Raw genomic sequence first — 235,970 nt, 5'->3', positions numbered from 1 at the left:
TACCTAAACACAGGAGCTGGGCCCAGATTATCTGAGATCCCTTTTAGAACTATGATCTATAATTTGATAATGAGGTACTTCGATAGATCCTTGATTTCACTGGTTTGGATGCCCCCTCCCTCCAATGGTGCAAATTGCTCTCTCCCTTTCACTCCTATGATTTCTCGCATCTACAAATTCTCATCCATGTCTATCTACAAATCCTCCATAGAGAATTTTTCTTTCATCATCCAAGGGAGAGCCAATGGAGTCCTCAAACTGTCTGTCTGCTCCCCACATTCTTGATTCAAACCCCATCACCACCTTTTGTCATATATGGATGCCTGTTCATCATTCCTCATGCACACCCGTCCTTGCTGGTATAATTCTGGGAGCTGTTTACATTCACCATCTGGCTTTCGGAGACAAGGAGGCAGCCCAGGGTAGTAGCAAGAGCTCTGGAAATGGCATGAAATGACTTCCATTCAAATCCCACCTGTGGTAAGAGCAATATCTACTCTAATCTCATTAAGATCTATGCCAGTAAGAATGGAAGGTCCCTACCTCAGAGATGAGTTTTTCCCTAAAGAGACCATGAAGTCATGCTCAAGACTTAATTGTTCCAGGGGATTAAGGGTCAAACTCTTGACAAAACTGCTCCATTGCTGAAGGCAGAAAAGCTCAGGAAACAAGTGGTAAGTGCTCCTCAAACTTAACAAACTTAGTCAACACAGTCAGCAACGGAGCCCAGTTTCAAAAGCTGCATCCAAATGAAACAACGTGATATTTTTGCTAAAAATCCTTTCCATGGTTTTAGTAAGTAAACTCCCTTTTGTTAAAGGTTAAATGGTCCACAGTCATTTTTGTTTTAATCTTTGAACCAATGAATTAGCCTAAGTCAAACCTGAATCAGAACCCACACTTTTCATTCTTGCTATCTGTAATTTGGGGGAAATGTTTTTAAGACTCAGTTTCCTCATCTGTAAAATAAGGGAGTTGGACTAGATGGCTTTCATGTTTTCCAGTTCTAGAGCTATGAGCTTAAGATCTAAGGGAAGAAACTTTTTCATCTCCACTCCCATATGAATAAAAGAGATGAGCTTCAGGAAAAGAGATATCTTCTGAATTTTCTTCATTTCTTATTAATAGATAGGCTAGCCTCAAACATAGCTTGTTGGGCAATACTGTCTCTATTCCTGTCTGTCTCTTCTTTCCTCTTTCTCACTTGTCATTCTTAAATCTCTCTTAACTCTTTTTTCTCACTGTCTCTATCTCTGTCTCTTTTTCTATCTCTATCTCTATTTCTGTCTCTCAATCTCTTGTCTCTGTGTTTCTGTCATAGTCTCTCTGAATATCTCTATCTCTATTTCTCTCAGTCTCTGTCTCTCTTTCTGTCATAGTCTCTCTGTGTGTCTGAGTCTCTATTTCTCTCAGTCTCTGTTTCTCTGTGTTTCTCTTTGTCTCTGTCTTTTTCTGTTTGTATCTCTGTCTCTGACTCTCTCTGTCTCTCTATCTATCTCTTTCACTATCCTTTAGTCATTATACAACAATTCTAGTTATTACTAGAATCCAAGTGTCCAAGGCTGAAGTCTAGACTGCCCTTGGAATGATGTCCATAGTGGTCCAGGCCCAAATATTATTATTCTACTTCTGTTTTACCCCCTTCTGGAAAAGCCAAACACCTCAAATGGCCCCCAAAAAGAGCACTATGATGAACAGCAGGACATTCTGGGTTTGGAAATAAGTCACGGAGCTCTGATCAAGGTATTAAAGATTGAAAGAAGAGGGTTGATGTGAACTGTCCATCAGGGAGGTAGGGAGACAAATTCTCTGGGAGACCATGTTAAGGGGAGACACATCTGGCTTTCCTCTACCTCCATCCAAAGTTAGTATGATGCAGTGAAAAGAAAGTTGGCTTAAAATCAAAGGACCTAAATTCAAATTTCAGCCTCGGCACTAGATGTCTGTGTCCCCATGAGCAACATTCTGGGCCTCGATTTTCTAACCTGTAAAATGATAGGAGTTTAATTATGAGATTTCAAGGTCCCTTCTAGTTCAAAATCATGTGATCTATAATCACCAGGGTTCCAGGGCTGAGGACTAGGAGAGAAGAGGAAAGGTGTGGAATAGCAGGATCTATTGAGTATCTCTTACTCTGTCTACCACCCTTGGACCTTGAACCCAGAAACAAGCAAGAAGCAAAGAGAAATCTTAGAAGGCCTCCACAGGATTATAGATTTGTAGCTGGGAAAGACTTCTAGATCTCAAAGGATCTTAGAGATTATCTCTCTATTCCAGCTTCCTTGCTTTTGCAAACCTAGGCTCAAGAAGACTGAGTTATGTACTGTCACCCAGAAAGTAATCCTCAGAGTCAAGATTAAAATCCAAGGCCTTTGACACCATTCATACTTTCCACTGCACCAACAGAAAGAATACAGCTGTTGCCTCTGGCAGAGTCCACATTGTCCTGTCCTTGGATGATCCTTGTGTCCCAGACATGAGTCAAGTCATTGCAGATTAATGCAGCAACACCTGGGGAGCACACATCCTCTGTTGGAGGGATCAGTGTCAGCCTGGAGGGAGGTCTCTTATCAAGTACCCAAGTGACCTGCTTTTGGTCCTGTGTCAAATCATGAGTGATTTAGATGAAGGCAGAGATGGCATATTTATTAAATTTGCAGATGATCCAAGACTGAGAGGAATAGCTAATGCACTGGATAACTGAGTCAGGATTCAAAACAATCACAGCAGGCTTGAATGATGGGCTGAATTCAATAAAATGAACTTTGACAAGGATAAAGCCTATTTATACTGGACTACACAAATATAAAATCCCTTTCAGTGAACAAAAACAACTAACTATACAACTGTTGTATAAGAGAAACATGGTTGTGGAAGAATCATAAGGGAAAAAAGATCTGGGGGTCTTAGTGGGCTGTATGTTTAATATGAGTGATCTTGGTGAGCTGCTAACCAGAAAAGCTAACATTTTCCTAAGAGTTCATTAGCAAAAGCAATGTTCAGAATGATGTAAGTGATCATGTCCCTTTACTCTTTTCCTTATTTTGTTCAGTTTGGGGTACCACATTTTAGAAAAGATATTGATAAACTAGAGATTGTGCAGAAAAGGATTAATGCCCTTGAGATCCTTGTGGTTCAGAGATTCTAAATTCAATGATTCCATGAATCTTTTCCAAGATGAAGGGGAGATTGTAGGAGTTGACCGGTCCTCCCAACCCTATGGACAACTGAGGCTCTCAAGTCGGAGTTCTTTGATAACAACTAGAGCAGTCAGCTAAGATAATTCACACCACAGGATCACATTTCCCAAGTGCACTGTCCACAGCATCTGGCCCATGACCTTATCCTCAAAGCCAACAGATACAAAGTACTGATCACCGACTTTTCCGACTGGAGGAAAGTTGAGAAGTCATATAGTCCAATTCCCTCATTTTAAAGGAAACTGCGGGGGCAGAGCAAGGAAACCAACTTATACAAGATCAAAAAGTGGATCGATCAACAACAGAACTAGTATTTGAACTAGTCGGCTAATCCCGGATGATGCATGTGAAACTACAAGTTGATTCATAACACTGACGGCCATGAATGAAAGCTCCATTTGGAGAGTACACTAAGCTGTGGGCTCTCTATAATTCACTGAAATGATGGGGGCTTTTCCTATGGGGCAAGACAGAAAAGCTGTGTCAACTTCACACAGATATAGTATCTAATCCTTCCTCACAATGTAAATGAAACTATTCTTTGTTTTCAAGCTTTGTGAGTCTGGACTCTTAAAAAGGAACCTAGTGGCTATCATTAGGAAAGAGGGGAAGGGAGGACCAGCTAGTCTCCCTATCCTGGGCTTTTTCCATTACTACTTCTTATTGTTGAATCAGGGAGTCAGGTGAACAGAGGCCTGAGAAAATGAAGATTGAGCCAGGGCAAATTAGTTTTTCACTAGTTATAGAATTATAGTTGTAGACTATATTTCTAGTGGGTTAGACCAGGGTACTACGGGGTGCCTGAGTTGGGGAAAAAATTAAGTCATATGAACAGGAGAAAGCTCATCAGCCCTGTCCCAAGACTAGTAACTACAGTTATCAGACTGACTCCCAGTAACATCTCTCCTCCTTCACAGTTTGTCAGCCCCATCTCCCCAAGGTAGATTCTGACAGACGATGGTCCAAATTGAAGCTGAACATTTCCATGCATCCCTAGTTCCAGGCAGTGTCATGTCCAGGGACCCTGGGGGGAGATTTTGGGACAGAGAGGGATTTCCCAGCTATTTCTGGGAACCAGGCTTCCCAAAGGGTCTCATTTGTTCCTTCTCATTGGCTAAGAATGGGTCCGGAAGAGATGAGAGGCAGGACGGACACTTGATGATGCAGAACAGGGTTAGCAGCTGACATTCCATTTCCCAAGGCAGGCAAATAGTAATACCCAACCTTTCCATCAATTCAGAAACTTTCACTTCATTTTTAATTCAGTTTGAAGTGTTCTAAAAACCCACAACTTGATATTTCCATTTCTCTTCCCATGGCCAAACCTTAGGTGAACTTGCTGTGCATCCCCAGCACTTTCTCCCAATTTCATCCGCCTGGCAGGCTGTGCCCTGATGTGGAAATGGCCGGGCACTGACTCACATAGGCCAGCAGCATAAAACGAAGGGCAGGAGAAGATGAGGGCATTTACAGAATAACCTTAAACACTTGGCACAGGGGGCACGTCCCGGGATCATGGAATGAGAGCCGGAGGATTCTTAAAGATTATTTAGCTCAAGCCCTCCCTCTTCATTTGACAGAAGAGGAAACTGAGGCCCAAAACGGAGATAAGGGACTTGTTCAGTGTCACACAGCACATGACAGAGCTGGAATCTGAACCCGTGTCTTTGGATTCCAACGGCCATTTTTTTCCATTTTTCTACCTGATGACCTCGAGCTATCAAGACTTCAGACATGTCATCGGACAAGTTCTTTGTCTCTTCCTCGTACCCAGTTCCAAGCTTCTGATACAAGCTCTAACTTGGCTGTATCCTGAAACTCCTTATGACCAACTCCAATGCTGACTGCTCCCTTACACACTCAGCTTTTTCCATATTAAAAAGGAAAAAGCTAACCCCTCAGCACACATAGGAGTCCTCCCTGTGTGCCCTAGGACAGAGGGAAGCAAACAGAGAATCTCAGAGAAAGAATTTTGAAATTCCCCCCTTGGATCTTTCTAGTCACTCGTTAATGTTATTTGGGGGGGGGCAGGAGGGACCGGCTTTAATAAGAAAATCCCAATAATGCAGGTAGGCCCTTGGAGGATACCAGAGCCCATTCTTGGGTACAATCTTTTCTCAGACCTCTCGGGAGCTCGGGGTAATATCTTTAAGTCCTCCCGATGGCCAGAATAGCTTCATTAGTGATTCTGAAAGGGTGAAGAGGTCTGATTTGACTCCAACACCTCCACTAGCAATATTGCTAGCCACCATCAGGGCCTTTATTAGGGGGGTTGGGTCACCCACTCCTCCCCCAGCATGCTTCTCCAGACACAAACAGACTGCTTAGGAAAAGACTTGATTCAATCAAGCAGTGCCCAGCAGAAGGGCCCAGGTCAGCTTATTACAGGCAGGTGCTCACTTGGGGGAGCTGGGGAGCCTTTGAAATGGAATATGGAACAGAGGCTTATTAAAGAGTAGCCTTGGAAAAGGGCGAGGGTAAGACCTAAGGGACACCCCTGCTCCCTCTTTCCCTGCTTCTCCCTCCCCTTGAGAAACTCCATGATGGGGTAGTGGAAAAAGCATGAGATTTAAAGTTGGGTTCAAATTCCAGTTCTTCCACTTGCACAAATAAGCTCTCCCCTCCCCTCCCTCCTTTCTGGGCCTAAATTTGCTCATCTGTGAAATAAGAGGGTTGGACTCAAAGTCCTCTCTAGCACTAATTTTCTATGTTACTTCTTGGTCAGAAAAATGATACTTGGGATCTAAATACAGTATTTTAGAATCAAAAGCAACATTAAAGATCGAGTCCATTTTATCATTTTAATTACTATAGAAACTGAGGCAGAGGATAAATGACTTGTCCACAGTTCGTTAGTTATAAGGTCAAATTTGAATTCAGTTCTTTTGGACAATAGGGCCCAGTGCTCTTTCTACTGCACCACCTTGTCCCAAAGTAAGTTGCTGAGGTTTGGAGTGGCATGGAGTCTCTCTGATACCCAGTCCAGTTATTTTTTGATATAAACTGAGTCTGTGACCTGAGAAAAGTCATTTAGCCTATCCCTGTCATGAGGCATCTCTTTTAAGACCATAAAGTGCAGATGAGATGTCCGTCCGGAATCACAAGGCCAGACAAAAAAAGATAAAAAGAAGCTGGGTTTAGTCTTTCTTACCCAATGAAATATAGTCACCATCTGAGCTGCTGAACAGCAGGAGAACCAGCATGAGACTCCCAGGATAGCAAAGGGTCCTGAGTCCAGGCCATGGGAGAATTGAAGGAACTGGGGATGCTTAGCCCAGAAAAGAGAAGATTCTAGGGGAAGGTGGTATAAGAGGAGCATGAAGTCAGAAGGAATGATCATGATAACTGTCTTCAAATATTTGGAGAAGGGATGTCACACTGAAGAGGGATTAGACCTTCTCTGCTTGGCCCCAGAGTGGAGAGCCAGGAACAACAGCTAAAAGCTACAGAGGCAAATTTAGGAGCAATACCAAGAATAGCTTCCTAAAAGGAGAATGGGCTGCCCCTAAAGGTTTCTGCCTCCATGGGAGTCTTCCCGTTGTCTATATGTTCTAGTGGGGACGCCTTCCTAACATAAATTGGCCCACAAGGTCTCTCATAGTGCTTTTCATATCTCCAATTCTGTCATTCCACTTTGCTTCTAGACCAGTAGACCTGGAGGGCAGGATCCAAAACTTATCTGTGCCAGAGGTTATTAATAATGTTTTATCATGAAAAGGTTACCTTTTATAGGGCATTTAAAGCTCACGAAGCCCTATAAAGTCTTAGCTCCCACATTATTATGGCCATTTTCCAGGCAAGGAAACTGAGGCTCCCAGCCAGGAGGGAGACTGTTGATTTGTCCGGACGCCACATCTACAAAGGGCCAGTGCTGTTGTTCTGTCATTTCCACCTCTTGGTGATCTCAGGGAAGATACAGGAGTGGGTATCCGGCTCGTTTCAAAGATGAGGCACCGAGGCAGAGTTTAGTGATTTGTCTGGAGTCTCAGGGTGGATTTGAACTCGGGACGTTTCTGACTTCAGGCCCAGCTCTATCCCCTGCCACCACCTTGCCACCCAAGGGCTCAGTTCTGTACCAAAACACTGATCTCCCCTTTTAGTGGTTGGAAGGGATGGGGGGGGGGGGAAGAGCTGGAGGAGGGGGGGAAAGAGTCCAAGGCGTTCGGGCTAAAAATTCCTTAAGTCCCGGGGTAGTGGAGAAGATCAAATGAGATCATTTATATACAGCACTTTGCAAAGCTTCTCTCTATAAAGCATAGCTAAATGCGCGCTATCGGTGTCTGCCCTTGAAAAAGCAAAGCCCGGGCTTCCCGAGCCGAGTCACGCGGCGGGGTAGGGGGGGAGAGGAAAAAGCCCCTCGAGCTAGTTTCAAGTTCAAGTTCGGCTCACGGGGGGCATAAAAGAAGGGGGCCTGTGAAATGGAGCCCCGCCCCCCTCCGGACCCCCATTAACAGCGACAGGAGTGGGCAAAGGAGGGGGATGGATGCAAACATTGGTTCCGCCCGAGAAGAAAGCAGCCGGAGCACGGCTCTCGCCCCCCCCTATTTTTATTTTATTTTATTTTCTTTTTTTTGCCAAATCAGGCAGAAGATGCTGGCAGCTGCAAATATTCAATTATGCACAATGAGAAAAATAATTTACCAAAATAATGGCACTTGGAGAGAGAGAGAGAAGAAAACCTCGTCCTCTCCAGAAACGGCGCGGAACAATAAATCCCTTAATTAGCTAATTAATATTCAATTGGGGTCAGTGGGCTTCGGAGAACCTTTTCCCGGGCCCCGAGAATTCCAGCGCGCCGCCGCCGAGGCTGCCCGCGCTCATTATCGCGCCCCGCGCAGGCCGCCTTATCGCGCCGCCAGTTGTCTGCGAACAATGGCGACGCATTATCGGGCCCCGGCAGCGGCGGCGGCGGCGCGGCCCTCCCCCCCCGCTCCCCGCCCCCCGCTGGGGCCGCCGCCGCCCGGGCAGGAGAGAGGCTTCGCCGCGGAGCGTAATTGATCTATGGCTCCGCCGCATTGTTGGCGCGGTTTGTTTGCTCTTCGGCTATTTAAGGCGCCCGAGAGCCCCCCCCCCCCCCCCCCCCCGCTTTTCATTGGCCGACAGTCCCCCTCCTCCCACCTGTCAATGACAAACTGTCAATGTCGCCCGCGGACCAATAGGAGCCGGAGAGCGCCCGCCGCCCTAGGATTGGGTTATCGGCTCCGAAGGGCGGAGGCGGCCCCCTCTCCTCCGAAATCCGAAGCGGAGAAACGTGGGTGCCGTTGGTTCGCGCCGCCGAGGCTCCGAGCAGGGCCCGGGCGGAGAGTCTTGGCCCAGGCCCCGTGTGACCTTGGGCAAAGCCCTTCCCCTCTCTGAACTTAAGTCCCCTATCTGTGAAAAGAAGGAGTCGTGCTAAATGGGCTTCCCGGGGCTGTGAACTAAGATTCTCGCCGCTGGAAGCCCGAGACAGAAAGTTGGGAAGCCCTCTCTGATCGTTGTCAAGCTACTTAATAGTTATCTGTGGATGTCATCTCCTATGATACAGTCTTCTAAAAAAAAGTCTTAGACAGCTTAAAACCGCACCGTGACGTTTGAAATATCCCGTATTCATGATTTAGCGCATGAAGGTCTGCAAAGCGCTTTACAGCTTTATCATTTTATCCTCACGGCAACCTCCAGAGATGGAGACCCCCTTTTTACGCTTCAGAAAACTGAAGCAGCCTTTCCCAGGATCACACAGCTAGAAAGTGTCGGCGGTGGGGCTTGAATTCAGGGCTCACGACCCCGCGCTATCCACCGTGCCATTTAGCTACTATAAAATATAATAAATCAATATATCATAACATAACGCGGTAGGGGGTCATGTATTAATGTAATTTCACATAATATAATAGTATTTATTATGCTTTAAGATTGGCAAAGTGCGTGTTTTCTTCTTGGAGCTTCATAATAACTCTGTGTCGGAGGAACTTTAATTATCCCCATTTTACAGATGAGGCTAAGAAAAGTTGAGTGATTTGCCAGAGTTATAGAGCTAAAGTGTCTGAGGTAAGTTTCAAACTCTCGGACTCTATGCCATTAAGCCACCTAGCTGTATTGAGGTAAGAATTTAAAGGTCTTCAGGTAGATCGATGTCTGGGAGCTTCACATAACCCACCAAACAGTAAGGATCTGGGAATGCAGGAGGTGAGACTCCCTTTGCCTTGGATCAGTGCCCAAGTAGTGACCAGGAAACAAACAAAAGTAGGGTGGGCCACAAATTAAATACCATAAGGGAAGAAACCCTCAGGGAACAAAGTCTCAGGTAATACAGGTATTATGTCCATTTATGTCCTCAGAAAAGGAAACTGAGGCTGGGAGAGATATATTTTTAGCATTCCACCCCTGTCGTCTCAGTTTCTTTATTTATGGAATGGGGATATGAGAGAAACAATTGGTATGGTACAGTCAAAAGAGCACTGGAACTAAATTCAGATGCCTATTCTGATAGCTACTGCCTGTATAACCGCAGGTAAGTCATTCCCAGAGTCTTATTTTCCAAGATGGTTAATTAAGGAGGTTGAACTGTTATGCCTCAGTTCTCTTTAACTGTTCTGACTTGGTTTCCCTGAACTAGTTTCCTTTGTCTCAGTTTCCTTAACTGTTCTGTCAAATCCCTTAGTCGTAAAAACCCACTCTGGTCCATTAAGGTTGGGAACGGTTTACTCTAAGGTTATAAATTGCTAGCAAGATAAACAAGGAGAGCAGACCTCCTGTCCTCAAGAATTTACAATATCCCTCTAAAATATTCCAAGATACCTCACTGACATCTTTATCTCTGGGTATTCAGACATCCTGTCTCTGGGCTTTTAGGAGTTATGGTTTCCCCCCAACCTGACAGAAGCCTTCCCCCCTTTTTTGGGTCCTTTGTCTTTAGAGAATATTTAAGGTCCTGAGATACACCCATTCTTTGCTGCATTCTTTGAGATGACAGCTCTGGGACCAACATGGTTTCCTTGGTCCCAGTATATCTTTATCTCTATCTGACTGGATAATTTGAGACGAGTCCTGTCCAGTCAATTATACTCTCCAATTAATAAACTATTGAAAACTCTCTAATCTCTCTCCTGCCTCAGTTTCTCTGGCATTACAGAACTAAATGGCTTCCATTGTCCCTCTCACCTACAGATCCTTGCTTCCATGACTTCCATGGCTCCTTCCATGAGTCTTTCCATGACTTCCATGACGCCCAGTTCAAAATGCCTGATTCTATATCAGTGAAAATCATTATACTTGTATTACCTCAGAATTATTTTTAAACTTTAAAAACCCTTATAGAAATATGATTTTATTAAGTCAGGGTGTCCTTGAGCAGAAAGTGTGGTCTAATCTTGCTTCAGAACCCCTAAAGACTACGCCACTCAGTCTCACCTGCCTCCTCACTCTGCTTTTAAGGGAGCCCTGTTCCCATTGGTGAGTTCTTCCCAGAACCTCCATTTGGGAATACGGCCCCAGAAGAGACACTCTCCAGATACAGCTATACTCCTTCTATGGTACTTCCTTCCTCTCCCTATCCCAAATTCTCCCTTTATGTATTTTCTTCTCCCATTAAAATGTAAGATCTCATAAGATCAAGGAGCTTTGCTTGTGTTTATATCATCAGCTCTTAGTGATACCTGATATAATAGGTGTTTAACAAATGTTTATTGACTGACGACTAAAGGGAAGAAGCAGCATCTTGATGGATCTTCCTCTTTCCTGGGAATTCTCACCCTCACCCAAACACAAGTCTAGCCCGGAGAGGCTGCTGTCAATTGTTATCTGTGACAACTGCTGTCAGTAACTCAAATGGCTTGGACCTCCTGACCCCCTGACACACAGAGACTAGAAAGGTCCCTTTAGAGAGCCATACACTCTGAGAATATCGAAGACCCCGTTTCCTTTGGAGCAGTCTTGAGATAACTCACTAGAAAATGAAATCCTATTATAGAGTAGGGTTTTCTGTTGACCAGACACCACAAGTACAAAGATTCTAGACTCAGCAGGGGTCCTCAAAATATGGTTTAGAGAATCCTGGGGATCTCTGAAACCCTTTTAGAGGGTCTACAAATTCAAAAATTGTTTTCATTTCCAATATGGTAAATGTCTATAAATATAATCCAGATAAACAAAATTGCTTTGGAGAGATCCTCAATAATTTTTAATAGGATAAAGATACTGAAAACAAAAGTTTGAGAACCACTGGTATAAAGTCTGGGGCAAACTTCCTAAATGAATCTGGATAGGGGCAGGCAGATCCCCCTTGGGATTGGTTTATGAGGCTCAGACCTACATCCCAAGGCAGCTGCTGATCTGCAGGTGGTACCCAGCTGTGCCCCACCTGTGACTGTGACGACCTGTCTTAGCCGGTCTCCTTGGCGATGGCCAATCCCTGGGAGCTAGAGACAGCCCCCCCCCACTGCTCCTTCCCCAAACAGTGTCATCCTCCTATTTTTTAGGATTTGGATCCTTTTGTACCCACATTCAGGAGGAGGTGGAAACAGAAGAAATATCGAACCAGAAGCCTCAACGCATCGCTGCCGCTCTCTAGGGTGGCGGGTGGGAGACCGCTGCTTTATGGGGTGCTAGCACATTTTAGAAAATAGTTGTGATCAGAATTAGATTTTGTGTTTAGTTGGTAGTAAATTTTCTAGGTTAGTTTGGAGAGGCCATTTAGGCCCCAGCTGTCTGACACAGCCACTCTAAATCACTGCCTGGGATCCCTGACATGTAATATACTCTCCTGATGATTAGATTGTAAATGAAAAATATAGTCAGCATTAACACCACAGAAAATGAACTCTCATTGCCCCACATGCACCTAGATGCCTCCCGACCTCTTCGGCTCAATGTGATAAATGGAAAATCATACAGATGTCCCATGGGTGTGGTGGGGGAAAGAGGGCATGGTCAGTGTACAGAAACTCGCCCATTTGCAGAGAAGCATGTCTGCCTGCAGATGTCTAAATAGGCCCTGACCAAGGGCAGCAAATTAATTAAAGGCAATCTCTCTATCCAGAGCTTAGGCGATCGAGCCACTGCCCAAGTGAGAAATAGTTTTGCTGCTTTTCAAAATATCCTCTGATGAGTTCACAGGTCCATCGATTTTGAGCTGGAAGGACCTTAGAAGGCACCTATTCCAATTCCTTTATGTTACAGTTGAGAACATTTAAGCTCTGAGATAGGAAAGTGACTTGTCCAAGATCACAAGTTAGTATGTTTTCCAAGCCTGAAGGTCAACCAAGTCCAAAGAACTCAGTCTTTGGTTTAATGTGTCTAGGTGGACTCGGCAAGTTGATGAGTTTTACAGGGAAGTCACGGGAAGTCCAATCTTTGCTCAGCACAAGAAAAAGCTTCCTTACACTCAGAACTATTCAATGATTTCATGGATAACCTTGGGAAGTAGGGAGCTCCACATCACAGGAGGTCCGCAAATGAAGGCTAGATGATCACTTCTCAGGAACATTGTGGTGGAGATTCCTGCTCGGTTCTGAACAGTAGGAGAATGTTGCTGTTAAAAAGGTGTGCTATGGACTCAGGGAGCCAGTTAAGATCACTGATAACACTTATTTCCCAAATGCAATGCATCTCACTCTCCATCTCATATTCAGTTCTGGGATCACTCACTATCATCAGTAATGTCTACCCAAGGTATATTTTATCTGCTGGGTTAAGTCGATGGACTGCCCAACTAATGGCCAATACATAGTCTTCATCCATTTGGCTTTTCTTGTGTGAATTGTTAAGTTGATGTCTTTTGAATGATCATGGAGCTCAAGAAATGCTGTAGCATTTCTAAACTTAAAGCAATCAAAATAATGTCATGTGCAAACAGGAGTGTCTGAAGGACCTCACCACCTGTCTAAAATTCCCCTTCCATTGGACTCTGCGAAAGACATGCACCATGACAACGATGAACATCTCGCTCCGTTTTATACCTCATTTAACACTGATAATCAGAGGATGGCTTAACAAAGCCGTGCCTGTATGTGCAACTAGCAAGGAATCTGAGGGAAATCTTCACAATTCATGGAAGGAAGGGAGGGAGAGGAAGGAAAGGAGGAAAGAAGGAAGGAAGGAAGGGAGGGAGGGAGGGAGGGAGGGAGGAAGGAAGGAAGGAAGGAAGGAAGGAAGGAAGGAAGGAAGGAAGGAAGGAAGGAAGGAAGGAGAGGGAAGAAAGAACAAGGAAGGAGTGAAGGGAAGAAGGAAGGGAAGGAGGGAGGGAGGGAAGGGAAAGGGAGAAAGGGAAAAAAGGGGAGGGAAGGAATGGAGAAAAGGAAAAAAAAGAGAGGAGAGATAAAGGAAGGCAAAGAAACTAAAAGCTTCAAAAAGAGGTAGAAAAATGAAAAATGAAGTTGTATAGATTTATATGTGTTTGAAAGAGAGCCATGTCAGACGGGGAAGTGGATTATTCAAAATAGTCTGGCACCAGCAGGAGAAGCCCCTGTGTCTTGAAATAAAATAAGTCTTCATTCAGGGAGAATCCCTATCTACCAGGAACTAAGCCTTATGGGTCAAACCCCAAAGGGTAAAAAGGATGCTAAATACAGCCAGGCCCTGTAACCTACCAGCTTTTGCTCTTCCTTTATGTTGTCTCTGGATCTAAAAGAGAAATTAATGTTTTTCCTGAGTGAAAATGGACTGAGGTTAGCCTGGACAATGACAATCACTTAGCATTCAAATCTTATATAGTAAAAAGAGTCTCCAGATCCAAAGAGATCATCCATTCATCCTCTTCATTTTACAGCTGAGAACACTTAGACTGAAGTGCCCTGTTGAAGGTCACTCAATTCAATTCCAAAAGCATTTAATGAGTTGTCTGTTCTAAACTAGGTATTAGAGGAAGCAGACCAAAATCAAAATAGTCTGCCCTCAAGGAGCTTACAAAATGTCCTGGGAAAAACAATATATACAAGATAAATATAAATTAGTTAAAATGAAGTCATTTTAGGAGTAAGGGGAAGCACTAATTGGTGGGGGAAGGCATATAAGAGATTGTTTTTCTAACTTTGAAGGCAGCTCGAGCTTTCCTTGAGCATAGAAGAGAAGGGACTGCCCTCCAGGCAAGGGAGAGTCATTCATGCAAAGGCTTGGAGGGTCATGGACTGGGAACAGAAAGGGGGCCAGGTTGGCTGGCAGTAGAGGGTCTGAGAAAAGAAAAATGAAGGCTCAGTCTGGAAAGACAGGTTGGAGCCAGATTATAAAGGGCTTTAAATGCCAGACAGAGAAGTTAGTTTTTCATCCTGGCAGCAATACAGGCCTGCCCAGGTAGTAAGCTCCAGAGCTTGATTTCAGACAGAATTCTGGCTCCTCGAAATAATCCTCTGAGAAGGACGGTGTATTATTACTCCCATTTTATAGATGAGGAAGCAGATTCAGAAGGGGAAATCATTTGCCCAAATCCCTGCTGCTGCTAACCGGCAGAACCAAAAGTGGGTTGTGAGACTGAAGGACCCTTTTGCCTTGGTCCACTCCCCCACCCCACCCCCCATGACTGGCACAGTACCTGGCACAAAATAAATGATTATTGACCTACAGATCGGGACCCAGCCCCCAGCTGCTGCCCTACATGCTCAGATCTGCTTGGCTTCCACCCAGAATTTTACTGTAATAACAATCACTCAGGTCACCGTAGGATTTAAAGCTTTCTGAATATTTCTCTCAGATGTACATCATGCAATTCTTACAGATGAGGAAACTGAGGCTCGAGGGGCACATGCCTTGCCTGAGATCCCACGAAATTCCGGATGCTAAAAATCCATCTCAGTGGGGAAGGGAGGGGGCAAAGCCAGGCCCTGAGCTTCTGGGAAAAGAAAGTTGGTCTGGCCCATTCGCCCAGCCTGAAAAGAGGCTTCCGGTCCTGGGAGACCCAAAGGGATTGTGCTGCCTGGAGATCCTTCAACTTAATGACTAATTACTGCAGAGCAGTGGGCGGGATTTTGGCTAGAAATCAGCCCTGCCACTCCATGAATAATTTGCATACAAAATGCTTGAATTTGGCAATCTATTAAAGAGCGGCCCAGTGCTGGGGGCTTATCGCAGGCGCGCAGCAACCAGGAGCCTTGGCTATCTCCGGAAGTTCTGTTGATGCAGAACAATTTGAAACCCGGCCCAAGCTGGTATGACATTTAAAGATGCCTTCACTTAATTATGTTACACAAATATTGGGTTGTTTATCCTGGGGAATAAAGTCTTTGGGAAGTCAAAGTTGGCGCGGGCAGAAAGGAGGACGTTCTAACTGATTCTTCAAGAGGGAGCCTCGGAGATCCAGCAGAGAAGCCAGTGGGAGAAGTGGGAGCCGCGGGGGGAGCCAGGAATGGGAGTCTTTTTCCCGGAGAACCCCCACAGAGAAAAACTCTTAAGAGTGAAGGGCAGAATTTCAGGCTAGTTTGGTCTCTTCTTCTTTGGACTGACCTATCCAAGCAAAGGATCATGGACTGACCAGCTGAAAGGGACCTCCAGGCCATCTACCTTTTACAGATGAATAAACTGAGGCTCTGGGCAGATTGCCACTTGCCCAAAGTCATACAAGGTCAGAGGCAGTGAACCCCAGTGATAAAAGCTGACTGGGCAAAGGAGGAAGCCTTTTGAACCTTAATCATATTCATTCTTTTCTCTATGGCTCAGTTACCTCTTCCTAAATAAATGAGGGGAGATACATACATACATATATACATATGTTGAGGGGCCATTGGATTTATATTATGTATTTTAAGATTCCTTCTATTTTAGTATTCTGTGTTTTATGTTCAAAGGCCCTTCCTTACTCTGATATCCTAATGTCCTATTAAAAAGATCCTAACATGCCACATTCTACAAGAGCAACACATACTTTTGTGCTTTCTTTGCCATCTACCCCACTTTAGGAGAAAGACATTCACTTTTTTGGAAAAAGATTTTTAAATTTTTGTTGATTTCTTTTGATTTATATCACTTTCATTTCTAAAAACTGAATATTCCTCTGTTCTTCCCTATCCAAGAGTCATCCCTTATACCCAAAACTAAAAAACAAAAAGAAGAATAGGTTCAGCAAAACTAATCAACTGACAGTTATATGTGATGTTCTACACCTAAAGTCCCCCACTTGCACAAAAAAAGAGATTTCAGATCTCTCTCTCTCTCCCTCTCTCTTTCTCTCTCTCCCTCCCTCCTCTTCCTCTCTCCCTCCCTTTTACTCCCTTCTCTCCCTCCCTGCCCTCCTCTCTCTCTCTTTCTCTCTGTCTCTCTCTGTCTGTCTCTCTCCCTCCCTCCTCTTTACCCTCTTCTCTCTCCCTTTCTCTCTCTCTGTCTCTCTTTGTCTGTCTGTCTGTCTCTTTCTCTCCCTCCTCTTTACCCCCTTCTCTCCATCCCTGCCTTTCTCTCTCTCTCTCTTTCTGTCTCTCTATGTCTATCTATTTCTCTCCCTCTCCTTTATCTCCTTCTCTCCCTCCCTGCCTTTCTCTCTCTCTCTCTCTCTCTCTCTCTGTCTTTCCATGTGTGTCTGTCTGTCTCTCTCCCTCTCCTTTATCTCCTTCTCTCCCTCCCTGCCTTCCTCTTTCTCTATCTCTCCATGTCTGTCTGTCTCTCTCTCCCTGCCTTCCTCTCTCTCTCTCTCTCTCTCTTTCTCTTTCTGTGTCTCTCTCTCCCTCTCTCCTCCCCTTCCCCTTCTCAGTTTTACACAGGCTTAAAGACCACTCTTCTTTTTATGACAAACTGACCCTTTAATTTTGCACAGCTTTACCATTATAAAAGCAGCTGAAAAGATGAAAGTGACTGGCTTAAGGTCACACATCCAATAAGTCAATGCTAAGATTTGAACCCCAGATCAATCAGACAAAGTCTAGATCTATTTCTATTGCAACGAACTCAGAATTCACCAAAGAGGCTGGAAAGAAATGGGTGGAGAGAGACAAGGTGGAGATAGAAGGATGATTTGCACTGGGAATAAAAACAAACTAAAGATTTTTCTTAAAATACCGACAAGTCCAGAAGCAAATGATTTCTTCCAGCATGGCTACTTGTGCATATAAATCCTAATGGTGGGAACCTTCAAAACTCAGGGCAAGGGAGCAAGGGTTCCCACATACCCAGAGGGAAATAAAGCACAAAGGGACAAGGCAACTGGAAAAATCTATTCTGAGGAGAGTTAAGTTTGACCAATTTGTAGAACATCAGTGACGAGGGATACTCATGTTCCCATAAGGCTTTGAAGGTAAAACAGGTAACAGCACCCAATGTGTGCCTGTCCCGCTGATACTCTTGTAGTGAGATTTATGACACTCGGAATGGTCTCTGGGGTGGTTTGCTGCACCCTGTTCCAGCACAGGGGATTACAGAGACGAACAAGCACAGTTAAAGTACAAACCACGGAGACTGCCATCTCCCCGAACCTAGAGCCAGCGCCTGCTCTCCTGGTTTTTCATGTAACATGGATGTTTCCACAGCCTTCTTAACTAGTCCCAAATTAGCTGCATAAATCCTCTCTTTCATGAGTAATAGAATGGGATGGGATCCAGGCTGGAACGAGTAACCATCTTGGGTGGGGTCGTGTCTAGGGATCAAAAGAAATGCCCGATCAATGTTATATGTGAGTAATTTGATTAGCTTTTATTTAATTCAATTAAATTATTGATTGAGTGGATGACATCTCAGACAGAGGTTTTTGACTGACAGTTGTGAATTGAAAAAAACGGAGTAGCCGAGTAATGGAGGTCAAACCAAGATATTTGATTAGTGGACACAGACATATATATTCCTGGACATTGGAACCTCAGGCAGTCTCACATAGAAGTGAAGTCAGGAGTTAAGTGACAATGAGCTTCTGACTGAGAGAAGCAGGCAGCTTGGCTCATATCCACTGCACCCCCTGGTGGTTAAACTATGGAACAAGTGGTGACAATTCCATCCCATTCAGCAAACATTGATTAAGGTTATGGGAATGTTGTTGTTGTGCATCAGCCCCTGAAGGCGCATATTCTTCCCATTATACTTATTCCCCTTCCTATCAGACTGGTCTATTTGAGACTCCATCCCCTATATCTGTTCTTTGCACCGGCCATCCTATGCCTGGAATGAACTCCCTCTTCAACTCCATCTCTTTATAGAATTCTTTATTTAATTCTTCCCTGATTCCCCTCCTCCATCTGCTAGTTCCCACGTCTCAAAAATTACTTTGAATTCCACTTCTCCTCCTTTCCTAGAAGCTTCTAAAGGGATCTCCAGCGTCTGCCCCGATGGAATACAAGATTCTTGAGGGCAGGGGTTGCTCCGTTTTTGTCCTTTATCTCCAGAAGCACAGGCTTTTAATAAATGCTTGTTGATTGATTAATTGGCATGATAGCCGTCTATTTAAAGGACTGGTCTGTGGAAAATGTCGCCGATAAGGAGACATAGCGTGCTGACAGCTGGCACAGGAGGCAGAGAGATGTGGGTTCAGGTCACTGACTTATACTGACTGTGTGACCCTGGGAAGCAATTTAATCTTTCAATGTTCTTTAAAAAAAAACTCTCTGAGACCCTAGACTTTCAATAGCTCCATGGCTACAATACGAAACCTTTCATTGATAAAGGTAGTCTCTTTCATCAGGAGTTCCTTATACCAATGAAATCACATGTCTGATGTATACTTATTTTGTATTTAATTTATATTTTAACATATTTAACATGTATTGGTCATCTTGCCATCTAGGGGAGGGGGTGGGGGAAAGGAGGGGAAAAATTGGAACAGGTTTGGCAACTGGCAGTGTTATAAAATTACCCATGCATATAACTTGTAAATAAAAAGTTATAATAAAAAAAAAAGAAAAAGAAAAGAAATCACATGTCTGGTCACTATCCCCAGCATCCAGCACAGAGCCTGGCACGTAAGAGGTGTTTTTCTAATAAATGCTCTTTAACTTAAATAATTGGATTGTGTGCAAAGGACAGAGTTAAACACTGGAGCAAGAAAGATGGAAAAGAACACAGACTTTTGACCTTAAGGATATTCCAGACTGTTAGAAGGATCTAACACTCATTCAAATGCAGGCAAATAGATCCTGACAAGCTGAGCTGAGAGTTGAAGGAAAAGACAGCTTTTAACATAACAGTGATTTGCAGCGAGTACATGCAACAAAGAGGATGTCATGTTCAAACACACAGAGATAGAAGAGGGATGGACAAATATGGGAGACAACATCCTCTCATCAATTGAGAATTGAAAATGAAGGGAATGCACTAAGTCTGGAGGGCTAAGCCACAGTCAGATTGTGAAAGACCTCGAATGTCAAGGTAAGAAATGAGTACTTTGTTCAGTATCTGGTGAAGAGTCACCAAACATTTTTGAACAGGAAAATGACTCGGTCAGATCTGTGCTGTAGGAAGATTATGTTGGCAGCTGTGTAAAGGATGGAATGGAAGGGGAAGGGGGAAACTGAGGCAAAGAGGCTACAGTTCAAAAGAGGAGAGGTGAGGAAGGACTAGATGAAAGTGATGGTAGGAAGAGGGGGAGCAGGATCCAGAAGCCAGAGATATTATAGACCTAGAATCAACAGGAAATTACAGAGCCCTGTTACTGACTCCTACTTTTCCATAAACAGCATGGGATACAAACATGCCTGCTATATGGTCACTCCCTTCAAAGAACTAAAGATGAACACCATACAGGAACAATAGACAGTATGAAGCAGGCAACATAAAATAATAGTAATAACAACAATAGCATTTATATAGCATTTAAAATCTACAAAGTGCTTTACAAATACCTCACTGGATAATGGGATTTAGACTGAGACTTAAAGAAATCCAGGGAAGTTCAAAGGTAGAAATGAGGAAAAAGAGATATCCCAAGCACAGAGGATAGCCAGTGAAAATACTTGAAATTAGGAGGCAGAATGTATAAGGAAGAGAGTATATGAGGAGGGATAAGATACAAGAAGAAAGGAAAGGCAGGAGAGTGACAAGTTATAAAGGACTTTAAAACCCCAACAGAGGATTTTGGATTTAATTCTGGAAGTGATAGGGAACCAATGGAGTTTGTTGAATAGAGATAGGAACTGAACTTTTTTAAAGATCAATTTGACAGCTGAGTGGAAGATCTTTTGGAATGGGGAGAGACTTGAGGCAGGGAAACTAACCCACAAGCTATTGAAATAGTCTAAGTATGAGGTATGGAGGACCCACATTAGAGTGGTGAGGGCAATGTCAGATGAGAGAAAGGAGTTAACACAATAGAGATTTGTTGTTGTTCAATCATGTTCAACTCCTCATGACTGTTGGGATTTTCTTGACAGAGATATTGGAGTAGTTTGCCATTTTTTTCTCTAATTAATTTTACAGATGAGGAAACTGAGGTAAATAAGTTAAGTATCCAGGACCACATAGCTACTAAGTGTCTGAGGCCAGATCTGAACTCAGAAAGATAAGAGTTCCTGACTCCAGGTCTAGCACTCTCTCTACTTCACCATCCGTTACAAAGGTAGACGTGACAGGCCTTGAACACTGATTACACAGAGGGTAATGAGGAGTTAAGAATGACATCTAAATTGTAAGTCAGAGTGACTGAGAGGTGATGGTACCTTCAACATTATAGGGAAGTTAGGAAAAAGAAGATTTAAAGGGAAAGAAAATTAATTCCATTGTGGATATACTGAGTTTAAGATGCCTATATTTAAACATCTGATTCAAGATTTGTAATAAGCAGTTGGAGATGGAAGACTAACGGGAGAAAGAGAGAGACAGAGAAAGAGACAGAGACAGAAAGAGGAGAGACAAACAGACAGAGACAGAGGGGGAAGGAGGGAGGAAGAGGCGAAGACTGGACAAATATATTTGAGAGTCATATGCATATAGGTAATAATTGAAACCATGGGAATTAATATAATCGCCAAGTAAAATGATAAGAGGGTCCAAGACAGAGCTTTGGGGAAGACATGGTTGAAAGAATCATGTAGATGAAAATCCAGCCGAGGGAACAGGAACAGTCAGATAGCTAGAAGAAGGACCAGAAAACATATTTCAATAGTGTCATGGGAATCTAAAAAGAAGAAAATATCAAGAAGGGGATAATCAACTGTGGCAAATACTACAAAGAGACTGAAAAGGATGAAGATTGAGAAAAGACTATTTGACATGGCAATTAAAAGGTCATTATTAACTTTGGAGAAAAGAGTTTTGGTTAAATGATAAAAGGTTGGAAGCCAGACTGCATAGAGTTAAGAAGAGAATGAGAGGAAAGGAAGTGGGTTACCTCTCGTAAAGGGCCTCAAGGAATTTAGCCCCCAAAGAGAGATATAGAATAAAAGCTAGCAGGACTGAGCAGATCAAATGAGAATTTTCTAAAGCTGAAGAAGATATGGGTATGTTTGCAGGCAGTAGGGAAACAGCCAGTAGGCAGATTTAAAAATTAGAGTAGAATAGTCAATATGTTAGAGAACATAGGATGAAATGTGCATGAAGAATGGTTAGCTTTGGCAAAGAAAAGGAAGGGCCAGTTCTTTAGATGAAACAGAGCTGAAGTAGGAGATAGTGGCAGAAGGCATCTCAGTGATGTGAGGGAAGAAGTTCTCTGCAAATAGCCTCAATTCTTTCAGTGAAATATGAAGCAAGGATCTCAACTGAGAAAGTGGGGAGCAGAAGTAGTGGGAGATTTAAAGAGAAAAGATTTGGAAAAGCCCTTTTGATGAGTGGGACAGTGAATCAATTATGTATGTATATATAAAGGATTGCCTTGCAATAGCAAGGGCCCAGTTGAAATAATTGTAACATAGATTTGTAGTAGACCTTGTCGAAACTGTTTTGTAATTTTTTTGAGCTTTATTTAGCAGGACATGAATAGGAATAAAGATTGTGGACAAGATATTCATTAAGATTGTTGTTTATCCTTTACTCTGGAAGAAAACTATGACATCAGGGAGATGATACCATGACATGCAAGTGATTGGATTTAAGGGAGGGAGCGCTGGGCAAGGTCACCTGCTTCACTTTCCCTTTCAGAGCCGTCTGGTGCCATGTATAGATCAAGATGACTAGAGATGGCATTGGATGAATCGAGAGACCTTGACCTTTTAAAGCAAAGGTCTTAAACAGGTTTCAGTTTGACTGAACGCTCATTCAGTGGCTAAGGCTAAGTAGCAATTGAGACAAAGAATCTCCTCTTTCACCTAGTCCAAAAAGAATCTAAATAAACAAATGAATGAATGAATCTGAGAGGGGAAGGCCCTCAGTGTTTCTGGTCAAAGCAGAAATGATTGCTATCTACAGTTAGGATAAATGGGTTTTAAGCCCACTTTTAAACTGTGCACACCTTTTGATCCAGCAGTGTTTCTATTGGACTTGAATCCCAGAGATTTTAAAGGAGGGAAAGGGATCCATGTGTGCAAAAATGTTTGTGGCAGCCCTTTTTGTAGTGGCTAGAAACTGGAAACTGAGTGGATGCTCATCAACTGGGGAATGGCTGAATAAGTTGTGGTATATGAATGTTATGGAATATTATTGTTCTGTAAGAAATGACCAGCAGGATGATTTCAGAAAGGCCTGGAGAGACTGACACGAATTGATGCTGAGTGAAATGAGCAGACAGGAGAACATTGTACACAGCAACAACAAGATTATACGATAATCAATTCTGATGGACATTGCTCTCTTCAGCACTGAGATGATTCAGGCCAGTTCCAATGATCTTGTGATGAAGAGAGCCATCTACACCGAGAGAGAAAATGTGGGGACTGAATGTGGACCACAACATAGAATTTTCACTCTATTTATTGTTATTTGCTTGCATTTTGTTTTCTTTCTCATTTTTTCATTTTTGATCTGATTTTTCTTGTATAGCAAGATCATTGTGGAAATAGGTATAGAAGAATTGCCTATTCACATCTACTGGATTATTTGCTATTACTTGGAGGAGGTGGAGGGAAAGGAGGGAAAAAATTTGGATCACAAAGATTTGCAAGAGTGGATGTAGACAATTATCCATGCATATGTTTTGAAAATAAAAAAGCTTTAATTAAAAAAAAAGATAAATGGTTTTGAGAGAAGAGGATTGGGTGGTGTCAAACTGCTTCACCCAGGAGTCAAGATAAAGAAGAATGGAGAATTTAGCCAGAATTAAGGAGCATTAGAGGTTACAATGAAAATGAAACATAGAGTTTGGAGTTGAAAGAGAGGCAAATTATGGCCGCATAAAGGAATTTCAGATTTTCCAAACAAATGTGGAACATTTCTGGGTGATGGAAAGATCAAGAGATTGCCATCTCTGTGTATAGCTAGCTACAGAGGCAAAGAGGAGCAAGTCATAGGAAATCCAGAAGTTAAAGGTTATTTTTGAAGGAGTATTGATTTGAACATCAAAATCCACTAATATGAAGTCAGGAGTTGAGAGGGAAAAAATACTGTTAAGAACCACTTGTTGCACCAAAGTTCCCTTTTAAATGTGTGACCCAATTTCTCCAATTGTCCTATTTAACCTTTCCCTCTTAATGTTTGATGAGATAAAGGTCTACCTCAGTTGCTCTGCCCCAAAACCCCAGGGTATAATCATTCCCTCTTAAATGGTTGATGAGATGAAGGTTTTATATCTTTAGGTTTTAGACATTCCTTCTTAATGTTTGACAGAATAAAGGTTTATCCATTTTAGATGTCATTAGAATATTAGTAACCTCCCTCCATTGTGTCATCCTAGGGGCCTCCCCCACCATTAGGTTATCCCCATCTAGGTACTCCCCCATTATGTCACTGTTCTTGTTGGACTATAAAAAAGTTGCTGTCCCAGTACTCAGGGCTGGATTCTTTGAGATGATAGACTTATCCACCCTGGGACCAAGATCCGTCTGGTCCCAGTATCTCTCCATTTAATAAACTATTGAATTGGTCCCTAACCTCTGTCTTGCTCAGTTTCTTTGGCATTACACACTTTGTTTGGCAGGAGGAATAAAAAATAAAATGGAAAATATTCCATTTCCTCAAGGAGTTTACATTCTTACAAGGGGGCAGATATAATATTCAAATAGTTAAATAGATCCAATATAACTGAGGAGGGAGAGAACATATGCAAGTTAGGACATCAAGAAGGATAGTACAATCCATACATTTGGCTAAACTTTTGCAAAGGAAAGTAGACTATCGGGGTCAGAAAATAGCAAAGAATTGTTTAACTGGAACAGAAAATGAAGGGAGAAATAGGGAACCAGTTTAAGAAAGTAGACAAGAGCAAGACTCCAAGGAACTTCTCTTTTTAGCCAAAAGACAAGGGGAGCAATTAAAGTTTCTTGAATAAAGAGATAGCATTTTGCTTTTGATAGATTATTTTAGCCAGTGTCTGAAGGCTATATAGGAGAGGAGGTGAGTCTGAAATGAGGCGGTTCAATTAAGAGGTTGCTGCAGTAGGCTAGGCAAGAAGAGCGGAGAGACTAAACTAAAGAGATGAGACTAAACTGAGGAGAAGGTCATTATGCAGTGAGAAAAGGTTACAAGGGTCAAAGATCTGAGGTTAAAAAATGTAGGTAAATTAAAGTCATTCTCAACAAAAACAAAGAAGTTTGGAAGTGAAATAGGTTTAAGGAGGAAGATACTGATATCCATCTTGAATATCTTGAATTTGAAATGTCTACAAGTAAGTCAAGTGAAGATGTCCAGCTGATAGTTGGTAGTATGGGACTAGAGCTCAAGAGGACTGGATATATAGATTTGGATGTCATCTGCATTGAGATGATAATTGAATCAATTGAAGCTGATGAGTTAGCCAAGATAAGATATATCATAAGAAGAGAAGACCCAAAACAAAAGTTTAAGGATACCTAGAGTTAGCACATTGATGGTCATCCAGTATAAAAAGCAGAAAAATCAGTCAAGCCTGGAGGAGGAAAACCAGGATAGAGCATTATCACAAAAGGCAAGGGAGGAGAGAGCATGAAAGAGAAGTGGGGTGGGTCAACAGTGTTAAAAGCTCTATAGAGGTCAAGAAGATGACCACTGGGAAAAGGCTGTCAGATTTATCCATTAAGACATCAGTGGTGACTTTGTGGAGAATAATTTGAACTGAATAGTGGGGTCAGAAGCCAGATTAATAGGGTTTGAGAAGTAAGTGGGAAGTGAAAGCCTCTATTGTACATAGTTTCTTCTAGTACTTTGGGCATGAAAATGAGCAGTCTAGAAGGATAGCTGAAAGGGATAGAAAGGTCAAGTGAGATTTATTTTTTAAGAATGGGGAAAACCTGAGCATGCTTAGAGATGGAAGAAAAGGAGTCTGTAGGGGAAAAAAAAAAGATTGTCAAATGCCATGAAATATAGGAAAACTAAAAGGAAGGGAAGGTTTGAGGGAGAAGATAATTAGTTCAGATGAAAAAAAAAAAACTTGGGAGAAAAATCAGGCTACAAGGGAATCTAAACTTTATAGGGACACCTGGAACCATGATGACATACGTAGTACACTCAATGGGTTTTAGCTGATATTTTTATGAAAGTCATTATAATGGATGCTAAACCACTAGTAATTCAGAAAAGTTTCAAAGAGTTCAACTCTGTGGGAGTTGCAAAGAGGCAGATTTCAGCTTAACATAAAGAGAAATTTTCTGATAATCAGATCTGTCCAAAATTGGGAGGGAAATATATATAACTGAGCTTTGCTGTTCTCCAGTTGTATGGGTACTAGTTGAAATCATGTCATAGAAATGTGGAATTTTAGAGGTTTCTTTCTAGCTAAAAAATAAGTAACAGCTCCCAAGAGCCTGCAGGACCAAGTTTAAACTCTTTTACTTGGCATTTCATATCGTTCACTTGGGGGCTGATGACAGTTTTTCCAGTCATTCACACACACACACACACACACACACATAATCATGCTGTTCCCTAAGCCTAGAATTACATGCCTTCTCATTTCTATCAGCAAACCCCCTCTCTAGCCTTTGAGGTCTTCTATCACCAAATGTGATCATGAAGAGTTGAGTCAGACAAGACTGAAATGACTGAACAAATAAGTTCGAATCTCCCTGAGGATAGGGAAGTGGGCCCATTTATGAAAGAAGGAACATGTCTCTTCTCCCCTCTGAGTCCTCCTTTATAGTATCAAGCACAATACAATGTAGAGAAGGTGTCTACTCCATGGTTGCCAAACTGGAAGGCCCTGATCGAACACCATCTCTTGTATAAAACCTTCCTTGCCTTCCCCACATCACCCTCAGCTGTAAGCAATGTGTCTAATACCAACTGGTCTCACAGCTCTTTGTACGTCTTCTATGGCATTTTTCCATGTGCATATTAAAGTCATCTGTGTCTCTGTCCTATTTCTTTCACTTGGCCATGAAATCCCTCATCTTTATATATTTCATTGCACCGGAAAAAGTGCTTGATGCAGTTATGAGACCATGAAACTGGGAGTCAGAGACCCAAAAAGCTTCAGCCTCTGACCTTATTTGTTGCCCTGTTTTGGATAGTCCCAATTTCTTTTTCTGTAAGAAGGCAATTATAATGCTTGCATAGGTTACCTCACACTGTTACAATTGGGGGGAAATCTCTTTGAAAATCTTTAAGAAATATAGACATGTGAGCTATTATTATTTTTTTTTTTTTGGCTGAGGCAATTGGAGTTAAGTGACTTGCCCAGGGTCACACAGCCAGGAAGTGTTAAGTGTCTGAGATTAGATTTGAACTCAGATCCTCCTGACTTCAGGGCTGGTGCTCTATCCACTGTATCACCTAGCTGTAGATGTGAGCTGTTGTTAATAATGAATATGTAATGAATTAGTATTCATTCATTTCTCCATTCACTCAATAGATGAAAAATGCCTATTGTCCAAATTATGACACACAGTAGGGTAGCCAACCCATTGGGCATCCGAATGCCTATCTGGAATGGACTATGCTGATGGTTAGTGAGTTGGGTCCAGAAATAAATAAGAGAATGGGAGGCATAATATTAGGGAAAATTTTCAGGTAAATCATTTTACATTTTTAGACCTCAGTTTCCACTTCTAAAAAATAAAGATACTAATACCCATATGACCTACTACAGGGCTATGATTGTCCTTGAGATCATTAAAACCTCTGCTAAGCAAGTTCTCTAAGCCTCGGCTTGGGATGTGCCCTGTTAACAGTCTCCCCATTTATCCCAATAAGCTATTTCAGAGCTGCAAGAGTAGATTGTAATTTATATATTTACCAAATTTTTGTCAAACCTAAGAAATTTAGGACCATAAAATTATAGACTGGTGGAAAATAATTACATCAGCCACTTTTAATCGCTTCCAGTGACAAAAAAATTAATGTCATTACAATAATTGTTGCTCTCAATTTTGCAGTAAGTGGTTTTCCCCCCAAAAGAGCCATTAATTAGCCAATGCTGATGTGGCATATTCTCCAATCTTTTATTAGCCACCCACATATTGCACACTGGGGGTGATTTAAAGGGCACTGGGGACCACAGTCACATTCCTTGAAAAAGTCAGGACTCCCAAATGACACCCCTTCACAGCACCCTGTTTTCTCTAGGCTCTATGAGTCTTTCTTCAGAGCAATTATTGCAGAAGCAGAAGCAGAAAGACTGCTGCGACACAGTTAGGGTCAAATCAAATCAACAAACATTTATTAAGCACCTACTATGTGCAGAAGCAGAAATTCTGCTGCGGCACAGTTAGGGTTAAATCAAATCAACAAGCATTTATTAAGTGCCTACTGAGTGCCAAGCATGGTGTTAAGTTCTAAGGATATAAAGAAAAGGGGGTAAGCCAGTGTTAGGGTTACATTGTGTAGTTGTCCATATGATAGGAGTAAACACTTCCCCCTCTTTGCCATATATCTTTGCAGTCATCATAGCTGAAATTGTTGGGGGGCCCTCACCATTGTGCCTTCTCCAGGAAATATGTGCATTTTAACTAAATTGGTTGAAGGATAAGTGTAAAATCCTGTTCTCAGATTCAACAAATGAGCTGCTTAAATAGAGCATTAGTGGGACTGAAGGAGGCAGAGAAGGAAAGAACATGGATAGACAGCAGTTCATTTTTTTAAAAAGAGCTAGTATAGTTTCAGTTGACCGTAAGCTCAAAATGAACCATGAGCATTTCATAGCAATCAAAAAAGATATTCTGATAGTATCCTAAAGACAAGACTTAGGAACTCTGAGCACATCTACCACAATTCCAGAGGACTGATGGAAAAATCCTACCTACATCCTGCTAGAAAAATCAAGGGCTCAGGGCAGATTGAGATGTATTTTCCTTTTTCTTTTCTTTTTTTTTTTTTGGATGGGGATTTGTTTTTCTTGATTATGCATGTTTGTAACACGTTTGTTTTTCTTGCTTCCTCAGTGGGGTGGGAGAGGTAGGAGGTAGAACTGAAAATAAAATAAAGCTGAATTTAAAACAAAACAATAACAGAAGATATTGGGATCTTAAACTGCATTAAAAGATAGCATCATGTCCAGATGTGAGAGTTCCACTATTCTCTAGCCTGAACAGCTGACATCTGGAGCAATATGCTCAGTGTCGTAAAAGGGACACAGGCGAACTATAATGTGGACAGAGGATGGCAACTAGTCCGTTTGAGGGGATTGAAGACCTTCTTCTATGACAAACAGTTCAAGGATTTGAGGATGTTTGGTCCGGAGCCTGGAAAAAAGCAAGGCAACATTATTATTGCTTTTGAATATTTGAAGGATTGCCTGGTGAAAGAGAGAGGAGACTTTCTCAGCTTGGCCCCAGAGAGCAGATCTAGGGGGCACTAAGGGTACAGCACTGTGGTGGGAAGAGACGGTATAGTATGGCTTGATAGTGTGAGACTCAGCTGTATTATTTTTAATTGTGTGATCTTGGACAAGTCATTTTCTCCTCTGTAAAATGAAAAGGTTGTACTGGGTTTCTTCCAGCTCTAAATGCTATGGTTCTATAAAGCAAGACTTCTTAAACTTTTTCTACTGAAGACCCCTTTTTGCTGAAAGAAATTTTATGCGATCCCAGGGATGTAAGTATATAAAATAGGTATATAAATCAAACAATTTACTTGTAATAAATCATCATTTCATGACCCCCCACACTCAGTTATGCAACTCCATATGGGATTGTGACTCACAGTTTAAGAAGCTTTATATAAGGTTCAGCAAAGTAGGGAAAAGACAGGAGAAAACATTAGACTTCTTTGAGCCTCAGTTTCCTCATTTGCAGGATGAGAATCATAATGTGGAAACACCAATCATATAGCAGAGTTGTAGGAGTGAAGTTCTTTATGAATCTCAAAGCACCGTGGTTATATGTTGCAGGTTAGAGAGGAGTGAGCTCTCTGTCACTGCAGGTATCCAAGTAAGTCCTAGGGTGAGAGCACTGGGGATTCCTGCAGAGAAGCAATGAACTAAAGTTGTTGTTCTCAAGGGCCAAGCCTGTTGTGAGATGGCATGAACCTTAAAGCATTATGGTTATATAATACAAGTTAGAGAGGAGTGAGCTCTCTGTCACTGAAGGTATCCAAACAAGTCCTAGAATGGGTGCAATGGGGATTCCTGCAGAGAGGCAGGGAGCTGGATCAGTTGCTTTCAAGGACCAAGCCTGTTTGAGATGGCATGAACCTTAAAGCATTATGGTTATATAATACAAGCTGGAGAGGAGTGAGCTCTCTGTCACTGCAAGTATCCAAACAAGTCCTAGGGTGGGTGCAGTGGGGATTCCTGCAGAGAGGCAGGGGATTGGCCCGATTGCTCTCAAGGGCCTGATGTGGATGGCATGAATCTGTATGGCTAGCAGGGACAATGCCTCCTTGGCAAGAAGCCCTATGCTCAGGATAGATGGCTGCAGGGAGCTAGCCATTGTGTCCCTTTTCCATTCCGATGAATTACTGCCGGGCTGCCAGTAGTTAGGGATGGCTCACTCCCCCTAAGTTGTAATGAGGGCGATGGGTATTAATCTCCACAGATATCGAACCATAATTATCTGATCATCGGGCCTCTTTAAAAAAATTAAAGCCGCCCATCCATCCTTTCCTGGGCTGCCACGTTGTGAAACAATGAGCACTAATGGCCGGTGAGCCCTGGGGGCTGGCCAGGCGTTTCTATCTGAACACTGCCACCTTATGGAGAACAGCTGGAAGGGTTTCGGAGGCCAGGGACCAGGCTCTCAGGTGTGTCCACTTGGGGACTGGGACCCTGGGAACGGGCGTCAAACACCTTCTCCGTAGCTGAGGACTGATGCCTACAGTTAAGGGGACTGTCTTAGCTTGGGATTCCAGGAGCAGTGGAACCAGACAGCCCTTTAAAACGGTCCCTTCTCAATCACCCTTTGGGTGGGCATCTTTCCTGCTCCCTGGCCACAGCCCTCCCCATCATGCCTTGCTCCAGTTTGGCTTTGGCTGCTATCTAATCACCCAGTGAATCCAATGGGCATTTTTAACGTGCCTACTATGAGCAACACACAAAAAGCTAGAGCCTGAGGACAGATACCAAAAAAGGAAAAGGAACCAGGATACAACGGATGCAACAAATAAACAAACACATATGGATACATAGTAATTTGGAGGAATAATTGGATGAGAGCTGAAGGTACTGCCGCATTCTTGGAACAGTTACATTTTAATAAGGGCTTCTTGGAGACAGAAATAAAACAAAGCTGGACCCTAAAAAACTGGACAAAAGAACTATCTCCGGTAGTCAAGTCCCACCTGTCACTAGTCTGGCACTAACTTGCTATGAGATCGGGGGAAGATACATCCACTCTCTAGACTTCAATTTTCTTCTTTATAAAAAAGATTTCTACAATCTTTTCCAACTTTAACATTCAATGTCCTGTGTTCTGTGAGCTCTTGCACCCCTGACCTTCCATGCAGCTGGGCAGAGATCATAATATTTGGGGCTAAAAGGAGCATCAGAGATTATGTGGTCTGCCCCTAACCAAAGATCTCTTTTCCACTGAAATGTACATTTCACTCAGCTGAAATCTACAACATGAAATGAACAAGATTTTATTCAGCATCTTCTTGAAAGTCCCCAGTGAGGAGGAAGCCTGTCATGTCTCAAAGCAAACAGATCTACTTTTGGATACTTCTAGTCATGGATTATTAGGGGCAACAAGATGTGTCAGTCCACTGCACTGGCCTTGGAGTCAGGAGGACCCAAATTCAAATCCTGCCTCAGATACTTAATAGCTGTAAGATCCAAGGCAAGTCACTTAATCCTATTTGCCTCAGTTTCCTCATCTGTAAAATAAGCTGGAGAAGGAAATGGCAAACCACTCCAGTGTCTCTACCAAGAAATCCCACATGGGATTAAGAAGAACTAGTCACAAGCAAAACAACTTGATGATAACAGCATGTTATTAGAAAGCTTTTTTCCCCAGTAAGCCAAAATCTGCTTCTCTTCAACTTTCACCCATTACTTCTTAATTCTGCTCTCTGAAGTCAAGCTAAGTCTAGTTCTCATTCCATACACAGTCCTTCAATTGTGAAAGTCAGCATAGTAGAGCCAAAAAATGCATTGGATTTGGAGTTAGGAGATCATGAGTTCAAATGCTAACTATGATATTCATGGCCATACGACTCACTTAAACCTCTGTGTGATCCAATTTCCTCACTGGTAAAATTAGAGTGTTCGCAGGTACCTCAAAGTATTATTATGAGGTTCAAATGAGATAATGAATTATAGGTCTTTGAAGACCTTAAATTACTCTATAAATGTCAGCTAGTGTTCCCATCACTTCAAGACAGCCATTACAGACTCCAAATTTCTTTTTTCCTGAGCAAAATCTCCACCTCATTTTGTTGATTCTCATAAGACATTGACTTCAGTCCCCTCAACATGCTGGTTTCGCGTTTGTAAATATGTCTTCAGTTTGTCAGTGTTCCTTCTAAAATACAGCTCTTAGTTAAAAAAAAAAAAATACAATATTCTAAATGTATCTGACACTCACTTCCAAATTCCTGGATACCATGCCTAGGGAAGGTAATAAGCATTTGTGTAGTGTCTACTATGTTATCTCATTTGATCTTCACAACAGTCCTAGAAGATGAGCTAGACTGTGTCTGAAACTATATTTCAACTCAAGACTTCCTGACTTCAGGCCCAACTGTGCCTCCATCTGCCTCTAATAAAGTCTAAGATCCAATTAACATCCTTGGCTGCCATATCATATTGTTGACTCATATTGATCTTGTAGTTCATTTGGGAAATTGATATTTTGAATATAAATTTAGGAATTTGCATTTATGCTTATTAAATTTCACCTTATTAGTTTCATTATAATATTGTAGCTTGTCGATGCCTTTTGGGATCCCAACTGTCATCTATTGTCCTTTTTAGCTTCGCATCAACTGCAGATTTGACAAATGTGTCAGAAAGGCCTTGATCTAAATCATTGAGTTTTTAAAAAAATATTAAATGGCATAAGGCCTACCAAACACAGATCCCTGGGGTCCTCCACTAGAGACTTCTTTCCCAGGCAATAGCTAATCATGGCCATATGACTCACTTAAACCTCTGTGTGATCTCATTTCCTCACTGGTAAAATTCAGCCAGTTCTGAATCCATTTCTTTATATTATCATCTAGTCCATCTCATCCATGGGGTTTCTGTGGCTTTGCCAATTTAGCAAATGTCTTGCTAAAACTTAGCTGTTTTATGTAGTACTGTAACCACAGCATTCCCCTGATATAACAGTCCCAGGTACTCCAACTAAAAAATAAAAAGGAAATGAGGTAAGTCTGACATGACATGTTTTCCTTTTAAACTGCTTACAAACCATCCTTTTAATAACGTATTCTAGGATTTTGCTAGGAATTGAAGTCAGTCTCACTGACTTAGAGTTTACAGACTCCTACTTTTTCTTCCTTTTTTTAAAATTGAGATTTTTGTCTTTCTTCTTACAAATTCTTTCCTGCTATCCTTGATCTCTGAAAAATCACTGATGTGGTTCACCAATTACATCTATCTTTCCTTTCAGTACCTTAGCTCATTCAGGTCTGGTGACTTGAACTCATGTTGGGCAACTGGGTGGGTCTCTTGCCAGTTCTTCCCTTCTCTTAAACATCAGCTTTAAGTATGCTCAGTGATCAGAAGCTGAAAGGGACCCCAGAGATTATCTGATCTCAACCCTTAATTTTACAGATGAGGAAACTGTGGTAAACAGGATTAAGTGACTTGCCCATGGGTGTTCAGGGAAGACTAGCACTACTGATATGAGGGTTTACCAAGCCTTTTTCAGGAAAGCTCATCCAACTTTAGTGTTTAACTGTCATTGGACTCTCACCTGTGGCTCTGAAAAGCTGGTCACACCGAATAATTCACTTTTTAAACTTATATGTATATACATTTTTTTTTTACAATAATAGCTTTTTATTTTTTTTAAATACAAGCAAAGTTAGTTTTCGGTATTCACCCTTATAAAACCTTAAGTTCCAAATTTTTCTACCACCCTTCCTCCCCTTCCCTAGATGGCAAGTAATACAATAATATGTAATGCTGTGCAAGAAAAATCAGATCAAAAGAGAAAAAAATGAGAAAAAAAAAAAAACAAGCAACAAATGACAACAACAACAAAAAGTGAAAATACTATGCTGTGATCCATATTCTGATTCCATAGTCCTCTCTCTGGATATGGATGGCTCTTTCCATCACAAGTCTATTGGATCAATAATTCACTTTAGGCAAGCAGGCTTTAAACCAGGTTAAAGGTTTAAGACAGACCTCAAAGTCAATGGTGAGTTAGAGGGATGGTTATCCCAAGTGAAGACTTCCCTCAGTGGAATAAGTGGATGAGAACAAATTGTTCCAATGGAAGCTGAATTAGGCACTGTGGAGCACCTAGAGCTTGGTCAGACATTGAACACGCCACGTGGACGGACCATTGCTTTCCGGGTCACACCAATTTTTCTGACTTTTGTCCTACCACTGAACTTTGATGACTCTGGAAGAGAAAATGAGGCTGATGACTTTGTGCAACTCTGCCTCATTTAAAGCCTATTGACTTGCAAATCAAAACTTCATCTTGTGATGATAGTGTTTCTCTTCTAAAATGAAGAGCATGCAATTACTTGCCAAGGGTCATACAACTTGAGATGGGATTTGAACCGGAGACTTCCTAATGCCTTAATAATCTTGTTTTATCCTCTGGAGATTTACAATTAAAGATAAGAGAAAACAGCAACAAAATAAGAATTGAGCCATTCAGTCTTCTCACTGCCAACCATTATCATCATCTCATCCATTCTGGGAATGATTTTAGTGTTTTGGGTTTTTTTAATCTTTTTGGTGCCCCAGCATGGCTCAGCTCCTGCTTCTCTGGAGAACTTCTCCACTCCTGCCTTCTCTTCTTCTGATAGGAACCTTTTGGAACCTCCCATGCCAGCCCTGATCACTTCTAAGCTGGCTCTGCTCCTGACTCTCCAGAATACTCTGTCTACCATGACCCTCCTCTAAGAAGGTAAACTTCCTGAGGATAGCTAAGTGACATAAAAGGACAGAGTGCTATTTCTGTGGTCAGCTCTGAATTCAAATCACGTCTCATTCATTTAACTTCTATCTGCCTCAGTTTCAACTGTATAATGGATTTTATTGATAGCACCTACCTCCCAGAATTCTTGTGATGATCAAATGAGGTAATATTTATAAATGCTTGGCATCTAGCAGGTGCTTAATAAATGCTTATTTCCTTCCCTCACTTTTGCTTACATATGTATTTTGAAGTTTAATCCAGTTACTGGCATGTAATAAGCCTTAATGAATATTTTACTTAAAATAATGCAATTTTAAAAGGTTCTTTTGTTATGCTTAGAATTCATCAACAGCCTCAGTTCATTCCCATAGAAAGAGAAAATAACCTTATCAAGGTCACATATCTAATAAGTAGATGAGCAAAGTGAAATCCAAATGGAGTAATTAACTTATTCACAATCACAGAGACAACAAGTAGCCTAACTGGGATTAAAACTCAGCTCCTTTGACTCCAAATCTGACTCTATGACCCAATGCCTTTCTAGGACATCTCCCCGGGGTAATGTGCTAGGAAGGATGCTGAAAAGGAGGTGTAATATCTCCCATGTCAAGGACTCTAGGATCTTCCTTTCTGCTGTTCCTTGTGCTGATCTGCTTTATTCTTAGCCCGTTACATGATCATATTTTATTCATTTACATCCTGCTGTTATATACTATCTAGATTATAAATCATACATATTTCCACACTGCCCTATTAAAAAAATGCCAAAGAAGAGCAATTACATTAAGAGGCATAGAAACATGCTAGAGTAATACTCTCTGAATCTCTATCTTGAGCTTTGTAATTAATTCCCTGTGTGAATTTGGGGGCAAGTCATTTCTCTCAGCCTCAATTTCCCCTCAATAAAATGAGGAGATTGCACTAGATTTCATTCATCTATTCATTGAACTAGGTCCAAATTGCACTGTTGAAGATTTCTTGAGGTTAAGTGGTATAACTTTTCTGTGTGATTTTGGAAAAGTAATTTAAGCCTCAATTCTCATCAGATCATCTCATCTCATCTCATCAACATCTGTAAAAGGAAGGGGTTGAACCAGATGGTCTCTTAAGTCCCTTCTAGCTCTTGATCTGTGATTCTATGACTCAAATATTCAATTAGTATTTAATGAGCATCTATTTTGGGTGATAGATACTGGCAGGTGATAGAGATCCATAAATAAAGAAGATATAGTTCCTGCCCTTTCCAGAACTTTTAATATTTAGGCACATGAAATGTATGTACTCAAAAAAAAAAAAAAAAAAAAAGGAAGAAAGAAAAGAAAAGAAAAGAAAAAACAATGCAAAGTGGTTTCCATTAAATACCTTTTACACGTTGTTGAGGATTAGGGTCCTATGATGTCTGACTGACAAATTTCTCCCAGCCCAAGAGAATGACCAAGGACTCAAAAGTTGTCAAGAACACAATTTCCACTAACCTAATGACAGAGTCATAATCTCCTAGACCATTTGGATTTTTTGATCCCAAGACCCCAGAGAGCATTTGGCACAGTCTGGAATATAAACCTTCACCATGGACACACAATGTGGGGATATGCAAACACTGAGGCATATGGAAAAAAGGTACCCAACAGCAAATCCATGCAGCTGCTGCTCTGAGACCAAGAGGTCTTCTTTGGTTCTCAATATTTCCTTCTTTTCAATCCACTGAGTTTTGCAACAACAACATAATAAGCCAGCCTGATCCAGAGGCTGTGGCTCTCCCTTCTTTTGCCTACCATGTCCCTGTTTATAATAGCACACATAATAAAAGTTATAGGAATCAAATTGCCTACCATCTCTGGAAAAGGAGAGATGAATTTGGAACACAAAATTTTGTAAAAATGAATACTACTTTTTTTTGACATTTAACTGAGGGAAAAGGAAGGAAGGAAGGAAGGAAGGAAGGAAGGAAGGAAGGAAGGAAGGAAGGAAGGAAGGAAGGAAGGAATTTGAACCTATTGGAGTTCAGAGAAAGAAGCCATTGCCAAAGGCTGACGTAGCCTAGGAAAGTTTCATGGCACAGAGCATTGAATAATTGAGGGAGACCTAACCAAGAGACGTCAAGGCCAGAGTAGTCTTCCTGATATGTAAGGTACATGAAAGTGAGTAGTGAGAAGTAGAACTGGAGAAGTGGGTTGAGGCCATATTGTGTGGGACTTTTCCCGAGACTAAAAATGTCATTTGATTGCTAGGATTACCTAATATGCCCCCTACTCTGGCTGTTCCCTAGCCTACATCCAGGCCCACATCTTAGTTATCTCTAGGTTCTGTTGATTCCTCCTTTCCTAATCTCCTATCCATGTACACCTCTCAATTCCTATGACCTCCACCCTAATTTAGGCCACATCTTTCTTTCCTGAGCTATTGTACCTGTTCTTCCTGCCTCCATTTTCTCCCCTCTCCAATCCATCTTGCACAGACTTCCAGATTAATCTTCCTAATGCACAGCTCTAACCACATCCCATCTCTGCTCTAAGACCTTTTATTTTGGTACAATTCAATTCAACATAATGAAATTAATTTACTGAATCTTTGTTGAGTGCCTACCCTTGGACTGGCCATTTCAAAATATAGTAATAAAAATTATCCCTTACCATAGGGCATTAGAGTTAAAAGTCTTAGAGATCATTTAGTCTGCCCCCCAGCCCACTCCCTTATAGAGGAGTAAATGAGTCACAGAGAGGTTAGATGATGTGACCAAAGTTGTACAGCAAATTCAATGATGGAGCAAGGGACTGGCTATTTTCCTGCTGCCCGGGCCAGGACTCTTCTCCCTACATTACACCTTTTCTTTCACATGCTGCTTTCCACCTGTAAAAATGCCTTTCTATCCATTATATAAATAGTGCAGAATATCAGCTTGGGGCAGGGGGTGCTTCTGGGTAATCTAGGACATTTGCAAATTTTTTTTTTTTTTGCCTCCTTTTATATTATCTCTCCCTAACAGGCAGGAGGGACTACAATAGACCAAAGAGGCTCCATTTAAACAAACAGATATTTTTAATTGACAACAGAAGGCAAATATGACTCTTAGTGATGAATTCTCTAAGAACGATTACAAGTTTGGAGACATTAGCCCACTCTTGTGCTATTGGGATTTCACGCATTCTTGTGTTTTTCCCTTTCTTTCTCATCCAAACCTTCCTGCCAGTTGTCAAGAACTGTTGGTTCTATCTCCACTGGATCCCTTCTCTCTGGCATCTACCATCAAACTGAGACTTCAAAAGCCCACGGTCTCCCACTGGATCCAGGGCCATCTCCAGTCCTGATCTATATTTGACCACTGGACCCAGGTGGCTCTGGAGAGGAAAGTGAGGCAGGTGACCTTGCCCGGCCTTCTCTCCCTAAATTCAACTCACCTGTGTATTATGGCATCACCTCCCTGATGTCATGAGCTCTTTGAGAACAAAGGACAAATAATAACAATAGCCATCCAGTTCCAGCCCTCATTGAAGTTCATCTCAGCTAGATCAGAGTTTTCTAATTGGTCTCTTTGCCTTTAGTCTATCCTTGTCCCCTCCCTTCTCACCACACATGCTTGGAGGAATCTCCCTTGCACAGCTCTGACCTTGGCACAGCCCACTCTGACCTTGACACAACCCAACTTGGAACAGCTCCCTCTGACTTTGACTTAGTCTATTCTAACCTTGGAACAGTCCACTCTGACCTTGGCAGTCTATTCTGACCTAGACACAACCTAACTTGGAACAGCTCCCTCTGACTTTGACTTAGTCTATTCTGACCTTAGTCCACTCCAACCTTGACACAAGCCCGCCCAACCTTGAAACAGCTCCCTTTGACCTTGGTACAGTCCATTCTGACCTTGGCACAGCCCACTCTGGCCTTGGCAGTCGACTCTGACCTTGACACAACCCAACCTTGGAACAGCTCCCTCTGACTTTCTCACGGATACCCTGTGTCCCTCCTGTGCAGGAGCCCTTGGAAGCCAGGGGTGACCTGGGGGGCATTCAGATGATAAAAGGAGGTAGGACTCTGCAGAACTAAGATTAAGAAGTGGCTCCGAGCCTCCCCACACAAACACAAACCTACATAACTGAAACCTCTCATCCTAAGAATCTTCATCTTTGCATCAGTCCTCCAGAAGGGCTCCAGTACATATGCTCTAGCCTTCCTCCAGGCCTTTTACTATCTCAGGTGACTTGCATCTTTCTCCCTCACCCTCACTACATGACTAGCCACACCTTTTTCTGGTCATAAGTAGAAGTCATGAAATTTCAGATCCAGAGGAGATTATCTATGACCAGCCCTTTTTATTTTTCAGAGGAGAAAATCGAGGCTCACCCAAGGTCACCCAACTAAGCAAATGGCAAAACTCAACTTGCACCCAGGTCTCCTGACTCCAAATCAACTGTGTCTGCTGGCTGAAAGAAAACAGTTATTATCAAAAAGTCAATTGTCATCCTGCCTCTTTAGAAAAATTCCCATTAAAGATAAAGCCCATTTTAATTAGATTAAGTATCCAATTACTGTAATTACATTTTTTAAACATTCACATCATGAAGATGACCCTTTTTAAAAGGGTTACAAGAATAATTAGTGTATTCATATTAACCAAAATGTATTGGATAATATTTATACCCAGAAGACAAAGTACATTACCCATATTTCACCTTTGGGGGAAGCTCAGGATGTTTTGGCAGTGGAATGAATATTTATAGGAGAGAGTGTGCTCTAGCAAGATTATGTGAGAAAGCATTTCTGTGCTCAGAAATTTTTCCCCCAGGGGAAAGTATACATAAAATGTAGTGCAGAGATTATGGATATGCAAAGTATGATTTAAGTGGGGAATTTATATCAGTTTGTTTAATTAATTGAACCTGAAGATGGTTTCTCCTATTTTCATGGCAGGAAGGCCCAAGGTATTCAAGTGTGACTTTTCTTCTCACTGTCAACCCAACCACAGGAAGGGAGAGAGAGGTAAGGTGCTGGACACTGAGGGAGCCCTAAGAGACAGGAGTCTCTAGGTTCCAACTGTGCCCTTCTTTACCCCTAGATAATTAGCCTAAGGGCAGAAGGTGAGGGACTGGCAGAGCTGGAACTAGGAAGGGGCCAGTGGGACTTTGTCCCAAGTATCAAATTTTAATGGTCGACAGCACTCATAGACATTCAGTGGTATATAAAGGGCAGAGTTTAACCCCTATTTAGCAAGAATTCTTGGTTAAAATAAGAAACTACCAAATGCTATAAAAGAGCAAGTGGCTCCCTTACCCCCACTGTGTTCCTTTTTATTCCCCTCAACTAAAGGCCCAGTTTGTATCTTTAGCCTTGAGTGCAAAAATTCCTAGTTATGCCTCTGGAGGTTTCCAGTGAACTGACAGCTCTGTTCAAACATAGTGACAGGACACTCTTCTCCTAGGTTTTTTGTGCCTCGTATAATACTAATTGTTTCTTCCCAGTTCTCCCCTGCTTTCAGGTTTACAATAATGCTTCGGGATGGGTAGTGCCAGGATTGCAATTATTCTGTCTTTATGGATAAGGAAACAGACACTCAGAGAAGGGAAGAATTTATCTGAAGGTCACCCAGCACAGCACGGACTCAGAGCTATTTTTCTGGAACAATGTTATTACTAGTGAATTTTCTGCAACAAATCCCAACAGGCTACTACAGAGCTGGACCCTTCTGTTCCCTGGTCCTTTTATTCCAGGGGACTGGGATGGGGGAAGAAGCAGATAAGTAATGCAAAGTGCCTGCCCTCAGAGAGATTCCTGCCTTTGTTCAGTTTATATAGCTCACCGAAACTCTTGGGTCCAAGTTAAAACTGAGGGAAAGGGTCATTTGCATCAGCTTCCTTCACTTCTTGATTTTTACTTAGAATCAATTCAGGAACTAAGGAGAAAGTGATGGAAAGAGATCAAGTCCTAAGGAATAACTGTAGCTATTGCTGGATTACAGAAAATTAAAAATTGGAGAGCCCTTAAAGATGATCCAGTCACAGATCATAGCATTTCAGAGCTCATATGGAAAATAAGGGGTTCTTACTTTCACCCAACTAGGAGCCAGAATCTCCATTACACAGTTCCTAAGAAGTGACTTCCAGTCTTTACTTGAAGATCTAAAGCGCCTCTATTCTGAGGGGTCTACACCAGAGCTTCTTAAATTTTTTCTACTTGTGATCCCTTTTCACCCTAGAAATTTTTATACTACCTTGGGTATATAAGCATATAAAATAGTTATATAAATCAAACATTTACTGATAATAAATCACAATTTCTTGATTCTCATAATCAATTATGCAACCCCATATGGGATCACAACCCACAATATAAAAAAGCCTGATCTACTCTAATTTTTTTTTTTTTTAATAGGGAAAGGGGCTGAACGTGAGAAGTCATTATAGAAAGAACTCTCAGGAAATGAAACTCTCTCTACCCATGCAGGCCAGAGCCTTCTACAAAACTAAGAGTTTTAGTTTCCTTGATCACTGAGAAGTTAAATGATCTGGAGTCACTTAGCCAATGTGTGTTAGAAGTGGGACTTGAACCAGTCTTTCTAATTCCAAGACTGAATCTCTACCCACTATACCACACTTCCTCTCATTATTTCCGACTTTTTCCCACATGATAGGCCTTCAGAGAGAAAGTTACTATATCTATCAATCAACAATGATTTAAGAACCTGTGATAGAGATATAGACAAAAATGAAATCATCCTTACCTTTAAGGGGCTTATCGTCCATCAAGGGTGACAAAATATTCCCGTAAAAATATATGCAAAATAAATGAATATGACAACTTAGTGTAACAGTGAATAGAATACTGGGCCTGGAGTCTGAAAAACTCATCTTTGGCAAATCTGGTTGGACTGGACTAGAGGCCCAAGGACTCTTCCATCTCTAGACCCAATAGTCACTGTTCTATTGCAGTGATGAGGCAGGTTTATTGATGAAAGAATCAGAGCTTCTACATCTACAAGTGATTGTTGTCCTTCAGAGGGAGTCACTGTGTAGTTAAATTATAAATATTTCTAAGATGCTGAGACAGCTAGATGGTACAGAATGCTGGATCTGGATTCAAGAATACCTGAGTTGTGGGGCAGCTAGGTAGCACAGTGGATAGAGCACCAGCCTTGAAGTCAGGAGGACCCGAGTTCAAATGTGACCTCAAACATTTAACAATTCCTAGCTGTGTGACCCTGGGCAAGTCACTTAACCCCAATTGCCTCAGCAAAACAAACAAACAAACAAACAAAGAATACCAGAGTTCAATTCCACCCTTAGATACTTCCTAGCTATGTGAACATGTCACTTAACCCTGGTTACTTCAGTTTCCTCATCTGCACAGTGAGCTAGAGAAGGAAATGGTAAGTCCTTCCAGTATCTTTGTCAAAAAATAAAAAATTAAAAAACTCCAAATGAGGATCATGAAGACTTGGGCACAACTAAAATGACTGAACAACAACAATTTTGAAAGGGAAGACACAAGGAACTAGAGAGATCATGAAAGACTTCAAAAGGGCTGTAATAGAAATTAGGTTGACTCTCTTGATGGCTAACAAATTTCTAAACATGTAATGAAGGGCTAAGAAAATATGAAGCCTTTTATAACTAGCAAAAAGGTGGGTTATTCTGATTAAGCCCAAAAGGCAGAAACCGGCACCTGAGCTGAGTTTTGAAGAAAACAGGGAATTTTCCCTATTCAGAGCAGAAATCTGCTTTACTACATCCTTAATCTGTAGATTTTAATCCAGTGATTTTATTTTACAAATAAGGAAACTGAGGCCCATAGAGGAAAAGGAATATGACCAAAGTTACTTCTTAAATTGTCAGCCAGTCTCCCAGCTCTTTGTTCAATGCTCTCTCATCTAGCTATTCTGCTCCTTGAGCCTAGAGAAAAGCATTCCTATCCAGCTCTCATATTATAGAGAAATATGACCTTGGATGATTTCCTTATAAAACGGGATTGAGAATATGTCTTATGAATTACAGTGGGTAAAATGATATACTAAAAAGAGCAAAGGCTCTGACCAACTTAACCATGATTATCATGGTTTTCCCTTCCTTATGATACAGTTTATGCTGCATCATGAGTTCAAACTGTCATTTCATTTTTGTTCCCTTCCTCTCCTAAAGAGTACCCTGAAACAGACTGTATCCACAAGAAGTGAAAGTCTAGCCCCTGTAGAGCTTGATGTTTCCCAGGTGGACCAAGGAACATCTGGAGCTGGCAGGTCTGCGACTCAAAAGCTCAGCTGCATAAGTATTAGATGAGGAAAGTGAGATCCAGTAAAATCAGGACTAAACAATATTTCCCAAGAAAAGAATCTGAGGAACCTAGTGTGCTACAAGTTAACAGCAAGAGATGGCCACCAAAAAACAACAACTTAGTAAGATCTTGCATTCATGGAGGCCTAGAATCCAGACTCCAGGAGATGAGGGTCTCACTATGGTTTCAGGAAAGTAATGCTTAATCAAGCACCACATATTAAGAAAGACTCCGAGAAGCTGGAGTGCATCCAGAGGAGACTAACTGGAATATTGAAAAGACTAGCAACTACACCAAATGAAGATTTGTTGGAAGAACTGGGCATCTTCTTTAAGAATAGATTTTAGGGGTATCCAGAAGCTGCCTTCAAAAGGGCCATCGTAGAAATTAGGTGTTCAGCTTGTTCTGATTAACCCCAGGGGGCAGAAACTGAGTGGAAGATGCAAAGGCAGCTTCCATTTGAAGTACAGAAAAGAAAAGTCCAAACAATTAGAAGTGACTAAAAGTTAGAATGGGCTGACTCAGGAGAAAATGGGATTTCCATCACCAGAGGTCTTTAAGTGGAGGCTGGAAGAATACTCATCAGGGGTATTGTGGAATGGATTTCTAACGGAATACCCGTTGGACTAACTAATCAACTCAGAGACTGATTCTCTGGACTAGGACTGTGAATATCACAACGGCTTTTTAACTAAACCAATGTCTTTTTCAATGTATTCTGCTCTTCAAGAGGGCTTTTTTTGGCCCCTCAAGAGAGCTTCCTGGCATTTCCCTCTGACAGCTCAACAGATGTTTAATCAGAAACTTAGAACCTGCTTAAGTGACAATATTCATATTAACCTTTAAAAGAACTATAATTTTAAATAAACCCCCTGCTAGCAAATTCTTGGGGAATTCTCCAGAAACCCAGTTGGTCTTTGAAGGAACAAAAATAGGTTGTCGGCTCTGTTATAAAATCACCCCTGCAAATTTCACGGGTGCGTATATCCAAATCTGGGGGAAAGGCTTGAACAGAAAGCATTCCCAGTGTGCCCATCCTCAGTTTCTCCCACTTTTTTTCCATCAATCCACTAACTGGCAAGTTCAACTCTGAATTGGTTGCAGAGTTGGCAGCCTGTTCTAGTTAATCTCCCCATCTTCAATATTTTAAAAATCTCCTGATTTCCTCCTTGGTGTGGGCAACACAGTCCCCATGAAGATCATCCCAAGCACTCCCTACCTTACTAGACTGTTTCTTGAGTATGAAGCAAAACAAGTCCTTCTGGGTCAGAGCTACATTTTATTAATGAGCCTGATTTCAAGGTCTTTCCACCTAGAAGACCTTCCAGAGTTGGTGCTGCAGCATTCAAGAGCATAGGGGCATTCGTTCCCCAGGAGATCTTGGAAGAGGATATTAGTGGAGGCTGAATTTCCAACCTGCTAATGAGTTTGACTCGTGCATGTGCAAGCATGTGTGTATGAATGTGCACATGCACACATGGGTATGGATTGGGTGGGCACATTAAGGGGGGCACTTATTTTTGAATTGGTACAAAGTCATTGGGAGTCAAGTATTAGTCACTTGCCCAAGTGGACCTTAATCAAGATCTTCCTGACCTAAGACTAATTCTCTATCCACTAGGCTATACTGTCTCTTTAACATGTAGTGTGTGTATGTGTGTGTGTGTGTGTGTGTGTGTGTGTGTGTGTGTTTAGTTAAAATAGGAAGCTATCAGATTATGGCTAAGCTTGAGAGATGATTGTTAGATTTTTAATGTGAACATTTACATCTTGCAAATCAGCAAATACTACAGATCAGGGATTGATTTATTGCTTTGTTGATTGTTTAGACTTCAGAAAGTGATGGAGAAAATATTAATTATACAGACTGAATTTAAAATTGTGCCATGTACGCATATTTTTCTCCAGAAAGCCAGATGTTAAATATTTACCAGTATATGCCCTCCACTCTTACTGTCCCTCCTTGCCATTGTTCTCTCACCAGAAGCTGCTTCTAGGACCAAGACAATACTCAGGACTTCTTTCTCCCTCTCAAAATGCAATGTCTTTCCTCAGGCTACCTTATCTCTACCCATCCATCCACCCCTCACCAGAAAAAAAAATAACTGAGGGAATGTTTCATTCCCAGATGAAGATGATAATAATTTCTCTGAACATAATAACTCCTAGTTATTCTTTATAACGAGGCTCTGGTCAATGTTACTCACTAAAGAGGCATCCAAGAATGATTAAAATAAGCATTTATTAAGTGCCTACTATATGCCAGACACTATGTGAAGCCCTTTATAAACATCTCTTATGATCTTCACGACCAGCCCGGGAGGTAGGTGCTATTATTATCCCCATTTTACAGTTAAGAAAACTGATGCATTCTATCCACTGCACCATCTGGCTGCCTCAGCATCCTAGGAATATTTATAATCCAACCCTATTGATGGCTTCCTCTAAAGAACAGCACTCTTTTGGATGTAGAAGCTCGGATTCTTTTATCAATAAGCCTGCCTCCTCATTGCAATGACCAGTGGCTACTGGGTTTAGAGATGGAAGGGTCCTGGGTCTCATGGAGTCCAGCAGGTGAGATGTGGTACACATTTTTTGACTTTATGCTTGATATCACGTGCACAGGTACCAGTCCCCTACAGTGTGCCCTCTTTCCTCGTGGTAAAGAATGATACTAAGCTGCAACCCTCATCTTGTCAAGGAAGAAACTGAGACCCGAATGATAGATGATAAGACTCCAGACACTTAGGTAGTAAGTAAGAAGTGAAGGTCGAAGCCAGGTCTTCCAGCTCCAGTCTTTTCCACCCCAGCTTCCCAGTGGTCAACTCTATTCAAACCTGTCTGAGGACCTATAGGGAACACAAGAAAGTGGAGCTCAAGGGATTTAATTGGCTGAGTCTGGGACACACAGCTAGTAAATGGGAGGCCCGGGGTTTGAACCAGGCTGCCCAGACTGGCAGTCCTCTCATAGGACCGTACTGCCTCTAAGAATACTGGCATTTCTCCTGAGCTCTGGGGTCCCTGAAGCCAGGTGTCTTTAAGCTTGGGCAGACAGCAGGAAACCATCCCACCAGGCAAATAGGTTTTGATACAGTCTCCACGGGGGCACAGCCTCCCCCCCTCTCTGCCCCCACCCCAACACACACTTTATTTAATTTTTGAGCAAGGGAGCAGACAGCCGAAATGAATCTGAGAGGGAGGGGGTCAGAAATAGCTGGGCCAGAGCTCTCAGGCTGCACTCAACATCCAGCAGCAACCATGACACCAGCCAATTTTAGCTGTAGAGAATAAATGAAGCTGCAGATCGGCCTTTAATCCAAAAGATAATCGTTTTATACGGCCTGAGTGGCAGTTCATGCCTTCTGCTGCCCCGCTTGATAACTCAGCATGCTGTATTGCAGCTAGCACTCCCCTGCAGGGGCCATTAATATTAATCCCACCTTCCAAAGAAGACCTTCCAGCCTTCAAGTCTGGAAGAAATCAAACTGGCTGGAGAAGAAATCAGGCTGAGGGGAGCTGTGAATCTTAAATGCACTTCAAAGGAAAACCCACTAGGAAGGACAGTAGAGCATTCTGGGAGACATAGCAAGGTACGGTGCAAGAGCACTGATTTTCAGGTCCACGAATCTGGATTCAAATCCTGCCTTTGATAATAATGTCAGAGCCCGTGTCCCCTGGAGCTAGCTGACGCACAACTCTGAGTTTGGGGTTCCTCGTCAGGAAGATAAAGGGGCTGGCCAGAATCCTGGTGGAGATTCTTTCTACCACTGAATGTGTGAGTCATTCCCCAAAAGACACATGATCAAACAATATAACCGGAGCCTTTCAAAAGAAGAAAGGCGACGTTAGCATCAGTAGTAACCTTAAAAGTCAAAATCACTCCTGATAAAATACAAAATGAGCTACAAATTGGATTTGGAGTCAGAGGTCTGAGAACCCAGTTTCAAATCCTGGCCCTGCCTCTTACTACCTGTGTGACCGTGAGATATAAATCATTTAACCTCTCCAGGCTTCAGTTCCTTATCTGTAAAGTGAGGGAGTTGGACCAATTGACCTCTAAGCTCCCTTTCAGCTTTAAATCTGTGATCCCATGAAATTAAAACAACCCCAAGGTATCACCTCATACTCATCAAGGTAGAGAGGATGCTAAAAGACAGGAAAATGCATTGTTGGAGGGGTTTGGGAAAGACAAGTGCAATAATTCACTGCCGGCGGAGCCTGTGAATTGGTTCCAAACTCTGGAAGACAATTTGGAATTATTCAGGGAAAGTATCCAATTGTTCATACCCTGCGACCCAGAAATTCCACTCTTGTTATTATATCCTGAGGAATTATTGACAGCAAGAAAAGACCGAGATGGACAAAAATGTGCACAGCAGCATTATTTGTGATAACAAAAAAGCTGGAAACAAAATATGCAATCCGGGATTGGGGAATGACAGTGAATTATGGCGCTTGTTGTTATTGTTTGGCTGTTTTCAGTCATGTCCGACTTTCGGTGATCCCATTTGGAGTTTTCTTGGCAAAGACATAGGAGTGATTTGCCATTTTCTTTTATAGACGAGGAACAGAAGCAAATAGAGTTAAGTGACTTGCCTAGGGTCGCACAACTAGTAAATGTCAAGGGCCAGTTTTGATCTCAGCAAGATGAATCTTCCTGACTTCAGGCCAAGCACTCTGAATTATGGCATGTAAATGCAAAGAAATATTATTGCCTGCAAGCAATGACAACAAAGCAGAATTCCGAGAAAGATTAGAAGTGTGCAAAGTGATATCCAGGAAAGAACAGAACGATGTGTACAGTGATTAAAAAAATATGAATCGAGTTGGAAACAAAACTCTGGGCCAGTTTCATAGTGAATAATAGTAACACACCCCTTCTTGTTCATAAATGATACACAAACTAGTTTGGGGGAAGGAGGAAGGGGAAGAGCAGAAAGAGAAGGAACAGAAGGAGGGAGTGGAGGAGGAGAAGAAGAAGGAAATAAAATATTGTAATAAGTTTTCCTTGAATGTTTCTTGGGAAATATCTATTGTTTCAAAAAAAAATTTTAAAAAATCTTTGTTCAAGAAGTATTGGAATCCCAACTCTGTTATTGATTTGCTCCTGGAGATACCCAACCCTTCTCTCCAAAATGTATCTAGTAGAAAGTAAGCTTTTTGTGCCAGACCTGATCAAGAAGACTCACTATCCTCAGAAATTTACTAGCTGAGTGACCCTGGACAAGTCACTTAACCTTGTTTGCCTCAATTTCTTCATCTGTAAAAATGAGCTGGAGAAGGAAATGGCAGACCACTCTAGTAGTTCTGCCAAGAAAACTCCAAATAGGGTCAGATATGACCCAAACCACTGAACAACAACAAGTTTTTTGGGAACAGATATTATTTTTATCTATACATACCCATATACAGTGGCTCACTGAGAGTAGGCTATTAATAATTGAATTAAATCACTCCTTCCTTGCCCTAGAATACAAGCATTCTTACAATTCTCTATTCTGTACTTCCCACTGCCTCTCTGAATTTGGGAGCAAATTTATTCATCTCTCTTTGCTTTCCCCCTTTTCATTCTTGTACACTCAATGCAACCTCTGAAGCTGAAACACAACAAAGTATGGGTCCATTCTCTGCTACTTGAACTCATTTTGGCCTAACATCCCGAAAACAGAGGTTCTCTATCAGCCAGCATCCGCCAGCCATACGTGGAACTAACAATTACAGCAAATGGAGAAATAGTGAATGCTGGGGATAAGTTCACGTAGCTTGACAGTATATTTCCCAAGGATCTACATGTAGATGATGAGACTGGCACACACATTGCCAGAGCCGGCTCAGTATTTGGGAGGCTCTGAAGGAAAGTGTGGGATAGTAGAGGGATTAGACTGACCACCAAACTGAGGGTCCACAGAGCTCACTGCTGGATTCCTAAGAAATCTGGACACTCTACCAGTGCCATTCCAGCAAACTGAGTCGCTTCCATCTGAATTATCTTGGGAAAGTTCTGAAGATCACCTGGAAGGATAAGGCACCAAACACTACAGTCTTTCCTCAAACTAAACCGCCAAGCATTCCAACGCAACGGCAGAGAGCACAACTTCACTGGACTGGTGATGTTGTTCAAATGCTAAATGTGCATTTGCCTAAAAGACTATTTTACACAGAAATCACACAAAGCAGCAGCTCAAATTATGGTTAAAAAAAATACACTCTCAAGGTCTTTTTTGAGAACTTTGGAATTGATTGCATAACATAGGAGACACTGGCACAGGACCACCCAACACAGAAAGGTCTCATGAAACCAGGGATTGTGCTCTATTAGAAAAGCAGAACTGAAGTTGCTCAAAAGAAATGAGAGTTGTTGGTGGAGTTGTGAACGAATCCAACCATTCTGGAGAGTAGTTTGGAATTATGCTCAAAAAGTTATCAAACTGTGAATACCCTTTGATCCAGCAGTGTTACTACTGGGCTTATATCCCAAAGAGATCATAAAGAAGGGAAAGGGACCTGTATGTGCACGAATGTTTGTGGCAGCCCTCTTTGTAGTGGCTAGAAACTGGAAACTGAGTGGATACCCATCAGCTGAAGAATGGCTGAATAAATTGTGGTATATGAATATTATGGAATATTATTATTCTGTAAGAAATGACCAACAGGATGATTTCAGAAAGGCCTGGAGAGACGTACACGAACTGATGCTGAGTGAAATGAGCAGGACCAGGAGATCATTATATACTTCAACAACAATACTATATGATGACCTGGCCATCCTCAGCAATGAGATCAACTAAATCATTTCCAATGGAGCAGTAATGAACTGAACCAGCTACGCCCAGAGAAAGAACTCTGGGTGATGACTAAAAACCATTACATTGAATTCCCAATCCCTATATTTATGCCCACCTGCATTTTTGATTTCCTTCACAACCTAATTATACAATATTTCAGAGTCTGATTCTTTTTCTACAGCAAAATAACGTTTTGGTCATGTATACTTATTGTGTATCTAATTTATATTTTAATATATTTAACATCTACTGGTCATCCTGCCATCTGGGGGAGGGGGGGGGCGTAAGAGGTGAAAAATTGGAACAAGAGGTTTGGCAGTTGTTAATGCTGTAAAGTTACCCATACATATAACCTGTAAATAAAAGACTATTAAATAAAATTTTAAAAAAAATGAGAGATGTGCGAAGTTAGAGAATCCCTCCTAAATGTCCATAAGAAGTATTTGTGTTTTTGACCTGTGATAGGGCATTCCAAGGTCATATTGGTCCAATCTGCCACAGTCAGGAGCAACATTCTTTGACCCTAACATAATGGTGCCATTTTTAGTCCTCTTCAAGCTTGCCATGCTATCCATGGGAACTAGTACTTAGGAATACATACTTTCATTAATCATTGCTAAACCTCAGGAAAGCATCAGTTAAACTGGGAACAGAAAGTCTGAAGAAGGACATAATCTGGCCTTTTCTGGTGACATTCCAATTGGCATAGGAAACCTTTTACCTTCTTGTACTCCCTTCCCCAAGTTAAATTTTGCAGTCTTGGGGCACCTAGATGCAATAGATTGAGCATCAGCACTGAAGTCAAAAGGACCTGAGTTCAAATCTGGTCTCAGACACTTAACACTTTCTAGCTGCCATGACCCTAGGCAAGTCACTTAACCCCAATTGCCTCAGCAAATAATAATAATAATAATAAATTTTGCAGTCTTTACAAACCAGAGAATATACTAAAACAGTCTATAGGTTGATTCACTTGAGAATATCAATTAATTTATGCAAGGTAAAGTGTTTTATATAAATATATATATGACAGCAGATGATATGGCAGACATCTAATTCATATATATGTAAACATGGAGGTCACATGCAAATGCAACTTATATATTAGTTTTATTATATTCTGAACTTACAGTCTGCTGTTTTCAAAACTATCCTACTTATCTGTTCTTTCTAGCTTTTTTGTTCTTTTTTTCTCTATTGGTTAAAAAGATATCTCAATGACTTTTTCTTTTTTTTTTTTTTCTTTTTCTTTTTTTTTTTTTTTTTGCTCTCCAGTCCCTTTAGCCTTCTTTAATTCCTTTATCCTCCCACTCATCCATTCTGCATCGGAAAAAGAAAAAGAAAGCCCTTGTAGCAAAATATACATAGTTTAGCAAAGCAACTTTCCACATCACCTGGGTCTGAAAGTGTTTGTCAGTCTTCATTTGGAGTGCATCACCTCTCTGTCATGAGATCAGTAGCAAAAGTTATCCATTTGCCCTCTGGAATGATGACTGGTCATTGCATTGATCACTCTGAAACTACTCTGTGATAGTTCTCAAATTCATAGTCTTGCTCAGAATGGATCCTAATAAGGATATCATATTTGTTTTTTTTAGTTTAGAGGGTTTTTGCAAGCAATAATTATTTTTTAAATTTTTTTTTTATTTTAAAGGGTTTTTTTGGATGTAGTTTGTTCTTTTTCTAAAAAAGTTTTTTATTTTCAAAATATATGCATAGTTTTCAACACTCACCCTACAAAACCTTGTGTTCCAATTTTTTCCCTCTCTTCCCACCACTCCTTCCTCTAGATGTCAAGTAATCCAATATGTGTTAAACATGCAATTCTTCTATACATATTTCCACAATTATCATGTTGCACACACACAAAATCAGCTCAAAAAGGAAAAAAAAATGAGAAAGAAAACAAAAAGCAAGTAAACAACAACAAAAAAGTGAAAATACTGTTATGATCCAAATTTAGTCCCCACAATTCTCTCTGGCTGCAGATAGTTTTCTTTATCACAAGTCCATCAGAACTGGCCTTGGAGTCACTTTGCTGTTGAGAAGATCTATATCCATCACAATTGATCATCCTACAATCTTGTTGCTGTGTACAATGTTCTCTTGGTTCAACTTACTTCACTCAGCATCAATTCATGTAAGTTTCTCCAAGCCTTTCTGAAAACAAGGGATACCATATTTGTAAAGCACTTAAAAATCTACAGAGTACTTTATATACATTATTTCATTTGTTCCTCAAAACAAACCTTAGAGGTAGGTTCTATTATTATCCCCATTTTGCAGATGAGGAAACTGAATCTGAGAGAAGTAAAGTGACTTATCCAAGATCAGTTAGTATCTGAGATAGGTTTCTAGCCTCAAGTTGTTATTTCCCTGTCACCTAGATATAGCTGGAGAATAGTTCTTTCAGCATTTGTTGGCTACTGTGGACTTTCTGGATCCTGTTTGGACATGCTTGTGCATACTGAGTAAAATGACCTTTCCTCATCAGGATCTCAACCATATGAACTTCTCATCTCCTTCCAACCTAAGTATATTAGCTCCAAAGCCTCATAAGTGCTTATGTTTCCCAGGTAATTCTTGGTTGGTTATCAAGATAGCAACCTTTTCTTTTAGATACAACAAAAACTGCTCTCTCTCTCTCTCTCTCTCTCTCTCTCTCTCTCTCTCTCTCTCCTTCTCTCCCTTTCTCTTTTTCCCCTCTCTCCCCCCTCTCTCTTTCTCTTTATTCATACACACACACACACACACACACACTCACAAACATCTTGGACCAGTTCCAGAATTCTCTCACATCCTGACTGAACAAAGCCACTTTCACGATCATGGTTCAGTTGGCTTTGGGTAGTACCAACTGCCTTGCTCTATCTTGGTCTAGACTGGTTATATTCAACATGGCAATATTCCTTGGCTAGCTGCAGCTTCAACCATTTTCTTAACAATTGGCTGACCTTGGGGAGCAAGACTTGAGCTCTCCAGCATCACATAGCCTTCTTATGACCCGAGTCACTTCTTTTTAAATTCTTTTTATTATTATGCATTTATGAGGCAGCATGTTGTAATAGAGATCCAGCTTCTGAGATAGGAAGATTTATTTGAGTCCCCACTTCTAACACACACTGATGGTTTGACCCTAATAAAGCTAGTTAAGCTCTCAGTACTCTAGGCAAGTGTCCAACACTACATGTTACAGGAAAGATACTGATTCTTTTGGAAGAATCCTTTGGATTCTCCTCCGTGTGAATGTTCTTCAACTCAATGAAATTACAACTTCATATTATGAACTGAACAAAAAACAACAACCCTGCACATTTCAACATAAACACACACAAAAGGATTGTCTATAAAACCATGAAGTCAGTTATATACTGTTTAGTTTTTCTCAAACGTATCTTCAAATCTGTACAAGTTAAATTTAGCATAGGACTAACAAAATAGCCATTTGTTTGCCTCCCTTTCTGTATTTCTTTTTGTTCTAAATCCTGTCTTACAAAACCAACTTTTTCCTGGAGCTATCCTTGCCCCACAGTAGTAAGGACAGTCAGGGAAAGGAGAATTGAAATAATGCTACTTTTTTTTTTTTTTTTTTACAGCTGCTAAGAGCATCCCCTCTGGTGGAAGGCTCTCAACTGAACTTGCTTGTATGAGTGACCCAGCTTCTTTATGTCACAGATCAACTTTACTCCTTGCTTGGGTGTCACTGTGGAATGGGATTCATGAGGACCACAGCATTAAAGTCCACCTTATCTCTAGCCAGTAATGGACAATGAACTCATAGTTGGCTGGCTCTGCGACCTATTGTTGGCTGGCAACAGCCAACTTAGTGCTTGTCAGAATATGTTAGTGGGCATTTGTTGAAATCTATCCACAAAGCCTTAGAACTGGTCAGTAAGAAATTATTTCAAAGCCAAAACCTCTGTCTGTAGGTTTATTGAGTCTTCTTAAACGCAATAGGTCATTGTTCTCTTGATATAAAATCACTTCCAAGCCCATTGGGCTGATGTTCATGAGTAGTATGGATCCCCCAGGTTGTAGAAAGAACCTTTATATTTGTCCCAATGCAAAAATTGCCTTTTATATAAATCCTTTCCTAATCCCTCAACTGCTAGTTCTCTTCCTCCCAAGCTACATTGTATTTAATTAGTCTCCATTTGTATTTATCCCTTACATTCATACTACAAATATTTCTCCCTATTTGAACAAAGATTGTTTGATTTTTTTATACTTTTTGTCTTAGTGCCTGGAACATAGTAGACATTTAACACACACTTGTTGATTGATTGTGATTAAATGAATCATTGAATGAATATGTCAATGAATAAATGACTAGATGAATGAACATGCATTTAAAATGTTCAGAAGCTTTTAATTAAAAAGACATAGATGGCCCTGCCTCCTTCTAGGTCTGAAAATAGTGAGGGCTTGAAATCCGTGGAACTGCATGGGACTACAGAAGTGGGGACACTGTAGGCTTATACCTATTCATGCCCCATCATACAGAATTAGGATATGAGTTATATATCCTATAACAAGAGCAGTAAAGAAAAATGGTGTCAACAAATGTTCCACCTGATATAAAGGAGCGAGTTCTTCTGGGATCCAGAAGACCTTGGTTATTGATTCTACTCCACCATGTACTAGCTGTGTGACCTTGGGCAAATGATTTCCTTTCAGTGAGGTTCAATTGTGCCATTTATAAAAGAGAGGTATTCAAGCTGCTTACATCCCAGAGCTGTTATGAAGAAAACATATGTTCCAGAAATGGTGTCGCTATTATTGAGAAATATTGCCTAAGAACCATCGATAAAGAGATGTGGGAAGTCCAGCCTCAACCTTCCTAAAGCTCACAGTCCAGTTAAGCACACATGGAAAGAGAAGTTAGAATAGAAAGCCAGATGAATGGTACAGACAGGTAACTGTCTCCAGGTAGCTAAGAAAAGAATCGAGTGAGAAGGACAGCTTCCTGGAGGAGGTAGGATATGAGATTGCCTTTGAAAGAAGTTAGTATTGAGAGATGACAAAGTAAGCTTTAATTCCAGAAAGTACTATTGGTGGATGCAAAAAGGGAACCAATGCTTCCTGTGCTGAGTTCAGGCCCTTGGATGACTGGTATCGGTACAAAAGGAGGGACAGACCAGAGAGCAAGAAGAAACGGCAGACACAGTGATTGATTGGGATTTGTAAGAAAGGAGAGTTCAAAGATGACACAAAGGTTAACAGCCCAGATGTCATTAACACAAATAGAGAAACCTGGGGCAGGAAGGCCTGTTAGTGTTATTAATGTAGCCCTGACATAAGAGTGTCCCTCCTCTGGGAGTGCTTCTCACAAAATCTCTCTAGCTCATGCCTCTAGTCAGAGAGACTTCAGACACTTCGGTCTGTTTATTTGGTCTTGTCCAGCTCTCCATGACCCCATTTGGGGTTTTCTTGGCAGAGACAATGGAGTGGTTTGCCATTTCCTTCTCCAGCTCATTTTACAAATGAAGAAATTGAGGCAGAGTTAAGTGACTTGTCCAGAGTCCAGAGTCCACAGGTAGTAAGTGTCTGAGGGTGAATTTGAAGTCAGGTCTTCTTGACTCCAAGCCTGGAGTTTTATTCACTGAACCACCTAGCTACCATATACTTTCATATCTACCTCAATTTGCCACCTCCGAAAGGGTTCACAAATTGCCTGGTCAAGCAATCAGTCTGACTAGACATTAAATACAGAAAATGCTTTATGAGAGAGAGAGAGAGAGAGAGAGAGAGAGAGAGAGAGGGAGGGAGGGAGAGAAGGAGGAAGGAAGGGAGGGAGGGAGAGAAAGAGGAAGGAAGGAAGGAAGGAAGGAAGGAGGGAGGGAGGGAAGGAAGAAGGGAAGGAGGGAAGAAAGGAAGGAAGAAGGGAAGGAGGGAAGAAAGGAAGAAGGGAAGGAAGGAAGAAAGGAAGGAAGAAAGGAGGGAAGGAAGGGAGGGAGGAAGGAAGGGAGGGAGGGAGGGAGAGAAGGAGGAAGGAAGGGAGGGAGAGAAGGAGGAAGGAAGGGAGGGAGGGAGGAAGAGAAAGAGGAAGAAAGGAAGGAAGGAAGGAAAAAAGAAAGGAAGGCAGAAAGAGAGAAAGAAAGGGAGGGAGGGAAGGAGGGAAGGAGAAAGGGAAAGGAAAGGGAAGGGAAAGGGAAAGGAAAGGAAGCTATTATTATTCCCAACTGTAAAATGGGGATAATAATAGCACCTACTTCCCAAGGTGGTTGTGATGATCAAATGAAATATTTATAAAACCCTTATCACGGTGCTTGGCACATAATAGATAAACTTAATACTTGTTTCTTTCCTCTTAAGCTGTCCATATAACTCATAGTACCAGGAAAGGACAGTATGCAAATCTTGCTCCTTCATACTGGGACTCCATGCTTCATTTCTCCTTGAGACACATGGCTCCCTCGTTGTACCCCAAGATTCCATTCCTCTGGGGGCATGTGAACTCTGTGTCCTGCAAGACCTCTCTCCAAATCTCTGGACGGCTCTGGTTCCATCTGATGACAGCTCTAGGCTTTCTTTAATCAGTTTTTATCAATCTTCATCTATATTTTTCTCCTCCAGACCACTCCTTATACAGTGAGCTCTTTGCACAAGAGGAGTCAACCCCTTGGGACACATAGTGACACCATTAATCACAATTCACATTTCTCTAAGATTTATAGAATATGTTTCTTATAATACTGCCTGTGTTCTAGATCGATCAAATCTTCTTAAATTGTGACTCATGACCTCATATGGGGTTGTGTAACTGAATGTGGGGGTTACCAAATTATGATTTATTACCAGTAAATGTTTGATTTGTATGTTTATATGTTATATAAACATATATATATATATATATTATATCTAGGGTCACATAAAAATTTCTTGGGCAAAAAAGGGCTCACAAGTAAAAAAAAAAAAAAAAATTTAAGAAGCCCTGTTCTAGATAGCCTAACTTTTATCTCCATTTTACAAATGAAGAAACAAAGGCTCAGAGAGGTTTACCCAAAATTATGAGTACCAAGGAGGGGCCTCGGACCCAAGTTCTTTCCGCTGTACCAGGCGCAATCTTGAATTTAAAGGAAGCTGTGACTCATCTCCTTAATTTTACAGCTGGTAAGCCTCGCCAGGTTAAGTGATTTGTCTAAGGCTACTCAGGAGTCAATGACTAATTAGAAATAGACCCTTGACCTTCTGCCCAAAGTCCAGAACACATTTCATTATTACACCACCCTTGGGAAGACTTCCCGAGCATAGGTACGGATGCTGCGGAGCTCAGGGCAGACACTGGCCATGGAGAGACTCGGAGAATGGCGAACTGAGCCCGAGATCTGGGATTCATGACTGGTCATAGATTAAGGGCGGATTTGGGGATTGTTAGAGACGAGACAATCCAGCCTCCCTATTTTGCAGATCCGGTAACTGAGGGGCAAAGACGCTAAAAGACTTAACCCACAGACAATAAATAGCAAAGCTGGGGTCGGATCCAGGTTCTCTGACTGCAAAGTCGGTATACTCCTCAGTTTCTTTATCTGTAAAATGGGGCTGATGCTATTACTTGGGCTTTCGTGGCTCATACAACAATCCCGAGCATTCCATGCTAGGATGCAAAGGGGTCCCGTTTGTGTTTGCCCACTGGAATTTGGTTTCTAGACGTGAGAACTGATGTTCTGAGCAAAGACTGTTCTTTGTCGGAGAGGGCTAGCGGAGTCGGGAAGAAACCTGGCTCCAGCTAACTCCGTTAACGTAAGGGTTCAGAGTCCGGCTCCCGACACGCGCTGCGCAAGGGCGATTCTCCAAAGACAGTAAATTGCAGGGGAGGTTGCTAGGAGAGAGCGCTTCCTCCCTCCCTAGTCCCTTACTCAGTGACGTCAGATAATTAGACACGCCCCTCCCCTCAAATGGTAATTTGCATTTATTCAAAATTTCAAGGTTTGCAAAAGCCCCAAGGCAACCTGGGAAGTAGGGATCATTATTACCCCCATTTTAGAGATGAGGAGACTGAGGCAGGCCCAGCACTTTTCCACCTGTTCTGCAGCTCTTTTGCGTCTGCGGCGCGGTTTGGAACAGTGGATGGAACGAGGGACTTAGTTCGGGAAGAACGGGGTTCGAATCCAGCCTCAGGTGCTGTGTGATCCTGGGCAAGTCACTTAGCTTCTGCCTCAGTTTCCTCTTCTGTAAAATGGGGGGGGTTGTTTGCGAAGCTTAAAACGACCCATAAATGCGCGCTGTGATGGAGATGGGGGAGACATGATCTCATCATCCCCTTCGTCATTATGAAAATTTCCGGTACCATTTCCCTCCCTCTCAGCACGCGCTGGCTCCCTGGCTCCGGACGCCCCCTGGCGGCGGTTCGGAGCTCACGCCCGTGCCTCTCGCCCTCCCGGGTCAACAGATGTCTTCATTCCCCGCCCCCTCCCCGCCCGCGGCGCGTCCCGAAGAATTCTGTCCCTCTCGACGCTCCGTCGTGCCGCCATCTTGGGGGCCCAAGGGGGAGGCAACGGGAAAGGGCTCACGCACGCCGCGAGCCGTTGCCGGGCTTCCGCTTCCGGTGGCGGTGTCGGGACAGGCAGGGTCGGGGCCGATGCGGGTCTGACGGCCGAGCGCGACCATGGCTCACCCCGCCTTACGAAAGGTGGCCATGGTGTCGGGCTTCGTGCTGTGTGTCTCCCTGCTGCTGCCCAAGGCCTTCCTGTCCTGCGGGAGGAGGCCGGAGCCGTCCTCGGGTAAGAGGCCGCTCCGCTCCGGGGGGTCCCGAGGGCGGGTCGGAGGGGCAGCCGCCGCGGGGGTTGGAGCCCGGAGGGGGGAGGGGGAGGACGGAGAGCGGGGAGAGAGAGACTCCCGCGCCCGGCGCCTGCCTTCTCCTCGCGGGGCGGCGCCGCTGCTAGCCGGCCGTCAGATCCGCTCCAAGAGCCGCTCCCTAGGCCGGCAGTCCGCCGCTGAGTCGGCGAGTTTTTAAGCCCCGCCGGAGGCCGTTAGCGGGCCTTCATTAAGCGCCTGCTGCGAGCCACGCGGGGGAGCCCGGCCTCGGGGCGCTAACGCTCGGGCTGAGGGCCTCTGGGCCTGGCGGGCTGCTCCCGGACACGGCCTCGCCGCGGCCGCCCTCCGACGCCACTTGGGCCTTTTCCACTTGCGAGCTCTTGTCGGCCGCGGAAGGTTTACGGGGCTCCGGGGAAATAACGGCCTGTTTTTACACACTCCCTCCCAGGTGGGGCTTTTGAAGTTATTCTAAAAGAACGACCCGAACAGCTCATTTCCCCGGGGGGAATGAGGAGAATAAAGTCAGTTTCGGTCCTTTCGACAACTACCAGTGGAAATAAAGCTTCGGGAATCTCCCTTTAGGTCTCCCGGTCCCACGCGCAGTGGTGGCAAATTATGGCTCCGAGACCCCCCCACGGCGCGAACCGCGGCTCGGGAAGCCGGGTCTGGCCCTCCCGCTCGGATAGGGGAGGAAAGTGAGACTCGGAAGGGGCCCGCCCGCCCGCGGGCGGGCTTGTAGGACCTCGGACAGCGCCCGCGGTGGGCGGGGGCAAGTCCCCGGAGCGTGAGGTCCCGGCCTGGCGGCCGGTCCGAGCCCGCCATCCAACCCAGGTCTCTTTACCTTTTTCAGGACGCAGCTATTGCAGGTGCTTAAGGATCCACTGAAGGGCCCTGAGCACCGCTTCTGCCTCACTCCATCCTCCCTGCTTGCCTGCCACCCTGCCCGGCCCTCCCTCAGCCCCCCGCACATGCTGGCTGCTTGCTTGCCCTTCCTCCCCTGTCTCGCGTGGAGCTTGCTTTTGCCTGGAGATTTTCATATATATGCATATGCATGAAAGAAATGTATGTGTGTGTATTAAAAATCAGTTTCTCCTGCTTTGCTTCGAATCATCCAGCCCCACGCCCACTCCCAACCCCAGTGTCTCTTATACCTGAGCATTTCTAGGGCTTCGGTGCTTTGTCTTATGTGTCCCATGGTCTCTTTATGTGAAATAAAGTTGACTTGAATCAATGTTGTTTGCCTTTTTTTTTTTTTTTTAATAACTTCAACACCACCCTCTCACTGCCTCAGTCATTTTTTAAGCCACTTTTTTTTTTTTTTTGCCTGTGCCACAATTTGAAGGTTTTAATAATCATTTTGAAATGCAGCTGTGCCAAGTAGGCTTTAATTTGCCTCATTTGACAAATGCTTTTCTGTTGATACTTTTTCCTTTCCTGTAGGTTACATTTAATAATTCACATTGATAGAGCATACAGGGATTACGTCAAATGAATCATTCTAAAAGCATATGTGATAAGAGGAGGAGTCGTGATTAAAACCTTTTCTCTATAAAGAAGATGCCAGATTTGTTCTGCTTGGTCCAGAGGGCGAGAGTAGGTGGATGGTACAGGAAGCAGATTTTGCCCCAAGTCAACATTTGAAACTATCTGATGATGGAACAAGTGAGAGGTGTTGAATTACCCCCTTACTGGAGATCCTCTGGGAAAAGCAGATAATTACTTAACTAGGGAATGTTGAATCCTTGGCTGTTATAATGGTCAGGTTTTAAGGTGGACAGAAAACCTTGCCAAGTATGGTCCCATGAGAGAATCTTTTCAGTTTTTAAAGTTCTGTGATTTGTCTTAATCTTAACATTTGAAAAACATAATTAGGTATGAATAGAAAACATTTAGGTTAGAGTAGGTATGAAATATGGGTATGTTTTTATGGTAATGTGATAATGATATAAATTGTTTAGAAATCTGCACCATTAAAATGTAGGGGAAAACATTTTAAAAAAATATTTGGCTTTTTTCCCTTTAGGACAAAACCCAACAATTTTTTGAAGGCTTAAGTGCTTGCTGTTTATTTTGGAAAAGCAGTAAATTCAAAGATGGTGAACCAAAGCTGTGAAGTTTCATCCAGAACTATTTTTTTACTTTTTTTTTTCCTCCAAGTCAGTTGTTGAATTTCCATTGGGTTGAGTTCACTTCACTTGAACAAACACTGTTGAACACCCAGTTGAGTGTGGGGGTTCTGTGCTGAGTGCCAGAGGGAATTTAAAGTGTAGATTAGACATGGTTCTTGCCTTCACAGAACTGGAGCTATTTTTTAGATTTCTGAAACCATTGATAGCAGTATGAATTTTCCTTTTGTAATTTATTGATTACAGAAGTGTCGTAATCTAGGAAAAAATCAATCTTGAATGATAGATAGTCAGCTGTTGAAATTGGTTAAATTAAATCCTGTCCCTGATAAACTCACACTGTAAAGAGACATTTCAGGGAAATACAATCAATAGGGACTATAATTGTAAAGCTTTGCAGACTTTTCCACAAATAGATCTTGCCAAATGATTTAACTGAATCTCTAAGCTGGAAAAGACTTTAGAAACCTAATCCAGTCTTCTACCAAAAAAGGAATTCTAAACATAATGTAATAAAAAAGAGAATTCTGGAATATACTGAACATTGTACTGGTTTCCAATCTGGATATACCTCTTGTTTGTAGACCCAGTACTTGATACCTTTAGGAAAAAAACCAAGGAAATTGAGATAGTGCAGGTATACACCCACTGGAAGAATGATGACTTGCCCAAGAGCGCATAACATAGTAAATGGATCTAGGACTTCTGCAGCTGAGCCTAGTTTGTACTCTTCATTCTATTATCCTTTTAATTAATAAAGAATTAACAGTACCCAGCCTGTGACTAGTCAAAGGTGCATCTTTACCTAACTATGGATGACATTTTCTCCACCACAAAAATTCAGCCCCAAGCCTTGGATCTTTGTTTCCTTGACTCATTCTTTTCCATTCCCACTTTACTATCTCGAGCCTTTATCGCTTCCTACTTAAGAGCTAATTTATTTTTCTCTTGTCTTCATGTATTATAGTCTACAGCAGCAGCAGCCAGAATAACTTTCCTATTGCAGGACTCTAATCATTTCCTTGCCCTAAAAACCTTTGGTGGCTCCCTATTACCCATGGGATAACATAAACTCCTTAAGGTCCATGGTTCTACCTGCTTTGTAAGTCAAGAAAAAATTTTAAGTACTTGTATGCCAATTCTGAGTTAAATGGGAATATGAAGAAATGTAAAGGTTCCTGTTCTCAAGAAATGCACAGCCTAAAAGAGGGGACAGAGAGCATGCAAACAATGATGTGTGATCAAGCTAGCATTGAGAATGGGAAAAGCTTCTTGCAGAAGATAGGATTTTAGCTGAGGTTTAAAGGAGGCCAGAGAAACTGCTTTTATTCCATTTTATCCCTTTCTTGCATTTTACAGCCAATCTAGATCTCATCCGCATCTCTTGGTTTCCTGTTTCTATTTTTCCCTACTTCCAGTAAATATTATTTTTGCCATTGAGAAACATTTTGAAATCCAGTTAGTTACCATCTCCTGATTACACAGCCGAAAGGGTTCTTTCCCTTAGATTTTCTTGAGTATTTTGAATTACTTCTTTGCTTTTCTCATATTCTGCTTAATCTAGTGCTTAATACAATGACTGGCAAATAGTAAGTCTTTAGTAAGTGTTAACTAACAGACTTAGCTCTATATGTGTTATAATCTGTCTGCCTTCAAGTCACTATTATTCTCCTTGGACTGCTATTTTAAAAAGTCCTGCTATTCTCAGAATCACCTAATACAGTGCCATGAATATTCAGTTCAACAACTAGAATACTGTGGCAGTTAAGGATTTGTAAAACACCAAAGCAATGCCTTTTAAGCACTCTGCTAGATTGAGTATACAGAGAAAAAGGTAAAACAGTCCTTGTTCCTAGGGATCTCATAATTTTAATAAGAAGAAGACGTGCACTTGTGTGAGGAAGGTACACACAGCCGAAGGTCCAGGAAAGTTCTTGTGCAGAAGTCAGCCCTTGGGCCAAGTCTGGAAGGAAATTAGGAGGCAGAGATGAGAAGGGACATTCTTGGCTTGAGGAAGGAACAAGACATAGAGAACAAAGACAGAGACAGGGTGTTGGAGTGTCCAGCGAGGCACAGTGAGAAAGTCAATTGTCACATAGAAAGCTAAGAAGGAAATACACTGTCTCATTTGACTGAAGACAAAAGGGAGGGATGTACACAACTTTTTCAAGGTCCTGTGCTGCCGGTTGCTGGGGACACAGACAAAACAGCCCCTACCACCATGAGTTTACATCCTGAACAATAGTTTCTTAATAAGGGTTTGTTATTGAATTATAAGATGGTCTTTGAAGTCAGTGTAGTCTAAGGTGAAAATAGAAAAGGGATGAGAATAATGGAGGGAGGCACAGAAGTGGGGAGACCTCTGCAGGAAGAAATGGTAAAAGTCCAGTGATCCATCTTGATTGTGGCCCAATTTTGCTTCCAAAATTACCTACCTTTTCCAGAGAAAAGCTTACTTCCAAGACCCATCAAACCCTGCTTGAACTATGGCAATTAGAGTTATAAATACATACAGTTCTTTATAGATTGATTTGTCCTGAGAATGAAGTGTTACAGACTGCTTAATGTTGCTTTTAGAAAGCTCTTTGGTTAACATTGCTAGCCTTTTGTTAGCAGCAGGAACTACGCTTTTTTTTTTTTTTTTTTTTTTTTTTTAAACAATGAGAAAGTAGTGCTTTGCTTTCTAAAATCCATTAGGTGTGTAGTGAGTCTCCAGTGATACACTAAGTGAAATTTTAATAATTAAATAAACCAAAATGTAGAAAAGGCTTTCAATAAACAATTAGTATTTAGTCAAATTCCACTTTATAGAATTCTTAAGTACACACACACACACACACACACACACACACATGTCCTTCACCATTGGTATATCTCAATATATAGTCTGAAGCATTGATTCTCATTGTTTTCTTTCCTTTGGGTTACTTTTATTTTAAGCCAGCTTGGGGGGGGGGAGAGAAAAGATATTTATTTTCTTAAACTAAAAACCAAAGATGGAAGGAAAACTTGTCATTCTGAATGGCCTGAGACAGTACATTAAGTGTCTAGCATAACAAGTTGACTATCAAATCTATTCAGTAAACATTTGTTGAGTTGAATATATGTTCATGGATATTCTAAAAGATACTTAAGATCATGTGAATTAAGCAATCCTGTAATCTCCAATGATATTCCTTTTAACTCGATTATTTCTGTCTCTGACTCCACCATTCATCTGGGCTCCCATGTTCATAATATCAGAAAAGGAACTTGGTTTTAGTGTGAAGAGCACTGAACTGATAATTTGAAGAGACTTAGATTCAAATCCCAAGACCTTTGCCAGTTGTGTGATCATGGGCAAGTCATCTGGCTGAACCTCAATTTTCCCACGTATAAAATGAGGATAATATTACTTGCATTGTGTATGTCATAGGATGGTTGTGAAGAAAATATTGACAAACTTTGCAATGCTATATAAATGTTAGCTTTGGCTTATCTTTGACTCTTTTCCTTCCCATTTGTCCTGTCCAAGCCCTACGTCAGGTGAAACCAGAAAATTCAAGAGTAAATTAAAGAGGGAAATCTGGAGAAAAAATTAAGACAATTGACATTCACCCACCAAAACCAAACAAAAAACAGGGGGAGAGAGTTCATGAATGTATTGGGAAAGGAGTGATTTACCAAGGCCCATACACTGCAATATATTCATCTCTGTTGCCACCCTAATGAATATGAACTCTTCATTATCTTCTCCTGATATTATTGCAACTGCCCCCAAACAGGGCTTCCCACTACAACTTCTGTCCTCTAATCCATCGTTCATTTTGCTGGAGCCATAACTAGCTATTTTAGTACATAAAGCAAGAAGTATGAAACATCCCCTCATGTCTTTCATGGATGAGGAGAGATTGCCCCAACACAGGAATACAGACATCCTGGGACACACCAGGCGGCCACCAAGGAGACTGTCTCCAAGGGAAGACTGTCATCTGCTCATCTGCTTTGTTTCTATAAGTCTTCCTTTTTGGGGGGTTGGGGGGGGGGCTTAGAACCCAGGTCAACTTTACCCTAATTATAATTCTCTATATTGCCAGGATGATTTTTCTTACATACGTCATATCACTCTGCTCAGAGATTCTTAGGTGGCTCTCTCTTGACTCAGTCAAGATCAGACTTCTTTGCCTGTAATCCAAGACCTTGATATCAAACTACTTTTCCAACCTTTACACAAAATACAACCTTCCATGCACTCAATACTACTGTCAGACTGAACGCTAAGCTTGTCCCTGAATATATCCCATATATACCCACCTCTCTGCTTTTACTCCCATTTCTAAGTCTCCTTCCTCCTTTTGGCTTTAATATTCCTACTCATCTCTTTTTAAAAAACATTTTCCCAGGACTGAACATAGCTATTTGTTTTATACTATATGTATAACACTATTTATTATAGTAATTGTATCTGTTTATTACTCTACTAGATTGTAAGCACAGTGACAGGGTCAGCTTCTAATCTAAACTTTGTTTTTCCCCCATTAACTGCACAATGCCTTTATCCACGATTTCATCAATATATTTCACATAACTGCTGTTTATCACTGCCCTTTTGTACCATGTTCTGTGTGATTCTTGTAATAATATATAATAATTTTACATAGCATAAGTTTACTCTTTAGAAAGTAGGATTTTTTTTTTTTTTAGAGTTAGTCACTGGTGTCAGGCCTTGAAAGATTTAGGATTGATGAAAATGTTTTAAGTCTGAAGTGCATTCTCAAAGTTCACCAGTGGCGGCCTACTTTCCAAAGATCTAAACTGGAAAATTCGACGTCTCTCTGGTACCTTCTAACATTCTAATATCTCCTCTTTAGTCTCCTAATGAGTGATCCATACTAGCTTTCTCTGCATCCTCTCCAAATATCCCGTCCTTTAAGAGCTACATTTTGACTCGTACTTATTTCAACCTCCTTTTCATCAAATCTAATAAGACATTTCCCAATTTATGCTGCTTATTTTTCTTGCCACGTCATCTAGTAGTATCCACCAGCATCTGAACAGATGAAATCAGCCACAAATATGTATCCAATATTTCACTTGACTGCAGCTGTGTTTTTTTCTTCAAATGATTACAATGTCACTAGTTTCTTCTTCATGATTTTAAACAGCATGGCTTTCCTCCTGGTCTCTGACTTAATTTTGGAGGCATTTTTGAACCCACATCTAATGCAGCAGCAGTATTGGTAATTCATTATATTGGTCCCCAGATCTGTCCCTTTTAGTTTCCAGGGTCACTGCCCTCATCCCTTCATATCTGAATTCCTACAGTAGCCATCTAACTGATCTCCTGGTTTCCAGCCTTCCTCCCTAAAGTAGATCATATATAGAGAGAGTAATTACATTATATATTGTTAAGATCAGGCTTCCTCAAACATCACTTTGAATAGGCCATTCCCTGCTCAGAAGTCTTCAATGATTCATGGAGTCATAGAATTTTAGTCCCTGGAAGGGACATTGGGATCACCAAACTCAGATGAGAAAACAAGAGAATATAGAAGAAAATGACTTGCCCGGGATCACACCACTATTTATGGCAAAGCTGAAATTTTTCCCACCTCCTATTTGGCCTAACAATTGGCCTGGATGCCAAGCCTGATCTGGCTCTTCTCTTCTTACACTCAAGTTTCCTGATCAGCCATTTGTATTCTTTGAACTACTCTGGGGTCTGTACAAACACACATCAACAGAGTCATATGAAATAGCAGTTTATAGTAGGATCAGAAAAAAATATATAAACCATGAACAGGGACTGATGTAATCAGAGAAATTAAACATGATCACAGTGACTCCAGTGCCTTGCATGGTGTCTTAAGTGTTTGTTGAATTGGACCCCTATATCACTTGTTATTTATATCATTTGAGTATATACAAGACTTACATATTACTTTGCACTTTTGTGTAAAAGTTTTGTAATTGTATATTAGATCTCCCAACAGCATTCTGAACTCCTGGAGAACAGGAACTTTATTCTGTGGCCCCTGAGAGTCCTGATAGTTTGGTGGATTTGGAAAATTTATATAAATATTGAATGAATTGTTAATGAAGGCTAGGGAGAAAATGAACTATGAGCACGTGATAGATGTTCATAAAAACCTATTGAGTGTTTTGAGTGAGTAAATATTTGTCATGCTTGTATTCTTCTGTACCTGAAATGGAGGTGGGCCAGTCGTGTAAAGAGCAAGGAGTGTATGATGGAGAGCCTGAGTGTTGAACTGATTGCCATGAAATATTTAAAAATCCTAGAGAAAGGTCTCCATTTATCCTGAGGGCAAGGAAAAAAACAGAACATCTGGTTCCTGAGGCAAGCTTTCTTTTACTTGTGCTAAACATTCCCACTTCAACCAGTCTTTATATGTGTTTCTGATCCCTCTTGCTATTAAACTGTGGCTCTCAAAAAAAAAAAAAAAAAAAAGGACCCTGAGGTCCCACAGTACTAATAAAAGCAACTTGGGCATTTAAAAAATAAATAAATAAAAAGCTAATAAAAAAACAAAAACAAAAAAAACTGTGGCATTCAGAGCCCAACATAGCACTCTGTAAATGACAACAGACAGTAGAACTGTCCCCTCCCTTGTTTTGTTTCAACTGTACTGAAATTGTTGAAGTTTTCTATATACCAGGGTCTCATAGTAAGCTTGCAATTTAAACTCCCAAGATTAAAGTAAAACCTCCAGTTCTTTTTACATACTTTGATATCCAGCCACATCTCACCCATTCTTTACTTGTATAATTGAACTGTGCAGACTTATAATTACATCTCTATGTTTTCTATTCAGTTCACTTCCCAAGCATTTCTTAAGTTCCTCCTGCGTGTGAGGCACTGTTCTGAAGTCTAACAAGGACAAAATAAAAAAACTATCCCTGCCCTCAAATAACTTGCATGTTCATGTAAGACTGAACACATCATTCAGCTTATCAAGATTTTTTGAATTCAGATCGTCATTCATTGCATGAATCATCTCTCCCAATTTTGTGTCATCCCGTGCTTTAATATGTATGACATCTACATCTTGATCTAAATCTAATAAATTTTCATTCTAAAATGAAAGTGTTGAATGAAGTTTGGTTGAGGACAGAACTTTGAGACTTGCCACTTCAGACTTTCCTCCATGTTTACATTGTTTCATTAATCAATACTCTTTGGGACTGATCCTTCAACCACTTAATTGCTGTCATATCATTTTTTCCCCACAATTGTATCATAAAGATTTTGTTAAATCCAGACAAAATTGCCTCTGTTTCTGAGCTAGTACCCTTATCACAAAAAGAAATAAGGTTTCAAAGTAGTATATCTTCCAAGAATTGTTTGATTGATCATAGCTAACAGGATTCTACTGTTTTGCAACTATTTAGCACCTGGACTTTCAGTTAATATAAAAATGGAGCTGATGGCAGATATTGTTCATCTCATCATCACTTTATTGATCAGAATTCCGGGTTGCAGAGAGGGAAAGTGATTTGTCTAGATAGGTCACATCTACCTAGCAAATTAAAGAATAGGGATTAAAAACCAGATCTCCTGAATAGCAATCTGTAGCTTTTGTTAGACCATACTAATGCCTTTCATGAGTCAATAGAATAGTTTGTTGTTAAAAATGGTAGCCCATGTGGGAATTTGATACAGTGCTTTCTATTTTTTTTTTTTGTTTCTCTCCTATCCCTCACTCCAGCATTTCTTCTAGTGCTCTGGGTACAGTAGGTGCTCAAAAATTACCTTTTTTAGATTTTTAAGCATTCATGTTCCATAAATGCACAATTTGTCATTAGATAACACTGTGGTGCTTTGAGTTTTCTTAATTTTTTGCTTTATGTTGTGACTTTAAAGATTGTGCTTTTACTAAAGTAAAATGAATTTCATGTTTCATTCTAAAAATGCTAAAAAAAAATTAATTAGAACAGCCACAACCTAATAAACCAAAACTTACCAGTCCACTGCTGGACTTCTGGGTATAAGTCTGGGTATAAGACATTTTTGAAGGTCAACATGGTACTGTGTAATGAACCAATACAACATGCTTCACAGTTCTATAGAGGCATAGTCACTAACACCAAAGTATAAGGCTAGCATTCAGGTCCCCATGGCCCTATTTCCTATCATCTTTCTTGCTTCTTCAGTGCATATTAAACTTATCTGACAAGATGAAAAATCTTGCAAAATACCTGCTGTATGCAGAGTATTGTGTTGGGCATTGGGGAAGATGCAAAGCTTAGGTAAGACATGGTCTCCTCTCATTTAGATCTCACAGTTTAGTAAGCATTTAAGATAAGTATGTTGATAAGTACAACACACAATTATACATATCTAAAATGGCATTCTGAACTAAAGTGTTTATATGTGGGTATTGTATGTGTATATTAAATGAATTATGAAAAACCTGAGTATGATTCCAAGAGTAAAGGGACTATTTTCACCTGAGGTTAGGGTTTCTAGGCTGATTAGGAATTCAGGAGGACTTTGAAGAGAATTATCTAATAAGGGCATGAAGAGGTTGAACTGGATGATCTCTGAGGTCCTTTCCAACTTTAAATCTCTCATCTAGTCTCATTCCAGGTATAGGGATCTATGTGAAAAGAAATTCAAGACCATTTTCTGGGGTCAGAGAGTACCCTAATTTTGTCAATGTGATGTGCATAAGAAGTAATGTGAAATAAGAATGGAAAGATAGGGTGGTACCAGATTTTGGAGGATCTTGAATGCCAACCAAAAGAGTTTAAATTGTTTTTTGGCAGATAATAGGAAACCATTATAGTTTTGGTTTTATTTTATGAGATCACTCAATAATTCCATAAGAAATATTAGTCTGACAAGAGTATGAAGGATAGATTGAGAGATGGAGCAGGAGAAACAATAGCAAGAAAACCCATACGGAGTCTGTTTTAATAGTTTCTACAGGCAATAAATAGGGGTATGTTTTAATGGAACAGGTATCCTGCAGTCTCTCATATGAGAGGACAGTCTTATAGCTATTGCAGGCTGGTGAGCCCCTCCTTGATATGTAGAGTCCTTGAATAGTATTCCTTGCTCAAGGGTCATTGTGAGCCAGAATTAAACCCTAGGCTCTGTATCCAGCTTTATTCATTAAGCCCGACCTCATCTCACTCTCAGTCATAAGCAGTTCTCTTCAGTTGATTCATATTAACATTCCCTCGGACATCACGTTCTGAATTGACACACGGAGGAGTTAAGTGACTTACATGTGGCCATAGGGACTATAAAAGTTAGACTCTGAGGTTGAATCTCTACCTACTGTGCCATGCTACCTCTCAAATTAGTCAGGTGAGATTTGTAAAAGCATAATACAACCAATAAGCTTTAGATGCAAGTATCTCTTATTACAATCTTCTCACTTTGTAGCTGTAAAACCCCCACAAAGCAAAAACACCATTTCAAGATGAAGTCTTTTTCCTGTTTCTTCAGTCTACCTAAGAACCAAGCCACATTGGAATCAACTCAAAAGTTTGTTATCTTATAAACTTCCTTTCCCCCAGCAAATCAGGAGAGGACCACGGGCATTTTAATTCACAACAGGTTGTCACATAGGAGTCTGGTGAGCAATGTAGGACTTTTTGGTTATTCTTTGTTATAGTTGTATGTCAGTACTAGAGTCCTGAACACTACATTGTGAATCTATCTCTGAAATGTCCAGCACTGACTAAAGATGCCAAAATCAATGGCTACAAAAGATTAATGTGACAGAGAACAGATGTGGATTTGTTGTGGCTCTAGTCACCATATCTATATTCTCCCATCCATATATATGTATTTTGCTCTTAGCATAGTGACTGGCAGATAGTAAGCACTTAATAAATGCTTGTTGACTTGATTTGTATTTCACTTACACATCATACAAAGCCAGTTGGAAAATATCCTGGTACTGCCAGCCCCTTTGGAAACATATTATCTCAAAGGCTATAGGACAATAGTTCAACAGACACTCACCATTAATGACTATTCTTTGGGTCTGTCTATTCAATCACTTCTTAACCACTGGTTTGTCCTACCACATGGCTCACATGAGAAAAGTATAACATACTTCGTCAAATTTTTTGCTACAGTCTAAACAAACTATATCATTCTCCTGATCTGCCTGTTTTATAGCTCTGTCAGAAAAAAGAAATAGGATTAGTCTAGCATGACCTCTTCCTGATGAAGGCATGTTGGATTTTTGTAAGCACTTTTCTTCTCTTTCATGATCTGTTTAAAAATTTCCCCAGGAGTCCAAGCTAGGCTCTCTGACTGATAGTTTGCAGATTCTGTTTTACTTTTTTTTTCTTTTAGAAAATCAAAACAACCTCTGCCCTTAATTAGTCCTTTCATGGCTGGGGTTTTCCACATCTTTCAGATATGCCTGATGGTGATTCTGCCATCACAACTCAATAGCTCTTTTAGCACTCAAAAGATGTCGTGCATCTGGACCAGACTAGCATTCATCCAGGGCAACTTGGTGTTCTCTCAGTCTCCTTACTTATCTTGAGCATCATTTATCTATTAGCCTTTTTTGTTCTGTTCTTTCAGTGCTACAATTATTTTCTTTTTTTCTAAGATTATTATTTTCTGTGGGAGAGAAAATAGAAACTAAACAGGAACTGAATCACTCTGTCTTTTTGTTGATCATTGTCGTCTCCAAGTTGTGGTCTTACCTTCTCTTTAATACTCCTCTTTTCTCCAAAATATAACAAGACCATTTTTTTCCTTATTAATTTCCTTGCCAGCCCTAGCTTCTTCTGAGTTTCAGCTCTTCAGACTCTGTTCTTCCAGTTGCCATGCTACACTTTTGTATTCATCCTTTGTTACCTCTCCTTGCTTCCATCTTTTTTGTACACATCTTCAAAAATCTAAGTTGGTTGATTAGTTCCTGGTGTATCTGTATCAGGCTTTTCAGACCACTCCACTTCTCTTTCTTGTTGGAATTATTTCCCTTTGCATCTTTAGAATTTCATTCTTGAGAGTTTTCCATCTCTTCTGCACTGACTTACTTATTTTAGTACATGGAATTCTATTCGTCATTCCTCTGAGTCCTTTGAACTTTATTTTTCTGAAAACTAGAAAATATGTCAGATTATACCTAGCTTTCCTCCTCTTCATGGACCCTGAAAAGTGCTCAATTTCTCAAAATATTCCCATCATTTTCACCCCAGCAACTAAATCTTCTCTGTTAATGAGAACCACATCCAGAATAGAATTTCCCCTTTTTCTTCCACCTTTTAAATAGAATCACCATTAAACCAAACTACTAAATGCCATTAAACTTTTGTCCCCTACCCTGACATCCAATACCCAGATAGGTCAACTAATTTCCTATTTCAAAGGCAGATTGAAATCAGTCTTAATAGAGAAATTTGGCTTTCAGAGAAGGAGCAGGAATGGCAAAATATGTACACCTGACCTCCAGAACAAAAAGAAAACATCCCTCAGAGTTCCCCTGCAGGATCTTGAGTCTTCCCTCTATAGGGAATGTTGCCAAAGCTGTATGAGGAAGTCGGTAGCACATGAAAAGAACAAAGTGGGGGAATATTTCAGTTGCCTCTCATCCGATTTCTGTTTTTTGCCAATCCAGGTGATACCATGAGAAAGTTGTCTTTTTTGTCCTTGTTTACCAAGATACAGAGCACTCATGAGTAATAGTTTGAAAATATTAAATATTTTGGAAAATTAGCTTTCACCAAATGCTAGCTCTGGCAACAGAAGGAACAAAAGATGATTCATTTCTTTTCTCAGGAAAGATGGGTCGATTTCCACCAATGATGCACCACCAAATGCCTTCAGATGGCCCAACTGCAGGCACCCATTTCCCCAGATCTCACCTTGCAGAGACAATTGCAAAAACCAAAGGATCTGGTGGCAGTGTAGGAGGTAGTGGTGGAAGAGGCCTTATGGGCCAGATTATTCCCATCTATGGTTTTGGAATTCTTCTCTACATCTTATACATTCTGTTTAAGGTAAGTGCAATCTATGTCATCCTTCCTAACATCAGGAAAGTTAATTGAAATCAGTTACATTCAGGCTTTTGGAGTCTTTTTTCTTTTCAGCACATAGTGGCTAGAGCATGACCTCATGGTCAGGAAGACTTTAATTCAGTGCCAATTTCTGTTTCATTCTGGCTATATGACCCTTAGAAATCATTTCTATGTCCCCAACACCACTCTCTAGGATTCACGTGCAGGATAGTTGCTTCTCTCCATTAGTAAAGGACATTTCCTCATCTGAGTTCTCTACACTAATAAAATTACAGATCTAGAAATAAATTAAATTTTATTTAGAAAATTCTTTTTTAAAGTCTTTTATTTTTCTCCAAAAATCCTTCATCAGATAAACCAGATAATGAAGGGGGAAATAAAGCAGTGGAATGTGTCTTCTGGTACCCATTTTTAGGTCAAGAGAATAGTATCATCTTTTCTGGTCTCAATGTTTATATTGTAGTATGGGGCTACTAGGTTTAAAAAAAATCACCAAATCTCTAATATTGCAATTAGTGACAAGTTCTTTAGAAGCCTGAGTTTACTGAGTTTACATACTCTGGCCCAATGAAGGACTGATGTACTCAGGTGAAATGAGAAATCCATCCACACGTACATACATACATATGTAAATATAAACAACAACTCTGGTAAACAGTTAATAGAAGCATTATACCCATTTGACAGATAATCAGGGGTCAGAGAAATTATTTCCATGGAGTCAGAGTCAGGTAGCAAACAAACACATTTTTCTATTCTAAGAACAGTATACCTTCTACATCAAACAGACAAGAGGTAAAAATTCCCTCTAATGTTCAGCTACTAGGGGATCTCAGATCTTGATTCTGAGATTCTGCTTTTGATTTTAATTTATCTGACATCAAGAGATGCTTCATACTGTGAGACACACCATGCCTCCCTTCACCCCCAGTGGATCTGTCTGGTTTCCTGTGCGTGGAATCTAAAAGTCTAAAATGAGTCCACAGAATTCATCTGTTGAGTCCTAAACATGCTTAGCCATAACTAAACAACTCTTTTTCTCTCTGGCAAGTACCCTTTTCTTTTTGCTTTCCCTATTATGATTCACTAGAAGGAATATACAAGTGTCTGAGCATAGAACTTCACTCAGTCTTTTTCTTTCTAAAAAGGAGGATCCTCAGAAAGGACTTAGAAGAAAGAACTTGTTATTTTCCCCAACTGACCTTGAGCTTTCCATGTTCCTTTTTCTTAGTAAAAACAGCCACAGGGGGACTAGGTAATAATTGAAATAACACCACTGTGTAATTACATTGTACCTTCTTCCCAGGAGCTGAGAGGACTAATTTTATTTCATTGTCCACAGCATCCCCAACAGTTAGGCTAAAACAAAATGCCCCTTACCTAAACCTAAAACATGATATTTGCCAATTCCTTGGAGGGATCATTTGTGCCCTTTAAAATGGACCCTTCTAAATAAAACTCAGGCTCCAAGCAGGATCTTTGCATGTCCAGAGGCCATTTAGCAGTGTGGATTGTCGGCATCTCCATCACAGATATTTCAATTGCTGTGTCAGCTGCAGGGAAGGTTCCAGCTCCTTTCAGTCAGACTTTCTCACAATGGTCATGCAGGAAAACCACTAAGGATGTCCTATAAATTTCCTTTATGCTCTTTTCTTTTCCCTAATTTGGATAAGGAGAAAAAAATCTTCAAAATCCTTTACTTTATGACACTTCCCATAGGATCACAGGATTTAGTGCTTGAGGGGAGCTTAAAGATGATTTAGTTCAACACACCACTTCTCCCTCCTCTTTTCAAGCATCATTTAGTTGCCCTGATTTTAAGACCTTGTTTTAGAAGAGGGAGGGGAGGAACTTCTGAAATGTCTTCTAATGATGTTGCTATTTTAATTGGGTTCCTGCTTTAATATTGGTCCCCCTGGTCTTCCTTTTTTCCCCCATTAATAACACTGTGTTCAGTGCCTTTGGGCGTTAGATTGACCATTGACAGTTTGTAACCTCTTTAATTCTCAGCTCTCTTCCAAGGGGAAAACCACTGCAGAAGAACGGAGATCTACCACTGCTTTACATGGAAATCCAAACAGGAAGATCAGTAAGTATCATTTCTAAGTGAACTAAAAAATGTTTGGAACTTGAACAGTGATATGGCTGGTGAGATAGTATGCTGCTACCACCTACAGGAAATGGCGACATTTCCCCAAGGACGCTTCATATAAATCTAAAATTGTCATTACCTGCAATCTCTTGAAGTTTAGCTCTGAATCCTCCAAGGGAAAGCACAGTGTCTCTATTGATATTAGATTATTGCTGCGGACTAGAAGGACACAAAACAGATTGCTGTCACTTCACATTTTCAAAGAGTTACTCCTGAATTTATTAGCAAGTCGTGACTTCTTATTTGAAAAGGGTGATTAATTTGGATGTTTCAAATCTGCTGTTAATACATAGCCCACTTTTACAGATGGACAAAATCAAGGCAGGAAACAATCAAGTCAGCCCATTAATTAGTATCAGCATTAAAAATAACATCTAATGTTTCTAATTTTTATCACTCAGTACTGATTGAACCCTGTCATGGTACCAGGCTTTAGCATATTAAAACAGCAATAGTTCACATTTTTACAGTTTATAAATTTATAAAATTTATAAAGTGTTTTCATCACAGCTATCCAGTGAAGCAAGCATTATCCTCTTTTTGCAAATGAGAACTTGAAGTTGAGAGAGAGAAGAGACATGTCCAGGATCACAGAGCTTGTTATGGGCACTGGAGCCTTAGTCTCAAGCTTCAGTCTGTCCAACTGCACCATGCCTACATAAGAAACTTGTGCTGGTTGAGAGGAGACATAAACACTTGAAAAGATGAGTAACTACATGGAAGCCAGTGATGAAGGAGTGTTATGGACCTTAAGAGCCACAGGAGTGGAGATGGGAGAAGTCCCTTCCAGTTCATGTGGTCATGGGGGAAATAAAATATAAAGTGGCTTTTAAGAATTTGCGTGGGCTGGGGAGAGGAGATAGCCATACCGGGTGGAAGGAGCATCCTGAGCAAAGAAACCCACTTGACTAGAAAGAACACACTGAGCAGAAATGGAAGAAAAAAGTTGAAAGGGTTAGTTTGGGGCCAGATATGGAGGACATGCTTTGAGAATGCCTAGAATGAGGTAGTTAGGCTTTATCCTACAGGCAATGGGGAGCCATTGAAGTTTTTTGAGCTTAGATGCTGCAGACCAGTGAAGAGAAACAAAAGAATAGCAACCGTTGCCTGTCTTTTCTTTAATAAGTGTGCTATCTTATTGTTTTATCTTAGGAATTATCTCTTAAGAGAAAAGCTTCCTATTACACTCTAATTTCATTCTACCAACCTTAAACATTCATAGAATAGTACTATGAAAGAAATCTGTGATATTTTCACACCCTCAATGGAGGTTTAATTGTTTAACCAGTCTTGATGTAAATATACTCAAAAATAATTTTTAAAAGATTTATGGGCTCTGTAAGGGGTAACAGACCTAGTACCATATCTCATAATGCACTTAAACAGGGAAAGGAAATCAAATTAATACATAAGAGCAGCTGTTTTTATTATAATGGAAATGGCATTTTGTATCTGCTTTTTGTCCCTCCATTTCAGTTGACTGATTTTGTACAGAAAATTAAAAAAAAAACCAACGTAGCAACTTATGTAGCACTTTTCCTTCCTTCCAAGCACTTTACAAACATTAGCTAATAACATAAAGGTGTGTTTCAGAATTGCTAAAGGGTACCTGAAATAGTCCTTCTCTTTATGAAGATCTAAATTCATTTGTCTAGCAAGGCATGCCAGGCATAAATAAAACTATAGCACCTATGAAGTAAATAGTATTTAATTTCTAACTCTGCCATTAATTTCATTTATGGGTTATTTAAAAACTTATGTTATTATATTTTTAATTCTCTTGATTCATGGTCCAGTTTTCACCTTCTTCAGAGAAATGCTAACATTGGTGTTTAATATCATGTATCTGCATGATTAAAATCATGTTAAGACCTCAAGAAAGCATTGTTTATTTGGGGGGCTTAGTGTGCATCCTAAGGAACCTGACAAAGTTGTATCTTAGCCTCAGGAATGGTTTGTTCCAAGGGAAAAAGAAAAGACTGTTCCCCTGACTTTCCCCTTGAATATCTCATCACTTTCATTTTAGTGACATATTTGCTACTCTAGGTATTAGACCTGCTATGTAGCAAGTCATAACTTGTTAGCTATTCACTTAAAGATGCTTCTTAGGGCATTTCTGTTCTCCTCAAATTTCTGATTCCTTCCTTTGATTTAATTCCTTTGGAATTAGTAAATAAGAGACCAGTTCTGATTAGCTTGACATGTCCCCAACCCTTTTTGTTACTTGCCTATAATTTCAAGCCCAAACCAGATTATAGAAGAACATAGCAATTATATTGCAGAAATGGGTTTACAAAATTATCTATGCCTTTTGGATTCTTGTTTATTTTTAGCCAATTATGAACTTGCTCAGCTACAAGAGAAACTGAGGGAAACAGAAGAAGCCATGGAAAAGTTAATCAACCGAGTGGGACCAAACTGTGAGAGGTAAGTTTTCATAAAACAGAACTTTGCTTTTCTTCCCCATGAGAGAACATACTCAGAATTCCAACTAGAATGCTTTGAGAGCTCTGCCTTTTTTTTAAAACAATTTTCCTCTTATATGTATGTCATCTGTTCAGTTCTATCTCATTTCTCATTTAACTTTTCCATATTTGTAAATGTAACCACAGTTTTCAAAGAGGAAGAAATAAAAGCTCATGAATAGTACTAAAAGTGTGATTCTCCCTCCTCCTCCACTAAAGTAGAATTGTTCATTGAGGCTACCTCAAAAGCAAAATAATTTCCAATCTTCTTTTATCAGTAGGGTTAAGAAAAAGTGGTGAGCAGAGTGATTTAATTTGACTGGTAGTCTGGTACAATAAGATAGAGACATACTTGTTCTTTCAGAAAAAGATAGTGATTTGCTTCATCTTACTTCAATTTTCCTGTAAAGTTTCATTCTAGGCTAGAATCCTGTTGTCATCTGATCAAAGTAAGCTAGTTCCTGCCAATTTTACTAGCAAACACAATTTGCTAATAAAGATGGGGGGAAAAACGACTTGAGGGGGTTGTATGTGTTTTTCTTTGATAACTGAATAGTCCAGTATTGTTATTTCTAAACAGTTATGTTCTGCAGAAAGAACATACTGCTGTAAAATTGCCTACCTTGATGTATTTTTAAAATAAAGTAGTGCATTGTTCTGTAGCAACCTGCTAAGGGTTATTGAAATGATACATCCCTGTGCCAGAAATGTTGCTGAATTATTGAAGAATTCTTCATGAAATATGGTTTGTGTTTCTATTATATGAAAGGGAAATGCTGCTAGGCAGGAAAAGCCAGTGAAATGCTCTTGGGTTTGTAATATCGGTCGTCTTCAGCTTGATGGAAAACATAACTTTAAAATGTGAACAGAACAATTATAATGTTTAAACCTCTCTGGGAGCTGTTACTAGAATGGAAATTCCCTGATGTGTATAAAAATCAGGAGTAGAACACACACAAGTAAATCACATCTCTAGGTTGTGTATTAAACAATAAACATTTGGGGCAATTAAGACTCAAACTTGGATTGCACCAGCCCATCATTTCAACTCTCAGCATGGAAAAGAAACATATATATCAAAAAAGCAAGTATATCACTATGAACCTTTTGTTATTAGTAAATAAATCCTGATAAGTAAGTTAGATAGTTAAAAGCTAGAGAAGACAATTGCTTGGATATCTGAAAGGAATGAAAGTTAGTGTTTTCTATATAATTTGGTGCTTTCCATTATTCATGTAGGAAATATAAGTGTTCATGTTTTATGAAGCAATGATTCTCTAATAGGCACATATAAGTATTTGGTAAATACTTGTTGAATGAAGAGAGTGATTAGACCACTAAACTATATGACAGGGAGCTAGCAAGGGCTGAGAGATTTAGCAGAGGAGCAGCCTTCCATAGTGGTCAGCAGCAGGAGTGTTGGTGAGATGCCACAAATGACTCTGGTTTTCACCTGAGAAACCTTCCACAGCACAAAGGATTAGGAGCCAAGTCAGCTTAAGGATTGGAAGGGATTGTCCTATGTTTGTCTTCCTTTGGGAGGTTATTACCAACTATGCACTTTACATATGGACCAGTCTTCTTGCTAGAGGAGAAGGTAAAAGGACTTTCCACTCTGGCTTACTAAGTAGGATTCAAAAAACTGCACAACAGTAGGATGAAGGAGACTTGGCTAGAGCATCAATTGATGAAAAAACAAAAGACAAGGATTTTAATTGAGTACTCACATGACTTCTGCTGCTCTATTATTCTCTATCCAGCTCAGATTGGTCTGCTTTATTGCATTTAGTTCTGGCTGCTCCATTTTCTGACTTTGTTCCTCCTTTTCTTTTTTTTTTCTTTCTTGTTTCTTCCTTTCTTTCTTCCTTCTTCTCCTCCTTTTCCTTCTCCTGTTTCTTCTGGAGTCCAGGTTAAGTGACTTGCCCAGAGTCACACAGCTTGTAAGTGTCTGAGTCAAGATTTGAACTCACGCCCTCCTGACTCCTAGACCAGTGCTCTAATCATTGTGTTCCCTAGATGCCCCTGGCTACTCTCTTTTCAGATTTGTTGTTTTCCAGTCATTTTCTGGCATGTCTGACTCTCCATGAGCCCATTTGGGGTTTTCTTGGTAAAGATTCTGGAACAGTTGGCCATTTTCTCCAGCTCATTTTACAGGTGAGGAAACTGAGGCAAACTGGTGTTAAGGCACTTGCCCAAGAGATGGATTTGAACTCAGGCCCTCCTGACTCCTGGCCTGGAGTCCTAGCCTCTTCTCCAGCAGCAGTCCCCCCAAATGATAAGAATGGGGAAGGGACCAGAAGCCATTTCCTAGAAGAACTGGTTAAAGAATAGGTGGGTTCAGCCAGGCAGGATGAAAACTTGGGAGAAATAGAATTGTTATCTTGAAATGTATAAAGGACTGTCAGTTAGGAAGAGGAATTAGTAGAGGAGGCCTTGGCCACAGAAGGCAAAATTAGGATCAATAGGTAAAACTACAGGAAAGAAAGGAAATAAGCACTTATTAAACACCCACTATGTACAGTTATACTTTATAGATATTATCTTAATTGATACATAAGAAGGAGTTACCCATCCCCCCCCCATCCCCCACATAGGGAGGTCCACAATTTAACTGTGAGCTGTCTTATGGGGTAATGAGGTCCACGGTATTGAAACTGTTGTAGAAGAGCCTAGGGTATGTGTTTGTGATGGATATCAGCAGAGAGAGTTCATGTCATGGGTTGAACTAAATTCACATCCTAGCTTCATTACTTATTGTGTGACATTGGCCTAAGTTTGCTCCATTATAAAGGGGGATGGGGATCAATCAGAAAGCATTTATTAAATGCCTTCTGTGTGCTGGGTCCTGAACAAGGTGCTGAGAATGCCAGGAAATGAAATTATCTCTGCCTTCAAGGAGTTCACCTTCCAAAGGGCAACTGGATGGCTCAGCAGGCAGAGTGCTGGGCCTGGAGTCAAGAAGCACCATGTTCAGAAGCAGCCCCAGACACTTCCTGGCTGTGACAGCCGGGCAAATCCCTTCACTTTTGTTTGCCTTCATTTTCTCCACTCCAAAGATGGAAATAATAGCAACATCTATTTCCCAAAGTTGTCATGAGGACCAAATGAGCTGGTGAGTGTGAAGCACTAGTACAGGCTGGAATACTGTGAGCACTATATAAATGTTAATTATTATTGTAGTAGAGGAAAGGTGTACTTGCATGTATAAGTATGTGCACGTATGTAGCTATATAGACAGATAGTCATAGAGGATAAAATAGAGGCAGAGATACCAGCAGTCAATGGAATCAGATAAAGCCTCCTCTATTTTAAAAAATGGCCCTTAAAGTATGCTTTGGAGAAGACTAGGGAACCTAAGAGGGGAAAGTATGAGGGAGTACATTCTGGGCAAGGCACATAGCTAGTACAAAAGTATGGTGGTGGGAATTGAAATGTACTAGATGAGGAGCAATAAGAACTCCATTTTGGGTCATAGGGAGCTTGAAGGGGGATCAAAAATGTAATTTCTGGAAAATCAGGTTAGGGTCAGGAAGTGAAGAGTTTGAAACAGCAATCAGAGGAGTTTAAACTGATTTTGGTGTTAAAAAGGCTCCACTGAGGCTTCCTGTGGAAGGGAATGGGATAGTCAGACTGATGCTTTGGGGAAAGTGCTTTGGGAACAGAGTAGAGAATAGATCTGAGAGAAGAAGACCGAAGTAGGTGGCTGTTGCAACGGTTCAAGCATAAGGTTTGATAAAGGTTTGAACTATAGTGGTGACTTTGTAGGTGGAGAGAATAGTATCTGTGCCAAAGAGGCTGTGGAGGTAGCAATGGCAAGGTCTGGCAATTAGTTAGATGTATGGAGTGTCAAGAACGGCAGCAAGGTTTCACACCTGGCTGACTGGGAGAACAGCATGTCACCTTCCTTGGAGACTTGTTGCAGATATCAAATGAGGTGATGCATGTATGGCAGCTTGTAAGGCTTCTGGAGCTCTGTAAATGTCACCCATTGTTCTGTGATTCTTTGAATAAACAGTTCTTAAATCTTGAAGCAAGCAACTTTCTATTTGAAGTCTTGCTGTGGCCCCCACAAAACAAGTGGAATCTGTTTAAAAGCATACCAGATATCCATTGGGTTGCCATAATGTGGTTCTGTGAGATTTACAAGTTCTTTCCTCAAATGCACATATATCTCTTACATATAAAAATGTCGTAGTATCTTAATAAACTTAGTAAGCTTGAATTTTCAGGACATTTTTAAGAATCTGTAAAAGGAGAGATAATGAGATGACTTTAAGTGCTTTGAAAAACTTGAGATGTAGATGCCTAGAGGAAAAATTAAGGATAATGCATTTTGTTGGAACACTTTTTGGTATTATAAACCAGGACTAATGCTTCACTTTAAAGACTAATTGTACATGGGTGTTTGGGATAGGACCAGGCTGATTCCCCAACTCATGTAATAATGAATTGTGTTATGTAGGTGAGCCCAGCTTTTAGAGAAGTAAGTTTGGTATTCTTACATTAAAGCAGATCACTTAATCCAACAAGCATCGATTAAGTACCTTCTTTGACAAGCATGTTGGCTCAAGCCCTACATGAAAGTCTGGAGAAGCCTCTTTTTTGGCCATTTTAGAATTCACAGGCTCATGGGACATCTTACAGTCGAGCCAAATGAGTCACCAGGAAGCAGGTCACCATCAAGCAGGTGGGCTCTTGTCATTAACTAGACATTCATAGAAACCATGGATCTTGGGGCTAAGGTGGTATTAAGGAAAGCTGAAGTCTATAGCTAATCAGTAAAGTTGAAAATTACGAAAGGTAGAGTTCTCTGGTTATTGAGCTGTGTCCAATTCTCCATGGCTTCATTTGGTTATGGAGGGAAGCGCCGTTTCCTTCTCCAGCTCATTTTACAGATGAGGAAACTGAGGGACACAGGTCCCATAACTACTAGCTGTCTGAGGTCTGATTTGAACAAGTCTTTCCGACTCCAGGTCCAGGTTGTATCCACTGAGCCACCTCACTGCCCTGGGGATAGTCTCTAATGGCATTAATAGGAGCTTATATAATATGAATACTTTGTGGCTAGAAATCCTCTTTAAAGCCTCCAAACAAAGCTTGAGGCCCAGGCCCAGCCCAACAGCTCCTGACCTTGACTTCCCCCATGTGCTGTGAGCCTGCATCATCATATAATGGGGAAGATGGCACATTTTCTTTCATATATTTTGTGCTCTGGGCCAAACATTTTTGATGAAGAGGTTGATTTTCACTATATAAGACACAAAGTAATGAGGGACAATTCATATATCATAAAAGTAGAAATTAATATACCTGGGCTTCCATTTCTAAGTCTTTTTACTTAGTTGTTGTGTCCTAAGGCTATTCACTTAAGCAGACTGTGCCTTAGCGCAGCTACATGCTGCATGATACCTATCTTTTAAGAGTTTGCAGAGGCTTCATTATTTAAAAATTTGTACAGAGCTTTAGAGCTCACAGGCAAAAATCTGTCTTAAGTCTGAAAAGTATTATTAGATAATATTAGAAAAAATCCTTTAATCCATCTCTAGGTTAACATCAGTTTCTGAAATGGAACATTTCTAGAATTTCAAGCACAAACCTTGTTATTATGGAGGAAACATCAGTGTAGGGACTTCAAAGGATTGCGAGTATATCCAGACAGGCTATAAATTAAAGACCCTTCTTTGCCTGCCCTCCAAGTACAGGAGATATGTTTAATGAGAGGGATCCTATAGGGCAGAGGAACCTGAAGGACCAGGTAGGATCTTGGGATGCCACATCTCACAGGTAGTGCACACACAGCATTCTGCCACAACAGATAAATAGAACAAATATGAAAAGGAAAGGCAGCCCGCTCAGTACAATAGAAATAAGAGCCAAAAAAGAAAATTCGCCCACACATTTTGGACTCAGACATTCTTACCCAGCAAATCCACATCAATAGTGGAAAAGTCAAAGAGGGGCCACTCCCGTGAGCAGATCATAGAATACTCACAGGGAATTCGAATGATGCTTCTCACTATTTCTCCAGACCATGGCTAGACATGAGGAGGGCAGCGCTCTACATTTCCCAGAGCGAGACCATGCTGCAGATTCTGGGAAAGAGTGCTGGATTTAAGGTCCCTATGTGGGACTATGCTGTAGACAGAACATTTTCCCAAGCCTCAATTTCCTCATCTGTCAAATGGGGATGATAATCCCTTTCATGTGGGGATGTAGTGAAGAGGCTAAAATGACATTTTTGATTTCATAAAACTTTTATGTAAATGTAAGCTTTTATTGGCATCCTTACAGGAAACCCCCCACCTCCCCTACACCACTTTATATCTCACTGGTCTGCTTATGAAAAAACTGATTGAAAGACATGGACTTTTCTTCCCACCACCATTATTCCATCATATGATGATTTCTATAAACATCCAGATAAAGAAAGCAGTCTGTGCATTCAGAATTGTGCTTAATTACGGAATATAATGTATATTCAGATGTCATCTTCAAAATACAAGTTGTCTTCAAACTCATTGCTTTTGAAAGCAGAAATCACCTGCATAATGCAGCTTGTTGTATCGGGGTCCCTTCCTCATTCTGACCTTCATCTTCCTCATTAAAATGACAGGGTCCCTTCTAACCTTAGCATTTTGTTTATCTGCAGGACAGATAAACAGATCTTTATAATTATGTTCAACAGAACATAATAGAACAGTTTAAGTTCAATATTTATATTTTGTGCAATCATTAGAGAAGGAGTTTCTGTTGTTACAGAAATGAAGTCTCCAGAGAAGTACTTTCAAAGGAAGCTTTTGCAGTAATGCAGAATAGATAATGATAATGATGAAAACAGGTGAGGACAGAGAAATAGAAAATGAGGCACCTTCTTCTGACCAAGACGAGATGGGCTTTTTATTTGTATTTATTGTATCCAGCCAATGTGAGAATTTGTTTTGCTTCATTATGTATATTTGGTACAATAGTTTTTGTTTTCCTTTTCAATGGTGAAGAAGGCAAGAAAGGAAATGTGACTGGGTGGGGGGAGAGAGAGAGAGAGAGAGAGAGAGAGAGAGAGAGAGAGGGGGGGGGGGGGGGGAGGGGGGGGGGGGGGAAAGGGAAGGAGGGGAGAGAAGGAAGGGGACAGAGGAAGGAAGGAAGGAAGGAAGGAAAGAGAAAAGGATAGGGAAGGAAAGAAAGAGAAGGAGAGAGGGAAGGAAGGAGGGAGAGAGAATGGAGGAGGAAGGATGAATGGAAGGAAAGAAACAAAGAAAGGAAGAGAGGGCGTAAACGAGGGAGGGAAGGAGGAAGGAAAGAAAGAGTAGTTGAAACATTTTGAAATGCTGAGAATATAAAAGAAAAGCCAAAAGAAATCCAGATACACAGGACAATTTTGATGAATGAAAAACAAACTTTATATAATAAAGCATTGCAGTTCCACTTATAATTTCTTCTTTTTGTTTGTGTAAATGAAAGTAATCATCTTTGTGTTGATTAAGTTTGGATTTTTAAAAATTATTTTTATGGGTTCTTTGTTTAAATTTTTTGTATTTTTAATGTTTAATAGAAGGTGATTTTGATAGACATTTCAGTAGGCTTACAGAACTGTGATTATTCCCTGTGATACCCCCAGTCAAGTCACAAATCACAAAGGTTGGCACAGCTTATTTGTCCATGTCCCAATCTAATGTGTCTTTGGGTCTGGGCTGGTGGCAAGAATGGTCACCAAAAATACTTTTTAGGAGACAGGCCTGAATCCTTGTCTATACTGAAACCCAGCTTTTTGGCCCTTTTCTGTGCCAAGTCTATATCCCCTTCCAGCCCACACTGGTCCTATATACCTACCCCTCCCCCACACACTCCACTAACTACTATGGAATAATGGGTATGGGTAGAACCCAACGATACTGAAATATCGATGTCTCTGTCCTGTTACTGACTTTACCCACTGGCCTCTGTTTGTCCAGCCAGTGTTGATCCCAAGCCCTTCAAAGACATTCCATACAACTTGTACATGACCATGTAATAATAACAACATATAGTTCCCATCCATGAGAAGGAAAGAATCCTTTCTTCCCAGGCCCCCCAGGACCAGGCTTGAAGAAATCACGAGATGGTGATTCTGGGGGCTAGGGGCTAACTACTCCCTGCTGGCCAGCTCCTCTAGACAAGTTTTTTTATTCCATTGATAGGACTTAGCTGAGAGTGCTTCCTTGTGAGTCTGGAGCACTCACCTGTTCTAACCTGGTGTCCAGACCAAGACAGGGCCCTGTCCCTATGAGTCTTTAGGTTTTGCCTTTCACATGGAGTTAGTCTTTGAATCTTGACATTTTAATTTTGAGACAAGTTAAGAGTTGCTGTGCTTGGGGAGGGGGAGAGCTCTAACAAATGTCTGGGTAAATGAAGTTGCTCCTCCTTAGTGTCTGTGTCAGGTTTGGGATCTGTCTCTTGAACCCTCGGTCAACATGTTTCCCCGGACAGTAATGTCCACGTAGTCGCATTCTGGGGTGTAGTCATTCCTCTCCTCACCTTCACTGATCTTCACTCAAACAAGCTCCACCACGTTCCCTCTTTAATTCCTGGACTTCTTGACACGGTGCCCACTGCCGCCCCATCCTGCTCTTGTGCCTGTCATGTTTCTGTTGAATGAGACAGATCTGATCAGACGCTTTTTCCAGTTACAGGTTTCATTTCAGCCACACCTGTGAGGTCAGATTTGCCCCCGTACATTGATTCTTAGTTCCTCTTGCTGATTAACAGCACTCACTCTATAAATGAATACGTGTCTACAACCTCAATGTAAATAGAGGGTTTTATACTTCCCTTAGTACCCGTTCAGGAATCCGTGGGGATTTGGCAGTTTAGAGCTCAGAAGCACAAGTGGTAATGACTCTCACGCATTCATAAAGCAAAAGTGAATTAAGCACTTCAATATAAAGTGGAGAGCTTCTCCTACCCCTGCTAGCCAGTAAAGTCATTGTTACAAGGATCAATTATGTTTTATTTATCTTTGTGTGTGTGTGTGTGCGCGCATGCACACACACACACACACACACCCTATACCAGCCTAGTGCTTTGTTCATACTGAGCACTGTTAAATGAATGGAATCATGTGGTTTTCTTCCTAGCTGAAACCATGGGATCCCTCATTTTGTAGATGGGGAAGCTGAGGCTCAGAAAGAAGTGATTTGCCCAGATCATACAGTGATTTAGAGACAGAACCAGAACTCAGACCTAGAACTTGTGATGTCTAGTTTTCACCATGCAGGTATCACAGGGCTGGTGAGCAGACATTGCAGTGCTCCGCTGATGTGATTCCCTGGAGGGAGGAGGAAGCCAGGGAGCCTGCATCCATAAAAGCCTGCTGGCATGTAAAGGCTACTTCTTGGGGAAATTGGGAGCATGAATGACTGGGCCTGGTGGTCTGAATCCTTCGTGCCAGACTGCATGCATCCAGCGAAGGAGACTACAAGTGACCATGACATTGGGAACTTTGAAAGGTCTGGAGATTCAGTCACAAGAGCCCCAGGAGTAGAGTCTTTGGGGACTAATGCAGAGTAGCTGGGTTCAAATTCTCCATGTACTGATGTTGCATCTGGATGTAAACTTGACAGGACCAGTGCTACTTGGAAACACTGCTGGGTCTGAACTCTCCCCAGAGGAAGTTACATTTTTCAGGGGTTAGAGATGTAGAAAGTGAGATGTTGGTACTTCTGAACCCGTTATATCTTCAAAGTAAATATCCCTTTGTAAAAGCTAATTAATGTTGGTAATAATAACAGCTAAAATTTATATGGCACTTACTATGTACCAGGCACTGTGCTAAGTACTTTACAATTATCCCATTTAATCCTCACAACATTCCTGTTAACTAAATGAAACTTAGGCACTAGTAGGTAGTAATGAGAAGACAACACCAGAATGAGGGTTCAAATCAAAAGCATCAGACACCCATAATCCTTCAAGGGTACTTCCTGGAATCCTGAGGGCAAGATGTAAATCTTTATCAATCTCTAAGAGTGAGTCCAGAGTCATCACTACTAGAATTTTTCCTTTTCTTCACTAGTTTATAAGCAACTTGAGGTCAAGTTCTATGTTTTATCTTTTTATCTCTTCCAGTGCCTTACATATGATAGATGCTTAATAAATGTTTGTATAAATGGAAGTATAAATTATAAATGGAAATGGAAATTTGAATATCTGACCTATTAGCAAAACTGGTTGAATTGTATGATTGACATTCCTGGAAAAAATAAAAATTATTTTAGATTATTTAATTGCAAAGTTCTTCTAGCCTGAGTGTGAACCACAAATCCCAAAGGAGTTTTCATAAGCAAAATCAAGTTCCTAAGTGATAGACCACCTCAGAAGCTGCTAGCCACATTTCTAGAGGCTAGAACTGTTAGGTTTTCTTTTGAAGACTCATGTTTGAATCTAACCTTATTCAGAAAGTAGACATTTTCTTGTATGAGATCATTTTAGAAAACAGAAAACTATCTTTAGCATGGATCCTTCAAAAAAAAGTTTTTGTTGAAATGTAGTATTACTTTAGAATGTAAATGATCTAAAATATGTTAGAGTTGATTAGCATCACTTCAACTCCCTCGACCTCTTGTCTTTTAGAGGTCTTCCTTAATGTGCCTGAGTCCATAATATCCCCTGCATCCTCTGGGGAAATCCTTCAATTCATGGAAGAGTCAGTCTTGGCATTTTGCATGGCACCTCTCCCAAGACTGTGGGAGCACTTTAAGAGATCTTTGGGAGGAAGAAAAAAGAGAAAGTAAAATATATTACTTCATTTGAGGTGAGCTGGAAATGCTCAGTGCCTGCCATCCTATGGATATTCAACAAGCATTCGTATTAACAAAACAGTCATCTCTCATTTGTTAGCATTATCTTACCAAGCCCTTTAGTAATTTTTCCAGATGGCAAATACCTTTCTAAATAACAACACTTTTTATGTTTAGCTATTTTTATTGAAATCTAAGTACTTCTTAAACAGAGCATGCTGAATAGAATCCAACCATTGATTAATGATTCAGAATAATCATTTTTAAGTTCTTATTGTATTATGGAGTAATAAAGAACTGCGTTTTTTTATTTTTTCCCTTGTACTACTTATTTTTATTCATGTCTTTTGTTGCCATTTTTCCTACCTACCTCTAGTAGCCCTTCCTTTCCCTTTCTAGTGGGCTTTTCCAGATTTTCTGTTAGCTGGAAAACCAGACCACCAATGATGTTAAGAATCTCAATACTGATTGCCTCACAAAAAAAAAAAAGAGAATCTTATGTTAATAATGGTTTAGTCAGTGTTTCTGAGTAAGGAAAAACCCACTTGAAGAGTAAAACACGGGTTTTATGATGCCCTTTTTAGTAGCTCTCAGGCTGCCTCATGCATTTCTGGTTAGGGCCAGTATTGGGGAAGGTAGAGACAGCCAAGGGTCTAGCCTCCTGATAAAGAGAGTATCACTCTAATAATCTCTCCCCTTCCCATAATTTTTGGTCTGGCCAGACTGGTCTTCTTGCTATTCCTTATTCCTGTCATCCCTTTCCATGCATTTCCAAGCATATGAGGAGGGTGCATCTCATTATACCTCCTGCTTACCTTAGAATCCTTAGTTTCCTTCAAAGCTCCGACTTGGACTTTTTCTCATGCCTTTCCTAGATGCCAGTGTTTCTCCTCAAAAAATTATCTTGTATTTACTTTATATATTAATGTTTTCGTATATGTACATACACTAATATGTATGTATTATGTGTCTTCCTCTTCCAATCCACATTCTCTCCCCACCACCAGAATGTAAATCCCACGAGGACAAATGTTGTTTTATTTTTGCCTTCGTGTCCCCGTCACCTAGTATAGTATCTGGAATTATGCTTGTTAACAATTAGCAATCAAATGAAAATGAGGAGGGAACTGACAAAATTGCAGAAATTCACAACACTCTTTACTGTTTTTGAATTGTGCGACATTTTAAGGAAATTGGCATGGGACCTGATCTGAACTAGATGCATTAAAGCTGGTACAAAGTTTTTACACCAACTGCAATGCCTTGTGCATTGTAGATACTTAATAAATATGTTAAATTGAACTGATTTGCTCTCAGATCTCCCTGAATCCAAGCCTGGTGATCTAGTCACTGAGCTACTTACTTGCCCAAATGAAACAAAGTGTAGAAGCAAGACTGGAATCCAGACTTTCTGCCCTCCCCCACCCTGCTCCCCCAATTCCATTAGCCCTCCTACCATTCCCTACTGACCCTTTTCTCCCCGTTTGTAAAAGATGCCGGCAGCACCAGGGCCCAGATGCCATTTCCATTCTTGTGGGCAGGCTGAGCAGGCGGGGTCCAGATGGTCGTTTCTCTGGCCCGGCATGTTAGGGAGACAGTGACCTGTGCGTCGCAGCAGAGTGCTGCACACTTGAGTCAGGCTTGAGTGACCTCAGGGAAGACAGCTCTCCACTGCGGGGATCAGTTTCACCAAGAACAAAATGAGAGGCTCTGCGTTTGGACATCTCGGAGCTCCCTTCCAGTTCTGTGAACGCTAGCGTGCGCCGGCCTGCATCTGGGAGAGGATTATAAGAGGAAAGGTCTCCCTCCTGTGGCCATCCCCGAGAGCAACACTTAAAAATCTGCCAGTATCTCGTTGGCTTGTGAGGCCCTGGGCTGGGACACTGACTCTTCACTGGCCAAACACCTGGTACTTGGAGAAGTTGGCTCTAAAGCAGCCTTGCCCAGAATGTCAGAAAAGGCCAGTTACCAGTGGCATCGCTTCCACTCACTAAGAGGGCGAGAAAGTTAGCCATGGCTGATTCAGCCCCGTGGGGGCTGCCGGGCGGGGCCAGGAATAGCCTCTTTGGGACACCTTAGACTGTTGGTTCCTGGTGGGCCCATGAATCCAGGGACACATGTGGGAATAACCTAAGATGCTTTCCTCAGTTCTTTTGTGGAGAGAAAGGCATCTTTGGGTAAGGGAGGTGATTACCATGGCCAGTAATCAATCCCCTCCTGTCTTTGAGCACTCCCATCCTAGACTAGGGGCAGAACACCGTAACGGCCAATAGGGCAATCAGTGCTCATTGGGATTTAGCAAATAACTGTGTTGTGTCTGACCCCTCCGAGCAGGGCACAGAATGTGACTTCGGACCAGGAAAAACGGTTATTGCAGCAACTCCGAGAAATCACCAGGGTCATGAAGGAGGGAAAACTCCTCGACAGCCCCTCTCCCGAGAAAGAAGCTGAGGAAGCTCCTTACATGGAGGACTGGGAAGGTAAAGCTTCCTCCTGATTTTCTGTTACCTTTTAGCAAAGAAAAAGCCTTTACAGGCCCTGAAAGAGGCCTCCTATTCAGGATACACAGGCTGAAAATGTTTTACATTAAGGTTGAGTTTACCAATTATAATAATGTGCAAATGGATTTTGAATTCTCCAGCTTTTCACATTGTGCAGCAAGCGTGAGTCCTGCTGCCAGCCTTGGCACAGGAGCTGCAGCCCAGCCCATCTGCCTCTCGGGCTGGGGCTTGGCTGACATAGATTTATTTCATTACTTTCCTTAATTTGGCAACATTTTTGTTTTTTCTCATTATCAGAGCTGGGATTCAGCACCACACCTCCCGCAGTCCCTATTTTATTTACCGGGTGGGTTCTGTTCTTTTGTTCTATTTTGTGAAGGCAAAGAAATCGACAATGGGAATTCTGTCTTTGGAAAGGATGGCGCTTGTCATCCAGAATCTCAAGCACATCTTGCTCTATACCTGACGCTCACCAACTATTTCAATTGTGTTTCTAAGCAGAGAGATTCACAAAGTGTTGTCTTCTTCTCCTGGCTCTTAAATGGTTCCAAATATAAACTGTAAACATCAGCTCTGCCTCCTTCAGCTGGTGTTTGGAGTAATTCTTCAAGTAGAAGGGTTTAGCTATTTGTTTAATCGTCATCTTCAGTCCTTCAAAAGGAAGCATTGTGTGTGTATATGTTTTGGAAGGAGGGAGAATTGAAACAGAGATGCCAAAGCATATTGTCCTGAGTGCAGAGTCATTTATAAACCCATTTTCTAGTTCTCCATGCTCAGGAAGGTATTTTTATCTGAATTGGTTTGTGTTTCTGAGAGCATTTGGACAGTCAACCAAATTGCTGAGCATTTGCCCAAGTGAAACTTCAAAACCATTAGGATCATCTGTAAGCTTCTTGAAAGGATTTTTCAGGCTGGCTGCCTTCTCTGAATTTTTTTCTTTTAACCCTGTTTTATTTCTTGAAAGGATACTTCAAGATATTTATTCTGTCTTTCTGTGTAGGCTACCCAGAAGAGACCTATCCCATTTATGACCTTTCAGACTGTGTCAAGCAAAGGCCAGATACAATCCTAGTGGACTACCCCGACTTGAACCAAGCCTCTGCTGAAGAGATAGCAGAAAGAATTGGGGGGCTAGAGGAAGAGGAGGATCATTTGTGCTGTGAGAGTCTCCCAGCTGACCTGGGGGAGATCAGTCAGGACTTCCAAGCCCAGAAAAACAAGACTGTCAGCTTTAGTGACCTGCCTCCAAGCCCTCAGAAATTAGAGTGTCCTTGCTGTCAGCATGAAGAAGATGATCCTGCTGTCCTAGCAGAGAACATGGTATTCCCCCTGGACAACAACCAAGAACCAGAGGAAACACACCTGTATTCCAAAGAGGCAGTTCTGGGAAACACATTGGAGGAGATGGGGGAGCTGGGCACTTTAAGGAAACGCAACCTCCAGGGTCTGGAGTGAATCAAGGCTGGAGGGTTAATTGTAAGTGTGGAAGTTAGCCCACTCGGTGACCAGTATAGCTTCCCATCCTGTTAGACAGCATCTCTCCCTCGGCGAGACCGGTCCGCTGTAGCTGATAGCGCCTTCTTCCACTTTTGTTAACATGCAAAATAATGCAGAAATAGATGTGAGGACAAGAGATGTCATAGCTACACTCTTCCTCTTCCAGCTTCTCCAAATAGTCCGTGTATTCAGTAATCATTACCTATTAACAGTTCCCAGTTTGTCTGCCTCTGCCAGGACAGGAAGTCAGCCTGGAAGTACAGCCCGATCCTTTTCTCTAAGATAGTGGCCACAGATGGCCTTCCTTTAGGGAAGCAGAAGTTGGTAAATAGCCGGTTTTGAAGAGAAAAGCCCTAAGTTGCCCGGTTATGTGAGTTTTGGTATAGTGAGAAGACTGGCAGTTTCTTTCAAAGGAAAGATTGGATTCATTTGCAGTGATCATAAGTGAAATGGAGAATGAATCTGTGGCTTTTGCTGAGCAAAGGCATTTCTGGGAGCATACACAGAATCTTAAAGTCCATCCTAGTCCAAGCTCAAGCTAAGGAAGAATCCCATGTCCAACATCCCTGACAAGGAGTCATTTGACCTTTGCCTGAATACCCCCAGTGAGGGACAAAATGCTACCTTCTGGAACAGCCACTTATACTTTGAGAGAGCTCTAATTGTTTGGAAGTTTCCCTGGCAGCAAGTCTACATTTTCCTCTCTGTTTCTCCATCTTTCTCCCAAATTTGCTCTCAGGGTCCAAACAGAAAAAGTCTAATCTTTGTTCCAAATAACAGCCCTCCAAAACCTTTCAGGCTCTCGTCCCCCGGGCCTGGCCTGGTCTGTCTCTCCTATGTCTTCTTCAGGCTAAACGTCTCTCCTTCTTTCATAGGTTCCTCATGTGGCATTATCCCAGTCAAGTTCCTTCACCATCCAAGTGCCCTCCTTCTCTCTCTCCAGCTTATCCCTGTCCTGGCAGAGAAGCACAGGATCCTCACCTCCTCAGCTCTAGCAGCTAGACTGCTCTTAACTTAGCCTCAGACAACATTAGCTTTTTGGCCATCAAACCACCTTGTTGACCCATAACGGCAGTGCACCGAAACCCACAGTTATTTTTAGATGAATTTCTTCTAAGTACAACACTCACCTTTTATTTACAAAACTGATTTTTAACCCAATCATAAGGCTTTACATTTATCAACATTAAATCTCTTCTTATTAAACTGATTCAGTCCAATGTTCTGGCTTGTCAGTTTTGGATTCTGACTCATTCATCCAACATGTGGGCTGTCTCTCCTAGATTATTTGCAGATCTGGTAAGCATTCTATATTTATACGTTTGTATAAATCATTAATAAAAATATTAAATGACACTCCAGGCAAGACTTGGCTCCAAGCTGGCATCAAACCAGTCAGTAATAAACTATTTCTGGGTCCACCCATTCAGCCAATTCCAGCTCCACCTTCTTTGGCCCCCATTCTCCCATCCTTTCCACAAGAATAAGATGCAAACTTTTGTCAAATACTTAACAAAAAATCTAGGTAAATTATATCTATATCATTTCCCAACCTACTAATATAGCAACGCTGACCAAAAAAAAGGGAAATGAGAGTGACTTGATATAATCTGTTTTCCATGTAGCATGCTCATCACTATCACTTTAGTGTTACATTTTAGAACTTTTCCAGGAAATCAAATTTACTGGGCTACAGATTGTGTAGCATCACCTCTTCCTTTCTCTTCTTGTTGTTGTTATGAAGTCATTTTTCAGTTGTGCCCAATTCTTTGACCCCATTTGGGGTTTTCTTGGCCAAAAATGCGATTTCCTTCCCCAGTTCATTTTAAAGATGAGGCAGTGCTAAGTTATGGCTAGTAAGTACTTGAGTCTGGATTCGAACCCAGGAAGAAGAGTTTTCCTGACTCCAGGCTCAGCACTAGCCACTGCATCACCTAGCTGCCCTGTACCTTTGTCGCCAATCTTCCAAAGATCTCTGATATCATCTCAATGGCCCTTTCTGCCAGTTCTTTTATTTCTCTGGTACGTATCTGAGCCAAGTGACATGCTCTCTTCTCTGCTACTTATTTGGGGTTTCATTTCCCCATTAGCCATCTCTGTTCTTTCTTCTATAGCCCCAATATTATTCTTCTTGGCAAGCAAATAAAGAAGCAAAGGAAGATGGGAGCAGCTTCCCCAGAGATAATTCCTCTAGGAGAAGGTGAAGTTACCTCTGCTAATAGGAAAATGAACTCTGGAAATTGTACATGGAAGATTTCTCAGCTTTTAAAAAATATTCTGCTTATTTAAAAATGATTCTTCTCCAAGGTTGTCAGCCACCCTGGCCTTGCTAAGCACTTCTAAACCCAGAAACCCCTTTCTACTATAGTGGTTGTCCCATTCCACATGTCAATGGAGCTTCTGGTACAGGCCCTCCTATTGCTCATCCCAACATCCCATCCCTACATGAAAAGGAGACCCTGAGGACAGATGATAAGGCCCAGGGAACCTAGAAAGAAAGAACAAGGTCTTTCCTAGAAGCTATTTCTGATATTGTCCCTATAGGGAATGGCTAAGCCCATGGAGAAATGCTCATAGAGTCTCAGAATTGGAAGAGACCTTAGTGGCCCACAAGTTCTAGGTATGTTATATGAGCAGGGATGACCTCTACAGGAGTCAACAAATTGTCATTACCTGTGCTGTTTGAAGATGTCCAGTGCTGGGAGCTCATTAGTTCCTAAAGCAGCCCATTCTACTCTGATTACAAAGAGTAGTTTTGTTTTTACTTTTATAATGATAGATAAAGATGAAATCGGCTTCTGTGCAGTTTTTACCCATTGCTTCTAGAACCAAGAACAAGCCTACAAGACTGGGGGAGCCATCATGATTCCCACGCTCCATCCCCCGCCACTCTAGCCAGCCTGATCATTCCCAGTTCTTTCAGCTGATCTCAGGACAGCCCGGCTTTAAGCACTCTCCTCTTGCCGCTGACCCTTTCTGGTAAACAGTTCAGCTAGTCCATACTTTTCTCAAGGCCATACTTCATCAGTGTAGTTGCTCCTCCACTGACCCAGATTGCAGCCCCTTAGTACACTGTAACATAGTTGATGCCTTTGAGAGTTTCTGTGGCCAAAAATCCTCATTACCTTGAAGCCCACCTGGGTTAAGTCTCTGAGCTAAGCAAGGCTCACTCTTGGACAACAGCCCATCACCAGCTCAGTAATTAAAGCCTTTCCATTTGATGTGTGGCTCCCAGAGCTTGGACTTGGGGACCACTTTCATACCCAGTAAAACATTAGACTTTAGTGGAGGTGACTAGTCAATATCCCACCTAAATATGATTACCATCATTGAATTGCCTCTGTGTAGGAAGAAGAAGATCAATAAGGACAATAACTTCTGCAGAGTGGAGAAATGGTCTGAACTCAGCAGCTATCCAGAGCTAGCTGTTAAATTTGGGATTCGAAAAGATTTGAGGCAAGACCTGTTGGTTTTGTGTTCAGGGGATTGGCAGGACCAAGAGGTGAGATGAGTGGAGGACAACTGCAGAAATTAGACATTTTAACCACGTTTCATAGAATTAGGTGATTCCAAAACTCGTCTTCTTGGGGGTAGACAGGAGAGGGCAGAACTCTAGCCCCTTCAGTTTCTTTTTGCTAGGAGCACTAAGGCTGTCATTCAGAAGCCCTGAGAACCTCTGGAAGGTTGGTGGGAATGTAATTTCATCTTTTTTGCTTCTTTTACTATATAAGCTCAAGGGCCTCAAAAACATCTGGGAGTAGGGTCAGGGAGGCCACATTGTGCACCACCAATATTCCGTCTCAACACTGATTAAAACCTTGGGACCTGTTAATTATTCATGCTGTCAGCTCATTTCTCCTCTCACCAGTCCCATTCTTCCAAATGGCTAACATGCTGCTCAGTCTTCCTTCCTACCTCTTACTTCCCTAGTCTTTGCCAGCCAGTATCAGATTACAAGCCCTCCTTCTTATCCTACACTCCCTTCTGACCCAGAACAGCCCTGCCATCGCTCCCTGGCTTTTCCACTCTATTCCTCCCTTATCCCCTGTTCTGTTCTAAACAAACCCTTCCTCCTCAAACCTTCCTTCTGCTCCCATTGACGACTGAAACCCGAGCTGTGCTGAGGACACCCCATCTCCCAGTCTTCCCTCACAAAGGCCTGTCTTGATCTCACTATCCCACAACCTCAGAAGGGTCAGGTTACTCTTGCTCCCTTTTGCGCCTTCCAGACCACACCTCTCTCACTATAACTCAAGCTTTCCTCCATCAAAGTTCACATATATCCACTTGTTTGTCATCTGCTGACCTCCAGGACACCCTCCCTCCTTCCCCAGTAACACTGACACCCAACGTCACTGATTCGTCCTGCCAGTTCCTTCATTATTCATGTACTCCGATCTCACAGCTCTCCAAAGGCTTCACCTCCTATGACTTCCAGTTCGACTCCCACTTTATTCAGACTTCCAAGGCCATACTTTACTATCTTGGGGAACCCACCACCACCACACTGGGTTCCAGATTCCCTTCTCTTCCTACCTTCCCCAAACCCTTACTCATCGTGCTCTCCAGTTCCTCAACCACTCCATCTTGTCCCAGTCTACAGCTCATATTATGGTTTCACTTACCTCCCTCCTCAGTCTTAACTTATTTCAGTGATTCCCTGGATCCACTAGAATTACTTCCTTAAGCAATCATTTTTCCCACCCTCCTAATTCTCAGCCCTAGGAAACATTCTTTAAGCTAACTTTCCTACACCCATTCCCAAGCTGTTGAGCACTGCTAGAGAAAATGAAGCTACCAAAGGAGTGCATCCATTACAAATTTAAGGTTCCAATCCTTAGCTGCTCAGCATCCTTTTAATTAACTATTTAGCTTCATCAGCCCCTCCAATGCCCCCCCCATTTCTTCCTAATTTTCTCAGGCTTTCTCATACAAGAGCTCCCTTGATGCTGTAGCCAAGATTCACTGTCATGTTGCCCACAATTGTCATAAACCTTTTCTTACTTCCCATCCCACCCTCTCCCATGATGGCAGATGACTTTGTCTTCCTTACTGTATTAGTAATTCATGTACATATATGTCCTCCCCTACCAGACTGTAAGCCCTGTGAGGGCAGGGGCTTTGTCCTATCTCAACTTTGTTTCTCTCCTGCACTTAATAAAAGTTGAATTGACCTGGACTGGACCTTAATCACCTAGTCCAACTCCCATATTTTATTAATGAAGAAATCCAGGGCTACAGAAAAGAAGGGAGGCTTAGCCATGTGGCTATTTTGTGTTTTTTCAAGTTACAATTAAAGAGCTAACTCTTCCAAAATTAATCCCTGATTTGCGTGTCTGACACTGTGCCTATGTAGTCTTCACCAGACCTCAAAAGGCCACAAGTTTATATGTGTAGAACTAAGAATTTGGGGAAAACAAAAGACTTGCAGATACTGCTTGTAAAATGCACATGATTCAGAAACCAAAATCATCTAACTTTAGATTTGGAGGGACCCTCAGAGAGATTCTATCTAACCTATGCTGTTTCTGAATAGGAATCCCCTGTGTCATCCCTGAAAATTAAACATAATAATCTCCTCTTGAATACATCAAAATGTTTTGTAATTCCCATTTATATAGCATTTTAAGGTTTAAAAACAGTGACCAGAAATGTACAACTTTTTAAAAATTATTTTCTTAATTAAAAAGCATTTATTTTCTTTCCCAATCATCTACCACATCTACCCTTGACAAAAAAAGGAAAAAAACCCTTATAACAAATGTATACAATGGAACAAAACAAATCATCATATGACCATATGACCATGTCTAGAAAGTATCGATTTCTCCATATTTAGACTATCATTTCTTTTTCAGGAAGCAAATATTTCTTTAGAATCACAGTCAATCATTGTGTTGACTGACTAGAGTTATGTTTTGCAAAGTTCATTGTTTTTAAAAATTATTTAAGTTGTTTTCCTGGTCTTGCTCACTTCACTGTGCATCAGTTCATTCAAGTCATCATGTTTTCCCCATTTTCTCTGAAATAGTCCCCTTTGCGTTTCTCAGGTGCACAGTGGCAATAATGATGAATTTAATTCATGAAGACATAATTCCATTTTTGGACAATGTATAAGCTTAGCAGGTTTTGCTTAAAAATTGTTGAAATATGATACCTTCTGATTTTTTAAAAATATCCATTGACAGTTCAGCTTTCTAGACCACAGGGAACAAATCTAATCTGTCTTCACTATGATAGCCCATCAAATGTTGGAAAAGGAAGAAAGATGAACCAATGGATCGTATTGATTTTAGAGGGAGGGAGCTCTGTGTTCGATTCTGGACAAGTTACTTAAATTTTCCCAACTTTACTTTGTTCATCTGCAAAATGAAAGAATTAGACTCAGTGACCTTTAAGGTCCTTTCAGCTCTAAACCTATGGTCTTTAGTCTTCTCAAAAACCATCCAGAGTCACAACCCCAAAACCATAACTGGTTAGAGACTAACATCCATGAGGAACATACACAGCGTGGTGCTGGGGGCATTGAAAAAAAGCAGAAAAGTAGGATGCTTTGGCTGTTCCAGGACAGACTTTGTTGAAAACATGTTATGCTCAAACTGGCCATCTTAAAAGAGTGGACAGGGATAGGTAGCTATCGTATGAAGAACATCTTTTATGTGAGTGTGATAAACATTTGTTTTACGTGTGTATTTGCTGGAATGTAATGTATTTTAGTCCCCTGAGAAGCCTGGAAATAGTCCAGGTACAATCTGAGGCATTAAACACAATGTCAATGGTACTAATTCTGGCTGGAGAAATTATTTCCAAGATGTTTTCCACTCAGTCCCCATCTAAGGACATGAAAGATAGAACCGTTTTGCAAAGATTAGGATTTTATTATTACCACAGAAACGACTATCCTAGGAAGTATCTTTGGGTTTCTTTCCAGATACTTACTGCATAGTGGGGATTTGCAATTTGTACCCATTGTGACTACTGCCCTCCAGGGCTAGGCAGAACAAATGTAAGCTACAATCCATGGCAACCCTTCAGGTATTTTTACCCTGTAAGTTCATATTGCCCAAGAATCTTCAAAATCACCTTTTCTGTAAATTCTTATGGCACAATGTTCCAGTTTGTTCATCGCCATAATTAGTTTGGCCATACCCCTGTTGTCCAAGAAGCAATCTAAGGCACCCCCTTGGATTTCGGTTCTCCCTCAGCAGCCTTAATTCCCACTTGGCAATCGGGAAGTTTGTTTTGCTCTTGACTATACATAATCTAGCATTATCCTCCTTCTTAACATCCTCCCCCTATATCCCAGGGAACTGTGATGTATCTCTACACCAAACTGGATGTGTTCAACCAGCCTTCCTCCATTTCAGATAAGTATGGCTGATGTGATTCCCACTCTTTTCCACCTCTTCATTCATATTCATATGCTCTTCTTTCATATACTTCAGTTATGAGAAGTGCTCATTTCTATCTCCTTTTTTTCAACATTTACATATTCTTCCTGTTACTCTCTTTTTTTGAGATTCTCTATTTCCCCTAGGTTATAAATCCCTGATTCTAATATCAGTCAGCAAGGAGCCTGCTTCATTTTTCTGACTGGGCCAGTCGGTCCTCCTTAGGTAGCCTCCGGCACCAGACTTCATATAGACACCCAGCTTTAGTCCTATGGGAGCTCAGAACTCCTGAAGAGATCCAACAAGTAACAAGGATTACAGCTGTGCAGTACCACATTTAGCCTGCCCTCCCTTCCTTTTTTCTCCTCAATTATCAAAACAGAAATACTCCTTCTTTCCACCACCCAGGTCCTATTTTTTTATTTCACTCCTTTGATGCTCTCTGAAGATATTCTGGTTCTGAAGGAACATGTTACTTCACCCCCTAATAGAATGTTAGCACTCCATCATCATATGGCTCCTTCCAATTGCTGAAGTGAGTTGGCAATTCTAGGTTTCTCCTGACTAATGCTTGTATTTCAAATTTCTTACTCAGTTATGGTTTTCTTTTTACTAGAAATACTTAAAAGTTCTTCTATTCCATTAGAGATTCATTTTTTACCCCTTTAGCATCAGTTGTGCAGAACAAATTATTCTTGGTTTTAAGTCTTTTTTGCCTTTTAGAATATATTACAAGATTTCTTGTTTATAGTAGGTCATGTATGATTCAGACTGCCATTCCTTGGTACTTACATTACTACTTTCTGGATGCTTCCAGTATTTTTTGTTTGACATGGGAATCTTGGATTTAAGCTTTTTTGAGATGATTCCTTTTGGGGTTCCTTTCAAGAGGCAAATAGTGGATTTGTTCTATCATTATCTTGCTCTCTGATTCTACAGACCTGGACATTTTTCTTTTATGAGTTCTCAAAATATAGAGACCAAACCTTTTTGAATAAAACATGGTTTTCAAGGCATCCAGTTATTCTTAAATTATCTCAACCTTTTTTTTCCATGTCAGTTATTTAAATGATCAGATCTCACATTTTCTTCTATTTATTATCTTTCCTATTATTTCTTGCTGTCTCACAGAGTCACTGATTTCTGTTTGTCCTATTCTAGTTTTCAAGGAGTCCATTTCTTGGCTGAGGTTAATCATTTTCCCTTCTAAGCTATTCACTTTTCCCATTTTTTCCTGTGGAGTCATTTCATTTTTTATCTATTGCTTCATTTCTTCTTGATATTCAGTTATTCCTTAAAGAAAATCAATTTTCTTTTGATACTCTAGTTGAAAATACAATCAAACATAATCATTTTTATACTGATTGATGTTTTCTTTTCTTTCCTCATATTTCTAATTTTAGTTTCTAAATTGGGGCATGGGCTAGGGATTTGTGGTCTGTGTGTTGGGGGTTCACTTCTTGGTTTCATCCTGAATGTACCTTCACCTCCCTCCTTCCACATTGGATCTTTAAGGTTCAAGGAAACTTACTGGTATCCTCTATCTCACAAAATGGCTTGGAAGGTTATTCCCAGACACGATTTTCAAACACCTCTAGATCCAGGATGATATGGGAACAACTGCTGTGAAGAAAAACCCCTGCTTCATGTAGCTCTTGTGCGGTTTGCCAACAAGATTAATTTAATGGTCAGATTGTGTGATGATATTACAGAGCAATCATTACTTCTGCCACTTCATTTCTGCCTTTTTGCACCTGATTCTCAGGGGTTGAATCTCTAAATCTGACCCTCATAATAGATATTTGCTGGTTGACTGATTACAACTCGCCACAATAACAATAATTCATTCTTATAGTACTTTAAGGTTTAAAAAACACTTTCTGACATGCAATTGTTATCTTCAGTTAATAGCAGAACCACAGAATGTTAGAGCTGTAAGTAACCTTAGCAATTATCTAATCCAATGCTCTCCATTTCTAGATGAGGAAATTGAAATCTGTACTTGTGAAATCCCTTAGCTAAGGATCTCATCACTTCAAACACAGTCTTCTAGCTCCAAGTCTAGCACCCCCCAAAAACTGACAGAGGCTTCCAAAGCCAATAACTTACCTCCGAAGATCACGCAATTAGGACTGTAATTTGAGTCTCTATCTTCAGGTCAGGGGTTTTCTGCTCTGCCATTTTAGCAGATTGTCCCTACTTTTTAATGAGCCAGAGGGCTCCTCCCTACCTGGGAAAGTTCAGCCTTTTCAGCCTACCAACTCCTGTGTGTGAAAATTTCATTCTGCACTGTTAGCGTGAGGGAAGTACTTTGTAAACCATACAGCAATATGGAAATGTGAGTTATATCTTCTCCAGCTCCTGGAACATGCTTGGGCACAGGTAACCATGCTACTGCCCATCCAGGAGGTCAGCCTTTCGATTAATTCCCCATCTGGTGGCTGAGTCCTCCTTGGCAAGTCTGCCTGTGAGGAGAATGGGCTCTAGGTCAGAGAACACCGACGAAGGGTCAGCCCCAGCTTAGAAACTATCATAAAGAACACGTGGTCTGCCCCCTTCCAGGAAAGACATAAACAGCAGTGTTGAAACAATTAAGGTTTAATTTGTTAGTATGCTTTCTGTATGTAGCCAAACACTAATTCCTACACCAGACATGTCATTATGAAAATACCAAATTAGGCATTGCACATACTGATAAATAAATACATTTGCTCAAATACCAAAGAGTTTATTTAAAAAGTCACTTAATAAAAGCACAGGTTCATCTAAAACTCCAGATAGTTTTGAACAAAAATAAAATGTCTGACCACTCGAAAATAGGAAAAGACACTCTTGTGCAAATAGACATAACACATCCTAGGCATTATGGGAGATGACTGGCTACGTCGGGGCTCTCCACGCTGAGGCGATGCCGGGCCTTCCGGCTGGGCCACTCTCTGACCCACTGGGAGTTGGCTACGTTACAGGGACCCCCTGAGGCCTATCCCAGCTCAGATTCTAGCAAGCCTTAGGGAGAAGAGAGATCCGAAGAGAGAGGGGGCAAGGGGATCCTTCATAGAAAAGAAACAAAAAGGCACTGTGATGAGCTGGACGATGGAATGGGCGCCAAGGGTGGGGGCGATTTGGTTTGCTCTGATTTGGTCTTGTAATAAAAACTCAGTTGGAATGCTCATAAAAAACAGAATGCTCCCCCAATCTCTCCTTTCTGAAAGCAAAAGCACATAGAAATGTCAAGCCGAGCTTGGAGCCGATTAAGCAAAGAGTCCCCACGGCCCCTTAAAGGGGGGAAGGCCGGGCCCCCCGCCTGGGGCGTGGAGTCTGCTCCTGACTGGGAAGCAGCGTCCGCTCCCTGCCGGAGGGAGCACTGACCACCGCCTCAGGTCGGCCAGCCGGGACTCACTCCCAGGGATTCAAGGGAGAGAGCCAGCCCAGCCTAGGCTGCAGAGGCGGACTGAGCCGAAGCAGGGAGAAGCAGGGAGAAGTCTTCTGGTCACTCTCCTCAGGCGGTAGCCAGGGGCTCACTTACAATTCTGGGTACCAGTGGGAATCGGCTGCATTAGGCCACGTCTTTGGAAGAGGAGCATCAATTGCCACCTGGGAATACATCAGGGAGAGGTGGCCCCTAATGAGTGTCCTCCAAGATGCCCGGCCCTGGCCCGCACTCGGGGGTCTTCGAGGAGGACTGGTGAGGGGGAGGAGGGAGGACACCAGTGATGGAAGCTGCTTGTGCCAGGGTGGCTTCAGCACCCTGGAGAACACACGGAGGCTCACTGGGAGGGCCACCTTTCAGGGATGCTCCCACATCTACCTTACAATCCTAGCAACTCACCCGTGTCTTAATAACTTGTGGAGAAGAAATCTTTCATTTTCTCATTTTTGCTGAGGGAGAAGAACCTAGTGGGTCTCTGCCCTTTCTTCCCACTTGTTACCTCTGGAACCCTCAGTCCTCTACATCGCCATCTGGTGGCTTCTCGTTGCGGACAGCATCCTCCCCTGGGGTACTCCCACTGACAAAGGGGATCCCTCCCACATGCTTCCTTCTCTACTGTGAATTGTTAAGGCACTTTCCCCAGAATGTGTCCCAATTTGCCCAAGAACACACATGCAAACTAATTGATTTTTTTAAGTTTAGTAATGCAAAAAAGGAAAGAAAAAATCTAGAAAACTATTTCTTCCAAACACCTCTTCTTGCCCGGAGCCCCTGAGGAATTACCTGCTCTCCTAATCCAGGGGCGCCCTCTGCCCCAAGAAGGTCAGGAAGTGAGGGGACAGACTTCTTGGGAGACACTGCTCCCCAGCCCATACAGACTATTGTCCAAGCACGCTGACCTTGACCCAGCAGTTTCTGCCCTTCAGGAAACCCTGAAGTCTGGCTCGGATTCAAAGGGTGGCTGGGCTGCCTGCAAACGTACTCGTGCTCATGCACAGTTTCCCTCCTTGCACACCACAGACATTCAGAAGGAAAGGGAAGCTAGTTTGTCTGGCAGGGCCTACAAAGTGGGAACAGGTAAAACCAGGAGCACAGAAGGAACCAGCTGAGGGTGGGACGTGCCCCATGAGCTGCAAAGCTCGCCTGTCCTAACCAAGGCCTTGACCTGAAACACCTTCGGCCCTCAGGTTTCCAAGGCCGCGTCTCCCTGCCCTGGCCATCAGGAAGGCCCTGTCGCTATGAGGTGGTTCCTCATGGTGTTTAATCCCAGGCTCTGTCCCTTTCCTGTTCCTGAACATTTCTCCCTGCCTCACAGCTCACTCCGCTGGGGTGGAAAATGAGGTTTGTTGCTTTGTGCTTCTGAGTTCCAGACCACCAGCGTCCTGCCTCGTTCCCCACCCCCAAGGGGCCACATCTCCAGGAAGTCGGCAATCTGGGGGTCCTGGGTTCAATCACAGGATGAGAAGGACCCCGGAGCCATCCTGGAGCCCAACTCCCTCCACTGGACGAGGAAACCGATCTTGAAAACAGAAGCAGCTAACAGTCCCACTGAGCCGGGGACAGGACCCCTGCTCCTGACCTCACACCAGCAGTTCCTTCTGCTGGACCACGCTGCCTCGTCCCCTTGGGACCAAATGGCCCCACTCAGGACTTTCCTTTGTGAAATGCACTTCGCTCTCTACCTTCTCAGGCTTTATAAACTTTAAAGCACTACAGACATGTGAGCCACTACTGTTATTGTTATTACTATTATTATTCACCAGCTCCCTGGCCATACTAAGGGTATAATGAGCTAAGCTGGACTTGGATCAGAGTCAGAGTCCAGACTCCATGCCCCGCTCCTGTAATTCAGCTGGGGTTACACGAGGAGCACAGGCTGGGAAAGGCCGTCCAGTCCAATCCTGTCCCCTCATCTGAGGTACGGAGGAGTTAAGTGATTTTTAAGGTCATATAGGTCATAAAGAGAAAGCCAGGATTCGAACTCTGCTCCTGACCCCAAATTCAGAACTCTGCACTGAATACTACAGGGGAAAGCTGGCCCGCCAGTGGCCAGAGGGCCCCAGCTGAGCCCGATCGTCCCGAGGACCCCATGCCAGGCTCTGGCATTCCTGAGACGAGGGAGTCTCAGCCCCGCACTCTGGTCTCCGCCGGGGCCCTGCCTGGGCCTGGCTTTGGGCCAGTTGGTCACTGTGCCCATGGGCAGAAGTGGGCACTGAATGCAAGGAAGAAATAACCCGCTGCCCATCCCCCCTACGGTCCCCCTGCTCTAGGGAGCACGCCGTGGAATCTGCAGCCAGAAGTCACCCACGTGGCACACTCACACGCAGCCGCGGCCCCCAGACACGGTCCCCAACAGCCCCTCAGAAGGGCGAGCGCCGTCCACAGACCAGTCACAGCTCACAGACCCTGGGCGCAGTCTCACACTCACTCACTCACGCCCTCCTGAGGGCACCAGGGGGCTTTATAGCAACGTGGTTCCACGGGAATCCCAAGTCCTGAGGGGGACCACGAAGCTCCTTGGGCAGCGGCCTCAGCTGGGCGGCCGCAGAGGAACGGCCTGGGCTCCTCCGGCCTTTACGCCTCCAGGGCCCGGACAAAGATGGACTGACATCGGTTTGACACAGCCACGGAGGGGGCTCCGAGCCCCCTCGCTCTGAGTATGGTCTGTATTTGTGAGCCAGGGCTGATGGGGAAAGGGGCACATGGAGGTTTCCCTGGGTCAGGGAGGAGGGGGCTCTCTCTAGCTCACAGCACCCCAACCAGGCCCAGACCCAGGTACAGTGAAGCCCTGAGAAAGGATGAGGTGGAGGAGGGAGAGAGAGATGGGGGGAAACAGGAGGGGAGGAGGGGGAATGAGATGGAGCTGGCTGAGGGGCGGGCGGGAGGGAGGCTGAGGAAGAGTGGCTGGGGAAGGGGCCGGGCAGAAAGGGAGCATGGAGTGAGATGTCTATGTTCCCAGCGAGGGCGTCTCGCTTTCTTCAGGAAAGACAAAGGATGACGGATGGGAGTGCTGGAGAGAAACACGCCATTTCTCCCGTCGTGGCTGGAGAGGGTCCAGTGTGAGGCAGTGGGGCCCACGTGGCGAGTCCAGGGGCCAGAGACTGGCTGGGGGGCTTCCTGCGGGGCGGGGGGTGGGGGCAGCGCCCGCCCGCTTACTCACAGGCCAGCTTGCTGTCGAAGCTGGAGAGAGCGATGGCAAACGCCTGCAGGACGCACATCGGGTAGTTGTAATCCATGGTGAACACGTCCTCTGCCACCCGGCCAAACTGCATCACGATGTAGTCAGCTAGGGAGGGACCCAGACACCCCCAAGAGGCAGATACACAGCCAGGCACAGAGACGCGGCGGGCAACGGGGCGCGGAGGCAGCGGGACACAGAGCCATGCAGAGGGAGACACGGGGGAGGGCAAGAGAGCCGCGAGAACAGGCAGAGAGCGCGCCACAGACACAGAACCAGGGGCAACCACAGGGAGAGCCAGAGAGCCAGAGACCAGGGTGGGGAGAGACAGAGTGGTGCACAGTGAGTCCCGGGCCCGGGGGCTCTGGACCAGCCATCCAGCCCAAGCCCACTGTCCAGCCAGAGCCGCGGTGCCCGGGAGAGCTGGGCTCTTATCCCCCAAACCGGCCTTCTAAGGACCCCTGCCTGTCACCGATCAGACCCAGACTGAGGGCCCTCTCGGGACTCCCTCTGCCCACTTTCTCACACCGAGGGCGAGTAATCGCCCGCAATGCTCAGAGCCGGCTCCTCTGCACCCAAGCCGGCACTCTGCCGGGTCTCTGGGCCAAGTCGGCTGGAGCCCTAGGCCGGAGGCCTATCCTGGCCCTAAAGGGATCCCCTACAGAGGACCCCAGCTTCCCCCGCAGAAGGGTTGCTTTATGGCGTCTCCAGGGCCCTGTCTGGGGAGCTACGCTGTTTAAGAGCTTTATCAATGACCTGGAAGAAGGCCTTCATGTGTGATGATCAAATACAGGGATGCCATGAAGATGAGAGGGACAGATGGTCAAAAAGGGAAAGACTGAGACTGAGAAAAAGCAATCTCCTGAGACACCGGGAGGAGTAGTGCTCAGCGTACTGCCTGGCCATAAAGGAGCTTAGGAGCTGTTTACTGAGGGATGGATGGATGGATGGGTGATCAATGCCATGAGTATGGGCACTCCATCCACGAGGCAGCCCCTCCAAATCCGCACAATCTTTCCAAAACCCTCTGTGGATCATGTCCGTTCCCATGTCTCCGAGCTCCCGGGATCTCGGGCAGCGTTCGGGCTGGCCCCACAGACACGTGGCTGACCGGTCTGCCTCCTTTCCCACGCTCACGGGTGGGCTGCGACCATGCTAACTCCCATGCTGCACCCTCCTTATTCCCATCATGAATCTTGTCTTTTCCCTTTGGATTACTGGGCATCTTAATTCCTCCAAAATAATAATGTTCCACAAGGTTTTGCAAGGGTCAGCGGTGACTAGTTATCCTTGCCTAGCTTTTGAAAATAAAAAGCTTCAATAAAATAAAATGTAAAAAAGAATAATCAGGGGCAGATAGGTGGTGCAGTGGATCGAGCACCAGCCCTGAAAAGACTAGGGTAATGAGCATTTTTCATCCATTTTTTCCCCCAATAAAGATAGTTAAATAAATCGCATTTAAAAGATTGTTCACTTCATGAAAGGGATTGTTAGTCTTCTAGAGTTCAGTGTCTTTAGTACAGTTTCATCTGTAAATAAGAGCATTTGGAGAAGTTTGCCATCAACAAGGACTTTTCTGTTTGGACTCAGGATAGGATCTATTCCTGAAGAATGGGGAAAGAAGCTAGGGAGAACATACATCTCCCTTCTGTATCACTTGATGTTGACACTTGGCAGATCAACAGGCGTGAAACAAAGACTTCTCCAGGCTCAACTTTGTTCTATTGAGTCCAATATTTTAATGTTTTGTTTCGTTTTTTAATAGACAAATAGAGAGGGGGCAGCTAATTGGTGCAGTGGACAGAGCCCTGAAGTCAAGAGGCCTGAGTTCAAATCTGGCCTCAGACACTTAACTAATTGTGTGACCCTGGGCAAGTCACTTAACCCTAATTGCCTCAGCCAAAAGAAAAAGGAAAAAGAAACAGATGCAGTGCATTCTTCTCTCCTCCAAGCGTCTTATTTGTGTTTGTGAAGATGTCTATGAAAATGATGTTCAAAATTCTGCCTGTCCCATCTCATGTTTTCATAAAGGATACCCAAGATGCACTTGTAAGGCATTCTGACACCCATTTTATAAAAGATGAGAAAGTAAGCAGATGGAAGGATAGCTGAGGATTTCATCTTGGTCCCCATTTTTAGTAAAGGAGTTTAATTCAAATAAAAGTAAAATCCTGCATTTGGGTTCCCAAAATCAATTGTAAGAGTACAGGTCGGAAGTATGATCAGATCGCTTCGTTTGGAAAACAGTTGGGCTTTGGTAGACCGCAGCCAGAAAAATCAATGGGGACTAAAAATGGCTTTAACAAATAGTACCCAGAATGAAGGATGCTGCATACAGGCCTACAGTGTACCCAGGACCCTTCTGGGAGCCCCATTTTGGGAAGACGATTATGAACCAGGGAGAGTCTAAGATGATGCATCTGGGCCAGAGAGGGACCAATGGAAAGTACCGGGGATGTCTGGTTCTTCAGTGTGAGTGCTGTGGAGCATTTGAATGACATGGGAAAGAAAAAATGAACTTCTGCTTGGCCCCAGAAGGCAAGCAAAAAGGGGATTTTCAGGAGCGGGTCTGGCTTAATGGAGAAAAAAACTTCCTGGCATTTAGAGCTCCACAGGCAGAATGGATGGACTACCCTTCGTGCCTCGCTGCTAGAAGTCTCCAACTGACCATGCTGCAGCAGTGCTGGAAAGGAGATTCCAGGTCTGGGGGGACCGGCCCATGTCTATTCCAGCTCTCTGACTCTATGATGGTGACTTAAGTCCTCCATGCCCTCACACCTACAGGTCGTGAGACAGCCTGTGTAACGGCTAGCCCGAGTCTCTTCCATGAGCCCTACTTCCTCTGGCTTGAGCCAAACTGCACAATATCCCTTTTCCCCTCCCGCCATCTTTCCCCTCAGGAGATGTCTCTTTGTCTAAATAGAGAGTTTCTCTCCCAAAAGAGTACTCACGGTCATTTGCGTGGATGATCTGGAAATTCTTGACCGAGGCCTGCGTGACCCGACCATGAAAGTTGAGCACGTAGGACTGGGTATCGTCGTTCCACACGGGTGTCTTGTTGTGAAGCTCGATGATGGTGTCCGTGTTCTTGCTTAGCCATCGAGCCAGCAGCGTCTCCTGCTCCTGAGAGAGCAAGAACAGGACTTGTCTGAGGAAGGAAAAGCACTGGGGGGCATTTTGCAGAAGGTGCAGAGATGCTGAGAGACAGGAGAGGCCAGGGAGTGAGTGGGGATGGGGGAGAGAGGAAGAAAAATGGGAGCAAATTAGAGCATGTGGGGGAATAGAAGGAATAACAATAGGAAGTCCAAATGGAGCAGAGGAGAGCACTATCTATGGGATAGTGAAGCAGTGAAGACAAAAAAGAAGAAAAAAGAATCTGAGAGAGGGAAGGGAGTCCCTGGTACAAGGAAACAAGGATAGGAGAGAGAAAAGGAAGAAGAAAAAAGAAGATGAGAGAGGGAAGGGAGTCCCTGGTACAAGGAAACAGGGATAGGAGACAGAAAAGTGATTTAGGTCAGGGGACAGGCTGGACGTGACTCAGCTCCTGCGAGATTTTGCAGTCCCCTAAGACATGATTGAGGACTACATCGCTGAGGGGGCTGAGGAAGAAGAAAGGACACCACACACTGGGAGGGCCTGGTAGCATCAACAAGTACTTAAGGGAAGTGACAGCGGAGACACTGAAATTACTAATCACGAATCAAGAGACCAAACAAAAATGTTCGTCTCCAGCTTTGGGGCTCAGATATTTTTTTTTACAAGAAACAAAGATGGGCAATGAGCCCAGAAGAAAGGTACAGTCCTAGAAGCACAAATGAGGAGCTAACATTCAGGAGGAACTGGAGCTGGCAGTAAATGCTGAGGACAAAAACCCACCATTTTGATGGCTAGAGGAAAATCAGAGACAGGAAAGAAGGGCTTTGAGAACGGGAGAGGGAAGTAAGACAAAATAAGAGCAAATGTCACATTTAAAAGTGGGGAGCAGGCTTAATGGACTGCAAGCTCAATGGGAAGACACCCTAACATCTGGGAAAAGCAGCATGGTGAAACTGCATCAAACATGGCGGCTGCCCAGCCGTGATGACCATGTGCTGCCCGGTCAGATGCCCCAGGAGCATTGCCTTGTGGGTGTCACACTCACAAAAGACTCTGGCCAGCTGGAGCCTGCCCAGGGCACACCTGGGGCTTGGGAAGGGACAGGAGACCACGGCCCATCAGAGCCGGCTGAAAGAAAAAGGGACTAAAGCTTGGAGAGAAGGGACACGACCTCCGGCCATCATGTGTCAGAGGGGAGACTTTGTTCTGCTCAGTCCTCACAGGCTTAACTAAGAGCAAGGGAACAAGGGAAAGAGGGGCAGACTGGGACTCAGAATGGGAAAGGAAAATGTCTCGTGAATCTCAGTGTCTGAAGACAGAATGAGCTGCTTGGGCTCTTGGAGGGGCCCTCCCAGCCCAAGAGGTTCCTTCGGCAGCCAGATCCTGTCTCTGGACAGTTCGGGTCGGGCGCACTCTGCGGTCCCCACCAGCTCTGCGTCCAGCATCCTTCCTTGTCTCCTTCCCTTGTCCCTCCTTCCCTCGTGTTTCCTCCTTACAAAGGAGTTATAAGAAGCACTCTCCTCTCCTGGCCACAGGCGGGCAGGGCAGGGCTGACTCACGTTTCGAGGCCGGATGGAGACCCTCTCGTGCACCATGCTCATGCCAGGGATGATCACGCTCATTTTCCGAGGGCCCTTAAATCCCAGGACGTTCGTCTCCTAGAGATTCCAAAGGGAGAAGAGGCTGATTAAGCCCCCTCCCAACAGAGGAGGGATGCACACACACAAACACACATGTATATACACAAATGTACACACATACGTGTACACACACACATACTGCTAAGCTGGGGAGGGTCTTGCTCACTAGTTTCCTAGTCTTGCTGTCCCCTCCCTGAGAATTCCCCTCTTGGTCTGTGCCCCTCAGTGGCTCAAAGTGCCCCGTTCTGAATCCACCCACCCAGGTTCCCGCCGCCTTCATGACTACAGCTGACTCCCCATCCAAGACTGGGCTCTTCAGGGGCCACGATCACCTGGGAAGGTGCCTTCTCCGTGCCCTGTGACTGTCACTTCTTCCCACTCAGTGCCCACCCTCCTATATCCCTCAGCACAGGGACCTCTCCCCTTCCCACAACCAGGCATCTCAGAGTCATGATCACCCATCGTGACCTACCCCATCACAGGTTTGCAGAGGAGAAAGGGCCCCCAAACTGCCTAGGTTTGCCAGCCAACTGCCCCGTCCGAAATTTAGCCTTAGAGCTCCCTATGGCTATTAACGACTCTATACTCCTACATCAGCCCCATTTCAGAGATTTATGTAGCATTAACGCATGCAATTGTAGAAAGAAATAGAAGCAACAAGAGGATGGGCTAATCCCTTTTGGAGAGAAGGAAGAAATGAATAAGCTTAAGAAAATTTGAAGTACAGAGAAGAAACATTATGGGTTAAGAGAATCCCAAGGTAAAACTTTAGAAAAATATAATTCAGTAATAATTACAAGAATAAACCCCAGAAAAGAGAAGAGGTTGGTGACAAGAATATGAAGAATAGACTGAAGGTTTATGGAAAGAAATAAAAGAAAATCAGAAATAAGCCAAAATGAATTCATGAGGGAATATTTGAAGGATAATAAGCAGTAGAAGCTGGAAAACTTTATCATGAAAGTGATTCCCCTGAAAAATAGGATTCAAAAAGTAAATGATATAACAAGAAATATCAGAGTAAAATCCAAAGAAGAACTATATCTACAACATTAATAAAAATGACCTAAAAATTCACTAAGAGGAAAAAATTTAAGAATCATTGAAATCCTCAGAAAATCATGAATGAGAGACAAATACTATATTTTTTAAAAGTCATAGAACTCATAGGGAAAGATGCATGGGAAGGACCCAGAATCTAAATCATTAACTGAAAGAAGCCCCAAATTTGGTTCCCCCAGAAATGTTATTGTCAAACTTCTGAGATTCTAAGACAAATAAAAAAATATTTCCGGAAGAACCATATCATATACTAAAGAATCCTAGTCAAAATCAGTGAGCATGTATGAGAAAAACAAGAATAGAATTATTATATCTAAAAGCAAAATAAAAAAGTCTGTGTATGAAAATAACATTATTTAAAACCAAGCTTACACCCACAGGGAGAAAGATAGATTTGTAACAGAATCCCTTACTTCCAAACATTCTTGTTGAGAGGACCAGAGCTGTGTGGTATCCTCAAAATGTAAATTTATGAGTCCAGAGAACTCTAGAAAGATAACAGGTTTGAACAACCTGAACGGATAAAATGATGATCAAACGTTTACATCCTGAAAGGGAAAGAAAAACTACATCTCTAAGGATGAATGGAGTTTAGAAGAAGGAGATAAACTCAAGGTCTGAGTACTTTTTCTCTCAAAAAAGAGAGTAGAGAAGGAGGAAAGAAAAAAATAAATAGTCTAGGGATGTAATGAGGGGAGAAAAGATTACTGTTTAATGTAGTTTGAGCACAAGAAAAGACTATATAAATATATACAGTTGGAGGGATGGAGAAAATGAGGATCTCATGGATCTCACTTGGATTTAAGTTCAGCAAGGCATGTTCAGGGGGACCAATGGAAACAGTATTATGCATTTTTATGCAACAAAATAAATAAGGAACTGGTTTAGGATAGAAATAATGATGCTTAAGAAAGTAGAATTGGTGAGGAAATAGTCACAAACAAAACAAACTTCAACTACAGCTGGCTAATTATAAAAAGGAAAAAAGAAATAGAAAAAGTGGTAAAACTGAGCCATCTGGAGCTAGGCTGTGTAGAGAAAAGAGAAAAAAAGTGAAATCAGACTATTCTAATTATAGGTGACTAGTCCTGATTTTATTCCCTTTTTATACCTTTCCTTCTCCTTAAAGAAAGGAGTAGTTGGCAAAGAGAGGAAGCATTATAACAGAACATATTGCAGGAAAAAACTAGCCTAACAATCACTGTCATAAAGATGAAAAGACTCAACTTGTCATAAAATGGAAGAGAATAGTAAAATTAATTTGTTGTTCACAAGAAAGATTCTTAAAATAAAGATTCAATTGGGATAAAATGAAAGGTTGTCAATGAATCTGTTGTGCCTCTGTTGAATCTAAAAAAAACCAAGAGTTGTCAACATAATCTCAGAAAAGACCAAAGTAAAAAAAATAAAAAACTATAATTAAGAAAGATAAGTCAAACTATATTATATTTAAATGTATCATAGATAATGAAATTATAAATATCAACTATATATGCCCTAATGGCATGATGCAAAAGAACTGAAATGGAAAGCTAGCTGAACTCTAGGGAGAAAGAACAGAATAATCATCAATGTTTTAAACACAAACAAGTTAAGAAAAATAGACAGGAAAGACACTAAGAATCTGAATAAAATATTGCAAAAGATGGATACAATAGATTTTTGATGGTTACTAATGGTAATGGTTATATCAGAAATATGTATATGTATGTGTGTATATATGTAAATATGCATGTTTTTTCCAGTTTTGCTGGTACCTGTACAAAAACTATTGTGAAAAAGGCATAAAAATCTTATAAATAAATGCAGAAAGACAAAATATTTAATGTATCATTTGAAGACCATAACAATTAAAATTATAATCAATAAGGGAAGTCTGAAAAAACATTCAGACAAAAGTAATACAGTACTAAACAGTGAATAGGTCAAAGAATAAGTTATAAAAATAAATTATTCCATCAAAAAAAAACTATAAAAGTGAGACCACAGAGTACAAATGATATGCCATAGCCAAAATAGTCTTTAGGGAAAAATTTCATAACTGAAAATTTACATCAACAAAATGAGAAAGACCAATAAATTTAACATGCAAATAAAAAATCTAGGAGATGAGCAAATTAATAACCCTCCCTAACTAGACATAAAAATTGAAATTATCTTTTAAATTGAAAGTACAAATATCATTGTGATGATAAATAAAAATTACAAGCTGTTTTTAAAGACCAATAAAATAGAAAAAAATTAATTCAACAACAAAAGAGAAAGGAAAATGAGAATTACCAAAGTCAAAAATAAAAAAGAGGTAATTAACAACAAATAAAAAGGAACTAAAGGAAACTATTACACTCAAATATATGCTCCCTCCATCTTTAGCCTTCTTGGTTTTCCTTGTGTCTATTTGCTCTTCTACAATAAGTGTACCCCAAAATTTCTATCCTAAACTTTCTTTTTCTCACAATAATCTCATCATCTCCTATGGACTTAATTATCAAATCTATGCTGACAATACCCAGTTTTGGTCAGCTGAAGGGGTGGATGGATGGAGATGGTTAATAGACTGGAGTCCCAAGCCAACAGCCAACCAGCCTGGTCTGGATAAAGTGTCTGGCCCCAATCCCTTACCTCTCCCCCACACCCCCATGACTCACATAGCAAATGGCAGCCAGCTCCTGCCTTAAATTTGCACCTTCCACATTGGATGATGTTTTCATGGGGTTGACTCCATTGTTATACACGGTGAACTTGGTTCCCATGAGGTTTGACCTAGAAGCCAGGGGAGAGCAATGGGGATCAGGAGGGCTTCCGGAGCGGGCTTGTAGTTTCATTAGTATAGGGAACTCTAAGGTCCCTCCTGACTCTGACGTTTTAAGCCATACAATTTTGGGGAGTGTTTTATGACAAAGTTCCATAAGACAGAGCAGAGGGGCCCACCCAGGCTAGTCCCGGTGCGGGGTCAGCAGTGCTCCCTTTGGGCCCCAGCATTACCGGAGTTTCCCCACAAAGCTTTCTCCTCCTCGGGACAAGTCCGTCGGATCTACAGAGATGAGGTAATTAGATGTTTTGCTCTTCTTCCTCTTCCTTCCAGCCAGAAGAAATACCTATGGACACAACACGATGATCCATCCCCTACCCCGTACATGAGCACCTGGCTGCACACCTGTGCGCTCTCACCTGCGCACACACCTGCAGACCGTGACATGCTCCCCAGCCCGCGCCCCCCTGGCACATAAGGCAGAGATGGCGCCCTGCCAGTTCTGGGGTGGGGTCTCCTCTGATTCCCTTTCCAAGGGCAGAAAACCCTCTGCCTCAGACGCCTGAGGCCGGACCATCAGGACATGAGCTGAGAAACAGACCATGGGTGAAGGGGAGAGGAGCGAGTCTGGAAGGGATTTCTGAGAGAGCAAACACCCATGTCCTGGATTCTCTGTGTCCCAGACCTCGATAAGCAGGGTACAGAAAAGGGAACCAGGGACCAGGGGGAAGGGAGTGAGAGTGATGGCTCTAGACCCAGGGAAAACATAGATGAGGGGCTGATATTCCTCGACCCTGACAAGAACACAGATGAAGGGGAGAAGGGGATATGTGACGGTTCCCTGCCCTGGAAGTCGGGTAGGGGTTCCTTGGCCCCGGGAAGGGACAAATAATGGTCTCCTGGCTCCAGAGGGAAGGGAGAGAGGGTCTGGTGGCTTCTCAGTCCCTGGACATGGCTAGCAAAGCCTGAAGCGGTTGGATGACCTTTTTCCCGTCCTCCCGTTCCATGTGCAGGTAGTAGGTGGGGTACATCCCTCGGTCCATCCCCTTCTTGTCCCGCGTGATGCGGCACTTGATGGTGATGCCCTGGGGGGCCGGCCGGAGCGCAAACTCCTCCAGATCCTCCACTTCGATGAGCGGAGCCTGGGCCGAGGGGCTGGGGGCCGAGGCGGTCTCCTGGAAGGCAGAGGCAGATGAGAAACAAGGCAGGGCCCAAGCCAGCAGCGGCAGCAGACCCTGCGAAGTTCTGCTTGAGAAGCCACAGTTGCCGGCTCTCACTGCATCACCTTCCATCCCACCTGCACTTCCACACAACTACTCTCCCCAAAGACCAAGGTCATCTAAAGTAAGCTCCCTGCCACCTCGCCTCTCCCTCTCCTCCTTCCCTCTATCAGGGTGGCCCAGGTCTTTGCAAAGCCTGAGCCCCTTCCCCTTGTTCTGGGTCCCGTTAATCGTGACCCACTCACTCATCCTCAAAAGCAATAATAACAATGATGATAATGATGATGAGAGCTTGTCCTATAGCACTTTCTTCTCAGCACCCTCTAAGGCGGGGGATAATGATGCCATTCTCAGCAGAAGTGATGGTGGTCCATGGCCACAGTGCCTGCGAGTAGCAGGATCTAAGGCTGGTGGATTCCTTGCATCTGGGGATTCTAAACTGAAGGCGAAAGCTGATCAAGGTGTTTGGTGCCAACTTGGGGCTGGGGGCTACCATGCACCCTCTCACAGGGCAAACCGGTCCGGGGCAGAAAAATAGCACAGGCCAAAACTTCCATGATGATAAGTGGTGGGGGTAAGCCCATCAATAGCTGGTGCCCTTCCAGCATGGCTGAGGTAGGTAATCCTAGTCAATAGATATATAGGGGGAGAGAGAGAGAAGAGAAGAGAAAAGAGAAGAGAAGAGAAGAGAAGAGAAGAGAAGAGAAGAGAAGAGAAGAGAAGAGAAGAGAAGAGAAGAGAAGAGAAGAGAAGAGAAGAGAAGAGAAGAGAAGAGAGGAGAGAAAGAGAGAGATATGCATGGACAGATAGAAAGATGGATGGATGGATGGATGGTTGGTAGATGATAAATAGATGGATAGAATGATGAATAGCCAGATGATAAATGATAGATGGATGGATAGATGATAGATAGATGAATGGACAAATGATAGATAGATGATAGATAACTGGACAAATGATAGATGATAAATAGATAGAATGATAGATAGACATGTGATAGATGATAGATAGATGGATGGACAATATATGATAGATACGTGATTGATTGATTGATTGATAGGTAGATAAACAGTGATTTTCTCTTTATCTTATCGATGAAGAAACTGAATTCAGAGAAGGAACACTGACTTGCCTGCACACAACTTGTAACTGTTTGAGTTAGAATCTGAATTCAGCTCTCCCAACCCAGAACCAACAATGTTTACAATCTCTCCCTTCCCAGGGGCTCCCTTCCTTCTCCCTACAAACACATTTAGGTCTTCTCTATTCTAAAATAAAGTTCTTTTTAATCTGGATGATCCCTTAAGCTATTATCATCTCTCTTTCCCATTTATTCCTTCAACAATAATGACAGTGATAAGGATGAGGATGGCATTTATATAGAGCTTTCAAGTATATAAAGCACATTTGAACCTCACAAGGTAAATACTAAAATATATTCACTTTATACAATGAGAAAACTGAAGCTCAGGGAAGTTAAGGGAACACGGCCACGCAACTAACAAGTCAGTGTCAGAATCATCAGGATTTGATCATAGGTCTCCCTAAAGCACAATCAAGAAACATTTATCAAAAATCTAATTGTGGGGCAGCTTGATGGCGCAGTGATAGAGCGTCGGCCCTGGAGTCAGGAGGATGTGAGTTCAAATCTGATCTTAGACACTTAACCCTTCCCAGCTGTGTGACTCTGGGCAAGCCTTAGTAAAAAAAAAATCCACTGTATATACCTTGCTGGACTCTGGTTTTATTGAGGGAATAAGAAAATATAGATCACTATAATATCCAATATTATATGTTGAGGATATTAGAAATTGGTGCCATGTGAAGTCAGTGGTAAAGATCATCAGCCTTTAGGAGTGACTGGGAAAGGCTTTGGGGAGGACAGGAAGGAGAATGTAGTTGGCGTATAAAGGATGGGTAAGAATTCAACAAGCCGAGCAGGAGGGAAGATATTCCACATGTAGGCAATATTATAAACAGATACATAAGCAGGAACATATTCGAGGTACAAGGCTTATTCCAATTTTGCAAACTTAAAGTAATGTTGAAAGAAGGGGTGGCAGGAGCAGCTAGATGGAGCAGTGAATATAGCACTGATCTTAAGTCAGGAGGACCTGAGGGAGAGACGAAGGAAGGGAGGGGAAAAGGGATGGAAGGGAGGGAGGGAAGGAAGAAGGAAGGAAGGAGAAAGGAAGGAAGGAAGGAGAAGGAAGGAAGGAAGGAAGGAAGGAAGGAAGGAAGGAAGGAAGGAAGGAAGGAAGGAAGGAAGGAAGGAAGGAAAGAAGGAAGGAAGGAAGGAGGTAGAGCAGGAGGGAGGGAGAGAGGCAGAAAAGGATAGAGGGAGGGAGGGATAGTTTTTCACCACTGACCCTTGCAAAACCTTGTGTTCCAATTCCCCCCCCCCTTTTTCCCTACCCTCCCCTAAGTGACAAATAATCCAATATATGTTAAACATGGTAAAAAGACATGTAAATCCAATATAGGCATACATATTTATACAATTATCTTGCTGCACAAGAGAAATCTTGATCTAATTTTTCTTACACAGCATGACAAATATAGAAAGACGTTTAGAGGAATTGCACACGTTTAACCTATACCAGACTGCTTGCTGTTTAAGGGAGAGAGGGAGACAAATTTGGAACACAAGGTTTTGCAAGGGTGAATGTTGAAAACTATCTTTGCATGTATCTGGAAAAATAAAAAGCTATTTAAAAAAAAAGAAATTCTGGCTACATCTTACCGCCATTATTTTCCCCTAAATCTGTGTGCTGAAGGCTCCTCACCTTATTTGACTTCTTGCTGGTGGCGGAGCCTGGCCGGGCATTGGTGTTTAACTGAGAAGAGCTGGAGCTATCCTCCTCTTCTTCGTCCTCCTCCTCTTCCTCCTCTTCTTCATCAAAGTTCATGCTGCTGGAGATCCCTGCGAGGAGGGCGGAGGGCACAGTGAAAAGGAATGTGGAGCTGGGTGGACTGAAGGAAGAAAAGTTTATTTCCAGACATTCTGGGCTCTCCCACTTGGGCCCTTTCCCTGACTGTTCTCTTTTTAGGAGGAAGCATAATTCAATGGAAATAGTACCTGGATTCAAATGCTGTCTCTAACCAAAAGAAAACTGGCTTTAAAGTCAAAAACTTGGGTTCAGATTCTGCTTCTGACTGCTTCACTACCAGGGTGTCTATGGGCCACTAGTGCACTTAATTTCCTTGGGCATCCATTCTCTCTTCCATAAAATAAGAGGGTTGGACCAGGTGGCTTCTGAGCTCCCTTCTAGCCCTCGATTTATGACCCTATGAATCCATTCTATTAAGTACCCATCATAAACCCAATTTTCCAGTCTCTGACTTATCGCCTGCGTCCCAATGGGATCACAGGATCGTAAATCTCTAGGTGAAAAGGGCTTCAGAGACAATCCTGTCCAAATACCATCATCCACCGTTCTTCACAGAGAAAGACATGGGTCCTAGGCAAGGCTAAGGGACTGGCCAAACACGTAACCAGTACAAGAGGAGCAGATGGATTGTCTGTGCGTTTTATCCGAGAGGTCTCTGGGCTGTTTTGGAGTGAAAGAATTGTACAGACAGGGTCTTTCTAGCCTTTGCTCCCTAGGTCATGGGAGGGGGACTCTCTAATTGACTTGGTGATTACATAATAATAATAATGGCAGCCATGCAAGGTAGCCAGGAGGCTGAGTGGGGTGAAGGTGAGGTACCTGTCTAGGTGAATGGATCCCCCCCAGCACAATCCTCCCACAGATGCTGCCATTTTCTCTTATGGTCATGAGGGAGCTGGGTACGCCAGGGACGAAGCTAGGTTACAGAACCACAGCGTGAGTAAGAGAGATTAGAAGGGAAGGACCTTCATCCATAAATGAGAATTTATTCAGTATTTGTGTCCTTGTCCATCAAACCTTGACTATTTGTCCTTCTGATGTAGAGGATAAAGATATGAACAGAAGGGAAGGAGGGGAGTTTAAGCCAGACTCAAGGGTCCACTTATGGTGGCAGCAGTAGGATAAGTGGACAGAGGGAGGGTAACTAGAATTTGGAAGTGGCTGATCTCTTCAACTCCAGGGAGGAAAACAGGCTCAGGGACCCTAGAAAATCAGGAGGATTAAGAGACAGGGGAGTAGAAATCAGGGATGTTTAGAAAGTACAGGACACTGGTTTTAAAATCAGAGAATTTCAAATCCCCCTACCAAAATTTACTACCTTGGATAATAGTTAAGTTAATCACTTTATGATATATCTTTATTTCTTTGTATAATAATTTTAAATGATAGATCACTTAACTTCCCTGAGCCTGAGACCTCCTCTTAGATGAAGGGTTGGACCAGATGGCCTCTGAGGTCCCTTCCAGCTCAAGAGCTATGATCCCTGGTGCCCCTGGGAAAGGGACAGAACCCAAAGCAGTCCAGGGCCAAAGGATCTAATCAATGGCCTCCACCTGTGAAGGTGTTCTGATGACTCTGGTAAGGAATGTAAACATCCAAATTTAGAGACCTTAGCCAGCATGGAATCGGAACAGCGTCAGAGCTGGGGAGCCCTTGGGATCCCCTAATTTAACTTCCTGATTTTAAAGAGGAGGAAACAGGCCCAGAGAAAGCTAGGACTTAGCCAAGATTACCTAGTCAGTGGGGTACACAGCTTAGAGTGGGCTCCCAGTGTCTCTCTTCCCTATCCATGAGTCACTGGGGGTTAAAGAGCCTGCCAGTTAGAGGAAGCTACCCAGAAGGGTTCTGGATTTTGCTGGGAATTACCATGGGTAGGTTCTTCCAGGTCTAACTCCAGATCTCCATCTCTTCTCCCATCACCTTCTGAGGATACTTTGACACTGTCCCAAGTGGGCTCCATCCTTCATGGAACCAAAGTCAAGGAGGTTCTCAGGAGAAGCCCAATGGGGAGGAAGGTTGCCAGCCAGCCAGGGATGTGGATCCCCATGTGCCAGGTCAATGAGCCCCTTGCTCGTACCCCCCATGCTAAGGAGTGCCCCATTCCTGCCAGCTGATATAGCCGCTTCCTTACCGCTCTCCCTAATCCTGCCCACACTTGGGCTGATGGGAGCTGAATCGAGTGTTTCCATCTACACAATCTCTCTTCCTGCAGAGGGATCACCCTTGACAGGACTTTAATAGCCTCCTAATTGGTCTCCGTACCTCACATCAGTTCCCTCTCCTATCTTTCACACTCACACGATGACTTTTACCAAGTGCACGTCTGTTCAGTTAAATTTCCTTGCTCGTTATATAAACTCCAGTGACTGTTACCTCAAGGATTAAATAGGTGTCCCAAAGTCTTGGTCCAGTGTTCAAGACTTCTGGAATATCCTCTATAACAACTATCTTCAGCATTTAAAGTTCTTGAAAAATTGGTTCCAACCAACTTTTCCAGCTTTGTTACTTACATACTTCCCTTCTCACAGACTATGGATCAGTTTAACTGAACTTCTTGCTCCCCCTTAAGACACTCCATCCCTCATGACATGTCTGGAATACAAGTCCTCCTCACTAGTATTCCTCAAGGATCAGCTCAAGGATCACCTTCTATGGGAAGGCTTTCCCTGCCTCCCCACTACTCTATCCCTAACAAAGCTGCTTAATTCCCTTGCCCCTAACATGATTACCTTGTATCATTATATATATATATATATATATATATATATATATATATATATTTCTTTTTTTTTTTGAAGTTCCTGGAAGACAGAGGCTGAATCATTTTATATATTTTTTGAAGCTCCTGGAGGACAGAGACTGAATCATTTCTGGTCCATCTCCCCAGCACAGAGCACAGTGGCTGACACCTCGTAGGTCCTTCCTGAATGTCACCGAGTCCTGACCACCAGGTAGCCACTCACCCTTTGTTTGCATTGTGGCACGGAGATCCTGCTTGGATGAGTGCTGCCCTCCGGCAGCTGCCGCCTCTGCCAGGCTCCTACTGGAGCCGGACCGACCCACTGTCAGGATCTGCACGTTCGGGTCTGGCTCATCATCTGAGAAAAACCCATCATTCCCTGCAGAACAAAAGGAGCCAGGATAGCCTGGGGGCAGTGGACAGCTTCCCCAAGGACCCCGAGCACAGACACTACTCCTCGAGCCAGGCTGGAGGAAGGAGTCACTGTACCTGGTCACAGTGACCAGGGTCACTGATCCAGAAGTACAGGGAGCCTTATTTTTGGACAGAATCACTTGACTTCTCTGGAATTCCGTTTTCTCAGCTGTAAAATTGGAGGTGTGGACTGAATGCCCTCTGGGGTCTCTGCAAGCTTCTAAAGCTGGAATCTTATGAACTGAATTCAGGAAGAACCAAAAAAAAAAAAATCCTTAAATGTGGGGAGGCTTGTGGAAGATCTAAGGGGATGGAGGCCGGCGGTCGCCACAAGGACATTACAGGTGGGCTAAAAAAAAGGCTCTTTGTTAAACTTTACTCATAAAACTGATGCTTTATTTATTTGACAGAAAGCTATTTGCATATCTGATGGCATATTACCCCAAAATCATCTAGGGTAAGGAATTCAAGGTCCTCCGGTCTAACTTTAGCCAATTTGATATGTGTGTATACATATATATGTGTTTGTGTGGATGTGTGTATATACATGTAAGTTCTATGTGTGTATACGTGTGTGTGCGTGTGTGTGTGTGCGTGTGATGGGTAAGGTTCCATCTTTCAGGTATGTTTGCTTTTGCCTTGCCTAGGGCCTTATCCAGGCCACGCGAAGTTTTCCCAACCTGGTGACCATCTAAACGGGGAAGTCCAGGAGCCGGTTTGTGGCCCAGTGGGGCCGCGGCTCTGCGACAGACACTAATGATGAAAAGCCGTGTGGCTGCCTGAGGAGCTGGAAGGATGCTGAGCCAGAACTCACAAAGTCCAGGGAAACAATCTTGGGATCCCGGGAAATGACACCCCGTCTCCTGACTTGAGAGCTTTTTCTCTAGTTTCCCCCCCATGCCTGAAATTCTCTCCTTCATCTCTGAGCTGTAGGCCCCCGAGACTCATCTGGCTTTGGGCTAAAGCTTCACTACCCACAAGGCGCCTTTCTCAGTCCTTCACAATCTTACTGCTCTCACTCTAAAAGGATTTCTGACTTATTGTGTGTGTTTGTCTCCATGGATCTGTGTTTGCCCATGGCTATTTGCATCTTGTCACCCCATCTTCAGCTGTGAGCTTCTTGAAAGCAGAGAATTTTTTTCCTTTCTTTGTATCCCCCAGAGGTAGCCCCGCTCCTGGAACTCTCTGGGCGCTTCCTAAAAGCTGGTTAATGATCTTTCCCTCTGCCCTGTTGGCTTCCAAATGAGAGTCCTTGGGAGCCTGCAGATGGGAAAGGAACCGAGGGTCCCGTCTCTCACCCAGGAGCCGTGTACCATGGGTGCTTCTATTTTCATGGCTTTGTCTACTTGTTCCTGACCTTGGGGGAAGGAGCGTTCTGACACAGGGAGACTGGGAGAGCCATCAAGGCCATCCACAGCCCCAACACCAACTGGATCCTCAGTCAGCGGCCGCAACAGTTGGGTCCAATTAGGAGTGGAACAGCCACGGAGCAACCTGCAGGAACTAACCCACCCATGAGCTGACTGGTTCCCCCCTCATCAAGGCAAAGATCCAACAGGCTACACCATAGCCAGAAGCACGGAACTCCAAAGATGAGGGGAAGGATTTCTAGGCTGAGACCCTCCTCAGCCACATTGTTCCCCATGGGTGGGTCAGCAACTTCCTGCTTCAAGTCTGGGCCCACCTTCCCTACAGAAGTCTCACACCACTTTGTTTAGAGACGTGTTTTTGTAACCTTTTTCTTATATAACTTCTCAGTAAATTCTCTTTGGAAAAGCTAGTTAATACCAATTAGTTCAGTGATATTGGTGGAACACATCAGGTGTAACCCCACCAGGAGTTAGGGGAGAAGTAGACAGTCACCCTGCCAGTGTGAGAAGAATTGGTTGACTGAGTGAGGGCAGAGGCAGAATTTTTCTCCCCCATTTGAATATAAGCTTCTTTTTTTGTTTTTGTGGCAATTGGGGTTAAGGGACTTGCCGAGGGTCAAGTGCTAAGTGTCTGAGTCCACATTTGAACTCAGGACCTCCTGACTTCAGGGCTGGTGCTCTATCCAGCTGCCCCCCGAAATAAGTTTCTTAGGAGTAACTTTGTCTCTTACTCTTGTCCCAGCTGACGTGTGGTAAGTACTTACTAAAAGGTTGCAAACTGATTATCCAGCTTTATTCCACACTGCTCCCTTCTCACACTCTACAATCCAACCAAACCAAACTGTTTCTCATTCCTCATTTTCCCATTTCTGTCTTCACTCTTATTGTCCATACTCACAACAGAATAAAATCTCTCCCTTATTTCCAATGGCACCTGTCACAGGGCCACAACCCAAACCCAAAACTTCTCCCAATTTGTCCAGATCTCCCTTCTGCCTCTTTTTCATCTTATTTTGTATCACACTTGTATACTTGTCATAGACTCCCTCCGTACTACAAACCCTTCCAGGGCAGGAATCGTGCCATTTTAAAATTTGTATTTAATGTATTTTATATTGTTAACAAATGTTGGAAAAATTGTCAATGAGCCTCTTTTGTTCTTAAGGCTCAAAATACCCACAGTGCTAAAACCATGGCTCCTCCAAGTGTTACAGTAAGGTGTCAATGGCTCATATTCCCATAGTGTTTTCCTTACAACAGTCTTATGAGGAAAGAAACCAGAATATCATTTTTATGAAAATGCTGTTACCCACAAGGTTCTAGAAATAGGTTGTTTTTGGTTGTCAAATCTTCTGTGTCAAGTTGTCATAACACCGTATAAATGGGAGAGACAGGAACACTCCATATATAATTTCTCTTAGAAAATAGGAGCACAAATTTAAACTTTGAGGGGACCTTGAAAATCGTTTACTTCAATCTCACATTTTACGTATGGGGAAACTGATCCCCAAAGACTTAAATGGTTTTTTAAAAGTCACAGAGATAATAGATAGAAGAACCTAACTCCCAACCTAGGGCCCCGAATTTCAGATTGGCTAGTATTCATCCTATCTAACCCCACTCATACCCACCACAATGATGCTTTCTCAGCATCTTCATGGACTTCTGAACTTTAATTTCCAGCCCCTCCACAACCCCACAGCACCAGTGCTTTCCACCTCTACATTTGGAAAGAGTAACCAATCAACAGCAAGACTCTTTGAAAGAATAAAGGATCTATCACAAACTCCCCATCCCTAAGACTTCTCAGATAAAAACAAAGGACCTCCTTCTCATCACTTGTTGTCTTCCCCATTCGAATGTAAGCTCTGGGAGGGCAACGGCTGCCTTACTTTTTGTATCTGGATCCCCAGCACTTAGCACAACGATTAGAATGTGTTACGGATGTCATAAATGATTTCTCATCATTTAATCAAAATTTGAGCCTAATTTCTGACCCAAACTTAGTGGAACAGAAACGCATCAAGCTAAAAGTAATAAAACCAAATAAACATATAAAGTTTGATAATGATGATGACTGATTATGGAAAAGCAAGCTTTCCTGAGTCTCAGACAAAAGGCCTATTAGAACTTCAGGATCTAAGATGTTCTCCAGCATCTGCTCCTGGCAGCAAACTAGCGAATGACCGTGACTGGGTACCGGACTGGCTTTTTATCAGATGACTAACAAAAGGCACAGAATTGTGCAAATTGAGACCAGAATCACAACTGCCACTTTTTCAGGACCTAGCCCTTCTTTGCAACTTGTAATTGTGGGAGAAAAGGAAGAGAAAAGTAAATAGTGTGAGTGAGAAAAGTGAAGATGTGTGTGGACATACATGTACATCCAGGGACAGTTACCAAAACTGACCAAAGAAACATGTCTTTGAGATCACATTTCCCTTCTACCTTTCCAACTGAAAGGGAGGGATTCCATCCCCAGAGAGAGGAGGGGTTGGTACCTGGGGGAATCCGAACAGGGAAGAGGAACCAGATGGTCTTTAGGTGAACAAGTAGCATCCACTGGAGAAGGGAAACAGTGCTCACAATCTCCATGAAGCAAATGACATGAAAAGATAACTCAATAATAGAAATGTTGCTGTTCTTCATCATTTCAACTCTTTGTGAGCCTATTTGGGGCTTTCTTGGCTAAGAAACTCAGTATTTTGCCATTTCCTTCTCCAGCTCATTTCAGAGATGAGGAAACTGAGGCAAAGAGAGTTAAAATGACTTTCCCCGCATCACACAGCTTGTAAGGAGCTAGCTGGAGGCTGGATTTTAACTCAGGAAAATGAGGCTTCCTGACTCCAGGCTCAATATTGTATTCACTACTGTACCACTTCGCTGCCCAATAATAAAAACAGCATACTGCTTATGTTGTCCCACGTTGTCCAGGAAGGGGATGTTCCAATAAAATATTCTGCTTTCTACAAAGTTACTCTGTTCAATAACTGGCATTCCTATGATGCTTAAAGTTTTATAAAATATAAAAAATTATAAAATATTAAAAAATATAGAAATAAAATAAAGCACTTTATAAGCCACAAATATTATCTTATTGGATCTTTACAATCACCCTGTGAGGTAAGCACCATGTGCATTAAGGACTGCTGGCCACCGTACCTTCCAAATCATGTTGAATTTGGAAGATGAGAAGACCTGGGTCAAATTCTACTTTGGACATTTACAAACTGGGCAAAATACTTAATCTCTCTCCTAATATCAGTGTCCCTATCTGTAAAAAGATGGGGAAAACACAAGCACCTATCTCACGTGTTGGATGTTTTGGAAACATGAGAGCCCTATAAAAATGCTTTTTATTATTATCCACCCCCATTTCATAGATCAGGAAACTGACCCTTAACGAACAGGTTAATTTCTCCCTTTTGGCCTGATTTTTCTTGTACAACCTGACAATTATGGAAATACATTTTAAAGGATTGCACATATTTAATCTATATCAGCTTGTTTGCTGTCTTGGAGAAAGGAGAAGTAAAGGAAGGAGGGAGAACAGAGTTTTACAAAAATGAATGTTGTAACTATTTTTATATGTATTTGGAAAAATAAAATACTATTGGAAAAATATTATAAAAGTCTCTAGGGATACACATATCTCTTTGCAACTAACTGCTGCTCATTTTAGGTGGGGTTTATTTTAAATTACTCTCACTTAACTACAACTTTTTTTCTATAAAACTATGAATACCATGGTTGCAAATGGGAAGTGGGCCTAGATATTCTGTATCTGAGATACATACTCCCAGGTGTCTGAGGGATGAGAAAAGTCCAGAAAACTAAAGAGCAAGAAAAAAATCACAGACGGCATTCCTGGGAAAACAAGGGTTGCATGTGAGTGTATATGAGCCTATGCAAGCTGCAGGGTAGGCTACATGCCCAGTGGGCTTTGGTCCATAGTGCTTGATGGGTTGAGGGTGAGCAAAGGACATGTCTTCTTAGTTTGGGGGGAGGAGGGTCTGTCAATGGGTACAGGAAGAAAGAGCAGAGGTCCCTGGCCTGGTGCTGACAGAGCTATTTCAACCAAAATTGTGAGTTTTTTCCTTGAGGAAATTCTGCTAAAAAAAAATTCACCATTTTCTCAGGAGACGCTAGGATTGTTTTGTTCCTGCCTGTCATTTTATCAGCGCTTCTGAGTTCCTGAATATACACACTTCTCCATCTCCACCCTGTCACACACACTTTAGAGAGAGCCTCCCCTTGTAACAAAGAAACAGAATACACAATTACTCAAAACCAACCTCATTTCATGGAGTATAAGACATTACCTATCCACAGTCCTCCACCTCTCAAAAGACTGTTTCCCAAGAGAGAGAGAGAGAGAGAGAGAGAGAGAGAGAGAGAGAGAGAGAGAGAGAGAGAGAAAGAGAAGACAAATTTAAACATTTAAACCACGGCTGACTTACTGAGATAATACAAGAATGACAAGTAACAGATGCAGAAAATTAAAAATGACTTCGAGAGAGCCGCAGAATAGGCATTTGATAGGATAAAAATGGAAAATTTCAATAGATTTTTACCAGTGTATTAATGCTTAAGGGCAATGGATAATTCTTCTGGGGGTACAGAGATATTAGAAAGGAAGGGAACAAGAATTCATTAATATCTACTACGGTAGGCACTAAGCACTTTACAAGTATAATCTCATTTAATATTCACGACAATCCTTGGGGTAAGTACTTTAATTATCCACATTTTTACAGCTGAGGAAACTGAGGCAGGCAGAAGTTAAATGAATTGCCCAGAGTCACACAGCTAGTTTCTGAGGCTGGATTTGGACTCAAATATTCGAGATTTTTCGGCGCTCTATCCACTGCCTCACCAGGGCAGACTTCTTACCAGGTTTCTAACCAAACCTGAGGTAGAGTAGGAAAAAGGGGTGGCTAAAGCTAGATAAATGGAACGACCAAAGGGTCATAATTGGAAGCAAGTTAAGGGTCATCTGGTCCACTTCTCTCACTGAGATAGAGGTTGGGCCCAAGGTCACCCAGCTTCTAAGTGGAAGGGCTATAACTTCAAAGCTAGCAGGCTTTCCAATCAATCAGCTGCCTTTTACTGAAATGCTTTGGAAGAGAAGATATTAGTCATTTTTAGAGGAGATCTATGGAAGACCAGGCCAGCCCACGATGATCTCACTTATGGATATCTTACTAGAAGAATTATAAATATAATATATATATAAATTATTAATTTATTATTATATATAATATACAATAAAATATAATTAATTATTAATTAAGAAAATATAATATAAATATAAAAGAGTCAGAGGGAAGGTTCAGAAATGGTGACCATTCCTTTGGAAATGGCTAGAATGAAAAAAAGCAAGTCTTCAAGGACCTAATTAAGTACCTCCCACAAGCACCAGGGTTGGATTTTGCTGATTCAAGTAAGTTTTTTGTGTTACACACAGATGGTAAGCCTGGCTGGTCTGGAGTCCTAATTTTCTCCTAGAAAAGCAATGGGCAGAATTATTGGAGTGGTTTGCTATTTCCTTCTCCAGCTCATTTTACAGATGAGTAACTAAAGCAGAGTTAACTGACTTGTCCAGAGTCACACAGCTAGTTAGTGTCTAAAGCCGGATTTGAACTCGGGAAGATGAATCTTCTTGACTTCATGACCAACATTCTCCCATTGTGCCATCTAGCTGCCCAAACTATATAGATATTAAATTTAAATTAAATGATTGCTAACTGGAAGGGACTTTGGAGGCCATCTGGTACAATCTCCTTATTTTACAAATGAAGGAACTGAGACCCAGAGGTGTAAAGTGATTTACCCGGGATCATATATCTGATGTCTCAGTTTCCTCACGTTTAAACTCAAGTTTGAACCTTTTAAATATAAATATGTAATTCTTATCTTGCCACCTATTTATCCACTGGAAATCTCAGAAGTAACCCTAACAAATGGCACCTGCCCCTTTGGGAAAGCAGACATCCCTGATATCCTTTCAGTCATCCCTTGGCCCAGATCTTGGGCTGCCTACTAATGTATTTAAAGACAGTAGCAAATCAGAGCTGTAGCTCTCAGACTATCTGTCTTGGGCTTAGTAATATATGCTATCACAGGAGTAATAAATTAATATGTCACTATAGATGGCTGCTAGCACAGGAAAACATACTATAAATTGGAAGTGATGGCAAGGAAATGATCAGGTACATGGAAAAAATATAGTATGGGAATTTACAACATATGAACATTGCATGCATGTTATATATAGTATCTGATATAATTTTCAGGTACTACAAATTTTTTCATTGGGGGAAGAAATGCTGGCACATTTCCCACATTCTCTCTTTACTTTTCCTTTTGGATAGATGCACAAAGGAAATTGCCTAGCTTAAGGAAGAGAAATTGGTAGAACCAGTATCTACCAGTATCATTCAAGTCAGCTGGTGTTGAAAAACAAAGCTTGGAGAAAAAGAGAAGAGGAGAAAGGAAGAGAGAGCAAAGGTGGGGAAAAGGGAAAAGAAAGGAGGAAGGGGGAGGAAAAGAGAACAAAGAGAACACAGGAGTCATCAGAAGAGAAAAGAAAAAAAATGAAAAGGATTTTTCTGCCTTTACTTTTCACATAAATCTTTGTGGGCTGTTCATTTTAGAATTTCTATCTAAACTTCTTTCATCTTCCTAAAAAACTCTCCTCTGCAATTTCTGGAATGATTTTCTTTGGAATGTCTCTCAGTATGCAGAAGGGTATGCATATGTGCTCCTAGATTCCCAGGTGGTGAAATAGGAACACAAGGAAAAAAACCCAAAATGCTCCTTGACCTTTTGTGTTACAACAGAATTTTATACAGGGCATATAAAGTTCTCAACCTTTGAAAACTGAAAATCCATATCTATTTGTAATTCTCATATTCATTCATTCTCTCTCTCTCCCTCTCTCCCTCCCTCTCCCTCCCTCCTTCCCTCCTTCTCTTTCACCCCCCTCCAAATTGCCTGCTTTCTCGGGCACTGGTGGCTTAGTAAATAATGAAGAACAGGGACTGTCAGGATAAAAGCAGAATTTATTAGCTATTCCCTGAAAGCTATACCAGAAAAGTAAGGCTATCTGAATAAAGAGACATTACTGTGTATCTAAGACCCTCATCTTCCCCTCATTTTGATGAATCCAAGAGATCATAATGAATTCTAGGAGCCCGTACCAACAGATTCACAGCTCTGACAGTTTCTAAACCAATCTGGAAAACCCTCAAGTACCAAGCAGGTGACATACATCTTTTGTTCAAGGACCAGCCTCATTAAGTGTGGAGAGGATCATCAGTACAAGATTTTCCACCCCCTTTCACAGAACTGTTCACCAAGAGCTAGAAGAGGTGGGGTCCACTCTGGTGGAATGAATCCATCCACATCCACACAGATACAGATGCAGTCACAGATCCTTGAAGGGTTAGAAAGGAGGTGTGGTAAGTAAGGCACACTAGCTCTGGAGTCTAAAGAGGAGCTAAATTTGAATCTCATCTCCACTTTTTACTATCCTGGATGGCTTCACATAAGTCATTCACTCCTTCAGAGCCTCAGTTTCCTCATCTGTAAAATGAAGATGACCTTAGGGTACTTTCCAGTTCTAAATTTATAATCTTAGGTAAATGGCCCAACAACAACAATAATGATAATTAACATTTATATAAATGACATATCTCAACTCATTTGATCCTAACAACCACCCTGTGAACTAAATGCTCTATAATTTATCTCCCTTTTACAAATAGTGAAACTGAGGCTGGGAGAAGCTCTCCAAGACTACACAACTAATAAGCATCTAAGGTAAGATTTGAACTTCTGGATTTCAAATCCAACACTCAATGCCCTGAGTCATCTAGTTACCTAAGAGTATGGAATAGAACCGAAAGAAGAACCAAAAAGGGAGAAGGCTCTCTGATGAGATTCTGATGTTAGGAGAGGAGAATATTAATCTGGAGGGGTTAGTACCAGAGTGAGCAAGGGTGCTGTTGGCGGGGTTCTCATGGGACCCAGCCTTTTGTTCTGAAATCTTCCCCCCGACACCCCCGCCAAGCAGAACAAATGCTGAGGGGCTCAAACAGTCCCAAGATGCACAGTCACACAGATGCAACCCAGACCCGCTGAGAACGACTCAAACAAATACCATCTCGATAGAAACGAATAAGGCAGACGCCAAATTCTGCATTCTAGCTCCAATGGGATCAAAAATAGCTCACACTTATGGAGGACATTTACGGAGCACAATACAAAGCACTTTTCATCCATCAGTTCATTAAATCCTCACAATAGCCCAGTGAGGTAGACAGAGCAAGCGACCGTTGTCCGCATTCTTACTAGGGAAGAGATCAGAGTTCAGATAAGCTAAATAATGTGCCCAAGGTCATACAGTAACCTCGTGGCCAAGCTGGGACTTATAAACATAAAATTTTGGATCTGGAAGGTGCCTTAGAGATCCTGGAGTCTAGCTTCCTAACTACCCCCCTACCCTCTTCCGGAGGAGAAAGCTGAAAATTGAGGACATAGCTAGACAAAATCAGGTTTGCATCCTTAGCCATGAAAGGAATTAGTGTTTGTCTAACACAAAGGAGATCAAGGAAGGACCAGCTGATATCTGAGGTACTTTCCAGTTTTAACAAGAAAATTATGACTTATTCAAGGTCATATAGTGAGGCTAGATTGGCGCCCAGGGCTCCTGATTCCCAGGCCAAGCATTTCACCATCAAACCCAAAATGGTCCAATGAAATCAGACTCTTAGTTCAATTCAACCCAATAAACATTTATTAAAGTGCTCACTATGGGCAAAGCCCTGACTGTGCTAGAAGCTTTGGATCCAAACAAGGAATTTTCATTCTCTTAGAAGGAACAGATCATGTCCATGACTAAATTTAAGATCATTTGAGGAAGGAGAGAATATTAACAACTGGAGGAGAAAGGGGGAATGAATAAAAGAAGGCTTTGATAAAGAGCTGGTTCTTGAGCTGAGCTTTGAATTAAAGTAATGATTTTAAGAAATGAGGATTGAGAGGACCAGCTCTGAAGTCAGGAGGAGCCGAGTTCAAATCTGTTTCAGACACTTAACACTTCCTGGCTATCACATGTTGGTCAGAATCTGTCTGAGGCAGAATTTGACCTGAGATCTTTCTCATTCTAAGCCTATAATTGTGGCTGTGGAGCATCTGAAAATTTAATATTTTATCCTATAGCACAAGTTTAATTTGTATTAGATTGCTTTCTGTTTGTGGGGGGCGGGGGGCAGAAGGGAGGAAAGGAGAAAAAATTGAAACAAAGTTTTATAAAAATGAATGTTGAAAATTATCTTTATATTTGTTTGGAAAAATAAAATACTAGAGAAGAGAGAGAGAGAGAGAGAGTGTGTATTATCCTAGATGTAGAGCCCCTAGCAGTTTCTGAGTGGTGCAATAATTTGGTCAGATCTCTGCCTTAGCAAGATCAATCATTTTTGGTAGCTTGGCAGAGAATGAATTAGAGAGCAGTAAGCCTGGAAGAAAAGACATCAACACTCCAAGGTATTGAGATAATGAAAACACAAACCAAAATTGTGAGTTGATGACTGGGGAGAAAAGGATAGAAGCAACAGATACTGTGGAACTAGAACTGACAAAATGTGGCAACTAACTGGACAAAAGAATGAAGGAATAATAAAGAAAGGATGACTCCAAGGTTGTGAACCTGGAAGACTCAAGGGATGGTGACCACCATGATAGAAAAGTTTGAAAGAGGGAAAAGTTTAGCAAGAAAGATGATGACTTCCGTTTTGGAATATGTTGGATTTGAGCAATGGAATAGGAGGTGAAGAGTTCCAGTAGTCGGGTGATAACATAGGAATGGCATTCTGTAGAAAAATTAGGTTTACAACATAGAGACCATAATTGGACCTGCTGGAGCTGAATTAGATCACCAAAGGAGGGAATGCAAAGAAAAAGAAAAAGACAAGCTTCAAGAGACACTCAAGGTAGAAGACAAAAGAAAGGATAATGAAATGGCAAAGGAAATAAAGTATTGAATATTTAGGAGGAAAACCAGAAAAGGGCAGGACAATGGAAAAGAAAGCGCAGAGAAAGAGAGAGTGAATAGCAGTGGCAAAAGCCATAGAGAGGGTAGGAAGATTAAAGATGGATAAAAATTCATTGACGTGAAACATATATATATGCTTATAATATAATCAATATAACAATGATTGCAATTGTTATCATTAGTATTATTGATAACTTTGTAGTTACTGATTGTAACATTGTAACAAAGGAACACTGGTAATCTTAAGATAGTCATCTCAGCTGAGTGCTGGGATCAGAAGCCTAATTGTACATTCAGAAATTAACTTTGGCCCCAAAGCAATAATCAGATCAGCAAGAACACAGGAAACACCAGAGTACCATAAATCCCCTTCAGGAAAAAAAAAAAAAAAACAGAAATCCAGACATTACATGTGCTTGCATTAAGGGGAGAAGATACCCACAGGGCTAGACCTGGATAATAACGGAGTACGTGTGCACTGTGACTGAGAGGTAAGCAGCATACATCAGATTAAAGAAGCTAGCCTGGATTCATCTTAGCACAGTGTAGTGAGAAAAGGACTGGAGTTGTAGCTAAAGAACCAAGACTCTATACCTAGTGCCTGACTTAGGACCCGTGTGCCCTTGGGCAATGTCCAATTCTTCTCCTGACCCATTTCTTTATCTGCTAAGTGAAAAAGCTGGACTAGAAGCTTTCTAAGGGTCATTACATAGCTAATATTCTAATAATCTAATAATAATAATATTCTAATAATCTAATAAGAATTCTAATATTAGAATAATAATTCTAATAATAAATAATAATAAACTGACCTTTACAAGCAATAGAAAATGTGAATAAATTCAGAATAAATCTCAGAATTGAAAATAGCTTTAGGAGTCATCCAACCTACCCTATGTGTGAGCAAGAATGCCTTCTACATAAGACCTGAATGGAAGTGGTTGGTAGTCTAGCTTTTGTCTGAACACCAGAAAGGGAAGACCAATTAAGCTCCTTGAGGCAGCCCATTTGACCACTGGATAACTTTTATTTAGGGGTTCTCAAGCATATTTGGAGTTTGCTGGGTCTTGTTTGGGGTGGGGGGGAGAGGATTGGTCTTAAATAGACTCGGGGAAGATGGAGAGATTCACCCATGTACTTTCAAATAATAAGTATCAGCTCACCCCTAGCCAAAGCTCATAGTAATCCCTTTAAGACATCCTGCTTTCTACAATTTCCTGGTTCTAACCATAAAAGCCATGTAAAATAGGTCTTATCTCTCCTTCACACCTGAAAACAGCAGCTCCTCAGGAGTTCTTGCCTCTTCTTTCTTCCCTCTACTTAGAAAGGGTGGAGGATAGAAACCAGGAAGCCCTCCCAGATCTTTTATGTAAAGATGTTGGTGTCTGACCCAGAATAGCCATATCATAATTTCCCACAATGCTGCAGGACTCCATCAGCCCCCCATACCAGGGACCCTCCCCTTCACCTCCTTTTCAGCTGTGAGTCTTCTTTCCCTGTTACACCGAACTCTTTGAGGACATGGACTGCTTCTGCTTTTCTTTTTCTTTCAGGTCCTTAGTACAGTGCCTAGCACACAGCCTACTACTTAATAAATATTTATTTACTCTCTTGTCCCTCCTAAGACTTCTCCATTCTAAACATGCCCCAGCTCCTTCAACTAATCTTCTTGGACTCAAGGCTCCTTCACTCTGGTTGCCCATACCATTGAACAATCCATTTTACAGATATTCCTCCTAAAATGTGGCACCCAGAACTGACTGCAGATTTGGCCCACCTAAGCTAGAGTATAGTGAGAACACCATCTCCTTATTGCTGTATATTGTTTCTCTCCCCCACCAAGATTCTGGTGATTTGTCTTTTTTCCTTGATTCCCCTATTGCTCCCTTTCTGACTCCTTCCCCCTTTAATTGTCCTTTCCCTGAGGATCTGGATCTCAAAGATGTCTCAGCATCCTCCCCAACTGGAGAATTCCTATTTCACTTTGAGTGGAAAACAACTAAAGTAAAAGCATGAATGAGCAATGCATTATATGTATTAATTTCAACAAATGGCCTGGATTACTAGTTTGGCACATTAATCCCTATAAATTATTTATTCTTTTAAAATATTTATATTTAAATATATATTATAATAACAAATATATATTATAATTATATCTAACAGCTCTTTGTATCTGTCCCAAATGACTTCCGAGGGGACAGAACTATTCTCAGTTGAATGCTAGTCCAATTTCCCTCAGGTTATTGGAGTATGACATATTTCAAATATACTGCCATCCCACCTCAGTTCCCTAGTTTACCATTATAGCACAATACCTGGCTGATGCACACTGTGCTTGGGATCCACTAAAAAACCCCAATCTTTTTTAGACAAATTGCTTTCAAGCCATACCACCCCATCTTGTACTTAAGAAGATGATTTCTTGAACCCAGATTTTTTTCCATCTGTCCCTAATATTCTTCATCTTATAAATCTGGCCCGGTATTTTAGCCTGCCACTGTCTCTTTAGATCTTAACTCTGTCATTGACACAGGTTACTTCTGGTGATTTCCCCCAAAGAAAAGAAAAATAAATATATAGAAAGAAACAGCCAGAATTACTATGGGTATGGACTCTGACGCCAAAGGAATTCTACCTGACCTTCTATTAACACATATCTAACCTAATTGTAAGTGGGATATTCAGGAATCTAAAACTGTTTAGCCTCAGTTGGGACACTTATAAAAGGCTCCAACTTCCTTTGTCTCCTACAGGATAGAGCTCTGCAGAGCTAAGCCCCTGGGTTTAAGCTTAAATCTATCTCTAGTCTGTACTGAGTTGTGGTAGCATGTGATTTCAGTTCCCAGAATCAGACCAGGACTGGTATCTAGGAGGTACCCATGAAGCAGGAGAACATCTCGTGTATGTACATGTGCATGTGTGTGTGTGCACACTTTCCACTGATATCTGGATGCTATTAATTAGCTCTGTAATTAGATTAGAGATTATTGTGTTCCTCTTCCTTGAAATCCAGAACTGGACAAATACAAATGTGTCAGCCATCCCTTCCTGGTTTTGTGACGGGAAATAAAGAAAAAAAGTGAAGTGATTTGTGCAAGGTCAAAGGCACTCAGAGTTAGGAAATTCATTGTGACTTATGTGAGGATTTCCTAGAATCAGAGATATAGAACAAGAGGAAATTTGAGAAATCCAGTCCAAATGCCTCAAATTACAGAGAAGAAAACTGAACCCAGAGAGAAGTGATCATCCAAAAGTCACAGAGAAAGTCGGTGGTAGGATCAGGACTTGAACCCAGGGCTCCTGACTCCAGATTCAAGGATTTTAACTTGATCTGTTTGACAAATGAGTTTAAAAAGTTTTACAATTTAATAGAGGAGAGAGAAAAAGAGAGAAAGAAGACAGACAGAAGCAGAGAGAGAGAGAGATACAGACATAGAGATAAAGACAGAGATAAGATAGAAACAGAAATAGACAAACAGTTTCCACTATATAATAAATCATCTCATTTGGGAAAATTAACCATATTTCACATATATAAATGACCTGGAATATTGGGAGTTAATGTGGGCTTAGATTCATAGAAAATTCCAACCCTTCTTTTGGAGAAGGGAACTGTGCTAACATTTTTGAAACCCAAAAAGGGGTTGCAGGAAACCAGAGCCAGGCTGGAAGAGTTGTATATGTACACATTTGAATTCTGGTGGATTATTTCCCTCTGCCTGTATTAACACCTAGGCAGTTCAGCCAGGTTTTCACAGTCAGAGGAACTAACTAGGGTAAGAACTAGAATAATTATAGATATTTAAAATAAAGAACCTAGAATTATTTGAATAGAGTACATCCACTTCCCCCCCCCCCTCCCCAATCTGGTTTACATGGAACACAAAAAGGGATTGTTTTTAGTCCTTGTGTTTTTCCTTTGATTACAAAGAATTATAGGATCACAGAATGTCAAAGATAGAAGGGATCCCTACTCCCAGGTCTTTCATTAGGAATCATCTAGTTCACTTCCTTCACACAGGCAATTTTAGGTATACAGTTCTATCCAGAAGTGACTATTTAGATCAGGGACTCTTAATCAAGGGCACCATAAACATGCTTCTGAAAAATTTTGATAACTGTGCCAATATAAATGGATTCTTTTGTAATCTTGAAGGCATTTAAAAACATAATTCTGAGGAGTCCGCAGGCTTAGCCAGGTTGCCTAAAGAGTCCAGAACATATTAAAAATAAATAAATAAATAACCTCTGATTCAGATTATTTTGTAAGTTAGAGCAAAAGGTTCTAGAAATTTTGATAAATTTGCACATCACTATAGAACTACTACATGAGGTCAAAAGAACCCTGACCTGGAAGCAAGTATTCCAGGAATGGGACTCTTCCCACAAGTGGCTCAATGCTCCATTACCATGAAGTAATAACCCAATGACCTGAACCAGACCATCCTTGGAGGTCCCTTCCAACTTTGAGATCTATGATTTTATTAAAGGTGGGCTTTGGAGGTTGGGTTTTAGCCTAGCAACCCTGAGGACTTCTGGCCAAGGGAAGAACCACTTCTTACCTCCAACCACACAAATCCATCTGCCTGCCAGCCTCCAGTCATGGGAAGAAGGCATTCGATGACCCCTCTTTCCTCTACCACTTGGCAATTTCGCCCATCACCAGCCCTGGAGGACTGAAGCTAAGACAGAGGGACTCACCTTTGGGTTTCCCCTTCTTCTCCTTTTTAGAGATACCACCCTGTCCGCCTGCTGCCGTCGCCCCTGCTGCGGGGCTCCTCTTGGCGGATCTGGGCATCAAGGGGTCCTCGCCCAATTTCCCGTCATCTTGTTCAGCCTCCTGTACTGCTTGGAGAAGGATGGGAAGGGTAGGGTTGGAAGAGCCAGAGATGAATAGAGAAATGAGAATTATGCAAGGAGGTTCTGAACAGGGAAGGGACAGACTATAGGATTAGAATGAAACAGACATTTTCAGTCACAGTCAATGTACGGTGAGATGTGGGTGAACATAATGATTTGTTGCATAAAAGAGAGTCAGACCAAAACTTAGAAGATCCAGGTCCAGTCTCTGACTGGTGGTCTCAGGCAAGTCACTTGATCTGTCAATATTCTAGGCAACTTTAAGACTATAATCTACAGAGAAGAATGTACAGTGTTCTCCTCCTCATCTGGAAGTTCCCCAATCCAAAGACTTTTCACAAATCCAATTCCCCTCCCCTATTCATTTATTATAAAGGTGGGCTTCTCATGCTACTTACCTCCTGATATAGAAATGGCAAATTACAGAAACAAAATGAGGCATTCACTTTTGGACATGGTCAGTGGGCGAATTTATCTTGCCTGATCACACAAATTCATGATGAGAATTTTGTGGCTATTTTTTGTTTTTGGTGGAAAAGAGGAAGGGGTTTAAGGTTGGAGATGGACGTTCCACTCTTCCCCTCTCCCCCCAAAAAAGACAGGCCAGAAGAAATCACGGCCTTGAAAGTTACATATTCATTCATTTGTTACATAACTAAAATCAAAAGCAAGCTTTATATAAAAGAAATGAGCAGGTCCATAAACAATCCTCTTCTCTTTTCCAATTACGATGGAAATGCTCGTTGTGTTTAGTGTTTGTTAAATTCAGATTTTTAAAAAAAGGCTTCTATGAAGTGGAAGGGAGATGAATTAGTGGTTATTAATAGAGATGGGCCCCCTTCAAAAAAAGAAAGAGCACATTTTAATAAATAATGAGGAAAAAACAAAAAATTCAAAAGGAGACATGAAAAGAATGTTTTACTACCTTGTTAAATTTAATACACTTTTGAAAAATAGGCTATATATAACAGAATGCATCATTTCAAATGTAATCTTTGTTCTTTGTATAGTGAAATGTTTGTGTTTGTTGGCAATCATCAAGTTCAACATTTCAAAAGAGAATCAGGGAGGGGACTTGAATAGGGTTGGGTTCCATCTATCCAATGGGATCTTCAATGGAGGGACAGCCTATGAGCCTAGAGCACCAGACATAGGAAGCAGGAGAAGGAAAAAAAAAAGGAACAAAGGACATCATGGAGCAGACAGGTGCTCAGGAGGCCTTTTCGTCTTTGCTTCCAAGACAAGAAGCCCTTCAACAGCATCCTTGACCTGGGTCAATGCATCTCTGCCTGAAACCCCACTGGAATAGAGGCAGCCCATCCCTCTGCAGGAAACCTCTAATTGTTGGCAAGTCAAAACCAGCTTCCCAGTGACTTTGCCACACAGATCGACTCTCAGAAATGTCATAGTTGGGAGAGGACTCTTTGAATATAGAATGTCAGAGTTTAAAGGGATCTGAGCTCATCCGGAGATGTTGACAGATAAGAAAACGGAAACATTGAAAGGGGATAAGCTATAATTATAAACTGTATAAAAGTCCATGGAAGAAAAGAGGGAAAGTGTGGCTTTTTTGGCTCCACAAGATATCCCACCTCCACACCTTTGCACAGGCTGTTCCATGTACCTGGGATGCAATTTCCTTCAATTCTTGGAATCTTGAACAACATTCAAGGCTTATTAGCTCATGTGCCATCTTCTATACCTGGTCCTTCCTGATCTTATCAGTGGCCAACACTCTCATCTTCCTCCCAAATTATTTTGTGTTTTTTAATGTATTTTGTATGTATTTACCTGTAAAATATTGCAGAATATTTTTGCTTCTTGAGGACAGGAACTATTTCACTTTTCTTTATATCATCTCCATTACCTACCCACTGCCTGGCACATAGAATACTTTATGCATTGAAATGAATCCATTCTATGGGAATTTACCCACTAGGGAAGTCCTACCCCATGGGTAGATCATCTGTAAAATAATAACTGAGGTTTATAAATGATTTAATGATGGATGGTACTGGAGCTGTGTCCTTCCCTGGGAGAGCGGGAGGTAACCCTCCATAAATAAGGGAGTTTTAGGTGTTTTAGGGAAAAGATGATGAGATCAAACTTGACTATTCATTGAAGATGGGGTTTTCTAGTAGCCAGTAAAAGAGCTTTACAAAGAGATGTAGGGGCCACTTGCCTCCAGCCATTCCTCTCAGATTTCATGTTCTTTTTGCCCTCTTCCCTATAAAGGAACCCAGGTCACGACAAAGCCAGGGGTTCACTTAGCAGGACCAGGATGGACCTGAAAACAAATGACTTAAGAGTCAGAAGCACCTTTAGAGATCATTTAGTCCAGGAGGTTCTTAACTATTTTATATTATGGATCCCCTTGGCAATCTCGTGAAACCTATGGAAGCTTTCTCTGAATATTTGTTACCTACATTTATAACTGAAGGAAATGCTACATTTCAGTTAGAGGCGAATAAAAGTAAGGATGCAATGTTGCAGGAGTGGCCCTTAAAGCACTTCATAAACATGAGTTATTCTACAGATAACCTTCAACAGCCACAGTTCCAAAACTTGCCAGCAGATACTGCCAGTGGCTCACACAAATGGGTTAGAGCTGAATCCCACATTTTAGAGCGAGGGAAATGAAATTCCAGGAAAAGGAGGGATCAAATCAAAGTCTGCTATGTAGGGCAGATGTTAAGTATAGGAGGGGATGGAAGAGAAAACTGGCCAGTCCCTTTTCCCCAGACCCCTTTCCTGTACTTCTGTCCTGAAGAGAAGGGAGCACTCTTCCATGGCACAGGGGCATCACTGGCTGGCTGGCTGAAATAGTGTACTAGAAGCGGCCACCCAGACTTCTCTGTTACTGAACCACAGGATCCCAGAGCTGGAGGCCTTCTAACCCAATTCCCTCATTTCAGAGATGCCCATGACTTGTTCAGGGTAACAGAGTGAAAAGGTCAAAACTAGGATTTGAATCCAGGTCCTCAAATTCCAGCTTGAGCCTTCTTTCTCCAGAAAGGTCAGTTAAGACCAAAGAGAAGTGAAGGAGGGAAGGTATGAAGAACCATAATCAAACATACCTTCTCTTGGTAAGATTATATTTGGGTAAGACTAATTGTATAAAAATAATTATTGCTAGTATTTATATAACATTTGCAAAGCACTTTACAAATATTCTCATTTATTTTCACAACAATACTTTGGGGCTATTATTATCCCCATTTTACAGATGAGTAAACTGAATTAAGTGACTTGCTCAGGGTCACACAGTGTCACTATAAGTGTCTAGAGCTGCAGTAGATCTTTCTGATTCCTGGTTCAATGATCTATCCACTATAATACCTCATTGCCTTTATATTTCTCTGGATATCCGCAGTCTTATTAATCTCCGTGCAAGCTTTATGATGTGGGTGTGCTTAAGCAGATCTACTAAAGTTCAGAATGAATAAAGCTTATGCTAGCTTGGATTACCCAAAAATGGAGGCAGTGCAGGGTACTTGCTGATTGTTTGGGTCATGTAAACATGTTGGAGAAGAGGAAGCTCGAAAGCAGGATGGAACCACTGCTATGAGAAATGGGCCGAGTATGGGACAATGAGATAAAAGAGTAAAGGCAGAACTATTGAATTCTTACTTGTTTCTGTTTTCTCTAAAAAGGCTAATAAGTCAGGAGACTTATAAAAAAAATTCCTTTCCTCAATTGGCCGTATGAGAAAAGATATGAACAGTTGTTCTCCAAGGAAGAAATACAAATTATCAACAGCCTTTTGAAAAAAAAATGCTCCAAATCACTACTAATTACTAATGTCCATCAGATTGGCAAAGTGTTGAAGGGGCTAAGGAAACATGGACACATGAATATGAACTTGGTAGAATTCATCTGGTGCAAACAAATTATATAGCAAAGAAGGAAAGAACTGAGGGATTCACTAATCTTTGAAAGATTTTGGAGAATGAAATGGAGCAGCCCGGAGGCACAATGGAGAGAATGAGTTCTGGAACTAGGAAGATTCATCTTCTAAAATTCAAATCTGGTATCAGACACTTACTAGCCGGGGGACTCTGGGTAAGTCACTTCACCCTGTTTACCTCAGTTTCTTCATCTGTAAAATGAGTTGGGAGAAGGAAATAGCAAACCACTCCAGTATCTTTGCCAAGAAAACCTCAAATGAGAGCACAAAAAAATCAATATGACTGAAACAATTAAACAACAAGAAAATGAGATAAGTGCCACAGGATCAGAAAAAGGCAAATGTTCCAATTTTCAAAAAAATAAGGAAGCGAATGTACCCAGCAGACAAAGGGCCAGTGAACTTTATGAGAAAATTCTAGGGCATATTATTAAAAGAATGTTCAGGAAACATTAATAAAAAGGAACCAGTGATTACAAAAAAGACAGGCTGATTTCATCAAAAACAGGTCATCTCAGACTAACCTCATTTTCTTTTTGTCAGGCTTCTCACTTGGTAGAACAGGGAAATGGTACAGATAGTTTACCTAGATTTTAGCAAAGGATTTGACAAAGTCATTTGTCATATTAGGTAACAAGTTCAGAACTCTCCACAAAGAAGCCCTGGTTTTAAAAGTCAAGTCCATTTACAAATTAGGAAAGGCCTGGGGACATTTAAGCATCTGAGAAAGGGCTAGGATGAAAACCCAGATTTTCTTTCTCCTAATCCAGAGCGCTTCCTTTCAGGTTATTCTTATGAGTAAAATGTAGACTAGATGTGGACTAGAAGGTAGTACAATTCTATGAATTCAGGACTGGTTAAATGGATATGCCAAAAGGACCGCCATTGGTCCAATTTCATCTTGGAAGGAGATCTTTAGGTGAGTGCCCCAGAAATTTTGTTCAGCTCTAATTTTTTATCAGGGACTTGGATTAAAGGGATATATGAAATATTTATCAAACCTTCAGATTTATCAAATCAAATCACATCAAAGCTGTGAAGGGGACTTAATATATTGGTTGATAGAATCAGAATCCAAAAGGATCTTGACAGATAGCACAACGGGCTAAAATAGAGATAAATGTAAACTTTTTGTACTAGGGTCCAAGAAATCAAATTCCCAAGAACAAGACGGAAAAGGCATGGACAGCAGACTGTCTGGAAAGGATGTGGGGATTCAAGTGCATTACAAGGTGAATCAGCAGCATGACAGCCAAAAAAGCTAATAATGTCCAAGCCTTCATTGTTAAGCATAAGGTTCTATGGCTTAGGATGTCATAGTCCCATTATACTCTGCTCTGGTCACACCATTTCTGGCACACAACTTAGGAATGGCATCGAGAAGATGGAGAGCCTCTAAGAGACCACCTCAAAATGATGCTAGAAGATGCTGTGCTGAAGGAATTGGCTTTGAGAAGACTGGGGAAGATGTGATCGTGTATTCCAATGTCTCCAAGGATTTGAAAAAGAGTTGTCATATGGCTTGGTCATTAAATTTGCAATTCTTGTTAGGAGTAAAATGATAGAAGTTATAGAGAAAGATTTAGCCCTCATATAAGAAAAAAATTCCTAACAATTAGAGTTGTCCAAAAGTAGCTGCTTCAGGAGGTACCAGATTCTCCTTCTCTAGAGGTCCCCTAGCAAAAACTAGTGGATCACCTAGCAGGAATTCTTGGCAAGATCCGGTTTGGTCTATATACTCTCAGAAGTTTTTTTCCAACTCTAAATTTTCTAATTTAGTGATATCTATAAAGTCAGTTTTCTTCTTGTATTAAGATACAAGATAAGAGCATCACCCCTATTTCATGCACTAGTATAGACATTTAAGGCTATATATCTTTATTCCTCTTCCTAGTAAGTGTCTTTTGTGATTTACCCATCACTTCCATTTTTCTTTCTTTCAATTTATATTAGATCTGCTGCTTTCTGTTATATCTGGTTTAACAGTCGGCTAGATAGGCAGTTTTCTTTCACTCTTCCCACCTCTGTATTAGTAGAAGGAGATTTCTCACTTGGATATTCCCCATACAATGAAATCACAGGTGTCTCTATCTCTATCCCTCCCACTGCTATTCTCATTTGGATGATCCATGTGGTTCACATCTGGAAGCTTCCAAGAAAATATATTCATTTCATGGACATGGCTCTTTTCTACAATGAGGTGATTCAGGCCAATTACAATAGATTTGTGATGGAGAGAGCCATCTGCACCCAAAGGGAGAACTATGGGGACTGAATGTGGATCACAACATAGTATTGTCACCTTTTTTGGTTGTTTGCCTGCTTGCTTGTTTTTTTCCTCTCAATTTTCCCCTTTGGATCTGATTTTTCTTGCGCAGTATGATAAATATGGAAAAATATTTAAAAGAATTGTACATATTTAACCCATATTGGATTACTTGCTGCCTAGGGAAAGGGGAAGAGGAGGAGGGAGGGAGAAAAATTTGGAACACAAAGTTTCGCAAGAATGAATGTTGAGAACTATCTTTGCATGTATTTTGAAAAATGAAAAGCTATTATTATAAAAAAAAAGAAAATATATTCATCCCAGTCCTCATTAAATGCATTCCATCCCTAGCCAAGAGCTCATTCTTCTGGTATCTTAAAGCAAGGTCCTGAAATCCAACTCCTGTTCTCAGATAATATCTTCTCAGTCGGCTGCTTCATTCCTAAATCTACCTCTCTCTCTCTGCCACTGTGTCTATGTCTCTGTCTCTTTCCCCCTCTCTTTCTCTCTCCCTTCCTCCCTCCTCCATTCCCTCTTTCTCCTTCCTTCCCCTCCCTCTCTCCCTCCTTCCCTTAAGACTCCTAACTTCAACAAAGTAACAGCAATGAAAATGTCATTTATATCCTTCAATCTTTCAGTTTCCTGCCCAAGGCTTCTATATGCCTAGAAATTCTCTCCAGGACACTTCCAGTAATATCCTTCATCCCCACATGACTGATGCAGGGGGATAACATTCATGAGCACTAATGCATTTCAGAAGGTTCTCAACCAGGTATAGACCCCGGCAAGACAAGTACACCTCCTGATGGACCAGGATTAAAGTCGAAACACAGTCGTATATATGAAATATTGTCTGTGTCCCTCCTCACAGAGCCACTCCCATCACAGTGCCTCTTCTTAGGGGCAGGAACAGATGTTCTCCCTCCTGCTGGCACTCTGTGGAGCAGTGGAAGTGACTACTTCTCTAACAGATCCAGATTCCCCATCTATGGGATACCCTTAAATGTTAGACAGCTGGGATGCTATACTTGTAGCTCCAGGACCCAGTAAACCTCTTCCCTCAAAACCCCAGACATATAACTTAGCAGAGTAGGAAATCCCAGTGAGGAAATTCCCTCTATAAATGCAGATCACCAACTGTGCTGCAATGTTTAGCCTTAAACTCCCATGAGGAGTTAAGTCGCTTGCCCAGAACCACCCAACCAGGATGTATCAGAGATGGGACCTGAACTCAGGATGCTCTTCCTGACTCAGGCTGATGCTACAGCCACACTTTCTACAATGATAATAGTGGCTATTTACCTAGCACTTTATACAAAGCGCCTCACGTACATCATCCCCCTTGATCCTCACAACAGCCTTGTAGGTTAAATACAACAGATATCATCATCTTATTACCATCTTATAACCTTCAACACTTGAACAATGTTAGCACAGCAGAAAAAACAATGCGGCTAAATCGTGGCAACAGCATCAAACCTAAATAAACAGTTTTATATTAGAAAGTGAAAGAGTTGAGAGAAAAATGGAAACAAATCTTGGCTCTGATACTTATCAGTTTTGTGAACATTGGGCAAAGCCTTTAAGCTGTCTCTGAATTTCAATTTATTCCTGGGTAAAACTGGAGTGATTTCAAAATGTCTTCCTCACAGGATTGTTGGAAGGTCGCCATGTGACTCTTTTTAAATGTTAAAGTCCTGGAGAAATATATATTATTGATTTTTCAGCTTTTAATGTTGCCACTTTGGTGACGGGATTACTGAGAAGACCAAATGTATGTGAAACATTTGAAAATCCATAGTTACATAAGTGTGATTTATTATTATTGTTCTCCAAGATGGTAGGAGGAAAAGCACCAAATTCCATATGGGGTGTGTATACTTGAGTGGGTGAAAATGGATCCTCCAAGCTCATTGCCATACGTGTTCCTGTGACTTTGCCGCACAAGTTTTCCCGGCTGTGCTAACATTCAGGCCCTTTTAACTCCAAAGCCGGAGAAAAGTCAGCTCCAGGGACCTGACTGCCCGTAAGACTGGACACAAGGAAAAATGAGCACATGAAAATGAATCCAGAAAACAAAAAGAGGAACTAATTCAGATAATAAAAAATAGAATATAATATGCAATGTATACGATGATATACATGGAGACAACATGAAATTGGTCCAAATAACTGGTGACAACACATTTATCTCTTTTTAAGAAAGGGCAAATTCTAAATATGGAATATTATATGAAGACAGAAGGTAGAACTTGGTAGTCAGGAAGCCCTCGGTTAAAATCCAAGTTTCCAATATTGACTTGCTGTGTGACCCTGGGCACTTAATCTTTTTTATTTTTTTGGTGAGACCACTGGGGTTAAGTGACTTGCCCAGGGTCACACAGCCAGGAAATGTTAAATGTCTGAGATCAGATTTGAACTCAGGTTCTCCTGACTCCAGGGCTGATGCTCTATCCACTGCGCCCTTGGCTGTCCCAAGTCACTTAATTTTACAGTAAAGATTAAAAGGAGCACCTCCCTCACAGGTAATGTCATGATTAAATAAGATAATGTTAAAGGCAAACCTCAAGGTGCTGTGTAAAGGCTGGTCATTATTATTAACAGCAAGGACTGCATTCGATGCGCTTGCCACGTGATGATGCTGATGGTGGGGATGTGTCTGGCAAGGTTGGGCTTGTACATCAAGGGCATTTCTCAAGCAGGACTAAGCCCAGTTAGAAGCAAATACTGGCACAGGGTCAGGAAGACCGAGTTCTACCAGTTGTGAGGCGCTGAGCAAGACACTTAACTTGTGTTTGCCTCGGTTTCCTCAAGCTATGAAATGGGGGTGATAATGGCACCTGCTCTTCAGGACTGTTGCCAGGACCAGATGGGATGCATTAGCATAGAACACAGCAGGCACTTAATAAATGTTTATTCCCTTCCCTTCCTCCCCACCGGAGGCGATGCTGGACTCCGATAACCCTTGTGACCCCGGTCCCCTATAGCCCCCCAATAAGCCCAAGATCTTGGGTGCGAGCCTTCCTGAATACCGTTGTAGCTGGTGCTACTGTTGCTGTTCAGGTAGGACTCCACCAGTGGGGCCTGCTCCTCCGACTGCCTGGTACGGCGCGTCCTCGCGCGGCTGTCGGGGTTGGACTGCACCATCAGGGGCTCCTGGCGCTTCTTCTTTTGTTTCTGCTCCAGCAGAGCCCTCTGAAGACACAAACAAGGGGAAGTGCTGAGGCGATGACCGTCAATGTCCCTGCCCCATCCAAGGTCCCTGAGACCACTGGAATTCGGGGCTCGGCCCCCATCTCTGACCTGGAACTCAAGGACCGTGTCTCCCCGCCAGACAAGGGTCTCCTTAAAGTTGAAGTGATCTCCCTCTCCTAAAAGCCCCAAACTGGGCTACCCTCTGAGTTGGGGTCCCCAAGGGCTCCCCGACCTTAGATCTCCTAAACACAGGCAATATCTTCCCCCTCAGAGTGGGCTTTCCCTTCAGGACTCTCTGAGGCTGGGGGAAACTTAAGTGATTTGCCTAAGATCACTCAGGAAGAAAAAGGCAGAAAGATGGCTCAAAGCTGGATTTTCAGACTCCCCTGTTGTCCACTATCCCATGCTGTCATTCTAAAAGTTTTGGGAAACTATTCCCTGTTCTGCATTAGAGGGGATGTCACAGCCCTGGGGGTCCAAGCTGAACTGTAAGAGATAAGGGGGCAGATCAAAGAGAGCAGAATCAAGAAGAAAGCTTGGCTCTGGAACGTCTCACTCCAACTCCCAACACCCCATCTGGACCCATTTTCTGCCACCGAGGCATCATGGGACCTTTTGGAGTCAAAGGGTCAAAACCTAGCTCTGCCACTTGCTACCTGTGGGAAAGGATCTCCTTCCTCTGAATCTCCTCTCTGGTTTTCTCCTCTGTAAAACAAAAGGCCTGGACAGGAATGATCTTCGACGTCCATTCCGGCTCTTGATCCACGACCCTAGAGACCTCTTGCCTTTGTTACTCACGTCCTGGACTAACAGAGACACATCCCCAACCCGCAAGAGTTCCAAACGACAACATACCTGCCCCTCTGGGACTGCAAAAACCCATGATGCTCTTCTACGTGGCCCATGAGCCACCTTCCCCGCCCCCCAGGGCCAGGTCACTCACCTGTCTCTCCAGTTTCTGCTGCCTTAGGGTGCTTCCTTCATCATCCAAAACACTGCAAAGAAAGAGGCAAGGTTTAAGTCAAGCCTGAGGGAGCTGGTGCTCAGGAACTTGGACAGAATTCAGCTTCTCCAAAGGGCCAACTGGGGAAGGACCATCCCACAGCCTGGCTCCCAAGGGACCAGAGCTTTAAGGTCCTAAGACCCAAAAGGCACCTTAACAAACTCCAGGAAACATTCCTGGAGAGGGAAATAGGAGTAGGGGCTCAATCCCTGGGAAGGACACACGGGGCACTTTCATCAAAAGGAAAGATGCATGTGTAGTCCAGGGGAGGGGAAGGTGTGTCCATTAAGGCCCTAAACAAGACTGATCCCAAAGGCTGACACGCTAGAATGAAACATCATATCCCACAAGGGGGGCTTAATGGGCACAAAAGCAAAATCCCATTCTCATGTCCAAAATCTAGAACGCCAAGAACAAGGTCATGAGAAGAGACTCTGCGATGGAACACAACAACCAAAAAAAGGAGAAAACTGGCCTCTTGGGCTGCCTTAATATAGGCGGGGGTCCGGAAGGAGGGAGGGGCAGTTTCTGTTGTTTCTACTGCCCTACTCTGAAGTACCCCATCGATAGGAAGCCATGGACAAAGCAGAGTATGATCAAGACAGTAAGTGTGCTCTCTTCAACAGTGAGATGACCCCGGCCAGTTCCAATGGCCTTGTGATGGAGAGAGCCGTCTGCACCCAGAGACCGAGGGGACTGAGTGTGGATCACAACATAGCGTGCTCACTCTTTTTGTTGTTTGCTTGCATTTTGTTTTCTTTCTCATTTGTTCCTTTTTTGATCCGATTTTTCTTGTGCAGCATGATAATTGTATAAATATGTATAGAAGAACTGCACATGTTTAGCATATATTGGATACTTACCATCTAAGGGAGGTGTTGGGGGGAAGGGAGAGAGAAAAAAATGGAACAAAAGGTTTTGCAAGGGTGAATGTTGAAAACTATCTATGCATAAATTTTAAAAGTAAAAAGCTTTTTTAAAAAAGACAGAGAGAGAGAGAGAAAGAGAGAGAGAGCAAGAGCGAGAGCGAGCGCGAGCAAGTGTGTCCTGTGGGGACTAACTGGCTGAAGATGTTAAATCCAGAAAAAAGAAGACTTTGGGAATACATGATGGCTGTCTTCAAGTAAGGCAGTAATGCAGAAGGGTTAGACTGAGTCTGCTTAGTCTCATGGGACAGAACAGGAACCAACACATAGAAAATACGAGTTTCAGCTTCCTAACAACATGAGCTCACTGGGAAGTGGAAATGAGCTGTCCAGCACTAGCCACACACTCTAGAGGCTACGTAGCCATTCATGGATTCATAACCTCGGAGGTCGCTAGGGTTCCACGGCCCATAAGCTGGCATGGGGGTGATTGCCTCAGCCAGGGCTCGTGATACCCAAGGGCACTGATCCTCCCTGGTACATTAGGAGCATCAAGCCTCAGTCTCCTGCACAGATCTCTCAGGCCAGCCCCCTGCCTAATGGCTGATTCTCCATCATGGGATCCCTGAGAGTTGCTTACCCCAAACAATCCTACACTCAGAGAACTGACTCTTACTTCACCAAGCCATTCATTCTATTTTGAGGCAGCTCTGACTGTGAAGTTCTCCCAAATGTCAGGCAGAAATCTGTTCCCCTGCAACTTCTAACTGTCGCTCCCAAGATGAACAAAGCTAATCCCTCTTATACGCATCCATCCTCCAAATACTCGAAAATACTTATTGTACCCACTCTGTCCTCAAGCCTAAGTCTTCTCCTTTCTGGGATTAAACACCTGCAGTTGCTTCAGCCAGGTATCAAGGGGGCACCCTCCAGATCACCCTCCCTTGGTCCCCCTTAAAATGTGGTACCCAGAACTGAATACACTACTCCAGACATGTTCTGATCAGCACAGAGGACAATGGGACTGTCGCCTCCTGTGTCAGGGAGACTTGGGGCACAGCAGTTTTCTCATCTTGATTTGGTTCTGGACTTTCTGCTATGTTATACACAAGGTTCATGTTGACCTTGCAGTCTGATAAAATACCAAGTTGGTTTTGTTTTTTTTAAAACAAAGACTTCTCCAGCCATGTCCCTGCACCATTTCACCAGTTTTGCATTCATTCCTACTAAATGCCATCTTATTAGATCCATCCCACTGCTCTGGCTCACTGAGATATATTTGGAGACAGACTCTTGGGTATATTAGCTATCCTCCCATTTCATGTAAGGCTGAAAAGTATGGTTAATATGCCATCTATACTTTCATCTAACTAAGGCAAGGGTTCTTAATGTTTTGTGCACCATGGACTCTGTGGACAGCCTGGTGAAGCCTCATGGACCCCTTCTGAGAATAACAGACTGTTCCCTATATTCATAATTGAAGGAAATGCAAAATTTCCATTAAAAGTTAATGGCAAAAATGGGAATTTTTTTCCCTATCCAAGTTCACAAACCCCCTGAAATCTATCCAAGAACCTCTCAGGGATTTGTAGAACTCAGATTAAGACCCTCTGATCTAAGTTATAATAAAAACATTGAACACAACAGGACCCAGGACAGACAGAACTTTATAGCACTCTCCTAGAGACGACTCCAAGTTGAAATATGTTCATTAAAATCACTGCTCTGTCATTAAACCAATTCCAAGACTAAATGTACTTTCCTAGTGTTCGTATCTTTCCATATTGGTCATAAGAACCTCATGAGTGATTTTTGTCAGAGAAGTAGATTGGAATCAGATTATAGAGAGCCACAAATGCCAAGATAAGGCCCCCACTAAAGCCATATTCAGTAGGCAATGAATAGTCATGTAAGGATTAGAAATTGATTGGAGCTGTAGCTAAGAAAGATAATCTGGCAGGGAAGAGAGGGTCAAAATTGGAACCAGGTTAAGTCAGGTAAGAAGTAAATGCATTTGGTTCAAGAAGAAAGTCATGTTTTAATTCTTCATCAACCCATGCTGGTTCTCACTGATTACCAATTCCCTTCTGAAGTGCTCACAAATCATTCCTTTAATAATCTGCTCTAGAATTTCCCTCGAGGTTAGAATTTGTAAGAATCCATCTTCTCTTCTTTTTTGAAAATCAGCAAAACTTTGCCCCAGTCCAGTTCTGGGGTATCATTCACTGTTTTCCTGTAGTTCCTTCAAGATCCCTGATACAGGTTCAACAATCACATCTGCTGATTCTTTCAATAGCCTGTAAGATTCGGATTTACTACAATCTGCCCAGGATTTCAATGTTCATTTATCCACTTTTTCCCAACTCTCTCCCCAGTAGGAATCATCACTTTTATTGTTAGCAAAAATGGAAGCAAATTTAAAGGTGGTAAGATCTGTTTTCTCATAGATGTCTTTGAATATTGTGCTATGTCCCTTAAGCAGAGGGCCATTCCCTTCTATTATATTCTTCTGGCCCCCACTTAAAGCCAAAAATGTCCTTACAGTTGCCATTAACCATAGTTAATGGCTTCCCAAACCTCAAATCAACTTGATTTAAGAGTTCTTAATGTGATTATGACATGTTCCAAGTCCTCTACTCTCTCCCCGCCACACACACACACACACACACACACACACACACACACACTTCTTTTTTCAGTTTCTTGTCTTCAAATATCAGAGAGCTCCTAATGCAAGCACATCAGTTTTTTCAAATTCTCTTTTTTCCAATAAATTATTCATTCTTTGGAATTAATTATTGTTAATTAATTACTGGAAGCCTCTCATCTTTAATATTCTTTCCTTTTAGAATTTCAGGCCATGTTTATCTCTGAACTTTTAGAAGATCACATACCTACATGTGATTATATAGAACACACATGATAACATATATGATATATATATAACACATACATGTAATTTAATTTTAAAAGTTGGAAATATTATAATATCCTCTTTGACTGTGTTCCAGGTCAAGAGGGGACCAGAAGGAAGTTCACAAGATTTTCATCAGGTAGGTTGGAGGTTCACTGATGAGAGTGACAATTTTAATGAATAAATATCAGCCTGGAGTTGTTTTTAAGGAGAGTTCTGCCCCAAGATCCATTATATTCAGTATTTTTATTATGATTAAGTTATAGGAGCACATTTTGATGATGTGATCGATTCCTCATTTTCATTTAATAAACCAGCTCCTTTATGAACTTCGAGAATGAGCCGGCCCCTAGCAGATATATTTCCCCTTCATAAAGAAGACAGATAGAGGCACCCGGAACCTCCTTCTGTGAATAACGTAAGCCCAGGAGAGAATCTCACTCTCCTGGCTTTGGCTAGAGGCAGTCAGGGCGGGAGAAGGGGGATGGATGGGAGGCCTTCAAGAACGGGCAGGCTGTTTAATTCCCATCGAAGTAGCCCCTTTGTGGCAACTTAGGTTGGGTTAAGACACAGCCCAAGTCAAAGCAGCCAGCTCTCCCCATCTCCCCGCTCCTCTGCCTCGCCTCAGACCGAGGCTGAAAGCCCCCTCCCACCCCACGTGAGGCCGTATGTGGGCACAGCAGCAGCCTGAGGCAGCAACGAGGCTAATTCGTTTTGCCTCTTCATAAGTTGGGTATAATCGAATCGAACACAGGTCCTGGCCTGCCGTGCAGCCCCGGGGGCAGAGGGGGAGGGAGGCCGTGGGCCCAAGCTGCAGAGTTAGCACAGAGCTCCCACAGAGTGCACGTTTCCCATTACAGACAAACGCTTGTTGGAGAGAGTTGTGCTTTATTTTCAATGCACTCAAGTAAAATTTCAAAGGCCAAGGTCAGACGGCGCCAGGATGAAACAAGGGACGTGGGAATCCGAGCTCCGGAACTCTCACCTCAGTAAAGTCTAGATGTGACCGGGTACATCCGAGGCTCAAGTACCCCCACCATCAGAGCTGACAATGCACCGCATAAAGCATCGCCCCGGCCCAGAGAGCCCAGGGGATGCAGAGAGCCTGGTCTGGCCGGGCAAGGTCTAGTCAAATCCAGCTCCAACATTTCTTAGTACATCTAGGTCTGTGTTCTCTTCCGCAAAATGAGGCTAAAAATATCTGAAATCCCTTTCTTTTCTCACTGGGTTATTTTTTGAAGAAGGGGCTTTGGAGACTTAAAAGATAGATACATAACATAGATGCAAGATAGGTGTAAATATAGACGTACACACACACACACACATACAAATATATATATAACATTTGTCTTCATTCTGCTCAACTCAGTGAATAAAGTTGCTTTCCCCCGGTGAACCTCAGTTTCTTCCTCTGTAAAATGATAATCCTTGTTCTGATTGCCTTATCGGATTGTTGTGAGAAAAAATGCCTTATAAATTATAAAGGAACATAAGCTATTATTATATGAAATCAGAGAGCACTTTGGAAACCATAGAGCACCATATGTCAGTATAAGGGAAAATGTTTTTAACTCTTTCTTTTCCTGGACATGCAGGGAATGAGCTACTTCTCTTCCACTTAGCATCTTGTTCATTCTTCTCCTGGTGTCGGGTCTGACTATTCTAGATCAACACCAATGCTACAGATGGCGAGAGACGGCCGCGGGCCCCCAAATACGGCACGTGTGACGGGGGGGCTCAGTCACAGGGGGACAGACGATGCAGAGGCGGTCACTCACAGAAATGGCGACAGCACGAGGTGAAGGGGAGTCTCACTGGCTCTTTCCCTCCCTGCTTGATAAAGGAGGGTGTAAATGCATTGCCCCACACACACACTCAGTCTGCTCCCTGGGTCCCAGACTTCACCCAGTGACAGCTCATCTGGCTTAAGCAGCCATAAGCCGCAGCTCCCTGGGCTCTCAGCTACTCCGTCAGCTTCCATGAGGCCGTCTCACGCCACTGAAGAGATGGACGTCCAGCACCCCCCTCGCACCCTCCCTCTGCCTGGTCTGTGTCTAGGTTGCCACAAAACTGCTTCCCAGCCCTGAGCCCTCACGCAAGGGGCTCGGAGAGAAGGCGCTGACCGGGACAGGTGGGAACGTTGTCTGGGATGGCTGTGAGACCGAGGAGGGCTCGGGACTGTCCCACGGGCCAAGAGCAGAGCTAGGAGTGACTTGTGGGGGGGTGGAGGAAGGGGTAAAGGGGAGCCCGAAAGAAGGCACAGGGAGGACTGACACAGCAGCAGTGCTCGGGGATAACTCAGGAAAGGCCGTCCCAGCAACATTCCTGTGACTCGGGGGCCGTTATCTGCCTGGTCTGTCAGGGGAGGAAACTGAGGGAGAGAGTGACTCAATCCAAGGTCAAGCATATATATACACACACACATATGTATGTATGTATGTATGTATGTATATGTGTTTATATAATGTATATATGTACAGAGGACAAATCTTCTCTGAACTTTATAAACCTTAAATCACTATATATGTGATATATAATAATATAATCACTATATACATAATGTGAGTTATTATGAAAGTTGTTACTCATGAGGCAGCCAGATCTGACATCAAGAAGATCCGCCGCTTCCCACTGTGATGAGCCATGTGACCAAGTCATTAATAACAATACCTAACATATGGAGAGTTTGCATATATTGTCTCAAGTCTACTTCTCAATTTTCAGATGATGAAATTGAAACTTATTTCCACTCAAATGAAAGAGTGTTCCAAATCACTACTGATCAGAGAAATGCAAATTAAGACAACTCTGAGATACCTCTACACACCTGTCAGATTGGCTAAGATGGCAGGAAAAACTAATGATGAATATTGGAGGGGATGTGGGAAAACTGGGACACTGATGTATTTATTGTTGGTAGAGTTGTGAACTGATCCAACCCTTCTGGAGAGCAATCTGGAATTATGCCCCAAAAGTTATCAACTGTGCATACCCTTTAACCCAGCCGTGTTTCTACTGGGCTTATACCCCAAGGAGATACAAAAGAAGGGAAAGGGTCCTGTATGTGCATGAATGTTTGTGGCAGCTCTGTTTGTAGTGGCCAGAAGCTGGAAACTGAGCGGATGCCCATCAGTTGGAGAATGGTTGGGTAAATTGTGATATATGAATGTTATGGAATATTATTGTTCTGTAAGAAATGACCAGCAGGACGAATACAGAGAGACTTGGAGAGACTTATGTGAACTGATGCTGAGTGAAATGAGCAGAACCAGGAGATCATTATATACTTTAAACTGTTTGCATTTCTGTTTTTCTTCCCGGGTTATTTTTACCTTCTGAATCCAATTCTCCCTGTGCAACAAGAAAACTGTTTGGATCTGCACACATACATTGTATCTAGGATATACTACGACATATTTAACATATATAGGACTGCTTGCCATCTCGGGGAGGGGGTGGAGGGTGGGAGAGAAAAATCGGAACAGAAGTGAGTGCAAGGGATAATGTTGTAAAAAAAAAATTACCCTGGCATGGGTCCTGTCAATAAAAAGTTATTAAAAAAAAAGTCAAAAAAAATAATAAAAATTTTTTTTAAAAAGTCTATGTCTCTACAGTGTGTAACAAGGAGACGACAACGGCACTTACTTCCTGAGAATGTTGTGAGGACCAAATGAGGTAAGATAAGATGATAACATGAAAGGGACAGAACAAGAAGAGAGCTGCTCAAAAATGGAACTGGACTCTCTGTCTCTAATGATGTCTAATGGGAGCTGGAAGAACACCTGACAAAGACATTTTAGAGAGGGTTCTTGTGCCTGGGAGATGGCTCTTGAACTGGAGTACATGGGGTCTCTGAGGTCCCTTCTAGTTCAGAGATTGTAGGATCTTTTTTCTATCTCTCTTTGATCTAAGTGTGAAAACATAATTCACTTGATTAATCAACAGATCAAAGCTTCTACTGGGATACTGGCCTTCAAAGGAAGAGAACATATACAAATGTGCTAATTTTTTTCTCTCTCTCTCCTTTCCCTCCCTCTCCCCTTATTTTTATTTCCCTCTTTTGTGTATCTTTTTCCCTCCTCCCTCCCCTGTTTCTGTCTTTCTTTGTTTCTCTATCTCTTTTTCCCCTTCTCTTACTCTCCTTTTTCCCCTTCTCTTACTCTCCTTTTTCCTCTCTCTTATTTTCCCTCCCCCCTCTTTTCTCTCTGCCTCTGGGTCTTTCTCTTCCCCTCCTTCCCTCTCCCCATCCATTTCCCTCCCTCCCTCTCTCTCTGTCTCCCTCTTGCTGGCCCTTTTCCTTATCGCTCCATCTCTGTCTCTCATTTTCCCTTCCCTCTCTCCTCCCCCTCTCTCATTTTCTCCTTCCTCCATTCACACTCTGTCTATCCCCACCCCCTAAAAAAGCTTGCTTATTCCCTCTCCCCTACCCCACGTTCAACGGCTTTTGCTCCTTCTTCTCCCATTCCTAAGAATTCAATTAAAAGCCACTCCTCTGGGGGATGTGCAAGAACCTGATGAACGGCACGTCCAAGGCAAAACACTCGGGCTCACTAAACACCAGCCTGTGTTCCTCCCTTCCTGCCTTAATGGGATTTCACAGGCCCAGGAGCTCAGAGCTCTCCAAACTGAGAGAAAATCCATTTCTCCATCACCGGGTGAGAAGAGAACACAGGGCCTTTCCTCAGAGTGGGTACCTCGGGTAGAGAGCAGCCAGGGGACTGGCTCTTTGTAAAATTCTGCAGAAGGCAGGGAGGGAAAGGAAACCAAAAGAAACTGAGCTGTGAGCCAGGCCAGGCTCTTACCCTAGAGCTTCCAGTCTCAGTCTTCCTCCTAGCCGTCACTCACGAGTTCTCCTCAGGAAGCATCAGCCCCCGTGTATTCTGGATAGTTGGGAAAGGAAGGGTAGTGGGCAACATCTGAAGCAACTAGGAGTGGCCGCCTCCCTTACTAGACGTCTATTAGAATGTAAGCTCCTTAAGAACAGGTTGTAGTTTGGCCTTTCGGCCCTGAGACAAGTCCCTGACCTATAAGAACTTGGTAAGAAAGCTTATGGAGTAGAATCTCTCAAAAAGTCTCTGAGACTTAGTTTTCTTCTTAGCAAAATGAGGGGCTGGACTCAATGACCTCCAAGATGCAGCTCCATCAGCCCCACCCTGTCCCCACTGATTCCCGGGGCCAGTGGCCAGCTGGGTCAGTGTGAGAAGGGATGGGACACCAGAGAGATAACCTGGGGAACCGGGCAGCTATCGCTGTGCCTCCGACCCACCTGAGCCTCCTGCCAAACCATACCAGGTAAGGAACAACCTCAGGTCTCTGGGTGGAGAAAAAGAAACAGCAAAAAAAAAAAAAAAAAAAGAAAAGCATATCTTCTTTTGGAGAATTTTGCCTGAGAGAAAAATGGCATTTCCTGGAGGGGTCATGGCATGTCCCAGGGAAATCAAGACACGTCATAGTGAATAGGAGCATGGCCTGGGCAAACCCAAGCACATCCAAGACACAAGAACGAAGCTTGGGAAGAAAATAAGCTAAATAATGAGGCAGAAGCTCATTCCCAGCCAGACCCCCTGCTTTCCCGCAGCCCCCAAACACTCTATCTACTTCCCTCTCCCCAGCTGAGCTGCCTCCTCCCACATTTTTTCCTGCCTTTCCTCATTAGCAGCTCCCCACACCCACATCTTCAGAAGGCAATGGCTTTTTTAATTAGGTCAGCAACGAGGCCAGTTACCACTGATAGAACAAGCTGGGGCTTCCAGCCCGGGCCCCCCACCACCTCCTTGGCCAAGACGAGGAAGAAAAGGAATCCTGGCTGGACTCAGGACTCTCCTGCCTCTCACACTAAATCTACAGGCTTTTCCACGTTCATACGCTTACCTTTGGGCAACAGGGACTAGAAAAGGTCATGCATTATAGCGTCAGCTATCAGGTTCTGGGTCCCAAAGGCCAATTCAGCTTTTAAAGGGGCACCCACAGGTGCCTGCCCCTGCAAGGTTCTCCCAGCACCCAACCCACCTGGTACCCCTGCAATGGGAATGACTAGCTGAGCTTACCAACTATCCAAATCGGGCATCCCATTGTCGTCTGCCTGTCCCTGTTTCCCACTGGCCTGGCCTGGCTCCTCGGCTTAATCAATCAAGCTTTATGAAGTGCTGGGAAGTTTAGGGACCTCCCTCTGACTTAATGAAGGCCACAGTTCAGAAAGACAAATACCCAGCTCTAAAACCCATCAGGCTGCAAATAAGATACTCTTTGTGGTCCCCAAGAAAGGTGGTGAGGGGAGAGAAGGAAGGAGGTCATATTATTTATTATTATTATTTATATTATTGTTACATATATAATACATATTATGTTATACATGTTATTATGCTCAGTTCTTGTGAGAGCATATGGTTGCTTGATATAAACTACCATGTATTTGGGGCACAGTGAAACTCTAAGAGAAGCCTTCCCTGAGAGATCATCATAAATTCCTTGGTGACTGGTTTTGGAATTATAGGGCCTGAATGAGAATCCCAATGCCAATTTTTTGCCAATGACTAAAAGAGTGTTAAAGATTGGTTTTAGGTACAATTGGGGGGAAAAATTAATGTTATTTTTTTAAAAAAAAAAATCAAATTTAACCCCACCAACAACAGCAAACCAAGCAGAAACCGACCGGGACAAAAGTTGTTCTATGTCAGGAGCCCATCACTGCAAGGTCACGCTCATGTCTGAGTGTGACAGAATCGCCTGCTTTTACATTTCTGTCCTCCCTGGAAGAGGAAATCTCTGCTCTTTCTGGAAGAGAAACTGTATGTCAGGAGAGGAACACTTAGACTCAGAGAAGAAAGATAATTCCAAGTCTCCAGCTCTGGTACTTAACTCAAAGTGGTCATGAGCAAAATCATTTTAGCTCTCCGATTCCCAGAATAATCATTTGTAAAATGGGAGTCCTACTGCTGTCACTACCCGGCTTACAGAGTGGTTTAAAAAAAAAAAAAAAAAGCACTTTGTGAACCTGAAGGCTCCAAGGAATTATGATGGGATAGAGTCAAGGTTAGATTTGAGATTGCATTGTAGAGAAAATTCTCTGAAATTTATAATGTTTGAGAGCTGCCTAGGTTCCCTGAGAAATTAAAGTGAATGAAGAGGGAGCGCTAAGTGGCACACGCCCTGGAATCAAGAGACCATGAGTTCAAATAAACAAATACTGTGTGACCCTAGGTCAGTCACTAAATTAGAAGGAAGGAAGGAAAGAAGGAAAGAAGGAAAGAAAGGAAAGGAAAGGAAAGGAAAGGAAAGGAAAGGAAAGGAAAGGAAAGGAAGGAAGGAAGGAAGGAAGGAAGGAAGGAAGGAAGGAAGGAGAGGAGGGAGGGAGGGAGGGAGGGAGGGAAGGAGGGAGGGAGAGAGGGAGGGAGAAAGGGAGGAAGGGAGGGAAGGAGAGAAGGAGGGAAGAAGAGAAGGAGGGAGGAGGGAGGAAAAGGAGGGAGGGAGGGAGGGAGGGAGAAAGGGAGGAAGGAAGGAAAGAAGGAAAAAAGGAAGGAAGGAAGGAAAGGAGGAAGGAAGGAAGGGAGGAAGAAAGGAAGGAAGGAAGGAAGGAAGGAAGGAAGGAGGGAGGAAAGAAGGGAGAGAGGGAAGGAGGGAGGGAGGGAAGGAGGGAAGAAGGAGGGAAGGAAGAAAGGAGGGAAGGGAAGGGAGAGAGGGAGGGAGGAAGGGAGGAAGAAAGAGAAAAAAAGAAAGTCATACAATTAAGTATGCATCAGACGTGGGTCTAAAAACAGCTCTCTTTCTACTACACTGAGATGTTGCTGCTTCTGATGATGATGATTCAAGATAGCACTATAAGGAATGGCTGGAGAAATGGGCCCAGATTTGGGAAGATCTGAGTTAATTCACACACTGGCTGAGTGATATTGGACATAATTTTCCCCATCTTTAATGATTTTCCCTGGAAAAGGGCGATTCTTTAGCTGGAGTTCCCCACACCAATTAAAAGACAGATCTAAGGCAAAAAAATTAATTTTATATCGCAGCAGTAGAGAGGGTATTAATATGGCTGAGGTTAAGTCGCCAAGAAAACCGAGAGGGGTTGGCGGGAAGAAGGGACTGCATTTTCTAAATCTTTGAGGCCAGTTCTAAATTTTCCAGCTGCCCCTGTAACAGAGGGTCCTTTCTCTTACTGGGGGTGGGAATTGGCTGCCGTTACTTGGGACTGAAGGCCCGGAGATATTGCAAAGCTGTGAAATGGGATTCTAGGAAAGGGCCACTCCCCCAGTGGGTACTGCCAACCTGAGGATGACTCATCAACTGATGAAGAGGGGAAGTAGCTGGATCGGGCAGCTGGGCCCGACAGGTGCAAAATGTCTCATTGGACCCAGCCTGTGTCTCCCATGTCTCTGGCTTGAGCAGGCAAGAGCAGGGCTTGAAAGTTAATAGGGTGAGGGATGCTGCCAAGTTGGACTTGGGTGGAAGGTTCAAGAAGCCAGCTTCCCTCCCCCTTCCTCAATTTTCCTTTCCCCATTAAGCTGAGAAACAGGATTTTTTTTAAATGTAGGAAATCCTGAGAGGCTAGCTTTAAGGGACACAAATCACACGGCGGGTTTAGCGTTAAGGGGCACAAATCACGTGGCGGGTTTAGCTTTAAGGGGCACAAATCACGTGGCGGGTTTAGCTTTAAGGGGCACAAATCACGTGGCGGGTTTAGCTTTAAGGGGCACAAATCATGTGGCGGGTTTAGCTTTAAGGGGCACAAATCACGTGGCGGGTTTAGCTTTAAGGGGCACAAATCATGTGGCGGGTTTAGCTTTAAGGGGCACAAATCACGTGGCGGGTTTAGCTTTAAGGGGCACAAATCACATGGCAAGTTTGAGGTCTATAGACAGGCCGAAGTTAGTCCAGAGTCCAGAAATGAACTTCTTGGTCTCCATTCATTCAAGAGGCTGCTGGCCCAGGGCCAGAGCGGCAGCAGCGGCCGAGCTCCGGGGGTTCAAATAGAGCTCCCAAGTCTCTGTGAAACTACTGTCTCAGATTCAATCAATACAGGACTTTGCAGGAGCTCACGACAAGCGGAGGAGGCAGCTATTGAGAATATGGTTGTCCCCATTTTAAAGATCAGGGAAGAGAAGTTCAGGAGATTTGGGGGTTTTAAACCCCAATTATATATTGGGTGAATTACAAAGAAAGAGGCAAGTTGGTTAATGCGAAGTCTAAGGACACATTTTGATTCTCTTAGGGTCTGGGGAAATCAGAGTTGTAGAAATCAGCAAAGAAAGAAGCCCTTTGGGAAGGCACGGAGGAGCGGTGGGGTTCTTTACATCTTCAAACAGGGGGTGTCTACAAGGACCCTCACCAAGCCCAGAGACAAGCCTGCAAGGAAGGAACAAGATGCTCTGGATCGGGCTCACTGCCCACCTCAGAGGGGGACTCTGGCACTGGAAGGAGGGCCCGGACCGGTCATTTCCTAGAGTCTGCTCCGGGAACCCCGCCCGGCTGCCTCCCTTGGCCACCTGCCACCCCCACGGACATGCAGACGCTCCACCAGGAAAGGGCTGGAGGTTTATTTTTGGTCTCAGCCGAGGAGCCACGGGGAGAGTGCCGTGGAGTGGTGCTCCCATTTATTTAAAACCACTAGAAACAGCAGAGCTCCAGGCTCCAGGAGGAGCGGAACCCCTAAGCCCCCGACCCCGCTCCCCGGCCTGCTTTCCTGGGGCTCCTTGCTTCGAAATGAAACAATCCCAGGGAAAACAGGGCAGGTGGTTGGCATCACGGGCGCTTTCCAAGGGAAGAATGCCCCTGGGAGTGCCAGTCACAGGAAAGTTAGCTCCACCACATGCCGTGTTCCGCTCCCAGAGCCTGGAACTTTCAGCTCCTTGTCCAAAACAAAACTGCCTCCAGTTCTGTTCTACCAGGACCGTGTCAATTCCTCCCCCTTTTCTGGGTCTCAGCTTCCCCACCTATAAAATTAGAGGGTTGGATTTACCTTCTAGGGTTTAAAGCTCAAACTTCTTTACCCGTGAGTTTGCAGTGGAAGCAGTGAGCCCCCAAGGACGGAGCCTTTTCTGTCTCACTGTACCCTGGGTGCTCAGTTCACAGTAGGCACTCAATGAGTTTTTGCTGAATTGAGTCAAAGAAGGGAGCAAAACTCCACACCATTAAGAGACGCCACGTGAACCCCAGACTCCTGAGTGACTTTACAAGTATATCCCAAAGGGCCTATCCCAGCGACCCACCATAGAAATGGTCTGAAGGCCAGGGAGGAGGGGGACCAGCTGCAGACCCCAAGCTCATTAAATCAGAACATGCTAGAGCCAAAAGGGCAGTCCTTTGAGAAGAGCTGGTCTAAACCTCTCATCTGACAAAGAGGGCAGGGACTTGTAAGGTCATTCTGGGAGTTAGCTCCCAGCAGAGCTGCCAGATTAAAATCTCAGGTTCCTGATGCCCACAAAGGTGCCACCCACGGTCAAGCTACAAGTGCTGTGAAGGTCCAGCTGGAGCACCAGCTGCCAAGCAGACCCAGTCAGAGGAAAGGATTGCTTGTGGAAGAGCTGGAGGCAGTGAAAGGCTGGCACCTGAGGTCATGGAGATGTCAAAGCTGATGGGAGATGCAGAAGGAGGGAAGGTTGAAACAAACTGGGGAAAACACTCACAGAAGGGGTGAGAAAGATAACCAAAATCTGTGTTTCCATTAAAAAATTGATATTAGATTGCTTGCCATCTTGGGGAGAAGGGAAGGGGGAGGAGAGGGAGAAAAAACTGGAACACAAGGTTTTACAAAAGGGATTGTTGAAAACTAGCTTTGTGTGTATTTGAAAAAATAAAATACTATTTAATTTTAAAAACAACAACTCTTTCCCTCAAACAGCAGAAAGGTTTCTTTTCCACAAGCTAGAATGGGGCAGGCAAAGTGTCAGCCCTCAGCCCATAGGGAGAAGCCCAAAAAGGCATCCTGAGCTTCCCTAACCTTGTCCTGTCCTCCCCCCACTTTGTGGGCTACCAGCACCTGCCTCAACTCTCCCATATGCAGGGTCCTGCCATCCCCCATTCCCCCTCCAGGTGAGATGCTGCCTTTGACATTGTTAAGATGCAAAAGTTGTGATTACCTCAGTGGAGAGAAGACATCTCCCAAAGGAGGGCCAGTGAGAAATAAGAAGGGCCAAAAAGTGGGGATCTCTCTGAAAAAAACTAATTATCTACACTCTCAGAATCTTCTCCTTGGCACGGTGACACTGCCTGCTCCCATGCATTAAATCACTAAATTTAAAGCTGGAAGGGACCTTGTTGAGATTTGGAGACATTTTTAGTCACATTTGACTCTTCATGACCCCTTTTGGGAGTTTCTTGGCAAAGATACCAGAGTAATTGGCCATTTCCTTCTCCAGTTCATTTTACAGATGAGGAAACTGAGGCAAACAGGAAACTTGCCCAAAGTCACATGACTCATAAGTGTCTGAGGCCAGATTTGAACTTAGGAAGATGTGTCTTTCTGCCTTCTGGCACTCTATCCATTTCTCCCCCTGGCTGCCCTTAAAAAGGGTCCTTAGAAGCCATAATGTCCAACATTTTACACAAGAGGAAACTAAGGTAGGTGGAGGCTAAATGATTTGCTTAAGTGTCTGAAATGGGATTTGAATTGAGGTCTTCTTGATTCCAAATCCAGAACCTTACTCACACTGCCCCACCTCCACCAAAAGGATTCATTATCTCCATCATTAATCATTGAGCAAGCATTTCAAAAAGCCCCAGGTGGTCATAGTTTGGGCCCTAATTGACTCAGTGAATGTAAGGAGCAACTGTTGAGGAGAAACTGCAGAGGGTCTTTCCCCCTCAGACTGGATTTTGGGGAGGTCTAAGTAAAAAGGCCATTCTTTGTCTCAATCTTACCTAGCCTTCATCATTGGGCATTACCTCAGTCCAACTGACCTGCTGAAATCCTTAGCTTGAAGAAGCCAAGGTCTCCCACTGCTATCTCCAGTCATCTTGATCTATATCTAGTCACTCAGCCCAGATGGTTCCAGGAAGAAGGTGAGACTGCTGACTTTGCACAGCCCTCCCTCATTTAAGTCCACTTCACCTCCCTTTTATCACCAAGAATGAAAGCCAAATTATGGACTAGGAACCACCTAGTACTAAGGACAAAAATGAATGTGGTATGGATCCATGAGGAGTTCACATAGCAACCCAGAGGCTTCTGGGTTGGATATCCCCTGATAAGGGGAGATCATCATAATGTGATTTGTGGTACAACAGTTAGACTCAATAGAGAGTGTAGGGGTGGGGCAGAAAAAAGTGGGGACAGTCATCACTCTTGGGAATGTCCCTCTGCTAGCCAAAGAAGTTCTCAATGGGCACCTTCTCACTGTCCTCTCATTTCACAGTCTCCCACCCCAAGAAACAGTTCTCTCACCATGGGTGGGAATTCTGTATTCTTATAGTATATAAGTCATTGCACTACTGTAAGGTAGGAGGCTAAGAAGGGTGGCTCCCTGATAGAAGGGAAAAAAGAATTGAGACGTGAATCTTCAACATGTGAACATGAATGAATGAGGGTGGGCAGCGAACGGGGATAACGAACAGGTCACTGGACCCACCTTCGACCCCTCCAGCTCTGTGGATGGAATGAATGTTACATAGATCCTAAGTGAGGAGACAAGCTTCTATAGGAGGTTCAGAAGGAGGCCCCGGCGGGGCCTTTCTACTAAAATGCTGAGATCTGGTGAGTTACAATGGACTTGAGAGTATGGAGGAGAATAATTTTAGTCACGGCTGTAGCACTTCCTCTGGGTCTCCTCTGTACAAGGAGAACAGGATACCCTTACAGAGATCAGAGGATACTCTAGCACATGGAAATCCCCCAGTCTGGTGGTTTTTCCATTTTTACCACACTGACTTTCAGAGTGGGGTTAAAAAAAAACCTGGGGTTCTCCTTCTGAACTTTTGCCACGTAAATGTAAGCTGTCGTGCCAGTTAAAAGCAGTGAACAGAGACACCTTGGGATGCCAGTGCGAGTCCCAATTTCATCTAAAGGGAGGTCCAGTTTCAGAGTCTGCTTACAGGGCATCTCTGCCCAGTCAGCTGGGATTGGCTAAGAAGGATCTCTCCTCCTCTTTGTCAACTTGACAACCTTAAGCTTCTGAAATGGGTTTTGTTTTACAACTCTTTCTCCTTTAATTCCCTGGGAAAGCTCTGAAGCCAGGATTTATCTCCGCTAAATTAAAGTAGCATCTGCTAATGTCCAGCTCTGGAAGGGAGGGGTAGTGTGGGAGAAGAGTGAAGGGTGTGGACTAAACACTCTCAAGCCAAAGATCATCAGAAATAAGAAAGGAAAGAAACTCTTTGGAGAAGCTAGATGGGCAACAAATATCCCCCACTGGGTTCTTAGCAGTGGGGTACCCTGGGGGTACTGGACTGTTGGGGGCGTTATCCTGCTACAGGACAAGGTGAACCAAGATTCGCTCTCTCTCTAAGGGAGGGTCACATTGCTAAGGCTATATTGGGATTACTGGTTTCTCTTTCTACACAGATTCCATCTTATTCTGAATTTATTCCCTCCCCCTCCCCCTAAAAAAAGATTCTCAATCATCATTTCTGCCATCTTGTTTTTTCTTTTGTTTTTTCATTTCTCTAAAAGGGTACAGGGAAGAGGAAATGGGAGGCTATCCTCCTTAGAATATCCTCTCTGGGGATCAGATTTTGCTTCCCATAACAGAGGGCCCTGAATTTGGGGGACCAGATGTATAAGGTGTCTCAATGCTCAAAGCACTTAGGTTTTACTATCCAAGCCTGAGCTTACCCAGAACCAGTACTTAAGGTGTGAGCCCCAAATCAAAAGACTTCTCAGGAATTTGTCCCCCCCTCCAAAATAGTTTCACTCCAGATTCTCCAAACCCACACCAGAGCCTCAATGAATGAGACTGAAAGCATTTTTGGCGATCACAATCACCTCGGAAAGACCTTTCCTCTTCCGAAAAACACTGCCCCCCACAATTGACTGAGTCCCAGCAGCAGCTGGCACCCAAGAAGAGCTCACCCATTCATTCCTTAGTCCTGACTGCTTCTGTGGTTGAGGGGTGAGGGCCAGACGGGCAAGGAATGAGGACAGGAATAAGGAAGCCTCCCCCGCCACCCTCCCAGGCCTGGCCCAGCTTCCTCAATGACTGTCTAACCCCCAGCTGTCAGGCCAGGACAACAGGAGAACTGGTATCCAAGGGGTTCTCAGAAGCAAAATGTTCCCTTGTAGGAACAGCTCCCCCCTCTATTCAGAGGGGCATGACTTGGCCAGGCTCTAGATTCACAGGCCAGAGGAGTCAAAAGAGGGAGCAGATGTGGGACCGTGCTAAATGGCGGGACGTGTGAGCCTGTGAGCAACTCCATTCCTGAATCTGAAGGTGACTGTGTCCTATGAGAGTTTCGATGGCTTGGGGAGGGGAACAGTTGGGGCGGATGGGGGGGTGCCTGCAGTTAGAATCGGCCCTAAAAGCACGAGGGAAAAGCTTCCCGCTCCATACGAGCCTGGGGAAAGAGAAGAGAGCCCCTTAAATTCACCCCAAAGAGGTTTGCTGACAGATCTGGCTTTAAGAAGCCTCTGGGTGCTTCTAACTGGTTTCTGCTAGAGAATACCTTAGAAAGCTTTGTGTCTGGAGGTGGTAAATATCATCAGAACGGCTCCCTGGAGCAAGTTTTGTAAAGAAGGAAAGGGACAGGACTCTAGATATATTCCGAGGGGCTAAGGGGATCCTAATTCTATCCCAAGCCTGGCTGCCTTGTGGCAGGCTGGGGATAGAACCAGACACTTTCACGCGTCCTTGCGCCTGAGGGGGCAGGTGTCCCAAGCATCCCCTCTCCCCTCCCCACAAGGCCTGGGACCCCCTTGGGCAAGCAGCTCCTCGGTGTCCAGCACCTTTGACGCACATGCTTCTGGAGGAGAGGCAGGGAGACTGACTCTGTAGTCCATGGCAACGAGGAACCAATGGGAGGCCAGGGAGAGGGGGCTGCCATGGCGACATGGCCATAATCAGCTCTCCTCGCCAGCAGCAGCGAGGTGGGGGCTGGACCCGAATGGAGGGGAGAGCGGAGGCAGAGGTGGAGGGGTGCTCCAGGCGCGCGGCTCGGGCTCCGCGGGCAGAAAGCCCAGCCTGGGTCCTGCACGCGGCTCCCCGCTGGGGTCCGGCGGAGGGAGGGGCGGGGTAGAATAACTCCCCACTCAGAGCCCGAGTTTATGAATGGGTGAGCAGCGTTTCCCCCGCACCTCTCCGAGAACCTGCGTCCGTCCCTCGGCTGGAGGGAGCCTCATTCTGCCACAACCACGGGCGCAGTGGGGGGAGGGGTTCCCCATTTTCTCGCTTAATCTCCTATCCTTCTCCCTCCCGGAGAGGGGTCACAGAGTTCAGCTCTAGGAGGGCTTTGAGACCCCCAGGTCCCCCGTGGTCTCGAGGAGGAAGAAACCCGGCGGCAGAGCACAGCCGAGCCGGCTCTTTCCAGCGCACCCCGGACCCCCCGAGTGCGCGGCTCGCGGCCATCGGCCAGGGCGTCCCCCCCATCCCCGGGGTCCCGCGTGCCCGGCCGGGCCGCAGGGGGACGGGGACGCGGCGGGGGCCCCGTACCTGTAGCGGATCCAGTCGGAGTGGTGCTTGGAGGTCATGTCTCCCGGGGGGGCCGGGCCGCCGGCGGCTGGGGAGGCGGGGGCCCCGGGCCGGCGGGGCCTCGGGGGGCTGCTTCGCGCGCCCTGCTCAGCTCCCGGGGGCTCCGCCCGGGCCGCCTCCGCATCGTCCGCCGGCGGGCTGCCGGGGGACAGTTCGAGGGGGGGCGCGGGCTGAGTCCCGCCGCGGGCTCACTCCCGCCGCGGCCCGTCTGCCTTCTCCCCGGGCCCCGGCCCCGGCTCCGGCTCCGGCCCGGGCTGCGGCCGCATGGGCCGGGGGAGGGGCTGCGGGGCGCGCCGAGGGGCGCTCGGGCCCGGCCGCGGGGGAGGCGGGGGTCCCCGGGCAGCGCGCGCGAGGCCGGAGCTGGGCGTCCGGGCGGGCTGAGTGTGAGTCTGTGGGCGCGCGTGTGTGTCCGTGTCTGTGTGCGCGCCCCGCCCCGATCCGCTCGGTGCGCCCGCCCCCGCCCGCTCGCGCAGGACGCGCCCCCCGCTCCCCCCCAGCCGCAGCCCCTCCCCGCCCTCCCCTGCAGGGCCCGGGGGGATGGAGAGAGGGTCGCGGATGGGAGGGAGGGCGACGATGGAGGGGATGGGGGATGGGCTGGCGGGGGGCCAGCACCCCGGGCCCCTCCACCTCCAGCGCGCGCAGCTCCCGGCCGGACGCGGCACGTTTGGGTGTAAGAAATGGACGGAACCGTATAATCCCCGCTCCCCCCCGCCCCCGGCTCCGTGTTCAAAACCTCGCGCAGCCCCATCTCTGCGGAGCCCGGAGGGGCGAGGGCGAGGTCCGCGGAGGCCGGGACGCCGGGGTCAGGAAACCGGAGCCCGGTCCCGGCTTCCAAGGGCCGGGCCGCGCGCCCCTTAGCAAGCCCTGCTCCCCCGAACCCCCGTCCCCCCGGGACGCTGACGCCCCTCGGCAGACTTGCTGGCCCTGGCGGGTCCCGGGGAACGGCACGGAGGGAAGAAGGGGGCTGGGGGAAGTAAGGTCCGAGGGGCGAGCCCGTCTGGCCACGGCAAGCTTGGACCAGATGCAGAACCGAAGGGCCAACTTTCGAGAAGGGGCGGGGAGGGAGAAGGGGGGGGGGGCTCACACCTAAAAGACCACAGGTCCTTGAAACAGATGTAGAAACGAGGTGCCCTGTTCCTTTCCTGAGTCTGGGGACCCCGCCAAGGATAACCCGACACTATGGGGCAGCACAGCCAGCCATCCGCAGAGAAAAGGCGAGGTCCGGATTCGCGGGACCCCCGGCCTCTCCCAGATCTAAATCCGTGCCCTCGGATCCCCTGGCACAGAAGGACGTCCTGCACTCGGTGCCTGCTGAATAAAGGCACCTCGGAGGAATCGGAAACGGAGGGGACGCCTCGGCTGGGGAACATGAATGGCATGGAATAGGAAATGATGAGAGGCTGAGCTCAGAAAATCCTGGAAAGACTCGCACGAACTGATGCGGAGGGAAGCGAGTAGAACCAGGAGAGCCTTGTACACAGTAACAGCGAGCCTGGGGGAGGATCTACTGTGACAGACTTGGCTCTTCTCAGCAAAGCAGTGATCCGAGGCAGTTCCCAGAGACTTGGGATGGAAAACGCCATCCGCATCCGGAGCGAGAACCAAGGGGACTAAATGCAGATATTCTCACCTCTTTGTTTGCTTTTCCTTTCTCGTGTTTTTTCCCTTTTGTTCTGATTTTTCCTTCACAACGTGACAAATATGGAAATGTGTTCAAAATGATTGTGCATATATAATCTATACCAGATTGCTTGCTGGTTTGGGGAGGGGGAAGTAAGGGAAGGAGGGAAAAAATCTGGAACACAAAAGTCTTATAAAAATAAATGTTGAAAGCTTTTACATATAATAAGAAAAATAAAATACTATTGAGGAAAAAATTAGTCCTGTCAAATGGATGGATGGCAATGTGATTAAGTAGAAAAGTCATATATTTGTTGATAAGAGACATTCGAGAATGTCTAATTACCAAGTAGTGGAGTCAGGATTTGTACCCAAATCCTCTGATTGACTGGGTTCATACCTTGGCTCAGCCACTTACTGGCTGTATCTCCCCACCGAATCATTCTATTTTGGCAGGCCCCCATTTCCTCCTCTGCAAAATGAAGAAATTAGACTAAACCAAGCATTCTTGACCTTTTGTGTGTCATGGACTCCTTTGGCTGTCTGAGTGCCTGAATCTCCTCTCAGAAAATATTTTAAATACGTTAAATAAAATATGCAGAATTACAAGGAAAATCACAGGTTGGTGAAAATAAAGTTGCAATTTTAATTTTTTCCCTTCTAAAATTGTGGACTCCCTGAAATCTAAGAACTGTTCTCTAAGATTCCTTCCCCCCAGAAACTTTATGAGTGTTCCCCAAGCAGATACAGCCCCAGCCTGAGGAGAGAGTGGCCAGAAGGAAGAGCCTTACAGAATGTTAGAACGGATAATGTAATGCCAAAGTTCCCTTTTAATGGGGTGACCAGTTCCTCCATTTGTCCTATTTCATAATTCTTCCTTAGGTTATGACTGTCCCCTCTTAATGGTTGAGATAAAGGTTTTATAGCCATTCCTTAATGTCATTAGAATATCAGTAACCTCCATCTATGAGGTTATCCCCACCTAGGTGTCTGCATTATGTCATTGTTCTTGTTATTCCATAAAAGGCTTGCTGTCCCGATACTAGACTCTTTGAGATGATAGTCTAGGGATCCATTGGTCCCAGTATTTCTCTCCATTTAATAAACTATTGAATTGGTCTCTAATATCTGTCTTGCTCAGTTTCTTTTGGCATTACAATAGAAATCTTAGAAATCATCTAATCACAGAATCAAAAAAAAAAAAAAACCCAAATCGACAATTTTGAGAACTGGAAAGAATCTCTCAGTCCTCTTGACTACTCCAGTGTATTAAAGGAATCTCCACTATAAAATACCAAATGTTCTCTCCTTCAAGACCAACCTAGTCATTTTACAAATGAAAAAACAAGTCTAGAGAAGGAAATTATTTATCTAAGGTCACCCAAGCTAATTAATGCAAAAAAATAGGACTTGATTCTCAGACTTTATAACTCATGTGGAAAAGACATCATCTGTCTGGCCAAAGGAAAGATCATGGAACAGAAATGCAAGCTCTAGCCTTATAAATCCTGTTGAATCACTGTTACCTTGAGCCATTATCATTCTCCAGGACTCAGTTTCTTCATCCAGAAGAGGATAACAGGATTATCCCCTCTTCCTTCTTGAGGAGGATCCTATTTATTTGTTGTAATGGAAACACTGAATGATACCATGTAATTCCTCCTCTCCCTAAGGGACAAATATAGTGCCCTCACTTCTTGTCCAAATGGGTCTAGGCCATTCAGGGCTCCTTCTCCCTTCTCTCCTCACCCCATACTACCGAGGGATCCCCAAAGCCAGGGCAGCAGTTAGGGAGGCAGCTGGCATAGCAGATGAAGTGCTATGACTGAATAAACCAACCTTTCTCTCCCCAGTACTAGCCTCAACTGACTTTAGTTAATCAGCCTTGGCCTGGTAAGTACACGATGGAAGTGGGGAGAACAGACAAAAAAAGCTGTTGGATTTTCAAAAGCATTTGCCAGAGAAAGCCTTCTCCTCTCTTCATCCCTCTTCCTCCTCCTCCTCACTGTATTATGGAATCAGCACCGATCCCCTAATCCCTCTCGATGGGATCCCCCACCATGTTGTAGAATGTGCACCAGTCACTTGCAAACGTACCGAGCAATTTGCCCTGCTCCTTGTTCCCTTACTGGGCATGTGTGGCCAGTGCCAGGGCTTGCTCTGATCTCTCGGCACCCACACGCAACCCTGGCAACTTCTGCCTTGTCACCTGCACCTAGACCTAACTCTAGACATCCTCCAAGAAAGCCTCCCTGACTCCTTTCCCATCCACCCCCAGCCCACAATTATCTCTCTTCTCAAATCCCATAATACTTAGTTGTACCAGTCCCCGGGCACTTAGGGAGAGCAGTCTGCAAGTAATTTCCCACTCTGTCTGTGCATGTATGTCCTATCTCCCATGACAAGATGCAGCCAGAACAAGGGCAATATCGCCTCTCTGTCTCCCTCCATGCCCTGGCAACCCAAAAAGCACGGGGGCTAAATGAATTTTTGTTGACTGACTATCTGTCAACTGCTTAGATCAGTCCCTGAGGGCATACAGTGAGCAGACCTAAGATGAATCATTTGAAGAAGACAGCCAACAGCCCAATTTCCCCGGGGGCAAAGTAGGACATTTATTCTTATCCTTTAAGATTCTCTTCTCTTTCCTCCTCCGCCTGCCTTGCAAGGGGGTAAGGTCTGCACAAAGCCCGGGGTCCGCTTTTCTGGCTTCAAGTCTCAGTCAAACCTGCAGAGGCTCGTTCTTTTTCATCTAAACCCCTAGCCAGACACTGCACTAGCCTCTGGGGCCAAGCAGTGGGAGTTTCATTGTTCTTCCATATGACAGCCCCCAGATTTTCATTCAAAGACGGCAAATAAAGGCAGATAGTTCTGCAGAAGGAAAAGACTATTGAAAGACTGGGCTCCGAGGCTCCCATACTTTGCCATTTCCAAGCTATGTGACCTTAACTAAGTCACTTCTCTCTGAGCCTCAGTCACATCATCTAAAAAATGGGTGATTAAAGTATAATTTAAATAGTGTCCCTGTTAGCTATCAATAAGAAGAAAGTCTCCATATACACAAAAGTATTTGTAGCACCATATTTTTTGTGATAACAAAGAATTGGAAGCATGGATACTTATCAAATGGGGACAGCTGAACATACTTTTGTACATGAATGTGATGGGATTGCATTGTGTAATAAGTGTGTGAACAGAGAATCATGAGAAGATTCAGAAGAACCGATGAAGAGTAAAGTAAGCAGAACCAAGAAAACAATATATACCCTGATGACAACAATGTAAGTGGGAAGAACCACACACCAAAAGTTAAAAAATGAATATAACAAATGATAAAGATCAAGTCACACCAGCCCTGAAGTCAGGAGGACCTGAGTTCAAATCTGACCTCAGACACTGAACACTGTCTGCTTGTATAACCCTGGGCAAGTCACTTAACCCCAGTTGCATCAGCCAAAAAAAAAAAAAAAAAAATCAAGTTAAGATTAAATGGGAAATGAGGAGACACGCCCAGCCCACCCTTTCATGGAGATGAAGGAGACACAGGTGTCACACTTTGCACAGGTTTTTGAATTTTTTTTTGAATATATCAATTATGCTCATTCTTCCCTTTATCTTAAAAAAAATACCCTTTTTACATGGGATAGCTCTCTGGGAGGGAAAGAAGAAGGGGGAGGGATACTTAATATAATTATCATGAGGAAAGAAACAAAACATCACTAAAAACTTAAGACAAAAATAATGTGCCCTCTAGGTCCAAAAGCCCACAATTCCTCGTCTTCCTTTATTCTTCTCTAAATTAAATCATGTCAGCACCTTCACCTGATACTTATGAGATCCTGTCAAGTCCATACCTGCTTTGATGTGTGATGTGCAAGACTGAACACAGAATCCTAGATGTGATGTGACCAGGGCCGTGTCTTCTTGTCCCAAGAGAACATGGGTCAATGCAGAGCCCTAAAGGTGATGTCAGAAACCCAAGTTTCTGCAACTTTCAATATGATCTGTGGGATCTTAGGCAACTCAGTAAACTTCTGGTTTAGTTCATATAGTAAAGGTTTGAACTGTGTAATCTCTGGTCCCTTCCAGCCCTAAATCTCTGAACGTCAAAGACCTTCCTCCCTCTGGACACCATCTGCTCCCAGTGCATCCCAAGATCCTAAAGAATTCTTGCCTGCTTGACTACACAGGACTCAACCCTCTCCTTCCTCTTGAATCCTTAGGATGGAATGAAGTGTTAAAATCATCTAGCTCCCAGAAATGGAAAAGAGGCAAAAACCAGCCTTTCCTGATCCTTAAAAACTGTTGGGAAGGAGGCCGTCATAGGGCTGGGAAATCTCTCTCTTGGAGATACTTGTGGTGTGGGGAAAGGAAGACTAGATTTGGGGTCGGACTTGAGTTGGAATATTACTGCCTAAGAGATCTTTGGAAAGTCACTTCTCTTGAGGGAAAGGGGAAGGTGAAGCATTATTATTTTAAAAATTGGAGATTAAACTGCTTGAGCTTTAAGGATAAAGTCTACAATTCCATGAATCCTTAGTTTAGAGAAAAGACAGGACCCATAAGAATATGGGTAGGGCTATAATTGCATCATGCTTGAAAGCAGGGGATTGGATGAGTTGACCTCTGGAAGCCCTTTCTAGAATAGCCACAAGTTAATAAAGTGTCTGAGAGGCCATCATTTCAGAGATGGCCATTACAGAGAACAGACCATTTTCCCTTCAAATTCTAGTAAATGGTGTGGTTCTCTTGCCCCCCCTTTCAAATTGCCTAATACCTTGAAGCAGCAAGCATTAGGGCTGGCAGCAGCCACAGGAACCAGAGGTAATTCAATCAGCTAAAGAGATGCTCAAACTCTCTCCTGAGGGAGCAGGGACAAGGAAAGAGCAAAGGGGAATTTGAGGAGCATGGATGTTCTTTTGACTATCTGCTACAGCCTTCTTGTGCCTGTTAGGGCTGTTTTGAATGACGTTTATGTTTCCGTCCTGTTCAAAATACCATAATAATTTCTAAAAGGAATTTCTAAAAAGCAGTATTAGAAGTTGAGAGAGCCGGGTTTAAAATCATAAGCCAGGAACAAACCCAGCCCCTTCGCTTGCCAATTCAGTACTACAGACAACTCTTAACAGACAGAAATCCATAAAACTTGACAAAATGGGGCTGGGGGAGTCCCAAATTGCAAATTTCAGTAAAAGAATGCACTGACCCAAGTTATTTGTTACCTTTACTACAATAAGAGCAGTGGCAGACAGGAAATTAATACCCCATTTAGAAAGTAGAGGCAAGGCAGCTTCAATACAGCTGAGGGGGCTCCTCCCAGCAGAAAATGCCAACCAAAAATGTCCCCACTAACTTATAGGCTCAGGCGTGTGAGTGCAGACGTACGTCTGGACAGAATTAAGAGATCACAGGATGGAAACTGGAGGAGATCTCAGAAATCAGTGAGTCCGACTCAATCATTGTTCTGGTGAGGAGACTGAAGACATAGGTTCAGTAATTTGTCCCAGGTCACCCAAGTCATAAATAGCAGATCCTTTGACACCATCTCCATGTTTTTTCTATTATACTGTACTTATCTGCTTCCTCCTGGGGTTGTTGTGAGAGAAAATGAGATCATATTTGTAAATGGCTCTGCAAGCTTTAAAGTGCTAAGTAATGCTAGATGTATATATGTATATATATATATATATATATGCATACACACATATATAGAGATATGTAGGTAGCTCTATATGTATTGTATATTCATGTCCATTCACATATACATATATGTATGTGTATATATACTTGTACCTACATGTGTATTGTGTAAGTGTGTGATACATACATATATATGTTCCTCCCCACAATCAATATATTCCAAAATCTGGTCAAATTGAGCTATTCATCATCCCCCCCGAACACATTCTGTGCTTTCCCACATCCAGTCAACAAACATTTATAAACATAACCAGAGCAGAAAACAATCCTTGCTCTCAAGGAGCTTACGTTCTAATGGAGGAAGACAACACATAAAAATGAGGGAGAAAGTGCCCTGCTGCAGAGAATGAAAGATGTCCTTCTTCAGAAGGGAAGTTCTGGGAAAAACTTGCTAATGGAAGAAGGGACTGCCAGGGAGGAGGGAGAAGGCAGACAGAAGTAAGTGGCCAAGTCTGGAGAGTGAAATGTGGCCATTCTGAACCCTTCCTCCCCTTCCAGGAAGAACCTCTATCCCTTCCTCCCACTCTTGTGCCTTTACTCATATTGTTCCCTGTGCCTAAGATGCCTTCCTCACCTCCACCTGCTGATTTTCTAACAATCCTCTGGAAACAATGAAGTGTAATGGGAGTTGACCTTGGATTTGGGGAAATCTGGATTCAGTTCCTGGCTCTGTTACTTGCTATGTATGACCTTGGACAAGTTTTCCTATTTATAAAATAAGAAGGTTAAACAAGATGGCCTCTGAGGTCCCCTGAGCATCAAATCTGGGGTCATTAAAGTCTATTCCAGGCTGCCTCCTCCAGGAAGTCTTCCCTAATCACAAGACCACAGGCTAAGAGCTGGAAGGGACAACGAGCTCAACAGTCTCACTCCACAGATGAGGATCCAGCCCTTAAAAGATGTGTCCGTACCCAGTGAATCCAGGGTCTCTTCTGCTGAACTGTACTGAGCCTGGGGTCTCATACCTTTCAAGGGCACTTGAGGGGCACCATTTTGCGCTGCAATTATTGGTGTAAACATCCTATCCCTCATCCCTCCCCCCTTATTAGGTTAGAGCTCGACAACTTTTTATCTCCCTAATAGTGATCACAATATCCTCTCTGTACAGAGGGAACACTTGCCTAATGTTTGGTGGATGGAAAATGAAATTGGAATTAATTGAAAAATTAAGAAATGAGGGAAAAGATGGCTTCAAAAAGACTCCTGTGATGCAGAACCAAAAGAATTCTTCCTATGATGTCAGCATTCATTTTTAAAATGAACAATTATGAAAGACTTGAGAATGTCGATTAAATGATCAACTGCGATCCTAGAAAAACAATAAAGAACACTGGCTCCCTGGGGATTGGGAGAGAAAGGACCAGTATGCACAATAAGAAAGGCACTTAATGGATGTGACCAGTGTAGGAAAAGTGTTTTGCTTAACTAGGTTTCCATGATACAAGGGTTCTACATTACTTGCTTTCTTCTCTCCTTTCTTCCTTTCTTTTTTTTCTCTCCTTTCCTCTTTCCCTTCCTTCCCTCCTTCCTTTTCAAACATTCAATGAAAATAACTGAAAAAAAAGAAAAAAAAAGGAAGGAAGGAAGGAAGGAAAGGAGGGAGAGAGGGAGGAAGAGAAGGAGAAAGAAAGGGAGAGAGGGAGGGAGAGAGGAAAGGAGAGATGGAGGTAGAAAAAGAGGGAAAGAGGGAAGAAGAGAGAGAGGGAGGGAGGAAAGGAGGAAGGAAGGAAGAAAACATCACATGCATGTTGCTATTTTTGAAAGGGTACATATGCTAGCACACCTTTCTCTACATGTGTCAGTGTATACACAAGAGCACATGGTTCTAAGTGTGTAGGAATGTACCCAAATATATGTGTGCAATGGCACTTGTGTTTTAAAAGGACCTCTTTGTGTATATGTGTGTTGTCTCCATTCTCAGGTCTCATATGGACGAAATCTGGGGGGAGGGAGAGAAATACTGACCTTGAAGTCAAGAGATGTGGAGTTTCAGTGCCGAATCTACCATGAAGGTGCTGAATGACCCCGGACACTCCCTTCCCTTCTCTAAATTTTAAATTCCTCTTCTCTTCCCTTTCCTATTATCTATTCTTTCCTTTCCTTTCTATTCTCTTTTCTTTTCTCCTCTTCTTTTCTTTCCTATTATTTTCTCATTCCTTTTATTCTCTTTTATTTTCTCTTCCTCTCTTTCTCCTCTTATCTTCTCTTTGCTCCTCTATTCTCTTCTCTCCTTTTCTTTTCCTCTATTCTCTTTTCCTCTTTTTCTCCTCTCTCTCTTCCTCTTTCCTCTTTTCTTCTTTCTTCTCTTCTTTTCTCTTCTCTATTCTATTCTCCTCTTCCTTTTTGTCTTTTTTCTTTACTCTCTTTTGTTCTCTCCTCTTTCCTCTTCTCTTCTCTTTGCTCTTTTCTTCTTTTCCCCTGTATTCTCTTTTTTTCTTCTCTTCTTTCATCTTCTTTATTTATACCTTATGTTTCCATGACTTTATCAGATACTACAGCTTCAATTATCCCCTTGTCTCAGCTATCCCTCAGATCTCTATTTCCATCCCTAATCTCTCTCCAGAAATCTAGTCCTGCATCACTAATGATCTTTGGAAGAGTTCATGCTGGATATCTTATAGACATCTCACATGCGACATATCACAGGCAGATACAGTATGTTCCCCCCAAAAAATATAATCCTCTTTCCAACTTCCCTGTTTCCACTGAGGGGCACCATCACCCTTCCAGAGACAAAGTCCTCAAATGAGCTGAAATTCTATTCCAGGGACATGGGAGTTCTCCCCAGCATTAGCCAGTGTTCCAGTACCGGAGGCTTAGCCCAAAGAGCAAGACAATGTGCAAGACTGGGGAGTCTGGAGGAAGGATGGTGCTATTTGTGAAAAGCAGGAATATCTGGCCACTTATAGTGAAATTTCTGAGAGCGATGGGCAACATGGTGGGAGGTTGTTAGAGACATTGTCAAGTCTCGGTGACTAAATCTCATCTACTCTTGTTATTGGTATGACCTTGGATACATCACAATCTCTTGAAGCATCTCAAGTTCTTTTATAAAATTAGGGGGTTAGATCAGATGACCCCTAAGGTCTTATATGGCCCTAAAATCCTGTGAATGTCAGATTAGAACTTTAGAACGAGTCGGGATCCTAGAGATTCCCCAGTCTACCCTTCACTCCTTTTTCAAATGAGGAAACCAAGGCATGAAGGAGTTCAGTAATTAGTCCAAGGTCCTACAATTTACAAGTGTCTAAAGTAGGATTTGAATCCAGTCTATTGCCTTCTCTGCTATCTGACACCGCCCCTCAGATCTCTGATCCACTGGCACCTTTTGCTACTTTTCTTCTCTGAAGTTGCCAGGATGACAGGCAGGTCTTTGAGGCTGCTTAGGGGTGGCTCTTGGAAGGTTTCCTCTTTTTCTCTGGCCTTCAAGATCCAGCCTTAAGGTAATGCTTCAGTGTCAGAGAAGGGGGTCTTGGGCTCTCAATTCCTCTACCCGCTCTCCAAGGATTTCTGAAGTGAAGGCATTTGAGTTTCAAAGGAGATTCCTCCCACCCCAGTCACTGTCATTTACCAGCTGGGACACAGAGATAGCCAATCCCAAGCCGAGGGTCTGAGAATTCAGAACCCTTCCGCCTTCCCCTTCTCCCAATGGACCAAGCCCCATGAAATATTAAGATGCTTGAGCAAAAATATTTTTGGTCTCTTTTTTCTTTCTCCAGATAACCTGAGATAGTTTATGAAATGTCTAAATAACTGCATATGGCCTCTGCCCTTCCCTCAATATTAGTCTCAGGCTGGGCCTATTCATACCACATGAATCATGTCCAGTGATCAGATTAAAATCAGATTAAATGTGCTAAAGAAATTAATTTCCTGGCAGTATAACACTCCACAAAGCCCTTATTTATTTATTTTTTTCTGAATGAAGCTAAGCCTTGCAGTAGATAAAATTCTGCATTTGTTATCAGGAAAACCCCTAGTTCAAATCCTGCCTCATATGCTTGCTGTGTGAGAATTTCTTTAAACTCTCTAAACCTCAGTTTCTTTAGCTTTAAAAATAAAGGAATTGGGCTCAGGGTCTTTAGCACTAAATTTATAATCCTGTGATTTTTTTCTTTTTTTCAGGGCTTTAAGAAAATAATTTTTTAAAATAATCATTTGATGGGCAGCTAGGTGGCACAGTGGTTGGAGCACCAGCCCTGGAGTCATGAGGATCTGAGTTAAAATGTAACCCCAGATACCTACTAACTGTATGACCTTGGACAAGTCACTTAACACTGACTGCCTCCCAAAAAGAAAAAAAATATTAGTTTTAGTAGTTTTAGATCTTTCCCATAATACCATAAAGTAGTTATTTTTGAGAGATCAGGGGATTTTCATTACTGAGTGGAAGAAAAATCAGTTAGAATCGATTATTTAAATCTTTGTATACAGATGGTTTCGTCCAAAATTTTGCTAAATAAGTTAAACATTTCCCTTTTATTTTGCTTACCTTTTAATAATAATAGTTTATAATAATCCTCCATTTCCAAGGAGAGATTCTCCTTGACCACAGTCAGGGACTTCAGTCTCTGGCAGGTCTCTCCCAGCTGGAAAGGCTGAGCAGAAAGGCCTCTGTCCAAAAACCAACCTTGCAGGGTGACAGTATTTAGACCCAGGGCAACTTAAAGGAATCACTACTACCATACATTGGAATTATGGAGGGAATGAATTTTTAAAAATTCCAATATACATTAGAATATTAAAGGGAGCTTCCATTTGTAGGGCTTTAAGAAAACTATAAGGACTTCACAATGTAGAGTGAAGAACAAAGAATAAGAACGCATTACCTACAACCATATTTTATTAGCAGACTTTCAACTCTTGGGCAAAAAATGCTCCCTTCTAGAAAGATCAGCAAGTGTTGTATAACCTGAAATCTTAGAGAGCTGATTGGGAAATTTAGATGTTAAATGACTTCTCCAGAATCATACAGAATATAACAAAAGCTGAACCTGAACCCAAGTCTTAAATTTACTACATCACAAGAAATGAATTGCAATGAGTGGCCAAAGAATACTAAAAGAAATTCATGAAACATGAAATATAAGTTGTCATGACTTCCATGGGTCATATTAAAATCCTTTCATTATAAAATCATTTACTATAATTTATTGAATCATATTCATTATTATATTACTTGTATTAATTATTTATATATTCAGTCCTAAAAAAGTTGCAAAATAATTATGTTGATTATATGATATTTGATATTGTTCAATAATAAATATTTTTAAAAGAAACAAAAAAATTCTTACACTATTGACTTATTTGAGCCCAGGAATAAATAGGTATTTTCAAGGTCAAGTAAAAGGGGAAGGGAAAGGACAAACATTTATTAAGTGCCTATAAATGTGTTAAGTATTTTACAGATATTATGTTATTTAATCCTCACAACATAGCCCTGTAGGCGGACACTATTATTATCTTCATTTTTAAAATATATTTATTTTTCCCCAATTATATGTTTAAATATTTTTTATCATTTTGAGTCCCAAATTCTGTCCCTTCTCCTGAGATGTTAAATAAACTTAATTAATGTTAAACAAATAGGTTATACATGTGCAATCATGTCAAATATTTTCATATTAGTCATTCTGTACAAGAAAACTCAATATTAGCCTCATTTTATAGCTGAGGAAACTGAGGCAAACAGAAATTAAGAGTCACACAGCTAGCAATATATCTGAAGCCAGAATTGAATGCAAGTCTTCCTGACTTGTAAAGTGCTTTGCAAATCTTTAAACAATATAAAAATTACAACCATCACATCCGTATTACAGAGGAGGAAACCAAGGCTCAGAAGAGAGGATCTGGAGGGTCCCGCCACTAAGTTAGCATCAAAACCAGAACTAGGGCCTGGGTCTCTGGACATCCCATCCGGGGTTTATTAATAAACCCTCTTTCTTAGATGGAACAAACAAACATATGCTCTGGCCCAGGCTGAGTCCAATTGCCCAAAGAGAGCTCATAAGTGAAGGATGTTGAACCAGATTCCCTGAGGCTGCAAACTGTGACGTACAAGCAGTTAACGAATGGGCAATAAAGGAAGCAAAGAATTCCGCCTCAGCTAGCTGCTAGGGCTGGGCCCAGCTGGGCCCAGGAGGAGTTTGTTTGGTGAGAATTATCAGCTTTGCAGAAAAACGCCAACAAGGTTGGGCAAAGAAGGGAGCATTCTCCTTCAGAAAGGATTTATCCGGCAATGTCTTCCTCTCCATCACACAAAGCCTGCTTCCCTTCCATCTTCCAAAAAGGCACATTGCAAGTTATCCCCTTTTCTAAAAATCCAAGATTTTGCAGTTTTGTTACCTTCTTCTCAACTTAATCAGTCAATTTTAAATGTGAAAGAAAGTTAAAATAATACATCCCAGCAGCATCAGGCTGGCCTCCTGAAAAAAAGGAATTGCAGAATCCCTGGAATGGAGTTTCAACTTATTCGCAAAGTTTATAATCCATCTTTGTCTTCCTACAATCCTCCCCTTTGGTCTGATGGCTGCTCAGTCACCCCAGATTTTAATGAATAAAGACATGGAGAACCAGAAATTATTATACTACAAAAAGGAATACAGGGCAGTATTGTACATTGAGTAAAGTATAGGTATAATGAGGGTCTGGGCCAAGCCTGGTCTTTAGTATATCCATCTTTGAAATCAGGATATAAACCTTTGAGACTTGGAGAGCTAGCAGCATGAGATAACGTTAAGAGTCCAGGACTGATATGTACACATATATTGGATTTAACATTTATTTTAACATATTTAATGTACCAGGGAAGGTGAAAGGGGGAAGGAGGGAAAAATCTGGACCGAAGTTTTGCAAGAGTCAATGTTGAAAAATTACCCATGTATATGCTTCGTAAATAAAAAGCTATAATAAAAAAAAAGAGCCCGGAACTAAACTTAAGAGATCTGAGTTAGAGTTCTGCCACCAGCAAAGGTGACTTTAGGAAAGTCCCTTCTCTGCTCTGCATCTAAATATTCTCATTTGTAAAATGACAAAGTTGGGCCAAAAGTTCTCCAGTGCTGATGGTCTAGGATCCTCTCCCATTGGCCAGGAAAGCAGGGGCAGAGTCCTTGGGGATTTTCTCATCCCAATGACTGTGAAGTTTTCATCACTATAAGAAAACCAGTTTCCCCTCCAGGAGACTGCAGAAATGTCAAGACTGGCTGGTTGTAAGTAAGAGTGATTACAGTCATTTACATGAACCATTTACCATGTACTAATTACCTTGTGATCCAACAATGAATCTGAGGACAATGGCACTGGAAGACAATGTCAAGGTGGATGTGGATGAATATTGATGTATATCATTAAATATATATCAGGCCCACTGAGTCATATGTATACATGATTATACCTTTAAACTCTCCCCATGGTTCTCTGCCTTCATGGCTTTCTGCTGGGTAGCATGGCCATTTACAGTTTCAATTAGAGAGATTGATGCTTTTGCCCTTGGCCTGGTTAGGCCCATGTTCCAACTCTCTGAGCTAACTTTTACTAAAATGTTGCCATGAGGCTTTCCTTGACCATTCCAAAGCTGGACCGGTTGTGATCTGGCCCGGTTGTGATCTGGCCACAGGCATTAACTAACCCTCCCTGGCTCCCATTCATGCATCCTTCTGATCCAGGAGGCTGAGAGCTCAACTACTGCTGGCTCTGCCCCACCCCAGGCTCTAGGATACAATTGGAACCAGAATGGGACTTTGTAACTAGTCACTTGGATAGTGATAGCTGATAGCACTTGAATTCTCTCATCAGGAGGAGGAAGAGGAGGAGAAAGAAGGAAGAAGAAGGAAGAAAGAAGAAGAAAAAAAAGAGGAAGAGGAAGGAGAAGAAGAAGAAGAGGAAAGAGAAGGAGGAGGAGGAGAAGGAGAAGAAGAAGACGAGGAAGAGGAAGAAGGAGAAGGAGAAGGAAAAGAAGAAGAAAGAAGAAAGAAGAAGAAGAAGAAGAAGAAGAAGAAGAAGAAGAAGAAGAAGAAGAAGAAGAAGAAGAAAGAAAAGAGGAGAAAGTGAGCATCTATTTAGCAAGAACAACAATCAACAGGAAGCTACCACAGGTATTATCTTTCTGCCACCAGAAGTCACACCCTTAAGAACTTCTCCTTGGCAATCTCACCCTGCTCCCTTCCCCTACTCTCTTAGTGTACAGAAGTCTCCACTCATGAAAGCTGGCAACTGTTCTACCCCCTCAGGATGGTGACTCCTGTTCTAAGCTCTCTCCTGGATTGAATTGTCATTCAGATTTGTCATGTCAAATTCCAAAGGTGCGCCCGTAGTGTTTAACCTCTGACCATTACCGCTATCTACACTACACTTGGGCAAACCCTGGCTCTGAGAGGGAGAAGGGCAGTAAGACAAGCAGGTCACTGACTCAGAACTCAGTCACTCTCTGTGTCCTGGTTCCTAGGAGCTGAAGCCCCTGCCTCGTATCCCAAATGCCCTCGAGCTGGCCCAATCCCTGCCCTGCCCTGGAAGTATAGATTTCCCGGTCCTGGATTCTGGAGATCTTGGCAATAATCTCCCCTTCCAGTCTCAGATCTCCAGACCTGGGATCTGAACTCCTGTCCCTATATGCAGCGGTCTAGCCCCTCTACCTCCACTTGAGCCTAAAGGCCTTCCCAGTTTCTGGTTCTGGTCCCCCCGTCTTGGCTCTTTCCACTGCCGCCTAACAAGAAGGAGGCAAGCTTTGGGCCCAGCTGGCTGCGGTCCCTCAAGGCCTCCTGCTCAGAGGTGAGGGATGAGGCGGACATCTGTCCTGCAGGGCTGACGGCCCTCAGCAGCTGCCGGGGCCTGCGGGGCCTTCCAAGAACATCCTCGTCACATCCACGTCAGAAGATGCAGCTGGAGGCCTGGAAGAGAGACTTACCAGTACCTCCTGGACCCAAACCACCTTCCTCTTGCCACAGACGGGCCCCAGCTGTTACTTCTCTCATAGGACTGGGGGTGTCTGCAGATGTGGTCGGAGTGTAAGAACCTCATCCTCTCACTTGTGAGTCATCCAAGGAGAAAGAGGGAGAAGTGGATGGTCCAGTAACCACAGCCAGGAGGGTACAGCCATTTGCTGACCTCTGCTTTGCAAGTTAGCTGAGAACTAAGGAATCCCTCAGAAGGAAGACTCTGGAGTGCCAATGGGCTGAGGAAGGGGTCTTGGGAGCCTGGAAGCCAAGCTGGGGACTCCAGCTGAGGAGATGGGGTTGGAGCAGGAAGGGAAAGTCATTCTGGGCTCAGGCTGGGCAATCAACGTGGAAGCCAAAGATCATGGCAGGGCTTAAACTAGCCCATGGAGAGAATGAACCTGAATCCAACAGCAGCCACCCCAAAAGGAGCACAGAAGGCTTAGGACTGAGTCTCGAGGCTGTAAAAGGGAGGATTGGACTGGATGACCTTCTACAGACAATCTTTGTATTTTAAGTTAAGTGGCTGAAGAATATTCTGCTTTGAACTTGATTCCAAAACAAAGCAAGAAAAGGATGGAGCAGGGTAATCTCTCAAAATGAGCCAGCCAAACCAGGTGGATTCTACCACTCTCTGTGGTGCTTTTCTTCTTTAAAATATAATAATGGTTCTTTCTGGGAGCAGGTTTCTTGGGGAGGTTTTCTGGAGGCAGCCTTCATTTCAGTTAAAAGTAATAATTACTACAAATGCAGCCAGGTGATAAAAGTTCAGATCTTTATTTCTTATCTCTTTCCTTGGGCCCAGTTAGCTCAGAGGCCTATCTCTCTGCTTGGTTCCAAGAGCTCTTGCAGATTGTCCCTTACTTCTGCCTCTGCTTTCTTCAGCTTCCAGCCAGCACCTAAATGTTCCAAAGTAAGTTTCTTGAAGCTCTAAGAGCTTCCTCTATATATATGATCTCCCAAAGGTTGACTCCTCCCAAGGAGGGATTAAGGGAGGTGTGAATTCGGATATCTCATACTAAACCCTGAAATCTCCCAAACGTGTGAACTCCAATGAGTACTTAAATATTTCTTGCTTCTATGAGCTCTCTAAAGGTGTGAACACAAGCATTGTTTCTATCATTTGTACTTAGTACCTTGTTTCAGGTTCTGTTAACACTAGGATTCCAACAACTCTCCACACAGGCTCAAGGACTTCCCAACTGAGAAAATACCTCTGTTCTAAGCTGCCTGTTTTAATTTAGTCTTTCCCTTTTGATAAAATTTGAGCAAGGGTAAGTGGAGAGGGACTAGGTCCAAGGAGGGAAGCTGCATACTAGGAAGCTGTAGGATTTTGAGCTAAAAGGAACCTCACATGTTGCCTAGTCCAACCCTCTTATTTTACACAAGCAGAATCTGGAAACTGAAAGAAATTCAATGAGATTTGAACCCTTGTTCTCTGAACCTCAATGCAGCATTCTGAACACCATGCAGAGAATGGGTCCCCTCCATGTGTGGCACCGTGGGTTCTGTTGATTTTTTATTATTTATCCTGTTTACAACTCGATTTGTTTGTATGTTGTGTCCCCCATTAGATTACAGGCTTCACGAGGACAGGAACTATCTTCGGCTTCTTTTTGTATCCCCAGAATTTAGCAAAGTGCCTGGCACGGACTAGGTGCTTAAGTAATGTTTACTAATTGATTTATAGAAATTGAAAAAGCCAGTCAAGGAGATTGGTTAACCATGACTGAAAAAGAAGGTGCCAGAAGATGTTGGAATCTTTACAAAGTGTTAAGCCATTAGAGTTGATAGAGACAATAACCATTAGCATGGTTCAATATGATTGATTTGATCTTGGAAGGAGATGTTTTGGGCCGGAACTTGAAACAAGGTACTAAGCACAACTGATAGACAATAATGCTTGTATTTATACCTCCCTTGAAGTTCTTAGGCCCAGAGAGCACTCTGGGAGATAACCCAGAATCCCTCTCTCTAGAAGGAGGAGTTAACCTTTGGGAGATCATATACATACAGGAAGCTCTTATAGCTGAGAAGAATTTCTCTGGAACATTGACTGGGGTCGGAGAGGAGCACTCTGGGAGGAAGCCCACAAGCCCTATCTTCGAGGCAAGAGAGATTCATTGCATCTTCCACCTTGGTGCTGGCTGGAGGCTGAAGAAAGCAGAGGCAGAAGCAAAGGACAAAGCTGCAAGAACTCTTAGAACAAAGCAGAAAGATAGGCCTCAACTAACGGGGCTATATTGAAGGACACAATAAAAGATCTGAACTTTTATCAGCTAGGTGCGATTTTGGAGCAATAATTAAGATTGTAACTGAAACTAAGACTGCCTCCAAACCTCTCCAAGAAACCTGCTCTCCCCCAGAGAGAATTATTATTATTTTAAAGAAGAGAAAAACACCAACATTTTGGCGCCCAATGTGGGGCGCGAACCCACAACCCTGAGATTAAGAGTCTCATGCTCTACCGACTGAGCTAGCCGGGTTCAGCTGAAAAATGAAGGAGAAGAGGAAGAAACCAGAAAAGGCCATGTGAAACATCAGAGAATGAGCATGTATTAAGTGTCTACTACATGCCAGGCTTTGTGCTAAGGATTTTATAAATATTACATCATTTCATCCCATGTATAATGGATACAGTACTGAACTTGAGACTGAGGAAGATTCTTACCTTTAATATTTACTAGCTGCATAGCCCTTTATGAATTCATGCAATAAACCGGGGCAATTAGGTGGTGCAATGGATAGAGCATAGGTCCTGAGTTCAGAGCTAGTTTCAGATACTTTCAAATACACTTACTAGCTGGGAGAGCCTGAACAAGTTACTTAACCTTCATTGTCTGGCCAAAAAAAAGGCTTCCCACTGCATCTAGGGCCATCTCCAGTTGTTTGGATCTATGTCTGGCCACTGAACCCCAATGGTTTCAGAGGAGAAAGTGAGGCTGATGACTTTGCATGGCCCTCCTCCCTTAAATCCAATCCACTTGCATGTCATGGATTCACCTCCCTGATGGCAAGATCCTCTCAGAGAACAAAAGACAATCACACACTCAAAAATTGTTAAGTGCCTACAATGTGCCAGGTACTGCAGAGGATAAAATACAGTCCCTGGCTGCAGGAAGCTTACAGTCTAATGAGGGGACCACAGGCAAACAAGTCTATACAAAGCAAGCTTTGGGCAGGAGAAGTGGGGAATCATTAACAGAGGAAAAGCTCTGGAATTAAGAGGGATTGGGAAAGGCTCCCTGGGGAAGGTAGAGTTTGAGTGTTTCTTCAACTGTAAAATGGAGGCTTAGGCAGCCTCTAAGTTCCCTTCTCGATCTGCGGTCCTGGGGAAGGACATTGTATTGTGGAAGGAAAGCAGCAGCTGGTCCCAACAGCCCTAATGAGACACCAGCCTCTGAACTCACTGGGCACCTCCCTGTGGGCAGCAAATAAAAGCAGGGAGATGCCGCGCTAATCTGACTCTTGTGTTATGGCTACAGATTTAAGTGGGTGGACCTGGGGAGGGGGAACCAGCATCTTCAGAAGAAGAGAATATGTTGTGGCATAATAATGGGACTCTGAGGAATCTGGTATTTAGGTAGCTCTTCCAATATGGCTGTGCTTGTGTTCCCCGGTGTCCTTGCTCTTCTGGCAAAGGCTTGTGCTTCAGGCTGGACTGCCTGAGGTCTTAGAGATGAGGAACGGCAAAAATGGGGGTGTCTATATCCATTACAACACTTTCTAAATCCCTTTACCATCCTCCTAGATGTTATAATCAAAGAGACAAAGGCAAATGAGCCAAGGAAATAGGAGATATAAATACATAAGTAGGTAGATAGGTAGACAGATAGAAAGGCAGATAGATGGACAGATAGACAGACAGATAGATAGATAGATAGATAGATAGACAGATGAGTAGACAGACAAATAGACAGATAGATAGATGGCCAGAAAGACAGACAGGTAGATAGACAGACAGACAGATGGATAGATAGATAGACAGATGAGTAGACAGACAAATAGACAGATAGACAGATAGATGCACAGACAGACAGATAGGTAGACAGGTAAATAGATAGACACACAGATGGATAGACAGATAGGTAGGTACATAGATAGACATATAGAAAGGCAGATAGATAGAAAGACAGACAGACTGGTAGAAAGACAGACAGACCAGTAGACAGACAGACAGATAAATAGACAACAGATGAGTAGACAGACAGACCAGCAGATAGACAGACAGATAAATAGACAGATGAGTAGACAGACAAGTAGATAGGTACACAGACAGATGGATAGACAGACAAATAGGTAGATAGGTAAATAGATAGACAGATAGATGGATAGACAGGTAGGTAGGTAGATAGATTGACAGATGGATAGACAGATAAACAAACATATAGAAAGATGGATAAACAGACAGATAGATATGTAAATAAACAGATAGATGGATAGACATGCAGGCAGATAGGATAGACAGACAAGTAGATAGATGGATAGAAATATAGACAGACAGATAGATGCATAGAAGATGACAGACAGACAGACAAATAAAGCCCTATGAAAAACATTAGCCTCTTTCATACTCAGGGGCTTTCTATAGGTAGCTAATTATAGCAGGTTGATGCTTTGTGCTGCTGTCATTTAGTGTCAGGGTTATTAACCTGTGATAACTATAACTTTTTTAGAATAGCCATTTAAATATAATTTATTTCCTTTGTGAACCTATATATTTTATATTTTTAAAATCATCATTCTGAGAAGGGATCCAAAAGTTTCACCAGACTATCCAAAAGCTTTATGATTCAAAAAAATTTGAAGAACCCTTCCAATTTAGAGCTGCTCAATTCTCAGAAAAAAATTATAAATATACTTTAGAACAGCTAGTCTTATGCTGGGTAAAGGACTAGTCTCTGTAACATGTTGAGATGCACGATTTCATAACTAATTATCTGGTAAAAGGGGCTATGTGATGTTCACCACTATCAAAGTTATCTAAGAGCCAGCTCAGCATGGCATCGTGGTGACATCACAGATGCTGAAAGTTTCAACCCTACAAGTGAGTGAGCAGGGGGAAGAATAGTGATTTGAGAAGAGGCACAGAGGGTAGCTCCATAAACAGGACTGAAGTTTCATATGGTCCCCAAGATGGCACCTTCCTTTGTAGAAGGGTCCTCCTGGTATCCTTCATAACATCAGCTGTCGATTCATTTGCTCTCCCTCCTATCAATACATACATTCAGATCTATAGTCAAAATATAAGGTCCAATTCAGGAAGACCAGCTCAGGGGCTTAGGCTCTCCCTGTTTATGTTTGCTGCCTATAATAAGCAGCCTTCGAATAAGAGACAAGCTGGAGCTGCTTCCACAGGTGAACCTGGAGGCAAAAGCTCTGGGTCCAAGACCTTGTTCCAATAATTAGGCAAGTAATTTTACATCTCTGAGGCTCAGTTATAAAATAGGAACCAGAACGCTCTCACTACTGATTTTGCAAGGCTTTTATGGAGAAATACAAGCTGCGAACATGGGAATTTAGCTGCTGTTGGGGAAATGAATGAGATTTGAGAAAAAAATTGGTTCTGTGACCCATGACTCCTTAATTTTCTGAAAGGTCACTAATTTTCCATTTCTACCCTTTCTGTTAATTGTTTTTAAAGTCTCTTGAAAACTCATTCTTAGTCTTTGTGAACTAAGGGAAGAAGGAGCCATTGTGGCAATGGTGAATGGTTCAAGAGCCAAGAATGGAATTGTTCTCCGTTGTTAAAGCATTGGAGGAGAAAATGTACTCAAAGTGACAGGGTCAAAGAGGGAAGGGCCACTCCAGGAAGAGAATTAAAACATTGGCTCAAGCCATCTCAAGCCTGACCAGGTCATTGTAGGCTGCTGTCCAGGGTCCCCAAACCATTTCTTATTATGGCTCCAGGAAGAGAGTTCTCTGGCTTTTCCAGGAGAGATCCCTCTGCTTTGTCCCCCAAAGAAGATAATGCCCAGGAGGGATGCCTTGCTGAGCAGCCCTTCTTGCCAGATCTTCGGGAGGCACTGCATAGTGCTCCCTCCACCCCGGCCATACTTACTGAGTCACTTTATACAATTGTGTCCGTCTTTCACACAGCGTCCCTGCCCAGATCAGGTCTGTAGGCTGGGCCTGCTCAGGCTCTCTCAGGCCCCCAAGGGGTAGGATACTCTTCAGTCTCACATTGGGGTTTGAAAATCCCAGCCTGGAGTCAGGAGGAAATGGGCGAAAGTGGCTCCTATCACCATCCTGCCTCCAGCCCAAGCCCGTCCCACCCAAGGGGTCCCTGCAGCCAACCATACTAAAGGAAGTCCATAAACCCAGAGGGAAGAAAAAAAGAGGCTTTGGGGAAAAGGCTGGAGAGACCTGTGCCCAGCGGTCTCCAAGGAGACTTTCTGGGTTAGGGGAAAAAAAGGACAGGAAAAGACTTGGTTGTCATGGGAACAAATGGGGCTTATGCAAGCCAAGAACCCCTCTGCTGCTCAAGTCCCTTCCTGGCCCTTTTCTTAGAGATGGCCTGAGCCTTAGGAAACTCTGTCCAGTTTCTTTTTGTCTAGAACATTAGTTTAGCTAAATCTGGTGAGGAGAGGGGAATTCTTCTTTCTAGAAGAACCTTCCAGGTAAGCCATGAAACCATGGGATTTTATAATAAAATTCCTCCCTCATCCACTTCCACATCTTAACTTCCCAACCCAAGGGCCGGCCTGGCTCTCAGGTCCAGGGCATAAACACCTGGACATGTCCCCAAGGGTGTGGGAGGATACCTACCATCAGCTGGATTTCCCTGTGGTCTGAGTCTCCTCAATCCCACCAAGACAAAGAAGGGCTTTCTCATCTCCTTTTTGGTAACATCTATATCCCCACTGCTCTCATTCGCTGAAGGAAGTTCCTTCTCCACCCTAAGAGCCCCAAAGAAAAACTATGGAGGTATGGGGCTCCTTTCCTAAATTCATCTGGTTTCAAACCATTACCTTTAAAGTCATGAATCTTTTCAAAGTAGCCAACAAGAGAGAAGAACTAGAGTTGAAGAGACAGTAGGGGTCCTGTGTCCTCTGCTAGCCTCACGGATCAGTCATCACCATCATCATCATCACTGCCATTAATATCATTGGAACAGTCTTCATTTACTAAATCTATAACCCAGCAGAGTCAGAGAGAGAGAGAGAAATATTCAAGCTCTCCCAAACAAAAGCAACCAAGAGACAGCACAGGCCTGGGAAGCTGACTTTGCTGCTTTAAAAACAACAACTTTGTTTTGCATGACTTTGCAATGGGTTTTATTTTTCTTGTATTCTTAATAATGGGAGAGGATGAAGGGAAAAGGAGATAATTTGGAACTGGAAATTTAATTTAATTTAAAAAAAGAAAGAAAGCCAAAAAGCAAACCTCTCATTGAATGTATGACTGGGGATAGGATAGGATAAGACCGTGCTATATGATTATGGACATGGGGTAAAGGGAGGGATACTTCTGTGATGGCTCTGGCCACAAAGTCAATGTTCCCTCCGATCAGACTGAGCAATAACTGTGACAACCAAATGCTAGTGTACAGAATTTAATATAATCTTCCCATAAAACTTAAAATAAGGTTAACCTAACTCATGGTAGGTGTGCTGCCTGAAAGCCTAGCTTTAAGGGCAAAGCAGTCTGTGCTGTAATCACTATGACTGATATGATCAAACCAATTTGTTGAGGGGTTTTTTTTAGGGTTTTTTTTGTTTTTCTCTTCTCATTCTGTTGAATGTTCAGTATCTATAATCAGTATCAGCATTAGCAGTTTTCCCTGATGCCATTTATTTCTTAGCCATCACTGCCATCATCACAGACACAGAATGACATTCACACATGTTAAAAGACCTGCCCTTTAGGACTCTTTAGCTGTGATTCTTTGAGCCTTCCTATCTAGCCGATCCTCTTCCATCCTTTCCTAACCCCCACAGCCTGTGCTCCATGAAAATTTCTCTGATCTCCCTAGCTAAAAGCACTGCCCATTTCCCAGCATCTCCTGAAGCTGAATCTTCTTGTTGGACGTTTAGATCACAGCATGTACACCAAAACGTCATCCACCTGTAGTTATTCTTGTCTTTGTCTTATCTCACCAATTAAACTTATGAAACCAAGAATTATGTCTCACGCTCAACATGCCTGGTACAATCTAGTAATAATAATGATGATAATAAAAGAGTTGCCAAGTACTTTACTCACAACAATCCTGGGTGGCTAAGTCATCCCAAAATTATCTTCATTTTACAAAAGAGAACACCATGAACAGAAGACAAAATAGCATCAATTTAAATTTAATGGACACAAATATAGCCTTCTATTTGTGTTTAAAACATCAATTCCACAAACACAAGACAAGAGAGGTAAGGTTAGGCAAAAATTCATTTGAGGGATGAACAGATCTGGATGTCTTAGTGAACCACAAGCTCAATATGATTTAATAGTGTGATATGGCAGCCAAATGTGAATTTGGCCTGAATTAAGAGAAAGATAATTCCAGGAATAAGGAGGCAGTTGGCTTGTCTTGTTCAATTTTGGTCCACGTGTGGAATGCTGGAGTCAGTTCTGAGCTGGAGAAAAATCCAGAGAAAGCCAACTAGGAGAATGAAGGGAATGAAGGATGATGCCATCTGAAGGTGAGATGAAGGAGCAAGGGATATTAAGGCAAGGAAAGAAGATTCAGGGGAGACATTTTAGATTTCTTCAAGTATTTGAAGGGTCATTCAAAGAAAAGGGATTGATTTGTTCTAACTGGTCCAAGAGAGAAGAACAAGAAAAGCAACATAGGGAGGTTACAAAGAGACAAATTTGTGCTTAAACTTCCTAACAATCTGAATGATCCCCAAATGGAATGAACTGTGTGGGAGGGAATGGACTGATGCATGGGATTCCAAGAATCAGAAGCCTTCCACCAAAGGCTGAATGAATAGTCTCTTTTTAGATATATTGTTGAGTGAATGGTTGTTCAAGTACATATAGGATGGACTACATGGTCATTGAGAACACTGAAATTCTGTGCCTAGGGTTTTTGGAAGTGACTTGCTCAGATTTTGTGATAATCAATTATAATACATTTAGCTCTTCTCAGCAATATATTGATTCAAGACAAATCCAATAGATTTGGGATGGAAAATGCTATCTGCATCCTGAGAGAAAACTGGAGACTGAATGCAGATTGAAATATACTATTTTCACTTTTTTAAAATGTGTTTGCTTTTTCTTTCTTGTAGTTTTTCCTTTTGTTCTGATTTTTCTTTCACAACATGACATATGAAAATGGGTTTAAAATGATTGTACATGTATAATCTATGTCAGATTGCTTGTTGCCTTGGGGAGAGGGGAGGTAAAGGAGAGTGGGAGAAAAGAAATTTGGAACTCTAAATCTTACAAAAATGAATGTTGAAAGCTATCTCTACATATAATTGAAAAAATAAAATACCATTTTAAAAAATGCTCAAACACCTATAGCATCAAGGCTAAAATTTTAAACCAATCTCCTGACTCCAAATTCAATAGTTCTTTTCTCCAAATACAGTAAAGTTTCTTTCTGAATTACATGTAATACAGGCTCAATAAATGTGTGGTGACTGAATGTATAAATGTTCATGTGCTATAAATGTAAGGAAGGGAGCCCTAGGATTAGGGGCTCCCAGAAGAATGCCCCCAGGACTGCACGAGGCTCTTGCCTAAGCCCCCAGAGTTTGGCCAAGCTATCCACCAGTCTGAGGTAATCCTCTCTCCACATCCAAAAGCAAATCAGAGGCCTCAGGTCCCCTTCCCACAGACTGGGTATTTTTTTCCTCTTCAAAAAGAATACTTTTGTAACTCCTATTGTCCCAGGTACAAAGCTGACCTTAAAAAATTAAGTAACTAGCATTCGTCTGTCAACTGCTCAGCTTTAATTGGAATATGGAAAAGTCTAGGGGGCTTAAAGGCTGTGAGAAGGGACAATAGCCTCCTGTGGGAGCATAGATTTTCCTGATTCTAAGAACTCAGCACATCCGTGAAGACCTGGTGGGTTCTGCCCTACATGCTCCCACGTCCTGCCATTCTTATGACACCAGCCAGTTTTTAATTGTCTGGGAGTTCAGAAGAGAAGCCAACATTACCTGACCAAGAATCCCATCTTTGACATCAGTGACCCACCCCAGAGAAGGGGAACCCACCACCTCTGGAGATAGGGCAGTCTCCTTTGGGACAGCTCACACGGTTAGAAAGCCCTCTTTTACCTCCAAGCTGACTAGGGAAAGATGGGTGGTACAGAGGAAGGAATACTGGATTTGGAGGTAGGAGATTTAGTTCAAATCCTGCCTCTGCCAGTTATTACTTGAATGGCTTTGGGGATGAGTCATAGCACACCTTTGGGACTACATCCCTTTGTTTGTAAAATGGTGGAGGTGGGATGGAAAGCCTTTGACGGGCCTTATAACTCAAGTCTATTAATAAGGTCAATTCTCCTTTCCCATGACTGCTCTTCAGAAGTCATATCCTACCCCAATCATCTCTTTTCCAGGATAAAAGTCTCCACTTTCCTCAAAAGATTCTCAAATGGCATAGTCTCAGTTCACTCAGCCTCTTTTAGATGTCTCCCCCTTCTAGAGATGCTCTAGCTTCTCTTCCTCCAAGACAGTGCCCATAATGGAACAAAGATCGGGCGTGATTGGCAAAAGGCAATGCTTTTATTACCTTCTTCATTCTGTAGGCGATCCCTCTTTCAACAAAGCCTGATAACACAGTCATTTTTTTAATTGGCTCCCATGTTTCACTAACTGTTACTCAGCTTGTGATCCACTAAAAGCCTTGGATCTTTTTCCAAAAAGGAGGCTGCCAAAAGAACATTTACAGTGGGGTTGGAGGTGGAGGGGAAGGAGATGACATCTTTTAAAAAGCTATGTGGTCAAAAGAACCTGGGAGATGAAAAGATCTGGCCTACTGCCTTGACTATCCTCTTAGGGCCTTAACTTCCACATCTGTTAAATAGGTATAATATATTGTAAATATATATACCTAATAATAGGTATTATGCCTACTTATATATATATAATATAAATATAACAATAAAGTAATAAAAATACATATAAATATATATATACCTAAAATTCATTTATACCTATTATATCTAATAATATGTATAATTACTGTACCTATTAATCATCACTAAGTTATCTTCCTGATAGGGCTGAAGATGAAATAAGGTTATGAATGTACAAAGGTATTATAAATGGTAAAATGCTATGCCTGTATGAGGAAGTATAATCACTACTATAGTGACTATTTTAGTAATATATAATAATATAATCATCACTGCCCATTGTCATCATTGATTAGCATTCTCTGGAAACCAAAAATATCTCATCCAGGACCATCCCAAGGAGGTCAGAGCAGAAAGACAAAGGAGAAGTTGGATTTAGTGCCCAAACCAGGTTTGTTAGAAGTTGATAAATTTAGAGCTGGAAAGAACTTAAAAGGTCACCTAGTATAATACACTCGTTTTTATAGATTAGGAGACTGAGACAAAGGAGGTAAAATGACTAAACCAAGACCACACAAATAGTGAATGGTAGGGCTAGGATAAGGTAGAGTCAGTTCCCCTCCCTCCAAAGTCATTGCTCTTTGCTCTGCACCACACTGCCTCAGCCCTTCCACCTTGCTCTTAGGCTCAGTCTACACATGTTCAGAAAAGCATTACTGTTATTTAGGTCATTTCTACAAAGGCAATGAAGCACCTGCTCCACACCAGTCCAGTCCTGCTCCATGAATAACTTATGGACTCATCCCTAAAGCCATCTCACAAAATGTCAGTCAGAAAAATCTTTTTTTAAAGACCATTTCATCCAAGGCTCTCATTTTACAGATGAACAAATCCATAGCCCCAAGACAGGAAGAGATCTCCTCAACATCACTTACTGGCTAATATAGAAGCTGAGACCCAAGCCTGAGGACCTCTGGCCTATGTTCCACCATAAAGACCTGGGAACAGGAACACTGACTTCCACAGGCACTGAAAACAATTGTGCTCTTAACTTCCAAGATGACAGCAGTCTGGACTAAAAGGCTCATCCATCAATCACAAGAGGCTTTCTTAGATTGTCCAGAGACTAGCACAGAACTGCAATTACTTCACTATTCAAACTGCCTGACATATTTTTCAGAATCTTTTGTTCCCTTCCCCATCCTCCTCACCCCATTCTGTGTCCTCAATCTCCTTAAAGCACACACAGCTCAGCCTTGCACAGGCAAAGAAAGTCACAGTACACAGCTAGCCACTGCACCCCCACCCAGGACACCAGGAGCTCCATCTCTCATTCTGATATTTCAGTGTGGTCAGACAGCTAAGTCCTGAGAAGGAGGCATTTGTGTGGATCCCAAACAATGATGGCTGTGGAAATGGTGCAGATGTTGAACAGTTATTCTAAAGTAGGTGGTGAGCAGCTGCTGCTCTCCGCCGAGACCAAGAGAAGAAAGTGACCAACTTTGCTCCTAAGGGACTTTGGATGAAACCATGGAAGATCTAACAGTAAAGGACAGTAAAGTCTTAAAGTGAATAAGTGCAACCTTTAAGACATACACACACACACATTCTCTCTCTCTCTCTCTTTCTCTCTCTCTCTCTCTCTCTCTCTCTCTCTCTCTCTCTCTCTCTCTCTCTTTCTCTCTCTGAAAGCAAGAGGATGGACAAGATGATCCTTCCAATGCAAAACTCAATGAAATGAGTTTGTCTTTGAATGTCTGAAAGAATGATGTAGATAACATGACTAATGTGGAAGTATATTTTACGTTTGCACATATATCACCTACATCAGATCGTCTTAGAGAAGAGCAGGGTGGGTGGGGAAGGAGGAAAAGAAAAAATCTGGAATTCAAAATTTCATGTTTTTGTGTTAAAATTGTCTTTACGTGTATTTGGAAAAAATAAATACTATTTAAAAAAACAGAAAGAAAGAATGGTATAGAGCTCAGAATATCTTAGTGTGCATAGGGTGGGGCGGGGTGGGGGGAAAGGGTGACTGGTTATGAGCTTGTTTCTTAGAATACTGGAGTTTTCTATTGCCCCCTTCCATCCCCAGCACTGCTGCTGATATATAATGAATTAGGCAGAAAGGACCCAGGGAGAACTGACCCAGTTATGCACAGGCTAAGAAGACCACAGGCGGCACAAATCTGGTCCAGTTCGTGACACTTGGCTCAAGTTGAGTTAGTCTGTCTGTGAGTCCATGCCCTAGCACACACACTCCTCCAGACTCGGCCTCTCTCCTTCGGGTCCTTATGCCTTCTACTACACAGATCACAGATACTTGTCTTCCCCCTTCCAACCTGGCTTGCCTCTGAGCTCAGTTCCTCCATCTGTTATTTAAGAGAGTTGAACTCTCTTGATTCCCAAGTTCCCATCTTCCAGTTCTAAATTCTAAGCTTCTAGTCACCTTAGGAAATAATTATTTCTTGTGAAGTCAAAAGAGCCCAGCTTGAGACCAAGAGACCCAGGTAGATTCAGTCTATTAGATCTCCAAGGGCAGAATTACAAATGATATGGAAAAGTTTAAAAAGGCAAACTTCAGGCTCCATCACAGAATGTCCTCAAGCAGAAGCTGGAGACTCACTCTATCTGCCAGGACTGTTACTGAAGACTCCTGAAGAGGGTAGAAGGATAGATTGGATGACTTCTCAGGTTCCCTTCCTATTTTAAAATTCAGTGATTCTACACCACTTAATTTGGACTGACAAATGGACAGTATTGACCATGGGAAGGGGGAAGGACATCACAGTCTCTCTCCTGCCAAAGCAGTCTAAAGTACAGTTCAAAAGTGACAGTTGCAAAATGAGGTCTGACTCTGAGAATGGTTGTGCCCTATCCAAGGTGCTGAAACAGTTCCTCTGGTAGCCTGTAGGGAACTACAGAAGTTGGACAGAACTTCCCACACCAATGGCTGTAGAGTCTTTGAGCTAGAATACACTTCCTGAAATAATTTAGGTTATTGACCTGTGCCCAGGGAGCTTACATTTCAAACCTATGGCAGAGATCCAAGTGAAAAAGGGCTTTAGCATCAATAATCAGGCCTAAACATCAGATTCACCCTCCCACATGGCCCCCCAACAAGCCTATCTCAACCGCGCAGACCATCCCCAGGAGAGAATTCCGCACTCTTTCCAGGTGCCCTTCCCAGTGTCTCTGAGTCAGGAACAAACTGGAAAACTTATCTTGTGGGATCACACCAGTGTGAGCTGCCTAGAAGCAGACAAACCAACAGCAGAGTTTCTCTTATATACAAGCAGAGTAGGTGGTCACCCATGTGGTGTGACATGGGAGGATGGGGGCATCTTCCTCCACATATAACACATGCAAACATCCACCCAAATCTCTTTTCTATTAGCACTAAAATTTCACTATTTGCAAGACATTTATTTGAAATTCAGAACTACCTTCTTCAAACCCTTATTTTAAGGAACAAAAAATCCTGAAAGGAAGAACAAAGAACTCTAACACTGAATGAATTCATCAGGTTGGGTACGTTTGGACAACATGATGGCCTTGGGGGTCTGGTATAGGACAAGGCTACTGAGAGTGGAGCAAAGACCAACTTTTATGAATTCGATATTGTTGAGTGGGCCAATTGTGGCCAAAGCCATGTCCCAGTGTGTCTAGCTGCCAATTCCTGGTACAAGGAGTATAACATATACTATAATGAACAAGAAGGTTCAATTCTGTTAGACCCAGCTCTGACACTTACTTCTTACAGGGCCTTTAGTCAAGTTCCTACCTTGGTCTGGACCTTAGTTTCCTATTTTATGACTGAGACTTCCATTTTCACAAAGATATTTGTAAACTGCTAAACACTAGATAAATGGGGGCTGTTCTTAGGGATACAGACACATGGAGAAACACACAGTCTGCCCGTCTCCAAATCCCAGCTCCCAATTAGGGGCTGCTTGCCTGCTGGTACTGAGCGTGTCTCTGCCTGTGCCTTGGTTGCAATGACGTCCTTGTCTAAGGCTGCAGGGAGCTTTGATCTTCATTTGCCTTACCCTCTGATTTCCCTTGAGATACAGGAGGTAAGGCTTGAAAGTACGCCAGCTGATGTACCCAATTTATTCTACAATCAGAGATGTCAGCTAAAGCAGCTGCTAGAAGTCATCCAAGCAGCCGAGGCTATATGAGAGCTCCCACAATGGAAGGCTTAGAGATGGTCTGGGGTCAGGCAACTGACCACTCTGGCTTGATCCAGATCTGACTAAGAGACTACTCATAGTTAGAAAGACAGAAACAGAGAAAGATAACAGGGAGACAGAGAGAGAAACAGACAGACAGAGAGAGAAATAGTGACAGAAAAATATACAGAGAGATAACAGGGAGAGAGAAAGACAGAAAAAGAGGCAGAAGGAGACAGAGAGAAACTGGGAACGAGACAAGGAGGCTGAGACTAAGCAAGAAATGCTGAGAGACAGACAGACAGATATAAAGACAGAGAAAGAGAAAGATAACAGGGAAAGAGACAAACAGATGGGGAGAGAGAACAGTGAGACAGAGAGATAAACAACGAAAGAAAAAGAAAGACAACTGGGAAGAGACAGAGAGATTGAGAGACTAAGCAAGAAAATAAGAAGGGGCAGAAAACAGACTGAGATAAAAAACAACCAATACCTAAAACCTTTCTTTCCTATGATCTTCTTTTAAAAGGCATGAAGGCAAGCTGAGTCTGAAGTTCATATGAGTTCATTCCCAAAGACCAAGCATAGGAAGATAACAATCTCCCTGTATGTTCAAAGGGCCCTTCTCAAAGTAACGTCATTGACCTTAATGGGTACAACCGCATTCATCCCTCATTCAGGCAACCAGGAACAAAAATAATTCTTCCAAATCAGTGATGAACGTCACTGGTAGGGATTTTGCAAACCTGATCCTCCCCCCCTTTTGCTTCCCCACCAAAATGCTTTTGTTTTTTGAGGGAGACTGTTACAGTGAAAAAATCCCTGGGATGAACAACAAGTCAGGAGAGCAGGACTTTGCTCCTGTTCCTGCCACAGGCTCAGCATATACCCTTGTGTCATACCCCCCCCCAACTAGATTGTAAGCTCATGGGGGACAAGGAATTTATTGTTTTTCATCTTTGAATGACCACCATTGAATTGATCTCACTGAATTGAACTGATTTCACTTCCTCTTAGTATCTTCATCTGTGAAATAGGGATAATAACCCTTTCTGTGCTTCTTTAACAAGTCTGAGATAGAAGAATGAGATAGAAGTCTTTTGTAAACTAAAGCTCTCTGTAAATTGGAAAGTGAATTATGAAAAGAGTAAATTATTATGTAAATAACAAAGCAATGTGCAAATGTGAAAAACAATTACCAATATCTACTTACTTAGTATGAACTATGTTACTCATGTATTATGAACTCATACATCCCATGAGTATCTCACGGAATCTCAAAGTTAGAAGCAATCCCATGAGCTGTCCAGTCCAACCCCCAAATGAAAGAGATCCCCAGTCTCCCAGACTGATGATTACTCAGCTTTGATCAAAGACCTCAGAGGAAGGGGAAGCCATTGCTCCGAAGAGGGCAGTTCCCACTCTGAGACATTTCCCATTGTGAGAACCTGTTTCCTGACATCAAACCTAAATTTGCCTCTTTTGCCATTTCCACTCATCGCTTCTGGAGCAGAACTAAATATGTCCAACCTCTATTCCACTTGCCTCCTCTCCAAATCTTGAAGACATCCTCCAGAACCCACCAAGTCTTTTCTTCTCTTAGTTCTTCCAGCTAGTCTTCATAGCTTCCAGTCCTTTCATCAATCTCTTTGACCTCCTCAAGATATGATTCATCTTCTTAATATCCATTCTAAAAGGGAATGACCAGAACGGGACAAAATGCTCCGAATAGATGTGGTCTGTCCAGGGCAGGGCTGGGGGCTCACCTCCTCATTCCTAGAAGCTAGGTCTCTATTAGTAAAACTGATCCAAGATCACATCAGCTTTCTGCATGACCACCATTCTGTGGATTTATGTAAAGTCTTTTTCAGACAAAATCCTATCTAATCAAGTCTCTCCCATTTTGTACATGTGACTCAACTTCTTGTGCCCAGATCTCATGCTTAAATTTTACATTAATTTTAATAATTAAGTATAAATAAAACTTAATAGAAAATAAAAGTATATTTAACAAATTATTAATTAGTGTAACTATTCGTGTAATAAATTGCACTCATTTTGCAATTAATTTTGCATTTCTTCCAGGTAAATTTCATCTACTTAGATTCATCCCAGGTTTCTAGTCCACCACCCAATGGAGCTTTTTTGGCAACTGCAAATTTCATAAATATGTCTCAACTATACCTTTATCCAAGTCACTAAATGGATACCTGCAATACTTCACTCAAGACTTCTCCTTCCAAGGATACAATAATGATTCTTTAAATCTAGTCATTCAGCTGGTTCAAAATCCACCTCATTGTAGCCGTACCTAGCCATCTTTTTCACAAGAATAACATAAGATACAGTATTGTCTACAGCATTCTCTTGATAACTAGCATAATAATAGCATTTATATAGTATTTTAGGGCTTGCAAAGTATTTTACAAATATTATTTCATTTGATCATCACAATAACCCCAGTAGATAGGTGCTAATAATATCTCCATTTTACAAGTGAAAAAACTGAGGCAGACAGCGATGAAATGACTTGTCAAATATTATACAACTAAGAATTATCTGAGGCAAGATTTGAACTCAGAACTTCCTGTCCTCAGGTCTGGTACTCTGTACCCCTCACCCAATCCCAGCTGCCTTGATCTGCCAGTTTAGTAACTTGGCTAAAGAAAAGGAAGTTAGTCTAATATAACCTGCTCTTGATGAAGCATGAAGGACTCTTATGGACCCATGCATTCCCTTTTAGATATTCACTAGCTATCTCAAGGAGTTCAGAGAATTTAGATGCTAGAATTTTGCCCAGGGACCTTGAATTTGCACTTTTTCTCTTCTCTTTTTTGGAAATCAGCAAAGCTTTTGCTCTTCTCTGGTGCCATGATACTTCTCCTGGTGGTTTTTCAACTCTTACTCTCAGTGGCTATTCCCCAGAGAGTTGTTCACCTGGGCCGATGGTCTTGGACTCCTCAAAAGCAGCTGGGTCCCCATCTCCCTGCTTCTTTTGGAAATCACATCCCTAACATTTCTTTTTCGTCCTTCCCTGTTCAAAGGCCATTCTCCTTAAGAGAGGAAAATATAAGCAATATCATTAATGAGTGTAAAGAAAATCAAATGCAATAGTGCAAAAATTATAATCCCTGAAGAAATGTTGGTATTTTTCCTAATAATGTCTCTCCCTATCTCTGTCTCTATATCTCCAACTATCCCTTTATCTGTCTCTATGTCTCAGATCATCTCTACTTCTGTCCCCATTTCTCAGACTGTCTGTCTGTATATCTCCAGCTCTCTTTCTGTCTCTGTGTCTTGGATTATTATCTCTCAGCATATCCCTATATCTCAGACTCTCTCTTTATCTCTATATCTCACACTGTCTGTTTCTCTGACTAAATATCTGATTCTCTGTCTGCCTATCTATCTCAGACTATCATTCTATCTCTGTCTTTCTCTATCATTTTCTCTGCTGCTCTCTCTGTGTCTTTTGGTGTCTCTCTCTCTCTCTCTCTCTCTCTCTCTCTCTCTCTCTCTCACACACACACACACACACACACACACATACACAAACACACAAGCGGTTCAGACTTTTTCTCACCCATCCTCTGATTCAGACCATCCCATATGTCCAGCATCAAAGCCAGAACCTTTAGGGACCCAAAGCACATCTGTCTTTAAATGAATATTCCTCCAGTACCAACTAGTAACAAAGATCTAGGAAAGACCTGGTAGACACTAAATTAGAAACAATTATAAATAACTATTATAATAAGAATACTTTGCCCTCCTATTATTTACACTTCACAGGATATTGTTGAGATTTTTATGTGTGAAATTGCTATATTATTAATTTCCATCTTACAGGTGAGGAAACAGGTTCTAATTGTTAAGTGACTTGTAGATTCAAACTTAACTTTTGAAATTTGCCTCAATACTAACTTTCATGGGGAAAAAATCGCCCTCCCTCATCAGGTCAGCCCTGGTTAGCCACTGTCCTGATTTCAGAATAAGTAGGATATAGAGGAAGAATCCAGATCTGAGCAAAAGGGTTTGAATCCTGGATCTGACGGCTATGTTTCCTTCCAGGCCTCAGGTCCTGCCCATGTAAAAGAAATTGGACTTGCTTCACTGCTCCCTAAAATCCCTTGAGGTCCTGATGCCGTGAGCCTGAGATTCCGGTCACAGCCAACAGAGAACTTTGTTTTAAGGAAGCTAGTCTGTGGCCAGGCTCAAGGAGGGCCTTGCGAGTGCTCCCTAATGTTCTTTCTCCTGGACTCAAGAGCTACAGGATTCATTATCTCTGCTAATCAAAGGCCCATTAGGTCAATCTCCTGCTCATTAAAGCTGTTACTGGGGCAGCTCATGATTCTCAAGCTCATCCTCTGAACTCAAGAACACTTAGGCAATCTTCAGAGAGCCTCTGCAAAAAGCATTCCACCTTACCCACCCCCAAGCTCTCCAGAACAAGAGCCTCCATCTCCTCACCCAGTGATTCCTTTCCCAGTACAGGAGCCATTTGGAGGAGACCACCTACCTGCCCCACTACCCCCATCACCACCTGGTCAGCTGGAGAGAAGCACCCAGGAGGAAGGTACCAGTGCTCCTGGAACAAGCTGTCCACAGCATGGAATAGTGGGGAAAACACTGTATTTGGATTCTGAGAAAGTGGATTCTAATCCTGGCTCCACCACTTAATACCTGTGCAATATTAAGCAAGTCTTTGGACTTCTGTTCTTCATCTAGAAAATGAGGGGATCGGACTTGATGAGGCACTTATAACCTATATATAATTATATACACATATATTATAATCTATCAGGAAATCTGTTAATTTGGATGAGAAAAAGTACATCTTTATTTTCACCAAACTTCTAAATGAATTTTAGCATTTCCTTCAAAATATAAGAAATGATGAGCAGGAAAAAACCTGACAAGACTTATATGAACTGATACAAAAGGAAGCAAGCAGAGCCAAGGGAACAATTGTAGCATAACGGATATGATCCCTACATCTTCTCATCCAATGAATAGCTGGAATAGGTTATTTGCAGAGACAAGGATGATTATGGTGAATAAGAAGATAATTAGGTATTTGAAAAAGCGGTGGATGTTTGGGTCTGTGTGTAGATATCATATTGAGAATTCTAGGAACAGCAATACTGTGCAATGATCGACTAGGAAGGACTTAGGTACTCTGATCAAGACCACAAACCGAGATAATTTCAAAGGACTCATGATGAAAAATCATATCCACCTCCCCAGAGAACTGATGAACTCTGAGGAAAGAGAAGCATACTTTTTTCACTTTCGTTATTTTTCTTGTTTTTCCCCCAACCTGACTAATACATTTTATATGACTTCATATTTTTTGAGCACCTACTGTGCTCCTCCCCACAAAGGTGGATTCTAGAATACTGCCAGTGCTGGACTCCTCCTGAGACAGAACATCCCCCTTTTGGACAACATTAATTGTTCAAATGCTTTTCCTGACATTAACCCTTAAATCTCTGCCACTTGCTGTCCAGGGCCAGCCAGAATATAATCCCTCCTCCACACCGACCTTCAAGTACCTGAAGCCAGGGATCACAGCCTCCCAGCTCTCCTCCAGGTTATACGTATGGAGGGCCTTCAACCAGTTTTCATGAGGTCTCACTCTTCCGCCCTAACTATACCAAGCACCTTCCTCTGAATATACCTCAATTTGTTAAAGTCCCTCTTTAAAAGGAGGTCCCCAGAATGGGACCCAGAACCCTAAATGGGCTCTAAGCTTACTGTCTGGTTCTGCATCCTGAGTAAGGGCAATAGACAGGTGAATAGGCAGGTAAAGGTCACTCTGGGAGGCCAGCTCAGGATTTCTAACCCAGAACTCTGGGTCCTCATGAATGCCTCCTAACCAACTGACACTCCCGGCATGAGGGCTGGTGTTCCACCCAGTGGACGGTGACTTCAGTCACGGCCATTTCTATCTGTTGCTCTGAGATCTGGTTTCCCATCTCCACACTCCTCCCCTGACCACCCTCAGGGGTCTAATTTGCCTTCCCATGATCCTGATTCTCCACCTCCAAGCCTTCTGCTGTCTGCCTGGTTCCTCCAGGCCCCTCTTGTTCACTGAGCCATCATCTCCTTCCCCAGGTCCCATGCTCCCCTTCAGCCAGGCCTTCTTCCTCTGCTTGGTCACACCCTTCCCCAGCCAGCTCACCGGACCGTCTCCCTTCCTTCATTCCTGTATTTCCTCCTCCTCCTCGTAGCCTTCCTGGGGGGGAAAAGAAGGGGTGAATTCCCCTTGGCACCTTTCTACCCTTGCTGTCCCCCTAGTCTGCCACCCCAGATTACCTTTTTCCCCTCAAACTATCTAGGACACATTAATTCACTTCCCTAACAGCTTCCCTCAAGTGTCCATGGGTCTGGACTACCTGGAAGAAGTGGGGAGGGGTGTCCTCTGGGGACAGTGGGCTTCGCAAGGGCAAGGACCCATGGGTTCCTACATGCTTGGAACAGCAGAGAGGACTGAGCAGGAGGCTACAGGAAACTGACGGCAGTGATGGTGATGGTGATGATTGAGAGGGAATGGAGAGAGCTCAGGGCAAGGGAAGGCAGTATAAGGTACCCTGGTGGAAGGAGCCCAGGGGACAAAAAGGACAGCCAGGGAACAGACCACAGGGAAACTGGGGAAACTAGACTTTCTAACAGACCTGCAAGGGAAGATTCCCTTTCCCTGCTTTAATTTCCTCCCTCATTATCTCTCCCAGGCTCATGGATAGGAAGGACCAACCTATTATTTCAAAATTAGTTGAGGGTGGAGGGCAGGGAAGAGAGGAAGGAAAAATGTCTAGGAGGGTCAAGGCCTAGAGAGAAAGCTTTAGGGAAGTAGAACAGACTCTGGAAAATCATGAAGGTTCAGGCCCAGAGGGTGCCCAGGGAGTTCTGTGTCCCTGAAAATGATGGAATATAATGATACTGGGAGGAGATTCTGGGCTCTGAAGATCCATGGGGATTGGGAACTTGGGAACTGGGCCCTGCTTGGGGAGCCTCACATCCCAGAGGGAAGGGGGAAGGGGAGGGCACGCTGTTCAATGCTTACCCATCTCTCCGGTGGCCCCGTTTTAGGGGCCCCGGTTTCCTGTGCTGCTTTGAACTCTGAGCTCCCATTGGCCCTGGAGATGGGTGGCTGCCACAGCACAGGAGCACCTCCTGGGAACGAGACCCTTATTTATATACCCGTGCAAAACCAGAGCCGACCGGGGACGTGGGGCGGGGGCAGCCCCAAGGAGGGTGTGGGGCTCTGAATACAGGACCGCCATCATTGAGATGAGCAGACCCAGGATCCATGGTCCCCCGTCACTTATGCTCTATAGATCAACCAGCGGAGGCTGGCAGGGGCAGCTCGCCTCCCCATCATGGCACCCGGAGCCGCCATCATTGCCCCAGCACCTCCCCCACACACACACACGGGGAGGCCTTCAGGCCCCCCAGCCCCCAGCAGCACTGTCACAGGGCACCAACTAGGCTTTGGTCTCCATGGGAACAAGACACTATTAATCCCTCTGGCTGAAGGTTCTCATGGCAACCCAGACAGGGCAAGGTGTGCCAAGGACGAGACCCAGGGCAGCCAGGATCCCTCCAAAAGGGCCCGCCGGGTGAGGCTCCCGGGGCTTGAGGGGAAGCCTCAGGACCTCGCCAGGCCCGACGCCGGGTACCCCAGGGCGGGGCTCAGGGACGGAGCCCAGCATGCTCTGCTCCTGGAGGGAACTGATGTGAAGATAAAACTCCTCGGGCCGTTGGGCCGGGGCCATTTGCTCCCTCCCCCAGGACAAAGGTTGGGGGAGCGGACCCCCAGGCAGCAGGCTGGGATCAGAGACCGCCACTGGGTCTTAGAGCCCCCCTAACATTGGAATCATCTTCTCCCTCCCCACCCAAGGGCACAGTGACACCCCCAAGCCCCGGGGGGCCCAGACCGCGCCAGGACCTGCATATAAGTGAAAGGGGGCTTGGTCCGAAGTCCCATTCTGCATTCTAAAATCCCCTTCCATGGACTTAAGGAAATGTCTCCTTTTCTTTTAAAATTAGCTTCAAACGTGATCTCTGCGGCGCACCTTGAGTGGGGAGGGAGGGGGGAGAATCTAGCTCCTGTGATACAGGAACCCCTCCATGCGGCCGCTCTGGGGCTCCCGGGCGCTTCGGCGCCCTAAGGATGCCCAGGATGCGCGGCTGAACGGGCCCCAGGTGGGAGGGGAACAGGGCTCTTCCCGGCTCGGAGGCAGGAACCGCACCCACCGCTCCCCAAGCGCTCCCCTCCTAGTTCTAGAAATTTACATTTTAACCCGTGGGGGAGGGGCAGGGACCTCGCGCTCTGGGGTTAGGGGGGACTGAGACCGGCCCTGGGCAGATCCGGGGTTCCGCCCTGCCTTCCCCTTCGCGGCCACAAGGTGGTAGCATCGCGCCACTGCCCTTGAGCATCCCAACCCGAACAGGTTCAATTGGTCCGGATGGGGGGTGTGGGGGGAGGGTCTGGGATGGGAGCCCCAAACTCCCACTTCTGACATCAGTTCCCCGTCTGCCTTTGGGCAAACCCCGGTTTTTCCTCCATTGTTTCCTCGCTCAGATTGGCTAAGACTCTAACTGACGGTCCAGGAGTTTCCCCTGCGCGCCCCCGGGGCCCGGCTCCATCCCTCCAGCTCCCAGCCTAACCAAATACTGGGGAACCCGGGTCATACCCCGCACTCTCTGTGAGTGAAGTCCCTTCTCCCCGAGCCTCAGTTTCCTATTCTGCGAGAGGCCGCTGACATCCCTCCTGTTTCTAGAATCCTTGAAAGCAACTTGTCTTAATTTTGTATCATAGTATCCCATCTCGTCCGCAATACAGAAACAGTATCACAGCTGGCGTCGATAGAGGTGCTTTAAGGTTTGCAAAGCACTTCACAGATATTCCTTTGGACTTCACCACAGCCTTGGGAGATAGATAGGGGCTAGTATTATCCCCATATTACAGATGAGGAAACTGAGGCAGGCAGAAATATCCGCGACTTCCCCACCTCGCTAGCAAATATCTGAAACAGGATTCACGGCTCCGAGGACAGCGCTTGTTCCCCTGGCCAAGGAACTGCCAGTACGGTCTGCGTTTAACGCCTTGGTGAGGGACTGAACAACGGACTGATCTCGTAAGGACAGTTAGCAGAGACCCAGTCTGCCACGGCCCGGCCCCAGCTCCTCCATCATGAGCTAGCACAGGAGAATAAGCAAGCTGTGCGGGAGCAGCAGGGCTGGGCGCGGAGTAAGGAGACCCGGCTCAAACCCTGGGTAAACTAAGCCCTGGAACTCAGGCTCCACCTCTGTAAAGTGGGAGGGGTTGGACCAAATCCCCTGGGAAGTTCCTCCTCGTTTTCAATCTAATTCCGTGGTCCTGGGTGGGAGGAGAAGGCCCATGGCGCCCACCCTCCCTCCCCACGGGAGCTGCCCCGCTCCATCCCTGCCCAGACAGGCTCTGCTGGAAGCAGTGTGGAAATGGGTACGGAGGAAGGGAAGACAAAAGGAGTCAGTGTGAGAGATGGTGATGAAGTAGCACAAAATGTCTGAGGGACAGAAATCTCCAAGCTCAGAACACACAATGACTGAGCCCCGAAGGAACGGGAGAAATTGTCTGCCCTTTGGATTTGGGGCAAATTCCTTTATTTCTCTGGATCCTCAGTTTCCTCATCTGTAAAATGAAAAGATTGGCTGGGTGATCCCTAGCTAATGTCTGTACAACTCTAAACCTATGATCTCTAAAGTCTGGAGTCTGATCTCAAGAGTAGACATCTATGGGGGGGTCTATCTATCTCCCCTTTTTAAAGATGGAGAAATCAAGGTTCAAAAAGGATTTAAATCCTTGCAGCCAACAACTGCCTAAGAGGCAAAACCCTTCAGGAAGGTCTCCGCGTCCAGGAAAGGCTTGAGAGCATTGGGTGTTATTCTGCTAAAGGCATCCCTCCCCTTCCCTCCACCTAATTAAAAACAACTGGCAGATTCACTTAAGGCACCACTCATCTCCCCCGTTCTCTGACCAGATGACCACAAAAAAGACAATTTTTAAAAGTCTGACTTACCAAAAAGGGAAAAAACTACTTGATTTCCTTTTTCAAATTGTTCTCCTCTCCAATCTATCCTTTAATTTGTCTTTTAACAAAATTGATCTCCCCATCTCAAAGGCCACCCCTTTCCAATTTATCACTGCCCAAGTGATATTCCTAAAGCCCAATTCTCACCAAGCCACTCCTCTGCTCAAGAAACTCCGATGGCTCCCTCTTACCTGTAGAATCAAATAAAAATTTCTCTGCTTGACATTTAAAATCCTTCATGACCTTTTCAGCCCTCTTCTTACTCCCCCTCAGATAATTTATACTCTAGCCCAACTGGACTAATTCCTGTTCCTCATCTAATACTCCTATTTTCCTGCCTTTGGGCATCCTCAAAGCACCAAAACACTATGGTTGGTATGTCTCTTAGAATCCATTAAAGCTCCTTGTACCATCTACATGAAGCCCCCCAGCTGCTAATGCTTTCCCCCAGTGAAAATCCTAACCTTTTGTTTGTGCTGTATTGTATCGACATATATTTACACATTGTCTTCCTCATTAGAATGTTAGCCCCTTCAGCAGAGGGATTATTTCATTTTTGTCTTTGAATCCCCAGTGCCTAGCATGTGCATGGCACACAGTAGATACTTAATAAGTGCTGGTTTCACTTCATCCTCACAGCAACACTAACAGGGAGGCAAGGAAGTAACTTGGAAGATTTCCTTTGACAGAAAAGCAAACTGAGGTTCAGAAGAGAAATTCACTACCTGAAATAGGAGAGAACCTAGAAATACTTTTCAGGCCAGTAAGGTCTGTCAGAACTGCAGCTCCAGAAGGAATCTTAGAATTGACTATTAGAGTAGAAAGAAACCCTAGAACATAGAATGCAGAGGGATGAGGACCCTAGAACAAAGAGTAGCACAAAGTTGGAAGCGACCTTGGAACCATGTCAGCACTGGGGATAAATCCACTGAGATCATTTCTCTCATTTTAAACTGGAGGCAACGGATCAATGGGAGCCATCAATGGGAAACTGACGATCCAGAGAAATAAAGCTCCATCTGTGGCTGTTTCTACTGTACCCAGGCTTCCTCTGAGCAAGTCCCATGGAGCCAAGCCGGGGAACATTCTGAGAAAGTAGATGTGGGGCTGGGGGTGCAGGCGGCACGTTCCTGAAGCTGCCCATGGATGGTGTGTGCACCCACATGGGCATCTGTCACTATAAATCTCATCCAAGGTTTTCTCGCCGAATCCCGCTCAGATTCTATCTGTCCACACGACTGGAGGAGCAGCTTGTCGTGGCAAGGGTTCAGTTTCACATCCCACATCATGGAATATTTATGGCCGAGCAACGGCTCCCTGCTCTGGTCTGGATTCACTTCTCCCCGAGCAGGCTCCTCAACGATCTGCCTCGCGTTCTAGACTGGAACATTATCGAGGGCAGGGATTGTTTCAACTTTATCTTCAAGACCCCAATGCTAAGCCCAGTGCCTGACACATAAGAGGATTTTATTAAATGCTTTTTGACGGATTTTTCCTGCCTAGTCCTTCTCCAGGGTCCCAGGACTTCAGTGCCAAAGCTACAGGGCACTAGAAGCGGCCCCACAAATTCCCCAAGCTTTTGCTCTCCTGGCAAAGCCTTCAAAGAGCCCAGATCCTTTTGGAAAGCAGAGTAGTACAGTAGAGAAAGAATTCTGAATTTAGACTCAGAATCCCAACTTTGCCCCCTTCTTATCCATAGGCCTGTGGGCAATCGACAAGCACTTATTAAGTGCCAGCCTCTGTGCTAAGTTATGGGCAAGTCATTTGATCTTTCTCGGACTTAGTTTTCTTATCTGTATAATGAACGGTTTAGATGAGATGCATCTCAGACCTCTTCCAGATCTAAACCTATGATCCCACCCAGACTGACACAGGATGAGTCACCAAGAGTGTTTTACCCAAGGCAATTGTGTTTACCCATTGGAAAATCAGTTTGACAGCCTAGCATACAGCATAAAACCAAAGCTCTTGTCAGTCCCCAAGGGACCATTTCCCTCACTGTCACCACTGAATCATGGGTAGACAGGCAGAGACGTTCTCATCTGGCCCAGGAAACCCTATTCTTGAGCTGTGACTGGCTGTCCAAAGTATCACCCATTTCCTAAAGATCAGGCCTGGGGGCCAGCCTCGCCAGGACCGCTGCCTGCTTTGTAAGACGGAGTCATCATCTTCGTGGTCTGATTGCCTCAGAGGATCAAGTGAGGGGAAATGGGGAGATATCGCAGAGAGGCTGATTTCAGCTCCAGATAAAGAAAAACTTTCTTGAATGAAAGCTGTCCAAAGTAATATGCACTGACTCAAGAAGGGGAAGCTTCTCATGGCTGGTGGTCTTTAATACGTTGGGGTTGTCATAGAGAGAAAACCTTTGAGGTTATCCTGAGATTCTATGTCAGAGGTCTAGCAAAATGGCCTCTGACTTGCCCCTTCCATTCTAGGATTTTAGCTTCCTAAAATCTTTAACCCAGGCTTCTCTGTTATAAGCCTCACCCCTACAGTTTCCCATTCAATCCTAAAGCCCAACCTGAGCATAGCTGGAGGGGAAGGACCAAACTGCCACCTTCCCTCATCCTACTTGGGGGAGCTCGTTGGGAGACAAATCCATTCTTTGCCCTTGAAAGTAATCTATTCCATCATAGACCAGCTTGAATTGATTTGTATCAGTTCTAAGAAAATACACCGGGACCTTAGAAAAATCAATTTGCCTCTCTGAGCCTCAGCTTTTGTAAATGAGAGATCGTCAAACTTACAGTACTTAACCCCTAAAAATAAGGGAAGGAGGGAGGGAGACAGAGAGGCAGACAGAGATGGAGAGATAGACAGAAAGATGGAGGGAGGGAGGGAGAGGGAGAGAGAAAGGGAAAAGGAAAAGGAGGGAGGGAGGAAAAGAGTTCCAGAGAGAGAGAGAGACAGAGACAGAGGCAGAGAGATGTGTACTATTATAACTAGAAAGTTCTGTCTAAGTCACCTTCCTAGCCTAGGTGGCACAGGGGCAGCTAGCTGGCACAGTGGATAGAGCACCAGGCCTAAATTCAAATCTGGGTCTCGGACACCTAAAAGTGTATGACTCTGGGCAAATCTCTCAACCCTGTTTCACTCAGTTTCCTCAACTATAAAATGAACTGGAAAAGGAAATGGTCAACCACTCCAGTGCCTCTGCCAAGAAAACCTCAAACAGGGTCACAAAGAGTTTGTACATGACTGAAATGACTCAACAACAAGAACATTTCCTCTTCCCGTTCTCAGTTCTGCCCTCTAGGACCAAGCAGAAAAAAGTCTATTATCTCTTCTCTGTAACCATCTGATACTTGCAGGAGATAGATTCCAAAACCTTCCCATCCATAAGCCACAGGAAGCCTCTGAGGTTTGGGGGAAATAAGCGGAGCGGGGCAGGGGCAAAGCTCATCCCGGCCAAGGCATCTGACAGACCCAAGGATGCGACCAAGACACTGTGCCAGTGAGAGGTTGGAGTGGATGGGGGTGGGAGGAGAGAGCAGGGACCAATTCCCTCTCTGCTCATGTTACCATGGCAACTTCCAGTTGTCACAGCAGACTCAGGGCTCTGAGCACAGTTGAAACAGAGCCAAAAGATGCTTAGGAGAGGGAGATAATTTCTCCCCATCCCGGGGCCCTTTTGCCAGGGGGTTGTACTGGAGATCTGGGAAGGCCCATGGGGATCACAGATGGGTACATGGGGACTACAGAACAAGTGATTCAGAATCTCCTCCATGTCCCGCCCCTCGTGAGCCCTAATTACTGCATAGGCTAGAGGGAGGGGGGAATTCTCTGTCACTGCTCTGTAAAGCATGTGAACGTGGTTCCCTGTTCATAATTCATAGAATTTGGGTGAGAAGAAACCTTAAGAAATCCCCGTCTCAATACCTTCATTTCACAGAATCAGGAAGAAAGGCTCTGAAAGTAACTTGTCTAAGGTAGCAACAGTAATACCAACAAGAGCAATAGCTGGCATGTATATAAAGCGTATTACCTGTGCTAGGATGTTTGAGAGGCAGCCAGGTGGTACAATGTGATAGAGTGCTGGGTCTGGAATCAGGAAGACTCATCTTCCTTCCTGCAAATCCAGCTTTAGACACTTCCTACCTGTGTGACCCTGGGCAAGTCATTTCACTCTGTTTGCCTCAGTTACCTCGTGTGTAAAATGAGCTGGAGAAGAGAATGGCAAACTTCTGCAGTCTCTTTGCCTAGAAAATCCCAAATGGGGTCATGAAGAGTCAGACGGGAGTGAGACAACTGAACAACAAAACCACGATTTATCCTCAAAATAAATCTGTGAGACAGAGAGAGGAGACCAAAGCACAACTTGAACTCAGGGCTGTGTTGCCAGAACCCTCACTGTTCTTGCTTCCCAGGACCAGGAAAGGGGGGACGGCTGTGGCAGAGGTGGGCATCCTTGTCAAGCAGCAGGCACAGTGTTGCTGATCTAACTTCCAGATGTTGCGTGTGCTTGTTGATAAATGTTACTCATCTTCCGCCTGCAGATCTGACACCAGCTCAGGCACGATTAGTGTTTTGGATGGAAGTCAAACTCAAACCGGTAATTAGAGCAGGAGACAAGATGAAGGATGACACTTATGCTTCAGCGCCTCTTCTTGATTGGGAAATGGCATCATTCATCTGTGGGAACTCACGCACCCCCTGGTCCATGCAGGTTCTGTCCTCCAGAGACCTACAGCCACCACCTCCCCTTCCGGGTTGCCGGCTGGCCACAGGAGAGCCACTTTCTCCCTGGAAACCTCCAGCCTTCTGAGGTGCTTTTCTGTTCTGACATCCACATGGGCCTTCCTGTGTTCTGAGGTTCCTTCCAGCTGTAGTTTACTAAAATAAGGGCAGAATGTTTCATTTTTGTCTCTTGCATTTTTGTTTCTTGCAACTGGCACAATGCTGGGCACACAGCAAGTGCTTAATAAGTGCTTGCCAAAGTAATGAAGGAATGAATAAATTTCCTTTTTGCTCTGCACTTTATGTTCCATATTCCACATCCCAGAGTTCTTTGCAACTTTGGCATTCTATGATCAATCTCAGGTCACTTCCACCTCTGACATTCTATGTTCTGTGTCTATCATTGGGTTTTCCATACAAAAGGAACTTAATAAATATTGATGAATGACAAACTCAGACATGCTGTGGTTCTAGGATTATAGAGAATATGTATGCATGTATGTCCTTATACACCCAAACATACATGTTTGCATATATATGTGTGCGTTTTATATGTGTGGCTGTATACAAGACAATTTGGTATCATGGAAAGAGCACTGGGACCTGGAGTCAGGACAGATCTGGATTTATAACCTGCCTTGGATCCGAGCTTTATGACATGGATAGGAAAGTGACTTAAGTTCCCCAAGCTTGTCTATAAAATGGGGATAATGACAACCCCAATCCCTGCTTCTCGGAGATGTGAGAACCTCACAAGCCTTAAAACACTGGACAAACACTAACTGCTTTTGTCCCCTTGCTGTCCGTGCTGCTGTCCCTCCCCTAGCACTCTGTCTAGGCCTTGTATGGACCGGTTGGGAAGAGAGTGTGAGGTAATCAGCAGGCAGAAGGCGGGATGTCAATTGGGGGTTGACTTCTCTGTAGGTCTGTGGACTCACTGGAGGTGATATCAGTTAAGGGAAGTCCCCAAGGCTAATTTATATCACTGCCGGCAGGGTTCTTAGTGGGTACAAAACTGTCCAAGACGGTGTGATGGGGCTAAAGGATCAAACTGAACTGAACCTCCCAACCTGTCCAACCAAGATGGCACACGTTACACCTTTGCCATGGACACTCTGTTGTTGTCTGTATCTGATAAAATGATAAACTGCCCAGGCTGGAGCAGGGACACAGGTGTCCACCCTCACTGTCCCCTCTTCCTTGGCCGTTGAGTGTGCTGAGTCTCTAGTTGGGAGTGGTCCTGAGGAAGGTGGAGCAGCTGAGCCACAGGTAGGAGGGTAGCAGCTACGGGCCACGAACGTGGGGCAAGCCCCAGTCTCTCTCCTTAAAAAGATCTGCCTGCAATCCTAGCATAAAGAGCCAGCTCTACGAGATGAGACCACCCTCCTGATACAGGGGAGCACAATTAGAATGGCAGAGTCAAGGGATAGGTAGAGTCTGGCTAAGAGGGGTCACCACAAACATATACATGAATATGTATGTATGTATATGTAGACACATGAGTATATTAAGTGTGTGTGTCTTAGGTGGATATATGGGCATATATATATATATATATATATATATATATACAAACACATGCACATGCATAAATGTGTGTATAAAATGTATGCATATTGTTTAATTGTGCCTATTATGATATGCAAACATACATATACACATATTACATATGCTCGTGTGCATCTGCATGAATTGCTGTATATGTATGTGTGTATGTGTCTCTGTGTATAATATGTGCACAAATGTACACACCTTACACATGTGTACATGTATATATTCACACATTTATATAGACATAAATATACTATATTGTATACTCTTACATATATGTGTGTATTCATATATATATGTATTGTATGTGTTAAGTGACCTGTCCAGGGTCTGAGGCCACATTTGAACTCAGATCCTGCTGGGCTCTAACTACTGCATCCCCCAGCTGCCCCATATCATTCTTATATTTAAAGTTGGGATCTAGGTGAGTGATGGCAAATTCAGATAGAAACAAGAGCCACTAATCTATCCACAAGGATCCCTGTGGCTACAGGGATTAATTTAAATGGAATGTTATCTACGCTCTCTCATGTTTTTATTTATTTTGTTAAATCTTTTCTAGTGCTGCTGACCACATGCTTCTGATCTGGAAATCCAGGTTTGTTTCTCAGACTCCTCTTCCCAAATCTGTCCTTCTCTTCTGAGGAATCTTTGTTGTCTGAGGAAAATATCACCTCTCTCCCTTCTAGGATGATCTTGATTTCTTGCCTAAGATTTCTTCCTTCTTAGCAAAGCTTGCAAGATTCTTTAGGATGATTATTCATGTCCATGTGAATCCTCAGACTTCCCTATCACACCCCAAGAAGACTTGGGGATCTCAGTAGATCTCTACTGTTTGAGTCAGGTCAACAAATAGCCTCCTCAGTAGGTAGCCACCTCCCACACTACCATTTCTTTTTGTAACTCTACTGGCTTAGCTGTGACTGTGCCCCAACAAAGGGAGGATACAGCTCCTGAGTTCTCAGCAGTCAATAGTGTTTCTTTTCCCCTTCCTTTCTTCATTTAATACTCATACTGAGTGATTTAAAAAACATTCTTCTATTCTTCAACCTCTTAATACAGATCAGAATTTCTGGTTGCCTTTTCCTTTTCCTCCTTCTCCCTCTCCTCCTATCTTCTTTTGTTAAATATATATATATATATATATATATATATATATATATATATATATATATATATGGAGCCCTTCTTCCTTTTCTCTTAAAGGACATTTAATTCTCCCTGAAAACCAGTTGTTCTCTTGTATATTCTTGAGATCACTATCTACTCTTCAGTACCCCTATTCTTCATATTTCCTAGAAGCAAGATTCTCCCAAATTTGATACCACCCCATCTTTCCAGCCTCATCTGGTACTTCTCCTTTTATCAACCATCCAAAGGATCCTAGAATCACAGATTTTGAGTTGGCTGAGAACTTAGAAGGTGTCAAACAACCTGGAGGTGGGTTGAAAGCTTTGTAGTCTGAACCAAATTAAAATATAATTGGGAAGTATTTAGAAAAAATGGATAAAAATATAATGCTATATAGATAAAACTAATTTGTGGTTTTGTAAGTTGACATTCAGCCCCCAGGAACCATTTCTATTTATCTGACAGAACTGTTCTAGTCCAATTGGCTCACAGATGAATAAACTAGACCTGCTAAGTAGACTTACACCCTTTGAATACAACTTCAACACGCTTTCACCATTGAATCATGCTGCCTCTCCTGATCCTTCCCACATATATCCCACACTGTCACAATTCCCTCTGCATTGCCTTTATTCTGTTTCCTGTGCCTGGAATTCCACCTTTCCCAGAAGAAAACTTACCCTCCTTTATAGTCCAGATATGAGGTCCTCTTCTCCAGGAAGCTTTTCTTAATGCTACTCTCTGCCCCAATTACTAAAAAAAAAACTTTACTTTAGGACTAGGTCGCTAGTGCTTGAAGGGAGCTTCAAGCCCATCAAGTCCAACCCCTTATTTTAAAGACGAACAAATTGAGATCTCATCACTTCATGCCTTGGTCATAGCAATATTGAGTCTGCCTTCCCAAGTTACTTCCTATTCCAATCCATTCAGCCACCAAAGGAAATCATTTTCTAAAACCCAAGTCTAACTACATCACCCCCTATTCCAATCATTCACTCTCCCTCCTAGAGCAAATACAAATTGCTTTTTGGCATTCGAAGCTCTTCATGAACATCCTCCTCTATCTTTCCAGTCACATTCCACGACTTATATTCTTCCATCCAATGACATTGGCCTCCTGGCTGTTCCACAAACAAGATGCTCCATCTCTTGGGTCCAGGTATTTTCCCTAACTCTCTCCCATGCCCGGAAAGTTCTCCTTCTTCTCTCCCTTTTGGTCTCCCTGGCTTCCTTCAAGTACAAATCAAAGTTCCATATTTTATAAGAACGCTTTCCCAATCCCTCCATTCTAGTGCCTTCCCTTTTAAAATTATTTCCTCTCTATTCTGTGCATCTAACTTGTTCATATCTAATTGTTTGCTTATAGTCTCTCCCATTGGACTGTATGCTCCTGTGGACAAGAACTGTCCTTTGCCTCTTTGTATCTCTCGCACGTAACACGGTCCCTGGCACACACTAGGGATTTAACAAATATTCATCGACAGACAAGCTCTAGAGATGGAAGAGACCTCAGTAGTTCAACCTCCTGCTTCCAGGGGGAAACTGAGACTGCCCATCTGAAGTGACCTTGCCCAAGGTCACAGTTCATAAATTTGTAGAGATTATCTAGTCCAACCACCCAACTTATAGACAGACAAATTAAAGTGAAGGAAACTTGCCAAAGATTACACAAGAAGTAATTGTAGAGCCGACTTCAAGCTCAGGTTTTCTCTCTTCAAATCCAGGGCTGCCACGATGCCATACAGAGAAGTGTTTAAGGGGAAATTCGTCAAAGAATCATGATATTAAGGTTGTCAGACATGGTAAATATGCCTGTCCGTTTTGTTTAACTATGACTTTGTCAAAAAGGATTTTTTTTGGGGGGGAAGGGGACATTGGAAAATGGTAGTGATAGATAAATCAGCACAAAATGCATTAACACAACTTTTAAAAAAAGAAAGAAGGAAGGAGGAAGGGAAAGAGGAAGAAAAAAAGAGAGGGAGGGAGGGAAAAGAAAGGAAGGAAGGCAAAAAGTAATAAAGAAAGGAAGGGAGGGAAGGAAAAGGGAAGGAGGAAGAGAAGGAAGGAGGAAAAGAGGGAGGGAGGAAGAAAGTTGTGTTATCTCCATAATTTCTAGGGACCATTATCAATTATACAGGATTTCTTGAGGGGAGTAATGCAATGATTAGCTGCTCCTTATGTGGCAGATTCAAAGGTTCAAAGCTTAACCTGCCTCCTTATTGGGGAAGTGACTTTTTCTTCTCTAGACCTCTCATATAAAATGGAAAGAGTAAAGAAAAAATCAGTATAGATCAGTATAACTGACAGAACATTGGGCTTGATATCAAGAAACCCTAAGTTCAAACTCCACCTCAGACACTTACTAGCTCTTTGATTCTGGACAAGTCATTTAACCCCTGTCTGCCTCAGTTTCCCCATCTGTTAAATGAAGGATTTGTTCTTGGTAACCTCAAAGGTGCCTTCTGGCTCTAAATCCTATGAATCTTTGATCCCCCCTTTCTTCCCCAAGCAAACTGGTTAGGGAGTTGGGAAGAGGCATAGTCTCCCCATTTCCCAAACACAGAGGAGGCTGTCACCTGACTCCCATGGCCTAGAAAAGGCCCCAGAGGTGCAGCCCCAGGCCAGATCAAGTCCCATCCTGCCCCATTGGGAGCACAGGCAGGAGTCATGTTTCCCAGTGAGGGGGATTAGCAGGCTCAGCCCCCTTGTCTCATAGGAAGCTGAACAATCAGATTGGCCTCAGTAAAACCTCCAGTCTACAGATTCCTCTGGGTATTGGCCCTTAGCCAGAAGTTCTAGGACAACCAAGCAACTGGGCTGCCTGTCAAAGACAAGAGAGTTTTAAAAAGAAAGCATCCCTCCTTTATGTTTCCCTATACCCCTTCCAAAACAGTACTCCTATTTATATAGCATTTGTTTCACAATAACCCTGTGAGGTAGGTGCTATTATTATTCCCATTTTACAGATGAAGAAACTGAAGTGGAAGGGTGAAATGACATAGGGTGACATCCTGGGAACAGTACAGAACTAGAAGTCAGAAATCATGATTTCTGCCTAATTCTGCCACTTATGTGAGAATTTTAATTTAAGTTTGTTTAAATTTAAATTAATTTAGCTTTAATTAATTTAAATTTCATTTAAATGAGACAGTTCCTCTCTCTGGATCTCAGTTTTGTCACTTATAAAATAAGGGGGTTGGACTAATCATGATCTCTTTCATTCCTAAATACATGGCTTGTTGATGATGAGACAAGACAGTTCGTAAATGCTAAAATAATCCAAGTTGTTCCATCTCTGTTTTGCTCAAATGATAAGAACTTAAATAAGATGAGGATGGTAATAATAGATCATTTTAGGGTTCATAAAGAGGCAGAATGGTCCAATGGGAAGAGTATTGACATAGTTGTAATCACATCATTATGAAGTCAGGAGACCTGAGTTCAAATCCTATTTCTGCTACTTTGGCTGTTAGTAGTCCCCTTGGCAAATGACTCAAGCTCTCTGGGACTCAGTTTCCACAGCTGAAAAATGAGGGTGTTGGGCCAAATGAGCTCCGAGGCTTTTCCCCCCAAATTTAAATGTATAACCCTGTAGAATGCTTTATACATAGTAAGTGCTTAATAACTTAATTCACTCATTCATCCATTCTTTCTGGACAAAAGCCCTGTGAATTAAGCAATACACAGTATTATTATAAACTTTGTGAACAATAAGGGCATTGAGACCCAGAGAAGTGACCTTGTTCAAGGTCACACAGCTAATAACTGGCCAAGTCAAGGCTTGCTCTTCTGATTCCCTCTCCCTTATACAATGACTGCCTTCTGCATTGTTCTTTCTGAGGCTGCTAATACTGGACTTGGGGAGGTGTGGGAGAAGGTGAGAAAATCAAAGATAAAGAAACAGGCTTTGCCAGTCCATCCAGAAGGAAATTTCAAAGGCTTTGCTAAGTGTAAGGGACAGAGGGGAAGAAGTGGACAAGTTAGAGACAAGGAGATGTAATCAGTTAGATTTCTAAGGTTGGGGAGGAGAGGTGTCAATCCCTGGAGAGGAGGGGAGAGGAACAGGGAGGAATAATATCTAGGCATTTTGTTGGAAAAGTTGAGAAAAAAGAAGAAAGAAAGTGATAGAAGACACATAGTTCAGGGAGTCAAATGCAAAAGTATGGAAGAATTGAAAACAGTGGTCTGGCTTTGGAGTCAGGAACCCCAGGTTAGATTAGAAGAGCTCTGAAGTCCCTTCCAGCTCAAAAAGTAGAATGTAAACTCCTTGGGAAGAGATTTTTTTTTAATTTGGTCTTGTCCTTGCATCCCCAGAGCTTTAAGCAGTGTCTTATATGTTTAAAAAAATTGAACTGAACTCAATTAGATTGGAAAATGTCCCTAATCTTGCAGTGAAGCCCTGTAGTATATAAGTAAGAGCTCTGAACTTGGTTAGGAGATATGATTAACTTCACATCCTATTCCTGTGATCCTGAGCAAATCGCTTTTCTATGCCTCAGTTTACTCACCTATGAAACAGGGCCAATACAACCCTTGTGCTATCTACCTTAAAGGGCTGTTGCAAAAAAAAAAAAAATAATAATAAAATAAAAAGCATTTTGCAAACCATAAAACACTAAGGAAATGGGAAACATTATTATTGGCAATAAAAATTCCCAGGAAGGCTAGGTGACATAATGGTTAGAAAGCCGAGTTCAGACTCAAGAAGACCCAGGTTCAAGTCCTGTGTCTGATGCATTTAATATCACTCTGTCTGAGCACAGGATGGATACCTGAATAATCAGCCCTAACAGCACAGAGGACTCCAGTGAGGGCAGTCTAGGGGGCCGAGGTACTGTTCTGCCCTGCTCTTAGAGGACCCCCTAACTCAAATTTTCTTCCAGCCCTCCCAGGTCGGGGTTAGGACCCTCAGAACCAATCCTGGACACTTACCGGGAGCCAAAGGCGGTGAAAATGGCAGTAATGGAGGCTCAGAGCTGGCTATGGAACCGGACCCCTGTTCAGGCATTCAGAGCCTCAGGAGCCCAGAGGAGGCTCTTGCTGTGTGTTCCCCGGCTCTGTCCTGAGCTTCACCGCCTCGAAGTCCAGGCAGGACTAGGTGGGATGGAGGGGAGAAGTTGGGAAAACACAAGGCACCTGAGGGAGGCCGGGGCAGAATAAATGCAGTCCTTCAGCACCGAAAGGTGGACAGCGCCCCCAATAAGTCTGGGCCAGGTGCTAAAAGCTGGCTAGAGCCGAGTGTAACTTAGCACCCAGGGCTCAGAGAACGGTCCGGACTGGCAGCTCAGTGAGGAGCCCTACCCCTGTCTCTGCTAGGATCCCCGACACCCCATCCTCACAGGACCACAGGCTGAACCTGGGCCCCCCGCTGGGACTGGCCCAGTCTCACCCCTGGTTCTGGGCTTTCCCTCCCCCTGCCACAAGCCTCTTCCTGGGGAGATAGGGAGATTGGGGAGTCGAAAGCAGGTCACTGCAACTCAGGCTTCTCCGGTTACATTAAAAGTGAGACCAAGAAAGATGTTAATCGTGGACAGAATAAGGAGGGAGGAACTCAGCCCATTCAAGATCAATGTTTGGGCTTTTTTTTTTTTTTTTTTTTTTTTTTGCATACACCTTGAATAAATTCTTGGGATGACCCACTCCCAACCCGCAAAGAAGACTGAAAAAGGGATTTAACTTCTGACCTTTTTATAAACTAACCCCATCAACCCAATTCTAAGGCACCTCTTCCATGGAAGCCTTTTCTGATTCTTTCTCCCCCAGGAATCTTTCTAACCTCAGATGTGTAATAATAAGGCAATAAGTGCTTTATTAGATTAACACTTCATGAACAGCAGAAATCAGGTCCTAGAATCATAAAATTTCACAGTTGAAAAAGATCTTCCAGGCCCCTACATGCCTGACAAGTGCTTATCCAGCCACCATTGAAAAGGTCTCCAGAGAAGGAGATCCACCCTGCCTTCCAAAGGTTCTTATTCCAATTCTGGATGACTCTGGTCATTAGGAAATGTTTTCTTGCCCTAGCAGAAATCGCTTCTTTACAATCCAACAGGGCAGAGTAGTAAAATAGCTACAGCACAGGACTTAAAAGTCAGGAAGACAAGTTCAAATCCTGTCTTGGATCCTATCTAGCTGTATGGCCCTAGACAAGTCACTTAAATAAGTTTTGTATATCTGAGATTTCCTCACTTTTTGTAGACCCTTTTTCTGCCTGCTGGAGCCCAACAAAAAAAGTCTGACCCTTTTTCCACATGAAATCCTTTAGGTACCTGAAGAATGGTCATCCCATTCTCCAATTAGGGGTAAGACCCCCTGGTGTTTTAACTAATTTTGTATGGGTTTAATTTCCTGGCCCTTCTCCACTCCAATAGCTCTTTCCTAGGCATACTCCCAGTTTTAATACTCATTATCACAATTCTCTAAAATATAGCCTCAGGACTACACTTGACTCCCCCAAAGGGTTTAGACAATTTAGCATACCTTTCTCTCATTGCTTCTCACATAATCACATAACCAGGGCTTTAAAATGTTCACTGAAATTGGGCCCTCCCCAATCTCTGAATCCCCATTTTCATCTCCCTCTCCCCCATTCAGGACCAATTATGATCCCAAGACTGTGGCAGGTGAGAAGCCAAGCCAACATCAGGGAGGAAAGAAGTGAGTTTTATGTCCAAGGAGGGGCAAGTTTACTGCAATCTCTGGGGACTGATCACACCCAACTCCTGAGCACCCTCCTCATGGGACATACAGGGTCTGTGTTCCTTCTTCAGTGCAACCCACTAGGGTTGTGGCTGCCAACTTCAGTGGCCTCAATATGTCACAGCTCGTTACTATCCTCCCTCCCCCATGGCCTGAGCACCTGTCCTCTGGATTTGGGTGGGGCCAGATTACAGCATGAAAAGGGGAGGGGACACGCTCTTCCCCCATCCCCAGGTGCTGCTCTGGGGTGGATTTAGGGGAGAAATTGTTCTCTTCTTCCTCCCCTATCCCTCACTCCTAAATAATAGGGTTACAAGTCAGGGGAGGGGTGCAGGAGGGTGTCATTCAAGCCATAAGTAGCCCCTCCTCTTAGTTACAGATCCTCTAAACCGCAGCAGGGATTAGGGAGCATTTAAACTGCATTAACTGGAGTGTCGAGAGACCAGGTTTCTAGTGCTCTCTCTGCCACACTGACTGGGCAATTCCTTTCCACTTGCTAAGCCTCAGTTCTCCCTCCACCTGTGATACTGAATGAAGTAGTTTGGGGTGGATAAAACTGGGATTCCTGGTCAGGTCCAAGTGGAAGCGGGTCTGAAGCCTCCAAATAGGAGAGTCTGTGATTCCCTGTCTACAACCATCTCTACAATTCTTCCTACCTCTGATCTTCCCTCCCAGCTCCAAACACTGTGTCTTCTATACACTGAATTATAAACTGAGATTCCTCCCTTCTTTGCTATTTTATGTTCTAAAAATCCCTTCCCAGCTTTAGCACTTTATGTTCCATGGCTCTGCTCAACCCTACCATTCCCGTTGTGATCCCATCCAATTCACACGTTCTCTATCTTCTAAGTCCTCTCATATTCTCTGTGTTCTAAAGTCCAATATTCTTTGCTCTGAGATAAATTCAAGAAGACTAATGTGGTCCAAATTTTCTGAGAAAGGGAAGAATTGCTAAAAAATGGTCTCTGACATCCAGGAAAATCCACCAAACTCAGGGTCAAAGAGTATTTATTTGTTGGGAAGGAAAGGGGAAAGTAACTACAGCAGATTAAAGGGACCCTCGCAAGGGTAGTTCCCAGGGTAGGGCACTGCTAATGAGCCAAGCTCTGGCCCAGTTTCAGCTATAATTAGTCTGGATTCCCCGAGGTTATAGCACCTGATGCCTGGAGAAGCATTTTAGATTGGAAGGGGGAGGGGATTTCATCTTTGGCTAGGTGAGGGTGGGTGGGGGAAAAAACCAGAATATAATATAATCCCACAGGAAGACAGCATCTAATGTACACACACACCACACCGCCTTAAAGACCCACAATTGGAGGAATGAAGATGGGGAAAAAGTGGGAATGAGCTGTTCTAGAGAGAAACAGATCAAGTGAGAGAGCTTCCCACCCAATTCAATTTGACTTTTCTCTCTCTCCCTACTCATTCATACTACTGCCAGAATTGTTTTTCCTAGGCTTAAGGAATAACTCCCAGGCAAATCTGATGTGCTGGAAATCTCAACTCTGCTACTTCCTATCCTTGTGACTTTTGGCAAATGGTCTTTTGGCTCCTTATTGGGCCTCAATTTCCCCATTTGTAAAATGAGGAGATTGAAGGATATCTGGAGTTCTTTCCAGCTCTAGATTCCATTATCCAAAGATAGATATGGTCATAACGCTCCTCTGCTCAAAATTCCAGTATGACTCCCAGGAAGTTTCACATTCTTGTGGTTCAAGACTTTGCACAATCACAGAATTCACAATCACAATCAAAAAAGCTACAGCTTTCCATTTCTAGCTTTAATTTCATATTCTTCTTCTTCATATCTTTATCAGAGTCATTACTGTCACAACTTCCCCATTTTGTAGATGGCTTCAAGACATCAACTTCATAAGAACAGAATTTATATTTATCTCATATTTCAGCATATTCATTTTGATCTATAATTCCAATCTGTTAAAAGATCTTTCGGGATCCTGATTCTATCATCAATGTGTAAGCTATTCCTAGGATAGGATCACAAAGCAAATATATGGATAGATATATTTTTATTGCCAGCAAACTCAATAAGCTATTATGGAAATCACTCTATCATAAATAAGCCATTGAGATTTGGAATGTATGGCGGAGAACAGAGAAGTTAAGGAGGGATAAGGTGAAACCTCTGGTGAGATGGAAGACTTGGATAGGAGAACACTAGTGAATTTCAGACTTAACAAGATTATAATCAGAGATGGAGATACTAAGAGTTACAAAGACTTACAACTTTGTAAAGAGGTTCTACCTCTTTTAATCAGTGAATCAACATGAATTTACTCAACACCCACTATGTATCACAGCCTGGAATCAAGAAGACTCATCTTCCAGAGTTCATATCCAGCCTCAGACACTTCCTAACTGTTTGACCCTGCTCAAGTCACTTTGCCTCAGTTTCCTCATCTGTAAAAATGATTTGAAGAAAAAAATGGCCAATCATTCCAGTATCCTTACCAAGAAAACCCCCAACAAGATCATGAAGAGTAAGACACAACGGAAACAGCGAAACAATACTATGTGCTAGGTACTGTGCTAAATGCTAGAGATATAAATAAAGCACAAGATAGTACCTGCCCTCCAGAAGCTTCTATTATAATGGAAGAGCCAATGTACTAACAACTACATACAAATAAGTTATATCTAGGATTCACAAAAGGGAAGCATTTGTATTAAGGGGACTGAGAAAGGCTTTTTTGAAAGCTTCTTTAGCTGAGATTTGAAGGAATCCAAGAAAGTCAGGAGGCAGAGAGGAGAAGGGAGGAAATTCCAGACACAGGAAATAACCAGTGAAAATGATCAGAAGAATTGGGAGATGGAGGGTCCTATGTTAGGAGAATAGCAAAAAAAATCACTAGATCACAGAGAAAAGTGGTAGTAAGGTGTAAGAATGCTGAATTCTGGAAGGATACACCTGCATGGCAGAAGCCATCCTTCACATTTAAGGGTCTAGCATATCCTAATACCTTCATGTATTTCTAGTGGCAGATCATGTTTGCTGTCTGAGAAGACTAGCCCAGCTAAGCTTGAGAGGTGCAGTCACCAGTAGTCAGGTGAGCAGCAATGAATTATTTGGCCATGGCAACCCTCTATACAAATAAAAATACAAATGGCCTTCCCTCTTGCAATGTGGTTCCTTAGAGGATTCTGGGGATCACACAGTTTTTAGATACTTCATAAACAATGATTTCACTGTTGGTCTTCTCATCGTGAGACCTTTCTAACAATCAACAAGTCGACTTATGACTGAAGGAGATGAAATTCATCTTAAGTGATATTCTTGTTATAAATCCTTAGTGATGTTCTCATTATAAAGTTTCTGGGAGTAGCTAAACAAAAGGATGGCTTTCAGATTTTCCTAGAAGAGGCAAATCAAAAAGTTAGTTTAGTAGATTTTGTTATGTATTCAAAAGCAATAAGAAATATTTCAAGGGACACTTTTACAATGGGTAAGCATGGTGGACTTGGAATCAAGGATCCCTGAGACCAAATCCCATCTCAGACACTTACTAGCTCTGTAACCCTGGCAAGTTATTTAACTTCTATCTAACTCAATTTCCTCATTAGTAAAATGAGGGTAATATTATTAGCCCCTATTAACTTACTTAATATTACTTATTTCTACTAACTATTTACAGGTTGCTGTGAGAATCAAATGAGGTAATATATATGATATAATTATATAATATAATATATATTGTATATAAAGGTTCATTCAGTCCTTGAAATACTATATTACTATGATTTCAACTTGCAGTATTCATGATAAATATAGGCCAAAAAAAAAAAAGGAAACAGATGCTTCTGAACCAAGATCCACTGTAAAGGATGAGGAGAGGAAGTGCTGTGAAGAACTCTATAAGAACTTTCAGATTTACGTCAGAGATCATCTAATCCAAGCTCATTTTCTAGATGATAAAACTAAGCCCAAAGAAAAAACATGATCAGCAATGATAAGAAGTAACAATAGTTAGCATTTATGTAGCTTTTTAAAGGTTTGCAAATTTCTTTACAAATATATTCTCAGTTTATCCTCATAAAAACTCTGGGAAGTAGGTGTTATTATTATCCCCATTTTATAGATGAGGAAACTGAGGCAGACAGAAATATAAGAAACTTATACTTGTAGTCAAATGCTAGTAAGTGGTTTGAGGCTGGATTTCAGTTCAGGGCTTCCTGAGCCCAAGGCCAGGGCTCTAACCTTTTCATCACCTAGCTACCTCATTTGTGTCAAGGTCACAAAAGAACTGAATGCACAGTCTGGATCCAAATCTAGGTCCCCGATTAAGAAATCCAAGGCTCTTGCCACCTTAACACACTTTAATACTCAGTGACTTCATTGATAATATGGCATAGAGCAGGACAGCAAAAATATATCCTGGAAAATATGGCTTGGGATCAAGAAACTAACAAGGCTAAAGGCTTATGGACAACAGAAAAACCTGACATCTATATTATGTGAGCAGCTTTAAAAGACTTGCAAGGCAATTTTTTAAAAATTAAATTGACTATATTTTAACAGCTAGGAGATGACCCGTTATGGATGTGAGAGTTGTTTCTGAATCAGCTGTCTGGGAAAGTCAGCTCATCGACTTGTTGGAACAAAGGTAAAAATCAATACCAAATTAGCAGAAGATTTCAGCATTAGAAAAGTCTACATTGATTTAGGCTGCAGGGTAGAGCTATAGCCTGGGGAAATATTGTTCATAATCTACTTTTTTGTTTGCTTGTAATTTGGTTTTTATTGATATATTTGGCTTTTAAGTCACCTTCATTTCTAAAGAGATCCCTGTCCTCCCCCTCCCTCTTTTGAGAAAGGTTTTCAAAGAGAAAAAAAAGTCATTCTGAAAAATCAGTCAATACTCCTACCTTATCTGCCAATTTATATATTGTTCCCCTCCATAGCTTTCCATTTAGAGCCTGACTTTGCAAAGAAGGGGGGAGATTTTCTTTTCTTTTTCTTTCTTTTGTTTGATGTCTTAATTCTATAGTATTTTATTTTTCCAGTTACATATGAAGTTTTCGACATTCTTTTTTTTGGAAACATTTCTATATTACTCATGTTGGGAAAGAAAAATCAGAACAAAAGGGGAAAAAGTACAAGAAAGAAAAAGCAAACAAAAGGGTGAAAATGAGACGTTTTGATCTGAATTCAGTCTCCTTGGTTCTCCCTCTGGATGCGGATGGCATTTTCCATCACAAGTCTTGGAACTGTCTTGGATCACTGTATTGTTGAGAAGAGCCAATTTTACCATAGTTGATCATCATACAATCTTGCTTTTACTGTGTATAGTGTTTTTCTAGTTCTGCTCACTTTACTCAGCATCAGTTCATGTAAGTATTTCCAGGCTTTTCCGAAATCTACTGCTCCTCTTTTCTTAGAGAACAATAATATTGGGAGGTTGTTTTCTCAGCTCTTCTCCCTGACCAAGTTTATCCAAAAGCCACCCTCCCACTGACCACAGAATTAAAGGCAGGCACTTCTGCAGGCTCCACCCAATCTCAGGGGTTCTCAGAGGGGCAGAGCTCAAGTGTATTCGTTTGGAAGATCACTTAGTGCCAACCCCTCATTTTACAATGGGGCCCAGAAGGAGGAAGGCAGTTTCTTAAGGTTAGGCTCATTGTTAAGTGACACCCATAGTTAAAGGATTTTTTGACCCCCAAGTCCAGTACTCCAGGCAAATTGGTCTCCACATCATAACTTAACTGTTCATGTTCTCATCTATTCAAGCCTCCCCACTTTTGCTCAACTAATCCCAGCCAAATCTCACTCATCCTTCCAGTTCTAGTTTCACTTCCCACAAGAAGCCTTTGGCCAAGCCACAGAAGCACAGCATATTAGAACAGGACAAAATCAGCAACAATAGGACAGGAAGCATTTATTATACACCAATGTGTCAACCTTTGAAGATACAAAGGCAAAAAACAAATAAAAACATTCACTCCTTTCAACAAGCTCATGATCAAATGGAAATTACCTTGCCTGTTCAAATCCAGCTTCAGACACTTACTAGCTGTGTGATTCTTTTTGAGTCACTTAATCCCATTACAGAAAAGAAGGAAGGAAGGAAGGAACGAATGAACGAAAGCAGGAAGAAAGGTAAGAAAGAAGGAAGGAAGAAAAGAAGATAGAAAAAGGAAGGAAGGAAAAGAAAGAAAGGAAGGAAGGAAGGAAGAAAGATAGAAAGAAAGAGAAAGGAAGGAAAAGAAAGGAAGGAAGAAAGGAAAGGGGGAAAGAGGGAGGAAAGGAGGAAGGAAAGAAGGAAAGAAAAAATCGAGGGGGGGAGGAAACACCTAATCCAATTGTATCATTTCCCAAATGGGAAGATGGAGTTCTGAAGAGAGAAAGGCACTTGACTGAAGTTATACAGCCCTCCTCACTCAAATCCAATTCATTTGCGTGTCATGGCAACGCCTCCCTGAAGTCATGGTTGTCCTCCAGAATACAGGACAAATAACCTCAAAAACAGTTTAGCCCTCTAGCCCAGACCTCCTGACACTAAAAGTTCTTTCCTCTCTCAGGAATCTCCTATCTTCCCTCTTAAATAGAATTGAAGTTCTAGTCAATGTAAAGGCCTCATAGACTACAAAGTATCAACTTTTCTAAGAGAGTTTTGGTGGTTTAGACTAGATAACCAAAATGCCCCCCTTTTTCTGCATTCATGGTTTAGGATAAAACTCCTTAAACCATGGGTTGCAACACCATATAGGGTCAAGTAACTGAAAGGGGGGGGTCTCAAAAAATTTGGCTACAGCAAAAGGTATCAAATATTCAGCCAAGATTTACTTCTTGATGTAAAAATAAACAAGCACAGCCATTTCATTAGTATGCAAATTTGTTTTCACTTTTAATAAATGGCAAAATTATCTGCATACCAAAAAATTATTTTAAAATAATTTTTGTGATTTATTATCAATAAGTGTTTGATTTGTATACCTGTTTTATACATCTATATACCCAGGATTGTGTAAAATTTCTCTGGGGACAAGGGTCAAGAAAAAGTTTAAAATGCCCTGCTCTAGAATAGAATTCCCTTCCTCCTCAACCTTGCCTCTCAGAATCAAAAACCTAGAGCTGGAAGGAACATTAGGAGTCATTTCATTCAATCCTTTGATTTTACAGATGAAAAAACTGAGGCCATCGAGAGAAAGTGATATGAAATCTTATCTCGAACCTCCTTCAAGATAGTTCAGATGCTACTTCCTACATGAGCAATTTTAGTTCACTCCCCTTCTCCTCCCCACCTTAAATTAATTTGTATCATTTTTGTATAGACTCTGTAGACTCTGTATTTACTTATATGTATACAGCTGAACCACTCCCTTCCCACTCCCTAGAGAATAGACAACCTCCCTTTTTTTTTTCCTTTAATTTCCAGCACTTAGTACGCCTTGCAAGTAGCTACCATTTGCATGGCTTTGAAAAGCACTTTTATTTATTTATCTCATTTGATCCTCATAACTACCCTATAAGGTAGATTTTATTTGTCATTTAGTCATTTTCAATGGAGTCTGACTCTTCAGGACCTCATTTGGGGTTTTCTTGGCAGAGATATTGGAGTGTTTCTTTCTCCAGGTCATTTTACAGAAGGGGAAACTGAGGAAAACAAGAGTTAAGTCACTTGTCCAGAGACACAGCTAGTAAGTACCTGAGGTCAGATTTGAACTTAGGAAGATGAGTCTTCCTGATTCTAAGCCTGGCATTCTATCCACTGCCCTACTTTCCAGAAAAGGAAACTGAGGCAGACAGGTTAAATGACTTGCTTGAGATCACACAGCTAGTAGGTGTCTGAAGCTGAATTTGAACTCTGGTCTCCCTGACTCTCTGTTCGACTCTTTATCACCTGCTTCTGAAAGACAGCACTAAGAACACTTTCCATAACCCGGTCCCCTCCAAACCATCATAATCTTCTTATACCTAATTCTCCTCCAGGAGAGTGATCCAGTAACACTGGCTCCCTTACTGTTTCTTCCACACAGGATACTTCTGTGCCCTGATTTTGCATTTTCGTAGCCTGGAATATTCTCTCTCCTCATGCCCTTGGTCAAAAATCCCACAAACCACCTTTCCAGATTTCCCTTGTTGTTAATGCCTTTCACGCTGTTTATTTCCAATTTATACTGTATATTTCTTATTTATACATAATTGTTTGCAGTGTTGTTTCCCCAGTTAAACTATGAGTTCTTTTTTTTTTTTTTTTTTTTTTTTTTTTTTGCTCTTCATTTGCAAATTTGCATACTAATGAAATGGCTGTGCTTGTTTATTTTTACATCAAGAAGTAAATCTTGGCTGAATATTTGATACCTTTTGCTGTAGCCAAATTTTTTGAGACACCCCCCCCTCCTTTCAGTTACTTGACCCTCTATGGTGTTGCAACCCACTGTTTAAGGAGTTTTATCCTAAAACTTCCAGAGTTAGTGATAGGGTGCAGGCCTTGGGAACATGCAGTAGAAACCCCTGTAGAAGAAAACACCCCAATACTTTTCGAGAAACCCCAGACCATGAGGCAGTGGGAATGATGTAGTGGCTTTAGGAATGTGGCTGTCGGGAGTGACGCAGCACAGCCTTGGAGAATGTGTGTGAAAGAAGGGGAGCTGGGCCTGATATCTTTATTCCAAAGAGCCATCCTTCAAGGACGTCTGGTTTGTTATCCAAGAGTCTGGGCTGCTATCATGAACCTGAACCCAAACAATGAGCACTTCTTCTTTTAAAAAGGGGGTTGTCAGCCCCCATTACCAAACTTCCCACCAGTCATGTGAACTCCAATCCCATGATGTCATTTACCCTGCTCTGGTCTTTGTTCTACACTCTCCAAATCTCTATAAATTTACTTAATTGGTGTTTATTCTTAGTTATCTTCCTCTCTTGGAATTTAGCCTCTTTAAATGACATTATATAATTGACATAATAAAAATCTGCCTCTTGACTTGGAGATTTCTTTTGGGACATCTGAAAAACCAGTGCAGAATACCAATATTCTGGGGTCCCCCTGAATCCCAACACTGGGACATCTTGCCTTTGTATCTCCAATGTTTATTACAGTGTTTAGTGCATAATAGGTGCTTAATAAATAGTTATTGACCACTGTATACTTGTCTAGAGTCAGTAAGCAGCAGAGCTTGGCCCTTTCTATCCCCTGAAAATTCACTGAGTCCCTACTCAGTGCCAGGACCTTTGCTGATCGCTGGAAATGTAGAATGAGGGGCACTGACTGTCTGGACTGGAAGGGGGCTGAGCAATCTGATTAGTCAGTCTAAGCCCTTGGATTTGGATTCAAAGGGCACGGGCTTAGCCAGCTCGGGCACTTACTACCAACTTGACTATTTCTCTGAGAATAAAAGACAAGGCCTGGGATGGCTGCTCTCGGTAACATCCCTCCACCAGGGCAAATCAAAACTTAACCACTCTTTCTTATTCTGATCTATTCTTGGGCCCGATCCTCCAGAGGGTCCCATCCCAAAGTCTGGGGGTCTTCCAATAGATATCTCACTATCAAAGGGCTATTCTTCTGTTATTCCTGGTTCTCACTACTGCCCAAAATACACATACAGTTCTCATTCTCTGTCTGTCTGTCTCTCTCGTTATAAAGAAGTTTTTTAGTTATTTCTAGTTCTCTGTTCTTGGGGGTAATGCACTTCAGCAGTTATGGTACCTCTCCATTGCTTCTTGAGTGATCCACCCCTCCTCTTGCTCCCCATCCTATTCTAGGGCAGCCTGGACCTTTAAGCCTCCCACAGAGAATAAGACTCCCGGTCCTGGGGGAGGTGGAAGCTTCCAAATGGCAACAGTTACATTCGGCTCAAAATGAAGAGAATCTTTCCCAGCTCCAGAGACTTCAGTCTCCCGCACCCCAGGTGGCCTTGGGGAATTCATACAGAAAACAAAAAGCAAGACTGGAGAACGGGAGGCACGCCCCGGCCGCACCCCATCCGGGAGCCTCCCCCAGAACTAGCGGAGAACTTGGGAGCAACCCGGGTGTGCGAGGGGTCCCGCACCCCGTCGCACAAGCTCCCGGAAGAGCTGTGGATTAAAGCCTAAATTTGGGGTGCCAGTGAGATGGAGGCTGGAGACAGGCGGTAAAACCGGGAGTCTGCCTTCAGGGAGCTCACAGTCCAGGGGAGAAGCTGGGACAGGCGCAAGCCCTCGAATGGCTCCAATTAAGGGCAAAAGAGGGGTCCCAAGAACGTGGGAGGGAGGGATGCAGACTGCAGGCAACTCGCACGGGTATCCCCGCGTCCGAAGCCAGGCTACAAAGGCCTCCCCGAACAGCCCTAACGAGGGGTCTCCCCTCCGCGACGTGCTCTGAGCCCCTCGGGCCGTCCCACGCCTCCCGGGCAGCCCCGGCGGGAAAGGGACCGCGGCCAGGCTCGGGGGGCGTGGTCGCCCTGGCCCGGACTGCCCCGACAGCCGTGCGGCCCCCCTCCGGCCGCGCGCCCCGAGCCCCGCGCCTCCGGCGCTGCAGCCCCCGGCCCCCCTCCGGCCGCGCGCCCCGGAGCCCCGCGCCTCCGGCGCTGCAGCCCCCGGCCCCCGTCCCGCCGCGGGCGTCCCCGCAGCGTTCCCGGCGCACTACCTGTCATAACTCCAGCGGCTGTAGGACAGCGTCCGATGGCTGCTCCGGCCGACTCCGAGCCCGACGCAGCCGCCGTCCTCCATCCCCGGCGGCGCGCCGGCTCCTGCCATGCGCCCCTTCGTCCCCGCGCTCCCCGGGGCTGCAGGTCGGCTGGGCTGGACTGCGCGCGGCGCGGGATAAAGGCGCCCCCCTCCCTCCTCCTTCTTCCCCCTCGGGGCGCTAGCTGCCCCCCCACACACACCCCTGGGGCTGCGGGCTGTACCATTTACTTGCAAGGGGGAGGATTACCCCAGCTTCCCTGCGTGTAGCCTATGGCGGGGCCGGCGCGGGGTGGACAGGTAGGTGACCCTGGGGACCCTGGCGGTGGGTGCGTAGCGGGCAGTCCAGGGAGAGCCGCCGTCGCCAGGGCGCAACCTCTGCTGACCCCGGGGGCTCCGATTATTTTTATAGAGAAGGCGGCGGCCCCAGTGCAGCCAGATTGAGGATTTTGTATTAGTAAAAGCTGGGTTCGAACTCTATCCCGAACACTTCCTAGCTAGCTGTGTCACCGCCGGCAAATCACTTCCTCTCTGAGACTGCTTCATTCATAAAACGGGGGTGTGGGGAAGAGACGAGGAGAGCATCCCCGGTATTTCTTAGGGTTGGCAGGAAGGTCGGATGCGAATAAGGAAAACGCTGGGTCGTGGTCGGCTCTTAGCTGTAATTTATGTCCCCATTTTAAAAATGTCTCGGTTCATTTCCAGAGGTGAGCCATCCCTTGTGACAAAGATTAAAGCCCCATTTTCTACACTGCCGAAATTTCCAGGGTCAGAAAGTGGAATGGCACCACAGGAGTGGGGATGGGGGGGCCAAGGTGGTCCCCCAGCGCCGGCCCACCGGAGATACAAAGCCCATCCAAAAGTCCCTCTTGCCCCACCTTTTTGTCACCGTCCCCAGGAGCCCTATCTTGCACCCATCCTCTCTCACCTTCTGCCCAATTTACTAGAGAGATCTGACTTTAAGGCCCAGCCCATTCATTCCATTACGGCCTGAAGATAGTAATTTCTATTCTCTGAGTCACTGTAAAACAAGGGAGTTGGAGTAGAGGCTCCCAGAAGCACCTTGGGGGAGGAAGGGGAATATTCCGTGATTCCTTCTTCGTCTCCAAATAATAACTCTTTCTCTGTCTTTACCCTGGCCTAATACGTTAATTCACCTTCCAAATTAGGCTAGGTGTCCACTTGGCCCACTGCTCACCGGATTATCAGAATTTTCGGGTCACTTAACACAAAATCATTAATCCAGACTGGTCAACAAATATTTGTTGAGTGCTTCCTGCAGTCTTGAACTTATCCTGGGGATGGGGATTGAACAGGAACTGTTTTTTAAGGGGTTAATAACAATTGAAAAGCTGGTTCATTTACTAGCTCCAGCTCTGAGATTTCAGCATCCTAGTGCCAACTATTGCACAATGGTCTCAGTTTTTAAGCAGTGCATCGAACCTAGAGCAGGCAGAAATTCCTCCAAGTAACTGGTTTCAACTTTTTTGACTTTAATTTTGCTATATCTAAGGATAAGGGTCATGCCAGGAAATTGCCAGTTAACATCTGTGGGAGGCATAGGCAAAACCCTTGGAGGAGGGTTAAGGACTTTGGGTCCAGGTTGTCACCGACCTGCCAGGTTATTGTGGATCAATTACTTCCCCTATCTAAGGCCTCAAAATGACACGGATGGACTAAATGATTTCTGAAATATAATAATAGCATCTATCTCTTAGGGTTGTGAGAATAAAATGAGACTTTATTTGTAATGGGCAGTTTAAGCTCCATATAAATACTCGGTATCGGTTCCTTTTAAGTCTAAAAATTCTGTTTCAGTGTTGTATTGTGGGGCACCATCAGACGAGACTTCCATTTTTTCTATTGCAAAATATGGAGATGGATAGAAAGTCTTTTTCAACTCAAATTCTGTGATGTGAGACTTTAGAAAAGTTCCTATCTGAAAAATGAGAGAATTAGACCAGAAAAGAGATCATTTTTTAATAGAAAGGGGGGGACTTATATTGTCCCATTTTCATATTCTTGGCTCTTGAAATTTTAATATCCACATACCCACCATAAGCAAAATTTTCTGGGT

At 43.0% G+C, this 235,970-nt stretch overlaps 2 protein-coding genes across 6 annotated transcripts; one reads left to right on the top strand and one right to left on the bottom strand.

Annotated features, from left to right (window-relative positions):
- Nucleotides 1-58,064: 58,064 nt before the first annotated feature.
- Nucleotides 58,065-97,053, top strand: RIC3 (RIC3 acetylcholine receptor chaperone). Its single transcript, XM_031942417.1, has 6 exons — nucleotides 58,065-58,322; nucleotides 72,238-72,458; nucleotides 74,487-74,565; nucleotides 76,962-77,055; nucleotides 90,200-90,345; nucleotides 91,367-97,053. The coding sequence occupies exons 1-6, from the start codon at nucleotides 58,208-58,210 to the stop codon at nucleotides 91,819-91,821; spliced, it is 1,110 nt and encodes a 369-aa protein (XP_031798277.1). The 5' UTR covers nucleotides 58,065-58,207; the 3' UTR covers nucleotides 91,822-97,053.
- A 4,995-nt stretch (nucleotides 97,054-102,048) lies between these two features.
- TUB (TUB bipartite transcription factor) lies at nucleotides 102,049-234,056 on the bottom strand. 5 transcript variants are annotated; one of them, XM_031942411.1, is made up of 13 exons: nucleotides 233,856-234,055; nucleotides 148,279-148,330; nucleotides 147,173-147,335; nucleotides 137,809-137,955; nucleotides 121,487-121,642; nucleotides 118,419-118,555; nucleotides 115,396-115,587; nucleotides 114,646-114,758; nucleotides 114,309-114,423; nucleotides 110,518-110,616; nucleotides 108,814-108,985; nucleotides 105,845-105,970; nucleotides 102,049-102,848 (listed from the first exon to the last, which is right to left on the bottom strand). In XM_031942411.1, exons 1-13 carry the CDS (start codon nucleotides 233,963-233,965, stop codon nucleotides 102,838-102,840), a joined length of 1,593 nt encoding a protein of 530 aa, XP_031798271.1. In that variant the 5' UTR covers nucleotides 233,966-234,055; the 3' UTR covers nucleotides 102,049-102,837. The 5 variants fall into 5 exon arrangements, with proteins under 5 accessions (XP_031798271.1, XP_031798273.1, XP_031798274.1 ...); XM_031942413.1 differs by having other exon boundaries at nucleotides 137,809-137,952; nucleotides 233,856-234,054; XM_031942414.1 differs by lacking the exon at nucleotides 233,856-234,055 and adding an exon at nucleotides 167,694-167,998.
- Nucleotides 234,057-235,970: the final 1,914 nt, after the last annotated feature.

This window comes from Sarcophilus harrisii, chromosome 6 (assembly GCF_902635505.1).
Source record: "Sarcophilus harrisii chromosome 6, mSarHar1.11, whole genome shotgun sequence".
In the NCBI taxonomy this organism is placed as follows: domain Eukaryota; kingdom Metazoa; phylum Chordata; class Mammalia; order Dasyuromorphia; family Dasyuridae; genus Sarcophilus; species Sarcophilus harrisii.
This window is presented reverse-complemented; position numbering and strand designations above follow the sequence as displayed.

Excerpts from the sequence above, each read along its gene's own strand:
- RIC3 (XM_031942417.1), top strand. The coding sequence starts at position 58,208 with ATGGCTCACCCCGCCTTACGAAAGGTGGCCATGGTGTCGGGCTTCGTG. Across the intron at positions 74,566-76,961 it reads AAATCCAAACAGGAAGATCA|CCAATTATGAACTTGCTCAG; the intron begins GTAAGTATCATT and ends GTTTATTTTTAG. Across the intron at positions 90,346-91,366 it reads TTACATGGAGGACTGGGAAG|GCTACCCAGAAGAGACCTAT; the intron begins GTAAAGCTTCCT and ends CTTTCTGTGTAG.
- TUB (XM_031942411.1), bottom strand. The coding sequence starts at position 233,965 with ATGGCAGGAGCCGGCGCGCCGCCGGGGATGGAGGACGGCGGCTGCGTC. Across the intron at positions 137,956-147,172 it reads CAGTAGCACCAGCTACAACG|CAGTACAGGAGGCTGAACAA; the intron begins GTATTCAGGAAG and ends TCCTTCTCCAAG. Across the intron at positions 115,588-118,418 it reads CCAGCAAGAAGTCAAATAAG|GAGACCGCCTCGGCCCCCAG; the intron begins GTGAGGAGCCTT and ends TCTGCCTTCCAG.